The sequence below is a fragment of the Zalophus californianus genome, chromosome 4 (genome assembly GCF_009762305.2).
Source record: "Zalophus californianus isolate mZalCal1 chromosome 4, mZalCal1.pri.v2, whole genome shotgun sequence".
Classification (NCBI taxonomy): Eukaryota; Metazoa; Chordata; class Mammalia; order Carnivora; family Otariidae; genus Zalophus; species Zalophus californianus.
The window spans coordinates 121,144,544-121,432,901 of NC_045598.1; the positions used below are offsets into that span (position 1 = coordinate 121,144,544).

Below are 288,358 nucleotides of genomic sequence, written 5' to 3' on the forward strand. Positions count from 1 at the left end.
GATTTGGATTCCAAAGGTCCAGGTTCAGCCTGAGCTTCTGCATTTCCAAAGCGGTCACCGGTCGTACGGGTGCTGCTGGACCCCAGACGGGTGTGGAGCAGCAAGACCTTTAGCTCACGGTCCGTCCAGGTCCTGTGGGAAACGGCGGGCTCCTTCAGAAGAGAGAAGTGGATCTGGGGAGAGGACGAAACAGGTTTCCAAACATGGGCGTGAGTCGGGGGATAGAATACGCCTGCTCCGGGATGCTCACTCGAACAGTGACGCAGGGGGCAACATCTCTTCGCCATGGTTATTAGTTTCATTGCCCCGGGCTTATCTTTTGGGTTTTTAAATTTTTTTTATTTAAATTCAATTAACTAACATATAATGTATTATTGGTTTCAGAGGTAGAGGTCAGTGATTCATCAGTCTTATACAATACCCAGTAGTTAAAAGTCTCTTATGATTTGTCTCCCTCTCTGATTTGTCTTGTTTTATTTTTTCCTCTCTTCCCCTATGATCCTGTTTTGTTCTTAAATTCCACATATGAGTGAGATCATATCATAATTGTCTCTCTCTGACTGACTTATTTCGCTTAACATAATACCCTCTAGTTCCATCCACGTCATTGCAAATGGCAAGATTTCAATTTTTTTAAAGATTTCATTTATTTATTTGAAAGAGAGAGAGGGAAAGAGAGCACAGAGGGAGGGCTCGATCCCAGGAGGCTGAGATCATGACCTGAGCTGAAGGCAGATAGATGCTTAACGACTGAGCCACCCAGGCGCCCCAAGATTTCAATTTTTTTGATGGCTGAGTAATATTCCATTGCATATATATACCACATCTTCTTTTCCATTCACCTGTCAGTGGACATCTGGGCTCTTTCCATAGTTTGGCTATTATGGACATTGCTGCTATAAACATCGGGGTACCCCGGGCTTATCATTTGGATTCTAAATCACTGATGAAGAAAACGTTAAAATGCCTTGCACAAAATCACAGAGATTGTGTTTTCGGCTCCACAGCTATACCTGCTTGCCAGTGCCTCTGATTTCTCTCTGGGATTTTAAAGCTCTTCCCCAGTCCAGATGCCCTAAATACTTAAAGATCCTTCATTCATAATAACAGTGGTGGTAATAATAATGACTACAACACCAATAAATTAAGTAACAATTTTAAAGGAAATCTACATTTTTTTCAATTGTCCAATATCTAATTATTAAAACAGAGAAAGCTATTTTGGGACACCTTAACCACCGCCTAGGAGTGATGGGGGGTGGATAAAATATAAGCTAGGGTTGCTTTTTTATGTTAGCATTTGACAACGTGAGAAATAAATTTCATCAGATTAAGAATAGCCTTCCCAATATATCAGAAGCATGTAGCTTGAACACGCTTTTGTTCCTTCTGAGGATACGGCATTAAATTTAACTGGAACGTCCCACTTCCAACACAGCAAGAAGAGCTGGACACTGAGGTGGCCATAAATCCCGGGGTGGCCTCATCAGGTAACTCTCCCCTATGCACAAGTCATTGATTTTAGTTCTATAGTGGGTTTTATTACTGTGAAGAAAACCTTTTTATTTCTACCACATGATTTGACACTAAAAATTATTAAAAAGAACTTAACAAACCAAAGCCACGACAAAAAAAACAATGTGTTGTGTATGGATCATTTTTATGCTTGGGACCAGCTTTATTATTTTTGGAACTATTACAAGACTTCTGTTAAACATGTTGAATGTTAAGAGGAAACAGACTCTTGGCAAATGTGGAAAACCAATTACAGAAAACGTCTCTGCTAGAGCTAGAGAAACACAGGGAAGGGATGGGGAGAAGCTGGTCGTCCCCTGCTCTCGCTGCTGAAAATACAGACAGTGGAGTTGCCTTGAAAAGAATAGGACCGTTACATTGTTCTCGATATTTTTGTATTTACAGGCAAAAAATAGCAAAATAATACTTCTCAGTTAAATCTACTTATGTAGTAGAGTACAACACAGAATTACTTTTCTTAAGGTAAAGCTGATACAAGGAAAGCAGCATCTGCCAAATAACCTAGAATATGACTGCTACACAAAAGAAAAAGCTTCACCGCTAATAAAGAATTCAGATTACCTTAAATTGTAAACACTTGAATTAGAAATATTAATTTACTCATGGTTTGAGAGCAGATCTGGTGTATCCAGTGTAGTAAAAGCATGCTATCATGTAAATGTTAATTAGAGAGTATCAATCATTTTATCTACATCAATATTGACAAGATTTAAATAAATGAAACTTCAATTTTGAATTGATTAAATTTTGAAAAAGCCAGACAGCTGATCTGGATCAAGAATCAATAAAGGAAATGACGATCTGTATTTAGCTATTCCTTCATCATGTTCTTGATGTGTTTGGCACGGTGCTAAGCACCAAGACGCGCAGATGAATGACGTGAGCTCTGACTTCAAGGAACCTCCATTTTGCGAAGGGCCAAGCAGCAATTCCAATACAATGTGGTCAATGTTGTAAGAGACGCAGCCCATGTGGAAGGACACAAGGAAGTCTTCATAGGGTTTTCCTGACAGAAAGAACAGCATCCTCGAGGGCTAAAGTGTGTGGGGGACAGGAGTAGTTTGCTGTGTGAAAGGGGGAAAAAAAACGCAGCAGGGAAAGGCCACAGATGAAACTGGAGGTGTCGATAAGGGGCCAGATCATGATGGATGTCTGAGGCAGGCCCCAGCCAAGAAGGGAAGGAAAGGCACATTCACTTGGACTTCTGGAAAAGACTTTTAAGAAGTGCGGGCCGAGTGAATCAGCAAGGTGAGGCAACCGGGGGCAGCCGCCATGGGAAGCCATCCCCACCCCAGGCTGAGGGGTTAAAGAAGGAAGATGGCGCACCAGAATCTGGTTGTGTGCCGGAGCCCAGGAAGAGAGGGTGGCCACCTGTTGGGTGAGAAGTACTAGTACAAAGATACAGGAGTAGGTGCTTGCTATTAGATTTAAAATAGTTTTACACATTCATAAGATATTTTAAATATTTGGATTTGAAAAACATCAGATGGGGACGCCTGGTTGGCTCAGTCGTTAGGTGTCTGCCTTCGGCTCAGGTCATGATCCCAGGGTCCTGGGATAGAGCCCCGCATCGGGCTCCCTGCTCTACGGGAAGCCTGCTTCTCCCTCTCCCACTCCCCCTGCTTGTGTTCCCTCTCTCGCTGTGTCTCTCCCTGTCAAATAAATAAATAAAATCTTAAAAAAAAAAAAAAGAAAGAAAAATATCAGATGGTAAGAGCTTCAATATGGAACACTGTAAAACTACAATAAAGTAAAAAGACAACCCCTGGCTAATGAGACCAGGCTTCGGTCAGACCTGCCCCTCTAGGTGCCTTAGGGACTAAGACATTGGTGGCAGCAGGACTTGTGGATCGGGTCGCCCAACGCTGGCCTGTCCTCCACGCTGTGCTGTCCGCCTCCCTGTCAGTGTTTTACGGGAAATGGAGAAGCATTTGTTGGCCAAGGACAAAGAGCACTGGGTGCTGGTTGTGGGGCGGGTGGGGGCGGAGGATAGCTGAACACGATTCTTTCATCCCTCTCTGTCCCCGGAACCTCAAATCCTAGTGCTGATCCTTAATCACAAAAGTTAAACAGACTTAGGCAACTCAATTTTCAGTGATAATGAGCATCAGAAATCACATGGATTAATGAGTCGCAAGTGATCCCCTTCAGAATAATTTTATTTCTAATTTCTTAACCCTCCCAATACAGGCACCATGAACAAGCAATGACAGGGAATGTTTTGAGACTGAAAGCCCCTTTCCCCCGGACTTTGGCAGAGCTACCCAGGAGCACGACCTGTCTACTGCCTGTAGCACCAGGCCTCTAGAGGCCAAGGTGAATGTGAGAGGCAGCAACCCTCTACCCTTGATTGTCATGAAGGATGTGCCACTTCTCAGCTGAAGGTACAGACTGAAGAAGAAAGCGGCGGGGGCGGGGGGGGGGGTCTTGAAAGTACCAGCCCTTTCTCTCAGCTTTATGCTACTGAACCCCCAGATTCCTGCCACGCATTCTTGGTCTCCCCTCCTTTTTCCGTCTTCTGAAGATCTGAGTGACTTGGCAGCCTTCGGCCAATACTGACTGTGGACGCCAGCACCTCTGCTGGATGGACACCAACTCGATGTACCCAACACAGCCAGCCGGTATTCTCGGGGTCCCATGAAGCCATAGGCCTGAAAGAAGAAAAAGAACGAAGAGAAAGAGAAAACGCCGAAAAGCAGAAGGTGAGCGGACTTTCCCATGTGCTACTGCCCATGTCCACGTCTCGTTAAAAGAGAATAGAGATGCAAATTTCAGGGGGTGTTTCTCTTCAAAGGTGACAGGCATGCTTGACTTTTGGTAGCAAACTAAGCACAGATGGCGCTCTGGTAGCCACAGGCTCACCTGAAATATAAATGGATGAAAAGGACAAAATATTTAAATGTGTAACTGTTGAAAAAAATCTGATCAAAAGTGCATTAATGATCACACCCATAGAAATAACTAAGCCTGCTCAGTGAGGGCTTGAGAACACATAGCCACATGGCTTTGAGCAGAGTCAGACAGGATTCTAGGCCCAATTCCCAGCTCTGCACCACCCCCGTCTGACTTCAGGCAAGCTACCTAACCTTTCTGCATCTTTAAAATGGGGATAATAGGGGCGCCTGAGTGGCTCAGTCCATGAAGCGTCTGTCTGTGGCTCAGGTCCTGATCCCAGGGTCCTGGGATGGAGCCCCACATGGGGCTCCCTGCTCAGCCAAAGGAGAGTCTGCTTCTCCCCTTCCTTCTGCCCCTTATCCCCTGCTCATGCACTCTCTCTCTCTCAAATAAATAAAATCTTAAAAAAAAAAATCCTATTTAATAAATAAATAAATAAATAAATAAATAAAATGGGGATAATAATGTACCTGCTCCCTAGGATTTTTGTGAGGATCTAAGACACTTAAAACACTGCTTGGTATATACCAAGTGTTTGGTAAATATTATGATTCTATACAGCTTATTCTATAGTTATATATGGAATATCAAAGCAAAAGTCCTAAGGAAAAGACTTGCTGGAAAAGTCTCAAACTTACTTGGCTAGTCATTTCATGCCTTATAGACTATATCGTACAACCTGCTGCTTATGTTTATTACAAACACCTTATTTCACTCAGCTTAATCCCTAACTTTTAATCATTTATTCAATAACTTTCAGGTAAAATTAGTTTAATTCTAGAAATTAACAATTCAAATTCTAGAAGTTTAAGTAATCAAAACTAAATTCGCATCACTCACAGACATCCACACAACTATTCACGTTTCACTTCTGGGGACAGCTAGAATCTTTATGCTGATGATTTCTGCTTTTATTCCCATATTATGATGGGTGAGGTAGAGGAGATTGGGACAACTGTCATTTAAGGAAGTTGCAACAATGTTTTAAATTTTTCATTGCATCTCTTCTCTTTTTTCCTTTTCCATACCACAAAACAATGACAACAACGAAAAAACATATTAAATTAGTAAAATTTTGAGGAAAGTCTGTACAATAAATTTATTTAACATCAAATCTGGTTTAGTGGAAATCCCTCTAATAAGGAATGAGGTCATGTCTCTCGCAATGAATCATGTCCATTAAATTTATCTTGTTTTCCGGATGTTTTCCTTCCTTCATTTGTTTGTCATTTCCAAGTCTCTAATTCTTGTTGATTGTTCAATTAAATGAAATCATTGACTTTTTTTAATTTTGAAGAGGGCATTAAACTGAAGCTACAATATATTATAATCTATATTGGTGATGCCTGAAATTGTTGAATCACTATTTGGTACACCTGAAACTAATATAACACTGTATATTAACTATACTGGAATTAAAATAAAATCCTTAAAAAATTAAAATAGATTTAAATATATGCATATGTATACATATACATACATATATAAACACAACAGGTAATCTGTATGAACACAAGTCTGCTTTTAACTCTACAATAATTTTTCCTATCCAGCTTTTTAAAAAGCAAATGCAACTTAGTTTTATTCAAAACTCTCCAAACATTTTCCATTTGTGTATCTCTTATTTCATTTGTGTCTTCTTTCCTTTGACATCTTTCTACTCCTTTGATACTGAGAACAAAATAGGAAAGATGGCTATTCTTTATTATAATATTCCTTTACCTAGAAAACTTATTTAGGATGAAAGAAAACCCTGCTCTTCACATTGACTAATAACTGATTGATCTCCATACATTTCTCTACTGCTCTCATTTCCCTTTACTCCAAAATTACACACTGAAAGATTACAACTCCACTTAAATAACTCCCATAAACATTCAAAGATGATCTGAGAACTGAAATCTCCTCGAGGGCTCTTTAAAAGAGCTCATTTATTCCAAGACCTTGAGATGTGATCCAACACATAGGAGGACATATCAGGAGTTTAAGTCTAGATTTAGAATCAGAGTTATTTTAATAGAAACAAACTTGGAAAGCTACCAGTCTTTTTTACAAATATGGAAACTAAGACCCAGAGAGGCTGTACTATCCAGAACAAGGTTATTTCATATACATATGAGTATGTATGTATGAATATATAGCTTAAAATTTCATAAAGGATATTCAGAAAAATTATCATAGGTCTTAAAGGACTCTTGAAAACAAAACTAATCCGTTTTTAAGACAGTTGGCCCTCTTCAAGTACCTTAATATTTTTAATCTTAAGGGAAACCTTTGTATCAAACACAATGATTTTATTTCCTTGTTGAGAACGATTTTGTATTTTGAAACAGCACCTTTTGCCATTCTCAGAATCCGTGATCTCGTAAAAGTTACGTTTTCCCACTGTGGTGTTCCCACTGTTGAAGGCACTCCCTGGCCGCCGGTACCCTGGCGACCAGAGCCCTCGCTCCGCACCCATCTTGGTCTGTGGAAGGGCGGCGGGCAGGGACAGAGACGTCCGCGACCAGACAATGTCCTGCATTCACGGCGGCCTCGGCCAATCACAGGCCGGCGCCTCCCGGCCCCGCGCGGCGCCACCGGCCACGGCTTGGGCCCAAGAAAACCCAGCCTCTGGGCGGCCATCTGCGGCCATCCCGGGGCAGGGCGCGCCGCGCTCCAAATGCGCCCCGCCCGGAGGAGGGGGCCCATGGCGCGGGCGCCGCGGCGTCCCCTCCTCGGGACACGGGTCGCGCACGGAGGGCAGGACGCGCCGCCCATTCCGGCAAGAACTCGGCGCTGTCCCTTTAAGACGAGCCTCCTCCCGGGGCCTAGAGGAGCTTCGGCGGCCCCGCCGCGGGGGGCAGCGACATCCGGGCTACCGGGCTGGCGACGACGACGGCCCCTCGGGCAGCTCCCAGTCCCTACGGGACGCCCGACTGGCCGCGGCTAGGGAGCGCTGCCGGGGCAAAGGGGGGTGGGGGGCCCTTCGGGGCCACGTGAGTCCCCAGCCCGGGTACAGCCCCGCCGCCGCCCGCCCCCACCTCGCGGACGCCCGGGCTCGGACGCTGAGGCCGGCACGCGGGTCACGGACGCTTCGCCCGCGGGACCGCGCCGCGCGCGCCCGCTTTGGGGCCCGCCCCACCTCCTGCGCGTGCACAGGGGCGGGGCGCCGGGGAGACAGCCAATCAGCGCCGGCCGGCCAGGGACCGCCTCTGAAGTCCTCGCGGGGGGCGGTGCGGGAGGGAGAACTTCGTGGGGGGCGCGGCGCCCGAGGGCGGACCGGGCAAAGCAGGAGTGCGGGAGGGGCTGGGAAGCTAGGCTTGCGGCGGTCCGGCTCCGATCCTGAAGCACCGAGGAAGTGAAAGGGGCGGGAGCGGTGGGGTGGGCCGCGGGCGGCGCGTGAGAACCGGCGCGGGCGGGCAAACGGGAGGAGAGGGGGAGGTGCCGGGAGCAGGTGGTGCGGCCGGAGGGGGGCGGGCGAGGGAGTGAGAGGGACTGGCCCGGGGGGGGGGGGGGGCGGGTAGCGATTAGGCACGTCCTCGAGATAGGAGGACTGGGGATGGACTTGCCGAGTTAATAAGCGTAAAGCCAGAATCTGTCAAGGTTTATTTATGCAGCTCAGAGAACTTGAAAAAGTTTTGAGCTTACTGGTGGAAATAGGTTCTAAAATTTTCCTCTATCCGAATTTTTTAAAACATATTTTTAGTATCTGGTGGTATTTATTAAAACAAAGTTGATCACAGGATTTCATGAGGGTTGGGAGAAAAGGAACAAAAGGCATTTAAAAAGAAAAATCGTATCTGTGATCCACTCTACCGAAATTTTGAGAAAGAATATGTTTCAGCAATCGGATACATTGAGTTAATTTTTAGGGCAGAGTAGGGGCTCTGTTGGTTGGGAGACGGAAAGGCAAGACTCACCGTCAGGTGATCATGAACAAGCCTTACACTAAAGCCTCGTTTTCCTCACCTGAAAAAAATTGGAGCAATGAGCTCCCCTACTGATCGCGCAGCGTGTTTTGTAATTCAGCGTATATTGGAAGAGAAGTGGGATATAAGCATTGTCCAGTTGCGTGGGTGGGGTTCCCTGGGGAGCGGTCCTGGGTCGTCTTCTCTGTGCGCTCTCCGGATGGTGTTTGGTCCACTCTCAGAGGGCCGTCCTGCTTCCAGACCGCCCTGCTCTGAGATCCAGGCATATCAAACTTGGGTGCCGCAGAAATCTGCCAACCTGTGTGTCCCAAACGGAGCTCCGCACCTTTCCTCCAAACTGCCCGAGTCTCCCATCCCAGCAACTGCTTCACTACAGCTTGGACATCAGCCCCCAGCCCCTTCCCGCAGTCATGAAGCCCCAGGATCCGTTTTACTTCCGTCCTTCTGGTCGTCTGGTTGTCGCTCCTGCCACGCTCTGACTTCCTCTGTACAGGCCACGAGCGTCCTCCACCTGGACTACGGTAGTTTTCTGCTCGCTAGTCTTTCGGCCTCGGGCTTCGCCCCACCCCCATCTCGACACTGCAACCGGAGAGGTATACTTTATTGTAAAGTAAATCCGATCGTGTTATTCCCGTTTAAAATCTCTTAGAATATCTCCGTTGCCCTCAGGATCGATTCTATCTCCTTAAATTGGTTTTGCAAGGCCCTCCTAATCCTGTTTCCGTCCCCGTCCCTAGCAGAATCGTTTACGACCAGCCACTCCTCCCACCCTTCCCTGAGTTCCAGCCTACCTGAGTTGCTTTCAGTTCTCCAAGGCGAGAGAGTCCTCTCTAGCTTCTGCAGCACTCCCCGGTCTCCTTCTTTCTGAAGAGGTGGCTTCCTTCCCTTCCCTCACCTCCTAGCCCCAAAGTGAAGGACCAGTTGTATCCCTACGTCCACGGTGCACCCGTCACCCTACCCTGCGGTCGCCTGTTGCGCCGCCTGAATGTTACATCCCACAGCAGCTCTTCAGAACGGGGGCCGCATCCTGCTCACCATTGTTCCCAGTTCCCAGGATGGTACTCGGCAATACTGGTCGGAGCCCAATAACCTTTTAGGAATACACCGTGATCTGCTCAGGGAAACAAAAATCAGGGTAGCCTTAGGTATCTACTGATAGATTTATTTTATATTGCTGTGTTTTTCAGTTTTGAATGCTCCTCTCTTAATAAGTTTCTCTATTAAGAACCAATTTTTTTTTAAAAGGTATAATAAATTTTACTTAAACCATTCGGACGTTTTTGTCACAATTAACTATAAATCTCCCTTAGCAGCAATATGTGTGTGGTTTGTGAAGTGAAATTCTGGAACAGTGGCTCCCTGTTTAATGCTAATGGGCAGAAATGTTCATTTTAAGCCCAGGCTCTGAAATTTTAAAACGGAGCTGAAACTAATGCCCCAATAATGATAGTGGAAGGAAAGAGTATTATGGTAAGAGTTCTGATCCTTGATTCTTACTATTAAATTTTAGAACAGCAATTATCAATATGTTAAGGAATTGTCCTGATACTGACTTAAAAAAAAAATCCTGTACTCTTAATATTTTTCTTTTGTTTAGGAGATGTCATGGTAACAAACTGAAATTCTCATTTTCCTTGTGCTCAGAGCTAGCAATGCTACATATGTACATTTAGATCGGTAGTATTTCTAAACACCACCCTGCTACACACTTTCAATAAAATTAAACAAGAATTCTTTGTTGAGAGATGTAATATTTGGAGGGGAGGATAAGGGAATAAATCTTAACTACTACAAATTGTTTCCCTTCAGCCTTACTCTGAAGGAGATCCTTGTTGGTTTTCTCATTACTGTACATCTAGCCTGTTGACTTTGTTACACTTTGGTGGAAGGGAGTATAATTTAGTAAGAAATCAAACTTTTTAAAAGAAGAGAAAGTTTCTTTAGTAAAATAAGCAAAAAATAAGTGGATTATATAAAGGTAAAAGCAAGTAATGTATTTAAAGTATTGGAAGCAGAAAAAAATATGCATTATAATTATTTACTATTTCTGTAGGTAAGTATTCTCCCAGTTATGTATCATACCTGTTTACAGGACAAACCAAGTGATTATTGTAAACAAATGATAAGGGAAAAGTAAATCCCAAAGAGCTTCTCTTTGTGTATGTAGGCTTGCATAATTTTGAGTTTAAGAAAACATTTTAGGCACCGATTTGGAAAAGTCCTATAAGTGCACTTTACTGACATTTTGGCTAGCTGCATTTTTCGGTTTTAAACGTGTTAAAAAATCTTATTTCCAAATGTTGTGGTGTGGTAAATGACATTTAAAAGTTTTTATAGTGAAACATTTTTTTTAAATAGCCCATTTTAAGAGTGTATCTACAATGAAATACATTTCAGCCTTATTTGAGCATGGCAAACCTGATTAGGCGACCGCTTGAAAGAAACACACGTGTAATATGAGATCTAAGATTGCCATTTGCTACATTTGTTGGTTTTAGCAGAGATTTCAAGTTAATTGGGCATTGAGAATAAACTGCCAATCTAGCAGAGATACGCAGATAGTGATGACTAGCACATAATATAGTGGAAAAAGGTTGGGATTTGGAATTAAGACTCAGGTCTAAATCAGCTAGTTTTATGCCTTCTGCCAGTTATGCCTGAGAGTTTCCACATTATAAATTAGCAACTATTTACCATCCTGACCAGCTCACACTGCTGATGTGGGAAGCAAATGAGGATAATGTATACCACCAATCTTAAAATACTGGCCAAATAGTACTTACCCTTTCTGTTCTATACATTATGCTTTGGACGTGGAGACATTTGGTTTTCACAGAAATCACACACACACAATGAAAAAAATCTAAGAAGAAAATAAAATTACTTTTTCATAAACTGATTCCCTAAGTAGGGATTATGTACTTGCATTTATTCATGAGTAATCCTGATATTAGAGGAAACTGGAGGACTCTATATAAAAAATAACTATTGGAGTAAGTTTAAGAGGATTCTGGTACAGTCTGGATTTTGTTATGCTCTACATATTATACAAGAGCAAGGTGTGTGTGTGTGTGTGTGTGTGTGTGACACTAATAAAAATGGATAAAGAAAAATAAGGCAAATAATGAAGCATACTTGCTTCAGTGCTCACTGTCAAAGGTTAAAAGAGGAAGATGTTCTTCAATGACAATATTGTAATACATATTATTGACTCATGATAAATCTGAAGGATAAAGTAGCAACAAAAACCCTTCTATTATTCCTGGCTCCTTCAAGCAAGTCTGAAATATTTGGCCAGTGGTTAATCATCCTCCCAGGTTTGACTGAGAACTTACTATGTGCAGAAAGGGACAATGCACACTGTATGGATGGCAAAAGAAACACAAGATGCATTTTTTTCTCAAGGAAGCTAAAATCACAGTTTGAGAAAGAAAAAAAGCAAAGCCCTAAATGCATCTGTGAGTGAGCCTCCATTCTTTTGAGGAATGGGTAGCTGGGCAGACACTTTCCCACCCACCTTTCTCTGCAACCTCCTAACCCCACAAGCAAGCAGAGGAGGTGACTCCTGCCTTGAATACAGCACTCTCACCCCCCTGCCATTCTACTGTTACAGCCCCATTCTCTTGGCTCCTAAAATTTTCAATTTTCTAAAGCTGCCCCTTAAAATGTAAATCTCTTGGGAGGGGCACAGATGGCGCTTTAAGTTAGCACCTAAATAATCTTTCACCTGGTCAACAGAGATGGGTTCTATCCTGCGGAGATGAAGAAAGGGAACAAGATGGCTAAATAAGAGACTGTGAACAACAAAGGTAGAAAGGAAGAAATGATCAATGACCCAGTGAGGTGGGACCCAAAAGAGCTTTGACAGTTTTGCCTGGAGCTTCTCGGGCTCCATTTCTGTGCTGGTGTGGCGTCATGCTGTGGGATTCCAGCCTCGCTCAGACTTCCAGGATCTGTTCATCTGCCCCACCCATATTCCTCCTCAGTCAGGGAATTCCACTGAATTCAGACCAGCTTGGGGGTAAACACGGGACTAGAACAAAAAGCAGTCTGAAGGTCAGAAGACTTGAATTCTTTTTGACTTTGAGCCATTCAGACCTTCCATAGACGACAATTTCCACATTTTTATGTAAAAGGGGAGAGTGGGTTACATTCCTGTTCCGCTCTGGGTTTCTCCCTTTCCCTGCTAACTTCTCCAACTCTTTTTGCTCCAAAGGCGAAACACCCCAAAAGTCCATGGATGAATGCATGAATAAAAAAATGTGGTATATACATACAATGAAATATTGCTCAGCCTTAAGAAAGGAAGGAAATCCTGACACAGGCAGCAACATGGATGAGCCTTGAAGGCATGATGCAAAGTGAAATAAGCCAGATACAAAAAGAAACATTGTACGATTCCCCTCATAGGAAGTACTTAAGAGTAGTCAAATTCACAAAGGAAATAGAACAGAAAGTAGAGCAGAGGTTTCCAGGCACTGAAGTGGGGAGGTAATGGGGAGCTACTGTTTAAGGGGTACAGATTTTTAGTTTGGGAAGATGAAAAAACTCTGGAGAGGGCTAAAATGGTGACAGTTGCGGAGCAATGTGAATGTGATTAATGTCGCTGAACTGTACACTTAAAAATGGTTAAAATGGTACATTTCATATTATGTATATTTTATCACAAAAATTATTTTATTTTATTTTTAAGATCTTATTTTTTATTTGAGAGAAAGAGTGAGCACAAGCTGAGGGAGAGGGAGAAGCAGGCTCCCCGCTGAGCAGGCCCAAGACCCTGGGATCATGACCTGAGCCAAAGACAGCCGCTTAGCCAAAGGCAGCCGCTTAACCGACTGAGCCACCCAGGCGCCCCAACACACACACACACACAATTTTTAAACAAACAGCCTTGGAAGACCTCAGCGGGATCCCTGCTTGGAGACCTGTTTTGTGTCATCTGCCTCATGCCTTGCCCCTGACTTTTCCGTGTGGCTGTTTGAGTTTTGGCCCATCCTCAATCTCTGCCTGCATGACAGGACCCCCTCCCTAGCCCCCTGCAGGGAACGCTCCTCATTCTCCCTCAAACCCACTCCTGGACTCCCCTGGCTCTTCTCAAGCAAACTCCCTTCTTACAAACTCCTGAGTGCTCTGCCACGACTCCAGAGCTGTCATCCCAACCCTGAGCCTTGTTCTCCCATGTTCACGCGGGACATGGCCTGGAACCACCCCACTTCTGAAGTGCATCCACGTGTAGCCTATACCCACAGCCTTCGTTCTTCCCCCATGGCTTTGATTTTTTTTTTTAAAGAGTTTATTTATTTATTTGACAGAGACACAGCAAGAGAGGGAACACAAGCCGGGGGAGTGGGAGAGGGAGAAGGAGGCTTCCCGCGGACAGGGAGCCCCATGCGGGGCTCGATCCCAGGACCGTGGGATCATGACCTGAGCCGAAGGCAGACGCTTAACGAGTGAGCCACCCAGGCGCCCCTTTGGCTTTGATTTTATTACACCTGCTCTTCAACCTCACGGAGACCCCATCCACTTAGCCTCTCCCCCAGCCCTGCTCTGTACTTCGGGGGTGGACACGGTACCCTAACACACAGGCTTACTGGCTACAGCCCCAACGGAGCCCAAAGTGAAGTCTATCAGTGCTTTTCTCCAAGGCCCTTAACGATTTCCTCTTACACTCTAAAACGGCACCCTTGAAGCCTCATTCCGTGTCACCTACGGCCTCTCCTCATGCCATGTGACAGAGCACTGCCTCATCATGTTCCCACATCGCCCTGCGTGAACGGACCGCATTTGGTATTGCCCATGCTGAGCGCTCCAGAAGGGCTACCCTCCCTCTTGTTCCAAGTTTCTGCACCAGCAGATCCCACTGCCTGCCAAGCCGATTCTTTGGCCAGATCCTATTCTTTGGGTCTCAGCTGGGACCTCATTTCCGAAAAAGCACTCACTGGGCCCTACCTCAGTCTGCAGGAAGAGGGTGCGCGTGCCCCTAGTACCTGCTGCTTATCCCCACTATTGCAATCAGACTGCAGTCTCCCCAGGTGTGCGATTCATGGGACAGAGACTGTGGCTTATTCGTAGGGCATCCTCCGAGTCCAATACAGGGCCCAGCACAAGAGAACTGGTTGGAAACTGGTCACTGAATATACTTTTAAGAACACATGAAAAGAAAAAAAGAACACATGGTTATAGGTTTGATCTAATAGACGATCATCTGGCTTACAATTTTACCTCTGTGATTTTATTATATTCTTATAAATAGCAAATCATTACCTTTTACCTTAACTTTTTTTATCAACAACTACTTGATTTTAATACTTTGTATTAACAGTAGAATTAGGTTTGATGGCATGTAACAGAAAATCCTCAAATAACGTTAGTATAAACAAAATAGAAATTTTATCCCAGTTCTGTACAAGTGCAAGGATAGATGGTGTTGGGCTGATGTGTGTCTCACTTCAAATCTTCAGGCATCGATTTTCTTTGACTTCGCCATTTGGAAGATTTGCCTCTATCTCTGTGGTCCGAGATGGAGGCTAGAGTCAAATTCTGGGCAGCAGGGTGGAGGGAAGAATAAAGAAAGGGTGAAGGGCATGCACCAAGTGTCTTTCTGGAAGTTCTTCTGAAGCTCACATCCAACGTGTTTGCCTATGCACTGTTGGGCTGATTTAACCACCCTTAGCTGCAAGGGAGGCTGACATACACCATCTTTGTTTTGAGCAGCCATGTGCCCAGCTAAAATTTCTATTGGTATGGAAGCAGAGGACCAAAGAGTATTGGGGGCCAAAAGAAGGGCGGGCCATCCCTGAATTTGAAAAGTTACAGATATGTCAACATTATCATCCAGATGAATCTAGATTCGAAACGTCTTCTTCCCAAATCTTCATCTCCTTTGTCGAGAGGTCATGACATTTAGACCCAGGAGTTTTTATAGCAAGCAAGTTATTAAATTTCCAGGGTTTTTTGTATTAGCCGGTATTGTAAGAAACAAGTGCTACCAATTCGTCCTCAGGATGAGGCTCAGAGATGAGGTGATGGGGGGTTGGAAGTGAAGGGTGAAAGTAGAGTAGAGGGCTCAGAAATAATAGAGAAAGGATTGCACATTTTCACGCTCCTGGTATGACCCCGAGTCTCCCTGGGTGCATTTGTTTTGTGCTGTGTTTTCCCCTTGGCTCTCCGGGGAGTGTTCTAGCCCTTCCTTCCTCAAGCCCCTGCAGTTCCTCCCCGGGAAGCTGGAGGTGTCTACTCCACCATGGGCCACCTTGGATGCTGCTTTAGACCCAGTGCCAGTGCCGCCCTTCTCCCATTGCCCCAGTGGAGGGATCAATCAGAGCAATCTCTGAAACAGGACAGGGTGCACACGCTACTTGCCTGGGCCTCGGACAGTGCTTGGGACCCCAGCCTGCACTCCATAAACCTGCGCTCGCTCGCCCCCAGCCTGGTTGTCCTTGTCACCCTCAGCCCCTCACCCACACACCGGGCCCCATACTCAGCTAGTCTCTCTTTCATCCTCCCTTCCATGCTTCTCTGTGCTTCTCCCTTGCCTGTCTGAGCTCCCCTCCCCCTCCCCCTCCCCACAGTCCCTTCCAGTGCTCTTGGAAACCCTGATTCCTCTGGAAGCTTCATCCTGTTTTTATTCTCCACACCTCACTCACTGTGAATCAACTTCCCTGAATAACCTCACCCAAAGGTCAGCCCTCCATCTCTCTTCCTGAGCGGAGGACCCTGCTCCTGCCTCAGCCCCTTGGCTACTCCCCCTCCATGGGCTGCTTCCTCTCTTCCTGCAGACTTGCCAGAGCTCCCTCACTTTGAGAGAGGGCTCCCTTGCCTTTGCTGCTCTATCCCTTTCCTTTCTTCCATGGCCAAAGAGGGAGATATACAGAATCCACCGCCCCTCCCCCCCCCTGCTTCCCCAGCACTCCAGCGCAAGTCCCAGTCATCACGTTTTACCAGCCACATCTTTGTGAAACTAAGATGTTGACATCATCTGTGACCTCCAAACCACCTAATCAGATAAAGGCATCAGATTCCTGGATTGTAACCTGGCACCATTGTCATTGCTCTTTCATCAAAGTTTTCTCTTGCCTGCTGTCAGGCTGCATACTCTGGTTCTTTTCTTACCTCTTATGACCACTAATCAAACAGCAACTCCAATAGCGAATGCTTAATGAGTGTTTATTTTGTGTCAGGCGGAATATAAGGTGCTTTATACACATTATTTCATTTAACTCTTGTACTAACTCTAGGAGGCAGATGTGATTATTATCCCCACTTTATGGATAAGGAAACTGAGGCTTGTACGCTTATGGAGGAAGATGATGTCCTCAGAATGATGAAGCTGGTCAGAGGGCTGGATTAAAACCCAGACTTGTGGAATTCCAAAGCAGTGCTTTTTGCCAGTAGAGCACATTGCTTCTACTTTACCTGTTGTTCCTCTTTTCCTGATTACACCCTAACTATGAGACTTCTGGGGGTTCTGCTTTGGACTACCTGCTCATCTGTCTATAGATATTTACTTTAGCAAGGAAGTGTTTGACTTTCATGGGGTGAACTCTCTCATTCATTCATTCATTCTTACCTATTTATTATGGAACATTTTAATTTTTTTTATTTTTTTAAGACGTATTTATTTATTTGAGACAGGGGCAGACCAAAAGGGAGAGAGAGAATCTTAAGCAGGCTCCACACCCAGTGCAGAGCCCGACAAGGGCCTCAATCTCATGACCCTGAGATCACGACCTGAGCCAAATCAAGAGTCTGATGCTTAACCAACTGAGCCACCCAGGCACCCGTATAATGGAACAGTTTAAATGTATGCAGTGGTAGAGAGAACTGTGTGATGCTGATCTGGCCTCCCCAGGTATTATCAACCATGCCCAACAGCCATCCATTTATGGCCACTCCCATTTCATCTCTACCCCACCATTCCCTATGTCCTGCTCCTACTGGATTCTTTTGAAGCAAATCTCAGAAACTGTATCAGTTCATTTGTAAATCTTTCAGTATATATTTCAGTACATATTTTTAAGTTTTAAGGACTCTCTTTTTTTAGTCTTAACTACAAAAATATCCAAATATCTAATCAGATCAAATTTCCTCAATTGTCTCATAAGTTTTTAGAAGAGTCAGTTTGTTCAGATCAGGATCCAAATAAAGTCCACAAATTGCACTTGGTTGATGTTGCTTTTTATTTAAATCTCTTTTCATCTTTAGATTCTCTTTCCCTCTTTTTTTTTCTTTTCCTTGCAATATATTTGTAGAAAACACCAGCTCATTTGTCCTGTGCCATGTCCCACATTCTGGAGTTTGCTGATCGCATCACCACCATGTTGTTTAACACATTCGTCCCACCACCCATCTAGGTTTCCAGCAAACTGTAGAGGTGTGATCTGATTCAAGTTGATTTTTTGGCAAGAAGATTTCATAGGTGAAATGATGCACTTCCATCAGGAATCTCATTCATTTAGATAGCTTCATTCTTTTATCATCGGCTAACTGCTGGGTAATTTCGCTGGGATAATCTGCCATCATCTCAAAATCAACATGTCTAAAAACAAATGTATCTTCCCCCACACAAACTACCTCCCTTGACACCATATCTGTTTCTGCAGTTTCTGTGGTCCTCTTAAATCACTTGGCCGCCAGGTCTCAGAGCCATCCTCCACTTTTCCTCCGCTCTCATATTCAGTCATGAAGACCTGTCAGTTCTCTCTCTATAGGATGTGAACAGCCTTTCCCTTCAATTCTCACGCCTATTGCCCTATTGTAGGCTTCAAAAATATTACAATACCTTCTCCCTGCTGGTCTCTTTTTCCTCAATTCCACTCGAAACCGCCACTGGATTGACCACCTACACATCATGTGCTCCTTACCATGTACTTCCTAGTCACAAACCTTCAATGGCTACCCATTACTTTTGGAGTCAAGTCTAAACTGCTGAGAGTACTCTAACACAGTCTGGTCCCAACCTATATTCCCAGCCTCCCCGCCACAGTTCATCTTGCTTAGCATTAGATGTTTTTCTATAGCTATGAAAACCAAGTGACTTGAAGATGTGTAGACCAGTGTCATATCTGACATCCTCTTTCAGTGCTGAATATCAGAGAGTCAAATGAACAATTATCCAAGCACGGCAAGAAGGCAAAGCTTCTCTCTGAGGATGATTCTACATTTGTCTCAAGGGACACCTGTGGTCCCATGCTAGGGGAAGGGGAATTTGCCTGTCACTCTGGCAAAACACTGCTTGCTAGCTTTCTCAGCTTTCCTAGTAAGAGGTTCACACTTCTTCCTGTTGTCTGGTCTTAAAACATGTGACTGGCCATTGACCAGTAATACGGAATGCCAGCCACTTAGGCTCTGTCCTCATGTCACCTGTTCTCTGGCTCTAATTCTAAGTCAAACACACAACCCCCGCCCCAACAACACAAAGAACTCCCAGCTGAGAGAAGGATATTCAGGCAAAATTCTCTAGGAGACATGATATTCATCCACTCTTTCGAGAACTTTGTTAAGGTAGACCCCTGAATGTCTGCATCCTGGATGACCTTCAGCCAAGATGCTCCTGATCATTACCCTGGCTTACACAGATCCTGCTCAGGGTCACGACTCACTGTCTCCTACGTGAATTCTCATGTGACACTTTCTTACAATTTTTTTAAGAAGCTTTTATTTGAGAGAGAGAGAGAGAGAGAGCGTGCGTGTGCGAGCAGAGGGAGGGGCAGAGGGAGAGGCAGAGGGAGAAACAGACTCCCTGCAGAGCCCGAAGTGGGGCTCTATCCCAGGACCCTGAGTTCATGACCTCAGCCGAAGGTAGATGCTTAACCAACTGAGTCACCCAGGTGCCCCACTTTCTTATAAAATTTGACAGAAAGAACTAGTACTCAGAAAGCTGTTATGCATCCTTTACATAGCAAAAGCCATGTGTTTATGGTTTTGCTTCTTTGCTCTGGCCATCAAGTGGCACAGATACAATTGCAAAGCTTAATAACTGTTACTTCTCTTGGTTAAAAATTTGTTATTTTCCCCTAGGTCCTGATTTCAGCTTCTATTTCTTTTTTTTTTTAAAGATTTTTAAATTTGTTTATTTGACAGAGAGAGTGAAAGAGCACAAGCAGGGGGAGCAGCAGAGGGAGAGGAAGAAGCAGGCCCCCTTCCGAGCAGGGAGCCCGATGCGGGACTTGATCCCGAGACCCTGGGATCATGACCTGAGCCGAAGGCAGATGCTTAACCATCTGAGCCACCCAGGCGCCCTCAGCTTCTAATTCTACTTTAATAATTTTGTGTTGTTTTTCACCTTAGAAGTGTCTTAAAATGCATGTTGGAATGAGCCAGTGTATACATTATGTAAATAAAATATTGCTACATTCCTCCACCCAGGCAAAGGTCAACTGATTTACTTCATAGACTCAAAGTTTGCTTATTGTGTGCCTTCTCTTTGGAATGCCATCCCACCCTACCTCCGACCACTCCTCGCTCTGCCCAAAGCCTGCCCGTCTGCCCGTCTTCCTTGAAGGACCACTCCACTTCCATGAACTGTCCTGACTGCCCCAGCCTAGAGCCAGCCTTCCTTCATCTGAGAGCCTTTCGTGTTGTTTATACACTATTCATTTACTGCTTCCCACACTCTCTCTTCTATTGTTAGTTTTAGAAATATTTAAAAAAAATTGAAAGTAATATGTGCACTCGGTCAAAAGTTTAAACTGTACCAGAGAGGCCCAGGATAAAGGTATTCTGTCATCCACAACTGCCTGAGAAGCAACCATGCTTGTTAGTTCTTTGTGTTATCATTACAGACATAGCTATGCATTTACAAACACACACACATGAATACGCATATATGTACTTATATATATGCATATATAAATTCTTTGGTCCTTTCCCCCCCCAACTATAAACATACCATATACATTCTTCTGCATTCTTCTGCATCTAGATTTTCTTTCCCCCATATAACAGTATAGCTTGGAGATTATAGCACCTCAGCACAAAAATATATACCTTATTCTAATAGCTAAGTAGCTTCTATTATAAAGATAAACCATAATTTATTTGAATAGTTAGACCATCATGGTCGATATCTTGGACTAAATGTACTCTCTCTGAGGGCAATGGAAGGGATATGTCTACATTTAATATAGTCCTCCACAAATCCCAGAGGAACAGCTTAATAGGGGCACTGGATGGCTCAGTTGGTTAAGCATCTGCCTTCGGCTCAGGTCATGATCCTGGGGTCCCAGGATCGAGCCCCATGTTGGGCTCCCTGCTCAATGGGGAGTCTGCTTCTCCCTCTCCTTCTGCCCCTCCCCCTGCTCCTTCTCTCTCTCTTTCTCTCTTTCACTCATTCTCTCTCTCAAATACATACATACATACATACATACATAAAAATTTTTAAAAGGGAAAAGCTTAATAAATAACTGATTGTCAATTTTTATCAGCAAATAGTCAAGCAGCAAGCAATCCTATTTTATAAAAATATTTAACTTGAAAAAGTCTTATAGCATTATCCCATCACAACCACACCTGCCTTTCACTAAAATTTTCCATGTTGTGGTATACTTTTGCTATTATCTACAGCATGTTTTGGAAAGGTCTGACCTTGAGGCATATGAAGCTTTAGCTCATGAAGAGAAAGGCTGGGTGTGCCTGATCTTGTGACAGTGGCTTCCAGGGAAGGCAATGGGTCCTGCCAAGCTCCCACATCCAGAGACAGGAGCAGGGAATCTGCAGGGCCAAGTGCAAGAGAACCACTCCAAGAAGAGAGCACAGCAGTACATGAGGAAGCCAGCCTCAGTTCTGCTCACAGGAGGTAAGGCCTTCACTGTGGAGTAGGCAAAGGGACAGGGGAGCTGGCGTGAACCGGTCTCAGGGAAGGAGGAGTTACAGAATGCCAGGACCTTGGTTGAATGGGTCCTAGCCTTAAAAAAGATGAGGCTATACCCATGTTGATAACAGTGTTATTCACAGTAGCTACAAGGTGGAAGCAGTCCACGTTTCCATTAACAGATGAATGGATAAGGAAAATGTGGCACATACTACAATGGAATATTATTCAGCGTTAAAAAGGAAGGAAATTCAGACACATGCTGTGACATGGATGAACTTTGAAAACATGTGCTAAGTAAAATAAGCCAGACACAAAAGGACATGTATTATATGATTCCATTTACATGGGGTACCTAGATTTGGTAAATTGACAGGAGAGTAGAGAGTGCCAGGGGCTGGGGGAAGGGCAGAATGGGGAGTTAATGTTTAATGGGTACAGAGTTTCCACTGGGGGTGACAAAAAAGCCCTAGAGATGGATAGCAGTAATAGTTGCACAACATTGTGAATGAACTTAATGCCACTGGCTTGGACACTTAAAACTGGTTTCCTATTATGTATGTATGTATGCATGTATGTATTAGAGAGGGGGAGGGGGCAGAGTGAGAGAATCTTTTTTTTTGCTATCAGAAAGATTATTTTTTTAAATTTTATTTTATTATGTTAATCACCATACATTATGTCCTTAGTTTTTGATGTAGTGTTCCATGATTCATTGTTTGTATATAACACCCAGGGTTCCATTCAATACATGCCCTCTTTAATACCCATCACCAGGCTAACCCATCCCCCCACACCCTCCCCTCCAGAACCCTCAGTTTGTTACTCAGAGTCCATAGTCTCTCATAGTTCATCTCCCCCTCCGATTTCCCCCCCTTCATTTTTCCCTTCCTACTATCTTCTTCTTCTTCTTCTTCTTCTTCTTCTTCTTCTTCTTCTTCTTCTTCTTCTTCTTCTTCTTCTTCTTTTTAACATATAATGTATTATTTGTTTCAGAGGTACAGGTCTATGATTCAACAGTCTTACACAACTCACAGCGCTCACCATAGCACATACCCTCCCCAGTGTCTATCACCCAGCCACCCCATCCCTCCCACCCCCCACCACTCCAGCAACCTTCAGTTTGTTTCCTGAGATTAAGAATTCCTCATATCAGTGAGATTATATGATACATGTCTTTCTCTGATTGACTTATTTCGCTCAGCATAATACCTTCTAGTTCCATCCACGTCATTGCAAATGGCAAGATTTCGGGGTTTTTGATGGCTGCGTAATATTCCATTGTGTGTGTGTGTGTGTGTGTGTCTGTGTGTGTGTGTGTGTGTGTGTGTGTGTGTGTGTGTGTGTGTGTGTGTGTGTGTGTGTGTGCATATACCACATCTTCTTTATCCATTCATCTGTTGATGGACATGTGGGCTCTTTCCACAGTTTGGCTATTGTGGACATGGCTGCTATAAACATTGGGGTGCATGTACCCCTTCAGATCGCTACATTTGTATCTTTGGGGTAAATACCCAGTAGTGCAATTGCTGGGTCGTAGGGTAGCTCTATTTTCAACTGTTTGAGGAACCTCCATACTGGTTTCCACAGTGGCTGCACCAGCTTGCATTCCCACCAACAGTGTAGGAGGGTTTCCCCTTTCTCCACATCCCCGCCAACATCTGTCGTTTCCTGACTTGTTAATTTTAGCCATTCTGACTGGTGTGAGGTGGTATCTCATTGAGGTTTTGATTTGGATTTCCCTGATGCCAAGTGATGTTGAGCACTTTTTCATGTGTCTGTTGGCCATTTGGATGTCTTCTTTGGAAAAATGTCTGTTCATGTCTTCTTTCCATTTCTTGATTGGATTATTTGTTCTTTGGGTGTTGAGTTCGATACATTCTTTATAGATTTTGGATACTAGCGCTTTATCTGGTATGTCATTTGCAAATATCTTCTCCCACTCTGTCGGTTGTCTTTTGGTTTTGTTGACTGTTTCCTTTGCTATGCAAAAGCTTTTTGTCTTGATGAAGTCCCAATAGTTCATTTTTGCCCTTGCTTCCCTTGCCTTTGGCGATGTTTCTAGGAAGAAGTTGCTGCGGCTGAGGTCAAAGAGGTTGCTGCCTGTGTTCTCCTTTAGGATTTTGATGGACTCCTGTCTCACATTTAGGTCTTTCATCCATTTTGAGTCTATTTTTGTGTGTAGTATAAAGAAATGGTCCAGTTTCATTCTTCTGCATGTGGCTGTCCAATTTTCCCAACAAAATACTAGCCAATAGGATCGCAGTACATTAAAAGGATTATTCACCACGACCAGGTGGGATTTATTCCTGGGCTGCAAGTTTGATTCAACAACCTTTGTTGAAGACACTGTCTTTTTCCTGCTTTGTCAAAGATTAGTTGACCATAGAGTTGAGGGTCCATTTCTGGGCTCTCTATTCTGTTCCACTGATCTATGTGTCTGTGTTTGTGCCAGTACCATACTGTCTTGATGATGACAGCTTTGTAATAGAGCTGGAAGTCCGGAATTGTGATGCCGCCAGCTTTGCTTTTCTTTTTCAACATTCCTCTGGCTATTCGGGGTCTTTTCTGGTTCCATACAAATTTTAGGATTATTTGTTTCATTTCTTTGAAAAAAGTGGATGGTATTTTGATAGAGATTGCATTAAATGTGTGGATTGCTCTAGGTAGCATTGACATCTTCACAATATTTGTTCTTCCAATCCATGAGCATGGAACATTTTTCCATTTCTTTGCGTCTTCCTCAATTTCTTTCATGAGTATTTTATAGTTTTCTGAGTACAGATCCTTTGCCTCTTTAGTTAGATTTATTCCTAGGTATCTTATGGTTTTGGGTGCAATTGTAAATGGGATCGACTCCTTAATTTCTCTTTCTTCTGTCTTGCTGTTGGTGTATAGAAATGCCACTGATTTCTGTGCATTGATTTTATATCCTGCTACTTTACTGAATTCCTGTATGAGTTCTAGCAGTTTTGGGGTGGAGTCTTTTGGATTTTCCACATAAAGTATCATAACATCTGCAAAGACTGAGAGTTTGACTTCTTCTTTACCAGTTCGGATGGCTTTTATTTCTTTTTGTTGTCTGATTGCTGTGGCTAGGACTTCTAGTACTATGTTGAACAGCAGTGGTGATAGTGGACATCCCTGCTGTGTTCCTGACCTTAGGGGGAAAGCTCTCAGTTTTTCCCCATTGAGAATGATATTCGCTGTGGGTTTTTCATAGATGGCTTTTATGATATTGAGGTATGTGCCCTCTATCCCTACACAGTGAAGAGTTTTAATCAAGAAAGGATGCTGTACTTTGTCAAATGCTTTTTCTGCATCTATTGAGAGGATCATATGGTTTTTGTTCTTTCTTTTATTCATGTATTGTATCACATTGATTGATTTGCAGATGTTGAACCAACCTTGCAGCCCAGGAATAAATCCCACTTGGTCGTGGTGAATAATCCTTTTAATGTACTGTGATGCTATTGGCTAGTATTTTGGTGAGAATTTTTGCATCCATGTTCATCAGGGATATTGGTCTGTAATTCTCCGTTTTGATGGGGTCTTTGTCTGATTTTGGGATCAAGGTAATGCTGGCCTCATAAAATGAGTTTGGAAGTTTTCCTTCCATTTCTATTTTTTGGAACAGTTTCAGAGGAATAGGTATTAATTCTTCTTTAAATGTTTGGTAGAATTCCCCTGGGAAGCCATCTGGCCCTGGGCTCTTGTTTGTTGGGAGATTTTTGATGACTGCTTCAATTTCCTTAGTGGTTATGGGTCTCTTTAGGTTTTCTATTTCTTCCTGGTTCAGTTTTGGTAGTTTATACATCTCTAGGAGTGCATCCATTTCTTCCAGATTATCTAATTTGCTGGCAATAGTTGCACACAATATGTTCTTATAACTGTGTTTCTTTAGTGTCGGTTGTGATCTCTCCTCTTTCCTTCATGATTTTATTTATTTGGGTCATTTTTCTTTTCTTTTTGATAAGTCTGGCCAGGGGTTTATCAATCTTGTTAATTCTTTCAAAGAACCAGCTCCTAGTTTCGTTGATCTGTTCTACTGTTCTTTTGGTTTCTATTTCATTGATTTCTGCTCTAATCTTTACTATTTCTCTTCTCCTGCTGGGTTTTGGCTTTATTTGCTGTTCTTTCTCCAGCTCCTTTAGGTGTAGGGTTAGGTTGTGTATTTGAGACCTTTATTGTTTCTTGAGAAAGGCTTGTATTGCTGTATACTTTCCTCTTAGGACCGCCTTTGCTGCATCCCAGAGATTTTGAACAGTTGTGTTTTCATTTTCATTTGTTTCCATGAATTTTTTAAATTCTTCTTTAGGGGGCGCCTGGGTGGCTCAGTTGGTTAAGCAACTGCCTTCGGCTCAGGTCATGATCCCAGAGTCCCGGGATCGAGTCCCACATCGGGCTCCCTGCTCAGCGAGGAGCCTGCCTCTCCCTCTGACCCTCCCCCCCCCATGTACTCTCTCTCTCTCATTCTCGCTCTCTCAAATGAATAAATAAATCTTTAAAAAAAATAAATTCTCCTTTTGGGGGCGCCTGGGTGGCTCAGTTGCTTGAGTGACTGCCTTCGGCTCAGGTCATGATCCTGGAGTCCCAGGATCGAGTCCTGCATCGGGCTCCCTGCTTGGCAGGGAGTCTGCTTCTCCCTCTGACTCTCCCCCCTCTCATGTGCACGCTCTCTCTCTCTCTCTCTCAAATAAATAAATAAATAAATAAAATCTTTAAAAAAAATTCTTCAGTTTCCTGGTTGACCCATTCATTCTTTAGTAGGATGCTCTTTAGTTTCCATGTATTTGAGTTCTTTCCAACTTTCCTCTTGTGATTGAGTTCTAGTTTCAAAGCACTGTGTTCTGAAAATATGCAGGGAATGATCCCAAACTTTTGGTACCGGTTGAGACCTGATTTGTGACCTAGGATGTGATCTATTCTGGCGAATGTTCCATGCTCACTAGAGAAGAATGTGTATTCCGTTGATTTGGGATGGCATGTTCTGAATATGTCTGTGAAGTCCATTTGGTCCAGTGTGTCACTTAAAGCCTTTATTTCCTTGTTGATCTTTTGCTTAGATGATCTGTCCATTTCAGTGAGGGAGGTGTTAAGGTCCCCTACTACTATTGTATTGTTGTTGATGTGTTTCTTTGCTTTTGTTATTAATTGGCTTATATAATTGGCTACTCCTATGTTAGGGACATAGATATTTATAATTGTTAGATCTTCTTGTTGGATAGACCCGAAGAGAGAGAATCTTAATCAAGCCCCACGCCCAGCACGGAGACCGATGCCAAGCTTGATATCACAACCCTGAGATCATGACCTGAGCCAAAGGCAGACACAACCCACTGAGCCACCCAGGTGCCCCAAAGTTCAGTCCCTCTTGTGCCACTACCTCAATCTGTGCCATCTCTGAGCCTGCATGTACTATTTTACCCTTGCTGAGTCAGGTCTGGTAATGAGACATTTTCTTTTCCTGAGAGGTATTAAACGAACAGGCTGTTGGTGAAACATGTGAAATTATACTTAATCGACTGTAGACCCAGGTGACTTTGAAGTGACTCAAGGGCTGTGGCTTATGAGGGCCCCACAATGAAACTGTGAGGATGGGACCAGGAATGGGATGGTGTACTCCTCTGCGGCCAGTTGGCTTCTGTCTTGTTGATCCCATGAAGCTCTACCCTGTCGACTGAATTTACAGCAGCTTACACTGCAGAGAAACTCCAGAGAGGAGCATAGGAGATGGGTTAACACGAATTCTTGCTAGCTATCTAAATGAAAATTCCCAGTATAGCAGCTCAATCATATTATAAACACATTAGAAACATTAAAAAGTAATTACTTCGGAGGAAGTTAACTATGTTAAAATACAAATTAAGATAAAATTAAGAATGTTTCCTCCTTTCAGGTTCAAGTACACAGAATCTCTTTTAAAAATTAGTTTTGTCTTTCTGTGCCCAGTCATCCCAGCACCTTAAATGTAACCCTCTTTCCATGAGCATTGGTCATTGCTGGGCTCCTACATGCCAGACACTGTCCTAGGTTCTGGTACTGAGCCGAGTGCTCCCATATCCGAGTGGTGGGTTGCATATGCGCATCCCCATGACCGCCACATTTCAGTGTGGAGCAGTTAGACAGAGAGTAGTTAGCGATTCTGCCCAGGAGAAGGGATTAACTGGCACTGGTTGTCCAATTCTCAAGTCCGTCCCATTCAGAGCTGCAGCCTAAGGCAAGATATTATGAAAGGGTACAGACTGGTCTGTCAAATGTGACTTTTCCCCCTAAAAAAGCAGAGGAGGGGCGCCTGGATGGCTCAGTTGGTTAAGCAGCTGCCTTCAGCTCAGGTCATGATCCCGGGGTCCTGGGATTGAGCCTCACATCGGGCTCCTTGCTGGGTGGGGATCTTGCTTCTCCCCTGCCTGCTAGTCCCCCCTGCTTGTGCATGCTCTCTCTCTCTCTCTCTCTCTCTCTGTGTCAAATAAATAATAACATCTTTAAAAAAAATAAAAAAGCAGAAGAAAGGGCAAACAGTTGGATGTAAAGGAGTTCAGTCCGCAGTGGATCAAGGGAAAGGCTACTCGTCTTTCGGCCATTATTAGATTTCTGTTTGGGAAAAAAACACTAAGCAGGGGTTTAGGAGGTCTGGGTTTCAGTCCCACCTTTGCCTTTCGCAGTAGGGCAATCTCTCAAGTCTTTGATTCTTCATCTATAAAGGTTGTGTGTACATGATCCACAAAACCCAAATCTTATATTCTATCTACTGTGAATATTTTGACCAAGGAGGAAGAAGCCTGGAGTGTCCTGTGCTAGCAATAATGATTGGCAAATATCTAAACCAGAGTAGAATGTAGGCATATCATGAGATCTGACACATGAGATACAGAATTAGGTGACCTTAAATTATGACCTGTTCTCATTTTACATCTCAAAGTACTTCTTTGAGTTTGACATAGTTTAGCCTAGAACTGTCTAAGAACTTGCAGCGATAATGTTATGTCCCACTGCTTGACGTTGACACTCCTGAGGTCACCAGAACAAAAACAACACTCAAGGCTTTGGCCTGGTTAACATTGGAATCCAACCAAATGGGCCAACCAGCCACCCAGAGTCTTAATGAAATGGAAGGAAGAGGAGACATACTTAGTTATTCCTTTGTTGTTGTGAACATATCTATTCCCCAAAAAAGGACTTGAGATGGCCAGAAATCTCCATCTCTCACATTATTTTATATAGAACTCATGTCCTACATTTCAACGATGACCCATGATTGTGGCTACTTCATGGCTCCAGGTAACAACGCAAGCTGATCTGGCATGGCTCTGGGGGACCCTACTTTGGCTATGTGGCCAGTGATCCCTCTGGGTCTCCATAAAAGAGAATGACTCCCCCAGGGTGAACCTGGCAATCCACCATTTGTATTCCTTTTCTCCAGGGGTGAATGCCACTTCAGAAAGTGGCATAACAGCTTAGAGCTTCTACAATCTCAGCTCAGGACTCAATGAGAGTCCTTTTACTTTCTTTTTGCAGCTTCTTTCTTCCCTGTAGGGACTATTCCAAAACTTGAACTCTTTCCTCAAATCTCATGACCATCCATGAACATTTTGATCTCAGCAAATGATTAGCCACTGAATTAATAAGAAAAACAGACGCTACTATAAAATGAATCTGCTTAACTTTCTGTCGTCTCTTCCTGCCCCAGCCTATAAACTTATTACCATTTTCACCCACCTTTCTTGGGTTCCAGAAAGACAGGTGTCTTTCCTGTCGTCCACCCAGGGTTTGATGACATCTTCTTCCCCACGAGCCTCACTCCCTGATGTGGTTGCCCACTCCCTTCCTGCTCCTGTCTCCTACTCTACAGGAATGCTTATCATCCTGATGGTTGTTTTTGTTTTGTTTTGTTTGTTTGTATTTTAAACCTGCTACCCTCTCTTTGATGTGAGGTCTCCTTTAGCTACCATCCCATCTCTCATTTCATGACTACACTACTACAGTCTGAAGTCTACACAAACTGCCTACACTTCCTCAGCTCCCATTAAATTTCTCACCTCTCTGCAATCTAGCTTTTGCCCTCAACATTCGAAACTGAAAAGGTTAACAAAGACCAAATCCAATGAACACTTTTTGTTCCTTTCCTTCTTGCTTCCTCTGTGACACTTGACTTGTTGCTCTTTTCCTTCTAGAAACTCTCCTCTCTTGAGGTCTTATTTTTCCTTTCAGATTGATCTTCATGAGTTGTCTTTAGTGGCTTCTTTTTTGATGTCTCCCTTTATTACTTTTTTCTGTCTGTCTCCTAACAGTTCACATGGATAAGTAATGCTCCCCAGTGAATTACTCCTCAGGGTGGTCACGGAATTTCCCACTTTCCTTCTCCCGTCACCTCAATTCTGGGCTTGACCTTGTGACTTGCTTTGGCCAGTAGAACATCAGTAAATGCAAAGCCAGCAGAGGCTTGATAGGTGCTTGTGTTTTGGGGCTTGCCTTCTTAGAACACTCCTCAAAGACTGCCATGTCATCTGGATGACTAAGATAAAGACCAAGGGGAGAGAGAGAGAGAGAGAGTGAGAGAGACAGAAAGATCTACCCCAGGTTTTCCAACTGAGCACAACCCCCAGTCAATCCACCAGATGAATAATACATTTTTGTTTTAAGCCACTACTTTTTGGGATGGTTTGATACATAGTAATAAATAACTGAGAAAACATGGTGTTTTAAAGATTCCTATTAGCCTGCTTTTGTCTCATGTTGCATGTCTTTCCAAACAATGCCATCCATGCTAACGGATTTGTTTTAAAGATTTTATGTATTTATTTGACAGCGAGAGAGGGAACACAAGCAGGGGGAGTGGGAGAGGGAGAAGCAGGCTTCCCGCTGAGCAGGGAGCCTGATGCGGGGCTTGATCCCAGGATCCTGGGATCATGACCTGAGCCGATGACAGACTAACGACTGAGCCACCCAGGTGCCCCGCTAATGGATTTAAGTACCATTCATACCTTATGATTCTTACACCTACATTTCTAGACCAGATCAGTCTTCTACATTCTCATATCTTAATGGGCATCCCCACTTGAATATTCCAGAGATCACCTCGAATTCCCACCCCAAAGCACTGTGTTCTGCAAACTGCTCCTGCCCCTTATTCTTTATCTTGGTTAATGATGCAACTGGTTACCATTCAAGGAAGACACTTAGAAGTGAATCTTCACCTTTACTTTTTATTCACTTACCAATTATCAGTCATTCACCAAATCTTATCAAATATGTCACCTAAATATCTCTTGCATTTATTCCTTTATCTCCATCACCTCGAATGCTGCCTTGGTCAAGGGCTTTGTCATGTTGTACTTTGACCATCAGCGATGTCTCTTCACTGTCTCCTTGCTCTGAGAATTGGCTCACCCAGCCAATACATCCATGTTTGTCCTGATCATTTTCCTGCTGACAACCCTTTAGTGGTTCCTCACCACCTATGGAATAAAGATTTCTGAATAGGCTACAAAACCTTCCCCAACCTGGCTCCACCTATATTTCCAGCCTCATTTCCTGTCCTGTCCCTGTTTATGCTGTGCTTGTGCCAAATTACTTGCAGTGCTGACACTAGCCATCCACCCAGTAGATGTCCCGGACAGTTTTCCTGCCTGGTATACCTCCCCAGCCCTGACATCTGCAGAGTCCTTGAAGACCCAGTTTAAATGTCACATCCTCTGTAAAGCCTCCCCTGCCTCTCTGCGCAGAAGCAAAATTAGTCGTCCCTTTTGAGCTACCACTCTACCCAGTAATACCACTATTGTACGCATTTGAATTGTAACGACATACTTCAATGTGTGTCATGCCTGATACATTCAGACAACTCCTTTAGGGCAGGCGTTTGCTTTATTTCTGTTTTTCCAGCCCCCAGAGCAAGTGCTTGATCACTGTTGAATAGAACACTATATTTTCCCACTTTAAATGTCTTGTAAAAGAATCTAATTACAATTGGCTAAGTTAGCACTATGGATTTTCATTTGTTAGTCTAGAAATGCAGACAGTGAGAGACTTAGGTATGGCCCGTATTATTGAGGGTAAGTTCAGTGATGACAAGTCACCCAATATTGGAGCTGGTAACTGAGGGGAGAAGAGACAAAGTGGCTCCTTACAGATTGGTGGCAGGGCCACTCTGGAGCCACTGCCTTCACAGTCCCCATAGGTGCTCCTTCCAGAAAGAGCACTGCCTTCCTCCACCACAGGGCGGAGCGGTTCTTCAGTTCTGCCTTGTCTTCCCTATGGGATGACAGCCCAGGTGACAAGCATCTAGGAACTTCTTGAGTCTGAGGGTACAAAGAAGTAGTTGATAATTGCTTCTATATCTTCCCTGTTTTTGTCTTATGGGGGCCACCTCACTTTTCTCCCTGCTTCAGGTCTAGTCTCCCACATTCTGCAACTTCTCACAGAGATCTTTTTAAGTACAGGTCTGACTTGTTACTCTCTTGCTGGACTCATCAGTGACACCAAAACGTTTGGGGGTGACATCTAGAGCTCTCCTTGGCTATCTACTTCTCCAGTCTAATCTACTACCTCTCCCCCCCCCGTCCCATATGTATATAAGTATGTAAGCATTTACTGAGCACCTTCTATACAGAAGGCTCTAGGCCAACGAGGGATGCTAAAAGACAAGGCATGGACCTTGCCCCACAACCTAATGACAGAATAAGATAGCAATTAATTATAATCCATTGTAAACCAGTACTGATGTAGATAGGCACTCTTGGGAGAACAAAAGTACAGCCAACCCATCCCGGGAGAATCAGAGAAGACTGAAGAGGAAGATTGGCTCACCCTCCATGTTCCACTCAGTATAGAATCACTTGCAGTAACAAGTGCTCACCAAGCTTTAAAACCACCGGACCACTTTGTTGTCTGTTGGGAATGCCTCCCACCCTCCTTGTTCAGATTAATTCCTGTGCTTACTCGAGACCCAGCTTGAACCTCCTTTCTTCTAGGAAACCTGCTCTTGCTGTCTCAGGCAGCAAAAATCACATCTTCCTTTACATTGCTGTAAAACATGAGCTCCTTGAGGACAGGGAGCTAGCCAATAGTCTGGCACATGCTAGGTACTCAATAAATGTTTGCTGAAAGAAAGTAGGCATTCAATACAATGTTTGCTAAGCCCTAGCTAAACATGCTATCTTTGGGAGTCAACAGTGGGGCTTTCTTTTCACCTGATATCTTGACCTTAATAACCTTGGCAGTGACTAGCAAAAGCTCATAGCAAGTAGTTCCATTATGGGTAGAACATGGAGGGTGAGCTTACATATCCAACTGGATTCTTTCCCTCATGAAAAAATGACAGAGGAACATAGACGCTGTTATTCCAGTGATGCAAGCAACGCTTTTTAGTGTTTTCTTTTTGGTGCTTCCTTCAGCATTTGTAACCTTTTAAATATCTGCACCTTTGTTTTTCTTTATATTTTCAATGGTAGTAAATCTTCATCATTTAAAGGCAAAATATATTGGAGCTTGCCAAAATCATTTGGATGGAAATTTGATAAATGATGAAGTAGAATAATACAGTTTTAGTGGAGAAAAAGAGATATGGTCCTAAAGAGAGTTGTTTCCTATGGCTTGCAAATTGGTTGCAAACACATTTTCAAAAGATGAGTTCCGAAAAGGCATCGAAGTATGTCCTCAACACTGGAATTAGTGTAATATCTGTAATTTCTTAAAGTTGATAATATTTGGAAGAACAGATAGGGCTCTAGTTTTAAGTAGGAGGTGTTCCTAAAGTTTGGGTAATTTTCAGTTCTTTGTTTGTTTGTTTGTAAGTAGTCTCTACATCCAACATGGGCTTGAACTCATGACCCCAAGATCAAGAGCAGTATGCTCAGGGGGTCTGGATGGCTTAGTCGGTAGAGAATACAACTCTTGATCTCTGGGATTTGGGTTGGAACCCCACGTTGGGTGTAGAAATTACTTAAAAAACAAAATCTTTCAAAAAAAACCAAAATCTTTCAGAAAAAAAAAAAAGGAGTAGTATGCTCTATCCACCGAGCCAGCTAGGCATCCCTCAAGTTACTTTGGATGTGCAAATTAACCCCCCCACCTCCCCCTGCCTCCATGAAGTATTATATATTGATACATTATGGCTATGTTTCCAAACAGAGACAACTATTCATTTGTCTAAACAGTGATGTAGCTGAACTGTTGGTCACTTAGTAATAGTTTCAGTTCTTGGAAGACTTTTCATTCATTTCAGGGGGCTGAGAAAACCTTTTTGTAACAGGTTAAGTTGTCTTTGGTATTTTTCTCGACTGCTTTCTGCTGGCACCCAATCCATACTTTTATGTCCATCTTCCAGGTCCTTAGTACCTTTCCAATGCCTTCTGGCTGCAAGGAACACAGACCTGCCCTATCCCCCAAGGGCTCAGACTCCAAAACTACCATTTTGTCTAACCACTGAATCAAAACTCCCAATCTGTTAGACTGTAAACTTCAGGAAGGCAGGAATTTGGGTTTGTTTTGTTCCCTACTGCATCTTCAGTGCCTAGGACAAAGCCTGGAACCTCTTAGGCACTCTGTGTTGAATGAATAAATAAATCTCTAAATTTGTTAGTCTCAGCTAGCTGTTGGGAGGAAAATGACCCATTGACCTAATTTACAATCATCTGTGAATGACCAAGAGTCCCTTATCTCTCCTTAAGGTATTTGCATACTTAAAGGGAAAGCTTGTGAATTCAAATGATTCTCATTGGGAGAACTTCAATAGTGCAGCAAATGGAGAGAAAACAGTGAAATCTAAAGGGTAGTGGGGATGGGGGGGGTGGCGCGGGGCGGGGGAGGGGGGAGGTAGCGACTTCAGTAGGCCAGAGCTGCCTAGAGTTTGCCCCTGAGGCTCCCTGCTTTTCAAGGCCCCTCAAACTCTGCACCAGACCAACTTCTAAAAGCTTAGAGTCTGCTCCATCATGGCTGTCAGGACAGTGGTTGGGATAAGGAGGGCGAATAAATGAAGGGGCAGTACCGCCGTTTTGCTTCTAGTTTGAGCTTTGGCTGTACTACTTTACCATCTCTCGTGTTTCAAGAAAAATGTCCTACCTTTCTAGTTAAATTACAAGGGCACAAGAGGGCCTCCTCATAGTCATTTAGTACTATTTGTTGATTGAAGATTAATACACTTTCATTATATGCAGATGTCATTTTTGTTTTTGCTCATAATTAGCCTTGAAACATTTACACCTGGCAGTGAGCTGGGGTATACTGTAAAAGATAAGAAATAGTTACTTTTATGTCAGTTTTATGTCCTCTGATATAGCAAGGCACTAGTGATTTCTTTGTAGACATTGTATCCTGTCTTTAACCTCTCTCTCTCCCACACACATACACCAAAGCATCCCCCACATGCTTTCATTGAGAGATATAATGGAAATGTAAACCTAACCTCAGAATTCTGATTCTTGGTTTATGATATGGGGCTATAAAACAGGGAGAAGTTTATTTTAGTGTTTTCCAATTTTTTAATGTCAGAATTTTCTGTAGTATCAATCTTCTTTCTGCTCTTTATCTGTAAATCCCTTGAATAAACTATTTACCTCCTTTAAAACACCACTCAAATGACAAAAGAAAGCCAAACCCAATGCATTTTAATAAATGACAGTACAATGTAACTTATCTTTAGAAAACTATTACTAATAATAGAAAAATAAATGTTTTAGTGGTTAAGTCTAGTATAATCAAAATTATTGAGTAGTTCTAGTTATTATGTAGCAAAATGGTTTTGATTAATCTTTTGTTCAAATAGAAATATTGTGATTAGTCTTAGCACTACAGGTGGTGAATGAGGAGAAAGCATGTTTTGCATAGTTTTGCAATTTTCTCAGTTTATTTTGGAGTCTAATAATAGCAAGTTGCTTTACTCTATTTTAGACTACCTTTGGTTGATAAAAGTTCCTTCCTTGATTTAACAGTAAATGTAATCTTCAACCTAATAACATCATCTTAGTGTACAATTGTTGACAGTTTAAAAGAATTATCATTGCTCATTAACTTGCACACAGAAAGTGCTCGGTAAATGTTGCAGATTTATCTCCTAAAAGGAAAATTAATACAGGAAAATTTTCTCCAGGTTTACTATTCCTTTTGTACCGGGAGGAGAAACAGAAGAAGAGGTGTGGACATTAAAGGTTAGGAGATCATATAAAAGTGACATTTTTGCCAAAGAATGATTAAAACATTCTAGTCCTGACACGCTTAATAATGGGCACACAACCTATTTCTTTGTTTCATAATGACTGCGCTCTCTCCCCCTTTTTTGGCATGGTAACAAATTCAACAAAATCAACGCCATCTAGTTAAACTTTTTGATCTAGTAGTGGGTCCGGCTGTCCTGTCAACGAGGAGGTAGGAAAAGCAATGTGGAGAGAGGCAGGATAAATCTAGCTGAAATGGTATGTGTCCATTCTAAATAATTTCATGTGGGAAAATAATTTCAAGTTGAAGGATAATTACAGAAGAGACATCCAAACCCCTCGAGCCGCCGCCGTCCGCGTAGCGTTGGAAACCCCTCGCTGTGGCCAGGAGGACCGCTGCTGGCTCCCAGCCGCCGCTTCCTGCCCCGGGGCGGCGCACCCTGACTCCGGGAAGGTGCCGCGCGGGGAAACGTGGCACCCTCTCCAGCCCGCGCCCGGGGCGCTGCCGCGCGGCGGCCAAGCGCTCGGAGGAGCCCTGCCAGAGAGGCTGCACGGCGGCCGCGCACCGGCCGGCGGGGAGAACCGCCCGCAGCGCCGGCGCCCGCCCGGGGACGGGAAGTGGCGCCCGGCCCGCCCTCCGCAGCCCGCGGCCCCGCAGCCCCGCGCCGCCCCTTTTCTCTCGGCCTCTCCCTCGGCCTCCGCCACCCCGGCCGAATTCTTGCATAAATTATGCCAGGCGCGCCTGACGTCAGGTGGCGGCGCGCGGGCGCGGCGCGGAGGGAGCCGCCGGCGGGCGCGCGCGGCCCCGCGGCCTCGGGCGCGCGCAGCGTGCCGGGCGCGCGCAGGCGCTGGCGTGCTGGGGCCGCGGCGGCGGCGGCGGCGGCGGCGGCGGCGGCGGCAGCGGCGGCGGCGGCGGCGGCGGCGGCGGCGCGGGGGTTGAGCCGTGGTAGTGCGGACGCGCTCGTGCTCGGGAACTATCGGATTAAACTTGAATCGAGTGAAATTACACAAAGGAGCGCCGCTGAGGAGGCGGCCCGGGGACCCGGAGACCCTGAAACTCGCCAGAGCCCCGTTCGCCCCCGGCCAACTCCGCGCCCGTGGATTAGCCCCCTGGCCGCGGCCGCCGAGCCAACTCCGGAGCCCGTTCTGCGTTTTGTTTTCCCCTCGGCACAGGGCAGCGGAGGAGCCCTACCGACCGACCCGGTGAGCGCGAGAGTTCGCCGGGCGCCTCCGGGAGGGGCGGCGGCAGGAAATCGCTCCGGGCCGTGGCCGGGGCCGCGCGAGGAGTTGGGAGCGAGGAGTTGGGCGTGTGCGGGGCGAGGGGCGAGGGGCGAGGGCGGGCGGGGGCCGGGGCCAGCGCAGGAGCGCAGCGCCGCCCGTGCCGTGTCGCCGGCGTCGCCGCCCGCGGGGCCCGAACCCGCGCCCCGAGCGCCGCCCGGCGCCCCAACTTTTGCCTGCGTCCGCTGGGCCGGCGGCGGCGGGGGCGCGCGGTCCGGCCGAGGGTCACTTCCTCGCATGTAAATGGCTTTTTGTTGTGCTGCCGGCGTGGGGGGGGGACGGGGGACAGGAGGGAGCGTGTCTGCGCGCGGAGGAGCGCGAGCGCGTTTCCTCCCGCCGGCGCCGAGCACGAGTTGCCGGCTCCATTCGAAAGAAAAAGGAAGGAGGAAAAGTTGGGCTCCAACTCAAGTGCGAGTGGGCGATGGGCGCGCGGGGCGGCTGAGCGGCGGCGGCGGCGGCTCGGGGACGGCGGCGACCCCCGCCTCCCGCCCCCGCCCCCCGCTCCGGACCGACCACGCCGCGCTCGCCGGGAGCGGCGGCCGCACCGGCGCGAACAAAGTGCGTCCCTCCTGGCGCGGCGGCGCCGGCCCGCGCGGGGACGGCCACCGGGCGAGGTGGGTCGGTGGCGGGGAAAGTGCGCGGGGCGCCGCGTGGGGCGGGGGCGGCGCGAACACGCGGCGCTGGGGGCGTCCGGACCCCAACCCGTGCCGGCCGCGGGCGCGGAGTTGCGAGCCCGGAGCTGGGGGCTCTCGGGGCTCCCCGGCGACTCCCAAGTGCGCGAGGAGGAGAAGAAAGGGAGCGGGGCCGGGGCGAGCGCGGGGAGGCGCGGCGAAGAGGGGACCCCACCTTGCCGAGCTGGCCGGGCCGGCGGCGGCGACTGCATAATAGCGACTTTAACCCCCCGAGGCAACTCAGCTCCCCCACCCCCGACTCCGCCGGGGGTCAGCGCCTGGGGGGGGGTCACCAGGTGGCCCCCGAGGTGTCTCGGGTGCGCTCTGCCCCCGCAGAGATCCGCCGTTCGGAGTGTGAACGGCCGAGGTGGCTGGAGGCCAAGCGGTCAGCGGGGAAAGGAAGGAGGGCGGCGGGGGACGCGTTGTTTGTTTGGTTCGCACCGGGGATTGGGCTCACCGGGGGTGCGGGGGCGCGGGCACCGGTGGGCTGCGGTGCGGCCGCGTCCGCGCGGGGCGAGCGCGGCCTGGGGGAAGTGGGGAGGGCGGCGAATCCCGGGCGGGGGTGGGGGGGGGTCGGGAGGCTCCGGGGAAGGAGCCGCCGGCCCCGAGCAGCCATCATTACCGAGCCGCCTTTCTCCGGATGGCTCTGCCTCGAGGAGCCCCGCGCCGTGGGAGCGCACCCCAAACTCCCGGCCGGCCGCCCGCTTTGTGAGCGCCCACGTAGAGCGGGCGGCGCGGGGAGTGCTCCTGCTATGGGTCGGACGGTTTTCCCGGAGGTCACTTTTAGAGACTGTTCACGCCTCGATTTTAAACTAGTTTTTTTCCCCCCTCTTCTGAACAGACAATGGACAAAAGAAAAGTAGCAACCCACATGGAGAGTTTCCTTTTGAATTGCTAGAATTAGATACACTATCCAGCTCTCCACTCGCTAAGTATACTTTTTAGTTTCTCATTGTATATTATCTAGCAATCGATTTAAATAACTTATCTTGAAATATGTCCATTCTCTGGGCTCGATTGCTGGGGTATGTTGAATATTTTAATTTATTTTAAAAGGATTTATATGAAGGCCCTGATTTTTATTTTCTAAAAATATTAATTTAAGCCGTCTTTGCAGTGGGCAATACCTTTCAAAGAGGTTGAGTGTATTTCCCCCCCAATTCTCTCCCAATAACGAGAGGGGGGGAGTACTCACTATACGTAATCAAATAGGAAAAAAAAAGTAGTTCTCTTTATTTCCTCACAGATCAATTCTAATGATGACAAACAAATCTTAGTGACTACGACCTTAACAGCATGGGAACCTGGTTTATCCCAGTTATAATTCTATTTAGATTGTAGTAATGTGTGAGTACTAGGTAATTCTTATTTCAGAAATAACTTGAGCAGTGATTTTATGAAGTTGAATCCGTCTCCCAGCCCCCAGAGTACATCTGTCGCGGAGTGTTTTTGTCTTGCTGTTGCACAACAGAAGCCCTCCAGTCTTTACCCTAAAATGGCAGCTTTCATTTGACTGGGGCCCATTCATTGACAATGATAATAAAGAGGCTGAAAGCTAGATGCTTGGGGCACGGAACAGTACTCGGTTTGCCTTTCTAGGTGATAATAAGTAGGAGACATTTTATGTCTTCCAGATTTGCTCATGAAAAGTTTATTTTCCCTGGAAAAATCTGTACTGTAGAAAAAAGTTCCAAAGTAAACAATTTGGAAATTGATAGGGACTTGCAGTAAATTTTAGGAACCGAATTTTCTTATTTTGCCACTAGTGGGAATATGACATTCTCCCCTTTTTGATGACCTGATAAAGAGAATAATGGATTTTTGTGAGGCTTGTAACAGGTGAATTTCCTCACCATGACACTTAAGAATTATTTTCCAGCACTATGTATTTTATAATTTATATTCTCTTGATATGTTCTATTTTTTTCCTCCCTCTGTGCAAGACAGTAAGTTGAAGCCTGAGGAATTCTAGGTTTTTCAAGATTCAAATGAATTTTTAGGTAAGAAATGAATAATAATATAGACTGGCATGGGAATTCCAAACTAGTTATATTGGTTTAATCAATAGGTGTATTTTTAAGTTAATTTAAAAAATTACTTCCTTTATGTCTTTACATGGAAGTCAGGATTGAAAAATGATATAGGTTGTGTATCATACGTAATGGTGATGGTTTAAAAACTCAAACATGGTATTTTCCTCTTTTGAGGAAAAGATAATGCCTTTCCCCCAAGTTTAAAATATCGAAGTCAAGTTTAAAATGCATCTAGTAACTTAGTTTTAAAATAGAACTTTCATAGATTCACCTGTATTTGGTTTAGTTTTTAATCAGTGGGACTTATAGGACTATTTCCCAAACTTTTTTCATGAGAGTCTTTATTTTATTTAATTAAAATGAATATTGTGAGGAGTACCTTTATAATAATGTATCAGAGAAACGTTACAACTTTCTCATACAAACATAGTCAATAATGTAATATTTATAGTATGGTTTTTAGGCAGTTAGGTCAAAAGAAAAAGAGTGTTTTCATCTGTGAGAGAATACAATCTGAGTGCTTCAGTGTATAAGAGCAATCTAAGTGCCAAGATTAGGAGTAGTTATCTCAGACCTAGGCTTACAACATTTTATTCCCTGTGCTTAAGAAAGTTTGCTTGCGGTAAAGTCGCCATCCATTTATTTACTCTTGTTTCCGTGTTCATTAAGCCTTTCGGTGTGTAAATGACAAATAAGAGGCAGGGCTTTCCCTCAGAGAGTTTCCTGTCTAGTGGGAGAGAGAGTTCTTTAGGTAACCAAATACTCACATTTAACTTTTAAGGTTAACTTTGGAGGTAGTTATCTTTCATCCTTTGTTATCCATATATGGCCTTTCGGATTTGATAGCAGACACCAGGGCCATCTTATAAACATCTATAAATAAGGCATTGCAAGAATAAAAATGCTTAGTCAGGGCTGAGTAAAGTGTGTGACTACAAAAAAAAAAAAAAGCCCTTAATGCTTCAGCTTTGTAATAAAGTGATTTACTTTCAGTATTCAGATGGATTTTAGATGTAAACAAACAAGCACTTAAATAGCTATAGGTCACACAGCTAAATTCACTAAAAAAAAGATGGCGAAGGAACATTTTGGATGATGTTGAGATGATATCAGGAACACATTGGCCCTGTGTGACTCTCATTGTCTTGCCCATTCGTACGGACACGTTTGTGTATCTTTTTAAAAAGGCTATTCTTTTTTATATCATTCGAAATTCAGAGTTTAGTGTTATATCTAATCAGGTTTCTAAAGTCATAGCTTTATTTGGGTGATAAAATTTTCCTTTTTTTCCTAGAAAACTATTATTTTGCATTGCTTTAAAAAAACCCTTTGATATTCAAAGATGATGGATGATGGCAAAGTATAAAAAGAAATTGGGAGTAAATGATCACCTAATTTTTCTACAAAAAATAAGATGTCATGTTGTATTTCAGGTTAGTTTGCAATTATGACAGGCAGAAGACCATAGCTGATTATGGTGGTAGTTAGGAGCTAGGAAGGTAATGAAAAATGCTACTGCTGATCTTTTATATTTTACTTTTATCAATATATTAAAATTCTTAAACCACACCTTTATGATAAGAATAATGAACAGAAGTAGGAAATCATCAGGATATTGTCAAATAGAAATTTATCTTAAAATCATTAGTGAATCTTTGGATATTTAGACAGTGAGGGACCTTAGAGAGCTAGTCTAACTTTCTCATTTTACAGATTAAGAAACTAAAGCCCAGAGAGATTAATTAAATGAACTGCCTCTGGCTGGTCACCCAGTATTACAGGGCTGTCTTGGTCATGGTTGTCTTCTTGGTGCCTAGCTTGGTGCCGGTGTAGGGGAGGTACTGGGTTTGTTTTTGTTGGATGACTGAGCTGGCTCTGCAAGAGTCTCGCTCTCCCTCTTAGGTTCTGATCAAAAGTACCTTTGGCTTAAGAATTAAGCGCAGCTCTTAAAGGTGTTCTTAAGCCAATAATAATTTATTTGTCTCTGCTATGTAATGGTTTGGAGGTTTTTTGTTTTTTGTTTTGTAAAACTGATTATCCATGTAGAAAAATGCAGAGATAATTATTCCAAGATTTGATTACTGTTTTCATTTTAGAAGCTTGTATTCATTATCATAACTAGATTTTTGTACCTTTTAACTAACGTTAGGTGACTGAAAAGATGATTGTTTTCTCAGTGAAGTATTTTTAGAGGGTTCTGTTAAAAAATAATGTAGAATAGTAATACAGAAGCATAACTTGGTAGTAAAAGGCTGATTGGTCCTTGGGCGTATTTGCTTATGCCAGTGTGGAATCGGTGACACTTTCTTAAATGGCCCTTTTAGCCCCTAAAGTGCTGTAGGTGTCAGGCTTGGCTCTAGCGGCAAATGACTGTGGACTACGATTAGTTTTCCTGGTTTGTCTTGTTTTCTTGTTCATCCATTCAAGTATTTATTGAGTACCTGCCACCTGAAAGGTGCTGTGTTGGGAATACAGGGGTGCAACAAGAAGACGTGGTAGACCCAGACAAAACCTAAATAAAGCAACCGGACTGTCCTAGGTGCTATGCAGTGGATATTGGGAGGAGTGAGAGTGACTTGGGGGCCTGTCTAGCTGGGGGGGGGGGGTGTCAGCCCTTAGGAAGTGGCTATAGCACTGCCATCTAAATGATGCTAGAAGAGGAGGGAGGTAGTGTGTTTGAGGTCTCTAGAGAGCAGCTACATGAGACTCAAGAGACAGGCAGAGGCCACCTTGGGTGGGGTCTATGGAATACAGAATTTGGGATTTGAAAAAAAGTTACAGAGCCACTGATGAGTATTAAGCAGTGTTTGACAGAAACAGATTTATTTTCTAAAGAAGATTGGATTGATGGCTGGGCCTGAAGAGGTAGAATATGTTAGGGATAGCATCCAGCCTGCTGTTGTGGTGGTCCATTTGATGGGGAAATAATAATGATTTGGACAAATTGATGGCCGTGGGGATGGAGAAAAATGTACTGGTGTGAAAAATACTAAGGAGGTTCAATGAATAGGACTTGAGGATAGATTTGCTCTCAAGGAGAAGAATGTGTCAGGGAATGTAGATTTCTAGCATATACACTGCTTGGCTAGCTGACTGACTGGTGATGCTATTCACTGAGGCAGGGAGCACCTCATGAGGACCAGATTTGAGGAGGGTGTTTATTAGCTCTTATAGCGTATGTCTGAGGTAGCAGATAATGGACCATGATGCCATTGCTCAGCTTTCTTTCCATTGCTAGTGGCATTCCAAAACTTTCCCAAAATGATCTGCAAGGTTCCTCAAAAGGTGGTATATGGTGAGTCCCCCAAGGAGTGCTGGTGAAGGTCAATGAAATGGGGGGGGGGCGGTTTGAGAAGAAACCTTTGTTATTTGCCTAATATATGGCACTTTGTTAGTTGCCTGAGATATAGCACTTTGTATAAGTTTGCTCATTATAGACTGATAATAGAATCCTATGGTAAGCAGACTTTGCCACATTTTGTTCTTCTATATCTCCACATTGTGATGGTGGCTTTCTGTTGCTAGTTACGTATGGGCACAAGGTGCTCAGGTTCCCAGGAGACAGCCAGTGGGTCCCACTGTGCTCAGCCAGGGGAGTTAGTTGTATTTTAGGAGCTGGTTGCAGTCGTACATGGGTGTGGTAGAAATGATACAATACTTAAATAATTGTGGAGAAAATACCATCCTACGTCAGAATCCTTACCTGTTTTTTAGTGGAGGATGTATAACTTTGCCATGTAAATTATCTTAAAAGCCACTTTGTTCAATTATTATAAAAAGTGGATTATACAGCATGGTTGGTAGCAAATGAGAGATGCTAACTGATAAATCCAGAAAAGCTTCTAATGAGATAAATTATGAAAAATCCTGAACGTTTATCTTGAAACAGTTTTTGAGGGAAGTGTTTATATTTTTGTGTTTGTTAGTTTATGTAGGTAATGATATTACCCACTTATATTTATTATAAATCAGACTTTGATCTTGGTGTGCATGAAAAAATCCTTCCTGGGACTTCTTGCCTTTGGGTAGGGGTCTGTTTCAAAGGCACTGTCATTGACATTGTTCTTCGTAGGCTTCTCTGGTGGCCAGTGTGACATGGTCAAGTCTCCCTGAGTTGTTCCTGTCTCCTTCAGGATAGGCAAGATCATGTGGCTTTACAGGCGAATTTAGGGATGTAGATTGATTGTAGGGGCATACTTATTGTGAAAGTTTTACCTCTAGTTGTTCTGAGCGATTATTTGGGTAAGTTGAAACCTCAGGAGTAGTAGGTTTCCTGTGGTGGAATACAACAGCTGGGCACGCTTAGTCTACCTTCCGATAGACTGTTGTCCCCTACTCTGTGGCAGTTTGCTTGTTGCACTCTTTCTTCAACTTGATAGTTTTAAGTTTTTCAAAAACTTTTTAAGATATATTTTTTTTGTTTGCTCTCATCAGCAGTGTATTCTTAAAGTTTAAGAAATCATTGTCTTCTCAGAGGTGTAGACACTAAATGGAAAGCTGCGTGCAGGTTCCTGTGATGTGGGTTTTAGTGGAAGAATAAAGATGTTGATTTGTCCCGCCCCCTCCCACCTCCACTCTGCAAGGCCAGTGAGATAGCAGGTTTGAGTTTTCCACCATGTAGCTCATATATGGGGTGTGGGGCAGGGCAGGTCAGGCAAGGAGTCACTGTCAGCATGGGCACAATTGGGACCTGGATTGCCACATTGAGACTTTGTGGAGGGAAAGGCAGGCAATTAGACACTGTGTTAGTTTTGACATGTCATACTCTCCCTGGTATCCACCACTTAAAATAGTCAAGAGATTTTTACACTGTAGCTGCAGTAGGTCTGATAAAGGATACGCGATACCTCAGTAATTAATTCTTTCCTCTAGTCCTGTGGCAAGTTGGGGGCTACTTTAATCTTTTAAAGAGTCCACTTTGTTCTCTTTTTATTCTTCTGTAAGATACCCATAACAGAATCTGTTGGTGTTTAAAACATAATTAGCAAGTGTACTATTATTTAAACACACCTAAAAACTCTCATCTTTAACGTGATACTAAGAGGCGAATGGTGAGAAAGTCCCTTATAGAATTATAAGCATGCTTTAGTTTCCAAGGCAGTTCCTTCCATTGCACTAAGTGAATAATAAAATCAATTTGAGCACAGGTGTACAATCAAAAATGTGCTTTGCTTGGTGATGTATTTTAAAGTGTACGGGTCTAGAAATTACTTTATTTATGGATGGGACTAACATTGAAACTGTTAAGCCTACATCCTCAAGGTGAACTTTTTTGAAACCTCTCTATTGCAATATTTTATATTCTCGTATACTTGACCTTGTTTGTGCTTGGAGTTTTGCTTTGGCCGATTGCAGGTGTATTGATCTTGTCAGAAAAATCATGCAGACTCATCTTGAGAATTTAAAAATCTTGATTAAATTAAGAAACTTTATTTTTTCTATTAGGTTGTGCTGGGGCAATCAGCTAAAATGGTGTAGAAATAACAAAACAACATTATAAATAACAGTAATAACCATAGCTACTAACCAGCAGTTAGTTATGGAGCATTTCCAATCAAGTAGGCATTATGCTAAGTGTTTTAATGGATTGTTTCATTTACCTATCAGAACCTAGGAGATAAGTAGAATTACTGTCTCCATTTATAGATGAGGAGACCTCGGTTGAGAGCTTAAATTGCCCAGGACCTTACAATTCTAGCAAGTGATGGAGGAGGAATTTGAATCTAGATTGGCCAGTGTCCAGAATCTGCATGTGTAACCATCTTGCTCCGTTGTGTCCTCGATCAGCTCTGAGACCACCATTTCTGAATTAATAGGCAAAGGTCTGTTAAAAATACTTACAACACCCTGTCATCCTGTATCATACCCTGTTACTGGATCCAGTCAGTCCAGGTTATTTCTGTCCACACGTCCTCTGTTTGTGCCTACTGTATTTGTGGGGCCATAGGTCTTGGCGTCTAAATGACTAGGTCCCATGCCTTTCACTCTTTCTGCCCTTACTGTCCCATGGAGGTGAGAACAGTTGTTCTTATGGAGGTTTTATTCTGTGGTGGCTGAGAACTTGAGTTCTGACATCAGGTCAGAGAGTGAATCATAAAAGTAGAAATAATACTACTACCAACTATCCAGGGTTATGGTGGAAGATTAATGAAATACTTTACTTAAAGCACTTGGTATAGCATATGGCATATGTATTGAGTAGTTACTGTTAGCTTACTCTTACTCATTGAGCTTATCAAACCATATATCTTGATTTTATTTTTAATCTAAAAAGCCCCCATAACCCTAAATTATGACTGGAAAGAATAAGTGACCTGCAGTAGTGACCGACTATACCATTTTCACTTTTCCCCAGGAGTAGGCATAAAATTATACGTGCCCTTGTCCTGGTGTATAACTAGATGTTGTTTAGCTAACTTGTTGGTTACTGAGAGGCAGTTGAGATATCCCAGCTACTAAAAAATGATAAATTTGAGGGACTAGTTTTTCCTTTCGAGCTATAAGATACCCATCTACAGCCTGAATGGTGGCCGTCTCGCTAGCAAACCGGTCACTCCTTCTTTCCCCCAACCTGCACTTCTCCCAAAATGCTGGATGATGTGACCCTAGAAAGTCAGTGGTGTGGGCATATTCGATCAGTTCTGGAATAGTAGAACTTCCCAGTTCAGACTGGAGAGCTAGAGTGTTCTTACAAGTCTTCACGTTGCTGAACATTTGATTCAGTCCTGTCCTCTCCAAATTCTCTTTATTGCTTAAGGAAGAAACAAGATGGGATCTAAAATGAAAGTAGATTGGGGCCAGGATTTGGAGAAGCCACAAGAGAGTGGGAGGGTTCCCTTCCTCTGGAAGGGCAAGGCTCTGGGATAGTTTCCTTGGAATTCCACTGCTATCCAGACTGGCATGACGACGGAAGAGATGGAGTGTAGACAACTTTCATTTTATTTTCACTTAAAAGTAACTTTTAAGGGCAAAATAAAATGGTGCGGCAAAATGCAAACACTTGATAAACATGGATGCATGGGAGTTCCTTGTACTGTTTTTGCATCTTTATTGCAAGTTTGGGAAATTGTATCAAAATCAAAGTTTCTTAAGTAACAGTGACTGACTCTAAGGGCTTGATCTCAGTAGGTAACACTTACAGAGCATGGATTTTTTGTGAGTTCACATTTTGCTAAACTCCTTATTTACATGAACTGTTTTCATTGAATTCTGAAGTAGGATTAATCAAAATGCTGAGGTAGAGGGGCATCTGGGTGGCTCAGTTGGTGAAGCATCTGCCTTCGGCTTGGGTCAGGATCCCGGGGTCCTTGGCTCGGGCCCTTCCACACCCTGCTCGACAGGGACTTTTCTCTCTCTTCCCCTCTCCCGCTTGTGCTCGCTCTCTCTCCATGTCAAATAAATAAATAAAATCTTAAAACAACAAAAATTGCTGAGGTAGGAACAATGCATGCCATTTTATAGGTGAGGGAATGGAGTTTTAGAGATTGTTTAATAAATTTGCCCCAAATCACAGCTGTTAAAGGTGGAGTTGGGATGCAAATCAGGATAGGCCCATTTAGTAGCCTGTGTGTGGCATTAACCTCTCGCAGAAGCTGCTTTGGATGGCCTCATCAAACAAACGAATGGAGGCCTTAGAAGTAGGGTGAGTTTATCAAGATTTCACGTACCCGTGCTTTGGAGGGCTGCCTCCTGGAAAGAAATTGAGAGGCAGAAAGGTGTCTATTAATGGATTATAATCAGTGAAGTTTCTTCTCCTCAGATGTTGTATCTTATTAATTGCCAGTGCTTTCAACCTAAAAGACACATGTTCATTGCAAGACTTCCTGGTGTCCCAGCCCTGTTTTTGCTTACCAGTCCAAGACCTAGCCAACATCAGAGTATTCAGCTTGCTACAGAATTGGCGTTCCTGAATGTTCCTTCCCAGTGTTTACCCAAGATATAATTCACTTAACATCTTTTCCTCATTACACAGGACTTGAGTTGCCCAGGCAGGAACCCAGGATGCAACTTAGGCTCGCAGTCACTTGTTCTTCATAGATGCTTTAACTTGGGTGAATATGCATCCTCCTTGTCAACTGCTTCTGCTAACACACAAGACAGCAGGCCATCTTCTCCAGCCATGCAATGCGTTGTTTCAATTGGTATAAAATTCAACTGTGTAAATCAGTAGACTTGTATGTTATGCGGTAGATGTGTGTTTCTTTTCCAGAGGATTAAAAAAGAAAAGAAAGAAAGAAAACATCCTAAATGCTGCTACTGCTTTGCCTCATAGAAATATTCCGTGGTGAAATGTTTCTGTTTTCTTCATGTTTATAGTACGCACCCCCCCGCCTTTGCAACTGAAGAAACTGTTGACTAGCTTGAATACAGCGAGCTTCTAGTTGAAACTTAAGTTTTGCCATTTTTTTGGTGTGATTAAAATTTAAATTTTTGTCTTGATTGTGTTAAGTTTCAGAGCTGGGTTTGTCACCAGAATTAGCATTTAAGTTTTCCATTTCCCCGCTCATTGAAAAACAAAAACAAGTATCTGGGCTGGTGTTATAAAGAACTTTGTGGCTAGTATGGGCTGTTGAGAGCCATTCCACTTAGCTGCTCGGGTGCAGCAGGATAAGGAAGCGTCTGTCTTATGTGTTGTCAGATACAATTGTAAGGACACAGTGCAGTAACATAGTTGGGTGCTTTCCCCACGCAGGTGAGCCCACCGGTGGGGACACTGCTGTAACTGGATTGCCGGCTGGCAGGTGTGTGTTGTGGTGATGTTGGACTTTCTCTGTGCGGGGGCAAAAGGCAATGTGCTGTCCAGGGAGCTGCACCGGAATCCAGGCTTTTGTGAGCAGAATGGTTGATGTTGGGACCGACTGTCATCCTTTACAGCTCAGGCTTTTCAGAACCTTGGGAAATGCCCACATCGTTGGTATTTTCCTTTATGGGTCACTGCTGCAATAATAACAGCAATAATAACAATAATGTCTTCCTTTGGCAGACCTGAAAAATGACTGTTCATTACCTTTGCCTTCTCTAAAAATGACTGCTTGGGCCAGCTGTTGGCTCTAGTAAGAGATTTGACTTGTTTCACCTACTAGGCTAGAGGTGAGAAAATGGGTCAATGATTCAAATGATTCGAAGCACTACAGCAGTAATTCATATCCCTGTGAAATTTACCTGTGTATTTCTTACTCTCCCAGTGTTCTCCTTTGTGAAAGGAACTCCACCTTTCCCTTTTCTCACTGTTTTGAAACATAGAAAATGATCATCCATCATTCTTGGGGCAGAAAAGCAGCTTTTTAACAATGTTTTTATCTCCTCCTTCTTTCCGCTTTCTACCTTCCACCTCACCAGGATTCAGAAGGTGTATGAGGTTGTTTTGCAGAAATAATGCATCCATTGGTCTTTAAGAAAGAGTGGAGTGGTGAGCTGGGCTGAGGTAGCTTTTTCATCTCTTTTCTTCAAGGGACCCATAAAATGAGTCCATTTAGGTGATTTTCAGGATTTTAGGTAGTTATTTTTAAAAGTGCATGTGGTAAGATTAGAATAACTAATACAATAGATATTTGTCATGCTTTAGAATTGACACAGTCATCTGGGGTGCTTGCTAAAAATGCAGATTCCTCCCCGCCCATCCTGCTGAGTTGGAATCTCTGTGGGCCATCTAAGATCTTACTCTTCATCTCCATGTCTCTGATGTACTCTAAGAAGCCACACATTTAGGCAAATGTGGTAGTTACACAGTGGGCATACCCGGGAAATACAAAACAATTGAGAAAAAAGGAAACCCAACTCATGTATTCTTAACGATATTTTTTTTGCAGCGCTGCAAGTACTGTTATTCTCTTACATGCAAATGAGTGAAATGTAGCCGCCGTTTTGGTGCGTGTGCCAATTAATAGAGAAGGCAAAGAAGGGCAGACATGGGTTAGGAGTTTAAAAACATAGTCCACTTTAAAGGTGGTGTCAAAAAGGGTTGGGGAATAGCTTGTTTTGAATTTATTTGCTACATTTGATTTTCCTTCCTGCCACAGAATAATTAAAACGTCATTTTATGTGTAGTTCTGGTTTACATGGTAGGGGTATGAACAACGAATAGGCTACCATGCAGCAGTAAGTACTAGTTTTAGGCAGCCCATTCCAAGCCAGTATCATTTCCAAGGACATGTAACAACTTTAAAATGAGAGTCCTCTCAAAATGTAATTTGGCGAGTGGGTTAGTGCTGTCTTTGAGGACTTGTCAGCATAACTCTCCAGAAGAGACTCGGTGTTCATGTTGAGGGCTGACAAAGCACCTGCACCGAGGCTTTTTTCCTTGGCTCTCCTCCCTCCCTTTCTGGTTTAGCGCTCACTAACGACTCTGTCCTCTCAGTACTCGTCTCCCCGGACCCTGGCACAGAGGCTCCATCAGGGTCCTGGCCTTGCCTCCTCTGTCCCCACAGTTCCCCCTTCCTCTCCTGGCTCCCTGCGGACAGCCTACACTCAGGGCTTCGATCTTGGTCTGCTCTCGGGCCTGCCTCAGGCCCCCAGCCTCAGCTCTTGTTTCTGTGGGGTGAGCTCCTAAATTTGTATTGTTTCCAGTATCTCTCCCATGCTTCTATCCTCGATGTCCCCAACCTGTCTAAAACCTAAGTCTTCCTAACACCTCCTCCTTCCTGCCAAAGCATAACAAAAGCCTGAAACTCCAAACCCAGTTCTTTCTCTTGAATTTTGGTTCTCCCTCTCAAGCCTGCACTGACGTCGGCAGTCCCTGGCTCCCGGATCTTGGCCACCGGTGGTGTGTTGCAGGCTCCTTCTCTTTTGAGGGCGCCCCATCCTTGTGCCCTGGCATCCTGGCTTCTTCCACTACGTTGCATTCTCCCTGACGCCTGCTTGGCTATTAGAACGCAGTCCTGGGCCTGCTGGGCCATTGCCGTCATTGTTACTTGCACTGGAGGAGAGCCGGGCAGTAACCAGTGTCTGGGGGAACCCTCCCTCCCCTTCCTGTCCTTTTGCATCTTCCTTCTGTGCCGGGGTTGCCGCTGCCTGCATCCCATCACCCGGACTGGGAGTGTAGAAGGAGCCGGCTGTGGGACGCAGTTTCCTGCGAAGCGTGGGTCCTACCTCCAGCTCTGCTCCTCGTAGGGCCACCTCCATGACAGAGGCCCCTGCATGCAGCTGGGCCTGACAAGTTGACTGTTGAGGCTTGGGCTCAGGCGTGCCAGGTTGCCCTCAGTGGCAGATAGCCTCCCCTTGCTTGGCTGTCTCCCAGGTAGTTCAGAATGTGGGTGGGGAAGAGGAGGTGAGAGTTATTCTGGCCTCCTCAGACCCCATCATCATGGTCCTGGCATTTGACCCAAATGCGGTTTTCCACTGTGGCATTGTTTGGGTTAGGTACGGAAGATGCGCTGTGGGTTAATCCCGTGTGTTTGTAGGTTAGCAGAATAATGTCTGTATTCTAAGATTGTGTTGGAGGGAAAACTGTTAAAATAGCCCCTCAAATCCTTTTGGGAGGGAATTGCTGGCTGAATTGGGCATGATTTAAGTAACTCCTGGAGTGGGTGATGTTAGCAGGAGGAGCCATTTGGTGACACTGGGATGTAGGCGGATGCCTGACTTCCCAGCTCGCTGTTGAGTACGGCAGACTTCTAGGAATGGTGTTACAGAAAACTGGACCTATCCGAATCCATGTTAAGTGAGCTTTTACGTAAAGGGCTGTGCCCACATCAGTTCTAGGAAGGACTTTAATGAATGCAAAGACGTGGCCAGTAACAGGCAGGGAAAAATTCAGTAATGTTTTCAGATTTACATCTCTAAAGAGAAAATGGCAATTTCTGTGTGAGGTTTATAATACAATCTTTTTGGGTTTCGGGAATCTGGATGTGGCTGATGAAAGCTGTTATTTCCTTAACTCCTTTCAAAGGTAATAGAATTATGAGTATGCAGATCTTTAGAATATTTTTGCTACCTTTTTAGTATGACTTTGATGTTTGTGAAGGTGTGCCCGTGTAAAATTACAAGTTCCGTGGGAGGTACTAAAATTGTTACCCATAGCTAGGAAGTGCAGGTTAATCCACATGTGACAATGTGAACAGGACAGCACGGTGTGTAATTAAGTGCTAAAAAGGTGTCATGCTGTCAGTCTAGTAGCAACTGCAAGCCGCCAGTGCAGGGCTTGGTAATGGAGAAAGAAATCAAGAGGTCTGACTTCACTGTCTTTTGGTAGGTTGAAGTAGCTGAGAAATAATACGAACAAAAGCATGGAGACTGCCGTGAGCCACGGGTGCTGGCCAGGAACAGACGGCTAGCCCAGAGCAACCTGCAGGGGCCAGCGCAGGGGACTTTGATTCCCAGTGCTCTCCCTGGGAGAATAGGAGCTGGGGAGAACGACACAGCCCCTGCCATGCACCTGTCCCCTCCTCCTCTCTCCCCCTGGGTCAGTCCAGCGTGGCTGAGCGAAGCCTTCCAGCTCAGGGAGGATCAGAGTTGGCCAGGAAGAAAGGAGCAGGGTTGGGATAGACAAGGAGGGTGTGGGCTATGGCGAAATTTTAAGTCCAGAGTGTTAGGTCCTGACTTCCATTACGTGATGGAATGGAGTTGAAAGGTTAGTTTGGCAACATGTGATGGATTGCAGTTGAAGAGGGACTAGAGGCAAAAAGTCAGAGTGGTTGGAGTTGGCCAGCCAGCAGTGGTTGGAGCCCTGAGTGCGGGGAAGTTGAAGAGGAGAGGTTGAGACTGGGCTGCTAGCAAGGGCAGGGGTGGGGGGGGGTGGGGGAGGAGGAGGATGGGAGCTGGGCACTCCAGGGGGTCTGGTGTGGAGCTGGGAAAGGCTTCAATGAGAACTTGGGTTTGGTATTGTGAACTTAGATTGGGAGGGTAAGATGTATAGAAAGAAAAAAATGATCACGTTAGAAAGGTTCCAAAGTAAAGCTACTTAACTGACAAAGTTGTGCAACTTGCAGTTCAAGAAATGGCCAAATACTAGACTGTTTTTGTTTGTTGTTTTAAATAAATGGATCTTATGAAGATGATTTTGGAACTCTTTTCACATGTAGCTTGACTTTATTTTTGTGAATGTCCTTTACAGCATGGGCACCCCCAGAATAACACGACGGTATCCTATAGAATATTAATATTAATATTACTTTTTTAGTCAAACAGCCCAAAGGCAGTATGATTAGGAGTCTGTAAGAAGGCCATACAAATACAGTTACTGCAAACTGAAGTTCATCAGCTTACTCTAGTTCAACTTTTTTTTAAGTGTATGTATGTGTTCCAACATTAGGAAGAACAGTCTCATGTTTTATACTTCATCTGCTCTGTGTGTGTGTGGATCTGTTAAAAAGACAAATCAGCATTTTCTGTGAGAGAATACAGCAGAGAAACATTGCAGCCCAATGGAAAAGCAGTAAAGGATACCAGTAGGTAATGCATAGAAGAAAATTCAGTTGCCAGTAAACATGAACATTTTCAAATTGTGGAGTAATAAAAGAAGTGCAAATTAAAACGAGATACTTTTTTCCTCTTTGTCAAATTAGTAAAATTTAAAAAATATTCTTGATGCTGCCAGAATATATTGGTGAAACTTGCACACTCACTGCTGTCTGAAGTTCAATAAATCCAAATATTTTGCAACGAAACTGTAGATTATATGTCTCAAGACATTTATAAATAGCCATTGAAGTATCAGCCATTGTAGTCTGAGGAAAAATCTGAAATGCAGTCAGCTATTATGAATAAGAAGTCACAGCATTTTTTCTGAGTGAAAAATTGCAAATGCTTAAATTTGTGTTATATTCATGTTAGAATATTATGCAAACATTACAAATCATGTTTTTTAAAAATACAAAGCTTGTAAAAGTAGGGCACAAAATAATATTAACTGTGGTCCCAGTTTTTTACAAATTAAATTATAAGCATAGGGAAAGACAAGGGGAAAATCTATCAATTTAAAAACATGAGTGATTTCAGGGATTGGCAGTTTCACTTAGTTAAAAGCTCCGATTCCTGAGTTAAATAGATCTGGTTTGAATCTCTAACAGCTTATTGGCTGTGTGACTTTTGGACAAGTGACTTACTAGCTCTTTGACCATAGGCAGGTTTTGTTTTGTTTTGTTTTGTTTTTAACTTACCTAAGACTCAGTTTCTTAAGCTGTTAACAAGGAGATGATAATAGTACTTACCTCCTGGCCTTATTTAGATTAACATAATAGTGCATTTAAAAGGCTTCATACAGTGCTTGTTGTATTGTTAGCACTCAGTAAATGTTAGTTATTTGGATTGCAGGTGATTTTTATTTTAAATCTTTTTATTTTTTAAATTTTGAACTGAAAGGTATTTTTATAATCAGGAAAAACAATAACCACCACCAAGAAGCTATCTGGTACCTTATATGGAAGGATGGACTGACAATTTTTCAGTGTTTTATGGTATGGCCAGGAAAATCTTCTGAAAAAAAAAAACCCACAAAACTTAGCTGGTTATATTTTTGAAACAAATAGTCCCACTTGTCCCTCTCAGGGTTTTTCTTTTTTCTAGGTCCCTTAGTAATAATTGGCTTTTTTTTTTCTATCCCAAAGAAATTTTGTTCTGCAGCAAGTTGAATTTAAAGACGACCCCCTCCCAACTGTTTAAGTTTTCTGAAGTCAAAGAAAACAAGAATCATCTTTAAAAACATTTCTATAGATGAGATCCGAATTTGGTTAATATTAACTGCACATTTAGCACTCAAATTTCAGACATATTTAGTGCTAGCTTCTGTACGTCTCACCTAATTGTTTAAATATGTGAGCATGATTCTGATATTTGGGAGGTGGAGGAGAAAGCCCTTGAGGTTTTTCGAGCTTGAGTTAAAAGGCTTATTGTGTCTTGGAGCAAGTTGATGTAAGCTAGTAGGAAGACTTTAGCATCTGGAACTCTTTCACCTTGGAATTGTGTCTTTCTCGTGGAAGAAACACATTTGGGCTGCATGCAGCCTAGAGAAACAGGCTCTATTTTCTTCACAGGAGGGTAACAGCTTTGCACTTAGAATAAAATAGCTTCAAAGCCTTTGTCTTCTTGAAGTTATGTTACCTTGCATTTATCTCACACATTCTTTATTATATCTTCTATGGCAAACAGAGGAGGGTAAGAAAAGGAAGAATGGAGACACGTTGTTAACATTGTCACCTAAGTTAATTATGTAACGAGTAACCAGTTGATGGCAATATACAACTTGAAAACCATAGAATCCAGAATATAAGCAGTTATATTTTATTATTCTATTTCATCAAATCTAAGATGGTATCAGTTGTAAGACAGATCTATATGTGACGTATTGAAATGTGGAAAAAAAACAACGTATGTCTTGGAATTGATGAAATACAGTGAGTAAAAAAAATCAAGAAACCCTTCAGTTTGCAGTAACTTGTATTTTTCAGTTTTGTTTACTGAACAAAAAGGAAAATCAACTCAATGCATCTGAAATTGGAACCTAGGCCTCTAATCTTGAGCAGAAAGATTTCACAGTTATATGTCACTTTAATCACCCCTGGTGCCATCTCTAACCCGCCTTGCTCCGTAGTTGTGAGCAGCACATAGAGTTCAGCAGAGATGGATTCATGAATCAGGTATTTCAGCATGACCCTGCTTGGCTGCTGGACCTAATGAAAGCAGACAGTGGGCAACTTTTTGTAGTGTTAATCTTCCAGACTGCTGTCAACACATTGGGTACCATAACACAGTGTCACCGAGACTATTCCACAAGACCGATGCCAACATCGATTAAAACTCACAGGAAAACAAGAAATGTACTGTTAACCACGAAAAACTTGACTTGACAAACAATCAGCTATTTGAGTATAGATTCTGAGCTTACTAGGCTAGTGCCCACAGGTTACATATGCAAAAGTAGTAAAATGAACGGTTCTTGTTTATGAAGAAGTTTAAAATCTAACTACTTAGTGATAAAACGGAAGGAAGGACCCCCTTTACTATTTTTGTATCTAGGATAATTTGAGAGGATTTTGCAGCAGATAGGGGGAGGCCAGTATGTGAAGAATTCAGGTCAGGTAGACTTCTCCAAACCCAAATGTGGACCTGTTATAGGGACACCAGAGCTTCCTCCCCCACCAACCATAAGAAAGAAAGATTGCAGATAAAATGATAGCGATTTAAAGATTTCCTCAGTGGGGATGCCTGGGTAGCTGAGTCAGTTAAGTGTCTGCCTTCAGCTCAGGTCATGATCCCAGCGTCCAGGGATCGAGCCCCGAGCCCCGCATCGGACTCCCTGCTCAGCAGGGAGTCTGCTTCTCCCTTTGCCTCTGCCTGCTGTCCCCCCTCCTTGTGCTCGCTCTCAAATAAATAAAATCTTTTTTTTTTTTTAAAGCTTCCTTAGATGTACAGTTAGAGATTGGAAAGGTAGCATGGCGTAAAGATTAAAGCCAAGAGCTCTGGAATCAAATGACCTGGGTTTAAAACTCAGTTCCAACACTTAACTACCTTTAGGACCTTAAGCAAGTTAATTAACCTCTGTGCTTCACTTGTAAAATGGGGTTCATAACAGTACCTTCTTTAGTGCCTGACACATACTAGGCATTCATTAAAATGAGCAGTTACTAATATCGTTATGGCTTGCTGTGTTTCTTTGTAAAGAGAAGATGAAAGTGAGGGGTGTAAAGATTTCAGAGCCCTGGTATCTATTTGCATGACAAGGTTTCAAATAAAGGTGGTAGCTAAAGGGCTTGGCATCACAGTGAGTGTGAACGCAATTTGAAGAACAGTTAGGTATTAGTATCTTTAAAAGAGAAGATTGAAAGTATGACTGTAGCAGTTAGCTTTAGAACATTTTGCTAGTAATGTCTTGGTCACGGTTTTCTGGATTTCTCCCTGTGTTATGTGGTTAAAGAAGGAGTGGTTTTAAGATGGCGATGTGGAGGGGCGCCTGGGTGGCTCAGTCATTAAGCGTCTGCCTTTGGCTCAGGTCACGATCCCAGGGTCCTGGGATCAAGTCCCGCATCGGGCTCCCTGCTCCATGGGAGGCCTGCTTCTCCCTCTCCCACTCCCCCTGCTTGTGTTCTTCCCTCTCTTGCTGTGTCTCTCTCTGTCAAATAAATAAATAAAATCTTAAAAAAAAATGGCAATGTGGATTTAGGTTGTAGCCAAGTGTAGGTAGGAGCTGTGCTTTGTGCAATGTAACAGAGGCTTCTCTGTTTTATCCCATGGATTCCTATATCTTAAGTGATATTACCCAGTATTTTAATGTCACCAAAAAATTATGTGACCATCAGGAAGAACTGGAATGATTTCAAAATCGCCAAATACTGATATTTTAGCCACTGTTTCTAGTCATGTAGAGTGAGCCAGTGCTATGTGATGGGGGCTCTTTTATTACATGTTATCTCTCCCCCCGTTTTAAAGCCTCGGATGGCCCGTTCTGCGTAGCCAGCCCTGTGTGTCCCCTCATTCCTATGGAACATGTCCTAACTCTTCCGTTTCCTTCCCCAGAACCTTCTCTACTGGGGTGGGGAGGGCGTAGGAACCTGCAGGTAAGAAGTGGGGCAAGGCTTTGAGGAGCTTACAGCTGAGTCAGCTTTCATCCCCCTTGAGCCTCATGCTCCACTGACTTCCCCCAGCACCTGTCACATTCCTCTCCCAGCTGCATCGTGGGTTAGGGCAAGTGTGGTGTTCTTTTTTCCCTCTCCCCATCTTGTCTGTCGTTGTTGTTTCATGGCTAGAGATTGTTTCTATGGAAATATTTTAGATTCTAAACAGTCAAATTTCAAAAGATCATCAGGGATAAAACTAAATTCTGAATTGATACTTGGTGATTGCTTGCCTTGGGCTGTTTCCAGCCATACTGGCAGCTTTTCACCTTCACGGATTAGGTCTAGGACATTTCTGAAAGCTTATTACTATCTTAGAGTAAGTATAACGGCCAATGGCTGTTCCGGTGTAGGTACACGCTATCTAACAGGTCTTTTTATTCGTTGCTGTGCGGAGACTGGATATGGACCTGATGAAAGCCAGGGTTCCATATAATTAAAACTAATCCAAAGGTCTGTGAATCCAAGGGAGTTTTCAAATGCTCTAGCTGCTGTCGCCAGCCATTGGAGGCAGTATAACCTAACAGTTAAGAGCGTGGGTTCTGGAGTCGGAACCTGGTTCTAATTTAGGCGGCACACTGCACCACGCGACCTAGGGAAAGCTACTTAAATCCTGCAGGCGTGGTTTCGAAGCGAGACCAGTGCCTGGCGCGTGCCCGCTAAGCGGAACCACGGACACAATGATGAGGGGCAGTGGAGTTGCCGCTCCCGCACGTCTGTCATTGCCTCAGAAGGGGTTGCTTTCCAGAAATGGCGCGCTGGTTTCCCAGATTAGAACAACATGTTCATCTGAATGTTGTGCTGAGTGACGTTTTTGAGTGATGTGTATTTGGGCTAGAAAAGAATCTGATGGAAAGTGAGCGCACATATGTACGCAGACGTAAACTTGGGGCGATTCAGAATCTCTAATGTGATAGGAACAGGCACGTGGCTGCAGTTTGACCAGCTCAGCAGACCAGGTTAACTGAATCGAGTCACAGTTAACACGTCTCTGTGAGCAGCAGCTATGGCTTAGGCACCATGGATGTGGGACCGCTGATGTTCAGTGTCCGTGAGGGGGTGCAGACCTGAGTACTCCATCCAGTCCTCAGTGAAGGGGAGTCATGGCGGAGGAGACCGCGGCTCAGAGAGCCCAGCCCGTCTTCTCAGCCACATGGATCCGTTAACTTGTAGAAAGGCAGACAGTCTGTGTCTCTCTGACCTTGTGTAGTTCCAAATAAGCACATCCCTTAAGGTGAAGTGGGTTATTTTTCCTCCTCCTGTTTTGTGCATGATTACATTTGGACATTTGTTTGGGAATAGATGGACCCCCTAGTTACAACGGGGAGGGTGTTTCTTACCCCAAGATGATGTTGTAGCTGCACCACACGTGTGCAGTCATTGCAGTACGGATTGTTTTGTTGTATCGTAGTTCCTTCTTTTGTGTAGCCGTCTATACAGTATAATGGGAGTTTTTCTTAATGTGGTTCTGTCTTGGAAAAACTTTTTACCAGATAATTAAAAATTTTAAAGAATGAATTTTATTTGGAAAACTGGGTTTGGGTGAGAAGGAAACTCTGCTCGATTTGGTTTAGCGACGGCTCCGAATGAACTTGGGAGATATTTTTAACCTTCCTGGGGTTGTTTAAAAGCGAGTTCTCCCCGACTCTTTGTGGGGGGAAGCACCCATCACCACTGTGGCTTGTTTGATTTCTCTGTAAAGGATGTTTACCTTGCTGTAGGGTTGTTTTCTGCCTCTTGTGCAAATCCTTAAGCCTCTGGTGTAGCTCTGCATGGTCCATGGGGAGTGAGGACCTGTGCTTTCTCTCCTGCAGTGCTGGTTTCTGAGGCTGGACAAGATAACGAAAAAACAGCTCCTCTACTCACTAGTTTTGTGTTTTGGAGAATTACTTAGTTGCTTTGATTTCATTTTCTTCATCTACAAAATTGAGAATAGAGGAAGATAATACTTGAGGGGTATTTGTGAGGATTATAGGGGGTGTGTGGGTGTGTGTGCTGTGTAAAGCACCTAGCACAGTGCTTGGTTTATAGTGAGCACTTATTAAATGCTAGTTACTTCCCCCCTCCTTGCTTTAATGGTAATTTTCCACATGTGGTGTATAATTGGGAAAACACAGGATTTTCTTCTTACAAATATTGCACTTGTTTTAGACTAGGTGTCCCTCCTGATTTCTGTGTTGGTAAACATAGTTATTGTGTCCGTATCACACCTCTCCTCTCGCAGCTGTTATTTTGGTTTCCTCCTCAACTTAACTGTCCGTTCCAACTTCAGAGAACAACTGGAATCTATTTAGTCCTCTAAGTAAAGCTTTTTATGTTAAGACCTCCTAGCAACAAGCTCCTGAGAAGGTGGAGACTGTGGTCTTAGTTGTAAACTTGAAAACAAAATTTCTTCTAATCCTTTTCCTATCCAGGCATTTCAGTTGCTGGTACGAGGAATGTGAAAGTGACAAGGAATCAGTCTATACTCTGAGATAATAGAGTCTCCTGGTGAATCTCAATTATTTGTTAACTTGGCCAGTCAGTGTGGGAGGGACTACTCAAGGGAGGTGTGAACAAACTGGGGCCATCAGTGCAGTGGTCTTCCACAGTGAATGTGCATAACCTTAATTCTCGCATAAAATACCTTTGGTCAGTTGACCAGTGATAGTGCTGAAATGGAGGGACTAGGGGAGAATGTGTTAGAATCTCATTGCTTTCTCTTCCTCTCATTGGTCAAGGTAGGGAAACAGAAGAAAACAGAACAAGAAGGCTATTTGTACTTTCATTTTCCCCATTACGGTACTCAAGTCTTAGAAGCTGTTTTAGGTAAATTGTTAAAATCCTATTTGGTTTCAGCTCTATCAATGGAAATTATGGTCTCTACTCTAGCGCCCCTCCCCCCCCTTAAGGAAGAAGGTAGATTCCTAATGCTTCAGGACCTGGAACCACTGCTTCAGCTCTCATCATAACATTAATATTACATTCCTATCTTTGAGTGTAAACTGAATACCATGTTGTTCCACTCTTCCTGGAAGGGCTGTCCCCACCAACAGCCCTGCTGTCCTGGTGCCATCTTGGACAATTTCTTCAGATTTCAGTCTCCCAAACCACTCTCCTTCCCTGCATTCAGCCAGTTATTGAATCTGATCTCTTGTTCTGCCTCGTACCTGAAACAGCTTATGACTCCTTTCTGTATCAGACTTCATTCTGCCAAATTAATCTTGGTTTAAGCATGTCTCGGCTCCTGGATCTACAATGTCAAATGTTTAACTTACTCTTTCAAGACCCTCCACTCACATCATCCCTTGTGTCCCCCAGCTCTCCCTCTCCTCTGTGGCGTGACCCCCCCCCCCCCCGCCACAGTGCCCTTCTCTGAACTGTACCCAGTCCTAGGGCCTTGTCAACTCCATGTTCCTCCTGCCTTTTTTTTTTTTTTTAACTTACTAAACCCACTCGTATAAAAATTTCTCCTTTGAGTTTCCTCAGTGCACATGCACTTGATCATGAGTTTTATCTCACCCTCCCCATGGTATTGGCTATAGAATTAGTTGTTTTCATGTTTATTTGCTGATCCAAAAAAGTAATTATGAATGTTTGTGGGTTGGGTACCATGTTAAGTGTTGGATACAGAGGTGAGCAAAACTCTCCCGGGTGCCCAAGGCTAGTGGGATAGATGGATGTTAATCAGGTAATCACACAGACATGTAAAAGTGCAACTGTTAATAATTTTTTTTTTCAAAGAGGAGCTGTGGAATGGGTAACAGGCATTTAACTTAGACGTGAAGGACTGACTTACCTGAGGAAGGTAAGCTTGAGCTCTGGTCTTCCTGCCTGTAGGCTTAGTGGCTGAACTGGGGAGAGCTTGGTCTGTACCACAGGAACAGTGGGGAACAAGTCCTTGGTTGTGCTCGACACACAGATGGAGGGGCTGGAGATGGTGGGTGAAGACTGCGGCCTAGTCTAGGGAGAGGTAACAGTGATCTGATCTAGTGTGGTGGTCATGGGGGGATATGGACAGAGGCAGATGGGGCTGAGAATGATTTAGCAGGTAAAATCAATGTGGTTTGGAAATGGACTGGATGCGGGGAGGTGTCCTGGGTGATTTCTGGGTTTCTGGTTTGCTGAAATGGCTTGCTGGGTGACTGTATTCATGGGGCCAGTCCTCACCCATTGGGAACCTATGCAAACTCATGAGAGATGCCCTTTCTCTAGCGTAGATGGCTTGGCTAGTGGAGTATTGCCTGGATTTTTATGCCCGCTTGCTTCCCCCGGCCCCTATGTAGTGAAAGGACTGCACGGTCATACAGCTGACTGTGGCAGCCCCGGGCCAGTCACCAACATGCAGGCTCACCAGCCTTTTTCTCCCCTCCTCCACATCAGGTGAGATTTGTCTGTTTTTTCTTTTTTTAATCAAATGGCAGAAACTAAAGTATGTAGAAGCAAGTGGGAAGGATACACTGGGGAGATGGAAATGTAGGAGTTTGTGGGAGAGCAGAGGATAGTTGGTGGAGTAAGATTCTTGGGGTGCGGGGGGAGAGAGAGAGAAGGGGTAGAGCCCAAAGGTAGAGGGGCCATGGCCACTCTGTAGTAATAGGAAGGCAGGAGCAATGGGTGCATGCTGATGTTAGGGAGCATATTTAACCTTCAGAGGGCTCTTACTTTCCCTGCAGCATGGAAGTGAGGTTACTTATTTATACCTTGCCCCTTCAACCAGAGTATAAATTCAGTGAGGACCAAATGGTGTGTATGTATAAATATGTTTATTTGTTTCTTTCATGGCGCTGGGTTGATAGATACTTAACTGTTGGGTTTTGTTGAAAAGTTGGACTCATTGAAGATTTAGACTTGTTACTTGGGGTTCAGTATGGAATTACATGTGAAAGAACTCACTGTTTTATCCAGTTTTCAAAAATACTAAATGTGGGAAACATGTGCCATGCTCCATTATTCCTAATCACATTCCGAATATTACTAATGTACCTTGTGATAAAGTACCTGTAAGTAAATCTCATAGGGTAAAAATGGCAGGATTCTTGCTAATAGTTGGATGCCTGGACTTTAGAGAAATGCACACCATCCACTCTTTGAGATTTCTGAAGTACAAAGATAATGGTGACACATGCAGAAGAGAAGACAGAGGGAGAAAAGCTATGTGGGGTAATGGTTCTTTGCTTCAACCCATATGCATTGGTCGGCATTATGTAACAAATCACATCTGTACCGTGTTTAATTGCTTACTTTAAAATACACTGGCGCTATAACCCATATGGCATTTTATAGAAAAAGAAACTTAGGATTTACCCACAGCCACATACTTGATTCCAGGCCTCATGGCTCCAAAACAGAGTCAAGTGCCTTTCCACCATGGGTATCTTGAAAGGGTGAGTTACATTTTTTTTAGTGGACCCTGGCTATGCGGTTCCACATATCACGACATATCTAAAAGACACACACAGACCTTTTTAGGCACTAGTGATTATGCACATTTAATCCAGTTGCTTTGGGGTGATGTACCAAGTTTTCTGAATAATATTTTGTTTTCTAGTCATGCTTGTGCAAAATTATTCAACATGGTGAAAATTTGAGGCTCCCAAGTGGCTCAGTCGGTTAAGCGTCCGACTCGTGATTTCAGTTTGGGTTGTGATCTCATGGGTTGTGGGGGTGGGCTCCACGTTCAGCAGGGAGTCTGCTTGAGATTCTGTCCCTCTGCCCCTCCCCCACCTCCATGTGCACTGTGTCTCTCTCTCAAATAAATAAAATCTTAAATGGTGAAAATTTGAATTTGTGTTAGGTGGTTGAGCCATTATGAATTGCTTACGTTGGTAACATTCGGGAAGCAGGTAGGAATAATTTAGCATGGCCTGTACTTAAAATAGTATTTAATATTTTTAAACCCTTGGTAAAACAGTGAATTTTATGATACCAGGGAATATTTTTGTGCTTGGATAGAATTTCACTATAATTAAAAAGAAAAATATGCTAAATAGAACATATGTTAAAACAGGGTCTGGATGGGATGCCTGGTGGCTTAGTCAGTTAAGCATCTGCCTTTGCCTCAGGTCACGATCCCAGCGTCCTGGGACCGAGTCCCGAGTCAGGCTCCCTACTCAACAGGGAGCCTGCTTCTCCCTCTCCTTCTTGCTCGGGCTCTCTTGTTATCTCTGTCCCTCTGTCTCTCTCTCTCAAATAAATAAAATCTTAAAAAACAAAAAAATAATGTCTGGACATTGTAGGTGTTGAAAAAACAAAGGACGACACTAGACCACTTGTTACATAATTGCATGTTACAGAACTTCTTGTTAATAGAGGATCTTGTGCCAATTGTTGAATAGTCATAATGAAAAGTGAGAATTAGAGTTGTGAGGCATAAAAAGAGAGAGAGTAACACGTTTATCGTCAAATTATGAAGACAGAAGTATTGTAATTTAGCTATGATTTGATGACTTAAGTTTAAATCTATCCGTTAAAATATTTTGCCATTAAAAAATATCTTTGTGCTGTTAATTTTCATTAAGAAGAGGGAAGTGCGGTGCGCCTGGGTGGCTCAGTCGTTAAGTGTCTGCCTTTGGCTCAGGTCATGATCCTGGGGTCCTGGGATCGAGCCCTGCATCTGGCTCCCTGCTCCGCAGAAAGCCTGCTTCTCACTCTCACACTCCCTCTGCTTGTGTTCCCTCTCTTGCTGTCTCTCTGTCTCTGTCAAAATAAATTAATAAAATCTTAAGAAAAAAAGAAGAGGGAAGTTCTTTTAACATTGTTTGCTAATCTACAGAGATCTTTAAAAATGCATGTTAGTATCAGGATTTTGCATAGGAGCTATGAATCTGTGGTATAAAATCGATTAATTAAAAACGCCTTTTGATGCTAATATTTTGGAACCTGTGTATTTCTGCATCTACAGAGGCCAAAATATGCAAATATTAACAAAACTAGATTTATTGAAAGTGATTTCACTTAAAATATTGTGAGTCTGTGCATCCCTGAGTCTTCCCTGACTGGCAGCTCTCTCTTTGACTGCTTTCCTCCTGAGTAACTCTGCTCTAGCGCAGTTAGATTTGAAGATTATAATTTACTGTCTTACTCCTATGTTGTACACTTGTCCCCCATGAAATGGTATAACTTAGATATATCTTGTAACAGACGTCTCAATTACTGATTACTGGATTGGATTAATGGAAAAAGTTTACAAGGTACCCTTCTTTAAGAGTTTACTTTAAGGGATTTTAACAGTTAGTATGAAGAGTTGATTGTCACATTTGGGTAGCTGTTGATAACTCACCCAGCAAGCATCGACAGTCTGCTGTGGCAAGGCCAGGTACATGCAGACTCAGAGTTGAGTCAAATACTAAGGTTCAGACCTTAAACGTTGGTAATATTCGGCCAGGGAAAGTGTTGTGGAGAATACCTGGAGGAATTGGCTTTTGTGCAGAGTTTATTTTTTAAAAATTATTTATTTATTTGACACAGAGAGAGAGAGCACAAGCAGGGAGAGCAGCAGAGTGAGAGGGAGAGGGAGAAGCAGACTTCCCGCTGAGCAGGGAGCCCGATGCGAGGCTCGATCCCAGGACACTGGGATCATGACCTGAGCCGAAGGCAGATGCTTAACCCACTGAGCCACCCAGGTGCCCCTTGTGCAGCGTTTAAAGAAAGGGTGATGGAAAGGGGAGGAGGAGGAAAGGCATGTGGGGAAAGCAGTAAAGCTTTGTATTAGGAACTGGGAAGAATTTGATCTGGTGAAATAGAGGAGGTGTGAAGATTAGTGTAAGGAGGGCTTTTTGAATGAGCCTGGTTTTATTTCGTAGTCAGAGGGAGCCTTGGAAGGACGGAGGACACCTGACCTGTGCTTTGGTTGTCATACCTTCAAAACCGCATCGTGCTGTCCCACCCTTCTGCTTTCCACTCACCCACAGGCACTGTCTCCATTTCACTTTCTTCCGCTTTGACTCTCTCTTTCCATATCCAGAATGTTGTCAAGGTTTGTAGATCTGTAGATTCTGTCTCCCCGATGTGGCTTCTTAGATCTTGCCCACATTTCAGTGTCTATTGGCTGCCCCTGCTGGCCTCTTGCAAAGACTTCTCGTGAATCCTCCACCTGTGCCAATGCCCACATCCCCCCGTGTCACACTTGGCACACCCTTCTTCGTATTTCCCCCTTGAAAACCAGATTGCCTGCTTGTCCCTGGCACTCAGGCCTTCCATTCTTAATGCCAGTCTGATTTTCTAGCCATTGTACCCTCTTTTTAAAATGTGTCCCATCATCAGGCTTAACTGGATCACTCATGGTCCCTAAACACACAGTAGTTCCCCTCTTCAGTGCCTTTACTCTGGCTGGCGCTATTTCGAGTACCTTTTTGTCCACTCAGACCCATCTTTGCCTGTCAAAATCCTGCTTGCCTGCCAGTTCTGTAAAGACATTTGTAATTATTTTCACCTGAATGCAACTTCCCTATCTTAACATTGTCTTCTCTTTCTAGTTATTTGGGGCACATGTCTTCTTGTAGATGATTCAGTCAGTAAACAAGCAAACACACAAGTGAGGTGCAAAGGTAAACATGGCAACATCTTGCCCTTGCATCACTTGAGTGTCCCTGGGGAGTGCTCCCTGCCCTTTCCTTCTCTGGGAGGACTCATTACTCTGTCTTTGGTGCTCCATCTCTGCCTGCAGCATGCTTCTTTTGCCAAATTTCTAAAACTGTATTGCTTTACAGTGCTGTTTTCTCTTATGTTAGAAGCTCTTTGAAGGTGTCTAGGGCTACTGTAGTATTTTTTTACTAGTATTTTCTCATTCCTGTTAACAGTTAAGTTCTGATTTCTAAAATAGGTAGTTGTACATTTTCTAATAAGTAACCAAGGTGCTTTTGTATAGCTTGTAATATTTTGATTAACTTGAAAAAATGGTGGGAGTCCCTTAAAGGAGGGAATCCTGTGTATGCTAGAATTTAGTAAAGTTAGAGGAAGTAGGGAAGGTAAATATAGTATAAAAATCACTGAAGCTTATTGCTATTATTTTTGCATCCCCATTGAAGCCAGCAAACAGCCTAAAGGAGTAGGTTTATGGGTTTTGGTTTAATTGAAGATTAAATAAAAACTCTTAAGTGAAAGCTGTTACCTTATAACTAAATTATTACAGTGCTAAATCACATTGTATCATTTACTTTTCTCTTTGCTCTTCTCACTAGACTGAGTTCATCAAGAATTTCTTGTTTACTTTTTATTCCTAAGACCTAGCGCAGTATCACTTATCCTCTACACGTTTAGGATTTTTAAATAGAAATTGAAACTGTAATGGTGAAAAGAAACTTTAGTGACAATTTTTGTCTCTTATTAGATGATAATAAAGATAGTGGTTTCTTATAGAGGAGTTTAAAGGTGTCTTATAGTAATAGTTTGTATAAATTGGAGTATTTGTAATTTGTTATTAGTAGTGAAGTATTTAAGACTGGAGATTCAGAAATATAAGTTGGTAGGAATAGTTTTGGAGATTGTCTTAAATCTCAGGTTTTAATCTCCTTAGTTTATGATAGCTGTTTTTGAAGTGATTATAAAAATTCACTCTTGGTTTTTGGGAAAGAATTCTCCAAATACCACTTTCTTCTTTACATCTTGTTTAGATGAAAGTTTCTCTTATGTTGATAAAAAGGGGAGTGGGAGGGGATTCCTTGAAAGAAATCTTAGATATCAAAACACCTGTTCTTAATTCATTATAACTCTTGTGTAGACTTTTAAATTTTAAAATTTGTCTTTGTCTTACTGATGATGTTGGTCCTCATAACAGTGCTCTTTTCAGTAACACAAACAACATTCATCCTTGAAGTACTAACCCTGTAGAGGATGGATGCCACGGCTGCCATGTGTATAGCCAAGAAATGGGTCACTTGTACTCAGAATGCATCAGGTTAGCCCTTTCTCTCTGTGTTGTGGAAAATGACATCGTCTTTCTTTACTGTGCCAACTGTACTAAAGTTGGTAAATTATCGTTCTAATGTACAGTTGATTTCGCCAAGTTTGTTTTTTTCCTGATCTTAGTTTTATTTTTTTACATCGAAGTATAGTTGACATGTAATGTTATGTTAGTTTCAGGTGCACAACATAGTGACTTGACAAGTTTATACGTTATGCTCTGCTCACCGCAAGGGTAGCTGCTGTCACCATGTAACACTATTACAATCCCATTGACTGTATATTCCCTGTGCTGTGTCTTTCATCCCTGTGACTTACTCATTCTTTTTTGAAAGATTTTATTTATTTGACAGAGAGACCGAGAGAGAGAGAGAGAGGGAGAGAGAGGGAGAGAGAGGAAGAGAGGGAGAGGGCGCACTTGAGCGTGCATACTTAGGCAGGGGAGCGGCAGGGAGAGGGAGAAGCAGGCTTGATCCCAAGACCCTGGGATCATGACTGAGCCACCCAGGCGGCCCTCCTTTTTAAAAAGATTTTATTTATTTATTTGAGAGAGAGAGAGAGAGAGAGAGAGAGATAGCATGCTCCAGAGAACATGAGTGGGGGAGGGGCAGAGACAGAGGGAAGCAGACTCCCCACTGAGCAGGGAGCCCCATGCAGGGCTCAATCCCAGGACCCTGATGATCATGACCTGAGCCAAAGGCAGACATTTAACCGACTGAGCCACCCAGGTGCTCCGTGACCTACTCATTCAATAACTGGAAGCCTGTTATCTCCCATTCCCCTTCACCCATTTTGCCCATCCCCAACCACCCTCCCCTCTGGCAAGCATCAGTTTATTCTCTGTATTTATGGGTCTGTTTGTGCTTTTTGTTTTGCTTTTTAGATTTCACATATAAGTGAAATCATAGTATTTGTTTTTCTCTGACTTATTTTACTTAGCATAAGTAAAATGTGTGTTGTCATTGTCATTCATGTCTAGGTCCATGCATGTTGTTACAGATGGCAAGATCTCATCTTTTTTTTTTTTTTTTAAAGATTTGAGTGTGGAGGGGAGAGGGGCAGAGTATGGATAGGGGGAGAGACTCCCAAGCAGACTCCCCATTGAGCACAGAGTTGATGGGGGGCTCCATCTCACAACCCTGAGATCATGACCTGAGCCAAAATCAAGAGTTGGATGCTTAACTGACTGACCCACCCAGGCATCCCAAGATCTTATCATTTTTTATGGTCAAATGATACTCCAGTGTCTGTGTGTGTGTACGTTTGTGTACGTACATACATACACACACATACCCCATCTTTATCCATTCGTCTTTATTTATTTATTTATTTATTTATTTATTTATTTATTTATTTATTTAAAGATTTTATTTGAGAGAGAGAGAGAATGAGAGAGAGAGAGAGCACGAGAGGGAAAAGGGTCAGAGGGAGAAGCAGACTCCCTGCTGAGCAGGGAGCCCGATGTGGGACTCGATCCGGGGACTCCAGGATCATGACCTGAGCTGAAGGCAGTCGCTTAACCAACTGAGCCACCCAGGCGCCCCCATCCATTCGTCTTTTGATGGACACTTGGGTTGCCTCTGTCTCTCAGGTATTGTAAATAATGCTGCAGTAATCATAGGGGTGCATATCTTTTTGAATTAGTGTTTTAGTTTTCTTTGGGTAAATAGGAATTTCTGGATCATGGATCATGATATTTTTTAAATTTTTTGAGGAACCTCATCTGTTTTTCACAGTGGCTGTACCAGTGATTTTTGTCAAGTTTAAAATCAAGTTCTAATAAAAATTCAGAAACTCAGTGTCTTCTTTGGTTGAGAATATAGATCCGTGTATATCTGCTCTCCATTCCTCTTGACATTGAAAGAATCATATAGTTCCACACCTAAATCCTTAATCTTGAGATATTTTAAATGTGAATATGTCACAGATGATTAACCTGAAACTTTCAGGCTTTAAAGTGGTGCATTTTTCTAAGAATAGAATGAAATGTGTACTTCAAAGGGCAGTGTGGTTGGCAGAGGGCAGCAGGGAAACTTCCCTAAGGAATGCCTCCAGCAGAGATGTGGATGGACAGCTATCAGGTTCACCTCCTAAATTCCTGCCTAAAATACTTGATGGGTGTAGGCACATCTGCATGTGCACACATGGTAGGGAAGGATACAAAAGAGACGGTTAAGTTGATTAAGTTGATTATCTTTGGAGAATGAGGCTAGGGTTGGTGGTGAAAGAGAAACAAAACTGTTTCAGTTAAGTGTCAACACTGGATACTGTTTACCTTGCATTAAGGACTTTTGCTGAAGAGTTACGTACAGTCCTTCACAATTCTAAAGGAAAAATGTGGAAGCTCCCAGGGAAAGCATCTCTGCCTGCCGAGTTCCCTTTCTGTGTGAGTGAGATGAGAACGTTCAGTGATGGGAGTCCAAAGCAGTTCTGAGGCAAAGGGTGGTAGCCTCCTCAGATACAGCTTTGTGGCCTGGTGACTTATAATGAGGATGGCATGTCATTAGAAATTGTCCCTGTCTTTCTGAGTACTGATGAAAACCATGGCTCAGAGGTTAATTCAAATAATAATTAATATTGGTCTCTGTCAGTACAGGGTGGTAATGAAATCTTTCGTTATTTGGTGACTTTGACTTTAAATGTTAAGGAAGGAGTGGAAATGGTATTATTTCTCACACTAATTGTGGGGAAGCTCCAACAACTGAACACAGTGTGGTAAAGTATGCTATTCAGCAGGTGTTGAGTGCGAAATTTTTTGTAGCCTAATATAATTGCCTACAATAGAAACTCTAACACAACATAGAGATATTAGTGTTATTTTATTTCCTAGAGTGATAATTATTTAGAGATACTAGGAAGGCACAAATATTGATCCACCATTGTGGACCAAGCAAATTTTCCTGATCCTTCACATACCCTACTATATCTAGTGTATGTAGTATGCAGCATTAAATCACCCACTAAAACTTACCAGTTACGTATGCATGTTAATCTAAAGACAAAAACATCAAATGGTTGGTTGACTAGGGAGCCTTGAATGTCCTGTTTTCAACCTTGAAAGTCAGTGATTCTATAAGCCAGTTCACATTTAGTGACCATTTTTCATATACAGAGTTGGGAGTTACAAATGAAGTAAAAGACATATAAGTTAATGTAAAAAGATAATTTGGAAATGTAAGTATTAACACAAATTATTTACAGCTTTATAAATCCATAATGCTAAGAATTGTGGGCCTAAAATAATTTTGGTGGAAGGAAGATGTTTAGGCAGGACTGTTTTTAAAAAACCCAAATACTTCATGGAGCTATTTGCTCTAAAATTGCAGTTTTCTCTTTTGAAATGTTTGTTGACGGATCTCTATAGTTTGATCTTTGAGGGTTACGTTCGGTGTCATTCTAAGCAGCATCGTCTTTCATAGGGAAAAGTAACCGAACAAAAGGACTTTATGTTGAGTCTGAGTACTTTGAGGTGCTTCAGATGCCCAAATAATAGAACCTTTCCAACACACAGAAGGAGACAGAATAGTAGAATCAGCTGTCACAGCCTGATGCACTTCATTCACATACTCACCAGCTTCCCCCACATTCTGTCTAACTTAGAAGGAAATCCTAGGCAGCATATTATTTTATTTAAAAATATTTCAATATGGGATGCCTGGGTGGCTCATTTGGTTAAGCGTCCAACTCTTGATTTTGGCTCAGGCCATGATCTCAGGGTCCTGAGATTAAGCCCCAAGTCAGGCTCCATGCTCAGTGGGGAGTCTGCTTGACATTCTTTCTCTCTCCCTCTGCCCCTTCCCCTGCTCTCAGTCTCTCTCTCTCTGTAAAATAAATAAATGTTGAAAAAAATAAAATATTTCAATTTGTATCACTGAAAGGAAAGAATTTCTTACAAATTAAATTGCTGTAGAAGCTGTGTGAGGGGCACATGGGTGGCTCAGATGGTTAAGCGTCTGCCGTTGACTCAAGGTCGTGATCTCAGGGTCCTGGGGTGGAATCCCACATTGGGCTCCTTGCTCAGCGGGGAGCCTGCTTCTCCTTCTGCCACTCCCCCTGTTTGTGCTCTCCCTCCCTCCCTCTCTCTCTCTCTCTCAAAAAAATACTTAAAAAAAAAAAAGCTTGTGTGAACGTTTTAAGGAAGTTTTTGTTTTAATTTAAAAGCAGTGCTATATTTGAGGAGTGACTTGTAAGCATGTTTTCTTTGCTAGAGTGTAGTGGGTGATGGGCGGTTACTGTACAGTTAGGATCAGTAAGCTTAAGATGATTTCAGGAGCAGTCGCAATTCTGAAATGAGGACAGTATCAAAACATTGTTTTATTTGCAGAGGCAGCGTTCTCTACAGGGTGTCAGTGTCGTGCCTGTCTGGAGGCCAGAAGCTTTGGAGGAGGTGACCAAAGCTGATGAGGAGCTCTTCTAGAGCTGTTGCTCTGTGGGGGTAGACCAACAAGAGATTCTACAAGAAATCATGGAAAAAGCATCACATTGTAATTAAAATGACCTTTCCCCCCAAAAGCCTGATCTTTTCACTTCTCTGCTTAATACCCTGTGTCGACTTCTTGTTGCCTTCGTACAGGCCAGGAGTTCTGACGTGATTTCTAAGGTGCTCTTGCCCGTTGGCCCCTCCGGGACTCGCTCCCTGGCCTTTTGGGTTAGCTGCACTGCCCTCGTTAAATCTCCTGCCCTCCCTCTGCCCCGGGCTGTGTGAGCCACTCCCTCTGCTTGGAGCTCCGCCCACCCGCCTTCCCTCTTCTGGCTGGTTCCTGCCTAGCCTTCCCCTCTGGTCATCACTCAGGGAGACCTGGCCTGGCCATAGCCCTGGTTAGGCCCCTGACCCTGTCCCTTGGCCTCAGCTGCCTGTCCTGCTTTCATAACCTTTATCCCACTTGTAATTAGTGGGGAAGCGGAAATCTGAGTGCTTAGAATGGGCTTGGCTCCCATCGGAGATGTGCCTGGGGAATGAGTGAGTGGAAGGACTTAGCTGGCAAGGCTGGTGGTGGGGCATTGAGGGTGTGCGTGGCACAGTGAGCAGGGAAAAGGAATGCTGGCAGTGACACAAGAGTCAGAGAAATAGTCTGCCGGAAACCTTTGTTTTTTGAGTTTACAGGATAGCTGAATGCAGGGCTCCTATGATTCATGAGAAATGTGACTGGAGGGAGACAGTAGGGTTTTGCAGGTGATGTTAAGAAACAGCTGTAACATTGACATGATTTGCTTCCTGAAAGAGATCAGGGTAGATAGCTGACCACGTGGGGCTAAACTTTGGGGTGCATTTTCGATTAAATTTCGATTAAAACAGCAGATGGGTGAACCACTGCTGTTCTTCTAGTTGTGTATATTTCTTAGAGAACCAGCTGGGGCCCAGCTACATGAGGGAGCTTCTCAGCATACAGATGGCCCTGCAGATACCTGACGGTTTGGTAAAGGGTACTTTCTGACCTCTGGCTGCAGAAGAGTTCATGTTAGTGAGTTCTCGGGTACAAGTGAGCCATTGAAGTGTTCCAGAACAAGGCTTCTCCGTGTTCTGTATATTCTGTATATGGTAACATTCTGCCTTAAACAAATGGGAAACAAAAAACCAGCTACATGATATAATGGAAAAAAACCCTAAACTTGGGAAGGAAATCTAGGCTCCTGTTTTGTTTCCAGTACTCCTATATATGGACAGAACGCCCATTCAGGCCTCGTTCCTGCATGCACAAAGGGTGGGAACGTTGACCCTGCACAGCCCCCTTCATAGGATTGCGGTGCACGGTGAGAGGGCACAGCGAGACCAGGTGCTTTCTGCCAGCATTGCCTTCTGAACCTTTATCACAACGAGGGCTTAATGGGAACCTTGGAATTCTCTCTGACTCCTCTTTCTCTCACATACTGCCTCACATTTGTCCTCAGATCCTGTCGGCTCTACCTTCCAAGCCTGTGCACCTCCACTCCTACCCCCTGCCTCAGGGGCTATTTCTTCCTGCTGGCACGACTGCGGTGGCTCCCTCACCGGTCCCGCTGTCTGCCCCTGGCTCCTACAGACTGTTTCCAACAGAGCAAGTGCCCTAGCCTGAGTCAGATCAGCCCCTCCTCCCAAAGTGCTCCCATGCCTCACCTTCCTCCTTGCTGCACCCTGCACAGTGGCTCCCCCACTCCTCCCCTGCGACACTCCAGCAGTTCCGTGGGTCTGCGGGATCTTTGGGATCTGCAGGTGCAGGCCTACCTCGTGGTCTCTGCACCCTGCTCCCCGCTCTGGAGCAGTTCTCTCCGGCATCCGGCTTCCTCCTCCTCCTCCTCAGCTCCTTCCACATCCTCAGACTCCCTTTTCCCTGGGAGGCTTCCCTGTCTCGCCCACTTTAAAATCACACCCGGTCCTCCAAACTACCTCTCCCCCTTCCTTCTATGCTGTGGATTTTCTCATTTTGCCTTTTACTTTTTGCCTATGTTTTACTTACTTACTCTGTTTGACTCTGTCCTCACTAGAATGCAGTTCAGCTCCATGAAGGAGAGGATTGTTATCTGTGATGTTTACGGATGCATCTCCAGTGCCTACAACAGTGTTTGACCTATGGCCCGTGCTCAATAAATATTGGTTGCATGCAAGTATATGGAAGTTAACCATTGGAGGGAAAATGTCATTGGTTTGCTTCTTTGTAGCACATAGTTTTTGGCATGAGTATAGCAGACAAAACTTTATGAAAGATAGCAAATATCGTTATACTGTAGTGGCTTTCAGAAGTTAAACATCTCTGTGAGGTGGCCAAAATAGCAACCTGATTAGTAAATTAGATTTTTTCCCTCCTCTTTAGAGGTGGGTTAAGCCTTTTTTTGGCCAGAGTAATGCATGGGCGATGGTGTGTCTTTCCTCAGGGTGTCACACTGGGGCACATGACATCTCTTCGTCCTGTTTACTGGTGATGTTTAGTTGGGTCATTTGGTGACAGTGTTACATCCTGTCTTGAAAGGAAATTATTAGAATTCCATTCATAACCTTAGTTTATTGTCACATTAGAAGTATGGTGATGTACCTGCTTGAAAATGAAGGAAAATGTATCACTGTAGTGTTTTCATTTAATTACTTGTGGTGATGGTGTAACTTTGTAAGCTTTGGTTAGTTATTAGACTTGGCAGTACCTTTGTGTAGGACTTTTCTGAGAACTCAAAATTATGTGACATTTGTTATTTCACTGTACATTTTGTTCATCTAGAGAGAGGGGGTTACTATGGCCTAGATATAGATTGGCCCTTTGAGGTAGCACAGTAAGTCCCAGCTTCTTCACCAGGACTTTGCTCTTGGTCCCACTGCCACTCAAGTGGTTCTGTATTAAAGCTCAGCTATGCAGGGGGTGAGGAAGTACAGAGGAACTCGCTGTAAAAGTTGACAGAGTTAAGTCTGATTGTGTGTTCATGTATAGCATCTTGCATTCTGCACCCGAGTAAATGCCTGGCACTATTTGGATGTGGGAAAGAAATTGTCACCCGGGGGGTAGGGAACTTTGGAGGTAACAGACTTTCTTTTTGATTCAGATGAGTCCAAATTATAATTTCAGATGAGTGGACTGAAATATTTTTAAGCTTTTATGGAAAATGTGGACATATTTCATTTTGAAACTCTACAAGGAAGACATTTAGATAGGCTGATCAGTTTTATTTATTTATTTATTTAAAGATTTTATTTATTTATTTGACAGAGAGACAGCGAGAGAGGGAACACAAGCAGGGGGAGTGGGAGAGGGAGAAGCAGAAGCAGGCTTCCCGCAGAGCAGGGAGCCCGATGCGGGGCTCTATCCCAGGACCCTGGGATCGTGACCTGAGCGGAAGGCAGATGCTTACTGACTGAGCCACCCAGGCGCCCCTATTTATTTATTTTTAAAGATTTTATTTATTTAAGAGGGGGAGGGCATGCACGAGTGTGGGTAGGGGCAGAGGCAGAGGGAGAAGCAGATTCCCTGCTGAGCGCAGAGCCTGCCATGGGGCTCGATCCCAGGACCCCGAGATCATGACCTGAGCTGAAGTTAGACGGTCAGTGGACTGAGCCACCCAGGCGCCCCCAGTAGATCAGTTTGGGGTTTTTTTTTTTTTATTATTTTTTTAGATCAGTTTTATACCTTAAAATATTTGGAATGTGTGTGGGGTTTCACGGATTCATAAATACTTTTTTCCAAAATTCTCTTGAAAGGAAAATATCAGCCTCAGACCGACACGTTCTTATGTTACTAGTATTGGCTGAATATGCTAGCTGTAGATTGTCTCGTTCGTGAATTACTCCTCGACCAACATTTTGTACTAGGCAGTGTGGGGGGCCTTGAGGTGCACACAGCACACAAACACCTTACCCTCTTGGAGCTCTCCACCCGGCAGGCCCTTGTCACAGCATGCAGGGTTGTGTGGCCTGCCCTGGGGAGTACTGTGCAGGATAGCCGAGGAGATAGCTCGGAGAGCAGACAACAGGCGTTTTCGTCCCCAGAGTAGTTACTGTGAGAAAATCGAGGCTTTGTGAGACTTAGTAACCCAGCGAGGGTTACCAGCTAGCAGAACTTGGATGGAGGGAAGCTGGATCCATGTGACACGGGGCGGGGGGGAACTGTAATAATTTTTTTTTTTTTAACATCTGGCTGATTGTAAGGATGCTTATTCCAAAATGTTTCACACTACAAAGTGTGTATAAAGTAGAAAGTGAAAGCCCCCGTGCCCAATAAACATTGGTGCATTAATTATTCCTCTAGGCCTTTTAGTGGGAGATAGGTTTTCACACTGCAGATGTATTCTACACATATAATTCCCTTTTTTCAGTATATGGTGGCTGATCAATACATAGAGCTGTACCTTATCTTTTCAGATGGGTCAAACAACGATATCCTGTATCATGGAACTTCACTTACCTGTCCGCCTTTAATGGACATTTAAGTCATTTCTGGTGTTTTCACGGTTGAAAACAGTGCCTCCATACAGCTTAGCCCTTCATGTACATCTCTCCATGAACCTTTAGGATACATTCCTAGAAAGAATTGTCATGGGGGTCACAGGCTGTGTTCATTTTCTATATGGTGCATTTTCCTGGATTGCCCTGAAAGACCACGCCATTTCATAATCTTTTTGGTGGTGTGGGACTTGCTCATTTTTTTCTGCACTTCCCAACTCAGGACATTGTCGTTTGCCAATTTGATAGGCACACTTTCATCATCAGTGACGTTGAGTATTGTGCCATGTGTGTTACGGTCTTTTGTGTTTCCTTAACAGCTGACCTCTACACCGTTGTGCTGGATGGCGTCTAGCGCCTGGGATCGCTCTCTCTGATTGAAGATCAGATATGAGCCTGCACTCTTTTCTCCCTTCTAGTAGAGTGTAGAGGTTAAGATTGTCTTGGGGCTTATTCCCATTGCTGCCTCTTACCAGCGGTGGCTCCTTGGTGGGCTACTTAACCTTTAAATCCTCCATTTCCATTTTCGTAATGGGGGTAACACAGATTAAATGAACCAGTACATCTGAAGCCTTACCACGGGGCCTGGCACATGAGCAAACGCTCAGTAAATGTTTACCACTGTCAGTTAGCATTAGGCACCAGTGTGGGAAGTGACTTTCCCTCCTTCCTGTGTTCCTGTGGCAATCCCCGTGAGTCCTTCTCAGTTGCTTTGGGTTAGTGCTGGGATTCCCATGATAGTTGCTGCTTTCCCAAGTAAACTTCTCTGTCTGTGTCCCTCTGTGGCGTGGGTTCTGCAGGTGAGGTCCTGGACCAGCAGCATCAGCCTTTGCATGGGGCCTGAACGTTTTCCTTCTGAAGTCAGTTAGGGGCTGAATTTTGTCCCTGCCCCCCCAAATTCATATGTTGAAGCCCCAGTCTCAGCGTAACTTTACTTGGAAATAGGGCCCTTATGGAAATGGTTATGATTAAATGAGGTCATGTGGGTGGGGCCTGAATCCGATAGGATTGACGGCTTTGTAAGAGGAAGAGAAGGATTTTTCTCTCTCTTTGCACAAAGAGGTTGTGTGACCGCAGATACAAGCCAGAAGAGGGCTCAGAATGAAGCCTGCCCTGCTGGTTCCTTGATCTGGGACTTCGAGCCTCCAGAGCTGTGAGAAGTACATTTCTGTTGTTCAAACCATTCAGTCTTTGGTGTTTTGTTATGGCGGCTCTGGCTGTATTGTATTGGTGTCAAGTTGTTCATATTATTTATGTCATTGTCCTGGCGGATGGGTGCCTTTCTGGGGTGTCATTGTTTCTAGGCCCTCAGTTCATACATCAGAATGACCAGGAAGGCTGTGTAAAACACACATTGCTGGGGCTCACCCCAAGAATTTTAAATTGAGTCGGTCTGGGTTGGCTTGAGAAGTCACATGTCTAACAAGTTCCCCGAGGTGTCGATGCTCCTGGTGCCAGACCACACCGGGAGAACCAGTGTCCGAGTAGTGTGTGATAGAAATTTCAAACAAGAGCCCAGAAGACTCGTGGTAGGGATATACGGTTCTTCCACCCAACTCTCAAGACTCAGTTTCACCATCTGTAAATGGGGTTAATATTTGTACTGCTTATCTCATAGGGTTATTGAAGCTAAGATACATATGAAAAAAAGCTTTTGGGTCCTTCTCTGATCTTCATACAAAGCAGAGAGAGTAGGAGTGTGGATGTCTCATTCTTGTAAAAAGAAGAACAAGTGGGTGAATGCACAAGTGTTTTCACAGTAAGCTACAGAGCAAAAGTAAGGTATTCCCTTCCTTTTCTCTGCTGGATGGACACAGCCTGGTCATTTGATTTGCTGGGTCTGGAACTTTCTCTGCTCTGCATTCCCCACCCCAACGTCTCTTGAAAGCCAGACATTTTAGCCAAGCAGCCTTCATAATAGAGTCTGTGGCTCCTTATTCTGGCTCTCCTTTGTCAAGGATATCTGTGGCTTTTTTGGTGATTGTGGCAGTGGAAATTACTGAGTTTCTAGTTCTCCGTGGTTAAAACTTTTGGCCAGGCTGTTCATGTCCAGGATATCGTATCTGAAAGGTCCTTTTTGTTGGTTTGTTTCCATTGTTGTTTTGCCATGTTTAAATGTTTTATGATATCTAAGTTTTAAGTGTTTGTACGTTGCATTCCTCAGCAATGCTGTTGACCAACAATACATTACATGTTAATACGAACAACTTAATTTTTTATGAAAAATCAAGTGTTTTCCAAAGCAAAAGTTTATAGGGTATTACTTTATGTTTTTGTAAATCTCTTAGTGCCTGGCTCAATAGAAGACCGTTAGATTTTGATAGCTCCTTCTGCATTCCATCTGTTGTAATATGTTGTTTTGGTTGAAGAACATGAAGAAAATCTGGCATGCAGACTTGTAATTGAAAAGGGAGGAATATTTGAATAGGCTTTTTAGATAATTTTATACTATACTAAAACTATAAGGAGTAGGTTCTTAAAGGTTAGTTGTAGTGTGGAATCCGAAATCGTATCAGTGAAATTTTAGTATTTGGTTTCATTAAAATGCATTGGTGTATCTTGCACTTTGAGTGGATCTTTTATCCTTGTGTATAGTTTTGTAACATCATGCATTGGTAATTTGGAAAATATTGGTTCAGTGAGTTACATAAATCTTTCAGATGTTGACACATTTCATTATACAGTATTTTTAAAAATCTTTTTTCTCTTACTATCTACTCAAAAAATTCTTCAAGTATTGGGAAGCTGTCAAGTTCATGATGGTGGATACAGATTTTCCAAAATTCTGATTTTTGCTTGAAAGCTCAAATTTTATCATTGGCAACAAACTGTCAATTGTTGTCCTTAAGTGACAGACTTATTTTGTTCATTTTTGAGAAAATGCCTGCCACACACTCGTCTGAATAATGATGGTTTGTAAGTTGGTTTTTTTTTCCCCCCATTAAAAATGGTGTCGTTGGGTCGTGGGCATTAAGGAAGGCACGTGATATGATGTGCACTGGGTGTTATATGCAACTGATGAATTATTGAACAATACATCTGAAACTAATGACGTACTATATGTTGGCTAGTTGAATTTAAATTTTAAAAAATGGTGTTGTTTGAAAAAAGCTTGCAACTCAGTCACACAAACTGTTTCTCCATCTACCCTGAATCAAATGGCTTATGGCATTAACCACCATCTAGAAAGATCCAGGTGTATAGAAATGATGCATAGAGGGCAAATACCTTTGTGTACAGAAAGAAGGGCTTAGCATTCGGAGACAATTTGGGGAAGCATCTCCTCTGCTGGTTAAAAAATTCTCATGACATAGTTGACTTAATACACCAGAAATTATGCAAATGAATTTTGTTTCCTTCAACATAGTGACCTTGGAGTCACAACACCACATTCAGTGATAACGCCAACAGAACAGAATGTTTTTAGAATGCCACCTTATTTGGAATTGCTTCAAGTTATGACTTTAGCTTACCCCGTAGATGGTGTTTGGATGTACTGTTTTAAAATTGTATTGCCTCAAACATCTGTTAACATTTTTCCAGTGATGTATACAGTTACCTAGTCTGAGAGGACACTGTTGCCTAAGAATAAGGGGATACGTTCGTAGCAGTGTAGGGTATTTATTACAGTGGGAACCAGCACTAGTCTTAGAGCCTTCACTCTCTCTCTCTCTCTCTCTGACTAGCTGAATGACCTTGAATAAAGCATTTACCTTCTCACTGTTTCTCTCTAAGGTCAAGTGATCGGATTGGGTCTTGAGTCTTTTAGCACACCCGTCCTGTGATTCCCAGATTCTAGATGCATGAAAGCAGGATTTCCTTCATGGTCTGCGAGGGTGTCCATCCAGGGACTTGCTCTGCAGACTTCTGTCTGGACTCTTTCTGCTGGCTCTGTCTCTGCACTAGCAAGGTGACAGGCTTCTGTGGTTGTGATTTTTAAGAGGCATTTTTGATTCTTAATAGGGCAGAAGAGTTCAGAACTTGGTATAATACCATTTGAGTTTTGTACTGTCAGCTCCCATGAAGAGATACCCAGTATATTTGGCAGTGAAGCTGGGAGTAGGGAAATCTAGATGACTAGGTTAGGGTTGGTGCAAAGTGTGGGGAGAACAACTAACATTTACCATCTGTTGTGTGCAAGGCATTCTGTTAATGGCTACTTGTGACAAATCACTTCTAAGCAGCCCTTTGAGGGAGGTGATGGAATACTTATTTCCATATTTTCGTAGATGAGCAGCTGAGGTCCAGAGAGCTGCCTTAATTTGCTTGAGGTAGCGCAAGTGTTTGGGCCGGATCTGGCTGGCTTCACAAATGGTTTTCCCCAAATTTCTAGATGCTCTTCTCTTCTACCCCCTTCTCATGTTTCCTTATGATTGTTTTAAGCTTTTCTAAAGTGTTAAAGAGATGTCACAATTGTGCAACATTAATCTTTGATTAGGTGGTGATTTTATAAATAAGCTTAACATTTATAAGCTTAATTTTTGACAGTGGTCAATAAAAGATAAAGATGAGAAAATGCTGATGTGAAATCATAAACTTGTGTTGAAAGGGGGTCTGCCCAGGGCTATTAGATATATAAAATTGAGGGGAGATAAGCTTTGGGACAAATTCAGAAACGGATGATGGGATTTGCAAATACAGCATTCAGGTGTCTTCCAGTTTGCCTTTCATGTCAGGGGGTAGAAACTCAGATTTTTGTGGCTTATTTATTGGAAAAAAAACTCTTACTTTTTATTCCTTCTGCAAGCATGTGCGTGCACCTGCTTTATCCTTGCCACGGTGATAAGTACTGGGGATAAAATGAGGAGGGATGAGCAGTACTCCAGGAGCCCGTAGCCCAGGGGCAGTGGGCACAGTACCATGTTGGTGATGACCAAAGTCTCTCCACTCCCTGGGGGCTCTAGGGAGGGGACCTGTTGGGCTTCTGGGCGAAAGCCCTGCAAACTGCAAAGGTGTACTGTTCTAGATTCCAGATATGGGGAAACCTACTGATGGTGGCTTGTTAGGGAAGATGTTTTAAAGAACTGTTCTGTGATCTTTTCTGAAAGTTTTTTTTTTTAAGATTTTATTTATTTATTTGACACAGAGAGAGAGAGAGAGAGAGAGAGAGAGAGGTAGCGAGAGCAGGAACACAAGCAGGGGGAGTGGGAGAGGGAGAAGCAGGCTTCCCGTCAAGCAGGGAGCCCAACGCGGGGCTTGATCCCTGGGTTCACGACCCGAGCCGAAGGCAGGCACTTAATGACTGAGCCACCCAGGTTCCCCTCTGAAAAATTTTAAAATTGTGGAAGCTGAAATTTTGTGTGTGTTTTGTTTTTGTGTGTGTGTGTTGGGGGGGTTTTGTTTTGTTTTGATTGGAGAGCTCTTCCATCGGTATAGTTAGGGAATCTGAGGAAAGAAGTGTCCTAAGCTAGACCTTTAAGACTAATCATGATGAATAATAAAAATTTTAATATATTTTTTATAGTGAGTATATTTGTGCTAGGAATTTGAAGAAGTTACCCTTACAGCATCCCTGTTGACATTAACTTATTTTGACATTAACCTATTTTGACATTAACCTATTTTGCTTTTGGAAAAGGAAATTGAAGAGGTCACTTCTCAAGTTTGCTCAGCAAATAAATGGGAAATGGGAAGAATACATTTAGCCTCCAGTTCTTCAGTGCTTTATAGGATGACTTGGAGTTATATTCTGAACCCTTAAATTGTTAATTTAACGGAAGGATTACAGTTCTGTGACCAAGAGTTTATATTATTGGTGATTAGGGAGAGATTGTGTGCTGCCAGCCTTGTTTAGGAATAAAGAGAGCATGAGGTTTCATTTTTCTGAGAAATTTGCTTTAGGTGACTGCTTGGTCTTCGGACCAGCACTTCGGACATTTAGGAAAAGACCTGGCAGGCTTCTGAGGCCTTTTTCGTGGAGGGGTGCTTGCAGGTGTCCACTGCCCTGACCTCCGTTTCTCTAGGTGGTCTGAAGCAGAGGAATGCCCGAGGATGCCCCTTTATAGCGTCGCAAAGGAATGCGTTCTGAGGAATGGTGGTTTCCTAATCTTACCACGTAAGTCAGGTGCTGATTTACCTTTAGGGGGGAACAGTTACTTGAGTTACTAGTGGTTCCCACATTTTAGTAAGGGGGGATTCCTTCTAAAATGTATATCTTTCTAAATAGCATAGCTTAAAAACTTTGGAGTGATTCACTTCTCCATGAATTCGGAATGAATTCTGTAGAGTGATAATTCTACTTTAGCGTTACTGAATTATTTACATAATATATATGTGTTCAGTTTATCTGTATAGTCACTTTTTATCAATTATCTGTGCTTTTTGAAATTGTAATTACTTTTCTATCACTAGAAGTGTGGTTTCAGAAGAGGGCAGCTGTACTTCACCGATTTCCAATTGTGAAGTACTTAGTGTCTTAGAGTGGTAAGATGTTTGCCATTTTGTTCAGCCACCTTTCCACTTCCCCTCTCCACATGAAGAACCAAGAACCAGAGAGGCTAACTAACTGGGTCAAGGCCACACAGCCTGGTTGATATATTTTGCATATTTAAATTTCTCACATTAAAGGAGAAAGTTGTTTGATCATCTGCATTGCCTACTAATCATGTGCCAGGGACTGTGTTAAGTGCTTTGTATATACACTCCAGTTTAGTCCTCATGAATTAGAGATAGGTGGAATTATCATTTCCAGAACCAGATGTCATTTCAGAGTTGGTCTCAGACCTTAGTGGGTTCATAGTGCCCTGTGACCATGCCACTTTGCTCTGTCGATACGCGGGTCTTTTCTGGTTCCATACAAATTTTGGGATTGTTTATTCTATTTCTGTGAAAAATGCTGTTGAAATTTTTATATGGATTGAATTGAATCTATAGATTCCTTTGGGTAGTGTGGACATTTTATTTTATTTTATTTATTTTTTTAAAGATTTTATTTATTTATTTGAGAGAGAGAGGGTTGAGCACATGGGGGGTGGGAGGGGAGAAACAGACTCTGCTGAGCAGGGAGCCCGATGCGGGGCTCGATCCCAGGACCCTGAGATCATGACCTGAGGCCAGACACTTAACCAGCTGAGCCACCGAGGGTGCCCCATGTGTGGACATTTTAATAACATTAATTCTTCAATCCATGAGCACCGTATATCTTTCCACTTTTGTCTTCAGTTTGTTTCTTTAAAACTTACACTTCAAGACCACTGCCTCCCTTGGAATTGAACAAGCCAATTGAAGCCATGGGAATGAAACCATATTCACTTTTTGTTAACTCTGTATCTGTACCCATCATTCTGCTTGTCCTGGTGAAAAGAGGCAGATCCCATGCCCTCTGCATGGGTCTTCTCCCACCCCTGCCCCCTCCTCTGAGACTCATGCCCTTTATTGTTCCCCTTTTTTCTATGCTCCTTCTTGGACCTCTCACTCAATGTCTCCTGTCAGTGTTATGTATCTTATCTAACAGATGCTTATATAGTGCTTACCATGTGGCAGGCACCATTCTGAGCACTTTACAAATATTAATGCACTTAATTCTAACAGCCTTGTGGAGTAAATGCTGTTGTTATCCTCATTTTATATTGAGGTACAGAGAGACTTAAGGAATTTTCCCAGGGTTGTGTGAGTTGTGTTTGAGCACAAATCCCATTTCTCTCTTGTTGAGTCTACAGATACCAGTCCTTGATCAGTCCACTCCACTGCTGCCTGTTGTCTCTTCGCCTTCTCTGTTGGAGGCTGGCAGCCACCTCTGCTTTTCTCTCCTCCCATCACCACCGTAACTGGGGCACTTGAGCTTCTGGCTGTTCTACTTTATAGAAGCTGCTCTTAGAGTTACTGACATCCTGCCTCTGGAGTCTGGTGGACACTGTTCTTCTTTCTCTATAGCATTCGAACCTGTTGATCACCTCCTTCTTAAAGCTTTTTTTTGCCTTTTTTTGATGTTTGCTTTTGTCGTGCTGGCTGACGCTTCTGCCTGCCCTGCAAGTGTTGGTATTCCTCAGGGTTCTCTCCTTGTTCTTTTCTCTTATCATTAAACATACTTTCTGGGTGATCTTATCTACTCCAAGACTTTGCCTTCCTTCTGTTTGTCAGTGACCTAGACAGCCGTAGCTTTAGCTCAGCTCTCTCTCTCTCTCTCTCCACTTTTATATTGTATGGCTTCCTTGGTGGCTCTGTGTGGATTATTTCTACACCTCTCCCCCACCCCGTATGAATTCAACTTCTCTTCTGTTCCCCATGTTTCGGTGAATGGGATAACCATCTGCTCAGTTACCCAAGCCAGAGTCCTGTCATCCTAGACTCTTCATCCTCAACATCCGATCAGAAACGGCGTCAGATGGTTGGGTGGTTCCGGGGAGAGTCTTCTAACTGGGCTTCTTGGGCCTACTCTTGTACCATTCCCACCTCTCCCAGTCTGTAATCCACAAGCCGGTAAGGGGGATTCTTTCCAAAATGTACATCTTTCTAAACCATGTGGCTTAAAAACGTGGGAGTGACTTGACTTCTCCGTGAACTCAGAATGAATTACAAAGGACCTTCAAGATCTGGCCTCCACTTAAGACATACTGAGGTATTTGCAGACATCTGAGTATACCTGCTTCCCTGAGCCTCGGGAATGGATTTTTCCGTCCTCCTGCTTCCCTCTGCCTGCTGGCCTCCTGCTTGCCTCTGGATCTCTGCTTAGACAGAGTCCTCTAGACCACAGCTGCCCGCATTGTCCTGCCGTGGTGGAAGTTCAGCAGAGCTCTGTGTCTGCTGCATCCACTTGAGTCGCCACTGCCACGAGTGGCTGTCGAGCACTTGCCTGTGGCTCGTGTGACAGAAGAAGAGGATTTTTAAACTTCATGTAATTTCACTTCATTGAAATAGCTACAGGGGTGAATGGGAGGGTTCCTGTGCTGCTCGGCATTCTGTTCTTATCTCCACCAAAACACTTTCCCCAAGAACAACAAAATACTAGCTGATAGTATTGGAGGGGTCAGAAAAAATTCACAAACAACAAGCTCAAGAACTCAAAGTACATTTATATGAAGACAGAAGAAGACTATAATGAAGAAAAATAATTGTATTAAAACATGATTTTGATTCATCAGGAACCAGTTATGATTTTCAGCATATTCACATGGCTACTTGTTTTATACTGGATTTACATCTGAAATGCTTAAGTATAAGCTGTGAACCAAGGGGCCAGGTGGAATTAACAATCAAAACTTATTTCAAACATTTTATTGTTTGTGGATGCCAGATAATTTTACAGTTTTCAATGATACTTGTTATTTGGGTGGTTAGCAAATATTGATGGAACTTAAAATGGTTCATGATGAAAGAAATATTGAAATGTATATATTTGCAAGTTAACCTTTCAACAGGACATCATTTATTCAAATAAAAGATACATGCAAAATCAAAAAATTAAAGTAACAGAAAAGTTAAATTCATTCTACAAAAAAGTTATAAATGATTCTGATAGGTTAAAGGCTGCTAACTACCAAGTTTGTATGCAGCCAATAAAAATTATTTGAATACTGATGATCTAAACAATTTGAAATACCAAATGGTATTTTAAAGCTATTCCCTTTACCATGGTGAGAATCAGTCTTTAATCTCCCTTATTTTAGTTTTAGTGCTAAGGAACGTTGGTCTTAACAGCTGTCCAACGCAGACACAGAGGGCTTGTGAATTTACTTTTGAAGTAGAACGTGAGATATGTGGTCTTCCAGAACACTTTATGCTCTTTCCAGGTATACATTGCAATCTGGAAGATGTAGTGTAGGGCAGTACTCTATTTAATGGGACACTCTGATTTATGTACAGAATCCTTAAGGCTGTTTTAAGAAATTTGAGATATGTTTGTCATAGCCACTGGTTTTTAAAGGTAACTGAACCCTCGGTAGCATGGTTAGACTAAAATGTGTTCTTTATGTTCTGCAGAGTTGTTTTAGAGGAAAAATTGTGAATGTTTTCAAATTATTTCTGAGAAATGGGCATGGGACTTTGGTATATTTAGAGACATAACGAATATGGGGGCGAGAACATGAACAGTGTGAGTAGGTGTAGTATGATGTATAGTATCTGTGATGAAACTTAACTATTTTCATTTCCTTACCTGCACCATAATTTTATTGGCAGATGATGTATACTAGTTAAACTTGGAAAAACCATACCAGTGGGTGGGTGCAGCAGTCTGAGGCCTTAGGAAGCTCTGTATTTTAAAGGTGAGTAGATAGGTGTCTGTTCTTTTTGTATTTTTTGATTAAACCAAGTACAAATGTCAGTGGTAAGATCTCTTTGGTAGCCTTAAATCATCTTGATCATCCTCATTATGTGAAATAAATGTCTCACCTGGTAGTAGCTCCTCTTCTCACTCTGCCTTTTTTCTTTTTACACGTTACAGTCTCTCTTACCTGCTCACTCGAGGTGAACTTAATATTGATCTCTGATCAAAATGAACACAAGGTAGAAATTACAACTACATCAGTAGGATCCCTTTTCAAACTGAAATATAAAGTTTACCTGCCAGTTAGAACTATATCCTAATATCAGGAAACTTGTACACTCATGTAAGAATTACTTAACGTGAGAATTGGTTAACTGAATGACTTTTAGGGGAATATTTGAGGCAGAAGTGGCTATTATAGTCCGCTTTCAGCAACATAGAATAGTATGGTGCTGCAGTAAAATAATAAAGGAATTTGTTGCAGAATGTATTGTAATATCAGGGGGAACAGATTTGGGTTATGAATTCATTTGGTTAGAATAGTATAAAAGATATTTCATTTTGCCCACAGTGCTCAGCTAACTGGGGAAGGAAGCTCAGAAGACTTATGGGTAACGAGGAAAAGGGCTGGTTTAGGGTTGAGCCTTTGCTGTGGATGCAGGAAAATGTAAAGTTAAATATACAGAGTCTATGGAGAAAATTGTTGTCTTTTATTACATGCGAATATGAAGACATTTAACTTGGCTAAAAGAGGTATCAGACTTGGGCACCTGGGTGGCTCAGTTGGTTAAGTGTCTGCCTTTGGCTCAGATCATGACCTCAGGGTCATAGGACCCAGCCCCACTGCACTGGGGCTCCCTGCTCAGTGGAGACTCTGCTTCTCCCTCTCCCTTTGCCCCTCCCCCTCTGCTCATGCTCTGTCTCTTGCTTTCTCTCTCAAATAAATAAAATCTTAAAAAAAAAAGATGTATTGGACTTATTTAGCTGCGTGAAATTGATAGTTTTGACTATCAGTAGTTATATTTTAGAATATTTTAAAAAATGTTTTTTTAAATTTTATTTACTTATTTGTCAGAGAGAGAGAGCACAAGCAGGGGGAGTGGCAGGCAGAGGGAGAAGCAGACCCCGGCTGAGCAAGGAGCCCAATGCGGGACTTGATCCCAGGACCCCGGGATCATGATCTGAGCCGGAGGCAGACGCCTAACTGACTGAGCCACCCAGGCGTCCCTAGAATAGTTGTTTTTTTTTTTTAAGATTTTATTTATTTATTTGAGAGAGAGAAACAGCACGAGAGAGGAAAGGGTCAGAGGGAGAAGCAGGCTCCCCGCCGAGCCGGGAGCCCGATGTGGGACTCGATCCCAGGACTCCGGGATCATGACCTGAGCCAAAGGCAGTCGCTTAACCAACCGAGCCACCCAGGCGCCCCCTAGAATAGTTTTTGATAATAGTTTTGGTTATCAGATAGTTTTGATGATGGTGGCATTGTAGAACTTACATTTATAAGTGTCATAGGCATAGAAAAAATGTTTCCAACCTTGTTACAATTCAGAATGATTATGATATAATAGATGCGAAGCTGTTTATTATATATTCCAGTCTTCCTTCCATTTCCTTTGTCAAATATAATTTATATTGAAGTAGAGATTTAATGTAGTTACTGAATAAGTGACATTTGTTTTCTTCCCTTTTCCCCCTATAGATTTACCTTTTTGAGATCATGTGCAGTTTTCCCAAGTAACTTTCTGTAACACTCTTCCAAGGACCTCCTCAGCCTTTCTTTATAGTTCTGTGTCACTTTTATATTGCTTGCTTCCCTGATAGAAATTTGGATTTTTCGAAGTCCTGTGTACTCCTCTTCTGCATGAAATACAGCATCTTTAAAAAACCTTCCAGGTTACCGTGTGACCTCTACCCTCGTCCTGTGACACTTTGTGTCTGAGCTCAGGTTTATTCATGATGGATAAGGCTTCTCATCACATGTGCTCTCTTCTAGCAGAGAAAATGATAAATTATTTTCAGCTGTGGTATTGCCAAAGGTTCTTTTCCCCCTCCTCTAAGGAAAAGAATGTTAGTAGTACGCATCCGAGAACAGTATTTACTGCAACCTCCCTCTCCCTGCGTTTCAAACCAGGCAGAGTTGGGTACAGAATTGGGAGTTTTAAACTCCCCCTGGAAGATGAGACAGGACCCCCTTTTCAACTTTTTAGAACCCTTGAAAATGCAAAAGAATGTAGGAAATTGCCAGATCAGTTAATCCATGACAACTGTAGTTAAGTATACAGAAAACTGTTCTTACAAGAGCAGTTGGCTGTTTGCCTTTGTTTTAGCCCCTCAGCATTGTTGCCTGTATCCCGCTGTGGCATCTTTCAGTGGTTCAGGATGAGCTTTTTAGGGGTCTGTGATCAGCAGGGTGGCCCTAGGCAGCTCCTTCCTTCCCTCCTTCTATTCTCTTTTCACTTTCTGTAGGCTTGACATCACCAGATGGGGTGTGTGTGTGTGTGTGTGTGTGTGTGTAGTCAGTTGCTTGAAATAGTTCTAGTTAGAGTGAATAGGGAAATATATTTTCAAATGGCGATTTTTAAATAGGCTAATAAACATGCGACATCATTTGCCTTTATAGATCAACCATGTTTTGTTTGTTTAAACTCTGCCAGGGTATTTTATAGTATTAAGCAAGATGTATCAGCAATCACAAAATTTGGAAAATTTATATTACTGTTCCATTAGTCTGCCCAATAAACATCCTTGCCAGGTGGATTGAAATACATTTCTGAAGTTTAATTTTTCCCTGTCCCAAATAAAAATTTCCATTTACCTATTTTTGGACCTGTCTCTGTTTGCTTTCCTCCTTGTCTGTAATAAAATTAATTAAGATAGCATTAAAAAGATGGGGTAGATTCACATATTTTACAGAGATACATATCTTGTGTACGTATATGGGTATAGCACGTACAGATGTGTCTATAGGTTTTGTCCTCATTTCTTTTGCCATGTTATATTGAATATTCCAAGTGCTTTTAGAGTGTATACTGGTCTATTGCTGGGCCATGTGAAGTTGTGTATGGAAAGGTCACCCTGGATGTGTTCTTCTTAGGTCTTGTGGTGGGACAAGCAGGTTAGCTGTCTGCTGGCTGCCTTCTCAGTGGGCCTAGTCTTTGAAGGAGCTAATTTCAGAGAGTGATATTTCAGTGTGGAATTGCAGGGTATAAAGGTTGTTCTCTAAAGGACATTGATTTCCAGGATTCTTGTGGTTTAGTGGCACAACTTATGTATAGGACAGTATGTACCTTTTGGCCAATTTAGAAAAAAAAATTAGTGTTGTGGCCATGCACTTGGTATGAACTGTTAGCTGAGTGCTCTTTCATTAGTTGCCTTGAAGAAAACATTGGTCCCATTGTTTGTGATCAGCAGGGCACCCCTGGATTATATGGACACGTTATATAGAAAAAAAAATCATCTTTATCTGAAAGACAGCTCAGAATATACAGACTCTCAAAGTTATGTAGAAATAACTGAAAGATTTCTGCAAGAAACCTGTGAAATAGTGTGTTATGTAACATAGCATTAGATATCAATGTTAACTGCATTTTTTGGAGGGGCCATGTAAAATGATTGGCAAGCAGATGGATGTATCTTTAAAATCAAGCCACTTTTAAATGTCCACTCGTTGTAAACCATTGCAGATTAAAATTTATCACTAAGGAGTACTCATAATTCTTTGGATGAGGTCAGTATCAGTATTGTTTCTTTGTTGGTCAGGAATGCCAGGACTACCTTTCCTTAAGAGTAAGATAGCACATCTTTGTATTACTTTGTAATTCTTTGGGATGAGTTATTTGTTGTTGGTTATTCATTCTCGTGTTAACTGAGGAGCAGTGAGAACCATAGCGGCTGGAGGGCCTCGGAGTCTGAGAGCTGGACTTCCCAGATCTGCACTGGAATCCACAGGGGCGCTTGTTAATAAAATGCAGATTCTGGGCTTGTTAATAAAATGCAGATTCTGGGTCTGGGTTAGGACCCCAAGATTCTGCATCTCTCACCAGCTCCCAGGAGGTGCCCGCGGTCCCAGGACCCCCTTCAAATGGCAAGGCAAACAGGAGAGCAACAGTGCTGGGTGTTTTTGTAGCCCTTTGCCCAGTGTGGCGCAAATACTAGGGAGGGCTCCAAAATCAGCCTGAGGAGGAGAAGGGCTGAGGGTCAGGAAGTTCCCCCAGGTGGCTGGTAACAAAGGAACTGAGAGGAAGAAGACGCCAGACTGCATGGTGAGGGGGTAAGGAGGCAGGTGGGGAGGCATGGAAGGTGTGAGGAAATGAATGGATAATTGTTGGTAAACTTCCCGCGGTTTGACGGCTATTTGTGCTTGTTTCAGTGGCAGGGGGAGGGGAGTTTGGGGGGGTTAGAATGGAGGTTGACAGGGATCTGATTATGAAGTGCCTTCCCCACGCTGGAGCATTTGGACTTGATGGGAAGCCACGGAAACTCCTTTAAGGATTTTAATCAGGGGAGAAAGATGATGTGTTTTGTGTTTTGGAAGATCATTCAGTCGGCTGTGTGAACTTGTTGAGACCCGACTCGGGGAGAAACAGCCAGCCTTTCATGTTTTGTCCTGTGTGTCCCTAACACACGAAGGCCTGACTCCACAGGAGCTGGTGTGAACTGAGAGGAGAAGTGGACTGGTGGGATATTTGGGAGGCTGAGTTAGCAGGTTGGCGGTGGATGGAGTACGCAGGCTATCCAAGGGGGTGTATGAGAAGAGCAAACTGCACAGGACGGGGGGCATGGCTGTCTTGTTCAGCTCTCCCCCCGGTGTCTGGTAAATGCATTATGCAAAGTTAGGCACTCATTAAATATTTTTTAAATGAATGAATGATGGGAAGGATAGAGGGTTATTTCCCATTGTTTGGCTGGGTTAGAGAGGCAGATGGATCTAGTACTAGCTGCCATAGGGAATGCCGATGTAAAGCATAGCATTGCTCTGTACAGCATCAATTCTGAGCATAGTTTTTCCTGTACAAAATATGTATCTCTTCAATTCATATCAGCAAATTTGGGGGTTACCTTAGTGTTATGAATGAAAGCTAACTGTAGATGCAATTCTTACTCTTTTTTTTTTTTTTTTGGTTTTATTTTTCATATGGTGCTTGGACCAACATAGATCTTTTGAAGGACTTCAAATCCTTTTTTGTTTTTCTATATTTTTTTCTTCCAATAAAATAGTGACTGAAGGTAATACCCAAAGCCACTAAGAAAAATAGTGGCCTTACTCTATAGTTATGTAGATTCTTGGTTGTAAAAATTAAGATTGCAAATACTTTATTAAAGGGCAATGGTAATATGGCAATTATGAGTGAAAAGGATTTTGAAATTAATTGTTCTTAAGTGTAGTATTTTGTGTAGTTCAGACTCAATTCTTAACATAATAAAAATTATTCATTAAGAAATAGAAATACATGTTGGGAGGTATTACAGAAAGGAGAAATTTTATAGGTTGGAAATACAGTTAATTAAGATAAAATGTGTTAAATGGAACAAACACTGTAAATTTCATCACAAGGGGTAGGTATGGACCTTTGAAAGAATGCTTTGAAAGAACACTCTGAACAGTAGAAAATATTTTTCATCAAAGAAAATTGCTACTATCTTATATGGTCTTTGTCTAAAAATGTTACTTCTAACAAGAAGTATATAGTAGTGCTGTCCATAGATGTTTCTGCAATGATGGAAATGTTCCATGTATGCACTGTGCATATACGCACAGAGAGCCTTTGAAATGTAGCTTGTGTGACTGAGCTCCTGAATTTTAAATTTTATTTAGTTTTAATTAATTTAAATAGCAACATGTGGCTCATGGCTGTTGTGTGGGACAGCACATCCATAGCATATTGGTACCGCCTGAACATACTAATGAGGAAGAAAATGTCGTCTTTCCCCGGGTGGGGGATGGGTGGTTCAGGAAGGGCACCATTTGGTCCATGAGGCAAATCTGGAATGGACTTGTGGTCAACTGATGTTGCTGACTTGGAGTTCTTTATCTGGGTCGTTGTCTATTGGATAGTACCTTCTCCCACAGCGAGCATTGGCCTGAGTAGACTTTTTCTCTTTTCCAAGTGGCTCTTGGGGGCCATTAGTGGGCATCAGTGGCCACAGGCCTCATGATCTAGCAGATCTGTGAATACGAATATTCAGCGGCGCCGAGTCCTTTACCTTTTGTGTGTTCACCCATTGGCTCATGGATCCTCCCTTTTGATATGATTTGTAACCTTGATGATGGAGAGGTGTCTTCCCAGGTTGTACTGCGGGGGCGGGGGGGAGGCGGTGACATGTGTTTTTCCAGCTGCGAGACACTGCCGTGGAAGTGCTGATACATGCTTTACCCAATCCCAAGAATCACTGTCACAGTCATGTTACGTGCCTCAGGCTCTCCTCAGGTGGAGGAGAGAAACTTACAGAGAACAATTTCAAATCAAGCTGTAGAACACAAACAGTCTTCATCATCTAAAAGGCAGTTAATCCTTTGATTCCACATTTGCCCACATGTGTTGGATATTTACGAAAAAGTTTCCTCTGGATGGCATTCTACTTACACAATTGGATAAAAAGTGGCTGGACTATGGAAAATATTTTGCACATGAAAGTGTTTTGTATCCTTGCTGGTTTCCCAGGTCACTGTGATACCACATCGAAACTTGGCTGCAGAACTGCCATATTACTTTGGGAAGAGCAATGGAGTTAAGCATTGTTTATGTAAGTTTGAGGAAGTCAGAAATTCACTTCAAGATATTAATGTATATTTTTGCACGACTTATTTCTTTCATCTTGGTTTGTTGTATGCCCATTGCTTTCATCCCTGATTCTCTGTGTGCGGTTTACTTGTTTTTTGGATCTCCCAGTTTTCATCCTGCTCATTTCCCCCGAAATCAACCAGGAGCCTCAATATGGTGCTGATAGGTGCTTGCTTCCTAAAAGTTACAGATAGTATAATGCAAAACATTTGTTTGAAAGGAAACTCTCTTCTATTTGTTTGTCTCAGCAGTTTAGTGACTTATCCTGAACAAAACAGACCCCAGTTAAGGCCTTTAATAACTCGCTCTTACTAGGAAGCTGCCATTTCTTCCATATATTTCTCTTTCGTCTTTGGGAATTGTTCGCCATGAAAGTATTTTTTAGAAGATGTTTACTTCTCTCAGTCTCTAAAAGGGTTTTTTAATCTGTTAAAGGAAGAGGGGTTTGGCTTAGAAGGTCTCCAAAGTCCTTACTAATTCTCAGATTTTCATAATTGGTTTCATAGTGAGGTCTCTACTGCAGTGTAGATGATTCTGTTAGGTGACCTGTCTCATTGGGCCTCTCCTCACCTCCAGATGTACATGCACCTCTGCACTGTCATTCTTTGTCTCAGAAAATACCCAGTAGGGCACTCAGCTGAAATTTACATTATGTCTTCACTGTATGTTTCCATACTGTTTACTATATAATATCATACATAGTTAAAACACTTGTCATTATAAATTCCCAAGAAATATTTTGTAAAATGGTATCCTAAATTTTCATTACCGTAACCTCCGAATCTTACTTCTTTAAGGTTCATCATTTACAGATGATCTCCATGAGGATAAAGGGAATTTTGTTTGTTTCTGTTTGCTGATATATCTCTAGTACCTAGACCAGTGCTTGGATCATTATAGGTACTCAGTGCATGTATTTTGAATAAGTAAGTGTGATTTGAGATTTAGCTTGATTTTTATTTAAAGTCAAATCAGATATAAAGACAACTTGAATATTTATTACCCAAGTGATAATTATGAGAATTATTTGAGAACACTGACAACTTGTATTTCTAGTCTTTTTAATAATCTGTAACTATGCTGTCCAGAGTGGTAGCCACTACCCCCACGTGCACATTTTTTCCTTGAAATGTGGCCAGTAGAAATTGAGATACGCTGCGAGTGTAAAATACATACTGGGGTTCAAAGATGCAGTACCAAAAAGTGTAAATAGTCTCATCCATTTTTTAATGTTGATTACATGTTGAAGTGATAATATTTTGAACATATTGGATTAAATAAAATTTATTATTAAAATTAATTACACTCTTTTTTGGTTACTTTTAAAACGTGGCTACTGCAATATTTAAAATGGCATCTATGGCTCTGATTTGATGGCTCATTGAACAGCGGCTCTATCTAGACATAGAAAATGTAGATACTGAATGTAGAGAAGGGGCCAACCTCCAAAAAGGAGTTTTAAATGAATATCTTTGATAGAAACAAAATTATATGTTGCAGCTGTGACTTGGGAAAGTGGGTATTCAAATGGACTTGATCAAATTAAAAAAGACCAAAATAAATTAATTAGATTAGCTCAGATCAGAAATATGAAATCCAGCTACCAGATGGATTCCTAGCATAGTCGCCAGCCAAGTCTCGAGGTCAGAAAAGGGGCAGGAGGGCGGTGGTGGCTGTCCAGGCGAGCGAGAGCAGTCACTAATGACAGGCTAAAGCCATAGTTCTTGAACTCCTCTGCCCTGAGCTCACCTGACGGTGGTCTCAGTTGTGGTAGGTGGTGCGCTTACTGGATACCAGGTAATGCCGTCATTTCTCCTGCTGCTGGGAAATGGAGTGAGTCTCAGTCGCAAAGATCAGCTAACTGGAAGCCTGTGTGTCAGGTAGGATTGCTCTCTGTGAGTGTTCTGTTTCGTCCCTTCCCGTGCTTGTAGGCAAGTTCTTTTTCCTCTTTCTGCTCAGCCTCAAGCTGATACAAAGTCAGCGTCAACTCCAGCACTGCTGCTCCAGGCTCAGTGGACCAGGCCATCCACCCCCCACCCCACCCCCCCGCGCTACTTGCTCCTCAGAGCTGGTTGGGAACCCCATGCAGTCAGTAGCATTGCCTCCCGGGACGCGTGGGGGACCCAGGAAGGGTGAAGCCATTATCCTGTAAAAACAAGGCCATCCATCCATATGAGTGGACATTACTTCCCTTAAGGTAATTTGAAATTTTGGTAAGTGGTTAGCCTGCACGGCTAGTTTCAGCCATTATCAAGTCCATTCTAGTATTTATTTCCTTGAAAGCTGGAATGAGTCTTGAATAAATGAAGACCGACTGCTTAGGCTGTTGAGGAGTAAATTCAGTTTATGAATATTTGTTGCACTTGGCACTGAAGGTTTCTGCTTCTCTTTATTTTGGATTCGAAAGTGGTTGTGTAGTAAAGCAGCATGTCGGTAAATAAAATGGCTTTCACGCTCACCTTATTTTCACCCTTCTGACCTCTGTTTTGGAGAAAGTCGATCAGAAAATTCATGGCAGTTAGCGGCGGAGTGAGGAGACCTTTGACTTCAGCTGACAGCTGTCACCTGAAAACTACGGACCCAGAGACCTTCTCAGGTGTTCTGTCTGTAGTTCTGACAGTGAACAGGAATGTTGTTTACATTTCCTGTAAGCAGAATTCTCCCCTTGTTAGGAATATGTTAGAGTAGGGCAGGCAGGAACTGGGTTTTCTCTCTCTCGTACTGGAAAGTTCTCAGCAGTGCTGGTTGCCCATTGTTCCTTCCCATGCTGCTATGGAAGTGTGTCAGTAGAATTTATGACTGAGCCTGTTTCTAACATCACTTTTGAAATTCTTCAACAAGATACTGCTTTTTTCAAGTTGGGCAGTATCAAACAATGCTTCATGTACTTACGAAAGAGAGAAAAAATGAGTTAAATTCCAAAGATGTTTAAGATTTCGGACATTTTTCCTACGTGAATTAGTTCTTTATTAGGTTGTTGATTTAATTAGCATTCGCCAAAAAGGCTTTCCTGTTTTGATTGGTGAAGCATTCTTTTAAACTGGTTATTTTAATCAGACGCGCAAAATCTGTTAGGAACTGTTTGAATAAAATGCAGAGCAGTAGGTAGAACATACCTGGTGCTGTAAACACAGGATGCTGATGGATGGGCTTTTCTCCCTACGGGCTCTCGTCCTGTCTTGTCCCAGAAGAGGGGAAGGCAAGGGTGAAGCCTGCATGGATATTTTGAACTTTGTTCCGTTAAAGTAATTTTCAGTTTTGGCCAGTTTGGGGGAAAGTTTTCGGTTTCTTCTGATGAGTATAGTCATCGTCTAGCAACTGTCCATCCAGCTAGAATCTCTCTGAGTGGTCACGTGGGCTCTGGGTCCATCCCCAGGGTCTGGCACCTGCTGGGGAATCATGACCTGTGATCAGACCTCTCAGCCGGCGGCGCAGACTGGGGACATGGTGGGCCTAGAGCCATGAGTGAAATCGGCCTTCTTGGAGAATGAAAGCTTTTATTCTGACCTCTTTCTGACTCTTGTATATTCCTGCCATTAAACGTAATGGAGTCATGAATTTATTACACTTTTTGCAAGCTTGCTTTCCACTGTCATTATGGACGCTCCCTCGTTGGAACATCGTTGTGGACAGGTTCTCGTTTGACCCCTCTGTTGCTGTTACATAGTGGTATGTGGGCCGTAAATATCTAATTTGTATGAAATGGCTGATTTTGGTATTTGTATAATCCTCTAGTCAGTTTGACTAAGTTGAGCTTTTCACAGCCCTCGGTGCCGCGGCTGCCCCTCTGATTACCCTGCTCAGGGGAATAAGGTTGAGGGCGGGCTGCTGGGAACCAGAGCATCTCCAGGGCGTTCGTTCAGCAGATGGGCTGCTCGGCTGTAGTCCTACATCTGCTAGCCTGCTGTGGCAGCTGCTGTTGCTTCATGTTGTGTTCTTTTGTTCTGTTCCGTCCAAGAATGGAGCGCTAGGAAGTGTAGTGAATGGATTAATTTAAGGTTAAGGTTAGTGTTTTGCTTGCTTTCTAAGTAACCGATCATAATAATGCTTCTGGTAGAAGCTAATGAGTTTCTCTGAAAGTGAACTAGATTTATAAAACACAGCTCAGTGAGGGGGCTAGATTAGTATTGTTGATGGAAACCAAATTCAAATGCGTAAAATACTGGCAGTTTTTATCATTTGTTCCTAATTCTTTGTTTTCTTCCCCCTTCCTCCCCCCCCCCCCACCTCCCACTCTCTTCTAGGACCTCTATCCAGACTTTGCCTGACACTGCAGGGTCCAAGAGAATTAAAGAAATACGGAATGACATGAAGAAGATTAGTTAAGGATTATAGGCTTTGAGGACAAACACCTCAGTGAGGTGAAGCACAGACAAGCTCCTGAGCTGTAGTTTGGAGGAGCCGTGTGTTGGAAGAAGATGGCGGATCCAGGAATGATGAGTCTTTTTGGCGAGGATGGGAATATTTTCAGTGAAGGCCTTGAAGGCCTTGGAGAATGTGGTTACCCTGAAAATCCGGTGAACCCCATGGGTCAGCAAATGCCGATAGACCAAGGCTTTGCCTCCTTGCAGCCATCCCTTCATCATCCCTCCACTAATCAAAATCAAACAAAGCTGACCCATTTCGACCACTATAATCAGTACGAACAACAAAAGATGCATCTGATGGATCAGCCAAACAGGATGATGAGCAGCGCCCCTGGGAACGGGCTCGCGTCTCCTCACTCGCAGTATCACGCCCCTCCTGTCCCTCAGGTCCCCCATGGTGGCAGTGGCGGCACTCAGATGGGCGTCTACCCTGGCCTGCAGAACGAAAGGCACGGGCAGTCTTTCGTGGACAGCGGCTCCATGTGGGGCCCCCGGGCTGTGCAGGTGCCGGACCAGATACGGGCCCCCTACCAGCAGCAGCCCCAGCCCCAGCCACCCCAGCCTGCTCCATCGGGGCCCCCCACGCAGGGCCACCCTCAGCACATGCAGCAGATGGGCAGTTACATGGCACGTGGGGATTTTTCCATGCAGCAGCATGGTCAGCCACAGCAGAGGATGAGCCAGTTTTCCCAAGGCCAGGAGGGCCTCAATCAGGCCAGTCCTTTCATTGCCACGTCAGGCCCCGGCCACTTGTCCCACGTGCCCCCGCAGAGTCCCAGCATGGCGCCTTCCTTGCGTCATTCGGTGCAGCAGTTCCACCACCACCCCACTACTGGTCTCCACGGAGAATCCGTTGCCCACAGTCCCAGATTCTCCCCTAATCCTCCTCAGCAAGGGGCTGTGAGGCCACAGACCCTTACCTTTAGTTCTCGGAGCCAGACCGTCCCCTCACCTACTATAAACAACTCAGGGCAGTATTCTCGATATCCTTACAGTAACCTAAATCAGGGATTAGTTAACAATACAGGGATGAATCAAAATTTAGGCCTTACAAATAATACTCCAATGAATCAGTCCGTACCAAGATACCCCAATGCTGTAGGATTCCCATCGAACAGTGGTCAAGGACTAATGCACCAGCAGCCCATCCACCCCAGCGGCTCACTTAACCAAATGAACACACAAACTATGCATCCTTCACAGCCTCAGGGAACTTACGCCTCTCCACCTCCCATGTCACCCATGAAAGCGATGAGTAATCCGGCAGGCACCCCTCCTCCGCAGGTCAGGCCCGGAAGTGCTGGGATGCCAATGGAAGTTGGCAGTTATCCAAATATGCCCCACCCTCAGCCGTCTCACCAGCCCCCTGGTGCCATGGGAATCGGACAGAGGAACATGGGCCCCCGAAACATGCAGCCGTCTCGTCCGTTCATGGGCATGTCCTCAGCACCGAGGGAGTTGGCCGGGCACATGAGACCAAATGGTTGTCCTGGTGTTGGCCTTGCAGATCCCCAAGCCATCCAGGAACGACTGCTGCCTGGCCAACAGCATCCTGGTCAGCAGCCGTCTTTCCAGCAGTTGCCAACCTGCCCTCCGATGCAGCCCCACCCGGGCTTGCACCACCAGTCGTCACCCCCACACCCGCATCACCAGCCTTGGGCACAGCTCCACCCATCACCCCAGAACACCCCGCAGAAAGTGCCTGTGCCTCAGGTAAGGGGACTCGGATCCTGCTGGCCTCACAGTAGAAAGTGCAACACGGTAAACTTTTCTAATCGATTTGTCCTTTGAATTTCTCGGAAAGCTGTTTCGTTAGGAGTTCCTTAATTTTTATCTTGTAAGCTACACCGGAATCTCGCTTTTTTTCTATGAGTCTCACTTACTGGCTTATGCGTTTATTCACCAATTCAGAACAGTCTCGAATCCTCTGTCCCAGGGATTGCGGTAGGTGCTGTCGACGTGTCATGGATAACTAACGCCGGGGCCCTGCCTGCAAGAGTTGTCACTGTGTCAGTGCCAACAGGGACAGGGACATTGGACTCTTGTTCTTTGTCTTTCTCTCTCTGGTTTAAAAACATACCGAAACGTGGTTTCCAGCAGAGTTTTCCATGTTTGTGGCAGTCCCTCCCACCTCTTTTAGAAAATTACGATTTTTTTTCCCCTTGGGAAGCTTCAAAATGTGTTCTTCTGTAATATTTATTTTACCAGCTATTGGATGCTAGTGTGAACTTAAGTTGCTAAGTGTAGAAAATCATAGTCAACGTTAATCTGCAGAAAGCATTTGGTCTCTGAGATTTGGGTACCCGGCGCCACAACAGGAGTCTTCCTTTTTGTAAGCTGCAATTTTTGTTAATTTTATAAGCAGACATTTAAGTTTCAAGCTCTTGTATTCACAGAGATGTCCTTCCATTATAAGCGTTGGTGTTTGTGACCTCGGTCTAGGAAAAATACATTAATATTTATATATGTACAGATTATTCTGAGTGCTATTCAAAAATAGGTATTGATCTTTCACCATGGTTGCCACTTGAGTTTGGATGGCACAGGAGGCGATTTTAGAGCTGTTCTTAATGAACCTAGAATCGGTGAGGGTAAACATGACCAATGTGTGGAAAAGAAGCCCACTGAAAGACTACACGTGGTTATGTGACAGGTGTCCGGAGACCGGAAATACCTGGGGATGTGGGTGCTTGGCATTTGGCTAGGACTTAGCCAGGGACAGTGAGCTGAGGACGGCATTTCTGGTTTGGGGATGACTCGGTAAATGACTCGGGGGCGTGGGACCTCGAGCTTGCCATGGGGCATGCCAGATGGCGGAGGTCTTGCGTTGTTTTAAGGAATTCAGACTTTGGTGGGGGAGCTTGGGATATTGATGAGACAGTCCACGGAAGCCTGGGAGACCAGAAATTGAACTGCCATCCTGTGGTCCAGGCCCATAAGGACAGTTTGGACCGGGGACTGGGGAGTAGAAACAGAAGGGATTAAAGCAATGTGAATGTAGAAAGGTTTGGTCAGGAAACAAATCTGTGTGGGGTAGCCCAGGTGGAGAGGCATTTAGAACAGAGACTCCGAAGCCTCAGCCCTGGTGGGCGCAGGAGAGTGGAGATCAGGAAAATCTCCTGGGGGCCCAGGACACAAGGATACATAGGGGCTTGGGGGAAGCTGCCGCCAGAGGTCTGGCACACTGGGATATTCTCAGCAGGACCCCTGAGGTCAGTGGGCGCTGCCCAGGAGAGAGCTGTTCCCTGTCTCCTCTGGGAGCAGACGTCCAACCTGTAGCCCGTGGGAAGAGGCTTGTGAGCCCTGTGGTTCCCGGGCCAAGTGAAGGGGGAGGTGAGAAAGCCAGTCTGACAAGAGGCTGGGAGCAGAGGGCCTCGGGGAAAACAAGTGCAAACGAGTCAGTGGAGAAGATCAAACCCTGCTCATTTGTTTTTCCTTGTATCAATCTCAAGGCAAGATGCCCCTCTTCAGAACTGACTGAAAGTGCTGTCCCTGTGGCCAGCCAACCTGGGTGGTGTCTAGGGCAGAAATGAATGTGACTTAGTTTCCAGGATTTATTCTTTTCTGGTTTCTCGGAAAGCGTCTTATTGGACGAGGGACGTTTCCAGAGCAGTGATTCTGACTTCTCCTTGTTCCAGCATCTTCTCACTCCGCTGGAGGACAACCACAGCTTGAAGGAGATACCCTGTGGTGGTAATACGATCTCTGGATGGGAATTGTTGATCTCCTCCAGCTTTCCCTAGTTTGAAGAGCACAAAACATCTCAATAGCCACTTCAGAGGACGGATGGGAGTACGTGGCGTTCGAGTCACTTGACACTGGAGGGTTTCGTATGTGCTAGACTCTGGGGGACACGAGGTGTAGTTCCCTTTTTTTCCAGCGCCACATTCTTGAGTACGCCATTATAGACAGACTCAGAACTGTTTTAGGGATGTATGTGAACAAGTACGTTTGAGGGATTTTTATTTAAGTTCAGTTGCCCTTAAAATTTTTTTGTTTGTGGTATTTGCCTTCTTATTTCTGCTTAACTTTGCATCCTCTTCAGATTTTGAAGTACTCAGTTCTGAAAATAATACTAGGGAGGTGCAAAATCTTATGAAGAGATTCTGACTCTTATAGTCAGAAAAGTGTTCGAATTTCAGCTCTGCTTCTTATTAGCTTGCTGATCTCAGACAAGTTAACCTCTCTGAACCTCAGATTCTTCATCAGTAAAATAGGAGAGAGAGTACCTATCACAAAGGGTGTTGAAATTAGTATATACCAAGTGCCTAGTATGTTGCCAGCTGGTGGTGTGTAGTCATGTTCATTCTCCTCCAGGCTGTAGTTCTGGTCTCCTCCAGTACAGACCTTCATAATTATGTCATCTTACATGTAAATACAATGTAAAACTACTTTTATTTTTAAGGAACAGGTTAAATATGATTAAATATAGCCTTAGTTATGAAACTGAATTTAATTAAGTTTGATTTGTGCAAATATTTCCCCTCCTTTAGCCCATATTCACAGGTGTGATGAGGATAATGATGTGGGTAATTCAAAATGCTATCACATAATCCTAAAAACCTCTCTCTCCCCCTGTGAATGACTCACGTTCTACTCTAGCAAGTATATCTATCTAATTATGTTTTGCTTTAGAACTACTAAAATTATTTTGCATTTCACATATGATAGAATGGTGGTTCAAAACCATGCTGTGTAGCAGGGAAACCGCCAGATCAGGTTGAAATATTGATGTGATTTGCTGAATTATCGCATTCAGATAGGCCTGTTGGCTTTTTTATCTTGATTTTTTTCACTTTTTAAAAATGTAAGTTATGCTTTTTAAATGTCTCGTGGGCTCTGAACAGATGTTTTCTAAGTTATATGACACACAGAAGTATCTTTAAAGATAAGTTTAACTTTATTGTTGAAGAGTCAGCCAAGGAAAATGTTAGAAAAGCCAGAGTTCATTGGGCCATGATGTTCATTGTGGAGTGTGGACACATTCTTTGGTGCTAGCTCCAGACTATCCTGATCATTTGATAAAGTTTACAGGGGAAGAAAAAAACCTAGCATATATTTCTTTTTAGTGGATGATAAGGGAGGATATCAGTTCCTGAACCTTTTCATTTCAGACCCATTTACATGCTTAAAAATTGAGGACTCCAAAGATCTTTCATGTACGTGGGTTATATGTGTTGATATTTATTGTCTTAGAACCTTATTTATTTGTTGATAATTTAAAAATTATAAGCTGGGGCAGCTTAGTAGGAAGAGTGTGTGACTCTTGATTTCAGGGTTGTGAGTTCGAGTCCCACATGGGATGTAGAGATTACTTAAAAACAGATAAATAAACTTTAAAAATAATAAGCCATTATGTGTTAACATCAGTAACATTTTTAAATGAAAAATAACTGTTTTCCAAAACAAAAAAAAAGTTAAAGACATTGTTTTACATTTTCTCAAATGTTGGATTCTAACCTCTGCCACTGCATAGAGTCTGCATGCAAGTTATGAGCCTTTGCAAAAGTCCATTTACGTTTGTTTAGAGAGAATGAGAGTGAGAGGCCGATTACCTCTCACAGACTCGAGAGCCCCAGCCCCACTCTCAGAGCCACCAGCATGAAGAGAAGCGTGCAGGCTTTGGAGTCTGCAGCTTTTGAGTGGAAGTATCATCAACCACTGGCCCCATGACCTCGGGCGGGTGACTCAAACCACCTGGCCTCAATTTTTTTCCTCTCTAAAATGAGGGTAGACTGGGGCGCCTGTGTGGCTCAGTCGGTTGAGTGTCCAACTCTTGATTTCAGTTCAGGTCATGATCTCAGGGTCATGGGATCCAGCCCTGTGTCGGACTCTGCGTGCAGCTTCGAGTCTGCTTGAGATTCTCTCCCCCCGCCCCACTCGCTCTCTTGCTGTCACTGTAAAATAAATAAGTAAATAAATAAACTCTTTTAAAAAAGTAAAATGAGCGTAGATTTACCTCCCTGGTTAGAGGCATAGCAAGACTAGCAGTAATATCTTTTAATATTTAACATGGTTGTCAGATACATGGTGGGAACTCAAAAATGTAGTATTATCATTGGGCCAGTGCTCAGAATTGCTTGTTGCAAAGTTTAAAAAATAACTTAAAACACTTATTTCAATGTTAACTATAGTCAGAGTTGTTTGCCTTTGTTTCTGTGGTTTTAGGGACCAGTACCAGATACTGAGGCTCCTATAATACTATCCTTTGGGAGAGATGGAAACAGCTTGTTTGGGGTGGTGGTGGAGGGCTGGGAGCGGTGGGTGGATGGTGTAGGCAAGCATCTGCCATGGAAAGCACACCACAGGAATAAGCACTGTGTGCTTTGGAAGTAGCTCCCAATCCACTCTTGGTGGGGGTGCAGTTGGGGGTCTGAGGGTGAGCTGGGGGAAGTGATGGCTTCACTGAGATGTGAGGGATCAGTCCAGGTTGAGGGGAGGCTGGGTGAAAGGGGGAGGGGGAAGAGTATAAGGTTTAGGAAATAATGAGCGTAAATAACGGGAGCTCCTAATGCCCCAGTGTTACTGAGGTGTAGGGGCTGGGGTGTGGGAGAGGAAGCTGTGTGGTCTCCTTGTGGGCAGGTTCTGTGTCCATGGGGTGCACTGGGAGGTTTTTGGCAGGGACACGGCACCATTGGGGTGCTCTGCAGCACCGTCAGGGGTGGGAAGAGAGCAGAGAATGGAATGTTTATCAGTGCATGGTGGCTGTGGGTGAGAACCACCTAGAAGGAGAGTACAGAACATCGTTCTGTTCATTTGAAGAGTTTATCTAAAAAAGACTGGTTAAGTGGAATGTCTTTCAAGTTATAGGCAGATCCCTGAGTTTCTGAATAAGTTCTGCTACTGCATAAGACATAGGTATCTCTGTCCACAGATTTGGCTTGGGGCGGGGGGGGCAACTTCTGGTGGAATTTAGAATCTGCAATGTTGTATCTTTAGAATAATTGTATTTTGAATAATTTGTACCCTTTTCATTAATGGGGGCCTAAAATACTGTCATGATCAAGGAAGCAGAAGCAGAAGAAATTTTTAAAGGACCTCTAAGATTGAGGAGATGGGTAATAATTTCTGTCTTAGTTTTTCCCCAGAAGATTAAAAAAAAAGAAAAACACCTAGAAGAAGAATCAGTGGTTGTAACTTTCCCAGTTCTCTGTCTTTCCATGACATCTTATAAATATCTTTAAAAAACAGCCTTTCTGGGAAAACCTTTTCCTGGTTAATTTCAAGTAGAGTGCCTATTCTGCTGAAATTCTCTCAGTTCACCCAGTAAATACAGAATTCCAGACATGAGCAGAGTAATTTGGCAACTACTAAATAAATTTTATGGAAAATGTGGCCATGCATCTCAAGCTTCACTTATGCAAATTGTGATCAGAAGTAGAGAAAGGGGCCTTTTTAATAGAGAGTAGATGTATCTCTTTGAATATTATTCTTGACAAAGTTATGCTTTCATACCCCCATAGAAGTCTAGTGGAGATGGGGAAAACAAAATATATCTAAGGGGAAAACCCAGCTTTGACCTCAGTGGCATTCAGGGGCTGTTCTAAGTGTAGCCGCGTTCAGAGAACAGGCAGCCATAGTGAAGACCTTGGTGGAACAGGCTGCCCCACCATGCTTCACAGAGGGAGGGTCGCCGCTTTGCCCACGTGCTGGTGGCCTGTCGGTTCTTTCTTCATGATACGTTGGTTACAGCAAGCCACCCGTCCTTGACTGCCCTTGACTTTACTGGTCGATCTGGTGCTCTCAGCAGCCTGTTGTTGGGTGAAGACTGTTAGGTATTTCTTCTGTTGCAATTTGTATATGCTGCAGCTTAATGAGAACCTCCCGGCGTCTTCCCTCAGCATAGCTGCTTTATCCCAGAGGTCAGAGATTCGGTGGGTTAAAATGGAAGATACCAAGTGTAGAGTTAAAGCACAGGAAAAAATTTTGCCCTATCTGTCCTTTCACCCCACTGTCTGAAAGCATGAAGTGAGCCGCATACTAAACGGTAGCCTTGGCTCCTAGTGGCTTTTATTTTGTAAAAGAGTATTGTTTTCTGTAAGTGTAAAAAATATTGTGTAGGCAACAAGGAGTTAGTTTTTTAAATTACTTTTGAAGCCTGGATATTAACCATCGGTTAAGTGTCCTAAGCAGCCTATGAATTTTCTAGACCTTTAAGAAGTCACTTTTAGGTACTGCATTTTAGGCTCGTATCTTGTTGTTTTCGTTCAACTCCATTAAAGAAATGTTATATTGAGTGTTATGTGCTAAGCACTCTATGAAGGACAGAGATTGGCGATGTGGGAGAAGGCAGGGAGGAGATAAAAGGCCTTCACTGAGATGGACACGGAATGTTGTTATTTAGGTATATCTTCTGGTTGTCATTTCTTCAGGTACCAACTATATTCTAGACCAGTGCTGTCCAGTTGAAATGTAGTGGGAGTTGTGGATGTAAGCCACATGTGTTATTTTAAATTTTCTCATAGTCACATTAAAAAAGCTAGTAAAATTAATTTTAGTAATATGTTTAATTAACCCAATATATCTTAAGATATTATTCCAGTACATAATCAGTATAAAATTACTAATTAGATATTTTACACAAGTACTTGAAATCTAGTGTGTGTTTTACACACATTTCTCACTGCAGTTGATCTGTACTTGTGTCGCCATCGAAGGCAAACCAGGAGCCCAGTGTGGCTGGTGGCTGCCGTATTGAAGAGTACAGGGCTGGACTCTTTCAGTGGTGGTTGCTTCAAATTCTTTTTGAAAACAACTCGGAGTATACATAAGTCTGTGCACATATAAATGAATTTTAAACTGTTGAATTATGACGGTAAACTTCACCGCAGCTGTTAGCACCCTCATTGTGAGGTTGGGAAAGTAGTAGCATTTTTTAATTCATGTAGTGTTGTGTGCGTGTGCGCATGTGTAGTATCCTCATCAGATCGTGAAAAGTTAGATCACTGAAGTGAAATTTCATTTGTTCGGATTTCAAAGAATGCTGTCTGAATGTCTTTCTACTTTCTTGTAGGAAGAAGTAGTGAGTTTCTCTGAAAGTGGATTATAACTATTTCCAAGACTTTAGTTTCAAGTGGTTTTTGGATACTTGTAGTAGTTAATGCCGCCCCCCGCCCCAAACTCGGGATCTCCCTTTGCCTCTCCATCACTAGTGCTTATTTATGAAATTGGCTCTCCAAGGTTAAGGGAGTAAGCCCTCATCTTCATTCCTAGGCATGCCTCCCTTCCTTTTCCTCTCACCTTTTTCTTCTCTGCTGCTCTTTTCTTCTTCATCTTAACAATCACTCAGAAAGGCCATTTCTGGCACTGCAGAGCAATAGTTAGCTGGGGAAGGAAAATTGGGAAGTGGGTCAGGGGGACAATTAGGGGAAAAGCATTGCTAGACCTAACTTGAAGAATTTACCTTAATCTTGACATCTTAATATTATTCTTCATTTGCTGTAGTTACAGCTGTCAATCTATCAGTAGTCTCTAAGTAACCACGGAGAGAGGGCCCTCATTCTTCCTTTGTTACTGAATGTAGTTCCTTTATCAGCGAAGGAAGTCAGCAGCAAACTTGTGCTTTTGCCTTGCAAAACTTCAGTAGGTGATGGTGCATCACCGTGAGTGAGGTTTCACTTTTGTTTTTGCTTAGTGTGAGAAATGTAGGAGAGCCTTCTAGGGACTGGGGCATGACACTAGGAGTGGTGCCAGTGGAGAAGTTAAAGGAAGCTGGGAAAATGCCAAGAAGTTAGCACCATTTAAAAAAGTTAAAAGTCAACATAGATATAGAGACACTTGTTATCCTGCTTGCTTTTTTCCTGGTTTGATTGGATAGTGAGAGAGATGGCCAGGTAAGGCCGGAAGGCATTTCCTTCTGTCTTATTTTAAAGAATTTATGTATGTATGTATGTATGTATGTATGTATGTATGTATGTATTCGAGAGGGAGGGAGGGAAAGCGGGTGCATGAGCAAACAGAGGTGGGGGCGCGGCAGAAGGAGAGGAACAAGCAAGCAGGCTCCTTGCTGAGTGCAGAGCCCATTGTGGGGCTCAATCTCAATCTCACAACTTTGAGATTATGACCTGAGCCTGAACGAAGAGTCGAACACTTAACTGAGCCACCCAGGCGCCCCTCCCTATGTCTTATTTTAATGATTGCATTAAAATCACCACCCAGACAGTTATTTAAAGGAAACATGCCATTTTGATTCCCCTTTATGAAGAGCATATTATCCGTTCTGCTTTATAGTGTGTTTAGCCTGTTCTCCACTGTTTTCTGTGTTTAATTCTGAGTAATTCTTACCACCGATTTCAGGAGAATTCTTAGACTTTAATGCTAACTGTGAAGGCAAAAAAAAAAAAAAATTGTTTTAATTTGAAATAAGGTGTTAATGTTGAGAGCTGTGTTGTTTGTTTTGGGCATGGGCAGAGAGTTGGAGGGTATCGAGCACGTAGTGATGTTGGAAGCCTTGCTGAGAGTTTCTTGAATGGTGTTCTACCTTAGCATGTGCCCTTCCTGTCTCTTCCTTGGCAGGCTGGAGCAGGTTTGCAGCTCTGGGGTAGGAATCCCTCCCTCAGCCATTGGGTGGGCTGTGGAGTCTCCGCTTCTTGCTTATCAGGAAGAGCTGGGAACACGGCAGGGTGGATTTCTCAGCTAGTGAATAGGCAAGGACTTTTAGATGACCCTTTCCCCGGGACTTTTTTTGAAGTTGTATTTCTGAACTTTTTAATGAAGGGGCCATGCATGGACTTGAAGTTCTTATTGAATATAGGAATATTTGAAAGTGAAGTACAGTTTTTAGATCATGCTTCTTCGTGGACTCTTAACAGCTTGAACGTTCTCTTTAACTTAAAAAAGCAATCATATAAAATTGTGGGATTAGTCAATTATGATGTGTTTGTTTTCACTGTTAATGTTACAGCCACCTCAAAATGTCAGTGTGAAGAGATGGCTAACCTTTAATACCACTGTGGAAGTTGACAGAAATGGACAGTGGGGACTAATGGAGAATTTTCCTCAGTCTTGACATTTTAATGTTACTCTCCATTCTCTGTATTCATAACTGTAAATCTGCAGATAATCTGTCAGTAACCACAGGCAGAAGTGGAACTGGGGCAATCACCAAGTAGGATGTGCTGACGTTGCTTTAAATTGGTCCATTACTAAGCTAAACTCCATTTCTGGCTGCTCAAATATTGCAAGGACGTTTTCACAAAGAGCCGTTGAAATGCATGGAGGCATACTGTGGATTAAAGGAGACAAGTGAGAGTTCTTTAGGGAAAAAGTTTGATGATTTAGAAGGAGTTAAGTAGTAGTTCATTTTTATCAACTTTTCCTCTGGATGCTTTCCCCTTTCACTTTAGCTGTATTCCCCTAAACAGTGGGGCCTGTTAAGGGAGCATACACATCCCCCATGCTGAGTGCTCCGCGTCTTATATAGCCCGACCTCTGATTCAATCAGCTGTTCCTCTTACTCTGAAACAGTGGTAGCAGACAACTGAGGGAAAGAAATACTCCAGAGCCTGATTTTGGAAAAGGGCTGTCCTTAGAAGCTGAGCTTAAAGCTCTCAGCTTTAGTGTTTGCAAGAAAGTGAAAAGCCAGTATTTACATATAAATAAGTTCTCTAAGCTAGGGTATCATTGGTGAAGGGAAAAAGCAAAACGGAACAAAAAACTAAGAGACCAGGCAGTCATAGGGCAAAAAAAAGGCCAGATTGTAAGATCAGTTTTAATAAGTTTCCCTCATTGAAGACTTAAGTGAGAATCCCCCCCTTTTTAAAAAAGATTTATTTATTTGGGGGGCTGTGTCTTTGTGAGGGGATCGGCAAAGGGAGAGGGAGAGAGAATCCCAAGCAGACTCCTAGCCGAGTGCTGAGCCTGACACGGGACCTGACCCCATGACCCCAAGATCACGACCCCAGCTGAAACCAAGAGTTGGAACCTCCACTGACTGGGCCACCCAGGTGCCCTTTGAGTGAGAATCCTTTTAATGCCATGCCGTGTTGCATGCTAGAGTAGTATTTCATATTAAATATAAATTTGGCTTCAAGAGTGGGTTAATGGGAAGAGGTGTCCGTTTACTTGCTTCATTTCGTGTTTTCATGTTTTCAACCCCTCGTGCCTCTGCTGGCCGGTGGGCCACACACTGGGCGGTTGGCCAGGGTGCTCCTGGTCACTGCTGCCAGAGGGGGCGCTGGCGAGTCAGGAGCGCAGACTTGTGAGGACCATGGGCTTCACCTGCGTGGGAACTGCAGCTGAATCTCACTCTTCCCATTTTGTGCCTGGTCAGAAAATTGGGTACTTAGTTAGTGTCCCTAAACTTGTTTCCTGGGGATAACAAGTACCAGTGGCTCCAGATCATTATGGGGGTTAAATGAGATAGTGGCTGTCAAATTTTTAGCACAGTGTGTGGCATGTGGTAAGTCTCTGATGAAAGTTAAGTATTTTATTGTAACTATTGCTAATGTGGTTCATTGAAATGAGCTCTTGAAATTCCTCCCCCCCCCACTTTCAACTTTTCACCTCAAAGTAGAAAAACTTCTCCTTATTTTGTGAAACAGAACATTATATATCATGGCTTAAAAATCAGTTTATTAGAATCCCTATAAAGCAAACAAGAATTCATAATATTTTTGTTAGGGGGAGGAAATCGCTATCACACTACTGTATTTTTAATTTACTCTCTAGGAAATGGGGTACTATATATAAAATACCAACTTTCTCAGTGTTTAATTTCTTCCCACTTTCAACCAAGGTGAAATCATCTCTTAGATTTGGAAACTTCAAGTGTCAGAGGTTACGTTGGCATCCTGTTCTGTGTTCTTAGGGAGGTTCATGAGTATTTCCTCTAGCATCCAAGAATTATACATACTCCTTTATATAGTAAGTCTTGACTTTATTAAATATAAACTGAAACTTAGCAACTGTTAACCACAATTTGGTGATCCATTTCACCCCATTGTTTTTATCAACATCTTCCTGTATTTTCATGGTGCCCTCCCTATACTCTGTGATGACATTATGATTTTGTTTGGTAAACAGGTTCCTGTGGAACAATTGCAGTGGTAGTTTTGAACTCCATTGGTTTGTGAGGGCCATACCACTTACAATATTTTTAGTGTTTTCTTTATCCTAATCTGTTTTTTTTCTTTGAAATATAACTTCATGTTTCAAACTGAGACCATCACAAAAGGAAAATAAAAAGAATCATTGCAGTTTGTTTGATTCAGTAGCGATGTTTTTTAAAAGTGGCCAAAGAAGGTGATTCACAGTTTTTTAGTATGTGGGGTTTACAGTTTTGGAAACATTTGTTGTGCAGCTCAATACTGTTGTCACTTTTTTTTTTTAAGATTTATTTATTTTATTTGGCGAGAGAGGGCATGGTGGGGGTGGGGAGGGGCAGGGGGAGAGGGAAAAAGAGAATCTACAGGTGGACTCCTCACCAAGCACGAGCCCACCACAGGGCTCGATCCCAGGACCTGAGGTCATGACCTGAGCCGAAGCCAAGAGTTGGCCACTTAACCAAGAGTTGGCTGACTGAGCCACCCAAGGCACCCCAAAAGTTTACTATTTTAGAGCTATAGAATTTTGGAGCTAGATAGGGGAGCCATGTTATTTAGGAAAGATCACATATCTGTCTTCCGTTTGACTATAAGGGAAAGGACCTTTTTGCTTTTCATCTTGTAACTTCATACAGTACAGTTTTTTTCTTTTTATAAAATATATTGAAGAAGAATGGGATTTAAAAAAGTAGATGGAAAACCTGTTAGTTATCAAATGTCCGTCAGATATGTGTTTACCAAATATCATGTATAATGTTTGTATATATTTATTGAACTATACACACAGTCTGTGTATAAAATGAAATGTTCCCTTCACATTAAGGAAATACTATAGAGTGGTTGCAATCCAGCCTGCTGTATACTTTTCTTTTAATTCAAGATTTAACACCTCTTAAATATGCTTAACTGTGTACTAAAGTTTGTCAGAAAGTATCTAGTACTTTCCAAGTTATTTTTCAAAGAAAGTTTGCCATTTGTTCTTTGATGCCACACTAATAATGTGTTTGTAGAAAATGTGTAAGTTCGTACTATCTGTGACCGGGCTTGTGGTGACGAGAATGTTCTGTGTTTGCTCCATCCGGTACGGTAGTCACTCGCCACAGGTGGGCTGTTGGGCACCTGAAACAAAGCTCGTGAGGGACTGAGCTTTTAGTTTTGTTTAATTTTAGTTAATGTAAATTTAGCCGTATGTGGCTAGTGACATACATGTTGGACAGCTCAGCCATAACAAACAAGAAATTATTTAGGTTTTACCAGAAAATAAGGTGTAGGGCACAACGAGAACTAGAAAAGTTTTTTGTCATCTGTGTCCCTACTTTTTTAATCTCTCACCTCTTACCAGATGGCCTTCAAGCCAGATGCACCCTGTATCTTTTGGCCCCGTTAGGTGGTTGTAGAATATAGTGATTCATACACGGTAATGCTGACACAATTCACGTTGTTATTTTTGGAATAAATCTTTGCTGTGTATCAACCAGTTGTTGCTAAACACAGCATACTATTTTTTTTTAAGATTTTATTTATTTATTTGACAGAGAGACACAGCGAGAGAGGGAACACAAGCAGGGGGAGTGGGAGAGGGAGAAGCAGGCTTCCTGTAGAGCAGGGAGCCCGATGCGGGGCTTGATCCCAGGACCCCGGGATCATGACCTGAGCCAAAGGCAGATGCTTAACAACTGAGCCACCCAGGCGCCCCTATTACTTAATTTTTTCCCAGAGAAGTCCTAGCCATAAATGTTTTATATGAAACATTTGTTATTATTTGGTTTCATAAGTTAAAAACCATCACAGATGATGAAATTGTTTTTTTCCTCCTTGAAAAAGATTTCTCACAATTTGATATTAAATTCAGTCTCCTCATTCTTGTAAGAAAAACTTCAAAATATTTTCTCAAGTGCTTGTGGCTGACAGCTATATCTTGTTATTGGTCCCCTAAGGTACACTTCTCATATTTCGAGGTGGGTGTATATCTTTTTTTTTTTTCAGTAATCTCTGCACCCATTGTGGGGCTCGAACTCACGACCCAGAGTTCAAGAGTTGCATGCTCTACTGACTGAGCCAGCCAGGCGCCCTTGTGTGGCTCTCTTTTGAGCAGAATGTGCTAGTGTTACGTTTAGCATTGAAGACACGCAGAGAAACATCAGTTGTTATAAGATAATACTTCAGGGTAAGTTAGTTAGTCCTGTACTAAGATTGATCTTGTCCCCAGATTTTATAATGTATGATTAGTGGCAGAGAGTCAGTAGAATAATAGAAATTACATTATACTCCTTAGTTGATAGTTTTCCAAAAAGGATTGGCGGGGGGGGGGGGGGGGGGGTTGGGCCGAGATTGAGAGAGTGGGGGAGATGGGGAGGGGAGAGAGTGTGTATGTGTGTAACAGAGACAGGAAATTGGGTCCTGGAAATAGGACAGGGAGATATGCTAATGGTAGCCTTGGTTGCCTGGACTGAGCACCATGTTCTGTTTCGAGCTTCCTGGTGACTGTGCAAAGGGGAAACCTGACAAGACGTGTCATTCTCATCATCAAAAAGAAATTTTTTTTTTTCTCAGAAGGATGTTTTTTTCCCCTGGCATCAAATCCTAAAAGGAATTTTGTGTGGTATATTTTATATATGTAGGAGGTACTGACTGACATTACAGATACTGTTCTTAGATGGGGTAGTTTTATAACAAATATAGAAATAGTTTTTTCCCTTCATGATAGTTTCTGTCATGCCCCTTAATAATCCCTTCTGAGAGTGGCAATCCGGGCTACGTGGTGACAGCTGTCGTGTGAGGGTTACGTTGATCTGACCTAGGCAGCGCATCTCGGAGATCCTGCTTGGTAACTCAGATGGACTTACGATGCCTGACGTGGACAGGTTGCATATCTTAGGCAGTCTCCTCTAGATTTTTGTTCTTTTAATTAGGTCATGAATAGAACCTTGACAGAAGGTGATTTGACAGATTCTTCAGGTCATCAAGAGTCAAAAGTATGGTGACTATATTAAATGCCACTCAATTGTTTACTTTAAAATGGTTTATTTTTTGTCTTTTATGTTATGTGAAACTCAACTCAGTAATAATTTTTTTAAAAAAAGGCTAAAGTACTAGTTTTCTAACTTACCGGTGGAGAATAGAAGAACCCTCTTCATTGGAAATCAGATAAGAGGATTGTAGGGTGAACATTCTGTTTTGAAAGTTGAATTCCTAACATGCATTGTTACCTAGGTGGGAATCTCTCACCTTCTCATGGCACTTGGGGTCATAAAAATGAAGGTAGGTAGATCCAGCATTTTCCCTGGAAAGGAATTCAGTGCTTTATTGAACAGTTGATCAGAATTCCAGAGTAGCTCTGTCCAGTGGAGTTTTCTGGTATGATGGAAATGTTCTCTGTACTGTCCCTTACGACAAGATGTATTAGCAGTTGTGGTCATGAAGACTTAAAATGTGGCTAGTGTGACCAGGCAACCAAATTTTAATTTTTATTTAATCTGAACCAGTTTAAACTTGAATAGCCACATTTGGCTACTGACTACCCTATTGGACAGCGCAGTTCTAGTCATATTTGGTAGAGCAGTAGTACTTAAACTTTTTTGTCCCCTAAGAGAATTTTGAAAAATTAAAAAAAAATTGTTTTTGTTTTTCAGTTAGAATAAATGCACTAAAATTCCTGTGTCACCATCATTTCACTAAATGGGCATTTGTGTCCTTTCTTTACACCTCATTCAGAAGAAGGCATTCTCAAATCACCATTTGATTGGTGGCCCCCAGAGGTTTTTATAACCCAGGGCAATGTACAGTAATAAGGTTTGGGATGAATGAGAAAGGCATTTTGGTAAAACGAAGTGATTGTAGTGGTGCCTGGGTGGCTCAGTGGTTAAGTGTCTGTCTGCCTTTGGCTCAGGTCATGATCCCAGGGTCCTGGGATCGAGCCCCGCATCGGGGCTCCCTGCTCGGTGGGAAGCCTGCTTCTCCCTCTCCCACTCCGCCTGCTTGTGTTCCCTCTCTCGCTGTGTCTCTCTCTGTCAAATAAATAAAATCTTAAAAAAAAAAGTGATTGGAAGAAAAGGAGAAGCAGCAGAAGGCTGGTTGTTTTTTCTTAGAATGTGTGCGTTCCTTGGGAAACTGGAAAGTGACCCCTGAAATTCTCCCTGGCCCTTAGAAACTCTTCAGAGCTCTCGGGGCTCGCACTCATGCTGGTTTGAAGACCGCTAGAATGTCAGTATGACTCCGGTGGTGTGTCTTAGTATCTTCTGCACACCCATGTCAGCCGAATGTTATCTAATCAGAGACGCCCAAGCTGCTGGTGTGGGCCTCACTGTCCCTACTCTGAAGAAGCTCATTAGGGACTCTGATGTGCGTCAGAGGCTGAGGAGGGCTGCTTTTAAGTACAAGCAGGGATAGTTGTGGCCTGAAAAAAACTCAAGAGCAGGTTTTGCCACCCATTGTCCCTCTGTGTAAAATCCCAAGTAACTTTTCCATAGATTGTTGAGTTGCATGGCCTGCTAGTACATCCATTGTGATGAATTTGGTAACTGAACAAGTTATGCAGGAGACTATTTAGTTGAGAAAGGAGCATGGTTGCCCGGGTGGGCCTTGGAAGATGGCTGGGTCTTAGTGGGGTCATTGGTTCTTTCCTTCTTTCCTTCATCCATGCCTCACACGTTTAGTGACTGATGAGTATGAAAAAAGTGCTGGAAATATAAAGATGAACAATACCTTTTCCTTGCCTCCGAGCTCGCTTGTAGCTGGTGTTGAGTGGTTAAGCGTGTGTCTGTATCATCATGTAGTAAATGCTGGTAAAGAGTGAGCACTCTTTAGGTATGGTTATGGCACAAAGATAAACCATTTTGTTAGGGTTAGGGCTTCACAGAGGCTTCTGGCTTTGGAAATCTGGAACATAGTGACATTCAGAGTTGATTAGAATCTTTGGAATTGACCCAGTTTGACAAGATGGTACTTGGATGTGTGAAGACTGTAGAGGCCATGCAGAATTTTATGTTACTTACAATGTTTAAAGTTTCCACTGTCACCTCTTTTTGCTGTCAATGTACACGGGAGTCCAGATTCATAATCAGACCTTCTTTGGTGAGAATACAGTAGGAACAAAGGGCGTTGATTTCCCTGAGGTTTACTTTACTTAGGACTTTATCCAGGCTCACCTGTATCTCTGCCACATAGCAAAATTCCTCTTCCTGGTCAAGTTTTCCTTGATCCCTTTTACCCTTTTGACCTTGTTGGCTAAATGGCTAAACATGTCCTTTGGGTCCCTAGCAGACTATACCTTTCCTGTTAATACCTTCTTTCTTCTTACTAGGTTTGATAAAATTGATTATTATGCATCTTTTCATTTACTTTATTTTTCTTGCATGCACTTGGCTGTTAGGGTTTCCAAAACTCATTTAGGTACCTTTTCACTATTCTTTAGGGTATGTTGCTTCAGTAGATATTTCTCTCATCTATATATTTTTATCAGTTGAACAATACTCAACAAATATTACTGCTTGTTCTGTACCAAGGATTGTTCTAGGCATAGCAGTGAGCATAGCAGTGATCATGAAGCTAACATTCTAGTGAGAGAGGCAACCAGCCAGCTAACCAAAGTGTGTGTGTGTGTGTGTGATATTAATTATGAAGAAAAATAGAACTGAATGAGGGGATAGTGAACTATAGAGAGCAGTATTGTGGATAAGTTGGTTAAGGAATGCCTCCTTGGGAGGTAACACTGAGCAGAAAACCTGAATAAAGTAAACGGAGCAAGCAAGTTATGCAAACATCTGAGGGAAGTGAGTATAGCCTCTGCAAAGGCCCTGAGGCAGGAGTGTGCTTGGTATGTTTGAAGGGCAGCAAAGAGGCCATTGTGTTTGGAGTATAGTGAGTGAAAGAATGGGGGGAGTTTCGGTTACAGGAGTAACTGGGGGTCGGATCAAGTAGGGTATTGTGAGCCATAGTGTATGGAGTTCAAATTTTACTGTGAGTGAGATGGGAAGTTATTGAATTTTGAGCATGATGTGATATAATATATTGTGTATTTTAGCAGGCTCACTCTGCTCTTCTCTATGAGGACTAGATAGGGCCAATGTGGACAGTTGATCAGGCAAGATAAAATGGTGGCTTAAATTACGGTTGTGGTGGTGGTGCCTGGGTGGCTTAGTCGTTAGGCCGTCTGTCTTCAGCTTGGGTCATGGTCCCAGGGTCCTGGGATCGATCCCTGCATGGGGCTCCTTGCTCAGCAGGAAGCCTGCTTCTTCCTCTCCTGCTCCCCCTGCTTGTGTTCCTGCTCTCAGTATCTCTGTCTCTGTCAAATAAATAAATAAAATCTTTTTTTTTTCCTTAATTGAGGTTGTAGTAGGAAGTGAGAACAGATTTCAGGGTAGTGCTGACAGGATTTGCTGACGGATTAGAAATGGGATTTGAGAGAATGAGAGACAGTGGGGTTTTAGCTTGAGTAATTGGGAGATCAGGAATACTGGGAGAGGCAGGTTAGGGCAGAAAACTCACATTTGATTCAGACGTGTTAATTTGGAGGTGCGTACTAACGAGACTCAAGGAGAGGTTTCAGAGAGGCAGTTGCATATGGGAATTTAGAATTTAGGGGAGGAGTTCAATTTATCATTATATAGATGGCATTTTCTGCATAGCCTGGACGATGTTGTTTAGAGTGCATGGGTAGAAGAAAAATGTGAGGATAGGGCCCTTGTGCAGTCCCTTATTTCATACTCTAGCCAGGAGATTCAGGACAGTATGGCACGAAGAGTAGTCAGGAAGGTGGAACACCACCAGGGTGTGTGTCCTGGAACCAAGTGGGGAAGGGGTTGCAAGGAGGGAGTGAGTCATCAGTTGTGTCAAGTGCTACTGTGAGGTTGAGTAAGATGAGGACAGAATTTCACCTGTCTCAGTCTTTTTTTTAATATTTTATTTTTACGTAATCTCTGCGCCCAGCATGGGGCTTGAACCTACAGCCCTGAGATCAAGAGTTGTGTGCTCTACCATCCGAGCCAACCAGATGCCCCTTACGTGTCTCAGTCTTAAACGCCCACCTTTTTCATATTCTCATATGCTTCCTTACAACATAATAAATTAACTCTTCTTTTGTTGTTGAATTTTAGTAGAATCCTGCATCTGAGTAGCAGTTCAGCAAGAGGTCATTATAATAGCACTTAGCATCTACCATGTACTAGGTGGTATTGGCTCCTGAGACACAAAGGTGAATAAGAAAAACCCTTCTAAACTTCCCAGACTTGTAATCTTGGGAGAGAATGTATGTACATTTTTTAGTGCAATGCTTGGCACAATGAATGTGAATATTGAATGAATAGCGTATAAAAGCTAATGATAAAATGGTTGCCGTTAGTTGGTGACAGGACTAGGATTAGATTGACTTTCAGTTTCTATTCTCTTTCTTCCAGTGGACGCCATTTTTTTTTTAAGATTTATTTATTTATTTTAGCCGGGGGGCGGGGCGGAGAGAGAGAATCTCAAACAGACTCCCACTGAGCACAAAGCCTGATTCTGGGCTCCATCCCAGGACCCTGAGGTCATGACCTGAGCTGAACCCAAGAGTGAGACACTTAACCGACTGAGCCACCTAGGCGCCCCAGTGGACACCATCTTTAAACATGTGAAAAATAGCCATCTTAAAGCTCATGAAGATATTTATGGGAGGATGTCTGCTTAAAAACTATATTACTACACTTCCAAGGTACCGCACATTAGTAGAAAGCTTTCAGTCAAGATAAGAAATCAGATTCCCATGATGCTCTTGGATAAGGGATCATATCAGTTTTGTGCATTGCCTGTCCCACTTTCCTATTGTCTGCTACCACTAAAAGCGAAGGAGGATGAACCAGTGTGTGTGTGGGGGGGTGGGGGGGTTCTGTGGTATTGCTTGAATTGGCAAGCTAAGCATTTCTTTTAAAACTTTTAAATTCTTTTAAAAGCATTTCTTTCATCTTTAAAATGGATGTAAATTTTGCAATCCACTCAAGTATAGAATTTTTGCTTAGCTGTTTGGTTATTTAACACCTCCTCCCTCCCCATCCTCAACCTCTACCCCGAGGAAATTTTTTTTTTTTTTTTTTTTTGGTTGCTTTGAATCCCTGTTGATATACTTGCCGTGTTGTCTTGGGGAAGTGCTTATGCTGGTGGTTTCATAACATTTTTACTTCACAACCTTGTAATCAGAAATTTTTTTAAAGTTAGATGCATGTCTCAGTTGCATGGAGTTAGTAAAATCTTCAGAAGCCCTTGGCCCTTGCTGGTGGAGAGCCTGGGAATTCCTTCTTGAGGACTAGGGATGCCCCATTTCCCTTCGGTAAGAGATGTGAGGTTCTGGCTGGGCTCATCAGAATAAGGAATGAGGACTGCAGTATTCCCTTCTCTTACCTTCCAGATACTGTGGGAGGGGTGCCTCTCTCCCCCTTTTTAGTCAGTTCTTCACCAGACCTCTGGGTCTTCAACCGTCTTGTATCTTCATGGACTCTCTCTGCAGGCTCTCTTAAAAAGTTCCTTCTTCTTCTTTTTTTTTTTTCTTTTAAGATTTTATTTATTTATTTGAGAGAGAGAGAGAGAGAACATGAGCAGGGGTCAGGGGCAAGCAGAGCCCAATGTAGGGCTCAATCCCAAGACGCTGGGATCATGACCTGAGCCGAAGGCAGACGCTGAACTGACTGGGCCACCCAGGCGCCCCTCAAAAAGTTCCTTCTTAAACCACAAATAACCAAAGCCCTGTCTTCCTCTAGATATAGTCCTTTCTTTCTTCTCCTCAGGCATAGTGAACTGATACCAGTTCTTCCAGACCTTCTCACCCCTGGGCTTTTGGCCCAGAACACTGACCTGCAGTTTAGAAATGGCTTCTTCTCCAAAGCCTTTTCTGACCTCAGCAGTGTGGGCTCTGGACTACTCCTCTGTGCCCCCACATATCCCCCACATGTCCTCGCCCTGTTGTGATCCCTCATCTTGGAAGGCAGCACAGCACAGCGTTGGAACAGTGTGGCCTTGGAGGCCTGGTTCTGTCTCTTATGAGCTGTATGACCTTGGGTGAACTGCATAGCTTCTCTGGGCCTCAGTTTCTCACCTCTAAACTGAGACTCATACTAGAAGCTATTTAATACTGTAGTTAGGAAGATTGAGTAAGGTGTGCTTGCAGTTGTAGCTGGTTACATAGATTGTCTGTAAATTCTGACTGCTATCCATGCCACATTATTATATTATTACTGCTACTGTAATTTTTACTAAGATACTCTGTCACCTCCTTTGTATTCTAAGCAGAGTGAGATCAGGGTTGTGTCTGTCATCTTCATTTGTACCCTCAGTGCATGGTGCATACATTCTGTAGGTGTTTGTCCAGTGTGTGGTACACTAACGGCAGGTGTGGGAGAGAAGAGGTGTCTGGGGATATGAGGGGAATGACATTCACGGACCTCCTGTGGAGGAGACACCTCCTGGGCCGATTCGTGTCTGGCGGGTGGAAGCCAACCGGGACTGAAGGTCACTGGGCAGCAACTTGGAGGACTCCGGGGAGGGTGGGCTGAAAAGATGAGCCTGCATGGGGGAAGCCAGCAAAGAAACTGAGAGATGCTCCTGGGCAGTGCTGTCTGGGGGGACAGGATGTGAGCCACACGTGTCATGTAAAATGGTCTAGTCACATTAAAAAAGCAAAAAACATTTCCAAAATATTTTTTCAGCATGTAATATTTGCATATCCATTCAACAAATAATATTTAATATAAAAATATGAATGAGATGGAGGTAGTTTACTTGTCCTGCTGCTGTTCTCAGTCTTTGGGATCTGGTGTCGTACACTCTCCGCACTTCTCAGGGCAGACCTGCCGCCTTCCAGGCGCTTGGTAGCTGTGTGTCTGGTAGCTGGTGCAGCGGACAGCACGGGCTTGGGAGAAGCTAGTTGGGAGGTAATGGGTCTGGACTTGAGACAGCAGCGGTGTGCTGGAGGGGTCGAGGGGTGGAATAGGACCACTGCGTTTCCCGCTTGGGTACTAGGTAGAATTCAGGAAAAAGAACACGAGCTTTTTTGTTTGTTTTCAGGAATCAAGGGGCAAGAGGTTAAGATGGTGAGTTAGGTTTTGGAGTTAGGGTAAGACCTTGGGCTCCGTGGCTCAGGAGCTACATCTGGTGCTGTGTGATCTGGTGGAAGCTCTGCAAACCGAGGACCGTACCCCCTGGGCTGTCGATTTCCCCCTCCGCCCACTGCCCATTCAGGCGTCCTCTCTGGCTCAAGGGCTCCCTTCTTGGGCTTCAGGGGAAGATAGATAATCGCCCCCCCACCCCCACCAGTGGTTGGGTTGTGGTCAGAGCAAAAAGGAGAAGCTTACGTGTGTCAAAATTTGCAGACATGTTTAACCTTCCATCTAAAATGACAAGTATTTCGCAGTTCATAAGCCATTAGAATTTTAAAGTTTATTTTAAAATTTGTATACACTAAAGTCCTAAGCCATTTTGATACAAAATATAGTAGTTCAGCAGTTATTAGAAAATGTACCTTTTTCATTTTTAGAGGTCCAATTCTGAGAACTTTTTCTGGGTCTCTTTCCAGGGAGTGCTTTTGTTGGGCACTGTCTCTCTGGGAATGAGATGAGTGATCGCAATTAGTTCACAGTAGAGAGGCAGCGTTTGTGGTCTCTTGAGTCTCGTTTAGGATATTCAAAGATGAGGTGCTAACCTCACCCATCCATTCATTCATTCATCAGTGAACATTGTTGCGCGTTTATTATGTGCCACTGTGTGAGGTTGTAGAGGTGTAAAAATAAGCTGCTCTCCCCTTAAAAAAGCCCCAGTTATACTGTAACGGAACTGCAGTGAAAAGAGAAATGTATGGGAGTAGGTAAGTAATTATTTCAGGGCCAGGAAGAAAAGGGATGGTTGAGTCGGGGAAAGAGAGTGCTGGAGAAGTTTGTGCAGACCCAGCATGGGCCCCGTTGAAGGACCGCAGACGTTCAGCCTTGCTAGTGTGCACTTAACTTATGCCTGCATTTGTTAGGTCGTAGTGGCTGAAGGCATTCTTCCCGGCACCGCGGAGGTTCAGCTGCTCTGAGGTGTAGAGGTGGAGGGCACTTGTGGTCAGGACAGAGGGTGGGGGATCATGGCCCTGTAACATCTGAGTGCAGTTCAGGGAGATTTTGACATTCACACTCAGTAGTAGATGCTCAGCTGTGGTATGTTTCAGTCCCTGCTCTGGGTGTTAGGGAAACACACACGTGTACGCGTGTGCTTGCACACATGCACACGCTGTGTATACATGCAAACAGGAGCATAACATGCTGCTTTCCAAAGGGCCTGTAGCGCAGAGGGCTAGAAGGATCTCATAATAAGTAGTAAAGCAATGTGGTAAATAGTACTTGACCTTGGGAAGAGTGTGTGACTCCACCTGGAGAGATCAGGGAAGGCCTCAGGAAGAGGTTATGTTTAGTTGTATTTTGAAGATTGAGCAGGAGGAACGAGTGGGAACGGGCATTCCAGGCAGGAGGAGTGACACGGCCACAGGCACTAAGTTGGGAAAGAGCGAAGTGTGTTATGGGACTGCGTTTGTTAGCCTGCGCTGGCCGACGTGTTCAGTGCCGAGAGGCGGGGCACAGGAAAGATGGCCCTGGGGAGGACCCCGACTGGCCACACTGGGAGCCTCAGTTTTAAATGCAGTTGATGGGGATCGTTGACAAATTGTACAGGGAAAGCAGCACAGGTGGTTTGTGTTTTCGAACCATCTCTCTGCCCCGATACACAGCACGGAAGAAGGTGAGCCCAGCGGGAGGAAGACTTGGAAGGAGGACCTTTGCAGTAGGCCTGGACTGCGGAAGTATGGATGGGGGCCAGCGAGGGAGAGAAAGAAACAAGATTGGGTGACTGGGAATCACAGTTGACAGTGACCAAGATAGAAAAGCAAGCTGGTGGAGGAAAGTGATTTTGATTTTTGGCCTGCTGATTTTAAGTTCCCGAAGGAAATATCCAGTCTCGGGTGGAAGCATGGATCTGGTTCTGCTGCAAATGAGGGAGGAAAGGTCAGAGACGAGGTATAAGAGAGTAATGTTGTGGTAGCACTGAGGTTTCCCCCCTCCAGCTTTGATTTTCAAAAATTTTTAAATCTACAGAAAAGTTGAATAATGCAATGAGCACCTGTTTGTCCTTCCCCTAAAATTACCAAGTATTAGCATTGTGTCACATTTGTGTTAATCAGTTACTGCCTAAACCATCCTGAAGGAAGCCAAGGGAGATAGCCATGGAGGTTTTGGGTAAGGAGCTCTGAGGGCAGAGGCAGCCTGTGCGAAGACCCTGAGGTAGAAGGGCCTTTGTCTTTTATTGTTTGTTTGTAAATAAGGAATCTATGTAGTTGGAGTGGAAGAGCACAAAGGAGGATTATAGGGGATGAAGTTAGGGAAGTGGCAGGAGTCCACATCATTTAAGGCCTTGTAGGCCATGGTGAGGACTCTAGATTTTACTGTGAATGAAATGAGCAAATCTTGGAGGTTTTGAGAAGAGATGTGACGTGGTCTGATTTACATTTCTAAAGGATCCTTCAGACTGTGCAGCAAATAGACTGGGGTGGAGGACAAAGTTAGAAATCCCGGGTCAGTTATAGAGGCTGTCACAGTAGTCCAGGCAAGGTCTTGCAGTCCCTGGACGAGGAGAGTAGCGGGAGAGGTTGTTGAAGGGTATTTCCTGTCTATGTGGAAGGGGCAGCCAACAGGACTTAACAGATTGGATTGAAGGAGACTAAGTGAAGAGTCAGGGATTACTCCATGTTTTTGGCTTTTTCTGCTGGTAGAGTGATAATGTGTGGCACTGGAGTTTGGTCGAGAGAATTAAGATTTTGTTTTAGAATGCATTAAGTTTAGGATGCCTATTGGGACATTGACGTGAGTATATCAAGTAGACAGTTGGATAGAGAAGTACGGAGTTCAGGAGAGTGGTCTGGGCTCAGGAAAGAACTCTGGGTTTCATCAGTCTGTAGGTAGTATTTAGAGCAATGGTACCTGAAGAAGGAGGAAGCCCGGATGGAGCCAAGATCCAAACATGGAGGTTTGGAGCTTCTCAGACATCATGTTTGGGGAAGTTGATGAGAAACTGCCCATGAAAGAGCCTGCAGGGTAGGAGGGAGAGGACCGTCCTGGAGGTGGAAGTCTTGTGAAGAAGCTCAGAGTGGGAAGCTGTGTCAGGTCCCGCTGTTAGGTGAGGAGCACTGAGAGGGACAGGAGGCCGCTGGAGGTCACCTTGATGAGAATAGTAGAGTGGTTAGATAGAGCAAAGTCAAGAGTGAGTGGAAGGAGGAGGAAGACAGCAAATGTGGTCGCTCTCGTGAGGATTCTGCTCTAAGGGGGAGCAGAGAAGATGGCAAGAGCTGGAGGAAGACGTTGGGTCAAAAAAGGCTCGATAAATATTTGAAAAACTGAATGAGGGGTGGAAGGATGCCATAGGTGGAGAGAACTGTGTAAAGGCAAGAGTCAAATCCAAAAGTAGGTTGGTTAGATAAATTTGGAGGGAAGAGCTACATGGTTCTGTGTGGCAGACTTCTGGGAGGGGGTGGGCAGACTTCTTTGAAATTGCTAAAGAGTGTTGCTACAGGGTGCCATGCGTGGGGGTGGCTGGAAGCCAGCCTAAGGTTTGCTTGAGCTGGTGTCTCCTGGCTTGCGAGGCTCACAGCGCTCTGGGTAGTGCCTGTCTGCACTGCCCACGCCCTCCACTGTGTCGTGGGGAATTCGGGTCCCCGGCAGTTCCCTTCCTTGCTTCCCTCAGTTCAGCACTGCCCCTCTAAAAAGTGTCAGCGCACTGTTTCCAGGTGAGAGAGTGTCGCTTTCGTCTGTGATTTCTCATGGTCTCGGGGCTCATGCTGAATGACTTCTGGTTTTTGGTTCTTCCTGCCTCATCCCCCTTCCCTCTCACCTCTCCGTGGTTTATGCGGTATGGATCTTCAGCTTCAGAGGTTCAGCAGAAGTGTATAAACGTGAATGCACTTTGTATTCCTAAGCATTATTATTCTGTGCAGACTGAGAGGCTTAATACACATTGTTTTATGACACGTTATACACACGCATACACACACACACACACACATATTTTATGACATGTTATATAGCAGAGGCTAAGCTTACTGCAGGAAAACCTAGCAGATGTTACATGCATGTCTGTGAAATGAGATTATGCGGTATTGGAATACTGTTCCAAAAGTTTCCCTTTTTTATGGGAAAAGTAAATTGTACACTTAAACATTTTGTTATAGTAACTCGGGTTTATCTTATTTAATTTTGTGCTGTCTAGTGCAGGTTTTCACTTCGGTTTTATCTTTTTGTGTTTATCTGAGACACTTTCTTAGTATTTCCTTCTGAGATCATCTTCATTTTCCCACTCCATCTTTACAAATAATCCTTTCTTTCTTTCTTTCTTTTTCTTTCTTTCTTTCTTTCTTTCTTTCTTTCTTTCTTTCTTTCTTTCTTTCTTTCTTTCTTTCTTTCTTTCTTTCTTTCTTTCTTTCTTTCTTTCTTTCTTTCTTTCTTTCTTTCTTTTATTTGACAGAGAGAGAGCGAGAGAGAGATCACAAGTAGGCAGGCAGAGGCAGAGGGAGAAACAGGCTCGAGCCCGATGTGGGGCTCCATCCCAGGACCCTGGGATCATGACCCGAGCGGAAGGCAGATGCTTAACAGAGTGAGCCACCCAGGTGCCCCAATATTCTTTTAAAAAGACAATTGGGGTGGCTATCGTTTGAGCAGGACTGAAGTCAGATTTTAACAGCAGAGACCTGGGTTGCAGAGTTAGAAGGGATTTTATAGATCAGTGCATCCAGCTTCTCCATCTTGCATAGATCTTGAGATGATTGGCTTCCCACTTGATTGTTAAAGCCCCACAGAGTAAATGGTCAAATACCAACCCTAATAGTGAGTCCTCAGGTCCATCCTGCTGTTCTTCCTTCTGACAACTTGTCTAAAAAGAGCTGCCAGCACAAAAAGGAATATCTCCAAATAAGCGTCTGGTGCTCTTCATCTAATGCTGGTGTACTCAGCGGGGGTTGCGGACCCTCATAACCCTGAGGACCTTGGCCATCTGGGCCAAGGCCACTCTGGCTTCCTCGCTGTTCCTGGTAGTTTAGTCTTTCCTGGTCGGAGGTAAATCCATTCTGCGTGTTGTTTCCTGTTTGCCGGCTGTCCCTGGAGATGATGATGGTACCAGATACAAAAACTTGGGAGGTTGTTCCCGAGATCATTTCTGTTTACTTTTCTGAATTTGCTATAATAGAAGCTTAAAGAGAATGTCTTTAGGTTCTTGAATTGGAGAAGTGGTTAGTGTTGGGCTGACCAGACTTTACATGATCATTATGTTTTGTAACTATAGAGCTTATTATCCCAATACTTTTGAATAGTAAATGTTAAACTACCATGAAAAATCCCCACTCCTTTGTTTGCAGATGTTCTCTATTGCTGAAACACACCATCTTATTGTGAATAGTCAATTATTCCCCCTAAATTGTACTTTGAAAGAGAATATCAAAATATAAATACTTACATTTTAGGCACAAATGAGGATTTTGTCATAAGTCATCTCAAGTTATATATTTTCAAAACGGATGGATTTTTAATATAAATAAGTTAAAATAGAAACAAGTTACCTAAATATAAATTATTACATAATAGCCACGTTGTAGCATTTTCAAATTGTTCAAATGTTTTCAAATAGATACAAGTATCTGAGAACTCTATAAAGAAGGCTGCCGAATGGATGTTGACATTAAGACACAGAGTAAATCACATAGCAGTTTAAACTAAAACAGCTTAGTTCAGAGGGTACTGCTGTTTTATAACCATATTTAAAAATCTGTTCCTCTTTTACTCCCTCAAACTGAGTTCAGGGATATAATGGATCCCATTATAGGTAAAAGGTCTGTGACTCAGCCATCGAGCTACTCAAACTCTTGGCTGTTTTAATTGCCACCATTAAAGCTTTAGTACTTTTATCTCATAAAAATAGATATCATTGATGTAAAATGTGTGCCTGTTGAAGATACATTTGTACCTCTGCCCCGATGGTTAGCTAATCATCCATTTGTGTTTGAAGTTAGTTAGGTTTTTATGCAGACGGGAACTTGACATAGATCACTGATTTGTTCAGATTTAGTCATTTAATTAAGAAAAAAATGCCATGTAGTAATAAGGATAATATCTAGCTAGAATATTTTCCCAAAAGAAACTTACTTAGTTTTGGCTTGCATTTTAACTACATTTAGTTGATGGAAAGATGGTGGACTTTTACCAAGCTTAGTCTTGAACCCAAGAGAATAATAATGTTTTTCTAACTCAAATGCTGTGACTTTAACAATTCAAGGGAAATATAGGAGTCACTCTCTTGTGACACATCTGTGTAAACTTAACTATGGTAATTGGCAGAATTTCTCTGCCCATCTTCTGCAAAGGGGAAAATATCAAGGTGTGAAGGAAACTCCAAGAACACAGCAGGAGCTAAATGTTAAACTGTGAAAAGCTACTTTGTTCTAGGCTTTTCCCTCCAGTATGCTAGGGAGTCACAGTCATTCATTATTCATATTGCTGTACACAAACAAACTAAAATGTATTCATCTAAAATGAGTACATCTCAAGAAAGTTTAAGTTCCCAATCACTGTGAACATGCTTATTTCTCTAGTATAAACAGAAGAGCAAAAATTGGTGGGACAGTTCATTAAGTTATTTTCTGTTCTGTAGTCGTAATTGTGGAATTGTATTCAGATAAGAAAAAAAAATCTGACTTTATAAAAGGGACTCAAATCTGAACCAGTTCTAAAACTAAAACCTACCCACACAAAGCATTTGTGAGCTAATATACATAACCAGGCTTCTATTCTTGCCCAGCTGTGTAGATTCAATTATAATAATTTTCTCAGTTGCATAACATTGCTGTTTGTTTATTACTGCGTTATTAGTCAGTGAATGAACCTCCCTCTTTTTGACCCCTCAGCAGTGTTTATAAAATACTTAATTGCTTTGGTATCTTCTGTTTCATGTGTAATTCCAGCTGGAAGAAGTCATGGGGACATCATCCCCTTTAAGTGTTAAACAGACTGTTTCTAATGTGCAATAAAGTTTCTTTTAAAATACCAGGAACCTTTAATATTGTTTATAGTGCAGTTTCTTATATTTTTTTACTTGAAAACGGAGTGATTTTCTTATAAAAACCCTTTCCTCGTGATGATCTCCGTGGCGGTTAACTGTAGAACAGTGTCAGGCTTGCCACCTTCTCTGTGTCATCTGGGTTCTTCCTGTCGGAGCCGGTGCCACCCCTGTCACCTTACCACCAGCTCTCCTGCCGTCCCATCTTCCTGCTTCCTGGAGAGACTCTAGCAGGAGTGCGGGAGCGACAGGGATGAGGCGGCAGGCGTGATGGCTGAGGTCTGGGCTCTGCAGAGAGGTTGCCTGGGTTCAACCTGGACTCCTCTTGGAACCAGCTTTTTGTGACCTTTGGTAAGTTTATTGATCTCTTTGTGTACCTTAGTTTCCCCATGTATAAAATGGGGGTAATTTCCTCAGGTGGTTGGTTGTGAGCCCGGAACAGTGCTTGGCACGGAAGTTCTCAGTCTTGGCGGCGGCAGTGTCACAGAGGTGCTGTTTGTCATGACGTGGAAGGATCAGTGTCTGGCATGAGAAAAGGGATCATTTGTTGTTTATTGCTGTGCAACAAATTACCACAAATTTCATGGATAAAACAGTGCCCCTTTTCTTAGCTCCTAGTTTCTGTGGGTCAGGGTTTGAGCACAGCCTGGCTGGGTCCTCTGCTCAGGGTCTCCGCAAGGCTACAGTAGGGTGCAAGGGCTGCTTTCTCATCTGGAGTCTTGACAGGGGAAGAATCCATTTCCCAGTCCATTCTGGTTGCTGACGGAATTTGTTTCCTGTGGCTATATGATGAGGGGCTTTGGTTCTTGCTGCCTGTCACTTGGGGCTGCGTGCCACTCCTAGAGGCTGCCTGCAGTTTCTTAGCATGGTGGGTTCCCCACTGTGGTCTCCTCTCTCTGGTCACTTGCTTCCTCAGTGCCAGCAACAGAGAGTCTCTGACCCTCACAGAGAGCCCATACTCTCTTTACAAACCTCCCCTCATTAAGCGAGGCTTAGCCAGGAAAATCTACCCTTTGAGTAACTTAAAACCAGCTGATTTGGGACCTTAATCACACCTGCAGAGTCCTGTGACCTTTGCTGTGTTCTGTTGCCTGGAAGACACAGATCCCCTCTACAGTCAAGAGGTGGAGATCCTACGGCCATTTTAGGATTCTGTCTCCTATGAGAAGTGGAGGAATTTTTATAGGACCAAGGTAGTTCATCATTAAGCATTTATTGCCAACTAAATTTGCTAGACTCACAGTCTCTGAGTTCTGGAGAACTTGCCTGCCTGGAGTGTGTAAATTAGCTTTCTCACTGAGCTCCTTATAAATTGATTTTTTTTCCCCCCTCAAAGATTGTTCTATTCCCATTTCTACACAAACCCTTGGGATTGGCCAGTGTTAGAGACACACCTTCCTTTAAGTCTACTGAAGTTTGACTTTTTAAATTCATAGGAATAACATAGTAAGTTACATTTAATATTAACATTTATAGAGTAGTAGAAACCTAAATCAAACTTAGTATCAATAGCTTTTCCAGAGCCAAACTGCATACGTTTCACCTTTCCAGTTTTGCTGTTGGGTATACCAGTGATAGCAAAATGCGGTGTAAGTGTACAGTAAAAAATTATTGAAGTAAACTTAACTATTTTCAGTATGTAAGTTTGGTCTTCATCCTTAAGTGTCTTTGAATAGGATTTATCTCTGCAGATCAGTTGACCACTGTGGAAGCACTGTTTTGTGTGTTGCTGAGTTCGATCCCTGGTAAGTTGGGTCGCTTCAGGTCTGGAGGTCTGCTGCCAAATTCCAGCCCCCAGACACCTCTTTGAGGACAGTAGGGACCCAAGAGCTAACTTGAAATAAGTAAGACAAACGCCTGTGAACTGGGAATTTGTTCCATAGATTCTCATTCATTGATATTTAATTGAGCTGAGCCTACTAAGGGAAAACACTGTGCAGGGAGGTGAAGAAGAGAAAGAAAAAAGAGGGAAGGGAGACACAATAAAATGGACTTGTTAAGGCCCCCGAGCGGATTTGTTATCTTTTCTACTTATACTTCTGGAGAGTAATGTCTGGTAAAAGATAACACTTGATGATTTACCGCTATAAGGAACTAAGAAATCCAGACTAAGAGGCTGAAAGTATGATTGTGTCTCAGACTCTTCTCACGGGTTCATATTTTAGTTTGCCTCTTGTAAGTCAGATGCACCATGATGCCCTGCTTTTTCCTGGGGGTTTCTGCTGGGGAGAATGGATGTAGTCTTTATGGGTGGGCAGGCCTGCTTCCCAGAGGGGGCCACCCTTGTGCCTGTGGCCCAGGAGACCTATGAAGTTATTCACCATTACTGTGCTAGGCTTTGGATTGTGTTACATTTATGGTTGCGTCTGTTTCTCCCCTGCCCAGAGTAGAAATAGGTTCTGTGGGCCCCCTCTCCCTTTCTCTCCTATCAGGAGTACTTCAGGGATAGGAGAGTCTCATGATCAGGAATGCAGTCTGATTACCTGTATATACTTTTTGGAAAGCTAACACATGTAAAAACATAATTCAAGTCTTGTATAAACAATTAGGCTAATTTTTCCAAGCATTTATGGAGCAGTGGAGGTACATCAAAAGTATGTTCAGTTTACATCAGTTCAACTCTGTGCCCTAGGGGTGTGTGTGTGCATGCGTCTGTATAAACACGTTATTTCAAATACATGGTCCTTAGATGCAAACCTCCTACTTCATCTGGTGCTTTTCCTAAGAAGTAGAATGATGTGTTACCAGACTGGGGAAAAGAACTGACTGTGTTAGATTCCTTGAAATATAGTAGATTGGATTTTTAAAAATCATATAAGCTGTTCTTTTTAAGTCGTTTTGGGAGAGTTTTCAGGGCAGGGCAGAAAGTGGGCTTATTTTCTTCCGGTTCTGGAAGACTCCATTCACTCCCTGGGACAGAGCAGATTGATTGAATTGAACTCAGCTTCTGTCAAATGGGGTGAATCTGATATTCAAACAGGATAATGTTTGTGAGCAGCAATCTAAATGCCAGTTCTTATCCACATTTTTGTCTTTGGGAGAAAAGTTAGTGATTCTCCACAGCTTTAGTTTGGGGTTAAACTAGAGTTCTCCTCCAATCCTTTGAAGACAGAAGTCCCAAATTTATAGTAAATCAAAAGCCATTTTAACCTGTAGATTCAGGTTTGGGTCTTAAAACTAAGGCCCTTCTGGTTTTGGAGAAAGACAGCAAGCGGCTTCCCAGGCTTGGAGAAGCCCTCCTCACCCCCTGGGTGAGCCTGATCCCATGGCACTGGCTTTAGCCGCCACATCGGGATTATGGTCCAAGGTTGACCCTTTTCTAGCTGTGTCACTAAAGCCTCAGTTTACTCATTTATAAAAGAGCAAGAGTATCACCCACCTTGGCAGCCTCATGTGGTCACTACAGACACTGAAGGAGAGGGTCGTGAAATGCACGTGTAACTGCACAGGACATGGTTTACAAACCTTATTGAGTACTCTGTCCTGGGATGGCTTCAGGACTTCCTGCCAGTCTTGCTATTATCTCTCCCCCAGCTCCAGGGCTGTTCCCCAACTCTCCTCCCCGTCACCCTGACTGGGGCCGGCTGCAGGCAGCCTCGCAGGTACCTAGCATGGGTTCCGGCCCACATACCTGTATCTCCCTGCGGCCACCTCCCCCCTCTGCAGGTCACTCCCTGCCCAGTGTGACAGCCTGCTCAGAACGGAGATGGCGAAGGGCAGATGGCCAGAAGGGCAGTGAGGGGGGTGGCCAGGAGTGAGGTACGGTGGACAGATGCCCTGTCCTCCACTGGGAGGGAGTCTACTGCCCTCGGGGTCTCTCAGACGCCTGGAAAGGGTTTAGCATTGGTGGAGTTTCACTGCTGTTATTCTAGCTAAAGTGACTGGACAAACACCACAATAGAGTGCTTTACACATTAGAAATGCTGTTGACTGTTCCTTGTGGTACAGTTTTACTCATGTATAGAAGATGGGCAGTATTCGGTATCCAATGTAAACTATTTAATATTAAATGTAACATGATTGCTTGGCTCATTATTTTCATTAGTTTGGGCTCTACTTAAATTCAAAATGTGTTTATAATTTAGATGCCATTAAAGTGGTTCATGTTAATTTGTAGCTATTTAAGATTTTGTATGGCACATCTATTCTAAAGACAGATTAAAAACAAGCAGAAAACCAAAGTTTCGGAAATGCCCTCAGATGATTTTTAAATGAGATATTTCAGCAGTAATTAAAATTTTCAGTTCTAACATTCAGTGGTTCTGAGGCACTCATAAAGATAACTTATTGCATTATGATATTTCAACATTCATTATCTTTAACTTGGTAATTATCTTGACTGTATATAACAAAAATTATACAAGTCATCCTTATATGATTATACCAATATTCCTATTTTATTCCTACCAGTGACTTGAATTGAGCATAAATGAAACTCCCAATTCAGTGAGCCACTGGAGCACATTTTATATAAAATTAGGTTTGTTCATAGAGTCACATGCTATATTACAAAACATTTGATAACCGCTCTTGGAGACACACAGACAGACACATGCACACACATACTTTCCCCACCCCAGAGAAGCAAATGAGTTTGCCCCACTTTAGCTATATTGGTATAATCCAAAGTATGTCTTGAAGAACATTTTTATTCAAGATATTCTTAGAAAAAAGGGATGGAATCATTAAATACCTTTAGGACACTGTATTATTCCCCACTCAGAATGTAGTAAGGTCTTGGAGTTTTTGTAGTGAAGAAAACTACTTACTTGGTTAGCATCGAATTTCTCTAAACTCCTGTGATCTGAGTCATCTTTTCATGTAACACTTCTTAATATCCAAAACTTAAAAAATGTTGTTTTACACATTTTGCCTTCTCAATTCATATGACTAACAAGCTTGATAATTATTCATTTGGGTGTTTTGTTCATAAATGTACTCATTCAATAAATCATTGTTCCTGGAAATTAAGAATGAGCTGAGTAAAACTAACTGGCATTTAAAGGCTTGAACTTGAAGCCCTGACTCTAATACCAAATTTAGCCAAGCAGAAAATAGCCCAACCTTTGATTGTCTTCTGAAGAATATTTTTATACTTTTTTTCTTTAAGGTTTTACTTATTTAACTTGAGAGAGAGTGAGAGCGGTAGAGAGAGAGCAGTGGAGGGAGAGGGAGAAGCAGACTCCCCACTGAGCAGGGAGTCCTAGTCAGGACTCGATCCCAGGACCCTGGGATCATGACCTGAGCCGAAGGCAGATGCTTACTTGCCTGAGCCACTCAGGTGCCCCCATACTTATTTTATATCAAATAGTCATAGTTAAGAAGTACATCACTTGACCATTGAAACTAGCTGCTGCTCCTCCATAAACAGGGCTTCACAAGCTTGCTTATCATGCAGTTTTATGCTTTCAGTCACCTGATCTCAGGCATGAGTCACTGTTCAGGTCCATGGAGGAAGTGACCTCTGGCCAGCACCGGGCTGACTGTTTTCAGGAAGCCTCCTTAGTGTCAGCCTAGGTCAGGTGCTCAGGTACTGTGGCTGGCTTGTTTACTGTTATATCCCCAAATACTTGTTGAATGAATAAATGAATTGGGCACCAAATATTGAGTGCATCTTCTTTTTATCAGTGTCACTGACAAGAAAAGGGTGTTAGAGTCTCAACAGGACTTACAGAGCCTTTGCTAAATGCACTTTTGAATGCTGTATGCTCTTTTGGCTGAAGATTGAGCTTCAGTTTTCATACTGGAATTCTTTCCCTCCCTCCCTCCCTCCCTCCCTCCCTCCCTCCCTCCCTCCCTCCCTCCCTCCCTTCCTTCCTTCCTATTTGACAGAGAGATAGCACAAGTAGGCAGAGCTGCAGGGAGAGGGAGAAGCAGGTTCCCCATTGAGCAGGGAGCCCGATGCGGGACTTGATCCCAGGACCCTGGGATCATGACCCAAGCCGAAGGCAGCCGCTTAACCGACTGAGCCACCCAGGCGCCCCTGGAATTCCTTTTTAAAAGAATGTCAAAGGACCAAGAACCTGCGGAATACTGGAAAAATAAAAGTGAAGAGCATCAGTATAAGATGCATTTCCAAAGCCACTAAAGACAAAACAAAAGCAAATAATAGTTTGCAATCTTTTTTTTTTTTTTTTTTTTTAAGATTTTACTTATTTATTTGACAGAGACGCAGGGAGAGAGGGAACACAAGCAGGGGGAGTGGGGGAAGGGAGAAGCAGGCTTCCTGCCGAGCAGGGAGCCTGATGTGGGGCTCGATCCCAGGACCCTGGGACCATGACCTGAGCCAAAGGCAGACGCTTAACGACTGAGCCACCCAGGCGCCCCAGTAGTTTGCAGTCTTAAGTGAGCACTTAATATTTGTATTCTTACAAATCATTGAAATCATAGTTTAGTGTGTTTCAGGCTTGTATTTGTTGTTCCTTCAGCCTTCCATGACCTGCCGCTTCTCCTGCAGAATCTCAGTTTCTCTGAGAGCGCAAGTACCTCCCTTTAGCTTAATGTGCAGAGAAGGGATGTGCCTCCCAGAAGTGCCTTGTGACTCTTGCCCAGTTGGTGGTACCTTCTCTTTATTATAAAGTAGCATTTTGATTTTAGATTTGTTTGTATCACTCAGTTAATAAAATGTTTGTCCATAGGTGTCCTACGGTAGAATGTTACTTTGCAGAGATCATATGTGTTGGAAACATTGCGCAGTGTTAATATCAGATGGCTCACTCCTGTTACTTGACATTGCTAACAGGTTGAGGCTTTAAGAATATAATTAAGGCAAAACGTGAGTAAATAAGATAGCTCTTAGGCCAGACAAAGCTGATGAATGTTGGATGAACAGCATACCTGAGGTAAATGAAAAGTTTCTTCTTAGGCACTTTTTCCTTTTCTTGCAAATGCTCCTGAGCATTTTGGGTTTCATTTGCTTAAAGGTAAGAGAAGGATTGGCTTCACTTCTTCATCTCCACTCTCCTTTGGTTAACTTTGAATCCTATCTATGTGTTTGTCTAGTTTATACATTTTGAACAGTGGCGTTAAGGATAAAAGTTATTATCTTTAGTTTGTGGTAATTTTTTTGACAAGACACACATACACACCTTGAATCATTTTGATTTACAGTTTAAATACCAGTCATCCTCTTTTAGTTCCAGAAGTCCATGGCAGCGTCCTTACATATTCCATAATATATCAACAGGCACATGGGATTATGATAGAAAATGTGTCAAGTGGAAGGTCCTATAGTGTGTATTTAAAAATACCTTTGGTATCTAACATTCTCCACATTTGCTCTAATAAATGAGAGGTTTTAGCAATGCCGTATATGGTAATATCAGATGTTAATGGCATTGATTATCTGTCAGGCAGTGGGAATTGATGGGAAAATGTCCGCTGTAAAATTAAATAGCATTAGAGAAGACTGTACCATGCGTGGGAGAGGGGGGGCATGGCTGGGCCTGGGAGACTTTGTCAGGGTATTACCGTGAGCTCCAGGTTTTTTCCCCCACATGATTAAGGCAGGCCATCTGTTCTTTGTTAAATGTTTACAAAAACAGCTTTTCTCTAAAAGATTTAAGGAGATGTGGGTCTGGTAAACACTATAATATTTCTGAGCACCTTTTTCACCCTATTTCATATAGTACCCAAACATAATTCTGCTGTATATCAAACAGGATGAATATCTTTTTTGTGTTTAATCTTTATGTTTTTTCCTTCTTGTGGAAGATTAAAAATTTTAAGGGATACTAATTTATGGCTTCATTTATTACTGAAAGGAGCATCTAAAATCATTTGTATGCTAAAATGTGTAGATAAATTTTCAGTCTTTTTGTATTAGATATTCTGTGCTTTTTCTAGTTCATAAATGTGTATCAGGTATTTCTCGTGAGAAGCTGGCACTTTGTTACTGGGGTTAACATGCAGATTAAAGCAAGGTACGCGTACCTGGGATTAATTCACTATTCTGAGCTTTAAGCTTTGTTTACTGGTAGACTTTTCTCTTTCCTTCCCTTTCCAGGAAATACTTTTTCTTCCATTTCCTGAAAAATAGTTTGTCGCAAATAAGTTTGACCTCTAAATCTCTTAAAAAAAAAAAAAGATACGGCTTTTTTCTTTTTATTTACATTTGAAATAATATGTAACATCTCAACTTCAGCAGCTGAATTTTAATCACACAGTTAAATCGGACGCTGTTAATTCTCAGGTAATGGTAACGTGGACAGCACCTCGGTTGATGTTCATTGAGCGTGTGTGTGAGAGAGAAGTGTAGGGCAGAGGGTAACTTTTTTCAGTGTTTGGCTTGCTGTGCTATTCCTGTGTGGAGACCTGCTCATGTGGACTCCCACCCATGTGCTCTTCCTTAGACTTCTGCTCTTGTTCCTTTCTCTTTCTGTATACCTTTAATCTTTTTCAGGTTCATCCTCTTTCAGCTATGACTAGGAAAGGAAAATATGTATTTTAAGATTTTCTCATACCATTGGATTTTGAAAGAGACTTGGAAATCATCGAACCCAGACCCTTCATTTTGCAGATGAAGAAAATGAACTGTGGATGAGTGAAATGATTTTTCACTGATAATATAGCTAACGGCAGGACCCAGACTAGAATTTGTGTCTCTTACCTCCTAATTTCTGGGCTCTGTCTCTTGCACCAGTGCAGGTGAAGAATTGAATGTGGGTTTCTTTAGTGACCATAGTAAGGTTTAGTGGGGGAGAGTATGACCACTTTCTTTTCAGACAGTGATGTCTCAAAATTTGGGGGGGGGGGGGCGTCACTGAACACTTCGGAAATCATATGAAACCCATGGAGCATTTCCCAGAAGGATGCCCATATGTAAGATTTCAGGAGAAGCACAGAGTCAGCAGAACACTGGTTTAGAAAACCTAGATTCAAATCACAGCTCCATCTCCTTCTATGTGACAGTAGGTGATCATATAACGTTCTCAAACTTTACTTCCTTTCTGAAAGATGGGGGCAGATTACCACGGTTTTGTTGTGAGAGTCAGGTGAGCTAACCCATGAAAGCACCCAGCTCAGTACGTGGCATGGAATAGATGCTTAGTTAGTTGTACTGGAATCTAATTTATGGTACCTTGCTGATGGTAAGCCATAGCTTCTGGGTTACTCTTGAGTTCTCTGGAGACCTGGACCTGGGCTCTCCTCCCCCCCTTTTTGGAGGTGGTGTGGTCAGGAGGGTGGGTCTGTAACTCCTTGGGCACAGTACTGCATCCTCGAATGTCAGCGTCCATATCCAGCTCCTAATTAGGGCTGGTGTGGAGATTGAACAGTGTCTGGGGTGTAAGGTGCCTAGCACGTGCCTGGCACATAGTAAGATTGTTCGGTAGACACTAGCAGCCATTCTTGTTGCTGTTTCTGTTAGACTTACTGTTAAGTGTCTGGAGCAGCAGATGAAAAAGGCAAAGAAGAAAAAAAAAAAAGAACAAACCCAACCCTGAGTGACATTTGCAGATATAACATTTTAAAGTATTTCTTTGAAATACAGAGGTTCATTTGATGTCATAATTTATAGTGGAGATGACACTCGACCCCTGTGCTGGTTTGCAGCGGACTCTGACCTTGGCTGACCAGTCAGCCTCCCATCCTAATTGTTGGCATTCTCTACTGCGTTAAGCCCATCTCTGGATGCACTCCTTGTGAATGTCAAAGCTCTCCTGCAGGGCTTACCAGCTCGACTATTTGGATTTTCTGTTCCTCAGTGAAATGTGAAAATGTAAAGCTTTAGTAACTTAACACAAACACTCTCTGTATTTCATATTAGTATAAGAAATTTAATGAATCCGAAGTCACTAAGTTTGGATATGTGCTTTTAATGTGGCATTTTCATGTCATTTAAATCAGAAATGGCCTGCACTCTGTAAGATTTGTGCGTGATACTTGGATTTCAAGCTTTCACAGTACCTGAATTGTGCAGTGCTCAGTACACTTGTTCTTGTTAAAAGTGGCTTAATTATATATCTTTAATTTGAGTTCTCATTCCTGCATGGGGAAAAGAATTCCATTTAAATTTGTTCTTTGAGTATAGCTTCTGCCGCTGTGTTGTCATTCACCAAGTCCCACACACGTAGGGGCTGCTATGGAGATGGACCGTGTCTTCAGCTGAATGAGAATTATTTTTCTTCCTGAACTGAAATTTTTACTGTATTGCTAAGTTACCCCCCCCATTTTTTTACTGTTTATGTAAAAGCCTTCTTGTTTTTTGGATGAGAGAAAATGATAGATTTTTACAACTGTATAGTTGGTAAAATATTTGCTACTTTGAATGTAAAGTTTCAGAAGCATCAGCTACTAACTTTCAGTTCCTTTCTTCAATACAAAGAATAATAAACTAATTTCAATTCCCATTTGTGTCTCTTAGCATTCTCCATCGGAGCCCTTTCTAGAGAAACCAGTGCCGGATATGACTCAGGTTAGCGGGCCGAACGCCCAGCTAGTGAAGAGTGATGAGTACCTGCCGTCCGGAGATCAGCAGCCACAGCAGAAGAAGAAGAAGAAGAAAAACAACCACATTGTTGCAGAGGATCCCAGTAAAAGTTTTGGTAAAGATGACTTCCCTGGTGGGGTTGATAACCAAGAACTAAATAGGAACTCACTAGATGGGTCCCAAGAAGAGAAAAAGAAAAAGAAAAGGCCGAAGGTAAAAAAAGATCCGAAGGAACCGAAAGAACCCAAGGAGAAAAAAGAGCCCAAGGAACCCAAGACCCCGAAAGCCCCTAAGATTCCCAAAGAGCCAAAGGAAAAGAAAGCAAAAACTGCCACGCCAAAACCCAAATCCAGCAAAAAGTCAAGGTAGGCTGTGGGCAGAAACAATCACCAGCAAACACAGTGTAGAAATGAGCAGGGCAGTGAGGGCCCCTGAGAGGGGGTGGGGCCTGGGGATGGGGGAGGAGCAACAATTTGATTTTTGCCATCGGGTTCCTTTTTCTGATACCCAAACTAAAAAGTTAAGAGTTTTATACATTCTGAAGTTTAGGACTCAATTACCATGAACCGTTTGTTTGGATGGTACATTTTAGACTTAACTGGGTAAAAATTCTTTGTTATTTTAAAATCATTTGCTTGTATTTTTGTGAAAGTTCATCACTGACCAAATAGAACCAAATTGCCAGCTTAATTACTTGTAAGCCTAGACCAGCAACCTCATTTTGAATGACAATGCAAAGCAGGGACAGAAGGATTACAGAAGCAAGATAGGCCACTATATTTCACTAAGCGTTTCAGCCCTGTTTCCCAGAAGTCGAAACAGGAGAATTCATTCTCTCCACTTGGCGGAGTAAGCCTTCCAGGGGCAGGGTTGAAATGCTAGTGGGCAACGTGGGAGAAATCAAATAGCAGTTATCCATTAGATATGCATGCAAGAATAGCATGCGCTTGAGCTTCTAGGAAATGCCCTCCTCCACTCCATACTTCCCTCCGTACTTCCCCTACCAACTCGACCCCCCAGAAGGCATATTTACTCAGTAAGAAAAGCTGAGAGGAGAAGACATTGAAGACTAATTTCTTCATTTGTACTGAACATTTCTTACGACCGTTCTGAACCAATTCCAAACATCTGAATCTATTTTTCAGAATATGGCTCATGTTAGAAAATATAGTTTCCAGATGGAAATATGGTCAGACTTGGTTAATCTGAACCTGTTTGCAAACTTCATTAGAAAAAAACGCTCCCCCCTTCCGACCCCCGCGTGCATATGTATACACACACGTGTGCACACATGCACGCTCAGGTCTGCGATGGACATGCTTGATGAGAACTTTTTGAGCTCGCTGGCCTGTAAACCTTTGACTTGTAGGCTTTCCTGTGTGCACATGCTTGGATACAGAGCTGAGATGATTTCTGTGACTACAGAGATGTCCCTGCAAAGGAAAAGAGCAAAGTTGGATTTTCAACTTCTGCTAAAAATATCTATACAACCCCAAATACATTATTCTGTAGTGTTTTGAGACTTTGTATCATAGTCATTTAAACATTTTGTCGTCGGTATTTTTTATGGTGCTGAGATAACGGAATTCTATTCAATAATTCAATCTTACAGGTAACTTAATATTGGCATTTACTTAGGAACCTTCTTTGATGCCTCAGTATGTGGTTTCTTAATTGAAAACCATTATTTTTTTTCCCATATGAACACTTCTAAACCCACAACCCATTATAAATTTTGTTTTCATTTACTTAAGAAATATTAAGTACTTATTCTTTGTAGGTACTGTGTTAAGTGTTAGGATGTGAGCAAGGAGGATATTGTTAGAATTTCAGTCTGACTTATCAGGGTTTTTTTTTAGAAATATAATTGCCTAAAAGCTAAGTGTTGTGCTTTTGATAGGCGGAAATATGTGCTTATTTTTCCCAAGGAGAAATTGCAGCAAAATTTTAAAAGAATGTATTATTATGATTTTAAAACTTGAAATGTAAGAGCCTGTGTTCTAAAGAAGCTTCCTAGAACTCAAAATATATCACCAACACTAGCTTTATCCTCAAGGTCTGTCGTTACTTTGTATCTTTAATTTTTTGAATCTAGCACCTAATGATAAACATTGGTTAAAAAAAAGAAAAGACTTAACTGTGTCTGGATGTTGTCACAAATTTCCAAGTATATTACCTTCAGGTTCTGAGTCTACGTTGACCTAGTTCTGTCTTTAAAAACATACTTTTAGTTTACCCTTACCTCTTGTGGGATACTTTAGGGCAGATATTAAAATGCTGTATTTAACAGTGAAACTTGTTAAAATTTTCCCAACAACTGTAAACAAGTGTTGGGAACTTGGGGCATCAGATCCAGTCAATTCTGGGCACCCGTGCTGCCATGGTCCAGAGAGGGGCCCTGTCTTTACCCACGAGAGAAAATTCCAGTGCATGCTCTCAGCTGCTCATCCTCAAGTTTGCATTGTCTGTGCAGAGTAAATTCTTGGCATTGCTGAATCCGAGTAGTGGCCTTGCATTAGAGTCACATGTTTTTGATAGGAGAGAGGGCATGTGATTATTTTCTCCCAAGAAGAATGTTGGGTACTTTACTCCCCCTCTGTTGTTGCTTTAGACTAATAGTTTCAGTGGATGCCTCCTTGAGGTGATAGTTGCTAATCCCCAAGTGGTGTGCAGATAATTGAATGGAACATTTCTAGTGAGCGTGGGGATGTGTATGCAGAACGGGGGCTGATGTAACGGGGCCCAGACACCTGGGCCACGCCGAGGGGTGCTGGGAGTGTTTGGAGTACTCTGTTGGCCCTAGTGACTTGACTGCTTGTCGGGCCACCTGCTGAGTCACGACAGAGTGTGGTGAAGACTTTCCTGGGGGACTTTCCTGTCATTGATGGTCAGATGGGAGTAGCTGTCTAAGAAAATGGTAATTGAAAAGAGATTTTCATTAAATTAACAAACCAACCCACTATTTTGTTGAGCCACAGTTTCTACTGGCCAGATGAATTGAGTATGTCAAGTTGTGGTCTTGTGTTCTGCTGAATCTAGGAAGGAAATCGCATCCCTGAAGCACAGATAAGTAGAATGCATACAACTACATGTAAATTCTGAATAGCATAGCAGAATAATTATGTAAATTGAATATGCAGTGATGAAGGTAATAGGGGGTTTGGGTTATGTTAGCACTGGCGTTGAATTGCCAGAGCAGTTTGCTTTTAAGCACTGGAATACAGCAGTGGCAATTTTGTTTTGCAAAATGTTATGTGATACCAGTTATTTCCATCCTTGAATAAGTTAACTTGATGAATTTGTTTATACAGAAAATAATTTTCCTACAGAGGGCTGAAATAGAAGGGAATAAACAGAAGTGAAATGAAAAATTTAGTGCAGAACTACTCACATCTTTCCTGTTCAGCCCCGCATGCCGAATGCGCTGCCCCCTGAGCGGGCAGTGACGGAAGTGGCCCCTGTGGCCTGCCCGGCCCTGCATTACGTCTGTGGAGGGCGGAGGGCTCGTTTTGCATCATTCACACACGCTCAGTACTAAAGGACATTTTGAAAGGGTGGCTGTCATCAGGGAGCTGATTGTGTACGCCTTTAGGATGTCCGTCTCACCACCTGCCATTCTGCTGCATTCCCGAAAGTGGCTGAGGCTTGAATCTGTGGCCATTCCCCAAGAACTGACCCTTTGGGCAACCAAAATATAATGGTATTGTCTTGCCTGTGCAGGAGAACTCAAAGAATCTGCAGGAGAACTCAAAGAAGCTGTGACATAGAATGGTAGGGAAACAGAAAAAGGTATTCAGCCTTTCAGGAAAAGACATTTAAAATCTTAAAAATGAGAAAAATGGGCTGCATTCCACTTTTCTATTAGAAATGTATCTTTCTTTCTTCTTTTCCTTTTATGTTAAATATGTATTTTTCTACCCATTTTTTCCTAGTGCTTTCCCCAGGTGTCCTTATAGCCTTCGAATATTGGCAGTAAATATTGAAAATGAAAGCTAAGACATTTGTGGGCTGGAGGGGTTGCCACTTTGCATATGGAAGGATTCAAGGAGCTGAAATAGGATTTGCATTCTTCTCTTCAGTGCGTTTTCCGTTGTGTATGCAAGGGTCTTGTGAAATGAGAGGGAGTTTGGAGGAAGCGCTTCCTTTGAATGACTCTTGAAGGATTTAGTGGTCCATTTAGCTATATAAAGATTCTTTGAATGGACATAAAGAAGGGAACTTGGCCAAAGACTGTGACTTGACTAGCGAAGTGCCAGTTAAATGGAGCCGTGGAGATTTGCTTCTGGTGCAGCTTCCTTACTGTCTTCCACCCCCAACATTAAAGTTAGTATGAGACTAAAATGCTGTTTCTCAGTGAAGAGTGATGAAATATTTTATTTAAAAATGGACAGTAAACATACTGCTCTTGTTTTTTAAAAACACAAAGTACCAAAAACACATAAGGTATATTTTTTGCAAACCACACTGTCATTATCGTTAATATTTATGTGGCAACTTTCTTCTGAGGAACTTTGCTTTTCAGATCCCCCCCCCGCCCAATTATGATCTAAGAAAGTAGCAACATTTTACCTGAGGAATATTTTTATTCAGCCAGCGAGCCCAACGGTGGTATATTTTGGTAACCTAATACATAGTTTATATAGTGTGCTCTTATACATGTACAATTTCTCAGCAGAGATTAGACACAAAAGCAAACCATTAAACTAGTTTTACTTAATAAAGACAGAAAACCTGGAGAGTCAGATACCTCTCCATCAGGTACGTAGGTAGTAAGTTAAACCCACAGCTTTTCTTCTGTTTTCTTGTTCTTTCTTTTACATCCTATGATTTAGTTTTGACTCATGGCATTGGGTAATTGGAGATTTTGAATTAAGTATTTTGGACAGTATGCCTGCAGAAAAGGCTGCAGATTTTTTTAACGTATAGTCACAAGACAGACTTTGAGCCCTTTCGGTATTGGAGAGGAACAAGGGAGAGAAAGTGCCTGTGGGCGGGCGTTGTGCATCTCCCCGGGCTGGCCTGCCCTGCCAGGTCTCTGGTTCATTAAATCCAAGCTCCAGGCCGGGGATGGGACCAGGTAGGTGCTGCCTCCCCTGGTGGTCTGAAGGGTTATCATCTCTTTGAAAGGGGGCCGTTGGGTCTTTTTGTTTGTTTGTTAAGATTCATTTATTCATTGGAGAGTGAGAGCATGCCAGCGGGGAGGGGCAGAAGGGGAAGGAGAGGATCTTAAGCAGACTCCCCGCTGAGCAGGGAGCCCCCGTCTCAGGACTCCATCCCAGGACCCCGAGATCGTGACCTGAGCCAAGATCAAGAGTCAGATGCCTAACTGACTGAACCACCCAGGCGCCCCACGATTGTGTCTTTTTAACCCCAAATCCTTTTTTCCTTCAGGATGACCATCTCAGAGTCTTTCTCTTGCCAGTGACACGCCACATTACCACCCTTCCTTTATCCAGGTTGTCTTCAATCAGCTGAATGAGCAGCGAGGGAGCAGTCATCAGCCACTTTTTAGTACAGACCGTGCTAGCTTTAGCAGCATGTGGTTTGGTTCATAGTCCTTGGGAGAAGAGAATGCCCAACGCTACTGACCCTTAAAAAGCAGGTTCTGCTAACTCCTGCTCTGTGCTCTAGGCGGGAATGGGCCACACTGGGCCCTCCTAAGGTTTGTTTCTGCCTGTCCAGGGAGCTGCAGTGGTCTTGAAAGTGGTGGCCTGCAGCCATTTTGGTGTCTGTTGGAGAGAGTGGCATAGACCCCGCCTCCAGCTCTCACTGCACCCCACACACGGACGGTGGCAGGGAGGGGGCCGTGGGTGGCAGTGGGATGTTAAGGGGGGTCTTTCTGGAGACACGTTCCTTTGAAGGCTTTTGTAAGTGGAATTTTAGGGCGGAACACATGTTGCCATTGTAGAGGTGGTGGCGATGTTAGAATTGGAAGATAAAGAGCAGAAGGAGTCCTAGGCTGATTTTTTTTAAATGATTATTAAAAATATCTATGAAAATGCTTTTGAAAAGTAGGGAAATCGGTACAAATGCAAAATTTGTCATGTGATATACAAAGATCTTTCTGCTGGTTGTCTTCTGCCCAGGTAAGGGCCCCTTCAAGTCCAGGTGCTGTGCAAAGCCACCCTGAGAGCATCATTGGCCATCTGAAAGACCAGCCCTCCCTGCAGCTTCTCAGACAAGTCTGTGTGGCCTAGCTTTAAAATATTAACTAGGGAGAGGTGCCTGGGGGGCTCAGTCTGTGAAGCGGCTGCCTTTGGCTCAGGTCATGGTCTCAGGGTCCTGGGATCGAGCCCGGCATTGGTCTCCCTGCTCAGTGGGGAGCCTGCTTCTCCCTCTTCCTCTGCCTCCCTCCCCCTTTTCAAATACATTTTTAAAAAATTAAAAAAAAAATGTTAACTAGGGAAGTGTGAATTAAGAAAAAAGACACCATCCTTCTTTATTTTGATGTTTGAGAGAGAACACCCTTGAACTTCCATTAGAATACTAATTGTATAGGTAGCTCTGATATCTGTATGAACAGTATAATGTCATGGTTCTTTGGCTTCTCCTGTTAGAGTGGGTGGTAATATTTTTTCCCTGTGGGTTTTACCATTTGCTCTGCCTAATTCTCTACCTACCTGTAGCACCTGATTAAAATGTGGATGAGCAGCATGTCTCATTTGTTGTATTGGCCATGCTGGCAGATTGGAGAAGATCATTATGAATCTAGGGAGTGGGGTTCTGACTGCCAAAGTTAGCCCAGTGTCCCCCTTCAGGGGTCATGGGAATGCTGTGCCTAAAAATAAGAGTGGCATCTGAGAATTGGGCACAAGCAGCCACATCTCTGCCCTACTGTTTGGCACTTGGGAGAACATGCTATAGGAAAAGGGTGTACTTTTTGCATTCGTTTTGTAATGTCTGATTTATTCAGTTCTTTAAGTTGCATTACAGTGCCAGGCTGTGCCATATAGCCAGAGTGGCCAGTGTTTATGTTGAGCTTCTGTGATGAGATAACGTATTAGCTAACTAGAGTTCTTTTCCATGTTACTGGCAGATCTTAATTCAATCCATAAAACTCAGTAACCCTTAGATTTTCAAAGATAATTCTTGACTGCATGATGAGTCTCCCCCACCCCGAATATATTTAATATATTAAAAATGGATTTGGCTCGTTCAGGAGGCTTTCTTTTGTACATTCTCTCCCTCCCTCCCTCCTTCCTTCCCTCCCTCCCTCCCCCTCCCTCCCTCCCTCCTTCCCTCCCTCTCCCTCCCTCCCTCCTTCCCTCCCTTCTTCCCTCCCTCCCTCTCTCCCTCCTTCCCTCCCTCCCTCTCTCTCTCCTTCCTCCCTCCCTCCCCCCCTCCTTTCCTTCCTTCCTTCCTTCCTCCTCCTTTAAATAAGGGGCTGCAACCCTGTAGCTGTCCTCAGGATAGTGTTCTGATGTTACTGGAAGGCTACCCAGAGATGGTCCCAGGTAACAGAAGACATTCACCAGGACAGGTCCCTGAGGCCTGAAGGGTACCCCAAAAGGCCAGGTGCATACTGGACTCTTAGGAAGATCTCTCTGAGGAGGTTAGATGCCTTCAGGCCAGGTCCAGGATTCAGAAGAGGGTCCTGGACCCAGACGGGTATGGCTCCCGTGTCAGCAGTGCCACTTCTCAGGCTGAGCGTGTTGCCTGTCTGACTCTCAGTTTCTTCATCCTTGGGAAGTTTGATTGTAAAATGTAAAGGCGAGGCATGTTGAGTTGAAATATACTGTATCTTTTCTAACTTTCTTGATTCTTTTCTAAAAATTTAGCATAGTAAATGTACTTAAGGAGTACCTGATGCTAGAAGAGCTATTTAAGGTAACAATTTAGATTAAATTAAATGTCTTAGAGGTGTTCCATCCAGTAACTTTCAGAGAACTTAAAAAAAAAAAAAAGCCTATTAATTTGTCATTGAAATCCTATCTTTGTTGTTCAGAAATAAAATAGAATCCCCTCCCTTTCTCTCTCTTTTTCTCTTCTCAACTCTTCTTTCCCTTTTTCAGCCAGAAGAGTGGGGTGAAGAATTTATGGGTGGATTTGAGGAGCTGGGGTGGCAAGGCACCCACTTGGTCAGTGGCTCAGCACGTGCAGGCTGACTGGCCGGAGGCCTGACGGTGGGGGTGAGGGGCAGGTCAAGGCCCTTGCTCCCATCCCACCCGGATGCTGTCTGCCCCAGGTCATCCTGTGGAGCATGTCCGGTGTTGCGGCAGTCTCCCGAGTGCTCCCGGGCCTTCACCTTCACCTCGGCGGCTCTGACCGCCTTTGTGGGAAGAAGTTGGTAGGCCTTTATGTTTACTGTCTGTGGCGCAGTTTGTCTCTTTCATTATTAACTTTTTCTGTTTATTCTGCGTTTTATTCCATTCTAGTTTAGCCATTGCATAAATTTTAGTCTAAGGACTTTATTTTAAAATTTTTATTGTGTTTTGTTGGGTTAATTTTACTTGATGTATCACATTTTATGTTGCCTTGACACTTTGAGCTCTTAATACTTTATATTGTCTCTTTTTTCTTTTGCTTCTTTCTCAAGTTTCTTTTTCATGGTTTAAAAACTTAGAGGAAAATCCTATACTCAAGTTGAGAGACTTGATGCTTTTCTTTCTACCACCATTGGGCCCTTGACCCTCACAGCTTATTACAGTTTTCATTATGGCAGCCTGGATCTTTTAGAATTGCAGTACACCACAGATGTCCTGTGCCAGGAACGTCTCTCTCACTTACATCCATTAATTTTGATTCTTTATTAAAAAACCTTTTGAGCATATAAAATACAAGGATATCTTTCAATACCTTTTATTCTTCTAAAAGATGATAGTATGACATTTTGGCTTGAGTCCCTGCACACAAATCTGATTAATGTTCACGACTTAAGCCTCAAGGTTGATTTTCCCCAGTGTGAGGAGAATCTTCACTAACTTATCCCATCTGAAGTGTCTGTCTGATTGAGGACTCCCTCCCATTGTCCAGACCTTCACTAACCATATTCTCATCACATGTGGTTCATTTTCAAACTGCCTTTCTTCTTTTGAGTACTTAGATCCTTAGGCTGTTGCTAATCCTTTAACTGCATTCTGTTTTGTAATAAGTCAGGGCAGCTAGCTGGATTTCTAGTAAGTTCTGGCCCTTGGCTTGTTTAAAAACCTTGTACTCATTCTCACCAAAAAGAATTAGTTATCTCTGTGCTGTGTCTTAGGTGGAATGAGTTCATGCCACCCCATTTTAGGTCCTGCCACGTAACCCTTCATTGTAGACCCTTACAGTCAGAAGCTGACTCAAACCCTTCCGTAAAGGGTTTGGAATGTCCTTAGCACGTCCCTCCATATGACATGTATTCTCTGAAGACAAAGTTTGGGTTCTCAAGAGTTCTCATCAAGGTGGCCTGTGCTTTGACCACACTGGGGGCAATTACAGCACTTTAGAGCCTGGTCTAGCCATGGTGACCTAAATGTCACTAAGCTATGGACCCTGAGCATGTCCATCTGCCCACCTGTGTGACCCTGCTCTCATGATGAAATGTGAAATGGAAATGGAGCTGGTGAAGGGACAGCGGCCCTTCAAACTGCTAGCACCATCCCCAGAAAAACGTGCTGCTTCCAAGGTTCTAAGGGCTTGTCTCGCTTTAGGAGTGGGTGGCTCTGTATCTCCGTCACACCAGCAATGATGGGAGATAAGGCTGAGGAAATGAAAGAACTTGAGAGGAGGGAGAGGAAGTATAGCGATGTACTGGTTTTGAAAACTTGGTAAGTCTCCTGTTTCGTTAGCATGTTAGTCCTATTTTACTGAGCTTCATAGGTCTTTCATCATAAAGATAGAATCTCTGTGGGGTTTTCTTAAATGAGTTAATGAGAAAAGCACTTTAGAGTAGCGCCTGGCACTTCATAAGGGCTGTATATGTGTGTGTTGTCATCGTCGCTGTTACTTGTGCTCTTAGTTAAATTGATCTGTTAAAATTGATAAGGAACGGACCTGACCAGGCACCAGGAAAACAAAGATAAATAAGACCTACTTCTTCCTCTTTTCTGAGCTTCAGAGATGGTTGGAGAAAGACATACACTTGCACACACACTCAGGTACACACACAGCTTTGGTTTGGGTTCATTGCGGGAGTGCAACCCCCATATTGTGTGTATTTTAAATATCCCTTGTGTGGGGTCCACCGGGTGACGTGTAGGTGGAGTGATCCAGAAAAGGCTTCTCCGAATGAGTGATGGCAGTAGATGGAGCAGGGCGGGGAATGGAGGTGGAAGAGATAGGTGGACCCCCTAGGGAGTAGTTCTGCGTGTCTGCAGCATAAAAGGTGGGTGGAGGGTTTGAGGTGTGAGAAAAGTAGACAAATACTGTTGACAGTTGCAAAAGTTGCAGAAGGCCTTATATGCCAATGCAGACTCTGAGGCGTTATTGCAGACAGCATTGGACTTCAAGTCGAATGGTGCAGTCAGCTTTACACTTCAGCTGGTCAGTGTGGTGACGTGTGCAGGGTGGGTTGGATTGGTTTGGGTTTGGGTTTTGGTGGCAGCGCCATGTCCCTGAACTAGGAAATGTGGGAGGCAGAGCAGCAGGTTCAGGAGAGGAGTGGGGGCAGACATGATTTCTCCAGGGCAGAGGCCATTTAGGGCTGGAGTGAGAAAGCGTTCCCTGCATGGCCGTGGTCTTCCTTGTGGTTCTTGGTGGCAGGTCACTGCACGGGGGCCAGCATCGCCTGCTCCCATGAGCAGCCATCACAGCAGCTGTTGGAGGTTCTGTGTCGGCGCCTGGCTGCTCGGCGGCCTCATTCTCAACATTGGAGTGTCAGCTTAAGGGAGGTTTCTTACTAGTAACATTCTCTTACCCCCAATGGGAAGAGCTGCCCTGTTTGTGCCTTCCGGCTTTCTAAGTTGTAGTTTGGGAGAGGATTGTTTGTGTGGCTGTGTTTTGGCTCTGACGTTAGAAAAGACGAGCTTTGAACCAGAGAGGTTTAAATCGTGACGATGGGGGTGGACTTTCCCCAGCTCACAGTGGGTCACCCTGCCTGTGGGTCCCCAGGATGACGAGGTGGCGGGGGGAGGGAGAGGGGTTGTGACAGGGGAGGTGGGAGATGACACCTGCCTGGACTAGCGCGGTGGTCCTGGGCTTGGAGAGGAGTGGCCTTTGGGGTTGTGGGCTGGTTTGTTCTTCCAGTTTGTGTCGGGGACTGTGGATAAAGGACCTTCCTTCTCCTCGTGTTGCTTAGAGGAAATGATCTGTGGTGAAGTGGGGTTCTGAGTCTGTGGTTGATTTGGCCCGAGCGGGTCTGAGCCACACCAGAGGATTTGTTCCCAGCTGTTTGTCTTCCAGATGTGCGTCCATACCGGCTGTTTGTGTCAGACACTGCCAAGGCCTTCATCCACTATCTCACTTAAACCTCCTAACGAATCTTGGAGGAAGGTAGAATTACTAACCTCATTTTACAGACGAGGAAAGGGAGTGGCTTGTCCAGGGTCCCAGACAGACAGGGTTCTACGTGACAGAGTCGGAACTTGAACTAAGGTGTGTCTGGCCCACCTCAGGGCTCTAACCCACCATTCTGTATTACACCTTATTGGTTAAAAATTCTGACTTTGGTGCTTTTTTGGGGGCAAAGCAGTTTTCATATAACACTTAGCTGAGAATCCAAACGAGCTTGTTGCAAAACAGTAGCAAAGGCAATTTAATAATTAAAGTAACTTCATCTTGTCCTTGATTGCATCATGTCTTCGGGCGGACACCGAGGATCTTGTAGCTTTTTTGACTTCTTGGCCCGTTTTTGATTTGTATATTGGTGTCATGAGAAGATGTCAGTATGGAAATGCTTGGCTGTCTCTGAGCGGCGTTAACAGTGCAAGGTCTAATGAGTTCAGAAATCTTTCAGGAATCAGATCTGGGACGAGTGCTTCCCGTGGCCACAGGCTTTTTCCTCCTAAACATTTGGAGAGGTCTTGTCTGACTTTTAGCAGCCTCGGAGATTCTACATAGTTCATTCATGGGAAGGGCAGATGGAAAATCATTAGCACTTCTCTCCTTCAGCAAATTGATATCTCATCAAACCTGGGCTCTGGTGGCTTTAAGACAGTAAGCCTTTTTACTCCTATAGGATAGTTCACACAGGGTGCAGTAACCCCACTAAATTAAATTGTGTACTTCGCTCCGGTGCAGAGGGGTCACCATGAAAAGCACTGGCTGCTGACTTACTTTACCTGGCAGTGGTTCAACTCTGTGACAGGCCTACCTCTGATTTAAACAAATTTGAGAAATATGTAAAGTTTTGGAAGCAGTTTTGCACTGATTTGATAAAAGAAACCACAAAACACTGCAGCGCAGGTGTTGAGAATGTTTGAAAGCTGATTGAGGGAAGCAGATGGCTTTAGTCAGTGGCATCCAGCCAAAAGAGCAGGTGCTGGTCATGTGACCGCTGGTTACCAGGGTAATCTGATTGCTCTTGGCGTGCAGATGAAAGGAAAGGGGCCCAGCGTTCAGCTGTAGTATTGTATAATTTGTGGCAGTTAGAGCGGAAATAAATGCTGGAAATGGAGCCTCATAGTAGGGGAGACTTCTGTCCATGTGTAGCGTAAACACTAGGACAGTTGGATGAGGAACTGTTGTATGGATTTTTTTTTTAATTTAAAAAATATTATTCTTTCCATGGATCTTTTGGGGACTTTAAGTTTTTAGGACACTGCCTTTTTAAAAAATTTTAAATAAAAAGAACTCTTTAAACCTAACTGCCGTTTGCTATAATCTTGAATTCTTATAAGTTACTTCCTTATGTGGCTATTTACTATGCTAAAATGTTCACAAAATAAACTCTGTTTATTTTGAGTATTTAGAAATAACTAGTTTAGGATTACCAAATATTTTATTTACTCATGACAAAAATACATTTTAGGTGGGTGATGGATACTTTATTATACTAACATGCTTTCGAAATATTTTCCATGACATGTGCTTTATTGAAATGAAAGCATAGAGAAGTCTTGGTGTCTTTTGTAGTAGCTGAGGCTGAAAAAAAATGCTGTTTAATGCATTCTGTCAGCAGTACTTTTCTGGAATTTATAAACTTCAATAAATAAACTTTTTAAAGGTGTTTGAAGTACATCTTTTTTTTCAAATTTGTTAGAATTTAGGCTTTCTAGAAATAGTAAATATAATTAGGTGAATTTAAATGTTGGATAATGTGATAATGTTAGAAAACCTTGGGGCTGGTTTGGAAATTGGAACAGAAGGTAGCATTAAATGTACACTCTAAAAGAATGTCAAATAAAGGTTCTAAAGGTAATGGTAAACTTAAAAATTCTTTTTTTTGAGAGTTCATTCATGTCTTTTGACTTCTGTAACATTCAAATCCTATTAACGTTTGACAGAAACATAGTATGGAACATGCACTTTAATTATTGGGGTCGCTTTGCTATATTTTTGTATTTCAGAGACCTAGCTTTTGAAAGAGAGGCTATTGTGACTTTATAAAAAAAAAAAATGCCTAGCACCAAAATAAAGCTTATTTTAAATGAAGAAGACTGCATTAAGTAAAATTATGTGGAACAGGAAATTGCCATATATTTTGTTATATTTTAAAAGGCTGTCATTGGATAATAATGTAGCTGGATGACATAATAGAGGACACCTAGTAGTGTTGCTTATGAAAAGGACCTAAATAGGAGTATTTAAAACTCTTTGCAAGAAACACAAAGAAATGATCATTATAGTCTAGTTTCCCTTGACATTTAAAAAAAAAAAACATTCTGTACCTTAAAAACTTCATAGCAAAACTAGTTCTTAATCTGATTTTTCATTATGGCTTGGTGTATTGGCAGGGATTTTGCATTGTCTAGAAGAACAAGTGTACTCAGTGTGGTACTAGGAGTTTTTGCATGAAATTTCTTTTTAATTAGGTCAGATATTTGCCAAAGGTCATCAGTGTGGGGTTTTGCCGTAAAAACTTAATTGAGTGTGCCATTTAACTATAAATGGCCAACATGCATCGATTTATCAGTTGTCATTGATACTTTCGTGATATTAATGTGGGAAATATAAGGCATGGGGCATGTGGAAAACCTCATTAAAAAGTGAACACTAAGTGATCCACTTTGAATTCTAGTAATAAGAAACCTGATTCAGAAGCAAGTGCTTTGAAGAAAAAGGTCAACAAGGGAAAAACAGAAGGTTCTGAAAATTCAGACTTAGACAAAACGCCCCCACCATCTCCTCCTCCTGAAGAAGATGAGGACCCCGGTGTTCAGGTAATACCGTCATTCTGATCCCGAGCCTTGGTTATTTAGCATGGGTAACTTTAGCCGCATATCAAGTACACTAGACCTCCCCTGTCTTTGTTATGGAGCTGCTTTAAAGGTGGCTTTATTGTTGTCTGGAACACTAGATCCATAATGGTGAGAGCTGGGGGCCAGCACGAAATTAAACCCCTGACTTCTTGGTTTTGTCATCTTTGACCCCATGATAAATAAAACTGAGAATCTTCATTTACTTCTGTAAATGTATCTTTCGATGTTGATGTATGTGTTAGTGTTAACATATTGTTGATATATGTATCATGTAAAGCTGCTTTCACATTTCTGATTTTCTCTGAAGTTTGGTTGCTTGTCAATTCTTTTATTTTTCAGAATAAAAAACCAACATGTAATCTGTAGCTTGTCTTAAGGTTTCTGACATTTGATGGCCAGAGTTGAGATGTATAGTCATGTAATAATAAAGTTTCTATGAACAAGTTAGTGACTTTCTGGATGGCAACGGTGCAGAACTTTTCAGTGTTAGATTCTCCTGACTTTTGGAGAATTTTGTAGGAAGCAGTTGAAAAACTGGAATAAACATTAGGAATTTAGATTCTTGTGTGTAAAGCACACTGCCTTCACTGATTGGACTATAAGGTAAGAGGCCCTTCCACGTGACCGTTAAAAATTATTTCCTTGTTACAGTCTCTGGAAGCATGCCAATACGTTCCACTGGGATGGCTAAGAATGTCACTTTAGTGAATGACATCTAAGTTATCAAGGAACAGTTACTGGAGTCCTGCTCAAATAGGAAGTCAGCCCCTAACAGCCTGCTTGCCTTTTTCTGAGTGTTCAGTCCACACTAAGTATTTGCTACCTATACCTCTACCAATTCTCTTAAAAAGTTAGGAAAAAAAATGTGCCATTTGTAGCTCTCTTCTAAAGAATTTCAGATGGGTTTGGTTTTTGTTTTGTTTTAAAGATTTTATTTTTAAATAATCTCTGCACCCAACGTGGGGCCCGAACCCACGGTCCTGAGATCAAGAGTCACATGCTCTTCTGGCTGAGCCAGCCAGCTGCCCCTCTTTGTTTGTTTTTTAGTAGAACTCCCTGATGTCTATAATGTCACGGAATGGCTTAAGCTAAGAGGGCCCGAAAGGGAGAGGAAAGAGAGAGTACCTGTGAATGAATGTGGTTTGGTTTGGTTCCGTAACTAACTTGTGATGCCTCTGGCCGTTGGGGTGAATTTTGTAATTTCCTTTTACACATCACTGAAAAGATAGGAAAGGTAAGTAGACATCTTTTTTTAATTGCTTAGGGACTTTTAAAGTATTTGAATGATTTTAAATTTTATTTTTATGCACAAGGGTGTTTTTTTCCTGCATAGTGTTGGCTTAAACTAGGGCCTTCATGGCAGTAGTATTTGGACAACATTAAACAGATTTATTGACACAGGTCAAGAAAATTCCATTGTTCCCTCACAAATAACGCTGCTGTTTCTTAAAAGTATTTGTATTAATAGAGACTGGGTTGGACTTATGAAATACTAATTTTTTTTTCCTTCTGCATTTCAGTTATAGAAGAAGGCTAATCTATTCAAATGAACATCAGTGCATCCTTTCTAATTGGCTAGTGCATAACTGTTATGGGTTCAGTAGCTCATACAAGCAACCACCCAAGGAGATCTGACTTTGAAGGCAGGTCTTTCTCTGTGTCAGTGACACAGGAAGTGATGCTGATTGCTGTTTGTTGTTTCTTCCTGTAGCATATGCATAAAGAGCTTACAGTTCTTGAGTTCTGCGATTGATTTGTTTAAACTAGTAAATGCCATATATAATGTAAACTCAAAATTGTATCTCAAAGTACTACAACAGAGAGATAGTGGAAACACGTTTAAGTCTTCTCTTTGGTATAGCCGTGTTAATTATGTGCAACTTTTCTAAAGCAATCCAAGGTTAACAAGTTGACCTATTATTTTAGTGTCAGTTCAGAAGTTTTGAGTTACGGCTTATTTTATTTTTTTAGATTTTATTTATTTGAGAGAGAGAACGAGCAGGGGGAGGGGCAGAGGGAGAGAGAGAGAGGCAGACTCCCCATTGAGCAGGGAGCCCGATGACCCCGAGATCATGACCTGAGCTGAAGGCAGACGCTTAACTGATTGAGCCACCCAGGCACCCCTTGAGTTATGGTTTAAATGGAATGCTTACACTTTGTTTTGAGTCACCGAAATCTTTCAAATAATGATAGTTTAACAGTCCATAATAGAAGCATATTATATAATAAATTTTATGTTGGGAAATTGTAAAAGGAATCTCGATACCACAGAACTTAAGATCAGTTATTATTTAGAAGGCAGAAAGCCATAATAATATGTTAAATTTTCAGAAAAAGATTTAGTTCTATTTTGGGTTTTTTTTGCTCCTATGAAGTGACCTTGTATCCACTACTAACTAACCTCATCACCATTGCATAGATTTGTAACCCCAAGTTGATGTGACGGCAAACTTCCATAATTAAAAAAGTTATATCCGCCAGTCATAAATTTCTATTCAATAAAAAGAAAAGCTTCCTGTTTTATTGTACTGTAACATTTCTTCAGTAGTGAGATTTAGTGTAAAGTGGATTTGTCTTAGACTCCATCTGAGGGTGTTTAGTTACTTAGGCTGGAATGAATACTGTGACGTGGCCCCGACCAGGGAAACCTGATAAAACATCACAGATGCATCACTGGTAGCACACCCCTCCTTATAGTAATGACAACAGGATGAAAATACAGATTAGTCCATTTCAGTTTAGTTAAATTGATGTATTAAATGAAATACAGATATTATGCCAAATTTTACAAAATTAAAATACTGTTCCTCATAACAGCCCTTTATAGCTTAAAGAAATTGACAGTTGAGAAGTGAGGTGTGGTTAAATGGGTACAGGAGCAGGAGTTACTCTGGATCAGCTTTGGGAAGAGAGAGGGGAAGCTGTGCAAGGTAGCCTGGCCTTGTAGCCTAAGTGCTTTCTGATTTTTTTTTTTTTTTTTTTGGAAAGGTGGAGCTAATTCATGATGACTTTAGTCCTCCTAATTTCATTTGGCATTCGTATGTACCATGCACTGTTCTGAATGCTTTAAATGAATTCCATTATGTGGTCTCATTCCTTTATGTGATCTTTAGGTATGCTTATGACGTAGTTAACTACCATTAACCCCACTCTGCAGACGAGGAAACTGAGGTCCACAAAATAACATGTCCAAGGTCACATAGTGAGAACCAGGGCTAATTCAGACACTCAGCGCTCAACTCCAGGGCCCACAAGGTCAGACTGCCTTCGGTGGTGTGGGGAAGGGTCACAGATGGCAGAACCCCTGCTGATTTTTGCCCCACCTGACCTGGAATTGGTTCTGGGCGGGGCTGACTAGAAGGGTCAGAGGAGGAACCTCTAGTCCAGGTTGCTACTCCTGCTGGTCTAAGCCGTTAGGAAGTCCATTAATAAGATGTTATCCCACATACCTTGAGTCAGAAAGGTGCTTTGCACCCCTGCAGTCACAGCTGTGTAGGGCTAAGAGCTCATAGTCTCCAACAACTTATTTGACAGTCATATTATACCAAGTTTGTGTTGTGAGTTGTCTCATCCCCTCGAGAGCAGAAAGAGCAGAAAAGTAATAAAACAAAATGAGAGTAGAGGTGCTTGGCTTCCTTGGTCCTGACTCGAGCCACGAATGTCCTTGCTTCTTCCTGCCCAGATCTACATGGTGGGGTGACTTGTCCTTCTGCCTTACTACTGACCAACTTTAAAATTCACGAGTCTCTTTTTAAAAAGTTTTATTTCATAGTTCTTAGTAAAAAGTTCGCTAGTGTTACTTTTCTCAGTATTTTTATTCATTCTATGTGCTTCAGGAACTCATTTACAAGCTGTAATCCTACACTTAATCGGTGATTTAAAACTTACACATGTCATTTTATAGTTATGTTAGATTTTTATCAAATACACATATTAATGAAAGGTTATTTCTCCTCATTTTTAATTAACTGACAAAACTAATTCTTCATCAGAAAGGTCTAACAGTACAGAATTATTTTGAACAGAAAGTGTAAAACTCCTCCTGCTCCATTCACTTCACTCCCTAGAATCAATAGCTATTAACAATTTGTTGTGTCTTTTCAGTTTTTTTTTTGTGATTGAAAATGTATACACATATACGTTCATTTTTTATGAAATATTCATTGAGTCATAGAGAAGTAAACAGGACATTCAGTGTCCTTGTCTTGAGTTTATGTATTGATGATCCACATATACAAGATATGCACAAGCGCTTCTGTTACCTTAAATAGAATTATAAGTTACTTTATTATGTGACTTGCTTTTTTTTATTTTATAATTTATCTTGCAGATAGTCTAAGATCTAAAAGTTTGGGTCTAAAAAACATTGGAGGTATTTTGCAGATATTCTGAAGATATGTACCTTACTAGAAGTGCAATTGCTAGGGTCAAAGGGTGGGCATGTTTTAAATTTTGACAGACATGACCACACTGTCCTGCAAAGGTGGATTGGGTTCCCTTTTGACACTGTGGTGGGAGGGGACCTGTTTTACCGGTGATCTTACTAATACCAGCTATTGCCAGGATTTTACATTTTAATCAGTGTGGTAAAAAATTTAACCAAAAAGAACAGTTAGTTTTTGTAGTCATTCATTATAAATTCTGCCATTCAGTCCTTCATCTCTTCAAAAATATTCAGACTATTGCCAAGATTAAAATGCAAACCTTTTATTTAAATGGCCCTCTGAGTATATAGAACTTTATAATTTGCAGATTATCTTCTAATGCCTTCACTTTTTTGGACCTTTTGTTAGAGGAAAAATTTTAAAACATACAAAAGTAGAGAGAATAGTAAAACAAACTCCTATATACCTGTCACCCAGCTTCTGTATTGCTTTCACCTCTGAGTACAGAATCAGTTCTGTCGTTCCTTCTGTTGCCCAGCTGCAGGTCTGGTAGCTGGTGGTGGAGCCTCAGCAGCCCCTGGCGCCTGACTCCAGATCTCCCCCATCTCCATTATGTTCATTGCCACTGTGGCTTCTTAGGTGACTTACAGGGTTAAACTCATCAGCTTTTCTTTAAGACTAATTTAAAAAAAATACATATATCTTACCATCTGAAAAGTTATAAAGAGCATCAGCGATGGCTTTTTAAACCTGCTTTGTTGGGTTTTTTGTTTGTTTGTTTTTGTTTTAGAAGAGACGCTCCAGTAGGCAGGTGAAGAGAAAGCGATACACGGAAGACTTGGAGTTCAAAATTTCTGATGAGGAGGCAGATGATGCAGACACTGCTGGGAGAGACTCCCCCTCCAACACCTCGCAGTCGGAGCAGCAGGTCAGCCGCCCTTCCGTGTGGTTCTCACGTGCCTTGGAGAAGGTGGACCAGAGATTTCATAGCTGGAAGCCTTGGGCTCTGAGCTGGAGAACATTCATCTACTGTTGGATCACGTGCTATGGGCTAGTAGTTGTTCAGCAGTATCTTTTAGAAAGCCCTGTTTGCTGAAATGTATTTTTATATAAGCCTATGATACGTAATTTGACACAGTTTTGGACAATTAATGGTCTATGTTGAGGAAGAGTCAGAGCGAGGATGCAAGGAGACAGCTGAATTCAGGGCTCTAGCTTCTGGGACTTTAATAAACCACTCAAGCTTGTCTCCTGCTGTTAGGCACCGTCAGAACCCCTTTATGAAATTACTGCCTTGTAGTACCCAGCAGGGCATACTTTATTCTCTGTGCAATGTAAATGATGGATAAAATAGTTTGTATAAAATATGGGTAGTAATGTAGGATGGATTATTGTAAAGATCTTTTTTTTTTAATGCCCTTTTGTTAGCATTACTGTACTTTAGTTAACAAACTGGTAACCCATTGAAAAGTATATTAAATGCAGTTTTTTACTTTATTTGGTAATTTGTGCTATGTTAAGTTGTTACATAACGCTTTATATGACCAACATAGATAAAAACTGCCTACAATAACAGAATGATGAGTATATTTACCCCATGGGTATAGATGAGGAAAAGTTATATTTTTGACTGCTATCATGCGGAGATTATTTTCTCTTGGCAGCTGGAGTTTTTGAATGTTCTATGGCTTTAGGGACCCATGCTAGTCCACGTAATTAAACCACATAATCACGAAGTAATAAACACAGATCTTCCTTTTGCCTTTCTGGAGAGTGAGAGTCTTGTTCTTTTCAGTCATATTTCTCACTGGTGACTTTGTACCCAGTAATTTAAAGGGTATGAATTAAAAGGGGATGGATGTGCAAAGGGGATGATTTCTTATTTTTATATCATGGAATGAAATGATTACCATTTGGACTGATTTATTCTACTTTTTTTATTTGTTTTGGTTTGCTTTGTTTTTTTTTTGTTTTTGTTTTTGTTTAAGGAATCTGTTGATGCAGAAGGTCCAGTGGTAGAAAAAATCATGAGCAGTCGTTCAGTAAAAAAACAGGTAAGCACCATTTGGAGTGATCAAAACCTATGGTGTATGTGTGACTCTTAAATTATTTTTTGCTTCATAATTTCCTTTAAAAAATTCACTATTGTAAAACAAAACTTCTGGTGATATTTCTAATCCTGTCTGATTTATTAGCCAAATATAAAACTTTGGGATATTTGGCCCCAAATGAAATTGAAATATATCAAACAATCAGTGATTTACCCCATTTAGAGTAGGCAAGAAACTCAACAGTCGCCAAAGAAATGTATAGGGCTTTTAGAGTTATAGGCTGCCTCTTTCATAAATATTATTTATAAAAATCATAAACATGAATTTACCTCTCATCTCCCTTAGGAAAGTTCCCTGCCTGTCCCTGCCCCTGCCCCCGCCCCAGGATGGAGGTTTATCATTTTAGTGAGTAGGTGTTTTCTCATACTTTTCATAACATTCTTCATATCCAGTTAAAATATTCATTAATATCTTTTTTTGTCAGTGCAAAGGTGAAATACAGAACTGTTTTCAGCGTAATTTTTTTTTAAAAGATTCTATTTTTTTTTTTTTTTTAAATAATCTCTACACGCAATGCGGGGCTTGAACTCACAACCCCGAGATCAAGAGTCGCATGCTCCACCGACTGAGCCAGCCAGGTGCCCCTTCAGTGTAGTTTTTGAAGATAATATGACTTTCTTCAGTATGATTTCTTCAGAATTAGTCAAAATTTATGTTGATCTGCAAAGGTGAACTCTAAATACCTGTCACTAGTCTGATAACTTTGTCACTGAGGAACACATATCCTCTGTGACAAAGCAGTCCAGTAACACTGTATTTTCTTTTACTGTATTTTCTTTTACTGATTGAGATTCCCCATTTCATCCCAACCATCTCCCTCTTGCCCAGTTGGAGAAAATGTTTTATTTTGCTTGAAGAATTACATAGTCATTGAGATGCATCTCTGTGTTCCAGCATACAATTTCCAGTGTCCCTAGAAAGTGGTGTCCTTTAGATATAGGGTGCCTGTCTTTCAGCTTGAATCATTGTTAAATGCAGTTCTTTCTTTTTATTTACTTTCCAGATAGGTGGGAGTACAACCTCATTGTTTTGATATGTGAAATCAGCTTTTTTTAGAATAAAAATGTAAGATGTATACAAAATGTAACTTCCCATTGAGAGAGAGGAGACGCGGAGGAATCCAGGAGACCCCAGGCTTATCAAATAGGGAACCTTTGCTCTTCAAATGCTACTGTCTAGAAACCCTTGAAAATGGGTTTTAGACCAGCAGGGCACTTCTCTTTACCTTTGTTGCAGTACGGTTTGCTTTTCTATTGTGTTATTCAGAGTGTGGGTTTTTATCAGAATATACAGCTCTAGTTCACATGAAAATAATCAAAAATGACATGTCAAGATATTTTCAAATTGAGTGTAGGGGATGAGGGGGAGATACGGAATGGCTGTCTGTTGACTCTTTGAACATGATGACTTCCTCTCTGATGAATTAAATGGTAAAATTTCAACCAAATTTCCCACCTGTTCAAGCAGAAATGAGCACTGTTTAACTCTTTGGAAAGGTTGCATTTTTGTCCTGCTAATGACTCTGGAACTGTTAATTTGTGAATTGTAGATATATGGTAAAATTTAAATACTTGACATGCTCTAAAGAATAATCCCCTTCACTGAATTGAAGTGACTTGTTGGAGTAAAGAGCCTGTGGTTTGGATAGGATGTTTAATTTTCATCCAGTTGATAGTGCTTCAGTAGGCATACTCGGCAGGTTTGGGGGTTGCACATTATGATTAGCTCTGTTATTCAGAGCTACTTAGACTATGCATTATGTAGGACATTGCTTTTTCTTTCTGCTTTGCCCACTTTACAGCCCTTTGTCTTTTCTCATGACCCTTAAAAGGTAGGAATAGGTATTGTTACCATTTACAGACAGCCGGGGTTATTTTATCATAGGAGGTTAAAAATCACTTTGTTTTTATATGAGGGTGGAGTATTTGTTGAGTTGGTGGTGAGTTTTCGGACAGAGATGAATGGAAAAATTGCTCTGGAAGGGGAGGTATGCCTTGAGGTGTGATTTAAAGTCAGGATGAGATGTAGAGCTCATTGAAGGGCTTGTACATGACTGATATTTCATTAAGTGTGGTAAAAAACCATCAGAACGTTGTAAACATGAGCAGGTACTAACTTTTTAAACTGGTAATGTTCTTGAAATAGTTACTTTAGTTAAAATCAGCTTTATTAACGGAGCAAAGTGTGGCAAATAGAAACAAAAGGAAATTTGAGATCTTTCTGTGGATTCTAGCAATGCTTGCTGGTCTGTGCCCTACTACCATGAATAATTGAAGAAGTAGCTGTGAGAGGGTGCCTTTATTTCCCCTGGCAGCGCTACAGAAACTCACTGTGAGCTCTCAGAGCCTACCCTACACGGTGCTGACACATAGTGGGGACTCAGATAATGGTTTTCGAAGTCCGTTGACCTCATCACTGTAGCCTGAGAAGCATTTCCCATTGTGATGGAGTTATGCAGACGCAGAGCTCCTCTCGCCAAGCCTCTGTAATTCAGCGCCTCGTGTTAAATAGGGATGGCCCAGGCACGTATGTTGTTCTAAACTCATGTTCATGCATGTGAGACCCAGTGGAAGGGATGTAGTTGATACTTGTATTTGAATTTTGAGGTAGATTTCAGAATGGACTTTTGGATTGTACAGTGGTTAATTTTCTTTTGTTTTCAACATTTAGCCCGTCATGTAGCCCTTTCTGCTTGGAGCCATCTGTCCTTGGGGAATAATAATTCAAATTCTTTTTGTATTGGAAGGTCAAAGATAGTTTTAAAAGTGAATTCTGACTATATTCCCTGGAATTCTTTATCTTTCTTAAGTTATCCCATATGTTTTCTTAAGAGCTAATTTTAAATTCCAGGCTATTTGTTTTAATCCTCTTCAGCTGAGCCCACTAGTAACAACAACAAATCGTATGTAAAGCAGGCAAAAAACTCTCCGTTGCTTTTATTATGTCCTATTTCTCCATAAGTGAACTATAACTTGCTATCTCTGGTTAGAGTATAGAGTAGGTTGGGTCAGAAGTAGGAAGTGATTTGTACCTTTGCTTTATTGATATCTTTATCAAGGTGCTTTCTCTTTCTGTTGTCAATTATTTAACAACATTCTCCCTTTTGGCACTATAGTTTAGCTTTGTTTCTCCAGTGTGGCTGCTTAATTTAGTAATAGAATGCCTAGGAAAGGTCATTATTTTAGGCTGTTGGATTATCATTACTGGATTGCTGTTGTAGAATCCAGGTGGCCAAAGGAGTGGATTTTCTGGTTCCTTTGAACAATGGGAACGAGTATAGCTTAATATGTTTGGAACTTTAAATTTCATATGAGTAATAAAGATTTTCATAGACTAGCTTTGGAGTCTAATGAAGAGATATACACATTTCTTTAAAATATTCTATTGAACACTAAAATTACTTTAGAGGGCTCTCAAATATAATAGTAGTTGTCCAGAAAATAAATTTGCTGGTTCTTCATGTGTGTGCATGCACATGTGTGTTCAGAGTCAGTTGTTCATTGGTTATGCCATTATAGACATGGGGGGAGTTGTTGGGGCTGTTTCCAACTATCACCAGAGGCTGGTCAAACTACCATTTAGTGAATAATTAAAATGGTGTTCCTGAGGGCTTATGAATTCACATACTTTTGTTAATTGTTTTGCTATTAATAAAGCAAAAGAGGTTGGCAAGATTGTATTTATATGAAACAAAAGGTATAAAATGGCTCTGCTTAGAGTTCTAGGGGTAAGAAGGTGACCCAGTATGTGTGGTCACTTAATCAAAGAACAGCTTCTAATCCAAAAGAAACAGGCCATGGTAGAATTCTACACCAGCTCCCAGTGCTACTACAGGAAGCCTTGGAACCTAATTGCTTCCCCTCAGACAGTTCTAGACCCTCTTATTAGGCATCTCCACGGCAGGTTCCTAAAGGAATAGCTGATTATGACAAGAAAATGGGTATTGATGAGAGTCAGGGACAGACAGTTGATAGCTGTGAGTCAGAGCTTTCTGGCAACAGGACTCAGAATGAAAACTATCCCTGTTGTTCCAGAGCTGACCCTGTGTGTCTTGGTCCCCACTTGGAAATTAATGGGCTGGTGAGACTATTTAGAATGAGGTGGAAAAGATAGTATAGGAGGAAAGATTGGGAAGAAGGAAATCAGGAAATAATAGAGCATAGAAATGATAAAGCTTGTTTCTTTGGTTTGGTTTGGTTTTTTACTACCTCAAAAATAACGTAATTTTGAAACACTCTTTCTGGATTGAAAGAAATATAGTTAGGATCCAGAGAGTATAAAACGGTAGACCAGACATTTGAATTCCATTCTAGGATTGAATTTCATGATAATGCTCTGACAGGTGTCAAAAGCTCTCTGCTCATCCTGGCTTTCCCTTTACCCTGGTTGTCTTCTGTCTTTTCTTGGCCTTTCTACTGGACTATCCAGTTCTGTGCAGAGATAATGCATTTCAGAATGACTGCTGAAACGTGTGAGTAGAAGGAGTAACATTGGGGCTCAAAAAAAGTAAGGTGGGGGCTGGATAGATTGTCACTTGAATTGACCAGAATTTATCTCTAAATTAATTCCAGGTTTATGTTGCTGGCTCTTGAGGGTATCTGGCAAACATTTCTATTCCTATTTTGGACAACTGAAAGTTTGGGATATTGATTGTGTTCTGTATATATTGGTTAAAAAGCTGTTTATGGTTATGACCGTTTATAGGTCATTAGGTTAGAACCAGATGTTAATGGGCTTTGACTACACTCTTGAATATCCAGTCTTCTAATTGCTGATCTCTATCCAGGTGGAAAAAAACAGTTTAAAATTTAGGTTCAACTGATACATGTGAGAGTTTTAAAGAAAAGTTTAAGGTCACAGTCTTTGATAGTAGTTTGAAGTTTAGGGATCGAGGGAAATTGTACCCTCTTTGAGCAGAGCCTGTGCCAGCCTGTCATCCAGTCTAGAAGTCTTTGCTCCTTTGTTTGTCCTCTGCCATGTTCCTACTTGCCTTAATTTTCTTCGCAGCATCTCTGAGGCGGCTTAGCCAAGTGTGACCCTCAAGGCAGGCTTGGGTGCTCTTGTAAGAGTGTAAAAGCAATCCCTAAACATCTGTAAGTGGTGTTTACGTTTTACATCCCTGATTTATCTGATCAAATGTTAAGGAGAAAATTACATATTATGACTGGCTTAACAGCCTAAAACCAGAAGGGAAAAAAATATTGAAAGAGATACTTAAAATATCATTTGAGCAGTATCTTCTGCACACAAGGCAGTAGGTGGGATCAAGGGAGATGGTGTAGATACTCTTACCGCCGAACTCTTGATTTGGCTGATGGGTATCACGATTTTAACCTTACCTAAATGTAGTAGTTGGAGTGTTAATTTTATTTGGCTGCTATGTGTGTGAGACATCTTGTCTGAGAGATTTTAATTGTACCATTGAGTAAAACTAAAACTGTGAATTGTGATGCACTGATATTACAGCATAAGAACAAGGTTTAGTTTTATATGGTTTCTTGTTTAGAGTTATTAACTATATGGAGGAATAAATGTCTTTTAAATATTTTAAAACATTACAAAACCCACAATGTAAAGTTGCCACGAGGCAGCCAAAAATAATACATATGGCATTCAGGAGAGCAGTTGCTAATTGGCTGCTGCCTGAGAAAATGGTACACTTGGCGTCTCCTTAACACTGTGGGTTTGGCAGAGAGCCAAATTTGGGGTCAGGTTGTTGTGAATGAAGCTGCATGTGGTTAGGGAGGAGTTAAAATGATTCATGTCTTAGAAGCTGTAGCACATCGAGTAGCATGCATGGGCCTAAGCGTGTTGGTCTTCATCTCCCCGGCCTCCTACCACTCGCAACGTGCTCATCCTTACCAGAACGTCCAGCACTGCCTTTGTCGTTCCTGTTGTGTGTTCCTATGGGAGTAAATCATTACTTTTGGAATATTCTAGTAGTTGGTTTTAAGCATGTGCCTGAAATTTTCTTTTGTTGCAGAAGGACTCTGGAGAGGAGGTAGAAGTTGAGGAATTCTATGTGAAATACAAAAACTTGTAAGTAAACAGTGATTTTTTTTTTCTTTTAATCAGGCTCCCCGATTAAATCCTAAATAAGGATTTAAAAAGTAATTGGAAAAATGAAAAAATAAGTGGGAATTGGGAAATATTGGTATGGTTTATTTAGTGCTTTGGAGGCCATTGCCTGCTAACTTTTTTGCCTTTGCAATTTCATGAATTTAATTTTCCTGGAAAATGAGTAATTGGTATAAAAGTTGACTAGCTTTCATGTATAACCAAGAAATTCTTTTTAGAAGGGATAAAACCTCATACAATAATAGAAAAGTGAGTAAAGTAGTATTTGCCTGTCCTCTGAGAGTGAAGTTTACTCTGTGAGGCCTCTCTCCCACCTCTGCTTAGGATGAGATCTCTACTATCAGGCGAGGCTCTAGAAAACCGTGACATCATTTGCATTTTGAAATGCGCTCAGCTGTGATTTTGTCTGTTTTTGATTAGTAAATTTGAATTGCATAACTTTTAGAAAACCGAACTGAAGAACACAGTGAGTTATTGTTCTTTATTATAGATGTAGGACCAGACACATTTTGACAAGGCAGCGTAGTTGTGAGAATCAGTAGTCATCCCGCTATCCCGCTAAAGAAGTTTGCGGCCTTTTTCTAGTCTAAGCAACAATCACAGAACCAGGACAAAAATCTTCATGGATGATGTAAAAATTAAATTAAAAATGTTCAAGGCAAGGAGGTCAAGTACATCATATTTAATAGGTTCTAGAGCTTAAAGAGAGGCTTTTGGGCGTTGCTGTCAAAACAGCCTAAGAAAATTTACCCTACTCTTAGAAGATGAAAGCATCAGGCCCATGGTTTCTATCATTGTCCTTTGTTGCAACTGGCACTGTGTTAATAAACTAATATAGTTGTTAAGTTTTGTGAGCAAGACTCTTACCAAGTGAGAAGATGAAAAAGTCTCTTGTCAGTGTTACTGTGGGAGTTCAGTGAAATACAGAATACAGTGATAAAGAATGCTTGGTCTGTATTAGGTGGGTGTTGTCATCATTTTGTACTTAGAGCACGATGAGTTGTACACATGTGGAAATTATATGTATGACATGATTTCATATATAGTCATTTGAGGGAAGTGTCAGGATCGGTGAGGAGGAGATAACTAAGTAAGCCAGAGAGAGTTCTCTGGTCGATTTATCAAATCAAACATAGAGCAAAGAAGTTTTAAGTATTGATTCCCACAAAATGGCACCATTAGGTAGGCATCCATCCAAATCAGCATGTGGAAGTGGGGCTTGAGGTGCTTGGTTCATTCGTGACTAGGTACCGCTGCCAGGCCAGGGGAGACCAGTCATCCTTCGTCGGTCATGTGAGATGAGGCAAACATGGTTCTAAAAAAGCTTTTCTGAGTTCTAAGGGGAATTAAAATTTTCATAAAATTAGCAGTTTCTGTTAACCTTTTATTTTGACATAATTTCAGATTTACAGAAAAATTGCAAAATGGTATAAAGAATTCCTGTTGTCCTTTTTGTAATTAAAAAAGTATCTTCTGGAAAGATATTTTTGAGACTGTTAAATGTGATAAAGTTGCTAAGTGAGGATTTGCTTATTCCATCACCCATTCTAAATGTATTAGTTGGGTTTCCACCATAAGGGAGAATTTGACCTAAATTTGCTTCTTTGTGGCTGTGTAGACTTGCAGAGTCCTATTTTATTCAATGGGCCATAATTCTTTATTATCATATCAGTATTTACTTTGCTCACATTATCCCAGATTTGGCCAGTGGGAGCCCCTTCAGGTTGGATCCTGTCTCCCTTTGCTTTGTCCCCATGCTTCTTTGAGCACTTCCTTACTTTCTGACACCAGAGGATAGTCCAGACTCATCTTGTAATTTCCCTGTTTAAGTCCTGGAATAGGTTATTTCTCCAAAGAGCCTTGGTTGTTTCTACTGGAGAATGGCATTTAGAAACCACGAGTTGAGTACTAGGTGTGCTCATTGCTGCAGGGGAGTCAGCGCTTCTGGGGCCTCTCAGTGGAGAGGGCTAGGTGGGCCCCCTGCACATGTCTATGCATGTGCATGCATGTGTGTGTGATACATGTTACATGTACACACGTTTATGACACATACACACATACCTCTGTGTACCTACCTATCTACTTAACTAACAGCGATGAGAATCAGTGTCTTTATAGCAGTAGTTTTGGTTTTATTTCAACCGCACCACAGGGCTCATTCAGTCCTTTCTCCTTCCAATAGCAATGACTCCCTTCTTCAACCATGAGAAACCTAGCTCTTATTATCCCAGTATGTTTGCTTATTTGTCCTAGAATATACAGGAAGTGTTTTCCAATTTACTAGATCATATTTTTGTGGAAAAGAAGCCTACCAACTATAAAGTTCATTCAGTGTTCAGAATTTTTTGTATTTAGCCAAAGGGTTTTTAGAAGCTAAATACTTGGTTCAGAATTGTCTTGGGTTCATTCTTCTCTTCCCCCGCCCCCCTTTCAGGGTGGTTAATGTTATTTATTTGATATTCAGTTTGGTCTTTAGTTCCTGTCTGTATTTATATTCCATTTTAGCACCCCACCATTCTCTCTCTCTTTTTTTAAGATTTTATATGTTTATCTGAGAGAGAGAACATGAGCAGTGGGGTGAGGCAGAGTGAGAGGGAGAAGCAGACTCCCCGCTGAGCAGGGACCCCGACATGGGGCTCTAGGACCCTGAGATCATGACCTGAGCAGAAGTCAGACCCTTAACCGAGTGAGCCACCCAGGTGCCTCAACTACCCACCATGCTCAGTGACCTCATTTATTTTCTTCTTTCCAAGTTCATGAAAAGCACGTCCTTTTCCCTTCCCTTCCACCCCATTCCTACTTACCTTGTCGCTAATCCCAGATTTATCCTTTCTGTAATTTTTGGCACGAACAGGCAGATAACATACATATGTATATATATGTGTGTGTGAGTGTGTGTGTAAATATATATACATAAAAATATTTTATATACATAAGATATATATTATTTTCCTCTTCTTTCTTACATATAAAATAGCAACTATCAGTACACATTTGCACTTTGCTTTTTAATAATACTGTATTTGGAAGTTAATATCAATCCTTAAGTCTTCTTTGTTCTTTGTTACTGCTGTGTGGTACTCCACTGCATGGCTGTATCATTGCTCATCCAACCAGTCTCTTATGTATGTGGGCATGTAGATGGCTTCTGATATTTTATAGCTACAGAGAGTGCTACAGTATAATTCTCATGCCTATATATTTTCGAATTATTGGAGGCACAATGTGAGGGTGACTTCCTAGGAGTGGGATTGCTGTATTCAAAGGCGAACATGTATGTAGTTCTGTTAGGTACTGCCTCATTCCCTTCCATAAGGGATGGCCCTTTGCATTCCTACCAACAATGTTAGAGACCACCTCTTTCCCTACAACCTTTCCAACATAGTATGGTGGTTTCATTTTTTGTGAGAAATTGTATTTCGCTTTAGTTTTTTTTTTTATTTGTGAATGAGAACATCTTTTCATAAATTTAATGACCATTTTTATATTTTCTTTTGTCAGTTGTGTGTTCATGTCTTCTGCCCATTTTTCTGTTGTGCTTTAGTCCTTTTTCTTATATGTTGCAACTATGCTTTCCCAGTTTCAGATGTCCTTTGACTTTATATTTTTATTGCACTGTAAATTAAAGAAATTTTTATGTTGTTAGATTTATTAATCTCTTCTCTTGTTGGATATGGCTTTTGAGCCATAGCTAGAAAGCTTTTCCCTACCCCCAGGTTAAAGAGGAGTTTGCCATGTTTTCCTCTAGTACCTGCATGGTCTCATTTTCTGTATACAGATGCTTAATCCACTTAATGTTTATTCTTCAGTATGATATAAAACACAATAATATTTGGTTGTTCTGATTTTATACTTTTCCAAATATTGTTGTTCTAGCACCATTATTTACAAAGTCCATCTTTGTCCCAGTGATTTGAGATGTAACCCTTATCATGTACTAAATTTATGTATTCATTTGGAAATATATTTGTACCTTTTTTTTTTTTTTTTTTTTTTTAGAGAGAGAGAGAGAGAGAGAGAGAGAGAGAAAGAGAGCAGGGGAGGGCCAGAGGGGGAGAGAGAACCTGCACTGGGCTCGATCTCATGACCCTGAGATCCTGACCTAAGCCAAAATCAAGTGTCGGGTGCTCCACCCAGGTGCCTCTGTACCATATTTTAATCCTTTGGTCTGCCTGTCTATTCATGAGCCAGTAGCACACTGTTCTACTTATAAAGGCTTTATAGTGTATTTTAATATCTGGTATATCTAGTTTCCCTAACAACTTTTCCTTTTTAGTGTTTTCCTGGATGTTCTTGCATGTTTATTTTATATATAAGTCAGTATTAACTTGTCCAGCACCATAAAAATGCTTGTTTATATTTTATTTATATGTATATTGTGTTACATTTACAAATTTATGATTTATGACATTGGATCATGCTATCTAAAAATAAGGATGTCTTTCTAGTTGGTCCAGCTCTATTTTTGTGTCTTTTAGAAGGGTTTTAAATATTTCCTTATAGAAATTTCACACTTTTTTTTTTGTTAAATTTATTGCTAAGCATTTAATCTTGTTGATAATGTAAAAGAGGTTTTCTCTACTGTTGTGTCTTCTAACTGGTTGTTGTTTGTGTAAATGGAAGCTATTGACTTCTGTATGTTAATTTTGTATCCTGCTGTATTGCTAAATTATTTTATTATTTGAATTAGTAGTTTTCTAATTGACTCTCCGGGGTTTTCCAGTTATGCAATCATATCATTTGCAAATAGAGATAGTTTTGCTTCTTACTTTCCAATTATTGCTTCCCTTGTTGTTTTCTCTTGTCTAATAGCATTGGCTAATGCCTCAAATACAATATTGAATAATAGTGGAGGCAGTGGCAGGTGCCTGGGTGGCTCATTCGTTAGGCGTCTGCCTTCGGCTCAGGTCATGATGCCAGGGTCCTGGGATCGAGCCCCGCATCGGGCTCCCTGCTCCACGGGAAGCCTTCTTCTCCCTCTCCCACTCCCCCTGCTTGTGTTTCTGCTCTCACTCTCTCTCTCTCTGTCAGATAAATAAAATCTTAAAAAAAAAAAATAGTGGAGGCAGTGGGCATCCTTGCCTTCTTTCTGATCTTAGTGGAAGAGTCCGTGGTTTTTCTCCATTTAGGAAAGCAGAGTCAGTATCCAAAAATTCCAGCCCGGTTTTCAAGAGGAAGAGTGAGACTGATGCCTGTGTCCTCTTCACAGTCACACTGGTGGTGCTTTAAAGTCATGTGTACCACAGCAAAGACAGAGTGTTGACTTGCACCCATGCCTTTTTCTATCCAATAAGTAGACTAGACTAGGTTATTTTTTATAATATTTGTTTCTTGATAATATGCAGTAACAGTATTGCATATTACTTATTGGAAATTGGGAAAGTACTTGAAAGTAGGAAAGAAAATACTTGCAGTCTTACCACCCAGAAAATATCATTATTCACGTATGGATGCATTTCCATCTAGTCTCTTTTCTCTGTGTGCATGTGTGTACAGGGTTTATATCAATTCCTTTCCTATTGAGGCATACGTATTTAAAGTCCTTGTCTCTGTCAGTCAGTTGTAGAAGGACTAAATCAGTCCTACCTTTCGCATGTTAGACTTTACATAAATATAAATGATATGACACTTAATATCATAAGCCTTTCCCATGTCATTAATCATTTTTGACAGATTTTAGAATGGCTGCATAATTTCTAAGAGTAGTAGTACCTTGATTTTGAAATAGGTACATATTCAGGCACCTCATTTCTTTTTAATGTCATCACCAGAAAGAGAAATAAGAGACAGTCCAGGCTATCTGGGACAGGGAGAAAATGATGGTACAAAAGAGTATTGAAATAGCAAGCCAAAGAATGTCAGAGGTACCGTAAAATATTAACTATATACCTGTGAGTCTCAGGGAAGTAAAAGGGAGGATGAGAGTGTTCAACTTGAGGTTAGAGAGAACACCTGTGCTCGGAGCAGGCATGGTGAATCTGAAGAGGAGGGGACTGGCTCAGTGCGAGGACCAGGTAGACAGTAGAGAGTGACAAAGTCACGGGGGTCCAAGAGACATTATTTCAGAGCTCCTGGACGAATGAGGCTGGCAAGGCAGAAACTGACCAGGGGTTAGTTGGGGCATGGGTGTTCAGAGAGCAGGTGAGGGTTCTTTTCTCTCAGATTGCTCTAGAAGGACTAAGTTATGTTTACCTTTGTTGTTTTAAATCTGAATTCTCTTAACTTGATGAAAACCTTTTATTTCTCAATTAATGATAAAACGCTCAAAATGTAAATTCATAATTAAGGCCACCCTGTAGTGCTAATTGTTTTTTATTGAAGTGTAATCCATTCACTTATGAAAACAGCTTGTTAGTAGGTCCTTTTCTTTTTTTAATGGGATATAAATAGGAGAGCTGGAGGCTCAGGACGGAAGACAAATTTCAGGCACAATTATTGATTTTTTTTCTTATTCTCAAACATGAATAATTGTATTGAATGTTGATCAGCAGCCTCTATTAGTAGGTAAACCGCTTATTTCGTTCATTATTTAGTTGATTTTTTGGGAATAATAAAAGATTATTTTCTACATGTTTTTCAAGTATATTATTTTATTCTTTTAGCTCTTATCTTCATTGTCAATGGGCATCTGTAGAAGATCTGGAAAAAGATAAGAGAATTCAGCAAAAGATCAAACGATTTAAGGCAAAGCAGGGCCAGAACAAATTCCTTTCAGAGGTATGAAATACCCAGTTAATTTTCTTAAGTAGTAACCTTATTAAAGTGTTCTGAATTTTGAATTTTAGTTTAGCAAATTACTAAGAAAAACTAGTTTCCCTCATTTGGTGCTGTTACTTGCATATTGGTAACTGGTTATTGCTAAAAAAAATTTGTAAACAGGAAATTTCTCATTCTTCCTGTTACTTAGCCTAGAAGATACTGGTCCTTATGCTATTATATGGAAATATGATGGTATCATTAAAATCTTGTAATGAAAGTACAGTTAGCGGACGGTGAAAAAAGTCCGTTTATAAAAGTTCTGTTAAGATTTAGTGAGGTTAAAGACTCTACAGTAAGTATTAAGTACAATTTCTAGAATATAAGTTACTTCTATTAAGGAAAGAATGTGGTGGATTTCTTTTGTTCAAGTTAATGCCCGATTACAGAGTTTACTAAGCTCATTTTTACAAATGATGTGCTGTAGTATAGAAGTTGGTATAATGTCTTTGCCTGTCTCCCTTTATTCTAAGTTATCAATGATAGAAAGGTAACCATACCTAGGGCGGGGAAGGAAATCTGCATTTTTTGAAAGAAGTGCCAAGTTCCCCTCCCGGGTACTCGATTGCATTAAAAAATGCTTTTGCAGACTGCTTACTAGGGTCTCTGGACTTTTGCTCACCAATTTGGTTTCACTTACAGCCTCAAGAAAATAAAAGAGAAACCTTCACATTGAAAGATTAAACTTGCTGATTTATTAGTTTTCCTTTCCATAAAGGACTTAACAGAATGTAAACTGGAAAGAAGTGTGAAATTTGATGCAAATAATAACTGTTTAACAACCTATTTCACACCCCCTCCCCTTTTTGGACATGGGGTGGGGTGGGGACGGAAGAGTGTTCAGTATTTTTATGTCATAAAATCCTTATAATCTCAGGTGACAAGTCTGTGTTCTTCTGGAATCTGATTTCCATGCTCCCAACAGGCAGATTGTAAAGTTTGAATTAGATGGGTGATTGGGTGGTGGTAGTTTTATTGGACATATGTCTGCGTCACCCCCTTCCCTGATCTGAGGGTTCAGCTTCTTTGCAGTGCAGTAATTAACACTGAGGGGAATGAAATTACTCACATGTGACTCACTCACCTCTCGGAGAATATTTAAGTGATTTTTTTTTTTTTGATAGGTCAGTTCCTAAGAAATACCATAAAATCCTATTTTTGTGTGCCCTTCTTAATGAAACTGAAGTTAAATGTTGGTGACATTAGGCAAGTTGACATCATTAGCTTTCTTTTAGAAAGAGATACCATGTGTTCCGGTGACCCATTCTCCATGGATCAGTGGAGGGAGAAGGCAAGAGTGCAGTGGCAGCACCCCCCACCCCCATCCTTAAGTCCTGGTTCTGTTCATGAAATTTATCTGGACTCTGTTTGCTGGTGTCAGATGCAATTTAGGGATTTGTGCCTCACCCTAGCTATGTAGCCTTATCTATTTGGGTCTACCTATATGAATATCCTGTACCACAATTGAAATACATTATCTTGAGTGGTAACTTGGCAACTAGAAATCTTAAGTTTTGTCCCAAGTGGAGGTAGCGGAAACTTCAGTCCAAAAAGATGATCTGAGGGCAAGCACAAAAGGATAGCAACTCCCTTCCTCTCTCTTTTACACACACACACACACACACACACACACACACACACACACACACACACACACACACACACACACACACACACACACACACACACACACACACACACACACACACACACACACACACACACACACACACACACACACCCTGTTCCATAGACAGTCCTGGTTTCAGGTGTTCCACAGTTCTGCTACTTTGGGGTTTTTAATTATGACTGCTTTCGCATTCTTTGTTTCACCTTAGGCGCCCTTAGAAGTCTGCTGCAACTAAAATCTTTGTTTAAATTGGAAATTGCATCACATGCATGATGGTGCAGATTACTCACTAGAAGGATGGAAATGTTTACGAGTAAGGTTAAGGATTTTAATTCATCAGTGAAAGCTGCCATTTAAGAACAAGGGGTCTTAAAAGGAGCTTTTGTCATCAAAACATAGTTTATGGAAAGTTTTCAGTGTTCATGCTGTATATGAATAATGCATTCATATTGTGTACCTAAACCTAGAAGCTTTTGACAAAGCCAGTGCATTAATACATTAACATTTTAAATGAACTGAATGTTTCAATGAGTTTTTTGCCTTACTAATCAACGCTGTGTAAGGGCCTGAGGCATTTGAAACACATTTTTGTATTTCTGATTTTTTTTTCATAATTCAGAGTTCAAAGGACCCAAACCAGACGTTTTAAATGGACACAGTAGCCCAGAGAATGTTTGCTATCCTTGAGCCAACTGTAACCAAACAGCTTATCTTTTCAGCCTGCAATTTAGAGAATATGAACAGTGTCTAAGTGACTTCTAATATGTCTTGCAAAAGCCTTTTAATGCAGTTATGTTACTGATAAATTCATCTCGATGAACACATAAGAATGTGTCTTCTGTTTTCTAACTTGCCTGACTCTGAATTCTTTAAAGTATGGCATAGTCTGTAATTTCTCTTTGAGCCATCTTCTGTTACTCTATTCTCTTATAGGAGATAACTTTGCAAGCAAGTTAGTATTACTTTACTTTTGTAAAGATTGTTAATACGTTGGCTAAATAACCCAATTATTTAAGCCTCATTTCTTCATCCTTAATATTTTTAGTCAGCTGCTCTCTATTCAATACAAATAAATCATTAGAATGCTTAGATTAACGATAAGACCATATTCAAATGAGGTACTAATATTGATTAGTGAAGACGACCAGACACCCTAAACTGTTCACACTAAAATAGGAAATTCACTGGTTTCATTGTTTTTGCCTTTGGAATAGCATTGTGTAAGTGATGCTATAAGGCCTCAGACAACTCCAGTAGTTATGAGATAGCACTTACTGTGCATGGCTCTGAGTCTTTACTGCAAGCTGTAGTTTCGAGAATACTAAATGCATTGCATGCCATAAGCCTTTTGGATTGCTCATTAGTGAATTGTAATTTCACACTTCATTTAAAATATTCCTAAACATTCTCTCACAGTAAAAAGGTTTCACACAGTAATTAAAATACCCAGTTAACAAAGTCTGAGAAGTCTGATTTCCTCATGGGGAATGATTTTGCTAAATTGTAGCATTTCAATTAATATAATAGAATTTGCCAAATATAAATTTTATTTTGCTGTGACCCAAGATATTATTGTCTGGTGAAAAGTGAAATAACGTTTACTCTTAGGAATTAAATAAACATTTTAACTTTGTTTTCCTTTGGTGCAGATTGAAGATGAGCTTTTTAATCCAGATTATGTGGAGGTTGACCGGATAATGGACTTTGCACGTAGCACAGATGAACGGGGAGAGGTAACAGAAGATCATTTGTATTATGGGGCAGTGACTCAGACGGTTTAAGTGTGTTTACGGAGAATGATTATGGAATCCTAGATCTGGTCCTGGTCAGAGCCCTGGATGATGACACAACTGATCTAAATTTAACTGAAGCTTTTGACTGACTATTAGTTTTATGACCTAATAAGAGCACTCAGTGTGTTCTTTGTTAAGTGTGCGAACTTTTTAAAAGAAATCAATTTTCAATATGAAACAAATACATTGGCATTTTACACGATTTCAGAATATGATCAATAAAGAAGAATGCAATACACTTTGGTATAAACCCAGTATGAAGCACAGATTTCCCATACATAATTAAGAGTGCTCTTGTAGCAGAATGGAATTTAATGTTACTTAACATTGTATATCCTTAGTGAAGTTGATGAACCTCATTTAATGTAGTGCCCAGAGGACAATGTAAAATAATTCTCTTTATGAGATCTTGGCATTTCTTAGGTTGCTTTGCAGAACTCTGTGAGGTTGTAAAGGACGGTTGATTAGGGCAGTAAGAGTGAAGACAAGTCTAGTGCCTTCCTGAGCATATTGTCTCAGGAATGATGTATGCACCCACCATGAGTTCTGTCATTCCTGGCTTCTTTGTGTAAATTAAATTTTATATAAAATGTTTAGATCTTGCTTATCTAGTGAGAGTCTGCAGTGAACTCCCATTTTTTCCCCCCAAACTCTGTATCCTGAAGACCATGATGTTTCAAGGACTGTGTCTGTAATGTGATGTTTACTTTTCTAGCTTTACTTAGCTGTACTTAAAAGAAAATTGTTTTATTGCATATTTATGTAGCACAGTGAATGTTTTTAACATCACAGCCAGGTGTACCTTAGTCTTGAAGTGAAGGTTGACCACCCAAGTATTTTCTAGAAGAAAGACAAAGGAAATCCTGTTGATCTGCATTACCCAATATATTTTGTTCTCCAGTCTATGAAAGCTCAAACACTTTATTTTTTATTTATTTTTTTAAAGTTTTAATTAAGTAATCTCTACACCCAATGTGGGGCACAAATTTACGACCTCGAGATTAAGGGTTGCACGCTCTTCTGACTGAGCCAGCCAGGTGCCCCTCAAACGCTTTATTTTAAAGGGATTGGATACAAACAGTACCTCTCTCTTTAAGAAAAAGGCAGAGATACTAATAAATTCAAGCTTGTTTCTCATTCTTTAAGAAACTAGCCAATAATGTAAATATACTATGATGATTTACCATATAAGTCTGAATCAGACACCCGTTAAATGATTTGCACAGGTAAGAATAAGGCTTAAATTTATCTGTGTTATTTACAAGCTATTTCTTTATATTTTTTGGCTTGAACATAGCAGTGAATTCGATAAAAATTAGCTTGTTCTGATGATACCCAGTAATATTACTTCTAGTTTATGCTTGATACTATTAACTAGAGATGACTGTGTAATGGTTGTAGTTTTAAATAAACTTCTACCAACTCATTCTTACTGTCGCTGGGGTAGTGTCTATCAATAAGTAATGTGTGTGTGTGTGTTTGTGTGTGTGTATTTCGATCAAATGAATCCAATTTTAATTTATTTAAACCTGGCCCAGCCTGTGACTCACTATCTGGTGAAGTGGTGCTCCCTGCCTTACGAAGACAGCACGTGGGAGCTAAGGCAGGACATAGATCAAGCGAAGATCGAAGAGTTTGAGAAACTAATGTCCAGGGAGCCAGAAACAGAGCGTGTGGTAAGACTTGGCTAATGGTGAAGGATTTAATTTGAAAATAGCATAGTGGTGTGGTCTTGGAGAAACCACTAATGGGATTTACTATATTTGAAACAGGAGCGACCTCCTGCTGATGATTGGAAGAAATCGGAGAGTTCCAGGGAGTACAAAAACAATAACAAACTCAGGGAATACCAGTTGGAGGGAGTAAACTGGCTACTTTTCAATTGGTACAACATGTATGTAAAAAGCATGTTTTTCTTCACTTTTAAGAAGGCCTATAACTGTTTTCCTTTGTAGTCATTGAAAATATTAATCAGATAATGTCACACTTTAATCTCTAATAAGAATTATGAAAAACAGCCAGGATTGGAAGTATGCGTAATATTTATCCAACAAACATTAATACAGAGATATTGATAGACATATGTAGAAATAATTTTTATGCCTTAGAGGATTTTGTTTGAAAATGTATTTTGTTGAACTAAGAGAACATTTGAGATATGCATTTGTGATTATAATAGTATATGTTTTGTGAAAAGAAAGCAGTGTCTAATATCTGTACTTATTAAACTTTTTGTGTTTTATTTCCTTCCCAAAGGCGAAACTGCATTTTAGCAGATGAAATGGGTTTGGGAAAAACTATCCAGTCCATTACATTTCTCTATGAGATATATTTGAAAGGAATCCATGGCCCTTTTTTAGTAATTGCCCCATTGTCCACAATCCCCAACTGGGAAAGGGAGTTCCGTACCTGGACAGAGTTGAATGTGGTTGTGTATCATGGGAGTCAAGCTAGTCGTCGGACCATTCAGTTGTATGAAATGTACTTCAAAGATCCCCAGGTAAAACGTCACAAGTGGTATTCTTTATGCCTATTATGTACGTTTTAAGGTCCTGGATATTAAAATGGCCTCAGACATTTTGGGGGAAGGTCTAGATTTTACAAAATTGAGAAATTTGCTTTAGATTTCTTTCCCAATTGTGTTATATTTTTGCATCTTATAAATACAGCTGATTTTTACAGCTTTGGTGGTTCTGATTATCCGATAAGAATAAATGAAATATTTTCACCTTGGGTGACTGTGGAAAATCATTTAATGTTTTGATATGCTAATTGGTTTTATTTTACAAGCCTAAGAAAAAGCTAAACAGAAAATGGTGTTATTAAATGTAAGTGGAAGTAAAAATTATTAGGCATTCCATGTTGAGTGAAATACACCCAAAGGGAAGAACTTCTGCTCTGACTCTTAGTAGCACTTCGTATAATTTTTTTACTTACGCTTCTTACCTGTATACAGTTATTCTATGATACTGACAGTGAAGCATTATAAATGACAGAATAGTATCTGCTAAAATAGATTTAAGCTGATAGGTGGTAAGGAGAAGTCTTATTACTGGAAATAGGACAGAGTTTTGTTTTATAGGTTTGCTTTTAACTATAAAATCTGCAATTAAATACTTCAAGGAGAAAAATATTGAAATCTGTTTTGGTGTTTATCTCTAGATTTGAGAGATGGTTATAAGTTCTACCCTAAGGGAATGGGTTTTTTCATTTAGCACTTTAATAGTAAAAAATAAGTTAACAAAGGTAAAAAAAAAGTAAATGTTTTAAACAGTAAAAAAGTTTTTAAAAGCTACCTTAGTACATAATCCCCTAGGCTTTTCACCTTTTTGGGATCTGTAGGATGTAACTAGGATGACTACACTTAGTGGCACTTTACTACATATGATCTGTAGGGAAATTGGATAGGAAATTTTACTAACGATTTTCAAATTTCTTTAAAAGGGAAAAGAGTTTAAAGCTTCCCTGCAAAACACCTGGAAAACAAAATACAAGTGTTACCTAAAATAAAGATGTCCCCAAAAGATAAATATATCTGTTTTATGCTATTTATTAATCAAAGTTAATGTCATCTCTAATGTTAAATAATAATTTAGAACTGTTCTCATAGGGTCGAGTGATAAAAGGGTCCTATAAGTTTCATGCCATCATCACTACATTTGAGATGATTTTGACGGATTGTCCTGAGCTGCGGAATATTCCATGGCGCTGTGTAGTCATTGATGAAGCCCACAGGCTGAAGAATAGGAACTGCAAGCTGCTGGAGGGGCTCAAGATGATGGACTTGGTCAGTGATCATATTGATGATTCCATTGAACCTGAACAGAATCGTTACTGACTGTGTTCCCGCTGCTCTGAATGTGACTGATACCTGTGTAGTGTGTTTTTAAAGCCTGTCAAATAAGGTGATAGGTCCTCCTGAGCTTTTAGTTACTCAAAAGTTGCTGCCCTTCTCGATCCTCATATCATTGGCTGGTTTCTTTGCATGATTGTATTACAGTAAGGTATAGTTAGGATATTTTCACTGAAATGAGTTTCAAATATTTGCTTTTCCCTTTTGTTTATAAATACTGCCATTTCATAACCTGGTGGGCCAGGCTTTGTCCCAGTGATGATAATGAAGTTATATTCCAGGGCTCAATGGTTTTGGCACATTGGATCCAGTAGGACTTGTAGATGCAAGTTCTTTGTATGGGTTAATACCTGGAATTGGTCAAGTTCATACAGACACTTAGAAGTTTGGGGCATTACAAGACCTTGAATTTGATCTGGAGTTTGACACCACACTTACCCCATACTCTCCCTGCTTCCTAAGAGGTGGTCAGGTTTTTCTGGTTAGATTTTTCTAGATTGTTTTCAGTAGGAGTGTTACGGGATAATGTAGAGGTGGTAGGATTTGATTGATTTTTCTGTTCCATGCTTCTATGTGTTTGGTTTCCTGGCAGAAATTATTACATGACTTCAGTCATCCTTAGACTTCTTTGTTCTCTGTAGTTTGCAAGGTGGGTTTTGATCACTTGTTTTCATTTTTAATGTACATTTTAAAAGCAATGTTACTGTCATTCAGTAACATTGGATGTTTTGCTGAGTTTCTAAAAAAGTGCAAAAGATTTTTAAAATCTCTTTGATGTTGACTTCAGTAGATTAATTTGATTTCTTGTTAATTGAGAGTTTGAGACGGGGAGAACATTCTATACGTTCATGGCTATAAATTTTGTTAATGAAGACTGGGACTACCAAAAAGAACACTTAAAAGCTTTTTGTTGCAGCTGGTTCTTTGAAGCAGTTTCTTTTATTCATTAGCCAGTGATTCTTTTAATTAAAAACAAACAAAATTTAGCTTTGTTTAAAGGGAAAAAGTCTGACTGAATTATTCTATTAAAGATGGGAAATCCCATCCTAAGACCTTTCTCAAATCAGTTTATATTATTTGGTGACCAATCCACAAAAGAAAGGAGAACACTTAGAAACAGTGACCAGCCGTGAAGACATAGGCGAGCACGTGGAAAAGAGAAACTCTGAGACTGTATTTGGTCTCTCCGGGCAGCACTTGGGCATTACATTTGCAGGCAAATGTGAGTGTTCATGAAATACCTAACTCCATCTTCCAAGTAGGGACCCATCTTCACAGTGGTCCACAGAAAAGACAGAGTACCATTTTCTGAAGGCTTAAATAGCCACCTGAGTTTATCTAAGTTGTTTCCTATTATTAGTTTATGTGCTCCCAGGCAGTCGATTCTTACTACAAAACAGTCCTCCATTGGTGCGTACAGTTGAGTTAAATGCTGTCAACATCGTATAGTCTAATTGTTATCGGGAGACTTGAAACAGTTTTCTATTGTTTGTAGTAACAGTTCATTAATGGATTATAATCTCTTATCCAGATAATTTTTGTGTTACATACTTCAGTGTTCCCTAACCTTTTTTCACATAATGGCACATCTAGAAATTGGTAATGTTCTGTGTGTACCATTACAGCATGTCATGATGGGGCAAGCTGAGAATGCTGCCCACTGCCACAGGTGACCAGCCCTGGAATCTGACTCTCAGCCCTTGCTGGCTACTCAAGGACTTGCATACCTGTAACTCATTCTTGGCTCATCCACTGGGAATCTCTGATAAGCACATGAACAAAATAATTGTTTTTTGACAATCAAGAATTTTTCTTAGAATGATGTTTTCAAGATGGAACACAGTACTGTTGTTTAGAATTAGAATGCAATTGTATTTGTCTAGTTCTGAACAACTCCTTGGTTGACCTTTAAATCCTTACTTACAGTAAACACCATGAGAACTTATACACTGGCCATTTTTTATTCTTTTCTGGAATAAGTCACAGTGAAAACGAGTTTATCCGGCTACAGAGCAGGTCAGAGGGAACTGCTGTTTCTTGCACTAGACTCAGTTAGGATGAAGGTGCACTTGATGAGGATCATGTTCCAAGTGCATTCTCAGAAAGAGAAGGCCAATGAATGTCTCAGCTCTCTCATCACAAAGGAAATGCTTGTGAAGATGATTTGTAGAGGGACATTTATGGTCTTCACCCTCTTCTGTGGGAGCTCTGGAAAGCAAAGCCATCTCCTTGTCCCTCAGTGACAAGGAGGGGATTCTCTGGAGGTGGTAGTAGTTCTTCATTGATTCTATCGTCTCATCTTTCATTGTCAGGAGGCCTCACACAAATTAAAGAGTCTGCTGAAATAAAATTAAATGGTCGTCACTCCAGCAGAGCTAAAAAGAATGGTAATGTTTTCAAACCAAAAGCATTATTTGCTGACATAGTTGAGCTTGGAGGTGATAAGCCTGCTAGCACGTAACGTCTCTTACATGATGTTTTGGGACACTCTGTGTATTAATCACATGTTATTTCACAGTTACTTTCTAATGGAAACCTGGTTTTATTCCACTACTCACGTGTAACCTTATAAAAATATCATGTGTGTAACCGTTTGGGATAACTGGCTTTAAACAGCCCTTGAGGGAAAGCAGCATAAAAAAGGGAGTCCCTCTCAGGGCACCTGGGTGGTTCAGTTGATCTCTGCTCAGGTCTTAATCTCAGAATTGTGGATTTAAGCCCCGTGTTCAACTTTAAAAGAAAAAAAAAAAAAACCCTTTCCTTTTTTCAAATATATTTATTTTGAAATGAGTAAGTTAAAAGGCTTTTTCTGAAGTATTTGTTTAGAGGTAAGGATTTAGCTCAATCATAAGGAATAGGAGAAAACTAGGAAACAATCTTCAATATCAATATAATGCTCTTTCCTGAGTCTCTGACAGTTTTAAAAAATTCTTGGATAAGGTAATTCAGAACCAAAGTATGTCAGGGACTGTGGCCCATGTTACCCACCAATATGGTTATATATTAGAGTATCTTTCTTTTCTTTTCTTTCTTTTTTTCTTTCTTTTTTTTTTTTTTTTTTGAGAGAGAGAGATGGAGGAGGGAGGAGCAGGGGGAGAGGGAGAGGAAGAATCTCAAGCAGACTCCACACCCAGCGTGGAAACCGACGCAGGCCTCGATCTCACAACGCTGAGATCATGACCTGAGCTGAAATCAAGAGTCAGATGCTTAACTGACTGAGCCACCCAGGCACCCCTATATTAGAAAATCTTGAACTGATTTGCAAACTCCTTACTCTTTACGAAGTTAATGAGTCTGAAGATGATGATGGTCTATGTATCTTCCTGAGAGACATCTCTATTCAAAAGGGAGAAAAGGAGAAAGAAAAGCAAACTGAACTGCTTTACCTTACTTTCAAAGAGCTTCATTGGCATATAAGACATGGTGGATATTACGAAAATTAGCATGTCCTTACCCTAGTTACATCATTTATCTAGTATTTACTGAGCATATGCTCTCTCCTTGGCAACCAGGTCTTGTCAGATTTCACGTTAAGTCAATAATTTGAACCTGCTAGAAGGTAGGATCACGTTCTTTTTTTTTGGATCACTTTCTGAAATAGTTTTATTCGCTATACTATGTATCAAATGGCCAAACAAAATATTAAGTAATAAGACCCTTAAGATTAATAAACTCACCATCATTAAAACTGGTCACTGAGAAATAGCTCCTCTGTGTTGGATATATCAAATACAAAGACAAGGGTATAGATGCATAAGGAAAGCTGGAGAAAGAGCTCATAAACAGGAAGAATTATTTTAAATAAATAACCTAACTTGGTTCAAAGAAACAACATTAGAAATAGCATCTGCTTTAAAAAAAAAAAAAAAGAAAAAGAAAAAGTGATTGTGGTATTTAAAACCAAGCTGACCTCTTCTCTAGTTTAAAATTTTTGCAGAACAAAATAGTTTTTCATATGCTGTTGCATGTAGAAGAACTTCTTTTGTCTCTAAAGTGAGTCATGCAGGAAGCAGATGGGGAGAAGAGAGCGCTGTTGATGTAGAGAACAGAAAGAAGCATGTGAGCTCTCTCTGAGTCTAGGGATTTTAGGAAGAAAACTTCGGTGGAGAAAAAAGTATTGGGACTCAGGAGACTTGTAATGTAAAGCCATAGCACTAAAATGTTGACCTGATAATCCCAGGAAGAAATGAAATGGCATGACATGTTTACAGGGTCTGCCGCATTCTAGAGGGCCCACACCACATATCTGTCTGAAGCAGGGTCCATGTCTTTCTTGTGTCTCTGCCTTTGTGCCCTCTACCTTTACATTATGGTGGACGCTGAGTTAGCATTAATGAGATGTAGGAAAATGGATATCTAGAGAGAGGTTTGGTTTTATTTATTTATTTTTAAAGATTTTATTTATTTGAGAGCGAGAGCACATGCGAGGGCACTCGCACCCTCGGGGCAGAGAGGGAAGGAGAGGGAGAGACTCTCAAGCAGACTCCACCCTAATCACACAGCCCATCCGGGCCGATCCCACACCCGACATCCCACCCTGAGCTGAAACCAAGAGTTGGAGAGTTGGACACTTGACCACCTGAGCCACCCAGGCGCCCCAGGAGAGCTGCTTTCATTTTAGGAAACTGTTTTTGTTGCAATTTGCTCAGTTGCTTTCCTTGTGTTCCTACAGGAACACAAAGTGCTGCTGACGGGGACCCCACTACAGAACACTGTGGAAGAGCTCTTCAGCTTGCTTCATTTCTTGGAACCAAGTCGCTTCCCTTCAGAAACCACCTTTATGCAAGAATTTGGTGATCTGAAAACTGAAGAACAGGTACTTATCACGTCTACTTTGCACTTTAGTCATATAATTAAAGATTAACCCATGAAATGGCAAAGCACTGCTACTTAGGTGTTTAAAAACAAAATTATATCACTTTTTCTCACCTAGTAGTTAAGTGAGCTTTGTATCTCCTTTCCTTGGGCATTCTGAGTCTTCATTATGGAGGTTTTCTTGTTTGTTTGTCTGTTTGCCCTCATGATGGGCTGTTGAGATTTGTTGGGAGAGGTTACTTAACTTTTCATGTAATTTTCGAACACTGCCATGCTGTTCAGATCAGTGATTTTGCTTTGTATACTTTTTTTTTTTTTTAAGATTTTATTTATTTGAGAGAGAGAGCAGCAGAGGGAGAGGGAGAAGCAGGCATCCCCCTGAGCAGGGAGCCTGATGCGGGGCTCGATCCCAGGAGCCTGGGATCATGGCCTGAGCCGAAGGCAGATGCCAAACCAGCTGAGCCACCCAGGCGCCCCTGCTGTGTGTACGTTTTGAGCACAGTGTCAGAAACCAGGGGAACTTGTAGTTATTTTCCTCCTGGAGTTTTGGGATACTAGTCTTACTTCCTAGCTGTGTATACTCGGTCACATTGCTTACTTTCTGAGTCTACATATTTTCATTTAAACTACTCCACAGGATTTCTGTGTGAAATAAATGAGGTATTGTGTATGAAAAGCAGTTATTTTATACGTTCTAAGAGTTCTGTGGGTATTTATTATTATACTGTTTTTGAAACAGATATGGAGATATGCTTGCAGTCTTGGTCTTTATGTTCCTCCTCAATTTACTGTCTGAAACCTCTTAGTTTAGTTCAGAGTGAAGTCCGTTTTGTTTTGGTTTTTGCGTTCTTAAAATAAAAACTGTCTTGTGTGCTATATGTCCTATTGCCAGTCATCAGAGATGAGAACCAGAGAGTGACACCTCTGCTTGCTTGTTGGTGCGGGGGGGTAGGTAGCTCCTGGCCTACTCGTTCTGTTAGCTCTTTCCAGAGGGGGAAGGGGACTGAAGCATTGCCACTCCCATGACATCGCCTCTTCCCTCTTCCTCATCATCCCTGTGGCTTAAGACAAACAGAAGGGAAGGCTCAGTGAATAAGCTGGGTTCTTTCCTGCTGTGTGCTTGTCGGGCCTTCTGGCTGTTCGGGCTCCTGGGCAGCTGAAATAGGCCATCTAACGCGGACTCATTCAACCTTCATGCACTTCTGTCATGCAAGCTGAGAGATTAGTGCCTTCATACCCTTACTGGGCTTTGACAAATGAAAACCAATGGTGAATGAATGTTTTAACATGCAAGCGAATCACGATACCAGTATTTACTTAAGGTCCTTTTTCAGGTGCAAAAACTCCAGGCTATTCTAAAGCCAATGATGTTGCGACGTCTCAAGGAGGATGTGGAAAAGAACTTGGCCCCCAAAGAAGAAACTATAATTGAAGTTGAGCTAACAAATATTCAGAAAAAATATTACCGAGCCATCCTTGAGAAGAATTTCACGTTTCTCTCCAAAGGTGGTGGTCAAGCTAACGTACCTAATCTTTTAAACACTATGATGGAATTACGGAAGTGCTGCAATCATCCATACCTTATCAACGGTAAGCCTGTGCACCAGTAAACGTGTTTAAATGACTCCAGAGGTCCTTTTCTCCTTCCCGACAGAGGATTTGTTGCTTTGTGGTCATTACTGGATCCTGTCACCTCAAACGTGGGTTTCACCAGCTTCCTGTTCTCTGTGATGCCTTGTTTTGTGGTGGCCGTTAGGCGGGGCACCATTGCCCCTGCTGACCTCTGCCGTGGGACCTCAGCTCACCGTTCTCCTTCTTCTCTGCCTCTGTGTCTCACCCCTCGGAAGGAGGTTTTGGTACTCATGCCTAAAAATCGTCAAACGTGCTAACAGTTAAAGAGAGATTGGCCTCAGTTGAGACTTCCTTGCTGTGCGTGTGTGTGCGTGTGTGTGTGAATCAGAGCAGTTAAAGAGGAACAGTGTGAGAAGGCAGCTGTCAGCTGTCTGGAGACTGTGGTAGGAGGGAACTTCTGTCTAGAGACGTCTAGGACCTATTCCCTAAGAAGGAGAGATCGTTTTAAAACTTTGATACTAGTTTGTTTCTGTTACTGATGAATACTTCATGGTCTTCCTGTGTTCTTAACTAAATTGATAGTGTCATGTAACTGATTTGAGTACAAACCTATATTATGTATTTCCGAAAATCATGAAAGGGATAAATATCGCAGGCCTGGATGTGTGGGACACTCTGGAGGATACGGGAGCCTTCAGGCTTGTCAGGGATGGAGATGAGAGAAGCCGCAGAGAAAGCGATGGTATTGAGACAGGCCTACGGGAATGGGAAGGAGTTTGCCAGTCAGGGTCAGAAAAAGGAAGGGCATTTAGGCTGAGGTAATAACATGAGCAAAGACAAAGAGACAAAACAAAGGGGAACTTGCCCAAAGTGTAAAGTCCGTGTCAGAAACAGTGTGGCAGTGAACGTCAGGCACATGCTGGGACCCTGCTGTGGCAAGCCTTAAAGGCCAGGCCATGGGATTTGGGCTTTCGTTTGCAGGCAGTGGAGAACCATGGCTAGTGTTTGAGCTGAGAAACGATTCAGGATGACTGATCTGGCAACATCATATAAAACAGATGGGAAGGAGTAGGCAGAGACATACAAGCGGAAAGACCGGCTTGGAGGCTTTTGCTGCCTGCTGTCCTGGCCAGAGTCCATACGGGTTAAAGAAAGGGGCCGGCCGGCCAACTTGGGGTGTTTGTGCGCAGTTATAACGGGCCAGCAATGCAATATTAGGTTTCTTTACAGGGGAGTAGGAACAAAGCTTGGTGTTGTCTTTATCACAGTCTGTGAAGTTCAAGGGCAGCTAATTTAAAGAGTTCCTGATCTTTCCCCACCCCATTCCTGACACACCTGTCCACCACCTTAGACCCACAAGTTCCTGTTATTAGATGACAGGGGCCCACACCTGCAAGACCGCCTCGACATTGCCCCTGAGGTCATTGCTGTGGTGTGACATCGATGAATTTCCTTCTACGACTTTGTGCTTTTTAGCTTTGTCTTCCAAAGAGAGTATCATGTGTGATAATTATGTTTACCACGGCCGGCCTACTAATCACCATGTGTTTTAGAGCCTGTGAGGCCATTACAGGGAGTGTCAAGCAACCTGTCCCTGTGTTGGGGAGCTGGAGTTGGGGCTTAGGGTGACTGGTGGTATGAGTAAAGCACGTGTGCTTGTATGACACACACACACACTCTTGCATTTAATATCTGCTAAAAAGAAAATGAGGAATAGTAGCCTACAAGGGGAAAGTGAGGGCAGTCACAAAAGAGCTGAAATGCTGCCGGCAGGATGTGTGCGAGAGGGCTGACCTCAGGGGTGGCTGTCAGATACCCGCTTGCAGCTCCGTCAAGTTTGCCTTGTCTGTTTACATGCCAGTGACATGCATTGAACATGTCAAGGAAGGAGTCCTGCCTCCCGTCCCCCTCGCCCCGCCCCTACCCCCCCAACACAGCTGGTGGGTCTCTTCCTTGGCTGATTGCTCTTCAGGGTCATCTTCTATACTTCATGGTTCACCAGGAGTCTCTTAGGACTTGTAAGACTTGGGTCTGTGGCATTATCCTAATTGGTCACACCTTGGGGTCAGCGTTTCTGTCCCTGCAGCTTATGGAGTAGCCGCTAAGCAGGGGTCTTTATATACCTTTATACCTTTATATACCTAAAAAATATATACATATACACATACATACATACATATATATATACACATACATACATACATACATACATATATATATATATATATATATATATATATATATGCATCTCCGCCCCCCCCCCCCGCCCATTTGGCGTCACAACTACCCAGATAACTTAACGTGGATGTTGGGTTTCACTGAAGTTGCTCCATGGCCGAATCGCCCATTCTCATCCACAGTCTGGAGTAGAAAGTATACCTATGTGCTGCTAACCCTACACATATGTATTGAGCCGATTCAAGGACATTTTTAGTGTTGCAGTTTCAATTGAAATTTGTATGGGTGGTGGCAGAGTCAAGTGGCCCCAGTCAAGCTAAAGTTCAATTCAGGAAAGCATAACACTTCCGTAACTGTGGAAAGTAGAAGCAAATATATGCGTAAGTTGGTAACATATGGTAATATAAGCAAAGCAGAAGGAAGAAAATTAGAAATGACGGTAGAACACAAACTGAGTAATATTTTAAATGTGGGTTAATATCTTAAGTGCTTAGCACAGTGTTTGGGGTGCACTGTGTGAGCATTTGGTAAGTGTCACTAGTTGTTGCTTTACTTGCTCTGATAAGTGGGTAACTGGGGAACGTAAATGCGGTTACTGTTACTGGCCCAAACTTCAACAGAATGCAATGCCCAGTTTTAGGTTCCCTGTGTGAGAGTACAAATGATGTTGAAAACTTGGTCGAGGTCCCCTGATGGTTAGGAAGTGACCTAAGGTCATTTGTTGTCATTGTTGGGGGTCGGAAGAGTACAGAGAAGAGTGGGCAGAAAGAAAATCAGCTGAAGCTTGCACGATGGAATGAATTTTTCAGATAGAACATGGTAACTTTTTTTCTCGTAATCTTCAAAAGAAAATAATTTCTTGTTGGTGGCTAGATGACATTGGCTAGATAATAACTTCTCATTATAGCGAGCTAACATTGCAATTCCTGTCCTCACGGTGACCATCTGTTTAAGTGAGAAGGCTTCCACACTCGTTTCAAGTTGTCTTTGACACCACACACACACACAGTTTGAAATGTAGCATGAACAGTAATTTGGGGCAGTGTCAACAAAGTATTTTGGCTTATCATAACCTATTTCCAGGTAATTTTCAGACTGATATTTACAAATCTAACATCAAGGTAAATAATTGGTAAACTTGGACACTTTGGCTGTGACGTCGGAAAGTAGAAATTGCTTTCCTCCAGCACCTTCCCCGACGTTCTTTCCTTCAGTCTGGCCATAATAAGTATAGTGCTAGAAGAATCATATAGGAAATATGTTTGCTGATATTTAAAAAACTGGCTGCCTCTTTAAGAACCTTGAATTCATAACAAAGAGCTAAATTGATGAATTCAGCAGTAGCTTTTGTCAGGTAAGAACAAATGTATTTTAATTTTGACTCTTCTTTATAAGATGAGAAATTATTAGTAGCAATCAAAAAGCAAGAAAGTTACTTTTCTCATCTCTGAATAAATTTAAAATGAAAATTTTCCTGCTAATTTGAGAAATTATTTGTATTTTCAGTTTTTTACTAAAATTATTCAAATGTCTGATATTTATCTTGTCAAAATGATTATTTCATTTTTGAAGACTTCATTGGCCCTTAGCTTGTTTTAAACTAATATACTATATTTTGATTCTAAGTTATAATTTTCATATAGACAAAAAATAACTACCCAAGTATCAGGAGTAAATCTGTTTCTGAATTGTAAAGAGCTTATACTATATTGCACATGAAGAAACTTTTTAAAAGACCTCATGTAATACATAGACTTAAATCTATTTCCCCTGGCTCCTGAGGGCCTTCTTGTCCTGAATCCAGAACCTAGATTTATAAATTTCATGTTTTGAGAAAATTATTCAGCTTTGTTCGAGAATATTCTTTATTTAAGAACATTCCTGCTAATGATCTTCAACAGCATTTTGTTTTTACCTTTTCCTAGTTAAAACCTTTCCCCTTTTTTTTCCCACTTAGAGCAAAGTCCTGAGCGTTAGCCTCTTACTCGTGTGGCAATTCTGCCCCAGCTGGCTTTTTTAGCCAGGCCCCCTTCCTCACAAGTAGCAAAGCAGTGTGCTTTGCAGAGGCCTTAGTGCTTGGGTCAGGGCATTAAATGACTTTAATCTGTTCTCAGTAAGATTCTTTGCTGATTAATAATTAACAAGCTGCATTTCTGCATACGACCATGCCATAACTTAATTTGCACAGGTGCCCTTAGAGTGAAAATAGGATGGCACTTTTTTTTTTTTTTTTTAACTTCCGTTGCTGCTTGTGGAAGTTCTGTCCCAGAGGCCATGGGGTCTAACTCACCTAACCTTTAAGTCCCCTTTGAGATTTTATGCATGCTCATCCCGTGTATTGTTAGTTCACACACATGTTTAAAACCGGTGGTAAGCAGGGTAGTTGACACTTTCTGGCACAGTTGAAGGCAGGGAACCAATCCCATTAGGTGGATTTGTTTGTTTGTATTTTCTAAAGAATATGTGACCCCATCAGCACGGGTCTGGCCTCCTTCCGTTAACTCCAGAGACGGGCGGAGGCCAGACCGGTGCTGTCTAATTCTAGCTAAGCCACCTAAGCAGTTGAAGGGAGCTTAGCCTGTGTGTGTTTGGGCTTTGGGGGTGGGGTGGGGGGGTGGCTGTAAGCGCTTCTTTCCTGACGATGCCATTCTCTTGAGGCTTCTCTGATGCGCCCAAGTCTTTGACAAGCGGAACTCTGCACGAGGCTAGGAGAAAGAGGGCTAGGCATAGAAGAAGCCTTATTTGTGTAAGACAAGTTTGATTGCTGCTGTTGGTTTTTAAACGCTTGAAAAGCTTTGGCTCCTTCAAGATAGAATTTTTGTACCTCATGAAACGATCAGATAAGAATGAACATGGAGGGAGATTTAGAGATTGCAATAGAAGATGTGTGTTCAGAACCCCTAAAAAAAAAATCCCTAAAAATTATCCTGAGAAAGGAATTCCCTTTTGTTGCCCTCCTTTGGGCTGTATTTCCATGCAGTTATATACCAAAACTACTGTCCTGACACTGTAATTATTAGAACTCTATTCCCTTGTTTCTTAGCTTCAGAACAGATTTTGTTGTTTGTGTTTATATTCAGCTAGTAAACAGTTCTTCATTTCTTTAGCAATTTAGGTTCCAAATTTTCTGTAGGTATCTGGCCCTTGGCTTGTTTCTGCCACTTCTGGCTTGACAGTCTGTTGTTGAAATTCAGTTTCTACAGACAGCAAACATTTGTTTGTTGGAAAATGTGGGGTTTTTTTCCCCCCAAATGTTTAAATGTGTTGTGCTTAAAACTTTGATCCCTTTTATACTTCCATGGTTTTGTGTTAGACCTGACTTTTAGTAAGTGGACAGATTCATATTCATAAACGTGAGTATGGCATTCCGGTTCCTATAGTTAGCAGTGGGTTTTGAAAGCAAGTTCATTGTTTTTAGTAATAAAAACCTTCTACAGTATTCACGTTATGCTGTCCAATCTCTGCAGGTGCTGAAGAGAAAATTTTGGAAGAGTTTAAAGAAACACACAATGCAGACTCTCCAGATTTTCAGCTCCAGGCGATGATCCAGGCTGCTGGCAAGCTAGTGCTGATTGACAAGCTGCTGCCAAAACTGAAGGCTGGTGGCCACAGGGTGCTTATCTTTTCCCAGATGGTGCGCTGCTTGGACATACTGGAAGACTACCTCATTCAAAGACGGTGAGGCCACCGCGCCATAAGAATATAAAGGAAATAAAAAATGACCTTTCCCAGGGCTCCAGGTGGCTCACCTCAAAGTGACATTCATAATAGAGGGGAAGGAGTGGGGGAGATGTATCACATCTCTCTTTAAAAACTGCCAATGTACACGGCCGTTATTCTGTGTGGTGCCTACGGTAGGACACTGCGTACTTTTGATGGCAATTTCATTTCCCATTTTTTTCACTTGACTAGGGGAGAACAGGTCTTACCTAAAATCAGAATTGCTTATTATTAAGAGGTGTCGGCCATTTTTAAGAGTTGTTATTTTAACTAACAGGGAAGTAAAATAAAATTTAATTTTTGAGCATTCCACCAGTTATATGCCAACCTACAATAAAACCTGTTTGCTCTGAAATGATTTCTGATACATAATATTACTCAGATAATACATATCCCATGTTGTAATACTTGCTTTACCGAAAGAAACAAGAGTGCCGTAGTCGTGTGGCAGGCCTCCTTGTTAACCCTGACGTTTTCTAGGTACCCGTACGAGAGGATCGACGGCAGAGTGAGAGGAAATCTCCGCCAGGCAGCTATCGACAGATTCTCCAAACCTGATTCTGACCGGTTTGTTTTCCTCCTGTGCACAAGGGCGGGAGGTTTAGGCATTAATCTTACTGCTGCTGATACCTGCATCATCTTCGATTCCGACTGGAATCCCCAAAATGATCTCCAGGTAAACACACAAGAAAATTGTCCTGATGCCTTTTTTTTTTTTAAGTCATTCCACTATGATGAAGACTCCCCAGTCAAACCAGTAAATTAAAGTTGTGTCCTCATTCAGGCGGTGTCCCACGATCGGGCAAATGAACCAAGTAGTAATCCATGTACTAACAATGTCCAAGTAATTTCATAGTATGTTAACCTTCTGTACTGCACCTTCTGCACTCCTCCTGTATTGGAACAGGGGTTTCGGAACTGGCACATGAGTCTTTTCTTTCTTTGGTGGCCATTCATTTCCTTTTTCTTCCAGGCTCAGGCTAGATGTCATAGAATAGGACAGAGCAAATCTGTGAAGATCTACAGGCTGATTACAAGAAATTCTTATGAGAGGGAAATGTTCGACAAGGCGAGTTTGAAGCTCGGCCTGGATAAAGCTGTGCTGCAGTCCATGAGTGGGAGAGAAAGCGCTACCAATGGGGTAATCCACGCTCGCCCGGGCCCTGCCTGTATTCTGGCTCCTTAACTTGAATTAATTCGTAGGAAGAAATTATCCAGCATCGAATCACTTTCAACCTCACTGTTTTCAGCCTATTTTGTCACATTGTCTTTTTTTTATGTTTCCAGCTTGTCCTACTTGAGGGGCGCCTGGGTGGCTCAGTCGGTTAAGCGTCTGCCTTTGGCTCAGGTCATGATCCCAGGGTCCTGGGGTCGAGCCTTGTGTCAGGCTGCCTGCTCAGAGGGGAGTCTGCTTCTCCCTCTCCCTCTGTGCTCTCTCTCTCTCTCTCTCAAATAAATAAATAAAATCTTAAAAAAAATTCTCCTTCAGTACAATGAAGCATTTGTGTTGTCTACAAACATTTCAATTCTAAATGATTTTAAATACCTCACTAAAACAGGTACAACAGCTTTCCAAGAAAGAAATAGAAGATCTGCTACGAAAAGGGGCCTATGGTGCACTCATGGATGAGGAGGATGAAGGGTCTAAGTTCTGCGAAGAAGATATTGATCAGATTCTCCTGCGGCGAACCCACACTATCACCATTGAGTCTGAAGGGAAAGGTTCCACATTTGCTAAGGTGCGAAATGATCTGAAGAGGCAGGTGTTCTATAGAAGTGTAATAGAGTTTCCTTAAAGCAGGACCTTATAAAGTACCCACAAGATGCATGTGTAACATTGGCTTTATAATTGAGAATTAAGGAAGTAATTATGACCTCCCTGTGGAGCCCCTAATGCATAGAAGATTCTTTGTGTGCGTTTGGGTTCCCTTCTCTGTGTATGGCCCTGGGAGTCACGCTCACCTTGGCCTCATATCTGCTTCCTGTGTCCTTGACCCCACCCTCTCCACTTCTGGAGTTCCTGCTCTGACATCATCTTGCTTCCTGAGATCGTGATTCCTGACGGAGCCTGTAAGAACAGTTGAGTCACTCCTATCTTAAGAAAGCCTCTCCTCTGTTTTGCCCTCCAGCTACAACTCCTCCTTCTTTCGTAGCTAAAATCCACATGAGTGTTGTTTGTACCAGCTGTCCCCACTGCCTCCCTTTCTGCTTATTTTTCAGCTTCCAGCTTGCACCCCTCCCCCCACCCCTCCATCAGACCAGCTCTGGTGAAGGTCACCACCGAGCCTTCCTTCCCACCATGTGACTGAGGGTGCCTTCTCAGGCTTCCCCTACACATGGTTCCACCCATCCACACCCAGGCCCTCTTTACACCTATATTTTTAACAGCTTTATTGAAATGTTATTTGCTTACCATAAAATTCACCAATTTTAAGTGTACAGTTCAATGCCTCTACCATATTTGCAGGTTTGTGCAGCCATCACCACATCCAAGTTCAGAGCATTTCCATCACCCCAGATCCTCTTGCCCATTAGCAGTCAGCCTCTGCCTCCCCCCCACCACCCCAAGTCCTTGGCAGCCACTAGTCTACTTTCTCTATCTCTGTAGATTTGCCTACTCCGGACATTTCATAAAATGGAATCATAAAACGTGTGGTCTTTTGTTTCTGGCTTCCTTCACTTAGTATAGTGGTTTTGAGATATATCCGTGTTGTGGCATGTGTCAGTAATTCCTTCCCCTTTTTTGCTGAACATTGTTCCTATTACATAGGTGTACCTCTTTTACCAATTGATGATGGGTGTTGGGGTTGTTTGTCCATTCACTAGTTGATAATGAAATTTGGGTTGTCTCCACTTTGGGGTTATCATGAATGTTGTTATGAACATTTATGGACAGGTTTTTATGTGGACATATTTTTTCATTTCTCTTACGTACATACCATAAATAGAGTTGCTGGGTCATATGTTAACTCCATGTTTAACCCTTTGAGGAACTGACACTGCTTTCTAGTGACGGTAGTACCATTTTCTCTTCACACCAGTAGTGATTTAGGGCTCCAGTTTTGCCATATCCTTACCAACACATTTTATCTTCTGACTTTTTGATTATAGCCATATTTGTGAGTGTGAAGAACTATCCCAGTCTGGTTTGATCTGCATTTTCTGATGCTTTTGAGCATCTTTTCATGTGCTTGTTAGCAAGTAAAGTATATCATTTTTGGGGAAATGTCTGTTCACATCTTTTGTTCATCTTTTGAGTTACTTGGCTTTTATTATTGAATATTAAAAATTATATATTCTGGATAAAAGTTTCTCAATAAAATGATTTGCAAGTATTTTCTCCTAGTCTTTCCTAATGGTATTTAATTTCAGTGAAGTCCTGGGTGCCTGGGTAGCCCAGATGGTTAAGCGTCTGCCTTTGGCTCAGGTCACGATCTCAGGGTCCTGGGATTGAATCCTGCGTCAGGCTCCCTGCTCAGCGGGGAGTCTGCTGCTCCCCCTGCTTACGTGCACGCTCTCTCTCTCTCTCCTCTCTCGTTCTCTCAAATAAATAAATATTTAAAAATTTTTTCAATAAAGTCCAGTTCACCCATTTTTCTCTTTTTATTGTTCATGCTTTTGATATGTTGTCTACCCTAAGGTCACAAAGATTTGCTCCTGTTTTCTTCTCTGAGTTTTATAGTTTTCACTCTTACATTTAGGTCTATGATCCCTTTTGAGTGAATTTCGGTGTGTGCTGGGAGATAGCGGTCTGTCTCCTTCCCTTTGCTTGCGGACATCCCGATGTCCCAGCTACTCAGTCTTGGGAGGCTTCCTCCTTTGGGTTCTGTGCCCCAGCACCTTCTCTCTCCTATCTCAGCCTCTGTTCGGGTTCTGTTCTCTGTCCTCATGGGCACTTCCCATTCAGCGTGTTCAAACCCCCCCTCGTCCTCCCTGTTCCTCCTCCCTCTGCGTGCACACTCACTGCCCCAGTTGTTCACCTGACTGATGCTGTTCGGACGCCAGTGTTGGCGGCTGTGTTTCCTGGCTTCCTCCTCCTCCTCCGTGCTTCACATCCATGCAGATTCTAACCCCTTCCGTTTCACTTTTTAAAGAATATAGTTCTAGACTGCTTTTCTCCACTTGTGCTGGCACCGTTTCCAGTCTTTGCTGCTTCCTCTCTAAGCTGCTGCAGTAGCCTGTTCCTCCCTCCCATGTCCCAGGACAGCAGGATGATCTCTCTAACAGATGGCTTGGGATAGGAGTGTGTCCATCTTGAGATTCTGTCCATTTTGAAAGAGTTCATGGGTACCTGAGGATAGAGTTCCGACCCCATTAACAGGACGTGCGAGGCCCTGTGTGACCTGGTTTCTGCCTGCCTCGCCAGCTTGACCTTTAGCTGCTCTCCCCTGACCACGCTTATCACCAATGCCATGACACAATTGCCTTTCTTCTCTTCTGAGCCTTTGCACATGCTCTGTGGTGAACATGTCCACATGCTTTCCTGTTCTCGGAGTTCTTAACAGTCTGGGCCAGGCATTATATTCTGGGGAGCCTGTTCTTTCTTCCCAGCCATGCCCTTCCTGCACCCCCACGTGAACCTGGCTGGCTCCCTCCTCTGTAGATCAGTTGTACCTGTATGTACCATTGTCACTGTCATTGGTTACACTGTGCTGCCTTCTTTAGCTTCCTGATCTGTTGAAAGCCCTGGACAGAGAGCTGCCTGTGGGACGGTCTTTCATCCCAGCCCACCGACTGCAGCATCTGGCACACAGTGCAAGAATGCATACGTGTTTGGCTGAATGAGTAAATGAAAGCTGCTTTGCATTGTGCCTCTGAGAAAAGCATCTCAAAGTAATGCATATTTTTTCCCCTTTAGGCCAGTTTTGTTGCATCTGGAAATAGGACAGATATTTCCTTGGATGATCCAAATTTCTGGCAAAAGTGGGCTAAGAAGGCTGAATTGGATATTGATGCCTTAAATGGGAGGGTGAGTGAGAGGTCCCGTTCAAACCCTATCTAATCTAACCCAAGGGATGCTGTTTTAGAAGTTTCAAATTTATCTGCTGTCTGTTCTAGAACAACCTGGTTATTGACACTCCGAGAGTGAGGAAGCAAACCAGGCTGTACAGTGCAGTGAAAGAAGACGAGCTGATGGAATTTTCAGACTTGGAGAGTGATTCTGAAGAGAAGCCGTGCCCGAAGCCGCGCCGGCCCCAGGACAGGTCACAGGGCTATGCTCGGAGTGAGTGCTTTAGAGTTGAGAAGAATCTGCTCGTCTATGGGTAAGTCAGGCTCGTGTGAAAAACGGAATCTTATTTTAAATATGGAATTCTAATCAGTGTAGAGAAGTGTGTCTGTGTTGGGATTTCTGTGACCCCCCCCAGAGTGTAGCCAGGCACGTGACCGTGCAGCAACTGCGATGGGACCCAGGGTTGTTTGGTTCAGGTGCTCATGCTTCTTCATATCCTCGTACATTTGGAGGAGCACCATTTTGTCCCTTAAGGAATTATGTCAGATCCAGATTTACTTGTTGGTGACTAATAACTCAGAACAAAGTCTCAAAATGACAAAATCTTTTCCTACTTTAGCTTCGCATAAAGTTTTCGACTGTGGTAGTCTTTTAGTATTTTTCTGCTATAAAACCTTGTTAAAGGCAGTCGTCTCAGTTATAAAGCTCTTCCAACTCCTGGAACATAAATGGATGGTTATTTCAACTCTGAATGTGTCGTACTTTTCCTGCTGGACAACATGTCTCAGAAAGGCAGGACCCACATCTAATTCATCTCTGACGAGCACTCATCATGCAGTGCTCTGAGTGATGGCAGGGTGCTCACTAAATATCTAAGTCTGCAAATAAGAATTCTCTGGCATTTTATGGGACTGCAGGCAAGTTCCATTCAAATAAAAAAACCACCACCAAAACGATATTTCTGTGGATCTGATGATATCCTGCTTTTGATGATTTCTTCCAGTGGATTATCATGAGTTTCAGAATAAATACACACCTTCTGTTAACATGGCATACAGGGCTCTGATCTGGCTCTTGTCTGTCTTGTCAGTCCTTTCTCTGGGTAGCCTGGGCTTCTGTTGGGACAAACCGCTCCATTTCCTTCAGTGTGCCATGCTCTGTCTCGTCTCTGTCTTTCTACAAGTTCTTCGCCTGCCTAGAGCACCAGCCCCCGCACACCCAGCCCACAGACTTGATCTGTCCAACAGCTCCGGTCGTTGACATCCAGCACAGGCTTCCCCTCGGCACTCTGCACCAGAGTGTCTGGCTTGCACGTTCTGTCACACTCATCACGTTGGTTTATGACTTCAGGTAGCAGGCCTCTCCTGCCGAAGCCCCACTTAGAGCTCCATGAAGCCCAGGACTCTTTTCTCTGTGTCCACAGGGAAGAGTGCAGTGCCAGCAGACGCACAGTGAGTGCCAAATCAGTGATTTCTTACGGAATAAATGAAGTTCAGCGGAAGCCCATGCTATATCTCAGCTAATTATCTGCAAGCTAGACAGTCTTTCCTGTCTGCTCTTATGTGGTAGACAGACACCTGAGCCCTTCGCTACTGGCACCTGCTCGGATGTTTCAACCTAATGATCAAAGTTGAGAATTTTGCTGGTAACTTTAGAAATGGCATATCTTAATAAGTCCTAAAGCTAAGAAGTATGTGTAGAGTGCCATGTCTCTGAGGAAGGGCCTTCTCTCCTCCCCTAGGCCTCGCTATGTAGGAAACACCTGTAGGAGGCTGGGCACTGTGCTAGGTTACTCAGACACAGGGGACGCACCTGTGAGCAGGACAGTCTCGGCTCTTGTTTCAAGGCAGGTGGACAAGCGGAAATGGCAGGAAACCATGATGGTGTTGTGGCCGGGAAGACTGTGCAGATGGAGGGTAGAAGCATGTCTCTCCTGTAAGACAGCTCCGGTATCATCTCCCCACTTCTGAACCTGGGGGAATACAAGAAGGGATTCCACAGACGATGATATGACTTGATGGGTGGATATCATGGCTCAGCCCGGGTAGGAGAGAGAGTTGGGTGCTGGGCAGGGAGGAGAGAGTTCCAGGCAGAGAGAGCAGTGTGTCCAAAGGCCTGGAGGTGAGGACTGGCCCTGCAGTTTGAGGAACTGAGAGTTCACAGAAGCCAGAGATGACCAGGCCAGGGCATACGTCCGGGCCTGCTGTGGTGGGCCCGGCCCTGTGCCTCTCACAGCCAAGGCTTCCCTGCCGCGCACAGCCCTCAGTCCCTGAAGAAGGCAGAGGAGGGGCTGGCTTCTCTCCTGAGCTGCGGCCTGGGGGGAGACACGGTGCAGACAGCATCTGCCCATCTGTTGTTACGCTCTCACGCCACAACACCCAGATCAAAGAGCACAGCACTGTGTCTAACTGGGATTGTAACCCCGAATAGACTCTTCAGTGTCAGCGGTGTGCTATCTGTTCCGTTCTGTGTGCAATCCTTCTCCTCCCCCGCCCCTGCCCTCGCCCCGGTTTACACAAGGGCCTGCAAGTTCTCAAAACATGTTGCCTGTGAATGCTCTTGTACTTGGGAGTTAGCGCTCCCTGTTTCAAAAGGAAACTTAAGCCTGTTCACAGTCTTTCAGTTGTTATCATGGCATCCCTTTGAGGTAGACTGAAATATGACCATTCCTCCTTAGCATCGTGTCCTCGATTTGGGAGCAGCCACACCCACCTCAGGTCACCATGCATCTCAGATAGCTGGTCAGCATTGAAACATGCTAACCATGACAGAGCGAGGCAGAGGGTAAAGTGTCCAGGTCCCGGCATGCTTTCCTGTCCCCAGAGGTGCGGCCACTGCAGGGATCTGACTGAGAAAGCCTGTGTCAGACCCGTGGGCGTTACTTCAGTGACGGTTCAACTCCAGCACCGAAGAGCCGCGGGCTCACGCCCGGCTCTGTAACATGTGTTTTTGACTCTTGTGCCCTGAAGTGCTTTCCTATCCCCCAATGTAAAATATTGCTAGTTCTGATCCAGGATTTCCTAACACTGCTACTTGACTGAAAGGAAAGCCCCACATCTAAACTGAAAGGCACCATCTACATGCTGACGATTTGCTTTGCAGCTGGGGACGGTGGACAGATATCCTTTCCCACGGACGCTACAAGCGTCAGCTCACCGAGCAAGACGTAGAAACCATCTGTAGAACCATCCTCGTGTACTGTCTCAATCATTACAAGGGGGATGAGAATATCAAAAGCTTCATCTGGGATTTGATCACGCCCACGGCGGACGGCCAGACGCGAGCCTTGGTCAATCACTCTGGTAGGTCTGCTTCATGCTGTCTGTACTGCGGGCTCGCAGAGAGCCACCCGGGACCCTTGTGACGCCATCTAGACCCCGGGTCTCTCTGCCACGAAGTCGGCGTGTCTGAGTCCAACGTTGTAACTGGGGTTATAAAAAGCTGCTGTTACTATTATTATTCCTCCGATTCCAGGTTTATCTGCCCCAGTGCCACGGGGAAGGAAAGGAAAGAAGGTGAAAGCCCAGAGCACACATCCGGTGGTGCAGGATGCCGACTGGCTGGCGGGTTGCAACCCGGACGCCCTGTTCCAGGAGGACAGCTACAAGAAGCACCTGAAGCACCACTGTAACAAGTACGTTTGAAAGGGTCTGTATGACTGCCCAGGAGACTGTGCTCCCTGCTTTTGTACAGCTTTGCTGTTTTCCTTGAAATGTGGTCCTGGGTCACACGACGGTATACCTTCAGAGGACGGATTGTCTTTTTCTTTTTCTTTAGTGTGGTAGATACATAACACGGTCTTCCCATTTTAACCGTTTGTTAAGTACACAACTCCTTGGTATTAATTACATTCAGAATGCTGTGTACCCATCAGCACTGTCTATACCCCAAACCTCTTCATTGACCCCGGTGTAAACTCTGCACCTACGAGACAGTCACTTGCCCTCCTCCCTCCCTGCCCCAAGTCCCTGGCAGATACCCTTCTACTTTCTGTCTCTACGGATTTGCCTATTCTAGGTAACTCCTAAGTGGAATCATAGAATATTTGTCTGTGATGTCTGGCATAATGTTTTCAAGGTTCATCCACTTTGTATCCTGTGCCAGAATTTCATTCCTTTTCGTGGCCGAATAATACTGCATTGTACGTGTGTATACCACATTTTGTTTATCCATTCCTCTGTTGACGGGCACTTGGGTTGATGGGCACCTTTTTTGGCTGTTGTGAGTAATGCTGCTATAAATGTTGCAGATAACTAAGTTGTAACCAAGATGTGTTAGAGAATGACTGTTTGCCTTGTATGACCCCACCTTCAGCTGACTACTTCCACGGGAGGGACTGAGGAGTTTAACGTGGAATTTTTTGCTTAATCATACCTCAGTGGCTGGGTCCTTTTTTCTTACCTGTGAGCTTAGAATCCTGTTCCTTATCTTTATTTCCAGAACCTGATTATATGTAATTGAAGAATATTAAATCTGTACTTATTTCATTGCTGGGAGCTCTGGTAACTATCCTCATATTAAACTGACATCTGCTTGTGGCGAAGCTTCTTCTCTTGCCGTGACCGTGCGTTTCTGAGAATCATAGCCTAGCCAGCACTGAACAGGTCCACCACTTGTAGCTTTGTGGGGCCCTGGGCAAGTTCCTCAGCCTCTTTAAGACTCACTTGCCTTGTCAGCCACCTAGAGCTCTGCAGCAAGACCTCAACTGGATGAAGCAGGATCTAAATCAATGTGTATCTCTGCTAAAAAGTAGCAGCAAAAGTCTGAGCACATAGTAACTGGCGGTGTGGCAAGCACTTCGCATGCATTATCTGTGTGCCCTGCCTAAGATGAGTAGTGCTCTCTTATCCCCGTTTACCTGACGAGGAAATGGAGACTCCGGCACTTATGGTCTCAGCTAGTTAGGGAGCAGAGCCAGGTTGGAAGTCGAGAACGGCTGAGGGCAGTGCCCTTGCTCTCAGTGACCCCCACCCACCTGGGAAGCCTGCCTGCCCCACGGGGTCATCCCAGGCCTCACGCAAAGTAACTCCTGGCTGGCAGTGATGAATGGTTCTTACCCCTTTTTAAATATGGAAGTGCTTTCGGGGCCTGCCTTTGATCACTATCACTAGATTTTGACTGACAAATTTTTTCCTTTTTGAGTCTTTAAACCATTACCTCAAACCATTTTGGTGCCTCGGAAATTGTTTGTTGTTACTACTGTGGCACAATAGTTCTCCCTAAAATCCTGCCCCACTTACAGCTGTTAGAAAACTTCTGTTTCCTGTGGTTTATGTGAACTTTGGGTCAATAGCCTTCTGGGTTCTGGATTCAGACAAACCGGAAGTGAAGTGGTTTGGTGTGGGAACAATGGCTCCTGCGCCTGGATCCCAGAGTGATGGGGGCGGGAGTTTTTAATTTCCCATTCTACTATCAGTAGCAGACTTTTTATAGCGTACCCTCCCTAATTAGTATGTGAGATGGAGCTAGTATGCTCCTCCCTGTGGTCTCAGGAGAAGACTGGCAAGGCTTGCCATCTCCTCTCTGGGACGTCCATTTCTTCTTCCTATTGGATCATGCCCTGAGACCTCTCAGGATCTAAAGTGGGGAAATGGTTGATGACTGGTAAGAGAAAATGAAACCCAAATCAAGGGACCTCCTAGAAAATAGCTAGCCAGTTCTCTTCAAAAGTTTCAAGACACAAAGAGGAGCTGTCTTAGGTTAAAGGAGATGAAGGGGCGGGACAGATCAGTGCTATGTGTGGTCCTGAACTGGATGCAGGTCCAGAAGGTGGTCACTAGTGGGGATAGCCAATTAAATGTGAATGAGGTCTGGGGACTCGTTAGTAGTCTGGTCTGTCAGACTTATTGAGTGCAAACTCAGGGTCAGAGCCCACCTCCTCTCTGCTTTGTTATCCTGCTGGTACCACTGAGCTTGCCAGTTGCACTGGTTTGAATTTTTTTCCTCTAGAAGAAAGGTGACATTCATAGTTAGCTCATAAAAGTCTGTGCATAACTAAAATTCCTCCCAAAGAAGAAAATTGTATCTTTTGTTTAAAAAGGGAGAGAAACCATTCAGATCATTGCCACTGTGCAGAGTTTTGGTTAAAAAAAGAGAATCCAGTCAAAGACGGAGGGTATTTCCTTTGGAATTACCCTTTCTGAGCATCCTCTAGAAGGAGATCCTGGCTGGTAAATTCTTCCCTAAACAGAGAAGAAACAAGGTGCCAGCCATGGAGGCCCATACTGTTATTCTTTTGCCAGTTCAGTGTGGCACAGCCAATTTTTAATCTTACCAAAAGAAAAATCTTAAAAAATTAGAATGAAATACCCAGAATGACTGTTTACACTGGAGTTTACTCAGATATTTACAGCCTCACACTTTGTCCATCTAGAGCCCATGTTGCTCAAAAGCAGACACCGGGTGGGGAGGCAGGCGTATCACGGGTTACCTTTTCATGTATGCGGGAGTAGTCTGTTTTGGGGAAGCTGCCCCTGGTTGTCGTTTTGACATTTTCAAGGACCCTTGCCATGTGCCGAGAGACGTTGTGAGGCGGTGGAGTCAGAAGGCCTAATCCCAAGTGGTCCATGCTCAAGGTGACTCTGTGACCTTGGATATGTCACTGGTCTTCTGTTACCCTCAGTTTTCACGTTTGTGAAGTGGGAATTATAACATGCCCCACTTCGTCATAGGATTATTGTGACGGTGATCCGTCAGCTGTAAAACACCCTCTAAATGTGTGATGGGATGACCCAGCTAGGGAAGGGGCATTTACTATTATCGTGTACTCACGGCCAAGGAGGTGAGTCTTCAAATACTCAGTCCTGAGTGCACAGCAGGGGCTGTCCAGCAGGAGATGCTAGAACTCAGAGTCGACCTGGGCCTTTGGGATTTACCAGGTGAGCTTTACTGAAATACTAATTTTAAGCCATTGAGGAGATCCAGGTGATACTGAAAATCTGGTTCCTCGAATTCCATGAGTTTTTAGAAACTGATTCCTTGAGAATGACGAAGAACGTCAGTGGATTGGACACATTTTAACCTCCTTTGTGTCATTTTCTTATTTCTTAAGCTACAACCTAGGCTTCCAGGTAATATGGACTAGAAGGAATATAAATAATGTTTAATACTCCTTAAGCGAGACGAGTGAGGACCCACCCTCTACCCCACCCCCATCACCATCTTCCTTGCTCGGAAGCAGAGTTGTATAATCTGAAAAACCTGACATTCCATATTGAGGGTTTATTGTAAGGTAGTAAAACCAGATTTTATATCTCGTTTATTCCTACAACTTCTGATGTGCTTCCAAAAATGGTATTAAGGCAGCAGCTGAGGAAATTTTATGAGATAATGAAGCAGAACAGTTAGTGAAAGCCATCTGCTCAGTTGTTTACAAACTTGCTTCAATACTTCAGAGGCAGTGGTAGGGTACGTGTCTAAACTTCACAAGCTGCACTAGGTAGAAGTAAATGAAGTGCGCCTGAGCCGGGCTGAGCTCGGTCCCTCTCCGTGCAGCGTGAGCGGTTGCCAGGCAGGCCTGTTGGAAGCCAGCAGAAAGCACCACACAGAGGTGATTATGTGCCACCATCTGTCACGCTTCAAGCCCGCCGTACAGCATGGCTAATCAGCCTTGGCAGGATGATGGATGAGCAGCGGCAGCTGCCAAAAGCCACTGTTGGCAAACAGTCCTGAAGTGAAGAACTTTGTCCCCCCTCTGTCTTCCTCTCCAGGGTCCTGCTGCGTGTCCGCATGCTGTACTACCTGAGACAAGAAGTTATAGGAGACCAGGCAGATAAGATTTTAGAGGGTGCTGACTCAAGGTTAGTGCACGTGCACGCCACTCTGTACCTCCCTGTAATAACCCGGGCAGTCGGAAGACACCTTCGTCAGCCATTAGTGGCGCACGTCCCTGTTCGCGCCCAGAGTGCGATTTTTACCCTGTGAGCGAGCGTGGGGACGTGGAGGGGACCAGGGAGAGCGTGTTTGCATGTACGCGGTCCGTAGAAAAAGGTGGGAACCATGTTACTGGCGCCCTGAGGTGACCTTTAAAATGGGACACTGTGTGCAGGAGTCCATTTCTAGCCAGGGTAGAAAGTGACAGGCTCACACCCTTTTTCTCAACCTTTGCTCACTGCTTCCCACGATGCTCGGATGCGTGTTGCGGGAAGGGGGCACGCGAGCCTGTGTATCGTGTTTGTGGCTACTGCGGATTCTTCTTTACCATTATGTGTGTTATAAATGCCGTGTGAACGGTGTGTTTACAGTGAAGCTGATGTGTGGATCCCTGAACCCTTCCATGCTGAAGTCCCCACAGACTGGTGGGACAAGGAGGCAGATAAGTCCCTCCTAATTGGAGTGTTCAAACACGGTAAGTGATGTTCCCGTTTGACCACATCTTGACTGTGTGGCTTTGTCGCTAGCACTCTTTGCATACCCTTTTCCAAAGTCATAATATTAATGAGGATAGTTCCAAAGGACTCTTGGCTTCCACCATTTTCCTGTACTAAAAATCTAATATGAACTGTAAATATCAGATGCTGTTTTTGAATGTTTGTTGAGGATTTGAGAAGAAAACATTTCTTTCTTGGCTGTAAATAAAACCCAAACCATATTTGTTTTAATAATAGCCAAGTTGTCCTATAGCTCCCTAAACTTTGCTTCTAGCACGGCTCCCCTTGCTGGCTCTGCCAACCCGTGTCAAAGTGGACGGTGGGCTTAACCTCTGCTATTAATCTGTACAAGTGCCTCCTGGGCTTTGTTCCAAGCAATATTTCACAAATGTCAGTGCTGAGAACTCACGGCTCCCCTGAGCGGGATGCAGCCTTGTTAACTTTGAAAGGCTGGGGATGCAGAACTGGCATGATATATACAGTGAGCGATTCCTGATTATAATCCCAATTCTCTGGAGGTCGCGGAGGTATTCTCAGCAGCCCGGCCTGACTAAAGGGGAGAATGATGGCTTATAAAACCTTTCATGATTACAGTTTGGCTTGTGGCTCTACAGCAGTTAGGAGCGGTGTGTTGTAGTACACGTCCTAATTGAATTGTGCCGTTCTGCCTCCGTACTGCAGCCGCGTTTTGTGAGCTCAGCCTAAAAATCATTTTCCCGCAGTGCACTGTTGGGATCTGCCATTTTCCATCTAGTCAACTTGGGCAGTCAAAAAGCAAATTGCAGTTTGAAAACCATAGAGGGAACAGTGTCATCTTACTGACATGCATCATCCTAAACCTAATAAGACAGGTTCGCTGGCCTTACGTAGACAGGGATTTTCAGCCAGCGGTGCGCATTCCTGCAGGACTGGGAGCCGTTCGCAGGAGGACGGGGTGGACGCAGAGTACCCTGCAGAGATCGTAAAGCAGCATTATGAAGCCTTTTAAATGTCAGGCAAAATTAGATCTTGGAGAAAATAGGGTCAAAAATCTTCCCAGGCATCTTGCTTGCAGTTAGTTTGAACCTGTTTCTCTTTTCGTGTCTGTGGTCATTCGGATACCATCCCTGAACTGTAACTTGACCCCCCAAAATCTGCCCCGTAGTGAGCATTCTGTGGAATGCTTCACTCAAAACAAGGTTCCTAAGCGATCGTCCCAGTTGAGAGCTGCACTTGGTGTATTGTGGCAGTGCTGTGATTTTTGTGAGTGACGGCCCTTTTGCTGTTTCTGTGCGTGTCCTCTGTGGGCTGGTGGGGACGGCGCAGGCTACGAGAAGTACAATTCCATGCGAGCTGACCCCGCACTGTGCTTCCTGGAACGAGTTGGTATGCCCGATGCCAAGGCCATCGCTGCCGAGCAGAGAGGAACAGACATGCTAGCAGATGGCGGTGACGGGTAAGAAGGACATTTAAAAATTTCAATAAACTTTATGTCAGTGTCACATCTATTGGCGGGGTTCAGTCCTTACGCTGCACTGTGCACTATGCTGCATCTGATTTGAACTTCAGTGATGTTTCCCAGTGTAGTCTGTTATGTATCATAATGATTATTTAAATGCAATATATTACCTAGATCATCTGAAACTTGTTTGTTTTTTTCCAAATGACACTTCCCCCGCCTGCCTCTTCCCCCATGGCTGCACGATTTAAATACTGATCAGGTTGCCTTTGATGTCAAACCCAGAATTAAAAGTAGCATCAGGCAGAGGAGTAGTCATCCCCAAGCACCCCCACCCCCTCCAGTCTCTTGCTTATCTGTACAATTTAAACTTTTTTTTTTTTTACAACTTCAATATAGGGGAGAATTTGATAGAGAAGACGAAGACCCAGAATATAAACCAACCAGGACGCCATTCAAGGATGAGATAGATGTAAGAACTTGAGTATATTGACTTTTACAGCACCGTTAAAATATCATATGCCCATATAAGACTTGTTAAACTTTATAGATACTGGCCCTTTCTTTAAAAGATAAAGCAAAATGAAACCCCAAATTAAAATAATTCTGTTTCTTGCTTTGCTTTCAAGGAATTTGCAAATTCTCCTCCAGAAGATAAAGAGGAATCCATGGAAATACATACCACAGGTAAAGCTCCATCAGAGCCCACGGAGCAGAGCAAATGTGTGCTGTGCAGACATTATTCATGTACCGGCACTTTTGCTTCTTTATGACGATGGTATCTTCAAATGTTATTTCTTCTATACTGACTCATTCCTTTTGTGAATAATTTTAAATTGTTTATTATGGGTTTTTCATTACATTGAATTTCTTTGATGAAATAACTACTTTTTGGATTATGATAATTTGTATATATATATATATTTTTAAAGCATCTTTAGAAATATATCTCGGAGTAGGGCATTTGCTAGGAATCTGAAATATTGCAAGTTTATAGAATGCTGACCTTTTCCCTAATGTCAGATAATTAGCTACCAATTATGTGATTATGTTTTGCGCTCAAGATTATTATTCTAAGTACATTACAGGAGAGCACCCTTATATTGTAGTTCATGGCATAAAGTAGGTTTCTAGGTTTCTTTACATAAAACTGATAAGTAAACTTGTTTCTCCCTGCTAAGGAGTTAAAAAAAGAAAACTGTTTATAAATTTCATACTAATATTATCCTTTATTTATATTTTAAAAATGAGAGCACTGAGATGCCCTTTCCCACACTGTCACTTGAATGTTAATGAGTCATCTTGTTTTGATGGAAAATCCTGTGTATTGCAAGATTACAGCTACACATTTCAGAAATCTTTTTTCCGCTTCCCCAGGCAAGCCCAGTGAGAGTGCTACTGAGTTAGGCCAACTCTACTGGCCCAACACCTCAACCCTGACTACCCGTCTGCGCCGGCTCATTACTGCCTATCAGCGCAGCTATAAAAGGCAACAAATGAGGCAAGAGGCTCTCATGAAGACTGACCGGCGGAGGCGACGGCCCCGGGAGGAAGTGAGAGCACTAGAAGCAGAAAGGGAAGCTATAATATCCGAGAAACGGCAAAAGTGAGTTTCTTCAGGGTTTTCCTCAGCTCCTGGGATGGGCCTCTCTCCTCTGCCCCTCTCGGCCGGCAAGAGGCTAGGCATCATGTCCCAGACGGTGATCAAAGAAAGCCTCAGGACATCAAAGCCCCCTGTCTCTCGCCCCCAGAATAAGTACCGTGTGTTAAGTTTAGGGAAAGAGAGGAAAAAAATGCCTGTTTACTCAAGTACAGTTCAAGCTAATGTCTTCTTGCTCATAGGTGGACAAGAAGAGAAGAGGCTGATTTTTACCGTGTGGTATCTACTTTTGGAGTTATTTTTGACCCCATGAAACAGCAGTTTGACTGGAACCAGTTTCGAGCCTTTGCCAGACTTGACAAAAAGTCTGATGAGAGTTTGGAGAAATACTTCAGTTGTTTTGTGGCCATGTGTAGGCGAGTGTGTCGAATGCCCGCTAAGCCAGATGATGGTAGGTTCTCTTCATAACAAAAGTTCTATAGTAAAAGGCCCAGTACAGTGAAAAATAGAGCGTGAGCAATTGAGAGCATACTTAGGGTTTTCCCAAGTGAATACAATTGTTTTCATGTTACAGAACCACCTGACCTCTCCTCCATGATCGAGCCAATCACAGAAGAGCGTGCCTCTAGAACTCTCTACCGCATCGAGCTGCTGCGGAAAATACGCGAGCAGGTTCTTCATCACCCTCAGCTGGGAGAGAGGCTGAAGCTCTGCCAGCCGAGTTTGGATCTGCCGGAGTGGTGGGAATGTGGGAGGCATGACCGGGACTTGCTGGTTGGTGCTGCTAAACACGGGGTCAGTCGGACGGATTATCACATCCTCAACGACCCCGAGTTATCTTTCTTGGATGCACACAAAAACTTTGCTCAGAACAGAGGGGCAGGGAACATGCCCTCCCTGACCCCACTGGCCATTGGATTTGGCCAGACTCCTGCCGTCCTCCCGTCTGCTCACGTTCAGGAAGACAAGGCGACAGGACAAAGTGAAGGCAGGGCGGAAGAGTCTGGAAGTGCGGCTGCCCAAGAGAAAGCTGAGGGGAAGGAAGAGGAGGAAGAGACCGATGGCGGGGAGAAGGACAGTAAGCAGGGATGTGAGGCCGAGTCCAGCTCTGTAAAAAGTGAACTGAAAGGGATGGAGGTCAGTGCAGATACAGGGCCCAAGTCTATTTCAGAAAAAGGTTCTGAAGAGGACGAGGAAGAAAAGCTGGAGGATGATGATAAGTCAGAGGAATCTTCCCAGCCTGAAGGTAATGCCGCGCCATCTGGGCCTCTCTCGCCATTCCACCACGGCGGCTGTGACAGGCCATGTTTTCCTGTCACGTGACAGGGGCTTTTTTTTTTTTTTTTTTAAGGGTAATTAGTGTACATTTTCTTCTGCGAATGGGTAATTTCAGGTTATGCTCAGGTGTACGTTTTGCTCCCATGCCCCATGTAAACACGGAATTTTGAACAACTTAAGCTCTCAGAAGAGGGTTATGGGCACGTTAATGATTTCCGGATTAAGAATAGGGGTTACCTTCAGGTACCTGGGTGTCTCCGTGGGTTAAGCGTCTGCCTTCGACTCAGGTCATGATCCCAGGGTCCTGGGGTCGAGCCTTGCATCGGGCTCCCTGCTCAGCGGGGAGCCTGCTTCTCTGCTGCTCCCCCTGCTTGTGCTCCCGCTCTCCCTCTCTCTCTCTCTGACAAATAAAATCTTTAAAAAAGAAAAAAAAAAGAATAGGGTTAACTTTATAGTAGCAGTGTATTAAGAATTCTAAATGATTTTAATTTGGACAATTAAATGTGAAGGAGAAGAGTCATTCACTGAATCAATACTGGTAATTATTTTAAAACAAATGATGCTTAATTTTCGTTTTAAGTCCAAAGTAAAGGTAGAAGCAGAATCTGAAAATAACCAGTTGTCTTTGTATGTCGCAGTTAGGTTGCTGTTCCCGACACAGAGGAAAAATAAAGCCTCCTCTTGTACTGTTCCGCTGGAGCTGGGGCTTGGTACTCCGGCAGGTCGTTAGCCCTCTCTCCTGTGTGGAGGGACATTGTGTGGCGAGGCTCTTGAGTCAGAGACTTGGTTGTCATTCCGCCTCCTCTGAGACGTACGTGCTCAACGTCAGATAGCTAGTGATGTCACCTACCTAAGCCCATCTGCTGCTTCATCCATAAAATGAGAATAACACCATCTGTATGAAGGGGCCATCACCAGCTTTAAACAACAAGATTGTAAGATGCCGAATGCCATACTGGCCATGTAGTAGGTTCTCAGTAAAATGGAGCTGGTTGATATTCAAATTTTTACCATGTCCTCTCTAAACTTCTTTTCCAGTGATACTCTGGTGGTGAGTAATGCACTTTAACTCATTTCTCAGTAGGAACTGTCTCTAGAGGGAAGAATTTTGATGAGGAAAGCAATGCTTCCATGAGCACCGCTAGGGATGAAACCCGAGATGGGTTCTACATGGAGGATGGAGACCCTTCAGTAGCTCAGCTCCTTCATGAAAGAACATTTGCCTTCTCATTTTGGCCTAAGGTTGGTGGGGTTTTTTTGTTGTTTTGTTTTGTGGACCAAAAAAGAGTGGGGTACAGGAAATCATTCTAGTTTGATTTTTTTTCCGGCTAATTTTAAGGTAAACTTTGACAGTGTACGAAGACTAGATTTTTCTCATGTTTTAAAATCTGTGCAGTACTTTCGTAATAGGATAGGAAAGGTAACATGAAGGAAAGATAGGAAGTAGAATGCTTTGTATGGCTCTTTGGCTCCTTGAAGTTTTTTAGGTTGGTAATTAATCACATTGTCCGTTATAGTATATGGAATGTTGTTTCCATAGACTCACCTTTTAGCAGAATGAAATGTGTGGAGCTCTTTCTTTTTCTCTTTTTCTTTCTTTCTTAATTTTTTTCTATTGTAAAAACCACATAACATGAAATTTATGATCTTAACCAATTTTAAGTGTATAGTTCAGTAGTTTTAAATACATTCATATTATTATAAAACAGATCTCCAGGACTTTTTTGTCTAGCATGACTGAAACTTTATACCTATTGAACAACCCCCTCTCCTCTCCCCTCAGCCTCTGACCACCACTACTCTGCTTTCTGTTTCTGTGAATTTGATTACTGTAGATACCTCATCATATACGTGGGATCTTGCAATATTTGCCCCTTTGGGACTCATTTATTTCACTTATTTTCAGCTTATCTTCAAGGTTTTATCCATATGGTAGCATGTGACAGGCTTTCCTTCCTTTTTAAAGCTGAAAGCCTTTTTAAGGCTTTCCTTCCTTTTTAAGGCTGAATAATGTTCCATTGTATATATATATCACATTTGCCTTATCCATTCATCTGTCCTTGGGACATTTGGGTTCCTTCCCTGCGTTGGCTTGTTACAGTGCTACTGCGGACATGAGTCTACTAACATCTCTTTGAGATCCTGCTTTCAATTCTTTTGGTTATATATCACATGGTGATTCTATTTTTAATTTTTTGAGGAGCCTCCATAGTGTTTTCTGTAGCAATTACACCACTTGAGAAAGAGGTGCACAAGAGAAAATGCGTGGACTTTTTTAAATGTGTGTTTTAATTTTTTTTAAATTTAAAACAGAACTTCCAGATTTAAGACATCTTCCCAGGTTCGGAAACCTATCGTCTTCTCAAGTCGGGAGAGGTTGGGCTATGGACCCACCCATTTGTTCCAATACATTATGAAATAATTCTGAATGTAGTTATCTGTACCCAGAAGCCAAATAGAAAGTACTTTTTTGGCTAACTAGTGTAATTTTATAATAAATCCGTGTGTAATTGGGGTCTGTTTTTCAGGGTGGGGACATAATCATCCCATTCACCATAACAGGGCTGTCTGGTTTAAAACAAACGACACAAAAACAAGCTTCAGTTGACTCATCTCCAGGCTGCTCTTCCACAGTATTAGTTGTGTAAGAAACAATGTGAAATTTTTAGCTGCAGAGTGTATTCTTAAAGACCTTTTTTTCTCTTTATACCCTGTTATGCTGATCTCCCTTATTGAGTATAGAAAGGAGTTTCCCAGGTCAGTCAAAAGGTCTATCGTAGCAGACACTTTTAATCTATGGAAACTGGGCCTAAGAGCTGTAATTAGAAATTTTTAATGTACACGCTTCAGTGAAATTTGAAGTGATAATAGGTGGGGAATGCAAATTGACATTCATTAGGTGTTCCTAGGTTAGTGCCCATTTCGTAATGCTGAACTTTATTAATAGTGACGCTAATGATGTCCCACTTCCTGGGACAGACTGTGATCCAGCCAGTGGGTCTGAAGCACCAGAGCGTCCAGAAGCTAAACGCAGGGTTCCATTGTTGTCTGCCGGTGTTCACCGACAGTTCTTTAACTTTTGAAGTATTTCAGAGGTGGCTATGTAATGTTTCCTGGTTTATGTGATCCACTGTTTAAATTGGAAAAAGATTAGGCTTTCTGTGTTGGGGCCACCTTTAGGACCTTCCACCAGAGCAGAGCAGATTTTGTTTATTTACTCGCTTTTTGTTTTGTTTTCTTTTCACTTTTTGCCCACGGATTGACTTTTAAACCTCTTCTGCTCTTTAGCATCTTGATGGAAATATTTATCTGGTAATTTTCACCATGTCTTTATTACAGTTTCGTGTGACTTTTCTTCTCCCTCCAGGACCGAGTAATGATAAACCGATTAGACAACATCTGTGAAGCAGTGCTGAAGGGCAAATGGCCGGTAAACAGGCGCCAGATGTTTGATTTCCAGGGCCTCATCCCTGGTTACACGCCACCCACCATGGATAGCCCCCTGCAGAAGAGGAGCTTTGCCGAGCTCTCCATGGTCGGCCAAGCTAGCATCAGTGGGAGCGAGGACCTCACGACCTCTCCTCAGTTGTCAAAGGTAAGTTCGCTTTGCTGTTTAAAGGCCAGCGCGCTAAATCGTCCCTCAGTCTGGGAGCTCGCGGCTCACTGGTCCTTCTTGGAATTAAGATGGCTGCCGTTTCCTCAGCTCTCTTTCAGCCATTATGAATGTTTAATACCTGAAGCTTCTTGTTCTTTGTGAAATCCAGCCCGTATGGCAGATACAGTTTGGGCTCATTATTTTATTGGGATTTTTCAATAGGAAGACGCCCTCAACCTCTCTGTCCCTCGCCAGCGGAGGAGGAGGAGGAGAAAAATTGAAATCGAGGCCGAAAGAGCTGCCAAGCGGCGGAACCTCATGGAAATGGTTGCCCAGCTGCGGGAGTCTCAGGTGGTCTCAGAAAATGGACAAGAAAAAGTTGTAGACTTATCAAAGGCCTCGAGAGAGGCAGCAAGCTCTACCTCAAATTTTTCATCTCTTACTTCAAAGTTTATCTTGCCTAATGTCTCGACACCGGTGTCCGATGCCTTTAAGACTCAAATGGAGCTGCTCCAGGCAGGCCTGTCACGCACACCCACGAGGCATCTGCTTAATGGCTCCCTGGTGGATGGAGAGCCTCCCATGAAGAGGAGGCGGGGAAGGAGGAAAAACGTGGAGGGTCTCGATCTGCTTTTCATGAGCCACAAACGGACGTCATTGAGTGCAGTAAGTTCAGGAGCTCACTTGCATTGTGTGTGCCCACAGTGGCAGCCAGTGCCCTGCCATTCTGACGACACTGGCCTGTGACCCTCAGTGACAGGGCGTTAAAGCCGGCCTCTTCCACTACAGAGATAGAACCACAATGAACAGTCATGGTTCGGAGCTGAAAAATTGTGTTGAGCACTGATACCGATCACTCGGCCTGAACCAAATGTAGCTTGAGGATTTATTCCTCCCAAGATGCTGATATATTGATTACTCTCGGAAGACTAGCCCAAAACAAAAACATGTTCTTCTGAGCCTGTAATTGTCATCTCTGAGCTCCTGAGGCAGAAAAAGCTTCTGCTCTTAAAAATAATGTTGTTTGGAGCCTGGCATTTATTAGATTAGTATAAATGTTTAGTTTCAGACTTAAGATTTGTGTTCATATACAAAGCTAGTGATTGCTAACTACCTCCGTAACTGTAGCTGTTTTTAAAATCTCGACTGAGTAAAGATCTGGGCTAGTTTAGGTTTGTATGAAATGTATGTGCCAATGGATTTTGACATTTTGTTTTTCAATTCAAAGGACATGAGTGCAGTGTAATCAGAATAACTATCTTCCCTAATCTTCTTCAACCATGCCACCTAAAAATGCACTGCCTACATAATGACGAGGGTTTTACCCCCAAAGAACCTGATCACATGTGGTCCCTTTTTAAGGGACACATGAGTACTGGGTATCTTCAGCCTTATCGATTTGGAACCCAAGTCAGCATAATGGTGCTGGAGCTTGTTTGTGCACGAGCAGCTGGCACTCCGAGAATGATGGGCCCTTTCCCTGCGGATCCACAGTTTGGGAAACGGTGAAATTTGAAACTGAGAGGAGGGAGATGTTTGTTTTGATATTTTTTACTTTTTCCACCCCAGTCTTATTGCTTATTTTCTATTTCTTGAAACCTCCAGAAAGTTTAATAACAAATAAGGGTAGTAAAAGGGGGTGGTTGAGTTAAAGTTTAGAAATGACAAAATGGCATTCACTGGAATTTGCCCTCTGGTGGGATCTGATTGAAGCAGAAGCATCTGGGTGATTAAAAGTTAATTTTCAAAATTCGTTACCATGCACCAAGCATAATAACGGTCATTTTTGTTGAGCATATGATTCCTTTTAGAATCTTATAAAAATATACCTTGTGATGGATCAGCTGTAACTGCTTATTCCGTAAGTTAAAAATGCCATTTCTAGGTGTGTGGTCCCCAATGTTGATTGGGGATTGTGATTAGCCTCCACATTTGAAACCACCAAAACACATCAGACCACTTTGATAGATTTTGTTCCCTGAAATTCCTTCCTCCATAAGCATCAACAAGTTAGTGAGTTTCTGCATCTCATGCCTTTGTTTACTTTTGGCTTTCATATTTGAATCACAGCACATATTTGTCTGTGGTCCTGGCCATCAGGAATTAACAGTGTGAGCCAGGTGCTATTTTCCTATTGTAATTATATATCTTGTATTAAACTTCAGGCTGACTTTATTCGTTTCACACATTTTAAGTCATCCTGAAGAACTTACTAATGTTTCTCTTTTTCTAAAGTCACATAAGCAACCCAGCCCAAAACATCCTAATAGATGTTAGAGGTGTATTTTTAAGTTTTTGTTTGTTTTACTGTCAGATGTTAGAATTTCAGGATTACTCAGTTGGTATTGTGGATGGTTAAGTGCCTATACATACAATACAAGGAAAATGCTGATTAATCTATAGATAAACGAAATAGTGAAGCGGTATAAAGGTCAGCAATGTTACTCGTATGGGACAAGACAAATCCTAAAATCTTGTATTATGTCAGTACTCAGACTGGAGACCGTTTTGTGTTGCCATGAAAAATAAGGACGCAGTCATCACACATTCGGCAACATGGTAGAAGTCGTCCCTTTGTGTGCTGGCCCCCCCCCCCCCCCAAGTACAGGGTTGTGAAGAATAAGGGCCTAACAAGTGCTTGCACTGGAGAACTCAGTGTTGAAGATGAGTGACAGATAAATAGTAATGTATCATAGCCGTGAGGCACGCCTGGAATACTTTGTGTGCCCAAAGGAAGAATGGGAATGGAGGGAAGAAGATACGGGGGGACAAAGATGAGGAAATTTCCTTCGACGTGGCCATACTTCGGTTGTTTTGAAGGTTGTGTAGGAGTTGGTCATTTGAAGAGGTTGCAGGGAGAACGTGCAAAGGGACTGAGGCCAGAGAGAGCCTTCCATGTCTGATGAACTGAAGGTCATTGGCATGGCAGCAGGGGAATCTGATGAGGAGGTGAGGTTCAGCAGAAGTGGGCTCGGATACAAGGTAGGATATAAATCGGGGAGGGCCTCGATTGCCATCTTAAAGAACTTGGATTTTATCCCGAAGGTGAGGGGGATTCAGTTATCCAAACAGTTTATTTTGTTTTGACCTAGGAAAAATGCATTTTTAGAAACCTGACTCTGACATAGCAGTGGGGAAGTCAGAGTCAAGAAGGGTGGAACTAGAATCAGGGAGACCATTTAGAACACCACAGGGATGTGGGGTGGGGGCGGTGATAAAGGCCTGAACCAAAGTTGGAGCCATAGGAATGGACAGATGGGCTGCCATAAAAGATGTCTGGAGGTTGGAGTAACAATGTGAGGGCTACCAGCTGGACCATGGTAGAGGCTGGACTTCAGACAGACGTGGTATTTTCAGGGTTGCCACACGGACCTGCCGCAAAATGTTGTACTCCCGATAAAATTGTATGGTTCAGAGAGTGCTGTGTACAAGTTGGCTGTGGGAACATTCCTTTAATTATAATTTCTTTAATGATATTTTCCCAAGAGCCCCAAGAGAGATTGAGAGGCTACCTTTCATGCATGCGAAGCTCAGACTGCACTGCCCATGCCCTAGTGACTGGCTTAAGATCTCAAACATGGAGCGTTGATGGACTGTGAATTTCCTACCTAATTACTAATTCTACAGTGTGGAGAAGGATATTAAAGTTTCATCTTCTAATTTAATAGCTGTTCCAAAACTGACATTGTTTCAAGTAACTTTTTCCCTTTTTGGTCAAAGATCTGTTATGCTGGGATAGGGTTTTCTTGAGATAAGACATTTTTGGAATCTCTCTTCATAAGAGAAGAATTGAGACCCCTGTCAACTTTCTGCAGGAGGATGCTGAGGTGACCAAAGCTTTTGAAGAAGATATAGAGACCCCACCCACAAGAAACATTCCTTCTCCTGGACAGCTGGACCCAGACACGCGGATCCCTGTGATAAATCTTGAAGACGGGACTAGGCTGGTGGGGGAGGACGCTCCTAAAAATAAGGATTTAGTTGAATGGCTGAAGCTGCATCCTACTTACACTGTTGATATGCCAAGTTATGTACCAGTAAGTACTACAGAGTTCAGTCGGGACGAGTCCTGCGAGGACAGCCCTCGCAATTCTCCTGTACAACATAGAAATCCCTGGTCCCTCCGCGTTTGCTTGAATGTCTCCTCATCACGAACGTTTTCCAGTTTCTGTCGCTGTATATTTTACGTTAGAGAAACCAGCTTCAGGGCTGACGGGCAACCTCGTAGTTATTTGAAGACTCCTGTTATGCACTTTCTTACTTTCTCCTTCCACCACATAGATACGATTTCTTCAGTTATTCTTTACATGGCCTGGTTTCAGGTGGTCTCATTATGGGGATGACACTCATGAATGCACTTTAATTGGCCTCCAGACCAGGTCTGACCAGCACAGAATACTATGAAGCTGTTACTTGCAGAAATTTGACTAGCTAATACAGCCCAGGACTTCATTAGCCTCTTTTTTTTTTTTTTAAACAACTAATACTTATGCCTTACATTAAATGGTATCTCCAGATGATTTGTCACATAAACTGCTTGCTAGCTGGCCATGCAGATCTTTTATTCCCTATATGCTTAGTGACTGGTTTTTTTTTTTAAAAACTTTAGGGGGCACCTGGGTGGCTCAGTAGGTGATGCGTCTGCCTTCGGCTCAGGTCGTGATCCCAGGGTCCTGGGGTCAAGTCCCGAGTAGGGCTCCCTGCTCAATGGAGAGTCTGCATCTCCCTCCCTCCCTCTCTCTCCCTCTCCCCCTGCTTGCGTGCGTGCTCTCTCTCTCTCTCTCTCTCTTTCTGTCAAATAAATAAATAAATAAATATCTTAAAAAAAAAACAAAACAAAAAACCTTAGGTGTAGGATTTCACATTTTATTTTGTTGAGTTCAGCTTGAGTTGAGTCCTTGCCGCTCAGAACGCCCCCTCCTGCACAGGTCTTTTTACCCCTTGGGTTGCCTCTCAGGTACAGTCTGTCATAGACGTGACGTCATCTCTGTATTTGTCCAAGTCACTGAGTAGAAATTAGCAAAGGTCCTTGAGAAAGTTTCCTTTAAAAATACCATGACTTGGTTAAAAAAGATAAAAAAATAAAAATACCATGACTTTGTTAAACATTGGAATAAAAGACTTTAAGTGGGGTTATTGGTAGACAAAAGGAAAAGCGAATTCTCAGCTTACGTGATCATTTAGTTCCTTAATGTACAAAGAGAAAAACAGCTTTTCCTTTTAAAGAAAAGTATGGTTTCTAATAACTGAAATGATTGCTGAAACTTCTATAGTAGTTAAAAATGGCTTGACTGAGGGTGCCTGGCTGGCTCAGTCAGTGGAGTGTGTGACTCTGGATCTCTGGGTCGTGAGTTCGAGCCCCACGTTGGGTGTAGAGATTACTTGGAGGGTGGGGAACGACTATGTTTTCTTTGTCAATTATGCAGGGAAGAATAATTACTAAATACCATTTTACTAAATATGTATCTTGGGTTTTTTTGCAGAAGAATGCGGATGTGCTGTTTTCCTCATTTCAGAAACCGAAACAGAAACGACATAGATGTCGAAACCCTAACAAATTGGATATAAACACTTTGACGGGAGAAGAAAGGGTGCCTGTTGTCAATAAACGAAATGGAAAGAAGGTGAACGTTTGGGAAAGGGAATTGATCTCCATGTGATTTCTTACCCCAGAAAGAAGCGTTTTATCCTGTCATCTTTTTAAGGAAAAACAATCATGTTTTTCCAGGATATCTGTATATGATACGTGTGTGTATGTATAGGTGGGGCGGGGGGCAGGGGGGAATGTATGTGCTTTTAGATCATTTTCTAAATGCCTCTCCCCAGATGGGTGGAGCTATGGCGCCTCCAATGAAGGACCTGCCCAGGTGGCTGGAAGAGAACCCTGAATTTGCAGTTGCTCCGGACTGGACTGAGATAGTGAAGCAGTCTGTAAGTACATGCTGCACTTCTGTCAGGACAGGTGTTTATACAAAACCGTTGTCCTGAGCCTGCCTTTCTTTTCTGTTGACCATGGATTATTCAATTATAACTTATCTTTAGCTTAAAAGAATTGATGTAATACATCCTCATTTCTTATATCAGTACATCATTAATCCAAAGTGGATTCATTGGACGGCTCTGATTTTAAAGGATTGTATAGACATATACGTTCATAGTCTTGTTAAGAGCCCACCTGTGGGATGGAATTCATGGCGGCTGAGATCTTAAGATTAAGATTATTTTTTTTTTAATAAAGCATACAGCAGTTTTGCCTGAAATGTTTTTCCGCTTTAACGTCTTTTTAAGATTAATTTGTCAGTGTCTTGATTTCTTCTTGTTTATTTTTTTTAAAGTATACAGTAAGATTTCTTATTTTTCTCTTGTGTACAGTTCTGTCAGTCCTAACGTGTAATTTCTTGAACCACCACCACAACCAAAATACAGACTGGTCCATCACCTTCCCCCACTCCGAGTTCCCTTGTATTACTCTCCCCCACCACCACCCCCACCCCTAGTCCCTGGCAGCTGCTGACCTGGTCTCCATCCCAAGTTTTGTCTTTTTGAGGATGTCCTATAAGCAGAAGCATAAATTCTATAACCTTTTTAAGATGACTTCATATTGAGATTTATCTAAGTGGGTTGCACGTGTCAGCAGTTTGTTCCTTCTTACTGCTGAGCGTCCCTCCAGTGCGTGTGCGTGCCCCTGTGTGTGGTTATCCATCACCTAGAGAAGGACAGCTGGGTGGTGTCCAGACTTGGGCAAATAGGAGTACAGCTGCTAAAAACATTTGTTTTGGGGTGATCATAGTTTTTATCTCTCCAGGGTAGATATTAAGATGTAATTTTAGTTAATGTTCCACATACTTTTCAACTTGCTCGTGATGTATTATTTCTCGAGTTAGTTACGGATGCTGGTAACTTGACATTTCTTCCTCACCGGTAGAGTAGCCTTTAACAATTTTTCTGCAATTCTGCATAATACAGTGAATTCACGTGGTGCTAAAAGATAGAAGTTTTGCTTTCCTAAGTCTGGCCAGCACGCTTAATTTAGAAGGGAAAAAGTTGCTGATGTACTTGCGTCCAGAATGTCTGTTTTCCATGCGTCAGGAGGGCCCGCCTGGAAATTAAGTTTTGGCCAGCCGCGTTTATAGCCACTGTTTGCCTGTCCGTTTGCTGCAGGGTTTTGTTCCTGAGTCCATGTTTGACCGCCTTCTCACCGGCCCTGTGGTGCGGGGAGAAGGAGCGAGCAGGCGAGGACGAAGGCCCAAGAGTGAGATCGCCCGGGCAGCGGCGGCGGCGGCCGCGGCGGCGGCCTCCACGTCAGGCATCAACCCTCTGTTGGTGAACAGCCTGTTTGCTGGAATGGACCTCACGAGCCTTCAGAACCTCCAGAACCTGCAGTCTCTGCAGCTGGCGGGGCTCATGGGCTTCCCTCCGGGACTGGCCACGGCGGCCGCCGCCGGAAGCGACGCTAAGAACCCCGCGGCCGTGCTGCCGCTGATGCTGCCGGGCATGGCGGGCCTGCCCAACGTGTTCGGCCTGGGCGGGCTGCTCAACAGCCCCCTCTCGGCCGCCGCTGCTGGCAACGCCTCGACGGCTTCGGGCCCAGGAGAGCCGGAAGACGGCGCTTCCAAAGCCGAGGACAAAGGCAACGAGAACGAGGACGAGAACAAAGACTCTGAGAAAAGCACAGATGCTGTTTCGGCTGCTGACTCTGCGAATGGATCTGTTGGTGCTGCTACTGCCCCGGCCGGATTGCCCTCCAACCCGCTCGCCTTCAACCCCTTCCTCCTGTCCACCATGGCGCCAGGCCTCTTCTACCCATCCATGTTTCTACCTCCGGGACTGGGGGGATTGACACTGCCTGGGTTCCCCGCGTTAGCAGGACTCCAGAACGCCGTGGGCGCCGGCGAAGAAAAGGCCCCCGACAAGGCCGAGGGGGCCGCCTTCCAGGAAGAGGAGCACCTGGAAGGCAGTGACGCCGAGGAGAACCTGGACAAGACTGCGGAGTCCTCCATCTTCGAAGACGAAATAGCACAGGGTGAAGAGCTGGACTCACTTGACGGGGGGGACGAACTAGAAAACAATGAAAATGATGAATAACCAGTACCAGTTCCAGTTCAAGTGTTTAAAACTTTTGACAAGTGGTAGTCCTACTGTTTACACTCACAGTTAATGTTCATACCTAGTTTTATAAGCTGTTCTGTAACATAGTGTAGCAAAAAAAGAAAAAAAAAGTCCAAGTCATGTTATACAGGTGTGTCAAAAGGTATCTTGGTCATTAAGTATTGTGCAGTGCATTATTTATTATCCCTAGGAGAGATGAAATTTGAGAGGTGATCATGTCTTTTTAAGGAAACTTACATAATGCTCTGCTTTTTTTTTTTTTCCTTTTGGTACCATTGGTATTATAATAAAGAGCAATTTGTAACTGAGTGGCACTAATGGAAGGAAGTGCTGCTCAAAGGAAGTATGAAGTTATATATTTAATTTTTTAATTTTAATTTTTTTGCTGTGAAGGTCAAGATGAAATTTACCGTACATATCATACTTGCTCATTGGTTTCCCTTTTGACCGTATGGGGGTTCCCACACTTGCGCATCCACACACATCCATACACTCTGACAATCTCCACGTTAGTGTGAACGTCTCTGTCCCGAGGCGCAGCAATAATAAGGCAGCTGTTGAATGTGAAGGGTCCCTTTGGAAATTAACCTACTGGGAGGGTTCTTGCCAGACAGAACTACAGTTCCATTGTCTCGTGGTCTTGTAATGCACTGGTATAAACAAAATAAATAGGTGAATAAATAGTGAGAGAAGAGAGAATCAGGTACCTTTTTTAAATTAAAGGACTTTGTTACTTTAGCCACAAAGCTAAAACAGCATTACCTCAGCTCTAAACTAGCCTTGAAGTTTACAGACATGACTTTGTAAATGTATTGTTTTTCTTTGTTGTGATGTCCTTTTATTTTTTTCTTTGAAAACTGCTATCATGTAAGATAAAATGTAAATTGCTGCCAACTGTAGTAATGATGCTTTTAATAAAAGTGACCCATGATATGCAGAGATGTAATTATAGAATGTAGTATGTAGGGAACTGGTGTTCACTCTATTTTTTGTATTCGCAATAGATGCAAATACAGCATTCTGGCCTTTGTACAGTTTCTTGATATATCCTCTTATGCTAGATTAGCTGTTAGTAATACGCTAAACTGATTGTCTTCAGACTGGACAGGAAGAAAAACCTTAAATTACCTTCACATAATTCCACTCCAGATATCTCCACAGAACCACACACAAAAACCTCCTATTACTCCCTCAAAAGGGCATCTGAGACTGAGAATACTTTAAAATGTGTGCAGCGTCTGATAATGTGGTACACTAAAGAACAAAAGGGCAAAAGAAAAATGAGGCTTTAATAGGCAGAATATCTAGGTCATTTATCCTTGGTTAATGGGTAGAAAAACACAATGCCGGAGTGTCAGCAAGGGACACAAAGGCGCTCCGGTGTCCCGCGGACCGGTGCTTGATGCCAGAAACGGTGTGGAAAACCCATGTGGAATTAAAAGGGGCCCACTTAAGCCGCCGCATGCGCACGCGCGCAGGCTGGGGAGCTGCTGATGTGAGCACCCCTTCGTGACCTCTGATATTTGAGGTTAAATATAATTTGAGAGCTACTGTTTTCCCCTTTTATGTCACCTGACCGAACACAAAGCCGTATTTCCGTGCAGCTGGAAAGGGAGAGGAAGGGATGTGGATGGAGTTGTTCTGTGTGTGTTGTCTCCGTCCACGCCCTACACACACACACACACACACACACACACACGTAGCCCATCCCCCATTAGATGTGTTACAAGACAGACTGTCTGAATTCCTTGTAGACGCAAAGATTCAGTTAATTTTTACCCCAAGATGGAAAATCTACCCATCTGATTCTGGAAAAGGAACGACTCGAAGCCTCCATGTTACCCTATGGTTGCTTTTATCCACCATCGTTACTGTTCTCCCTTGAAAGTTAACCAATGGGTAGTGTACACCGGAGGGAAAAGTGCCTTTAAGAGAATATTCTTCTGAAATGGAACTCTTTGAACATGGGGTGGGGGAGGGGGAAAGACTAGATCCGCACAAAGTATAGGGAGTTTAAAACAAAGATTTTTTTTAGGCCTTAAAATAAGACGTTAGGTAGGGAGAATATGTTTAATAAAATTAGTCCGAGAAGGGCCTTTTTCTAAAATACTTTATAGCACTGAAGTTTTCCTATGACCTTGTGTAAATAGAACACGCGATGAGACTGTCTGTTCCAGAAGAAAATGCCAAGAGCAAAGGCATCGGTTGCTTGTGGCCAGAAGGAACCCTGAGTTGAGAGATGGGTCACCAGCTGGCTCTGCGTTATCTGGGATTTATTTGTTAACACGGCTTTAAAGTCATTCAGATTTCCATGTTGGAAAATGCATTTTTTTTCCTTCTAATGGTATCAATTCTTAATGTTAGATCTTGAATTTACCTAAGAAATATTTTAAATTCAGTCTGACCCTTAATAACTAGTGTTCGTTGTGTGCTGAGTGTCAGTAAAGTACTGAGGTGTGCTACGTGCTTTGCATGGCATCGCTGCCCCATCTCCCTTCTCTGAGAGGGAAGTGCTTTTTCTTCCAGGGGGAAACTGAGCCTTACAGAGGTTTGGGAGTTGGCCAAGCAGTAAAGATAGGAGCTGGGTAAGAACTCAGGCAGGTTGACACCAGAATCTACTACTTAACGGTCTCCAAAAAATAACAGCTCTCGGGTCTCTGAAAGACAATTATTACAAAATGATGTGAAGTGTTTGGGGCTTCTCTATTTTTGCAAACCGCCCCCCCTGCCCCCAATCCATAAGGGATCTTAAGTTTCAGACTGGGAATTAAGAGAAAGCCTATGTCAAGTAGAACAGTGTGAGCTCTGGCTATGGAAACTTGAGTCCCAGTTACCTCATTTAAATTTGGGTTTATCTGGCGCCATGAATATTTCCATTTTATAAAGAAATCAAGTCTTTGGAAAAGATAAGCTTACTCAGGCTTCCGAGTTAGTAAATTGCTGGTATTTGAACCCAGATTGATCCAACTCCAAAGCCCAGGCACTTAACTGCCAAGCTAGTGTAATTTTCATTAAACATTTGGGGGGTGCTATGTGCTAGATGCGGTTTTAGTGGCAAGAATATCGCAACGAAAACAAAAACAGACTAGTCCCCTACTGTCATGGAGCTTACACTCGAGTAGAAAGAGACAGGTGATAAGCAGATTACACATAAAACTTTCATAGATCAGGGAAGACTATTAAATAACACAATGGGGTGGTCAGGGAGCCACGCAGTGGAGGGGGCAGCTCCGCTTACTGCCTGAGTGATGAGAAGCGGGAGCCAGATGAAGATCTGGCTGGAGGATGTTCCGGGCAAAGGCAAGAGACCAGTGCAAAGACCCTGAGTTAGAGAGTGTGCTTGGAAGAAGGGGCTTCTCGGGCAGCATCTCTACCTAGAAGAAGAGGGAGGCAGGGACCAGGAGGGCCCTGTTGGAGAGCTTGGATTTCCTTTTAGGTGCTGTAGAAAGTGCTTGGGAGGCTTTGTGCAGGAAAGCGGTGTGATCAAATTCATCTTTTTAAAATAAATAATCACAGTGGCTGCAACGTGGGAAAAAAAAAAAGGCTTGTAATGAGGAGCCGGAATTCTAGTCAGGAAGCTGCTGTAGCAGCCTTGGATCAAGGAAGTGGTACAAATAGAGGCGGAAAGCCGTGGGTGGATTTGGGGTATATTTCAGAGAGCTAGAGCCTCCAGTTTAAATTATGTGAATAATTTGAATTAACTTTAGGATTACTCCTTCTGAAATATATCCAAAGGTGAAACCAATGTTGGCTATGCTTTTTTTTTTTTTTTTTTAAGGAATTGGACAATAAGTGTTACAAGAAAAGATACTGGGAACAGAAAATTTTCCTCCCATGTTCTGTTACGAAATTCTCTCTTGAGTGAAAATTGTTAATTATCTTTGGGAAGAGTTCTTAGACATTATTTCCAACAGGTAGATAGGGGCGGTAAGAGCGTATGCGCATTGTTGAAGTGATGTGTGCGTGCGGTGAACATCACTGTGCAACTATAGCCATCAATAAATTTAAATTAGGAAGCAAAACAATGTAAATGACTTCTAACAAGCGCTTAAAAGTTACAATGTCTTATTCATTCAACTGGGCTCCCTAATGAGCAATTTTATGTATTTTCTTAGCACAGATAAGATTTACCACAGTTTTATAGACGTTTTATAGGAAAGTAAACTACATTTGGCAAAATAGAAGAATAAATTACCCTCTGGAATATTTAATGTAAGGCTCCTTCAGTGAAAAGCATTTCATCATTGAATTTTTTGTTGGGAGAGTCACCCAATTTGGAGATTTTTCTGGCGGGTGTTAGGTTGATGATTTACAAAGTAGTTTGGACTATTTAAGTCATTTGTATGTTTTAAGGTTTCTCCTTAACTTTCCTCTTGCTCCCATTCTTATTCTTGAGTCTCTAAACCAAAATTAAAACAACTCCTTGTGTATGTGTGTTGGCAATGTAGCACTAATCTTCCAATGGGTCTGTTGATCTGCAGATCTTCCTTTGGATCTACCAATGTAGAGTTGAATTTTAGTTTCTATCTCCTTAATGAATGAGTGTTTACCATGTAATTTAAATGAAGTCGGAGACTAGGGTAATGACAATTAAAACTTCAAATACAGTCTTCTTTCATCGGACATCTTTATCTTCAGAAGCATTGACTCATATAATTTGTTTAGCTCCTAAGCTGGTTGAAATTTTCATCAACTGAACAAACGTGGCAGAACCCACCTCCAAATGCTTACAGATAGTTATTTAAGTGTTTTGGTGTCTCCCCACCAGATTCCTTCCCCTGAACCTTTCTTATTCACGAGGTCTTTCCAGGCTCCGGGTTAAACATCATGGGGAGTTTTGAGTTAGAACTAAACGACAACATAATAGGTTCCTAATGTATAATAAAGACAAACCCAAAGTCAAGATACTGTTTAGGAACCACTTCATGCTCTGCTTTAGGTGGCTCCCTCCGTTGTCCGTTGCCCATGCCTGCATCTCGATCTGAAAGCTTGATTTCAAAATTACAAATGAGAGAAACCTGATTCTCTTGTGACAAGATCCAGGTCCTGCGGTTGCTTCACACCCTTTGCAGCCCCAAATCACCTCGTCATTGTCAGCTGCAGCTCAGGAGACTTCACCTTGGACATTGGCTGGATGACCGAAAGCTTTGGCAGGCTGTAAATGTCATAGTTGGGAGAGTACGTGTCCTGTTTTAAAGCAAAAAATTCAGCCTGTCTGACGTGTTCCTCCATGTTTCCTTAGGAATCAGGAAGCTCGGGCGCCTGGGTGGCTCAGTTGGTTGGGCGACTGCCTTCGGCTCGGGTCATGATCCTGGAGTCCCAGGATCAAGTCCCGCATCAGGCTCCCTGCTTCTCCCTCTGACCCTCCCCCATCTCATGTGCTCGCTCGCTCTCTCATTCTCTCTCTCAAATAAATAAATAAAATCTTAAAAAAAAAAAGGGAGTCAGGAAGCTCTTCGAATTTTAGAATTCAGCGTTTTCATTTGCTAAAGGGCACCTCTGAGCTAATCGACACCACACCCCAGTGAGGTAGGTCCATGTTCTTGCCACCTCCCCTATTTAGCTGGTGGGGGGGGGGTGGTCACTGCCCAGGGCCATGTGGACAGACAAGTGTGGTGGAGGGAACTAGAATTGAGGCTTCTTCAGTGTAAGCTGTGTGTAGTGGCGGACAGTCTTAAGTAAGCACCTGCCGTTCATGTAAGCTTAGGTCTACAAAAAAAGCCCCAAACCTGAAATAAAGTAAGCTACAAACTCTCTTAAGAACAACTGATGTTATGATCTGAAGAACAAACCAGAAGGTTCCGGAATCTCATGCTGCAAGACAAAAGGGCTAGTAAAGGATGACTGAAAGATGTTTAAAAAAAGAAAAATGTTTAAGTAATCATGAGCAGGCTTCACATCCATGTTGATTTTAGGATATAACCTATGCAACTGATTGACAGTCGACATATATTTGCACCATTATTGAGGCTTAGTCTCTAGGCTCTTTGGATAGCGGACCTTGTATCTGGCCCTAAACGGCAGGCCCCGCGGAGCCTGGAACGTCAAGTCCCTGCAAGGATGGGAAATGGCCCTCGGCAGAACGGGAGGGCTTCCTCAGCCTCCCCAGCCCCCCCCAGCCCCCACCCCCAGGCTTCCCTGGGCTGTCGGAGCCCTCAAAGCAGATTTGCATATCTGTAGCTGCCCAGCTAATGTGCTCTCCCTAGCTGGGGGCCCTGCGAGGCGACTCCAGGATCCTTTCCATCTTATTGTAAGAGTTCCTGGAAAATGAGAGGCAGCCATTGTGTCTGACTGCCGAGGCATTGTTCCTCCCCAGACGAAGCTGGCCTGTCTCTCAGCTCCTCGCTTTCCGCTCCTTCAGCCATGGCTAGCTGCAAGCGGCAGCTGGACCGCCTCGGAATAGCCTGAAGGGTTATGTAAGAGCCATCTGAAAGTCTCCCTTTCTCCTTTCCTCTGCAAAATGTAAAGTTGCAAACAAACCCCCGGCCCCCGCTTCCGTGAGTCCCACTCCGAACGGCGCCTGCGTGCTCTGAGAGAACCCAGCAATGGCGGCTCGATGACAACGTGCTTGGCGGAGGCTCCCTCTCACTCGCTCTCTCCCTCAGCCCCCGGCCCGTTCTTCTTCTTCTTCTACTTCTTTTTTTTTTTTTTTTTAGAGATGGGTAATTTTTTTTTTTTTAAAGATTTGAGAGCACGTGTGTGGGGCGGGGGAGGGCGGCAGAGGGGGAGGGAGAGAGAAACTCAAGCGGACTCTGCCTTGAGCGCAGAGCCCCACGGGACCCAAGAGCGGGACGCTTAACCTTAGCCGCCTGCGCCACTAGGCGCCCAACCCCCAGCCCCCTCGGGAGAAAAGAACTGCATTGGCCATCAGGTCCCATGGCCCTGGGAGGGAGACCACGGTTAAAGCCGCAAACGCCCCTTTACGTTCCAACCGGAAAGCTGTGTATTGACCCGGGAGGTACGAGTATCAGCTGTGGATCACCACGCACCCCCGCGTGTTGGGGACAGTTCCGCGGTACACCCGAATACCGTTTATGATGTCAGGCAAACAAAAGGCTTCGTATTTCTGTGAGTTTTTCATGTGGTTTGGGAGCAGGCCAAATGAAGGAAACAACGCTGACCCCGCGAGGGGTGGGAAGGAAGGAGGACACCGAGGTGTACAATGCACGCACGTAGAAAAGCCACTCTGCCGGTCCTGGCTTGTTTCTCTGCGATGTGGAGCTCAGATGACCAAATGGCTGAAATCTCCTCTCCAGCAGAGTTTCAAACACTTCGTCTTTCAAACGGCCCTATACTCAGAAAGCTTCGTGTGAGTAGCTGCCCATGCGATTTTGTGCGCGAAGGCGTGGACGAGCAGGGGACACGGAGGAGAGGAGGGACCGCCCGGCCACGCTTTGGGACACGTGCCCGGAGATGCCACGCGCGGGGGGGGAGGGCGGTGGCGCAGTTCCCATGGCGGGTACGGAGCGTGGGGCCTCTCCCAGCCCTCGAAGGGACCCTGAGACGGCCCCCAGAACTTGAGGGGTTAGGCCGACTCAAGTTTGAGTAGCCGTTAGAGCTGCAGATGATCCTAGCTGGTTGATTGTCAGTTGTTGGCTAAATGGATTGAATAATCACGAAGATCCCGAGCCCATACATCCTGGGAGAGGGCAGGTGACATGACTGGTTGTCGTCAGCTCCAGGTAATTTTAGCTCCCTGCACCTGACAACCTCACCCAGAGCACGAACAGCTTAAACTAATCTTATTTTACTTGAAGGCGAGCCATGGAGGCTTCTGAATTATTGCGGAGGGGGGGGGGGGGGGGGGAGGGACAACAACACGCAATTTAGAAACTTAGGTTAAACGACTTGCGCATCAGCCTCCCCTGCATGAACACGGTCCTGACGCCCACCACCTCTCTAGAAAGTGCCACCACCAGCAATCTAAAAATGGCTCCAGCAGGGGTCGAGAATAGCATCCTTGCTGCCAGTGTCCACAAGCTGATTTCCTTCGAGGCTTGGATACTCTTGCCTGATGGATTCAAGGCAGCCATTTTGTGCTTCCTACATGAAGCCTCCTCTCTCTCAAGAACAAATGTCAGGGAGTCTTTTTGTGTATTAAGGACACTTTTTTTAAAGCTTGCTGGAGAAAGGGAATAATAGGCATCATTCTTGTCCTTAAGCAGCAATCAATTGGCAAATATTTAATGTGCAGCTGGAGGGTGTGTCGGGGGGATGGGGTGAGGGACAAAGAATGTAGTCAGGGTCCTTGCTCTCAAGGGCCTTCGCATCTCGCTGCCTGACGTAGTTTATATAAATAACACATAGCTGGCTGCAATTTACAGATTTCAAAGCATGCATACATTATCTCCACTGATACAACTTTGAAATCGCAAGTTTGTTGTGACTTCAGGGATGAAAGATACTAGGTCTTGGCAATCTGAGGTTAGCTTGCAAGAGGCTTAGTTGGGTCTTACAGGCAGGTCTTTGGACTCTAAACTCAGAGGTCTTTCTACCACACTGTGACACCAAACGGGCCACCCGCCCTAGGCAGCCTGGCAGTCCTGCACAGCGAGAGCCAGAACGCCTCTCTGAGCCTCACCTTCATTTGTAAATCTGGAATAACAATACTAACACCAGTCATGATCATGCCTTCCTTGTATGTTGTGTAAGGATTACAAAGAGTGAATATGCAAAGTCCTTAGGGTCTGGGGCTGAATTGACACTTGATGAATGTCGACCTTACGACCTTACACCCGTCATCATCTAATGAGTTCCAAAAGAAAGCGGCTTCAGAGAGTGCAGTCTAAAAGCACTGACGAGGGGCGCCTGGGTGGCTCAGTCGGTTAAGCGTCTGCTTTCGGCTCAGGTGGTGATCCCAGGGTCCTGGGATCAAGTCCCACATGGGGCTCCCTGCTCAGCGGGGAGCCTGCTTCTCCCTCTCCCTCTGTCTGCCACTCCCCCTGCTTGTGCTCTGTGTCAAATAAATTAAAATCTTAAATAAATAAATAAATAAATAAAAGCACTGAAAAAATGGCTGGGGTGATCTGGTCTGTGGAGAACATCTGCAGAAGTGAGTCTGATGGCGGCCGGCTGAGAGCCGTGCAGAGCCTGGAGGAGGGACTCGGGCTGGGTATGACTCGCGCAGGACTCTGGCTCTCAAGACTCTGAAGACAAGTACAGGTAGCCCTGGGACCTTGCGCATATTCACATTTGATTACGAATTTTTTTCCCCAAACTTCACAAAATACGGCATAGTCTTATTCCCTCTCATATACTCGAATCATTTCTGTTGTGTTTTATTTCAGTAAAAAATAAATGGTCATGCCTGTCTAAATGGATTATATGATTCAGTAAGAGGTGAGGACCTGCTCCTTGAAAAATCGTGCTTTAAACAAGAATTCTTTTTTTTTTTTTTTTTTTTTTAGATTTTACTTATCTATTTGACAGAGAGAGACAAAGCGAGAGAGGGAACACAAGTAGGAGGGGGAGTGGGAGAGGGAGAAGCAGGCTTCCCCGCGGAGCAGGGAGCCCGATGCGGGGCTCGACCCCAGGACCCCGGGATCACGACCTGAGCCGAAGGCAGACGCTTACTGACTGAGCCACCCAGGTGCCCCTAAACAAGAATTCTTAACCTGAGGGCGCCTGGGTGGCTCAGTCGTTAAGCGTCTGCCTTCGGCTTGGGTCATGATCCCAGGATCCTGGGATTGAGCCCTCCATCGGGCTCCCTGCTCTGCGGGGAAGCCTGCTTCTCCCTCTCCCACTCCGCCTGCTTGTGTTGCTGCTCTCGCTGTCTCTCTCTGTCAAATAAATAAAATCCTTAAAAAAAAAAAAAAGAATTCTTAACCTGAGTCCCTGGATGGGTTTTGTGGCAGGGCGGTGAAGGTGGCCTCGAATCTCCTGAAGTTGATGCATGATGGTATGTGTGTATTTTTCTGGAAAGAGCGTCCCTCAGTTTTCACGTGGTCCTCAAACACCTCTTTTCTTTTCTTTTTTTTTTTTTTTAGAGAGAGAGAGCAGGAGAACGGAGGGGCCGGGGGCGGGGGGAAGAGAGAGAATCTCCAGCAAACTCCCTGATGATGGGCTCAGAGCCCAACCCAGGGCTTGATCTCACAACCCTGAGATCATGATCTGAGCTGAAATCAAGAGTTGGACGCTTCACTGAGGCCAGCCAGGCCTTCAGCAGGTAGTGTGAAAGAGGCCGAAAATTCGATCTGAGTAGAATGGGGCTCGCTTTTAGGTGGAGTATCCTTCCACATGCTGCTGGGTGGGCCTGCCTCTCTCCTCTGTGGAAGGGCCCATGGTCACGGCTGCCTTCCATGGGCCACGGGGATGGTAACAGCACCCACCAAGTGGGCCTGCTCTGAAGACTGAGATCATGCGTGTAGTACTGAAGAGCTGACACACAGGACACACTCTTCCAGAATGTCAGCTATTGTGCACGCTGTCCCTGCATGGTGACGGGCCCACGGAGAAGGTTGTCCCCATTGTATCAGCCCAGCTGTGAGTTGTGTGTTTGAGTGAAATGAATTCGTTCCCTCTTTCATGAGCATGGAGGCCGATAGAAATTCAGAACCCCCTGGGGCGCCAGGCTGGCTCCGTCAGGATAGCATGTGACTCTTGATCTTGGGGTTATGAGTTTAAGCCCCACTCTGGGCAGAGAGCTTACTTTAAAAAAAAAAGAAAGAAAGAAAGACATTCCGGGCAATCCAAGCTACCTTTAGGCCTCTCCCCTCAGTCCTCGCACAAAGCTAGACGGCAGAAATGTGTCCTTGCCCTGCTGTCTGGCTTCTGGAGGCTGGTCCTCGCACCTGAGATGGCATTCTTGCCAAGCTACCCCAGGTTCCTGGACGGCCTTGGCCGCGGTACGCTCACGACACCCACTTCTGTCCCCATCTGCCCTTTAGGGTAAAAATCAAACCCAAACAAAACCAAAAGGCCCCAGAGAGTGGCCCTCAGTTTTTTCCATCCTTGTGAGGAAGAAGCTGAGGTTCAAGGAAAAAGGCCTTTTTGCATAAGTTGCTTGCCTTTGGGGGAGTCCAAATTTCTGCCTTCTTATGTAAATCCACCACCTCAGTTGCCCCCATGCTGCTCAGTCCCGAATGCTAGGGCCCCACGTGGAAGTGACACTGGGGGTGGAGGCGGCAGATTTAGGTTGTGCTGGACTCCATTCAGCGATGGGACCAGGTCCTGGGCTCTGACAAGTTGGGTGAGAATGCAAGCAAACAGGCCCTCACAGCTGGGCTGATGCAATGGGGACAACCTTCTCCGTGGGCCCGTCACCATGCAGGGAACAGGAACCAGCTCTTGTTCTCCAAAGATTACTTTAAAAGGACGCGGAGACAAAGGTTTTGCTGATTTTAACAGCTCCCACCTGGTAAAGAATGAAGATTTATACACCTGTAAGTCCTGACCCCATTTGTTTTTAATTGGGTGTTTTTTATAACATTGTGTGTTACAGGCTGAATCGCGTCCTGCCCCTCTTCATATATTGAAACCTTAACCCTCAGTAGATCAGAATGTGGCCCTATTTAAAAATACGGTCTTTGGGGACGCCTGGGTGGCTCAGTCGTTAACCATCTGCCTTTGGCTCAGGTCATGATCCCAGGATCCTGGGATCAAGTCCCTGCATCGGGCTCGCTGCTCAGGGGGGAGGTTGCCTCTCCCTCTGCCTGCTGCTCCCCCCTGCTTGTGCTCTCTGTCTCTCTGACAAATAAATAAATAAAATCTTAAAAAAAAAAATAGGGTCTTTAGAAAGGTAATTAAGGTAAAATGAGGTCATGGGGGCAACCCTAATCTGATATGACTGGTGTCCTTATAAGGACACAGAGGGAAGACCGCGTGAAGACACAGGGAGAAGACAGCCTTCTGTGAACCAAGGGGAGAGGGCTCAGAGCGAACCCAGGCTGATGACAGCTTTGTCTTGGACTTCTAGCCTTTAGAACTGCGGGAGAATAAATCGGTTGAAGCCACGCAATCTATGGTACTTTGTTACAGTGGCGCTAGCGAACGAATACCCTGTGTTTTTTATGAATTCATCTAGTAACAGTTTACAAGTCTGGCCACCCACCTCAGAAAAGGAAAAAGTAAAAAACCATCTCGCAGAAGTAAAACACCATATAATGTCGTGGTTAGAAAAATGGATCCGGGCCAGAGTGCATCTGGCTGAATCCTGCTCAGCCAATTATAAGCTGTGTGCCCCAGGGCAAGCTGTGCCACCTCTCTGGGCCTGTTTTCCTAGATGTAAAGGAGGGATGATGATGGTGGTGGTGGTGGTGATGGTGAGGATGGTACCCACTTCATAAGCCTGCAGTGAAAACTCAGCGGGGTAACAGGTGTCAAGCACTTAGCACTGCACCCGCATCTAGAAAGCACCATGCAAGCGATGGTTGATATGTTGATATGAACCATTCTGTAGAGAGTAGTGGAACATCTTGATATGTTGTGAGAAGCATAACACTTTCTGGGGTTTCTATGCTCTATGTGTTCATGGTTGGCAGACCCAAGTAAATGGGGATGCCCTTAAGGAATAACCTTCCAAATGATTTCCTTAAAACACACACACACACACACACACACACACACACACACACACACACACTCTGTATGTACCCGTGGATTCTGTAGGCATTAACACCAAAAGGGGGGAAAAAGCAAACTTCTACTTTTAAGCAGTGCAAAGTGACTGCAGTAAATCTGTGTAGGTATCATTGTGTTTGACTTTAAGAAAATGGCTGAGCTATGGGCAAGGTAATTCAAGAAGATATAAATGGCTGCATTATAATAAGCAGACACCTATTTTAAGCATGATCTATGTTTTTGAGAAAATTCATTACAATGAGTCTTACAATACCAACCTCTTCAATGAATTTTTCATGTCTGCATACCAAGATATATATAAAATGATCGTAATCATATACCTTTGGGGCAATGCTGAGCACCAGCTGTTTCGGGGATGATTTATAGGTTGCCACACTCAAGGTTAATAATCAGGAGAAACAGGTTACAGTATGCAATGTATTTATGTCAGGTTAGAAGTTCAGTTAAGTAGAGATGGCGTGTTATAAGGAGGCACACACTTTTAATTATTTTCAAAGGGTCCCCCCCCAACATTTCTCTGCAATAAACTAAAAATAAATGATGTTTTATGCAGGGGAACTCCTCTGCCAAGCATATCTCCTGGTTACTGTTGGCTTTATTTAAAGGGGAACCGCAGCTAGGAGTTATTAGCTGTGCATATGAAAACACAGCTTGATGGTACTTAACCATCTGTGCAATGGGCCTGCATACTGGGTGTGATGGAGTTTTATAAACTTCGAGGTAATTATGCCCTTATTGAATGGCAGCATTTCCCCGCTAGCAGGATTTCTAGAGGCTTCTCAGAGCTGTGGCATATACAAGCCACAAGTCAACCTCCAAAAACGCTAAGATGTAACTTGTCTCCCTTTGAGGGCAAAGGACACAAAGGATACAAACTGTTGTATCCATTTCATAAAAGTCTCAGTAATGTTCCCTTTCTGGATTGAGATAAAATTTGCCTTTGTCCTAAGAAACTTCTTTTAAAATAATCGATGAAGAGAAAATAACTATTTTTTTTAAGATTTTATTTATTTATTTGAGAGAGAGGAGAGTGACAGAGAGAGCAAGAGAGAGCCCAAGCAGGGAGGAGAGGGAGAAGCAGGCCCCCACTGAGCAGGGAGCCCGACATGGGGCTCCATCCCAGGACCCCGGGATCGTGACCTGAGCTGAAGGCAGACGCTTAACAGACTGAGCCACCCAGGCGCCCCAAGAGTCCTAAATTTTAGAATAAAAAAATTGTTTTTGCTTCCATTCTTTCAAAATGAGTGTTGTTTTGTGTGCATCTTCAATTGCGTACGTGGCATTTTGGTATGTATCTCTTTCTACCTTCTTTACTTTTATGGGTTTAATCTTATTTTTAAGAGGCTTATTGAGGTCTCATTGGCATGTATTGTACTGAACGTGTTGAGTCAGTGTGGACACCTGTGAACCATACTCTACACCGCTCAAGACAGTGAACATATCCATCACCCCCAAAGGTTTCCTCTGGCTTCCCTGTAACTCCTGCTCTCATCCTTTGCCACCCCCTCACCTCCAGGAGACAGGTGATCTGCTTTCTATCGCTAGAGATTAGTTTGCATTTTCTAGAATTTTATGTAAATGGAATTAGATGGCATGTACTCTGGTGGCTGACTTCTTTCACCCCGCAAACTGTTTCTGAGATTCATTCATGTTGTGTGTATCAGTAGCTTTTTGTTCGTTTTGGTTTTTTGGTGGGAGAGTAGAGTTCCACCGTATGGATCTACCAAGTTATTTCCCTGGTCCCCTCCTGGTGGACATTGGGGTTATTTTCAGTTCCTGGCTCTTAGAAATAAAGCTGCTGCAAACAGCCACTTTTTAAATAGACATATGTTTTTGTTCCTTTTGGATAAATGCGTAGGAATGGAATGTCTGCATTATACGGAAGGTGTATGTTTTACTTTTTACGAAGCTGCCAGACTGACTTCCCAAGTAGTCGCATTAGTTTACTTTCTTGCCAGAAGTGTCTCAATGCTCCCGTTCCTCCACATACTCGCCAACACTTGGTGTAGACGGTCCTTTTAATTTTAGACATCCTAACAGTGGTATCTCATTATGGCTTTAATTTGCATTTCCCTAATAACTACTGAAGCCAAACATCCTTTTTATATGCTTATTCACCATCTGTATATCTTCTTTGGTGAGGTGTCTGTTTACATCTTCTGCCCATTTGTGGAGGAGGGTGTTTGTTTTCTTGTATTGAGTTTGAGTTATTTTTATAATCTGGATACAAGTGCCTTGTCAGATATATAGTTCATAAATATTTTCTCCTAGTCTGTGGCCCTTTCCCTGACTCTCGTAATAGAGTCTTTTGAAGAGCAGAAGTTTTTAGTCTTGATGAAGTTTGATTTACCATTTTGGTTTTTTATGGATCATACTTTCGGCATTGTTTGTGGACCCTGTACTCTGTCCCGTTGATCTATATGTCTGTCTTGATGCTAGGGCCAGACTGTTGTGATTACTGTGGCTCTATAATAAATCTTGAAGTCAAGTAATAGAATCCTCCAAACTTTATCCTTTTTTTCCCAAGTTGTTTTAGCTATTCTACTTCCTTTGTGTTTCCATATACATTTTAGAATCAACTTGTCAATTTCTACAAAAATCCCTACTGGGAATTTGTTGGGGACTGCATTGGCTCCATACACCAATTCGAGCAGAATGACATCTTATCAATATTGAGTTTTCCAATCCACAGAACATGATTTTTTTTTAATTTTTTTAAAAAAGTATTTATTTATTTTAGAGACAAAGAGAGAGAGCACACATGAGCCGGTGAAGGGGCAGAGGGCGAGAATATCCAAGTAGACTACCACTGAGCACAGAGCCCAATTCCGGGCTTGATCTCACGAGCCATGAGATCGGGACCTGAGGCGAAACCAGGAGTCGGATGCTTAACAGACCAAGCCACCCAGGCGCACCGAACATGATATTTTTTTAAAAAAACATTTTTCTCTTAACACTGAAATTTTAATTAATGTTCCTATGTATTTACTATATTGCTTCCAACTCTGACATAATCTCAGTGTGTTTTAGTTTCCTGTTACAGCTGTAACAGTTTCTCCACACGTAATGGCTTCCAGCAACACAAATGTGTTCTCTTAGTGCTCTGGGGGTCAGAATCTGAAGTGCGTTCCACTGGGCTAAAGTCAAGGTGTCAGCCAGACTGATTCCTTCTGGAAGCTCTGAGGGGAGACTGTATTTCCTTCCCTTTTCAGTTTCCGGTGGCTGCTTGTATTCTTCAGCTGTGGCTCTTCCCCATTTCCAATGCCTGTCACTCCGACTTTGGTTTTGTCATCCCATCCCCCTCTCACTCCAACTCTTTTTTTTTTTTTTTTAAGATTTTCTTTCTTTATTTATTTGACAGAGAGAGAGAGAGCACAGGCAGAGGGAGAGGGAGAAGCAGGCTCCTCACTGAGGAAGGGAGCCCGATGCAGGGCTCGATCCCAGGACCCCGGGATCACGACCCGAGCCGAAGGCAGATGCTTACCTGAGCCACCCGGGCGCCCCTCACTCCAGCTCTTATAAGGACTGTTGGGATCCCATCGGGCCCACCCAGATAATTCAGGAGAATCTCCCCATTTCAAGATCCTTAACTTTATCACATCTGCAAAGTCCCTTTTGCCAGATAAAGTAACAGTCACAGGTTCCAGGGATTAGGACCAGGACATATTTAGGGTGTCCACATGACACATGCATCCACCACATTTTAGGTCCACACTTTCCCAGTGATGGACACCAGGTTGGTCCCTACCCCCAACCCCCACCCCCACTACAAGGAATGTTGCTGAGAACATCCTCCTTTATGGAATCTTATGGACTTGCAGGTATATTATCTTAAGATTTGTCCCGGGAATGAGACTTCAGGGACACTGATGCATGTATACACTTACTCTGGCTGAGTGGCGACTGGTTGCTCTTGAGAAAGGCTGTACGAGTCCAGCCTCCACCAACCATGAATGAATGTCCCTCTGTCTCCAGGCCTCACCAACATTTGCCATTGTCTTTCTAATTGTTGCCAGGTGTAAATTTCTGCCCTGTGGTTTTATTTGCATTTCTCTAATTACCAATGAGTTTGAGCATCTCTTCATGTTTATTAGACTTTTTGGTTTCATTTTGTAAATGAAACCTGTTCAGCTCCTTTTCTTATTTTTCTATTGGAGTTGCCTTTTTCTGGTTAATTTGATTTTATTTAGAAAGCCTGCCCTCAAGCCTGTAGCAGAAAAGTCTTATCCTAGGTTGTCTTGACTTTGTAGTTTTGCCTTTCACATTTAGGTGTTTACCCATCTGGATGTCACCTTTGTAAGTGCTATACGTAAAAATGCAAAGTTATTTTTCTCCAGAGTGAACCAATATTCCCAATACCAGCTGCTAGAAATTCCACCCTTTTCCCATTGGTTTGTAGCACCACCACTATCAAATATTAAGTTCCTGTGTGTGTGTGTGATATTCCATTAGCTTCTTTGTTCTTGTACCAATATCACACTTTTCTTTTAATCCTGTGGCTTTATGGTATATTTTAATCTCTAGTGTGGAAAATCCTTTCCCTTGTATTTTCGAGATGGATTTAGATGCTTTATTTTTCCATATGCATGTTAATGTCAGTTTAAGTTTCTCAAAAATTCAATGTCTAATCATGATTATGATTGCATGGGTTAATTTAGAAACACTGACACACTTAAGCTATTAAGTTGTCCCTCTAAGAGAAGGGACTGTCTCCCCACTTTTTAGGTCATCGACTATGTTCTTCATCAAATTCAGATTTCGCCACAAGAGACTTCAGGATTCTTGGTTAATTTGTAGACAGATTCCTAGGTTTTTTTTGCTAGTACGAACAAAAGACTTTATTTAATTTTTCATTAAAATTTCTAGTTGGTTATTTATAAAAAACTGCTACATTAGTAGGTTGATCACACAAATGACCTTGCTAAACTCTTGATACGGTTTCTTATTCTACACCCCCACCCCATAGGTGATCATCTGCAAACAATGCCAGTTTATTGCTTTAGAAAACCTTTTCCCCCAGAATCCTATGAAAGTTTCATTGTCTAAATTAGGGGGTCCCTCATTCAAGCCATCTCTGTTTTTTTTATTAGATCTAACATTTGCAGTGCACTTCATGATACTGTCTTATGGCCATGTCAGTATACTTGAAAGGAAGATAAGAAGAGTTTTAATATGCAGAGATGTAATTACTTAAAAGTATTAAAAATACACTCCTTGCTGGGCCTTTCTCTTTAGAATCTTTTGTTTAGTCAACACTTTGAAATTTAGTTAGGAAACATAATGAGAGGGAAAAAAAAATCCACAGAACTTTCAGAATTAAGGACAAAACATTGACAGTAATGATGTCATGTCCCCAGTAATTATTCCTCTTTCAACATTCAGGAGATTACAAAATCTTTTCCTTTCTCCTCAAGTTGTTTGTTTAATATAGTCCGTACACTACTCAAATCTGGCCTATTCTGTAAAGACTGGGTCATTTTTTCCAAGTCAGTTTCACATCCTATTTTTTAAAATTTTTTATTATTTTATTTACTTACTTGACAGAGCGAGAGAGCACAAGCTGGGAGAGCAACAAAAACAGAGGGAGAAGCAGGCTCCTCCCCGCTGAGCAGGGAGCCCAGTGCTGGGCTCGATCCCAGGACCCTGAGATCATGAGCTGAGCTGAAGGCAGACGCTTAACTGACTGAGCCACCCAGGTGCCCCTCACATCCTGTTTTCTAAAGGGAACAAATACCTTGGAACATCTTTTGAGCTCCACACACCTAGGAAGAGTGTGGTGTCATAGTTTATACTTACGTGGTTGTCCCAAAGTTGTTCTAAGCATTGGCTATGTCTTAACTCATTTGAAAGTTCTGATCCTTTTCACTGAAATGTATGAGGGGAACTGTCATTAGGTGTCATGCTGGGAAAATCGGGATCTGAATAAATTTCTATTTTATCCGGTGCCTCCCAACTACCCCATTACAGGACATACTCAAGATATGAGGATCCAGGAGGAGTGCAGCCTGTGGTTTCTCTCTCTACACCCTGAGCATGTTAGACCTGGAGAAAAACTGGAGGAAACCAAGTCTAACCCACTTAAGTCGCAGATGAGGAAACTGACCACCATCCCCAGGCCACACAGTGAGAAAGGTGTTAACACTCAGGTGCATTAACTCTCATCCTGTACTCCTTCCAGCAGCACACAAAGGTCCCTCGTCCCAGTGAAAAACCAGTGGAAGTCATCATCAAGTAAAGGAAAGGGCAGATACGTCCTAAATAATAACTAACACTGTGTAATTTTAGATATTCTTCCTTAAGACTCATATCAACTCAGAAGAGCATAATGATAGCTACCATCATTAATCCTAGCTATATGCACTTTATGTAGATTCTCTCATTTAATTCACATAAAAGCCCTGATATGGGTGTTATTATTGTCATGTCTATTTTATAGATGAGGAGAGAGATCAGAAACGTCAAGTAACCTGCCTAAGATGCCCCAAAGAGGAAGTAGGCAGGGCCAGGACTTGAATTAAGAACTCTCTCCTGTGTAGATCTGTGTCCTTAACCATTACCCTACAGGTGGCCCAGCTCTTTACTTCCATTTTACAGCTATGGACCTGAGGTGCAGCCCAATGTGGCAGAGCTCTTAGTTAAATTTAGAGCAACCAATTTTGGCTCATAAAAGAATACTTACTGAGACTCAGAACTCCAGATTCCAAGAACACTGCTGTCCTATGAGGCACCCCAGGGGACTTCCTGGGTCCCACCCACGCTCCTCTCTGCCCCATTGTAGAGCAGCAACTCCATTTCCTCGTTATAAGCGGATCAATTACTTCAGAATCCATAACACCCCCATCACCACACACCACACACACACACACACACACACACTTATGGGGTTTTTTGCCTCTTCATCCAATGGCAGGAGAGTCATGAAATGTGCAGGTGTGAGTCTCAGCTTCAAATGCAATGGAACTATTACTACCTCACCTGGAGGAAGCATTCTTTCTGTGCTTCTTAAGACCTCTAGACAAAGGGGCGCCTGGGTGGCTCAGTTGGTTAAGCGACTGCCTTCGGCTCAGGTCATGATCCTGGGGTCCTGGGATCGAGTCCCGCATCGGGCTCCCTGCTCAGCAGGGAGTCTGCTTCTCCCTCTGACCCTCTTCCCTCTCGTGCTCTCTATCTCTCATTCTCTCTCTCTCAAATAAATAAAATCTTAAAAAAAAAACAGACCTCTAGACAAAGGCCAGTGGGGTTGGAAAACAAAATGGTTGCCAGTGATCATGAGGTCATACAATTCTCATGTCCATCCTGCTCACACATGAAAGAACACCACATATCAACTGCTAGTTCAGCACATTCTGTGTACCCCAAACCATGAGGTTGAATGGCATGAACTCATCATTTTTGTAGGTCAAAAATGGTTGTAGATTAGCAGTGTCATTTGGTTCAATTTAAGAGCAAGATTTTTTTTTCTACTTTTTCCATTGCTAGAACTAGTCTTCAATAGGTCATTCTGCTGTTCCATAAGGGCATCTGCTTCAGAGAAATGGGCTGCCTGGTAAAGTTGGTGAATCTCGTGGACATGAGCTCACTGGCTGTCTTCTTTCAGCCGGAAGTATGTGCTTTGGGGAGAAGTAACTTTATGTGAGCGGGAGATACCATGACGATTAATAAGCCTGTGTGGGTCACGTAGGAGGAAGCTCTGGAGGAAGGAAAGCAAATGTAATCCAAATCCACAATAAGTGTTTATTCCAGGGAGGATGAATTACTACCTCTTCAATTACGGAAAAAAATCCCATGTGATTAACCAGCTACAAAGGGTCTGCCTGCTCCTTGTGGGTATGGCACCGTGCTCACACTTAGGGTAAATCACTGCTGCAGAAAAGTTGGGTACTCAGCCAGCTGAGAACATGCCCGTGTTTTTGAGCCCATGCTTAGCTTCCCTTTCCCCCCGCCGTGGCCCCTCACCTCATGAACCTACTGAGTGAACACTCAGTTGCTGGCGATAGTGGTTGACTGATGCCCAGAAAATAAATCATCACATCCACCTTATTAATGAAAGCCTCCTCCACTATGAGGGGCTGTGGGGGCGTATTTACTTGGCACTCTCGATGCCTATTCTTAGAGGCCAAACCGTCTTCTTTCCCTAATCTGGTCACCAACCCGTAAATCTTATGCTTTACTATTTCCTTACCAGATAGTCCAACAATTAACCACTACCCATAGAGACTGACCTCAGCAACTCTCTCCTTTGAGGTAACATAGAGAATGAAAAACAGCCAAGGTTATATTGATTGGGAACATTTCTTTTCCTAACCGGCTTTCAAGGCCACCCCTGAGCCTATTTCCGGCTGGCACCAACAGATTCTGCAAAACCATCTACGCACAGATCGATTTTTTTCACTTTCAGTCAACTGATTGGGAGAACTGTCCATGAAGGCCAGGTGTGGGTTAGGGAAGGGTCATACTATAATAGAAGGATGTACAGTGGGAGTGTGAGCCATCTGCTCGTACAATTTTCTTGTGTCTTCAGGATCTGTTCAGCCTGAATGATGGGTGCTTCTGGGAATGGCTGACTTAATGGCCAGGAGGACGAGATAAAACCCACTTGGTGATGGGCAGTTCTGGTTTACCTGGTGTTCCATGCTGAGCGTTTCAACCTCCATCAGAGTCCATCAGCAATGCTGGTTTCTCAAAAGAGAAATCATTCTTGCCAAGAAGTTGTGGCTTTGCTTCTAAAACCCAGAGGCCCCCGCTGTGATTTTACAGGGAGCCCAGCAGAGGCTCCATACAGCATCCTCATCTGCGACAGACACTTTGGAACCACCGGATCTGCTGTCGTAAGGCTCAAGGGGAAGGGCGGTAGCTGCTGCAGACCAGCTAGTTGGGGATGAGCTGGCCCCTACTTCCGGCGACTAGCCTTTCAAGTCACCTGTGTTCAGGGAAGTGGCACTGCCAGATGTCATGTATGTTGCTTCCACACTCCAAAGAAGCTCACAAAGCACTGTGCTTCTTTCGCAGGGACTGTGAGGTGCCAACAATTCGTTCTTCGCTTTTGAGAAGATAGCCCTTCATGCCCTAATGGACCTCCCAGAGATGTCACTGATGTGGCCTTTATTTTCGTGGGATACATCGGCTACCTTTGGCTTACACAGATCTTACCAAGACATCCTTGGTCCCTGCTATTTTCTGCTCTCCAAGTTTTATTATGATGATGTTATCGATGGACGCGTGGGTGGCTCAGTCGGTTGGGGTGTCTGATTTCAGCTCAGGTCGTGATCGGGGTCCTGGGATCGAGCTCCACGTAGGGCTCCCTGCTCAGCGGGGAGCTTGCTTCTACCTCTTCCCCCTGCTCATGCTCTCTCTCTTTCTCTCCCTCTCAAATAAATAAAATCTTAAAAAAAAAAAAAAAAGGCTTTTATGATGGTATCAATGCAGTAGATCAGTGTGGTATCTTTTGGGAAAGAGAGATGACCAGTGACCCTTTGGCACAGCCCTGAAGCAAGATGATGAAGAGGTACGAGAGACTGCCGCCCAACCAGGCAAAAACAAAGGTCTGCTGTTCTCCATTTGTGGCGGTGGAGAAAGAAGTACACACTTTTTTAAGTCAGTGCCGGCATTGAAAGTACCAGGGGCTGTGTTGATTTATTTCAGGAGAGAGACCCCATGTGGAAGAGCAGTGGCAATTAGAACAACCCCCTTAGGGCTGCATGGGTGGCTCAGTTGGTTAAGCGACTGCTTTCGGCTCAGGTCATGACCCTGGAGTCCCGGGATCGAGTTCCGGGATGGAGTTCCGCATTGGGCTCCCTGCTCGGCAGGGGGGTCTGCTTTTCCCCCTTGACCCTCCCCCCTCTCGTGCTCTCTCCCTCATTCTCTCTCTCAAATAAATAAGAGTAATAAATCTTGGGCGCCTGGGTGGCTCAGTTGGTTAAGCAACTGCCTTCGGCTCAGGTCATGATCCTGGAGTCCCGGGATCGAGTCCCGCGTCGGGCTCCCTGCTCAGCAGGGAGTCTGCTTCTCCCTCTGACCCAACCCCCTCTCATGCTCTCTCTCTCTCTCTCAAATAAATAAATAAAATCTTTTAAAAGAAAAAGAATGATAAATCTTAAAAAAAAAAAGATTTAGAGGCACCTGGGTGGCTCATTCGGTAAGCCTCTGCGTCTGGCTCAGGTCATGATCCCAGAGTCCTGGGATCGAGCCCCGCATCGGGCTCCCTGCTCCGCGGGAAGCCTGCTTCTCCCTCTCCCACTCCCCCTGCTTGTGTTCCCTCTCTCATTATGTCTCTCTCTGTCAAATAAATAAATAAAATATTTAAAAATAAGTAAGTAAAAGATTTAGGACAACCACCTTATTCACCGTAAGATAATCCACTGTCATGGGTTCCCCAAAACCTATCTATCCTCTACATCGCCCTGAGGTCTGTTGCCGATAACCCGTTCTGGTTTCAATTCCTTTACCAATGAGCATCTTTAGTCAGAAGCAACAAATAAGGACTCTGGCTGATTGATGTACTATACAACCCCTGATGTCTCTGGTGAAAAAACTTAGCTCCGCAATTCTCCCAGAGATAAAGCATAGTTTGGTTTTTTTTTTTTAAAGATGTATTTATTTATTTTGAGAGAGTGAGAATGAGAGCGAGAGAGAGCACATGAGAGGGGGGAGGGCCAGAGGGAGAAGCAGGTTCCCCGCTGAGCAGGGAGCCCGACGCGGGACTCGATCCCGAGACTCCAGGATCATGACCTGAAGCCAAAGGCAGTCGCTTAACCAACTGAGCCACCCAGGCGCCCCGAAAGCATAGTTTTTTATTTACTACCTGCTAGGCACCGTCAGCATGCATCAGGGACTCCCATCAGATTCTCTGACCCGAGGAGCCCCCTTTAATTCACTGGATAACCAAAGTGAGGATCCCACTAGCTGATGAGGTGACACACTTAGCAATGGGGGAAGGGTTAGAGATGCCACGGAATCTTGTGGGATAGGATCTGGTCAAAACTCTGTTTCTTACCTCCCTCCCCAAAACTGCCTCTCTGACTAGAAGGCTTCAGGGGTGTTCTGGGTGTTCTCAAGGAGTAGGTGTTTTCTAAGACCACCAGCAGCCCAGCCTATAGAGAATGGCAACCCTGGTGTCACACAAAAACAGTGGCCCCTTACTTCATCCACGCATTTGTCCGTGTTTGACGAAGGGGGTGTCTTCTTGGGGCCCTCTTTGGAGACGAGGTAAGTTTTGAGGGAATGTGTTTCACTTTATCACTTGCGATAAATCTTCTCTCAACATTCCTCTCTCCCCAAACTCCAAGTCTTTAGATTCCTTCAACTACATTTTATCAACAAATTTTTGGCATCTCAGGAACTATGAACAATTACAGACTTCAGTCAACTAAACAGATAAACAACTGAAACTGTTCCCAGCTGCCCAAGCTAACTCAGCGAATCCCGACTCTCTGGGAAATAGACCTATAATCAAATTCAGCTCAGTCTACAAATATGTACTTCTCTCCTTGGTATGGCTCATCAGAATATGTCCCCATATCTATTTGCCAAGTTTGTGCTAAAAAAAAATTACTTATTTTGGTGTGTAAGTCTTTTCTGCTCAGGTTTGGTGTTAGACTTGACCTTCCAGACCATCCCGGGACTTTCTCCAGTTGAGAAGCTAACTAGAAGTCTAAACGGGTTGTGACTGAGGAGGATGAGGACAGTTTGGGGTCAGATGGAGTGCCTGGGGCTCTTGCACAAGGTAAAGATGGTCAGAGAAGGGGAGATGGACCGCCATGGCCTTTGTGGTGGGTGCAGGGAGGAGCCGCAGGATCTTAGTCCCCAGAGCCTGCTGGACCCTCCCCAGATCCGCAGTCCAACTCCTAGGGTTTTACTCTCTCCTAATCAGTGCTCTAAATTTTGTACAAAGATGTAGTGAGGCTGTGAATTCAACTGGCAATGGAGTTCATCGGCCTGCAGGATCCAACTTTGAGTTTGGCTTTTGGTTTCCTCAAGACATACGGCTGCAAGAAATGAGAGTTAATTTTAGGGGCGCCTGGGTGGCTCAGTTGGTTAAGCGACTGCCTTCGGCTCAGGTCATGATCCTGGGGTCCCAGGCTCGAGTCCCACATCGGGCTCCCTGCTCGGCGGGGAGTCTGCTTCTCCCTCTGCCCCTCTTCCCTCTCATGCTTCCTATCTCTCATTCTCTCTCTCTCTGAAATAAATAAATAAAATCTTAAAAAAAAAAGAAATGAGAGTTTATTTTAACAGTCATACAAACCTCACATTTTCTGACTATGCTTCGGGCTGAGAATTTACATATTTGAGCTTTTTTAATTGCCCATCCCCCGTAGAGATACTGACCCCACCCCACTCTTGGGTCTTGAGTTCCTTATGTTTTCCATCCCATTTGGGCAGCAGTTACAGGGTCCCCTGAAGCCTGCTATGAATGGGGGCCTTATTCAGAGGACTATAGGTCATGATGAATGAACCATTTTGCCACCATGCTGTAGGACCCGACAGAGTCACATCCTTACCTGAACTTTGTCCCCCCCCGCTATCTTCCCCAACGAGGCCTAATAACCAATCCCAGATGTCCCCCAATACCTCAAAGTTTGTTTCCTCTAGCCACCTCTGGTTCCAGTTTCTCCATCCATGAGCATTCTTAGTTGTAAGCACGGTGGGGTTGATTTAAGCAGAAGAGAAACTCATTTAAAAAGATATTGGGAATCTCAGAGAATTTCTAGGAGGGTGAGAGAAAAAGGAATAACACCTCCAGATTCCATCACAGAATCTATCCAGTGAAGACCCCAGGGTTCTTGTCTCCCAGTTCAGCTCCCACCGCGATGCCATTGACTGAGTCATGGGGCATAGAGAGCCAGGACTGTTGACTTTGCTCTGTCAGGAACTTGACTGGCTACAGTCATCACTGTGTCAGAACTCTGTGCCTCCTGACAGGACACGCTGTGAAGAATACCTTACCCCTGATGTAGCCTTCCTTCCCAATAATGCAGGATTTGCAGTCTAATCATGAGAAAACATCAGGCAAAGCCAAACTGAGGAGCATTCCACAACATTACTGACAAGCACTCTTCAAAAGTGCCAAGCTTATGGGGCACCTGAGTGGCTCAGTCGGTTAAGCATCTAACTCCCGATTTTGGCTCAAGTCGTGATCTCAGGGTCATAAGATTGAGGCCTGCATCTGCCTCTGAGCTCAGCGCAGAGTCTACTTGGGATTCTTTCTCTCTCTCTTCCTCTACCCCTCCCCCCCTCTCTAAAATAAAGAAGTAAAATCTTTAAAAAAAATGTCAAGCTCATGAGGAACAAGGAGGGACTGAGGAACGGTCACTGACAGGAGGAGACAGGGAGACGTGACAAGCAAGTGCAATGTGGCATGCAGGATTGGGTCTGGACAGGAAAAGGAATTAGTGAAAAAACTGGGGAGATCCAAACAAAGTCTTCCATTTAGCCAATAGAATTATACCGACGTTAATTTCTTTGTTTTGCTAATCGCGGAATGGTTATGTAAGATGTTAGCACAGGGGAAGCTGTGTGAGGAGGCCGCAGGAACTCTGTCTTATTTTGGCAACTCATCTGAACATCTAAAATGATCTCAAAGTGAAAAGCTAAAACCCAAAACAAGCGATATTATGCCCTATAAGCAATGGCACATTTGAATGGAGAGACATGCTGTATTTTTGTCTCTCCAACTGCTGCTTTCCTGAGTTGTTACCTCAGGGACACAAGATACCAGCGGTCTGAGGAGAGGGGAGGAAGTTGGCAGGGGTGGGAGGGAGGGAGAGAAGTGAGTTAGAGTGGGTGGGGGAACCCCATGACGAGCTCGTGGGGGAGGTGCTTTTAAGCAGGTCTTTGGGATGCCTTAAATTCTGCCCCCAAATGACTATTTGCTTATGGGACTGGCTCTGGAGGTCATGACTGATCAACCTGGGGTAAGGAGGAAGAATTCCCCCAGGGGATAGTAGCCAGTCTTGGGCACCTGAGCTCGACCCTTACTTAGAAGTGATTTTCTTTCTGGGCCGCCCACCCAGCAGACTCAGTCGGTGGAGCATGCGACTCTTGATCTCAGGGTTGTGAGTTCGAGCCCCACGTTGGGTGTAGGGCTTACATAAAAATTGTTTAAAAATAAAAGAAACGATTTTCCTTCTCATTACAGCACCTTCCAACAGAGAGTTCTGTGATGATGGAAACGTTCTATGTCTGCGCTCTCCTACACTGTTGCCACGAGCCACGCGTGGCCATGCAGCCCTAGAAATGCGGCTGGTGTGATGGAAGAATAGGGCTTAATGTAAATAGCCGCGAGGGACTAATGTCCGCCCTACTGGTCAGTGCAACTCTAATAACTAGCTTAAGCCTGTTTTCTGTTGATGGTGCTACGGCTCAACACAGGCAAAGAGTTACAATTTTAAAGATGTGTATGTATGTATGTAATCGACTACCCAAACCGCAGAGACATGTTGAAACAAGGAAGAGTTTTACAACTGGTAAATCGGTAAATTGGTAAATCATGGAATTTCATAGCTGGAAGAGACTGGAAGAGACCTTAAAATGTGTTTGTTCCAACCGCCTCATCTTACTGCCGAGAAAGCAGGGAAGGCTTGATTGTCCCAGGATCAAGGGCCCGATACGAGCAGAGGCAGGACTGGAATGAGGTCTCTCCAGCCCCACGCCTGCGTGTGGCCTCACATACTTAGAACTGAAGATTGCACCTGCAAGCACGTTCACAGGCACCTGCATGCATACTGATGAGTTCTGGACGCACCCCACTCCGCCCGCCCTAGCCACCTCATTTCTCCCTGGCCCCCACTGTTGAGCCTCACCAAAATATCCCAAATGTGATGTTTGAAGAACAAGTCCTTTTAAACAAAAAGTGGCAAAGCCTCCGTCTTTTCAGCCATATGGTCTCTCTTCTGGCCCCAAGAGAGGAGAAGAACTAAATAATAAATCCTCTAGAGGATACAGAATCAAGGACACCAGAGAGCCTTCTCATAAATTGCCTCTCCATTACAATTTGAGTATATTCACAACGGAGAACTCTAAATAAGATGGGGGAGAGGCTAATTCATTTTATAAACATGGCTTTAAATCTCTTCCTGTACCTGAGCCACGAAATTAATTATGGCAGTGATGAAATGGGGGAGGGGGGGACGCTGTGTTTTAAACTGTAATGAATATGACCGGAGCTGCTTTCTTAACCAGTTTATTTTCCAAAGATGAAGAGATGATTTCATGAATTTAAATCTCCTTATTGGGTAATTCAGCAGAAAATATAGGTGATACTCACATCACCAAAGGATGCCCCGTTGTTCTTCTAAAACAACCAGCACAGTTTAAGTCCCCTCGTGGCCCAAGCAGTGGGAAAACCCACCTTCGGATGGAAATAGTGAAATTGCAAAGACAAGTAAGCACTTCTCACAAGTTGGTGTGTGACAGGGCCCGTTACGGAGTGGTATTCCAGATGTTTTCTTTCCGGTGTGAGTTTGGGGTCCTCGCAAAGGCCTGTTTCTTACAACTTCTTTTCTGGAAGGTAAAAACCAAAGCTTCCACCTGATTGTCAAGGGAGACCGTTCCAAGAAGTTCCTCATCTTGTGCTACCTCATTTGAATAAGAGCCCACTTTGGTGAAGATCCAAATTCACGTTTTGACATTGAGTGTTTCTTTCCTCTGTGGCTCCAGCTCTTTCCTCAGCAGGGCCTTGGAGCCTCCGGTGACTGACAAATCTAGTGTGTGAATTAATTTCTGCTGACTATAAACACATACAAGATCAAAGTGACATCCTAAGCATCCTGTACAGTCTCAAGCTGCCCAGAGGAGAATGGCGCTTTGTCAATAATCTATACACACATCAGTTACGCACAGGCACTGCATAAATAATTAAGGATGGGACAGAAGATATCATAGCAGCAACTAATATTTACTGAACATTTTCTACCTGCCAGACACTTTTCATCCACTGTGTTGGATAATCTCCTGAGATCGATAGTTGTACTGTCACCTTCACTGATGAGGAGACGGAGGCGGACTAGCTTGCTCTTAGGCATAAAACAACCAGGTGACAGTCCATATCTGAATCCAGATTTATCTGACTCAGATCCTGAACTCTTAACCATGATACTATCCTGCCGTCCTTTGGAAGGAAGGAGGTGTTCTGAGAGAGACCCAGAACCAATAGTTAATAGGATCCCATGCCTTCTGGCAGATTATTTCTGATCTGCCAAGAATGTTCCCTGGCTCCACTCACTGCCCCACCCCCTCATTGCCCCAGGTGGCAGGTGTGGCTCCTGAAAGCTGATTGGGATATTTAGTTTCAGTGACTTTTGCTCCTTCTTCCACGCTCCTTCCTTCCTTCCTTCCACCCCATCCCCCATCCCTACTCTGTGGTCTTGGTTTTTCTAGGACCTCTTGCACCCTCTCAAACCGTATCAAGTTTCTCTCCTGTCTGGGTTCAGTGAGTAAAATCGGTGCTAACTGAATCAGATTTCCTCCTTCAAGGTGAATGGTAGGCCCTGTGAGGCCACAGTACTTCCACTTCCTGTGTGTCTTGATGGTGGACATTTCTGCTACAATTTACCCAGGGCAGGGCTCCCACAAAAGCGCTCACTCCGTCAGATCAGCGGTGGGCAGGGAGGAAATGAGACTTATGCTGATCTTATCATTGACCATTACAGTTTCCTTGGGAAAGCCAAACTTTGGCTTTGCTAGATTCATATGCTGTGAAGTATCCAAGGACTCTATTAAAATTATGACCACAAAGTTTACTTTCTGGAAATAACCTCTTTTATCTTTCCTAATCTGCTGGGGAAAAGACAGTCCCCAATGTCAAAGTATCTTCCAGATAGATTGACCTGGCAGTTGATAAGTGGGGACGGATCCATGTTATATGTGACTTGATAGTGACCGATCCATGTTGTATGTGACTTGATAGTGACCGCTTAGCCAGAATTGACGGTGATACTGCATAAATGTCATACGTGTATTTGCCCCAGTGAGTTGGCAATAAGTCAGCACCCACCCCCAAAGATTTTGGGGAAGTGGAATAGCAGTGTAATAGTTCAGACAGTGTTGTCCGCTGGACCACTCAGAGCTACACCCCTACAGGGCTGAGATGGGGGTCCGAACTCTGTCATTCTCGAGACACTTGGGTGGCTCAGTTGGTTAAGCGTCGGCCTTCAGCTCAGGTCATGATCCCGGGGTCCTGGGATCGAGTCCCGCATCGGGCTCCTTGCTCAGCAGGGAGCCTGCTTCTCCCTCTGCCTGCAGCTGCCCCTGCTTGTGCTCTCTCTCTCTGGCAAATAAATAAATAAAATCTTAAAAAAAAAAAAAAAAGTCTGTCATTCTCCCTGCGGGTCTCCGTTGCCATGTGCCTTCGTGGTAGGATCTCTGTCACTCTGGCATTTAAAGAGATGAATTCTCTGCAAGTGCCCGCATGTAAACGCACGGCCCCAGTTGGTACTTTGTTGAAGAAGCTGTGATGTGTCCAGAAAGGAGGAAAATCTGGCGGTATTGGACTTTGCAATGTGGCAATTTTCTAAGGGATTTTCAAGGGTATTTTTGAAAGTGTGTGACTTTGCCCCGAGAGTCCGAGCTGGGACTCTGCTGGATGATAATGAGTGTATCCCGTCCTCATAATGGTAACTATCCCTTGCAAAGAAGCAATTGTATTCCAAGCTTCTTTCTTGCGGCGAGTATTGTGTTAGGTTTATATAGTAGATACTAGAAATAATGAGGGCTGATCTTTCCAAGCTGTACCCAATTATGCCATTGTCCTCTGAAGCAAGTGCCCTATGATACACGCTCCGCAGGTACCCCATTATGATGCCTTCTACTGTATCACCGAGGCCTAGACGTGGGCCTCACTTTCATGAACCGGGCTCTCTCCCTCTAGCCCTTGGCTCTGCCTTTCTCGGGCCTGACTTCACTTTGGGGCTGACTTTCTCCATATAGTGGGCTCCTGGGGATGTGAGCTTCACAACTGCAGCACAGAGAACTTCTCTTTGCCAAGAGTGACTGTAACAGTTCCGGAAGCCCGTTCCTGCGGCTGGCTCTGGGTTGAGCTGGTTTGGGTCTCAGGCCTATGCTGGTCCCCGGCTCCGCAGCCCGGGATATGCGATGCTGTGATTGGCCAGCCCTGGGCGGGGCGCAGAGGCGGAGCCAGGCTCAGGCCACGCCCCAACAAGCGAAGCCCTGAATGCCGGGAGCAGAGGTGCTCCAAGGACAGACCCCGCGCAGCAAGGGCCCTGGGTGCTCACAGACAAACGCAACCCAGGCGGCTCCCAGACCCTCTTTGTCCCCCTTTCTCCTGTCACCGCCGGCTATGCTTTCTCTCCTCCGCCTTCCCTCCACCTCCAGACTATTAACTCACGGCTTTTCCTGCCTCCCAACTTCCATGCCTCCGTGCCTTCTGTTTGCTTTCTTCTCTGGGCCGCTTTCCATCTCTGCTTACCGCAGTGTTGTTTCTTTTTCGTGCCTCACGCTGCAGTTGCCTCAGAGGTGTCTGACTGGGTTTGTTCGCATGCAGTGCAGAGGGTCCATGATGAGATGGGTGCTCTTGTCAGGCCACCTCAGAGCCACTAACCAGGCCTGCAGACGGTTTCCTTCCGGTTAGACCCCTTGCCCTGGGATGATCGGCCCAGGTAACAGAACCACGTGCTGTGGTATAAGGCAAGGGGCCTACGGAGAAGGTACAGTTTTGGGCTTTTTTGCTCAGAGAGCACAACCATCAGAGCTTCTTGGCCCGAAGAATGTATACAGTGTTTCTCCTAAAGGACCAGCCTCCATTATTTCTAGTATATGCTAGACACCTAAACCCACACTTGCGGAAAGAAAGATCTCCGTGGAATAGGGACAATTTTTTTTTTTTTTAAGATTTTATTTATTGGGCGCCTGGGTGGCTCAGTTGGTTAAGGCACTGCCTTCGGCTCGGATCATGATCCTGGAGTCCCGGGATCGAGTCCTGCATCAGGCTCCCTCCTCAGCAGGGAGTCTGCTTCTCCCTCTGACCCTCTTCCCTCTCATGCTCTCTATCTCTCATTCTCTCTCAAATAAATAAAATCTTTAAAAAAAAAGATTTTATTTATTTACTTGAGAGAGAGAGCAAGCAAGAGAGAGAGCACGAGCAGGGCAGAGGGAGAGGGAGAAGTAGACTCCCCACTGAACAGGGAGCGGGATGCGGGGCTCCACTGCAGGACCCCGGGACCGTGACCTCAGCGGAAGGCAGATGCTCAACCGACTGAGCCACCCAGGCGCCCCAGGACAATTTTTTTTAAACTCCAGGTGGGACCACTGTTGGGTGTATGACAGATGGAAAGTCTAGAAACATAATCTCAATGACGCAAGGAAAAGGGGTTTGATAAGAAAAGGTGAAAGGGGTTGAGAAAGGCTAAGCGGTGACCACAAGAAGTTTTTTTAAAAACTAAAGGTTAAAGAAGATATTGCTCAGCTATTCCACAGGTACGGGGAGCCTAGAGCATGCAGACTGGTTTCAATAGTGGCAAGAAACAACCTTATTAAACCACAGATTGCAGTACTGAGAGAAGCTTCTAAAGGCTTCTAAGAGCGTGTTCTTAGATGAGGTGATGGCATAAATGCCTGACTCCTGCCAGGCAGTCAGGGGGATTACAATTTAGAGTTTTATAATTTGAATTCTAAAATATAATAAAAACGGGAAGCCCAACACTTTTTTGATTTCATTTTAACAAAAGAGCCTTCATTTTATCTACCATTCTGTCTCCCTCCCAACTGCCCAGTGATTACTTGTGGGTCAGAAGGAGGGTGAGGCAAGTGCAAAATTTAAGGAGGCCCTTCCTCTTAGGTGCCACCCCTGCACCGGCCTGCTAGCTGGACAGTGAGCGCCTCCTTAAATTTTGTGCCCTGGGCTCCTGCGTGTCTCACCTGCAGCCCAGTTCTCTTCCTGGAAGTACGGTGGTTTCTTTTTCCTAAAAGCAAAACACTGGGCGGTTTCCATAAGAGCAATCACTTAATCCTGCTCTTTCTGACCTGGGTCAGAGGACTTAAACTAAAAATGAAGAATTTTGTTTGCAAGTGTGAGACAGAGAAGGTAAACATACAGATTTTTCTAAATGTAAAAAACAACAACAAAAAAACCTAAACAACAACAACAAACACAACAACTTGGTTTTATGTTAGCTTACTTTTTTTTTTTTTAATCCCTGTGGCCTATCAAAACATATCCTCTCCTGGCCTGGCCGGATTCATCCCCAGGGCTGCCAGGTGGCCACTTCGGCCCTGAGCATTTTCATATTGGCAATCTGTTTCCCAGTCCAGACACTTCTCCTAGACAGCTCATGTTCACCTGTCTTATTAATAATTGGCTGCAATCTTTTCAATTTTCCCCTCTAATAGGCTTGCAGAGTTATGTTACTTATCACTTGATGAGCTCAATTCTTCTAGATTTTTACATTACTCCTCTAATGCCTTCAGGTAAATTGCAGGATCACCTGAGTAACTCGATGCTGATGAGGAAAGCTTTGAGGCAAACACAACGTGGATGGGGCCAGGATGGTCTCTGAAAACTTGGCTTTAATTGTCTCCAGGCTGCTTGCTATGACCACATCATGCGTGGCTTTCCTCCACAGTGAAAAATATCCTGAGAACAAGTATTGTCCCCGGGACACAGAGGGATCCCTCATTTGTCACTGAGTGCCACTGTGTTCATTCATTCTTCCACTTCCTAAGAGGCCTTACTTTCTGAGGATACCTTGTAATAGTCAGCCTGAAATTTCCTTTAATTCCTGTGGAAAATATTCTGGGCTTCTTGCCCCACTAGAAATAGTTAGAGCCATTCAGGAAGAGCCTTCTTCAAACATTTATTCCTGGAGGGAAGATCCCTAGAAACCCTGACATTGGTTTCTATTTTCTTATTTTCTTTCTTTCTTTCTTTCTTTCTTTCTTTCTTTCTTTCTTTCTTTCTTTCTTTCTTTCTTTCTTTCTTTCTTTCTTTCTTTTTCTTTCTCTCTCTCTCTCTCTCTCTTTCTTTCTTTCTTGAGAGAGAAAGAGAGTGCGCACAGGTGCACATGAGTGGGGACGGGGCAGAGGGCGAGGGAGAGAGAGATTCCCAAGCAGGCTCCATGCTCTGCATGGAGCCCGACTTGGGGCTCCATCCCATGGCCCTGAGCGCCCTGAGATCATGACCTGAACTGAAATCGAGAGTCGGACACTTAACCAACTGAGCCACCCAGGTGCCCTGGGTGTCTATTTTCAGGACTATATTGAAAGTTAATAGCTTTTTGATTAATAGTTATGAGTCATGTAAAAAAAAATTGGATGTTGGTGTTCCCTCTCATGGGCTCACAATGCTTTATTTCTGTTAGAAAGAAGTGAAGCTGGACATGTCCTCGAGGGGGCTAGCTGGCCAGACAGGCTGGTTTCCCAAGGGGCACTACCAAGCTGAGTCCCCAGTCTGCTCCTGGGCTTTTCAGGGTAAGAAATGATTAACTAGGGCAGCTGGAAATGTTTGACTTAGAACCCTCTTAATCAAAACCTACAAGAAACTGGGGTACCTGGGTGGCTTAGTCAGTTGAGCGTCTGCCTTCAACTCAGGTCATGATCCCAGGGTCCTGGGATCAAGTCCCGCATCCGGCTCCCTGCTCAGCAGAGAGCCTGTTTCTCCCTCTCTCTCTGCCTGTCGCTCTCCCTGCTTGTGCTCTCTCTCTTAAATAAAGAAAGTCTTTAAAAAAAAAAACCCTACAAGGGGCACCTGGGTGGCTCAGTCGTTGAGCGTCTGCCTTCGGCTCAGGTCATGATCCCACAGTCCTGGGTTCTAGCCCCGCATCGGGCTCCCTGCCTGGCGGGAGGCCTGCTTCTCCCTCTCTCACTCCCCTTGCTTGTGTTCCCTCTCTCGCTGTGTCTCTCTCTGTCAAATAAATAAAATCTTAAAAAAAAAAAACCTACAAGAAACTGACATGTTAACCATAAGTCCAGTTAATTCATATTTAATGCAAGATGTATCAGCCAAAGGGTCAAGAATCCCTAAAGACTGGTGGCTGCTGACTTCTGTTCATTAAAACCTCCACTTTCCACCTCTGTTTTAGGGAGTTATATCCCAGAGCGCATAATAACGTTACTCACGGTTATTCACTGGAGGTTCCATTCTCCTTCCCTTACCCCCAACAACACTGGGGAGAGAGCGTGATTTCTGGATCAGCTCCCTTCTTAGAAGTTCCCAAGCTGATCATTTCAGCTCTGTAAGAGTCCTCCTTGAGACTGGTTCACTTCATTCACTCACTGTGATCCGCCCAAATTCCCATTTGGTGACCTGAGAATGTAGGTTTACCACTGTGGGATTGGGGTTCTTAAATTTCTTAAATTTCTGTAAGCTGTGCATTAATTGACTGTCCCTTAGAGTTACCATTTCTACAGACGGCTGATCTCATCGGTCCGCTAAGTTGTGCTTTCCTGAAGGGTACCTGATGCCTCCACGTAGAGATCATTTTTACAACAACCACACACAAGAGAAGAAATGACAGATGTACCTGAAACCAGAGCAAACCAAAGGTTCACTTTTCTTACTCTGTTGAACTTCAACCTCATTTAAGTAGAACAGCAAATAAACGTTACAAAGAAGTCAAGATTCAAAAAACTCTCCCCCCCCACACCCCCGCTCTCCCCCCCCACTTCAACTTATGAAAGACTAAGTGAACCAGTGGAAATACAATTGTGTACTAAAAAACATCAAAAGCGCATAAAATCTCTTTTGCCTCTGTTTTCACAATCAAGTTTGGATGTTACAAAGTTCTCAAAATCTCAATTGGGTCTGCATATTTATATTCAAAAAGCCATCTGATAGGTAGGTAGATGTTGTCTCATCTATGCTCTGAGTGACATGGTGAGGATGCGTATCAATGCCGGTCTGTGTGGGTAGGTTTTATTGTTAAAACCCTCACAGCAGGCGGGGATGATTGATTACAAGACTGAGGCTCCAGCGTTTCTCTGCAGCCCACCTTCTCGTCCCCTCCCCTGGTAAGTAGAAGTAGGCTTTCTTCCACCAGCGTGAAGACTCAAAATTTAAAAAAGTAGCATTGGTTAGTCAGAATGTTCTCCTCACTGGAAAACCACCATTGGAGGGGCCAGGAAATGACAATTTTCAGCCCCCTGTGGTCATGAATTATAGACCATACATAGTGTCATGTGAAACCAGGGAAACTCATATGTTTCAGGAAAATCTCCCCCTCCCCCTGGGGTTGTTGTGTTTTGTTCTGTGTGAATCGAATTCCTGGATTTTCTTACACAGCATCTATGCTTCCCACCGGAAGGAAACAGGAAACTTCAATTCTCTGAAGGGAAGCTACTCCATCTGCACCCTACATACAGCCTTTACTGGAAACCCTGTTGCATTTCCTCGGTAGGACATCAGGTTTATCTAAGCTGTGAAAGCAACACAAAGATAAGACCAATGACGTTTTTCTTGTTACGAAAAAGCTGTCTGCTTACTGTCTGGAAACAGTGAATCCTTGATTTGGAAGGGACTCCAGCAATTTAAGGTTGAAAATGGGGCCTCTTCACTTATTTGTATTTCACCCTTCCCTTGGGGGAGGGCTGCTTATGAGTTATTCCAAGATTTAGAAGTCCTAGAAGAATAGGTCACAGGGTTTGTGGCTACATTTGACTCTTACAATTGTGCAATAAAACCACATTCTGCTGATTTCCTTAGGTAAAAGCAGAAATGCCCTTATGGAATGCCCATCAGCATTTGTACTCTTTGAAGAAACATAGTTTAAAATTCTCAAATACTTTGGAAACTTTAAAAAAAATCAGAAATATTCTGAAGTCACCGAATACTTTAATGTTTAACCCGTGTGGCTAAAATAAATGTGCAAGATGATATATTAATCTCCGGTGTATTTGGAAACATTACCCTTCTGTAAGTTTAAATTGTTCACAAGATAAGTTCATTTGCTAAAAAAAAAAGACTGATTGATTTGAGAGAGAGAAAACGCGTGCAAAGTTGGGGGGGGTGGCAAGGGAGAGGGAGAGAGTCTTAAGCAGACTCCACGCTGACTGTGGGGCCTGATCCCACGACCCTGAGATCACAACCTGAGCGGAAACCAACAGTCGGTCACTCAAACGACTGCACCACCCAGGTGCCCCAAGATAAGTTCGTTTTCTATAGAATTCCATTTGATTTTAACCTTTCTTCATGATCATGTGTGTTTGTCAGTTTGCCCTTGGATTCAGTCAAAGCTTGCGATCTGAAATAGTTATTGCCCCATTCCAGATCCTTTTGGGAAGTTAACACCCTGGCACCTCAGTTTCTTCATTTATAAAGTAAGGATAAGAACATGTTCTACCTCTCTGAGTGCTTTTCTGTTTATTAACAAATACTGTGTGTGTCAGGAGCGCTAGACATCGAGGACACATTGGAGAGCAGTTGCCGAATGTGTGTCCCTGTCCTGCTGGCTCTTACGGCTCAGAGAGGGAAATGAACAAGTAAGCAAACAGAAAAACAAGTGATTTTCCATGATTTTAAGTGCTATGCAGGAAAATAGAGTGCTAGGGTGGTTAGATTAGTTTGAAGGAAGTTCTCCATGATGTGGAGACATTGTGAAAAAAATATTAGCCAGGCAAAGGCTGGATATTCCAGGTAGAGCGAGAAATATGTGCAAAGGCCCTGAGGTGAGAATATCTTTGATCTTGACAAGACGGGCCTGACTGATGGATGGAAGACAGTGATGTGGGTTCCTGGAGTAAATAGGCAGTAGGCTGGTCCAGGTGTTGGCTTGTCAGCCAAAGGAAAGCAGTTGGAGTTTTCCTGAGCACTTGGGAAGCCACTGGAAGACTTTAACCAAGGACAGGACTTGACCTAGTTTACATTTATTATTTATTTTTTTTAAGTAGGCTCCGTGCCCAACGTGGGGCCTGAACTCACAATACTGAGATCTGAAGTTGCACACTCTACTGAGACAGCCAGGCGCCCCTTTTCTTCATGAAATTAAAAATGCCTTTTTTAAAAACCCTGTTCACATTTTATTTATTTTTGTTTTTTAAAAACGGTTGAGAGAGAGAGCACAAGCAGGGCGAGTGGCAGAGGGAGCGGGAGAAGCAGGCTTCCTGCTGAGCAGGGACACCGACTGACCTGTGGCTCCAGGACCCAGGCGCCGGGCTTGACTCAGCGCTGTACCGGGGAACTGAGCAGAAGGCAGACGCTTAACTGACTGAGCCACCCAGGCGCCCCTAACCTTGTTTACATTTTAAAAAGAGCTCTCTGGCTACAGTGAGGAGAGGAGACTGGGGACGAAGGAATGGAAGCCAGGGCTTTCTTTGTAAGGATTAAGTGAGCTGACGAACATTTAGCATTTGGTGCAATATTTGACATATAATAATAGCCTAGTTCATGTTGTTACTAATAATTGTTACTAATAATTATTGTCAATATTAATAACAATAATGCTTCAGTTTGGCATCATCATCTGATGGTATAAATTCAACATGTATACTTGAAATTAAATGTCCACATTGATTTCAGTCACTACAATGTCATAAAAAAAATTAGGTCAGCAGTTGGGAGGTGAGTTTATTGGGCTCTCTGGGACTCAATCGTAAAGCCAATTTTGATTCCTCAACTGTTTACCTTATTATTGTCCATATAGTTAGCTGCGTGTGTTGAGTGCAAACTTTTTAATGAGCAAATTTATGAAATGTTTTTCATTAGTTAAATTACCCATCTATAAAAGAAGTCACTTAAAAAAAAAAACACCTTGTTTTCCGGAAACCATAACATTTACTCCTGTGAGATTTCCTTCTGACCCTGACGACGATATAGGTAGAGAGTGGTATGTATGTTTGGGAAACTAGCATTTATGTACTAAAACTCAAGCTTTGTGAAAGGGTCTCTATTGGCCACAAGTAACCAGAGTGTATGTGTTCCATTTTCCTTGCTCTCTGTCAGTCTTTAGCACCTATAGGCAGTAGGCGAGAGCCACATAATGCTGAGTAACTTTATGCCCTCTCCTGGACCCTCTCTGAGCCTCAGTTTACTCATCTGTCAAATGGCTGTAAATAATCATGACCTCCTTTTAAGGCTGTGAAGATAGAAGGAGAGAAGTCATTAAAGTGTTTCCATGGTGTCTGACACATAAAAGAGCTCAACCATTGTTCAGTGTTGCGCTTATTATTATTATTATTATTTGAAGACCAAAGTCCCTGCTCTCCTTTATTGGACCCATTTAATTCCAGATAAAAAGGATGAGTTCTAGATTCCACAGAGGATTGCTTGGGATATCAGAAAATGTTAGTGTGATGACCTCTGACATTTTATCTCTGACCCTAATTTGACCCTGGAGCCAGGATGAGACCTGGAAAAGAAGCCCGCAGCTCTGGCTCCGGCAGCCCTCTAAGACTTCCCGCCCGCGCAGCTCTGTGAGAGGCGGCCCTCCCGAACACTGGCAGTTTGATAAGCCAGGGGGTCTGGAGTTTCAATTCCCTCTGTGCTCTGCTTTTCTAACTGGCAGTAATTATCTTTGTAATGCTCTCATGCTAAATAATGCTGCCGCTAATGCGCGCTGCATTTTCGCGCACAGGTGCCTAGTGTTACCTCCCGGGGCACACTCAGGGCTCTCACACTCAGGGCCCTCGCCAGGCCCAGTCCCTGCCCACCCCGACAACACAAAGGCAGCCCCAGCCTCCTACAGATCCACCCTGCCCTTCCCCCGCCGCCAGAAGGAGGCCCTTCTCCCTCCCTCCGGGCGCTCCTCTGTCCCCTGCTCCGCCTCCCTGGCCCCTTCCCTTCACTGCCCTCCCTCCCACCGCTGGTTTCTTCCTGCAGAAGAAATCCAGGAAACCACCACTCACATTTCCTCTGCCCACAGTTTCTCCAGGGCCTGACTCACACACAATTCAGCTTGATTCGGAGTTCCCTTGTCTCTGCCCCATGAGAAACCCCAGCTCTCCCATTCATTTCTGGGAGTGCGGGCTTGCCAGAGAAGGTGGCTTGTTTCTTGGTCTCATAATTGACCTTTCATCATTAAATAAGGGGTGGGGGGCATACTGAAGACAAATTACCAAAAAACAAATGTGAGGCTGCTGGCTTAGGCTTTACACGCGCGCGCACGCGCGCGCGCGCGCGCACACACACACACACCCTTACACATTCGTCAATAGGCAGCCTTCAGCAGACAACATCTGCAGGATGAGTCGGTTTTCGGTGACTTTAATCTGGTAATTCATTGTTTCTGTGGTGCCGGTTACAGTAGCTAAAAGGGCGGAACAGCAGGCCAATTTGGCACACAAACATATTTAAATGTGAACCGAGGGGTTTGCCCACCTTATGATGAGCGGTTGACTCGCTGCCAAAAAACAAAACAAAAACAAAACAATTGGTGGGGTTGCTGAGGGTGGGGGTGGGGGGGACAAGAATTGCAGTTTCTAAACAGGGCGGAGGCTCCTTTAATCTCGACAGCACGAATAATACCAGGGGGTCACCGCACATCTGCTCGGGAGGAAAGACAAAGGGCAAGGTGGGGCTGCAGTGGCCTGCGGGCCTGCAGGGCCTGCAGGCCGAGCTGGGCGCAGGGCGCGGCGCGGGGGCTGAGGCTTTGCGCGCTTGCCGCAGCCCCCGCCGCGGCGTTTAACCTTGACTTCTCCCTCCTTGCGTCTGGCCCGGGAGGAAAGCTAGTCCAGATGGGCGTCCTGAGTGTGACGACTCCCCTCCCGCCCCCGCGCTCTCGCGCAGATGTCGCACGCTGCTCTGGGGGGCCCCCAGCCACGCCGCCCGCGAAGGCGCACCCCGCGCCGTCCACGCGCGCCCCTGGTGTCCCCTGCCTCGACCCCGCTCGAACCGCGGAGCCCGGCGCTGGGTGCTCCCGCGGGGTGGGGGGTGGGGTGCCGGGAACAATGGCGAGCCTGTCCTCGGCCGGCCAGCGGGGCGGGGCGGGGCGGGGCGGGGGGGGGGCGGCGGGTCCCGGTCCCCGCAGCTGGCGCGTCCCGCAGCGCGGAGCTCCGAGCTGTCCCCGGGGTCCCAGACCAGGCCGCCGCGGGGGGTGGGGTGAGGAGAGCGCTGGGACCCGGCCGGGCAGGGGGAGCAACCCGGGCCCCAGCGACCCGCTCTCGCGGACCACAGTGTCGCCCGCCGCCGGGCAAGTCCATGGAGACGGATAACGCCGTGACAGGCCAGAGGCGGCTCGAGGGATCCATAATTTATGATGTTGTTCTTACCAGTCCGGTTTGGGATTTCACAAGCGTTGCCCGTTTCCCTCCCATTTGTTGCTCCCGCCCGTCCTTTTGGTGAAAACCTCGTCTTCCCCAACCCCAGACGGTAGCACTTGCCCTATTGAATTAAGGTGATAAGAAAAAAAGGGTGGGTTTTTACTTGAGGGCTTGCTGGGGCGGGCAGGGGGAGGGTGGCTGAAAGGAACACAGGTAAGGCGGCGGGGCTGAGACGTTGCTTAGCTCGCGGTGTGTACCTTCCACTAACTTTGCCCTGACTCTTAGGAAAAAATAACCTTATTTCCAGACAGTTGGGGTGGGGGCTTTGTGGTGAGAGGTAGTGAGAACAGCTCTTCCCCTGCGACTAAGAGCAGTCGTTTCCCTCATTTATAAATAAACTTCTTCCTCCTAAGTGGTATTTTTTAGCACAGCAGTCCTGCAAAAATTATGATTTGGGTGGCAGGAAGGGAAGGGGTTAACGCTCCTCCTCTGCTGGCCCGAGGCCGCTGATCCCTGCCTGGGTGCTCGCAACTTAGGCCCCATCGTCATCCAGGGACCCTTGGCAAAGATGCTCTGTCCCCATATTCCTTACATTGCTCCACCGCTTGGGGAAGGATGTATGGATTTGATTAAGTTTTAGTGCAATGCATGAGTCCATGATAGACACAACCAAGGACCCCAGACTAAGTTGGAGGAAGTTTTCTTTCTTGTTACCTTCTTTTGTTTTTGTTTTTTTGTTTTTTCTTGGAAACAAATTTATTCCAGTCCCCTTCTTTTTCTCTTCTGCACTCAGAATTGCTAAATGGAATTCAGAGCAGAGAGCAACTGTTGCAACTGCTTGCTGAGACTGGAGCAGGTAAAGACTTGAACAAGCAAAGGTTGGAGCTGGTCAGATCCGTTCTGATTGCTGCAAATGCCCAGGGGCTCCAAGCCGAGGGCGGCTCCCATTCCACTTGGGCTGACGAGGGAGCAGGCCTGGGAAGATCTGCAAGCTCCCAGAGCCAGCAGCCCCTGCAGATGGCTGGGTCATTTTGTGGTTTACAAATGATCAAGTCAGGTTGAAGCCACAGTCTCTGTGGTTACAGGCAACCGTGATTAGTCACACAGTTAGTGACCCAGTTATGGCACACCCTCTTTTAAAAGGACATTATTCAACATCTTGCTAGCTTGATTTCAGAAACGTTCCATGGATACAAGGAAGATGAATACTGCAAGGAATGGGGCATTGAAAACCTAGGCTATGTGTTCACATCTGCCAGGAGCTGGGTTTTTCGAAAAGGAGCAAATCTGGGGTGGGATCTTTGAGGCTAGGATTTCACTGAACTTTGACGAGAGATTGCTTTTCAAGTTCAGGTACGGCCTTTTTTTCTGAAAGGAGTCTGGGAAAGATAGAAAAGAGTTACCTCGTGAGCTTTGACTTGGCTTGTATACTCACAGCCATATGTAAAATGAAAGTGGGGAGGCAGGAAGAAGAACCCTACATATGAAGGCTTGTGTGGCTTTTTATTTTTTAAAAATAGCATTTCTTTTTACCACAATGGCATAGGAACTTGTAAACATGAGTCCCCAGCAAGAGTAAACAAATTTGCTTCTTTTATCTGAAAAACAAGTAGAGTAAGTCTCTCTCTCTCTTTTTTATAAAGAGAAAATGCAAAACAAAAATGTCCCCTCCTCTTAAAGGCTTCTTTGCTGGTGTTTGTCCAGGAACAAATAGTCTTTTATTCGAATGGTCTCCGAAAGTTCATAAGCAAAAAAAGTGTCCAACGTCGGGTTCCCGACAATACGGTCTCTAGCTGCATAGTGAAGCTTTTCTGTCCTGAATTTGTGATCTGCTATCAGAGCCCTTTAATTTCTGCGAACAGAAGGCTCTTTGGGAGAAGAAAGCTTGGGGGTGGGGAGTGACATTGGAATCAGTCTTTTTTTCCCCCCTTTGGCTGTTTTCTTCCAGTCAGCAAGTAGTGCTTGAATTCTTCTGATCTTTCCCAGCATCTTATTGAGGTGAGGAGCAGGGAAGGGTTAAGCTAGGCCACAGGCAGCTTTCCCTGCTGGCCTATTTTACTGGGGGTGGGGTGGGGGTGGGTTGGAGCAGCTGGCCAGGCAACACCTAGGAACTGTTCATAAAAAGGAGACGCCCTACTCCTGATGCCCTTTATCTCCTTTGGAGATTTTCCTTTTACAGCATGTTTTATACAATCTTCAGTGATGACCGTCTTTTTAAAGTCATAGGTTCCCTGAAACCATTGGGGGTTGACACGTATTCCCAACATTCCCAGGGTAGTATCTGGCAGGATGAAAGGAAAGAGGCAAACTGTTAGGGAGAAAACAGACGATCGTTTTGGGGGATGTGCAGAAATAATGATTTGTAACTAAATTTTAATTGCTTATAGTCAAATCATTTTAAATATTTGGTCACCTCCATTTTTGCCCCCAAGATTTATTTATTTGAGAGAGAGAGCGAGAGAGAGAGAGAGAGAGCGCACGGTGGGGAGGGGCAGAGGGAGACAGAGTCTCAAGCAGGCTCCCCGCTGAGCACGGAGCCCACTCGATCCCATGACCCTGAGATCACGACCTGAGCCAAAACCAAGAGTCAGATGCTGACTGCACCATCCAGGCACCCCTCAAATGGATTCCACTGGACACACATTTACTGAGAAGCCTCAGTAAGAGTCAGGTCCTTTCCTAGGTGAGGAGGACACAGGAGGAAGCAAGACGCTCCAAGGCCATGCTCTTGTGGAGCTTATATTTGAGTGGGGGGTGGGGGGTCGAGTTCATAACTTTATTTTTTTTTTAAAGATTTTATTTATTTATTTGAGAGAGAGAGAATGAGAGAGAGCACGAGAGGGAAGAGGGTCAGAGGGAGAAGCAGACTCCCCGCCGAGCAGGGAGCCCGATGTGGGACTCGATCCCGGGACTCCAGGATCATGACCTGAGCCGAAGGCAGTCGCTTAACCACCTGAGCCACCCAGGCGCCCGAGTTCATAACTTTAAAATAACTTTTGCATAAGGATAAGTGCTTTAAAAATAATGAAACAGGACAGAGAGAGCCTCTCTGAGGAGTTGACATGTGAGTCAAGATCTAGGAACAAAAGGAAGACAGCCGTGGTGCCACCTGGGAGAAATAACGCAGGCAGAGAGACTCATGAAGGCCTGAGGCTGGGATGGGTTGCCTGAGCCATGGAGATAGAAGGAAGGCCCGTCACGCAGGGCTGGAAAGAAATAGGGTGGAGAGGAGGCCTGGGGTTCCTTCACCTGCAGATTCTTCCGTGCTTGTCAGAGTTGGCAATTTGCACAACTCCAGGGGGTGCTGTCCTCACTTCCAGCCTGCCTGCAGCGAGCGTCCGCCCTGACTCACTTCCACACGCAAAGCAGCAAAGCAGCTGAGAAGTCCGATGCTGTCTCCTTTATCTGGGAGGCTTCTTTGCCTAGACTTAAAAGCCAGCCCTATTGACCGAATGCAAGGCGGGGACACAGCTATTGTGGAGCATAAACTCGTGTCCAAGGTAGCGGAGGGGAAGGTGTAGCCGCGTGCGTCCCGTCAAGTTGGCCAACTGGTGAGGACAGGCTTGGGTGACGTAGCTCTGAGGTGAGAGATCCCATGAGTGTCTAGCGAGACCAACATTTCCCCTCAGGGGAGGTTTGTGCCCACCAGAGGCAGTCCCCTGAGGCCTGGAGTGGCTCTCCTTTTGCCCACGGGCCCAATATCCAGCCCCCTAGATCTGCTTCAAGTTTGAGGAGGCCGAGGACGTCCCTTGTTAGGTCCCTCTGGTCTGTCCCAGCATCCAGGGCAAGCACTGGGAGATGGGGTCCTTTGTTTCCCTGCCCCCTTCTTGCTGGTGTTCCCCACGCCCCCAGCACCACCCCTGGTGGTGTCTGGATGTTGATTGGTCTGCCCTACATCCCACTCCTCTCAGGGCCTCTACCTTCTTCTGGGCTGGCAGGGACTTCTGCCACAGGGCCTCTAGGAAGTGGGCGAGCTGGTCTCCATCTCGGCGCTGCCTGCTCTTGCTGGCTCCTGGGCTCTTGGAAAGCACCCAGAATGGCGACCCTGGGGCTGGGATTCCAGTCAGGCCGGGGAGAAGGCTCTGGAGGAGGCTCCCTTGCTCTTGCCCAGGCAGAGGCAGCAGCTAAAGAGAAGCAGGCCCTTGAGTCTCATGGCCCCGGGCTCCTTCCCTCACCAATTTGTCTCCCTGTCCTAGACTCGCTGAGTCAGAGGAGTATTTAGGCTTTGATCTTTTTCAACCTCCGGCTATTCTCATCCAGAACAGAGGCTTTGGTTTTGTCTTGTCAAGCTACCTAGAGCCACAGAAAACCAATATATCCCCCATTCCATTTTCCTCTTCATCTTCCAAGATTCAGCTATGGGTTCCAACACAATGGGTTTGAATCCTAGCGCTGCCTCTTACTGGCCACATGGCCTTGATAAGCTGTACCATTTCGCAGAGTCTCAGATAGCTCATTTGTAAAATAAGCCCCCAACTCATGGAGTTGCCACAAGAATTAAATGGGCTCACTGATGAAGAGTTCCTTGAAACATGCCTAACCGACGGTAAAGACTCAGATAATACAATCAGCATTGAATATTGCAAACTGACTCCCTACTGTCTCCTTCCTTGTAACCTTACACTATGTTCTGGATGGCCACACATCTTGGCTTTCTCTGTCTCCCTGAGGTTCTTCTCCCTGTCTCCCCAGATCTTCTTGATTGAACGGGGGAGCTCTTGTTGGCCCTGTATTTGGCTCATGTTGTAGAATCTCCCTCGTCCATCCTGCAAACATTGCCTCCGCATAGGTCACCTCCAAATTGTCATCCCTTTCCGCAGCTGATGTCTTATGACTTTCACTTCCTCTTAGGTTCCATCACAAACCCAATCTGTCTGAAAACCAAATTACCACCTTCCTTTGAAATCAGAGACCCTCTCCCAGCTTGCAAATGTATGACTCCATTCTTTGAGGCATGTTGGATCCATCCTCTCTTGAATACCCTTCCTCTCAGCTTCTGCCTCCACCTTCTGACACTCTGGGTCCAAAGCATCTTCATTCACAACGTGTCCCTCTTGTAACTATTTCCTTTCCAAGACCATCATACATACACATCTGGTTGCTGAGCCCTTTGCACTGTGGTGGTCTAGTCGCTGCTCGACCTGCCCCCCCGAGCTCCAAGTTCTCCCCTGTGATGTGTCCTGCAGTGGGCTGCTTGGGCCCCATGGGCAGCCTGTGGGAGAGAGAGAAGGGCCTGGTGTCTTAGCTTGGCCTCAGTGTCCCAGAACTCGGTTTCCCCATCTTAATGAGATGCTCCTGCACGTATGTAGTGGAGATTTCTTGGCTTACGTTTGATGTTTAGGAGGAAGGACTTCAGGAAAGGCCTCTGAGATTGATTTGCATGAAGACCCAAGAGAGTCCTGGGTAAGGACTCACCATGAGGGCGTGGAGAGTCAAAGTGTGGTCAGATTAACTAGAGTATAAGCTACAGGCCTCATGTAGAAAGGGAGGGGAAATGTCAGGTGTTCTAATAGTGGTAACAGTAAATATTACTACTAATGTTGTTCTCTGGCCCCATTTCCCAACTTCTGTTTCAGGGACTTGTACCAGATCCTAAAAGAGTGCAAGCTGTGACAAAATGAGTAGAAGAGCCGGTTCACGAAAATGTCCATGTATTTTCCTGAGCATGAGCACTGCTTTGAGGCATTCATACATTCATTCCTCCACTGTTTCCCAAGCACGTACTGTGGGCTCCACACTGGGAATATGCCTGCCTGGAGTTCACGGTCAAGCAAGGGAGGCAGATAATACAAACAGGCAATGACCTTGAATGTCAGTAGGTGCTACAGGTAGTCAGATACAGAAGGTCGCAGCACCACATCTTAGGGATGCTTCACCTTAAGCTTACAGAATCAGAGGAGGCTTTGAGGAGGCCACGGAATCTAAGCTAAGACACAAGAGGAGAACAGGAGTCAGTGGGGAGAGGAAGAGTTCCACGTGGAGGGGAGGAGGGTACACAAAAGTTCTTGGGGCAGAGAAGCACGACATTTTTGAGGAATGAAAAGGGTTTTGGCTTGGGCAGAGCATGGCCAGGATGCCGAGGGACAAGACTGGAGAGGGTACAATGCACAAGGCATTGTAGACGGTGTACATGAGTTTTTATTTTACCCTAAAAGGCTAAGGGAAGCCAAAAGCCACGGGAGGGGTTTTGATGCTGGTGTGTGTGTGTGTGTGTGTGTGTGTGTGTGTAAGGATCAGGCTTAGCATTGGAATGGAGTTGGAGAGGAGCCAGACTCTGAGGGATCCAGGGGCAGGGCAGAGGAGGGCCAGAGAAATGGGCGGATTTGAGCAGTATCTGGGAGGATTTGTAATGGGTTGGATACAGGAGGCACCAGAGAGGGGAAGGTCAGGGATAGTCCCCAAATTTCTGACTTGAATGGCTGGGAAGGCATTAGTGACCCTGCCGAGTTTGAGAATACTTGGGGAAGTGTGGAAGGGAAGTGGATGTGTTTGCTTTTGTGCATTATAGGTGGGAGGTTCCTGAGAGACTTGCAAGTAGATGTGAGTTTGCCGACACCGCTCATCATTGGGAAAGCCAGAAGAGACTTGAGAAAATCATTCCGATAAGGTGTGTGTTTATTTCTGCTGTAACTTAAGATCTTTCGGTTGTAAGGAAAGAAATGCCCTCAAGCTAACTTAAAACATGGAATTGTTAGGGTACAGAGAGCTTCATGGGATGTGTTGGTCACAGGGAAGTTCTGAGGATGGGAATAGCTCTTCTGGCCTACACATGGCAACGTGGCCACTTGCCACTTGAACCTGCCCTTATGTTGCATTCCCCTGTGTGTAGACCAGTCTTCTCCGCTCATCCGTGGGGCCTCCAGCCTCCATATCTGCCCTCTATGGAGTGGACTCCTGCTCTCACCTGCCAAAAGTCTTCACAGCTGCATTGAAAAGCTTATTAGGGACTTCACCACAATATCTACATCTCTTTATTCAAATTTTTGAGAAGAGAGTATCTGATTGGCACTCAGAAGTTAATGGTATAGCGACTTTGTGTCAGGCGCTCATCCTTGGTCCAAGCAGTGACAGCGATGTGTGTGTCTGTATATGTGTGCGTGCGTGTGTGGCTATGTATGGGTGTGTATGTGTATACGTGTGTGCATGCTTATGTGTATGCGTTTGTGTGCACGCACGTGTGTATGTGTATGTGTGTGCATGAATGTGTGTGTCTGTATATGGGAGGGTGATTCTGGGTAAGGAGAATGGTCAGGATGGCTATACTGTTGAGTACAGAACTTCTGATGAGACACAATGTTGATACATCATTTATCTACCTGTCTAACCTATTAAATGTGCTTCTGTGTGTTCTGTGTAGCAGGAAGAAAGGGCATGGACACACAAAACCGTCTGAATGTCTCCTTTACAAGGAAGATCTCGGGCAGTTTGCAGGTAACTGTCCTCTCAGAGCTTTGGTCCCTACTCTGTAAAGTCAGTGCCTGCTTCTCCAGGAGAGCAAACTGCATGAGCTACCACTGTGAAATGCTCGCTCTCAGTTGACTGTTTCTTTTTTTAAAGATTTTATTTATTTGTTTGAGAGAGAGAGAGAGGGAGGGCACCGAGGGAGTATGAGAGGCAGACTCCCCGCTGAGCAGGGAGCCCGACGCGGGACTCGATCCCAGGACCCTGAGATCATGACCTGAGCCAAAGGCAGACGCCTAACCAACTGAGCCACCCAGGGGCCTGGTTGACTGTTTCTGTCCTCCTTTTACTTATCTGTAATTCTTGTGCAAGTCACTGTTTGCCCAGAAAACAGGAATGGTACTTATGTCACTTTTTAAAAACATTTTTAAAAAGATTTTTATTTATTTATTTGCGAGAGAGAGAGCAGGAGTGGGGGGCGGGGAGAGGGAGAAGCAGACTCCCCAGTGAGCAGGGAGCCCAACACGGGGCTCGATCCCAGAACCACAGGATCACGACCCAAGCGGAAGGCAGACGCTCAACGGACTGAGCCACCCAGGCACCCCCATGTCACTTTTTTTATAGTGATTTCTGTGCATGCATATTTTTTTTAAAAGATTTTTTTGTTTATTCATTTGAGGAACAGAGACAGAGAGAGAGAGAGAGAGAGAGAGAGAGAGAGAGCATGAGCAGGGGGAGAGGGAGAAGCAGGCTCCCCGCTGAGCCAGGAGCCCGCCGATGTGGGGCTCGATCCCAGGACTCTGGGATCATGACCCGAGCCGAAGGCAGATGTTTAACCATCTGAGCCACCCAGGCGCCCCGGTGCATGAGTATTAACAAATGTTTTTAGAATGATCATATATCTTCATTCCATTAAACAGTAGTTGTAGCCACTCTATAACGTTTTAGGAAAACTGAGATGAGGAAAAATCATTTGCTCATAATCATGCCATCTAAATAACAACACATAAACTATGATTTATTTCTTATCAGCTTTTTCCTCAGCTTTTTGTTTTCACATAAATAGGATCATAATTTACACACAATAAAATGCAGTGTTTTGAGATGTTTAAACATAAATTATTTGCAGAATGAAGACGATATACTTTAAAAGCATTTAATTTTCGTAAATCTAGAATATTGATTGGCATCGTCCCCTAATTTCCTCTGTTTTGTCCCGAACATCTTGCAGATGGGGCAGTGTTCACTTAGAATCTTATTTAATTCTACCAAATTACAAATATATTCTGGGCAAGAGTTAATGTCCATTCAACTGTACTTTGGTATGTTAGATTTAATGCAGGGCTAATGAGGCCAAGCCACAGGTTTCATTCTCACGCAAGCCAATTAGCCTTACTAACTACTGTAGCCACAGACTTCACCCCAGTCTTGGTTTCCCACCTTGCGGATGAATGGCAGGGGTCACCAGGGAGACCAGGGAGAACATGAACAGTTCAATGCAAATCCATTACCATTACTAGACAGCCAACTCAAAGGCTCCATCTTTGAACCATTAGGTGAAATTGCATGGGGGAGGGATGCTTAATAGGCACAATTAGAATGTGCGTGTTCAGCAATTGTTGGATCCTAGAATGAAAGCTCTAGATCCATCTAGAACAACACTAGTCCAGATCCAGTTCTTTTCAAGAATGGTATGTGAAAAAAAAATCTCTTTACTTCAGATAAAACAGGGGTCCACAGCTTCAAACAATGAAGGAAACCCGAGAATTCCATCAGTAGGCTCTCTTCAAATTAATACCACGCCGCTGGTTGGGGTTAGCAGATCCCAGAGAAGTGAAGCATAGCTAGCAAGTGTGCAAAGATTTGAATGGACCTCAGAGAAGATTCTGGAAAGCACTTGTGAGAGGTTGGAGAGATTTGGAAAATCCCCATTAACCTATTTACCTGAGGTTGTCTTAGAGCAGGCACACACCTTTCAAAATTTCTGCTTGAGAAAATGCATCACGCCATGGGGGACATTTCTACCATGCTATTGAATATTTTGTCTCTGTGAAGGTCTGCACTGAGCATTATCAGCCTTAGATCTACCATGATGCACTTTTTGGCACTGATGGGCCTTCTTTTCAAGATGACTTGCTCATGTACCCACCATTCCTTGCAAGTCCTTGGAGAAGACGTAAGCTATTGAGAAATACATGTGTGGGCTCTGATGACGGATTTGTGCCATACTGACATTATGCCTCACTCTTTGTGTTTCAATGCTAAGGAAGGGACCTCAGTTTTCTCTATGGTGGCTTGTGCATCAACACCCACCCACCATGCCAGTTTAGTCTCACATGAGAGGAGAAAATGTGCACCTCTGAAGCTTTCAGGCTGCTCTTTGTAGCATCCGGATTTTGTTCTAAGTCCTCTTGGTAAGACCGCATCGTTCAGGAGCTCATGTCTGAGGCCTAGGTTGAGCTGCTGTTTGATATTGTTCCTGCTCCTTACCACATTGGTGGCATCAAATGTCCTTATTGATTTTTTTTTCCTGATTGGTCCAACCTGGAACAGGATCAGCTTCACAACTGGGACATCTTGTGGTCTGAAATACGAGATCTGTTTTAACAAACCACTCTTAAACCATCATTTCTCCCGTGGAACCCAAGATCAGCAATTGCTGAGTTTCTTCTTGTCTTTCCCTCCGGTGACTCTTCTCACTCCTCTTGGTGCCCTGTTTCCCTCCTGCAGTTTCTCCCACTGCTTACAAACAAAAACCCCCAAACAATACTCACTGAACTCTCAAATCCTTCCCTGGGCCCCTGAATCAGACAGAACTGAGTTATTCTGGCTGTTGATTGAGTGGAGGATGTCGGGGCGGGGTGGGGGGGGGGGGTGGCACGGAAAAAGTACCATTGTGTAAGTTAAGGAAAGGGTCAGAGAACTGAAAAGATTCAGCTGCATTAAAGGGCTTCTGCGCTGGATTTTCCTTTTAAGCCATCCAATGGCATAAATTAAGGACCGTAAACTTGAAGGTGTGGCAAATGAACAGAATACTAGGTTTTGTTTGTTTGCTCTATAAGTGAAATTCCTCTGTTTCCCAAGAATTCCAACATGAAGCTTTACATATTTTTCATGTCAGCTCTATTCCCTGGCACCTTTGTTTCCCAGCCTGTGTGCCTGCCTTCCCTTACCAGCTGGACACATCACCGTTCCATTTTTCTATTGGTTGTGACTGAAGTAGCTTGAGGTCAATTATTTCCCCAGCAATTGACAAAGAATCTTGACGAAGAGGAAAGTGACATTGTCCCTTAAACAACACTGCTCCCTCCTCCCCCTGCCCTCCCGGTTGAGAGGAGGACAGACTTTCCTTTTGCAAGCAGCCCAGCAGGGCAGTGGCGGTGGGGTCTGTGGAAGTGCGTGGGTAACATATGGTAAGTGGAGAAAATATTTATATTCATGGGGAAAGAGCAGGAGAAGATCCAAAGAAGGTCATTCCACAGAGATTTCAAGCAGGAGACCCGCAGACTTGATATTCTGTCTTTGGCCTGGATACAACAGAGAATTGAAAGAGTTCTGTTTTGTTTTGTGGCATTCCGACCACCTGTGCTCTCTGGACAATCTGAATTGTTGGCAGTTTCAAAAAGGGAATATCCCTCCCCCTAAGCTCCCGGAAAGTATCACACTGGACCTTCCCAGGGCCCTCCTGGCTCCCGCCGCCGCCTTTCCTCCCTCTGCCTCTGCCCGCCCCAAGGCCAGAATTCAAAGCCGCTCTCTCTGGGCGCTGGTGCCTTGGGCCCGTCGGCCTTTCTTCCCTTGTTTTGATTGTAGATCGGGTAGCCGAGCGCACAGGCAAAGTGGGCATTTGGGGCAACTGCTTCTCCGGTAGTGGGGAGGGGGGGGATATAAATAATTAATCGGTGCTAGATTACTTTCTGACGAGCCACATGAAACCTCTAGGGCCTTCTCCGGTGCTTTCCGGCCGGCATTTTGCGTCACAGCTTCCTAAGAAAGGTAAAGGGTCCTCTTCCAGTCCCCAGTGGAAAAACTCGCGCCGTCCCGCAGGGCCACAGCCCAGCGCGCGCAGGAGGGACCATCTGCCGTCTGTGCGCGGGTCGCGCTGCGCAGCAGGCGGACGCGTCCCTGCGCACCCCGGGGTGGACAGACGCGCGGACAGACAGACCCACGAGCAATGCGTCCCGCGCCCCAGAGGCGCAGCTGCGCGCGTCGCCTCCTGCGTCCGGTTCCCTGGGCCGCCCCAAGACCGCCGGGGGAAATGTGCGCGGCCCCGAGTGGACAGTAGCGGAGGGCGAGGCCAGGGTCATTTCCCATCGAGCGGTCGAAAGTTTATTTCTCCCTGCCGGGGGGTGCAGGAAGATGAGAAACTGGGTACTTTGGAGACACTCCCCAAAACGGCGGAGCTCCACGACGCCCTTCTAACTCGTTTGGATGGGGGCTCCTTACTCTCCATTCTTAACCCATCCCCCAAATTCCAGTTCCCTAGGGGCGGGTGGTGAGATGGGGTACAGGTGCGTCTGGGTCCGTGCTTGGAAGGGGTCCCCCAGGGTTCCCTCGTGAGGCAGCCCATAATCGAGCGGCCGCTGCACCGAGGCCACGCTTAATGGATTCTTGCAGATAAAAGAGCCTGGCTACCTTTCTTTCCTATAATGGCCCCTGAGGCTAACGTCTTAAAGAGGAAACAAAGGGATTGTTTTACAGCACTGGCGGGGAGGGGCGGGGGTGGTGGTGGTGGTGGGGGGGGGAAGACCGGCGCGCGGGGAGGGGGGAGGGGCCCCCGGCTTCTTAACCCTTCCCCTCCCGCGGCCGCGCAGGCCTCCCGAGCCTCGCGCTCGCACCCACGAACCCCAACGGCGAGGGGGAGGCGACGCTGCTGGACGGGGCCTCCCCGCGACCCGGCCTCCGGCTCGCCTCCCTCCCTTCCCGGGCGGCTTTCTAAAGAGCCTCTGAAAGGGAGGACGGAAAAGGTCAAGGGGACCCATGTCTTGCGAGATGCCGTTTCTGGGGGGATGTGCCTAGCGAGCCGGATCGTCGGGTGGCCGTGCCGTCGGGACTGGGACCCTCGGGGCCCGGCTGGCGCGGAGCGCACGGCGTGGAGACGCGGGGAAGGCCTCGCCGAGGTGCGCCCTGCACGTCGCGCGGGGCCTGCTCCCGTGCTGCTGTGCTGACGCCGTCGGGCAGGTGCCAGTGCTGTGCACGCCGCTGGGCGTCTTTTACGGGAAGTTTTCGTTTGCGGACTGCGGGCGGGAGAGAGAGAGAGGGAGAGAGTCGTAGTCGCATCTGCTTCCTGGCTTTCTGTTCTGGCTCCAGGAAAAGATCAAAACAATGGTTAAATAGCAATTGAAGACAAGTGATGTAAGAAATAAACAACTCAACAACAAAAATGCCCACAGGGATTTAAAAAAAAACCTTTATTATGGAAATCGCACAAACACTGAAGGAGAGAAAAATGGTTTAATGCAGTGAGTCTCAAATTTGAGCAAGCATCCGAATCACAGAGCGGAATCCTCGGGAGGGCCTGTTAAAACACAGGATGCTGCGACTCACCCCCAGGGTTTTTTATTTGGTAGATCTGGGGTCTCCTGCTCCAGCCTGCGAACTGGCAACGTGTGAGAGGCCCCAGGTGATGCTGCGGGTCCGGAAAGGGCACCGTGAGGTCCGCTGGTATAAATTCCCTTACCTCACCCGCCCAGCTTCAGTCCGTGGGACATTTTCCTCCCTCTCTTTCTTCTGTTCCTTCTCCTAGCTTTCTGGTTTGCTGGAGACTTTTAAGGCAAATCCCAGACATATGTCATTTCACCCCTATGGATGATTTTTAATTCAGTAGTTACTTAAGCCAAGAGGCCTGAACGCTGTGAGAGGTACTGGAAAACCCTTCATATGCTTCCAAGAAGGTCAGGCTCCCTTGGTTTTGAGAGAACCCTTCAGGAGTTCCTCACCTGCAAAACTTGTCAGGTTCGCTTAACTCTGCAGGCCTTTCCAGCACGTTGGCCTGGTTTGGGGAGCCAAGTCCCCAACTCTCAGCTTCCTGGTCATTATTCTGTCTTGTCATGTATTCCCATGACCATCATTTAACCTCAAGTGTTTTCCTAACGAGGCACCTTCCCCTAGGACTGAGCTTTGAACCACAGCGGTGGGGTGGCGCTAGTCTTCTACCTAGGCTACTCAACCCTCCTGTAGGCCCCTCCAGGAGAAGCCCCCTTCCCCCCAGTTAGAACCCCCACCCCCGCCACTTTCTCATCCCAAACCCCCTGCAGTCCCATCCCCACACTCAGAGCTTTCTTAGGTTGTTCAAAAGTTCACTCTCCTATATGTTGCTTGTTCTTTGTTTTTTTTTTCTCTTTTCCTGACTCTCCAGGAGGCCATAGGAATTTTTTCCTTTCTCCATCTGCTGCAAAACAAAGCCCTGGGGATGGAGTAGGCTCCTCCACCCCAGAGCTCTGTTCCTATTTTCATTGTGCCTCATTTTCCTATGTTTTTCTGCTTTTGTCAGCCTGGAATCAGCTGTCACTTTTCTGTTTTCTCCTGGGTCCTTCAACTTGCCTTTGCTTTTCTAGCCTTCCTGAAGAAAATGCAAACAGCATGTGTTTGCTCCCCTTTGGGTCCTTACTGCACCTAATTTTGTTTGGCCGTGCAGCAACCATGGTGCCAGCTGATATAAGCACTTTTCCCACTAGTACCAAGATACAGGGTGCTGGGGCAGGATTTGGGATCGGAAGATTGGAGTCCCAGCACTGGTTCTGCCTTTTGATAGCTTGTCTTGCTGGATTCAACCCTGGGACTTCAGGTGCCTTCTTCTGAAAGGGCAAAAGCAAAGCAAAGCAAACCAAACCAAATAAAATGAGCTTCATCTGCAGAATGGGGGTCTGAATATTTCACAAACTCATGAGCAGTAAGTGGGATGATGTCTGTGGCAAGCGTGCCCACAGAGACAGAGCCTCTGGGCTTGGTCTTGTCAATGTCTTTGAAATTTGCTGTCGTTAAAATCTACTGCGAACAAGTGCAAAGGTGGAGCCCTTCTGATGGTTTTGGCGACTGTTGTCCCCGTTACCTGTCACCTCAGGTCAGCCCTGGCCTGGAGGTGCGCCTCTGGGCTAGTCTCTTCCTAAAGGCAAGTCCCTGCAAAAGATGATGGCACAGGGGAGCTTGGAGGAAGCACCCATGGGCAGGGCTATGCAGGTGTCACTCTCTCCCTTACATTTTTGTGGCCTTGGTGACAGATGCAAAGGAAGTGATAATGCAGAGGCTTGTCTTTAATGAGAGGAGGGGACCGTGGTCATGGGAGAGTTCCCCATGAGAAAGAGGAGGAATTATCTGGCTGAGGTGAGAGAGCTGAAAGGAGGTTGTAACTACAGCAGTGGGTTGGTGGAACTCACTGAAGTCACCGTGCCTTTTACCAGTTGTCCCAGGTGCTGTGTTCCTGGCTGTTAGATAGACCAGAGATCCTCAGGGATGTCCGGGCCCCACACGGTTCTGCACGTAGTGGGTGGTCCTCAGGCTGCCTTTCTGTTGAATGCTTAGTCCTACTTCCCACCCCTGTGAGGCCATCCTGGGGGCTGGGCTGCAGTTTGGTCTAGAGATGGCCATGTCCCTTTTAGTCACCACTCTCTCTTGAAAGCCTTGTAGGGAATGTGGAACAGGTGCATTATCTACCTTTTCAACTCTTGGAGGTTCTTGGTTATGCTGACTCAAAACTGAGGTGTGCAGTGCCCTGCTCCCCTGAAATGGAACAACCCGACTCTGTTCTCTTTGTTGTTGTCGTTTAAAGCTGGGTTTGTCACAACAGAAACGGGTCTCTGTGTGGCTACCACTCCTTAAGCGTGCACGGCTGGGTCTGGACCCGGGAAGCTGGTGCTTTAAATTGAAAAGCAAACAATAGTACTGCTGGGAAGCCAACCTCCCCACCTCCGGGGTGAATGGGGCTGGCAAGTCCCAGGAGGGTTTATCAGGTTCGAGGTGTAGAAATGAGCCATCAAAGGTCTGGTCCCCAGACATTGCTTCGTCCTTACAACCACTCTGAAGAAACCCTGGGCACCTGCAGTGTGTGAGGGGAGGTTTCTCGTCTCCTGTTTAGAGAGTGGATAGACTGTTCACCAGAACTTCTCAGAAAGAATTCAAGAGGCGGGCCAGGTTGGAGGGAGATATTCCACCCAACCCCTGGTCCTGGGCTCGTTCTCAAAGTCACGATGTGAGGGTGGCTGGCTGGCAGGAAGGGAGAAGCAGCTGAGGGAGAGGATGTGGTTACTTTGCAAAACCCTGTTCTGTTACAGGATCAAAAAAAATTGTTGCAAACACACTCATGTTACAATTTAATAAACTCGTGGCCATTAAAACAGTGTGTGTGTTGTGTGTGTGTGTGTGTGTGTGTGTGTGTGTGTGTGTAGGTGTACAGGTGTCCTCCTGGGTATTAGGATATGGAGGGCCTTCCTCAGTGGCCCTTTAGTGTGATCAGTATAGTTTACCAAGAAAGAGAATCGTGTCTCATTGCATTACTTTAGGGCTGCTATAGCGAAGGACCACACAGAATGGGGCTCAGACAGCTGAAATTTACTTGCTCACAGTTCTGGAAGCCAGCATTCTGAGACGCGGGTTCTTTCTGAGACCTTTCTCCTCGGCTTGCCGCAGGTCTTTCCCCTTTTCCCCTTTCCCCCCTAATCCCCTCTTCTTATGAAGATACCAGTCATATTAGCTCCCCACCTAATGGCCTCATTGTAACTTAATTACCTCTTTAAAAAACCCTACCTCAAAGACAGTCACTTTCTGGGTACAGGGAGTTAAATCTTCAGCATATGAATTTGGTGGGGGGCACGATTCAGCCAGAACATTCACCAAAGAGTCATTGTAGCTTACAACAGGGTTTTGGAGTTTAAAAATTATAAGGGTTTAACTCTGAAAAAAAAAGTCACATGAATTAATAAGATTTTTTTTTTTTTTGGTCTGAAAAAACCAGCTGAAACATATGTGTGCCTTTCAGAACCAGTTATGCTGCAAGATTTAAAACACTGAAATATCAAACCAAGCCGCTTATGTTAGGATAGTGGGATCGGAGATGATTAGATTTGTTTCCATTTCATGAATTTTATTGCTGTTGTATTGCCTTTATCATTAAAAATTATAAATGCAAGATGAATAGAGACATTGTGCATATATTGCCCTCAGAAGCAGCCTATTCCAGTATCTTCACGTGGGAGAAAGGGGACTGAGACATGGAAGATGGAGCGAGGCCCCCCCCCCCCGGTCTGCCCCCGGCCCCCCAGGCCCCCCAGTGCCCCACTGGGCAGAGAAAGCTTTGACTGCATGGAGGTAGTTGTGTTGGTTCGTAGATTTACACAGGCTGACGGAAATAGACTGGAGGTATTAACTCAATCATCCTCTGATCCTGAGTTGGGACTTTTGCTACCTTTTCAGAGAATACTTTCCTTTGTTTGTTTTTCTGATAAATCTTGAAACCAGTGCAGACTCTTCCGCAGCCCCCACGATACACAGATGAGACATGCACGGCTTCATCTCCCTTCTCATCTCCACCCACAACACCCACACAAACAAGAGTGGAGAAGGGTTGAGTACTCGAATCCTTTCTGATTCTTCTGAACAGAGTACTTTATTCCTTTCTCTGTAAAAACAATATGAAAGCATCCTATGGGGTGCTGCTTATTTCAGCAGGAGGCAGGGGCGGCGGCTCCCAGTAAGGCTGTGAGCTGGTGCCTCAGCCTCACGGCAGGGGACAGAGCTCCCTGGAGCCACATGGGAAGCCCTTCCCGAAAGGCAGGAACCGCACGTCAGCACACATTTATCACTAGCAGCAAAACACTCTATCATCCAGATATTCGGCACCTGATGTGAGCAAACATTTGGGATACTTGAGCGTCTCCTGAAGGCCAAGGAGTGACTTCCTAAGTCACTCGTTTCCCCATTGCCATGAAAACTAGGAAGCAAAGATGTTTGGAGGTTTATTTACAGGTGTGAGGAAGGGTACGGTATTGTTTGATATGTGAAGGGGCTAGTGTGTTTTGTTTTTCAAGGAATTCCCCAGAGTCCTGAGATAGATGGGTTATTTCTCAATGACATGGAATCCCTCGGCCCGTTCCTTGCTGTCATGACCAAGCCTGCCATCTGCTCTGAGATACTCTGGGTCTGTGCCCAGGATTGTCTCGCAGAACTCACATCCGCTGCCTTTCCCATCTTTCCTCTTCCCAGAACCCACAAGTCCTCCCTCTCACACCCTCACCTGGTCCTGCATGACGTACTCTGGGAACACGATTCCTCACCTCCATCCCAACGTGGGTCTCCAAAGGTGTCCTGTTCTTGATTTGGGGTAGCATGATTAATTAGTCCCAGATATTTTCTTAGGTGATTTAAAAATTGTGGTAAAGTATACAGGACATAAAACTTGCCATTTTAACCATTTTAAAGGGTACCGTTCAGGGGCATTAAACGCAACCATCATCGCCACCATCCATCTCCAGAATTTTTCCATCATCCCAAACGGAAGTTCTGTCCCTGTTAAACGGTAAGTTCCCATTCTCTCCTCCCTCCAGCCCCTGGTAATCTCTATTCTACTTTCTGTATTTATGAATTTGACTGCTCTAGGTACCTCCTGAAGGTAGAATCCTCTAGTATTTATCCTTTTGTTGCTGGCTTATTTCATTTAGCATTATGTCTTCAAGATCCGTCTTGTAGCATAGATCAGGATCTCATTCCTTTTTAAGGAGGAATGATATTCTGTTTTATGTACATACCACATTTTGTTTATCCATTCCTCTGTTGATGGTTGTTTGATTTGTTTCCGTCTTTTTGGCTGTTGTGAATGACGCTGATATGAACATCGGTGTACAAACGTTTGTTCGAGTTCCTGCTTTCAGTTCTTTGTGGGTATATCCTTGGGGTGGAATTGCTGGATCATATGGTCATTCTATGTTTAACTTTTTGAGGAACCACTAGCCCCAGATCACTTTTGAACATGACATCATAGAGCATGCTCCCCGAGTGCCACTGTGTACTTATTTGTGAAAGCAGAACCATTGCATCTTAGGGACCAGACTTCAGAGGCCAACTGGTCCACCCACTTCCTTTGATAGATGGGACAGAATTGCACAGGGGGAAGTGCCTCCTGGAGCCAGCCAGGCAGAGGTACATTCCAGTTCTGATAGTTGCTAGATCTGTAATCTTGGGTGAATAAGTTAAACCCTCTAAGCAATAGTTTCTAATGGGGACAATATCTACTTTTGGGGCTGTTGTGAGAAATAAATAAGACAATGTGGTAGAATGCTTGGCCCAGATCCAATTACAGGCAGGTCCTTAAAAAGCGGTGGCCACTGTTGTTACTGTGACCATATTTACAAAACTCTGAAGCCCAGAGAAGATAACCATAGTCTGGTAGCTTCTTCCCATAGCTGGTCCTAAATTTCTCTGTACGTGGCTCTCTTTATATGTCCATATATTATGATATAGTTCAAGCTAAAATCCTCCTGTGAGCCTTGTTCATCTCCTCTGGAATGTTGTTCATGGGTATAGTTGGTTGATGATTCTGATCCTGCCAAACTATTTCAGGAAGCAGTGAGACTTTGAGTCATCCCACTCTGCTACCTACTAACCACGTGGCCTCGAGCAAGTCACTGAATCTGGCGAATCCTCGTATTCTGCCATAGTATGGTATGGCGCATCACACCAAATGTACAGGGCTGTGGTTAGACTTGTGGAAAACACTTAAAGTCCCAGCACTGAGGCACTCCTCAAAAGACAATCTCCATACTTCATCAAAACAAAAACACTGACTGTCAGGCAGTTTAACCATTACACAAAACAACAGTGCCATCGACTGTAAAATGCATCCCCATTTCCCAGAAGTTCACATGTGAGGAAAGTGTGCATCCTAGAAAGGATGGAATACAGTAACTGCCTTTTGGTGAGTTCCTAAGTAAAAGGTAATGAGAAACGGAAGCTCGGAAAAGCCTCATCTTTTTGGAAAAGGAAGGAAGGAAGCAGAGTAGTTCTCTTTCTCCTACGGTTCAGTCGGGACCCACACCTGGGGAATCTCTCTTACCAACTCATGTTCACTGAATTCAAGGACAGAAAAAGTTTTTGGAAATGTAAGCTCAACTTTGGCACACAGAATGGAAGAAATGCTTTGGAGAAAAAAAAAAAGCTCTTTTTCACTTATCACGTGAAATGGAACAGTACCTTTGACTCATGCATGGCGTTGGGCTGGTGGCTAGTGGTTTGAGTGGGGAAAAGAGGCACCTTAGGTCTGCCCAGGCTAACCGAGTCCAGCTACCTCTACCCTTCTGGGCGTCTTACACAACGGACCCATTTGAAGCTTCCAACTGTAGGCGAGTGACTCACTTCTGAACCTTTGAAACACCAACTTGTTAGGTCTTGATGGAACTTCAGAGGTGACCCTAATAGTGGCCTTGCCTCGAGATGCTCGTGTTCCCACAGCTGGTAGAGGAACCTAAGACTTCTGAATCCCTCTCCAGTGGGCACTCGGGCTCCCAGAGTTTTACAAACATGGAGGCTCTTATTTAGAGGTCAAAGAGGATCTCTGACAGTACAGATTTCTTGGACCCGGGGCCGGCTGGATTGACGGTGCTACTTCTTTTGGACTTAAACGTTAACAGCTGTGACCTCCTAGCAGTCTTATGGTTAATGGTGTCTCCTTCCGATACTCTCTTCACTCCTCAAACTGGTCACTCGCCGCAAGCAAACACTGAGCATTCGCTATGTCCCAGGCACAATTCTCATCACTTTCACAGTGAGAAAGGTCCTGTTACCGTTCTTATTTTATAGACGTTGGTTAAGCATGTAATTCATCCAATGTTACATGGCAAGTTTGAACTCTGACTTTGGACTGAGCTCTCAACCCAATGGATTAGGGTATCCCTTGATTAACTCATTATCTCCTCAGAGCAAATGGAAGCCTTGATCAGATGGGAACACACTCAGTCTCCCTCCACTAAACTTACACCCCCCGACATGTGCACCCTATCTTCCTTCCTTGTGCCTATTTGCCTTGTGCTTCTCTTCAGCTTCTTGCTCCCTCTGTGCTTAGGGTCCCACGCTTACCTGCCTCCTTAAGGACTGTCCTTGGTGACCACATTCTTTCTCCTATATTTTCAACCTCTTGTCACTTACTGATTCCTTCCCTCCCTGAAGTATCTCCCACGTTGACAAAGAAATGGGATGCCGTCCATCACACCTCGTCACATACATACATATGTGTTCCATGCTTACTGATTGGGTGATGGCAACCCCTACATTTATTGTCCCCCTTGCCTCATTTCTCATCTGCAATTCAGCAGCCACTTGAATGTGGTCTTTCCGACGTCATGGTGGCCTCCGTGCTGCTCAGTCCAGCGAACACACCTTAGTCTGTATCTTTTTGAGCTCTGTCATGGTGCTCCCCACTCCTTCCTTACAGACGTACTTCTTCTGGTTGCTCTGATGCACCTCCACAGGAGGTGTCTGGGGATACTGACTTTCTGTTCCTCCTCCTTTGGAAAAAGAACACCTCGTGTCCTTTTGGAAACCCCCCTACCCTGCTTGTGGTGCTGTCCATGGCAAAGCTAGTTTCCCTCAGCAACCTACCGGTTGCTCCGGGTTGGCTTAAATACCCAGCTGGGCAGGAATGCCAGTGTCCTGCCCCTCCTGTGCACATGGAGGGATTTTCACGAGAGCAGCCGTTCCTAATGTGCGCTCTCTGGACCCCAGGGCATCAGCATCTCTTGCAAACATGTTAGGAATGCAGGTTCTCAGGGGCGCCTGGGTGGCTCAGTGGGTTAAGCGTCTGCCTTCGGCTTAGGTCATGATCTCAGGGTCCTGGGATCGAGTCCTGCATTGGGCTCCCTGCTCAGCTGGGGGTCTGCTTCTTCCTCTGCCCCTCTCCCCTACTCGTGCTCTTATGCTTACGTGCTCTCTCTCTCTCTCAAATGAATAAATAAAATCCTAAAAATAAAAAAAAGAAATCCCTCAGCCTCCCCCACCAATCTGTGTTTGATCAGTTCCCCAGGGGATTCTGACACACGTTGAAGTTTGAGGATGAGCGTAACACCCCTGGTTTTGTCGTTTCTTTTGCTTAAAGTTTACGGGAGTTTAATTTACAAACAGCAATGTTCACTCTTTTTATGTGCACAGTTCTAGGAATTTTAACAAATGTATACAGTTGGGTAATCACTATCAGTGAGATGATATTAAATACTTCTATCACCCCAAAATGTTCCCTTATCCCCCTTGGTATTTAATCCCTCCCTTCACCCCAACACCTGGCAACTACTGATCTTGTTTTTGTTTCTGTAGTTTGGCCACTTCCAGAATATTGTATAAATGGAATCATATAGTATGTAGCCCTTTGAGATAGCTTCTTTCACATAACACAGTGCTTTTGAGATTCATCCACATTGTTGTATGAGTGCTGTGTTCTTTTTTATTGCTGAGTAGTATCTTTTGTGTGGATACTAGAGTTTGTTCAATCGTTTACTAGTTGATGGGACATTTGGATGGTTTCCAGTTTGGGGCAACTATGAATAAAACTATAAACATTCATGTACAGACCTTTGTGTGGGCATGTGTTTTCATTTCTCCTGGATCCATACTTAGGGGTGGGTTCTAGGCCATATGGTAGAAGTACATTTAACTTCATAAGAAACTGTTTTCTAATGTGGCTGTATTATTTTGCATTCCCGTTGGCCATGGATGAAACTTCCAAGTGGTCCCATGTCCTCATCTGCACTTGGTCTTGTCAGGTTTTAAAATTTTAGCCATTCTAAGAGGTGTGTGCCTGGGATTTTTTTTTTTTTCTTTCTTTTTCATTATTCTGTAGGGGATGGTGGAGGAGGGGAAGGTGGGTAGAGAGGTGACTCATCTGATAGGTGAGTTTGGGAGAAAGCCTATATGACTCAGCAGGCTTTTCTCCTTCTGCCTGCAGAGAAAGTGCATTATGCTGCCACATGGCAAGCTTAGCTGGGCAGGCTGTGTGTGTCCCAAACTGTGCTCTGCTGGGTAGCTGCCAGTTGTCCAGGGTTGGGTGTGACTGGGGGTAACTTTCATTCTTAGGTGCAATACGAGATAGTCAAACACATAAACCATGTCTTCCCTCTGGCACCCTCTTCCCGCCCCCCCCACCATCTTAAATCTGATATGTGAGCCCTATTTGTCTGGCTCTTGCCCCCATCTCTCAATTGCTTCTATATTTGGGGTAAAAAAGGGGAAACCCATCCACCTGTGTCCTATAATTGGTTTGGTTTGGCAAGTGATGGAAGAGGAACTCTCCTATGGAGATAATGTCAGGATGGAGCTGTTGGCAGCTCTTTGCCATCATGTCAACAGAGTGTGTGTGACAATAAAGCCAACATAAGGGAAGCTGAGTGGGGGGGGGAGAGGAGAGAGAGATTGATGGCATTGCTTCAGTCTCCCCAAGTGTGCCTAAAATATGTCCTGTGTTCTACCCCTCATAGTTTTGGTTATGGTGAACTAATAAATCTGCACTTATGGTTATGTTGGTTTGCACTGGGTTTTTGTTCCTCAGAACAGAGTCAATTTAGCATAAATGGGTGAGAACCCGGACTCTGGAGGCAGGCGCTGAGTTAGAATCCTTGCTCTTCCATTTACTAGATGTGTGACTGTGTGACCTTGGGCAAGCTACTCATTTTCTCTGTGCCTCAGCTGCCTCATTTGTAATATAAGAATACTACCATGATAATACCTCATAGAGGGGCTAATACTTGTCATCCACTTAAAATAGTACCTGGTGCACGGAAAGTTCTTACTAAATGTTGGCTCTTATTAATACAACCATATTCTTAGTTTTCCTCCTGCCTCGCGGGGCACTCTTTTTCCGAATCCCCTGAGACTCTTTCTTATCTACTTTCCAACTAAATGTTGGTGGATCCTCAGGTTTCTGTCCTTGGCTGTCTCCTTGTCACGCACATCCCCTCCTGACCACCCTGCTCTTCTTCCATCTTTGCTACAGTAGGAGATGCACCACCCCCAAACCAAAGGCCAACAAATCATCCTTGACTGCTCCTCTTAACCACACCCTCAAACAACCAGTCATCAAGCCCTGTGGATTTGCCTCCTAAACCCCACTTGATTCCTTCATTCCCTCTACCATGTTTACTACAACAGCCTCCTGCTCGCTACCATTCTTTTCTTTCCACAGCAGCCAGTGATGTTTCTAAAGTGCAATTCTGGTTACATTGTTCCCTACTTAAAACCCCCAATAACTTTCCATTGACCTCAGGTGAGGCCCCGATTCCTTAGTGGGGCCCATCAGACCCTTTGCCATCCAACTTCTCTCACGTCTCCAACTTCTCCCCTTTCTGGCCTGGGCATGCTCTGTACCCCCCCTTTTTTTTTAAATTTTATTTATTTATTTGACAGAGACACAGCGAGAGAAGGAACACAAGCAGTGGGAGTGGGAGAGGGAGGGGGAGAAGCAGGCTTCCCACAGAGCAAGGAGCCCGATGTGGGGCTCGATCCCAGGACCCTGGGATCATGACCTGAGCCAAAAAGGCAGCCACTTAACCGACTGAGCCACCCAGGCACCCCTCTGTCCTTTTGTCTGGAACACTCAATCCTTGCTAGTCCTACGCATCAGTCAATAGCTTCCCTGTCGTTTCCTTTGGGAAGCCTTTCCTGACTGCTTGTCTCCTTAGTGTGCCCCATCCCCTCACTTTCCATGCGCAGCCCCTCACTTTCCATGCTTAGCACCCTGGGCTTCCATGTTCCCAACGCTCAGCACACAGAATAGAGTATGTCCTTGTTTTCCACTAAACTGTAAGCTCTGTGTGGCTGGGGACGTCCTCTGTGGCTAGCACCATGCTTTCCATCCTGGAAGCCCTTAAATAATTGTCAAGTGAGTAACATGATAGATGGAGACTTGGATGGCAGCCTACCCTTAAAAATATTCCCACCCTTCCCTCATAGCAACATCTAGCTTTCACTCTTGATGGGCTCTGTTCCAGTTGGCAGACCATTTTAAATCGAAAGTAATATATTAATAGAGGCACCTTTGTTTTGGGTAATATTTCTTTCCTCTTATGGCTGGTCTGCTCTCAAGACATTTCCTTGCTACTGATGTACTCCAGTGACATTGAGTGCTAGGAGATCACCTATTTCCTTTTTATGTGATGTTTGTCCTTTTGCTGTGTAATTGGAATTTTGTAAAAATAGCTGACCAACTGCAGTACATATAGTTCCATAAACCCGCTGGGAACGGGCCCCCTCCGTCCACCCTATGGAGGGGCCCACACCTGCTCCCGGGACATTCCAGGAGACGCCCTCGTCCACTGAGAACAGAAGGAGCCTTTGCTCCCGGAGCCCACTTTGGAGGACAGCTGAGGCAGGACCCAATCCAGCCAGGTCGGCCTGTTCCTGGGCGCCGGCTCTGTTTTCACACAACAAGTGACTGAGCTTAACTGACAGGTGTGAAGCCCATCTCCGTTCACTCCTGCCTTGTAGGGATGAGGCAAACTCACTTGGGAGCCCAATTAGTTTGTCATGTTGGATGGTTGGGGGGTGGAGAGAGAGAGAGAGAGAGAATGTGTGTGTGTGTATGAGAGAGTGAGAGTGAGAGAGAGGGGCAGAAAAAAAGAGAGAAAAAGAGAAAGAAAAAAATACTCAGGGAAAGTGAGAAAGTGAGACAGAGAAATAGAAGGAGACAGAGAAGCAGAGAGCTGGGAGTCGAGAGATGGACAGATAAGAAGGCTTGGGAGTCTGCAGCCGGACACCATTGGTGGCCTTTTAGTTGGGTTAAGTGCACACAAATGGAAAACGGGGTAGTGTAGAATGTCAGTCCCATCTGGAGGACCATGTGTGAAAGAAGGGCAAAATGAGCATCTGTAGGGTCGTTAGGATCTTGCTAATGGGCCGGGAGTGAATCTAGGAGGGGGGGCCGGGCAGATTAGAGTGGGATCAGATTAGAGCTGGGTTTCCACAGCAGGATGCTGTACCCGTGGCCCTGGTTGGCTCTTCTGTCCAGGAGCCTGGGCAGATGGGAGGGCCCACCAAGTCCTGATACCGCTGCTAAGATGGCAGGACCTCTTTTGCCTGGCGCCAAATCATTCTCTTGAATTTTTAGGGGTGGCCCTAACACCCAGAGATGCTGGAAGCCCAAGTGAAGCCTTTCTGGCCCACCCATTGGCCTGTGAACCCCACGGAACGGGCAGGATGCCAAGCGTGCATAAAGCAAGCACCTTTCCTCACACTCTTTGTATGTTGACGTGTATTATCATTTTGTCTTCACAACACCCTCCCGGGGTGGATACTCTTGCTGCCCCCATTGCACAGATGGGGACAGGAGGTGCAGAGAAGTCAGCTGGCGGGCTCAGCACCCCGCCGCTGGTAGGGGGTGGGGCTGGCCTCCGCCCCCAGGGAGTCAGGTGCAGAATCAGTGCTCTTCGCTGCTGTCTGACCCATCGAGACTCAGCTTGCAAACTGAATTCAGTTATTTTTTTCAGAGGCCTTTCCAGAGAAGACAGAAGAGGCAGTATCATGGAAAGAACAGACTTCCGGCCCTGGCTGTGCCTTCTCTAAGCTCTGCGATTTCCAGACAGCCTCACTAAGCTTTGGCTGGGGCAGTGACTGAAGGCAAGGAGGCTGGAGTCAGACCATGCTGGGCTCCCACACCCGGCTCGGCCGCTTCCCAGCCCGGTGCCTTTGGTTTTTCACGTTGCCCATCTAGGGCTCCAGGTTTTTCCTCTGGAAATGAGCACAAAACCAGGGCTGTCCTCCAGGGGTGGTGAGGGTTAAACAAGCTCATGTATTTAACGGGCTTGGTCTGAAGGAAGCCCTCAATAAATGTTACCTGTTATTATCTATCAAATGGTGGCCCTTTCTGTTTTATATGCTTATTGTGGGGACAAGGAGCTAATGAATGTGAAAGTGCTTTGTAGAATTTTCTGCGCTGTGCGAATGTTCGATAGTGTCGTTATTAAACACCGAGTGTAGGGTACATGGAAGGGATGTGGATTAATAGCTTTAGCACATAGTCGGCAAGACAAGGAGACTATCGTGGCGGGGCGGGGCTGGGGGGGGAGGTTGGCGCTAGAAAGAGGGGCCAGGGAAAGGAGGAGTAGACAAGTACAGGCATACCTTGAAGGTATGTGGGCTGGTTCCAGACTACTGCAATAAAGCGAATGTGGCAATGAAGTGAATATCACAACAAAGTAAGTTAAATAAATTTTTTGGTTTCCCAGTGCATATAAAATTATGTTTATACTATCCTGCAGTCTATTAGGTTTGCAAGAACATTATGTCTAAAAAAAAAAGTGTACATAATTTTAAAATATTGCTAAAAATGCTAACCATCATTTGAACTTTCAGTGAGTTGCAATCACTGATCACAGATCGGCATCATATAATAATAATGGAAAAGTTTGAAATATTGTAAGAATTAACAAAACAGGACACAGAGACAGGAAGTGAACAAATGCTGTTGGAAAGATGATGCTGGTAGACATGCTCGACCCAGGGTTGCCACAAACCTTCAGTGTGTGAAAAAATGCAATATTTATGAAGCACAATAAAGCGAAATGTAATAAAATGAAGTATGCCTGGTAACCGTGATACAGATAGAATAAAGGCAGTCGCACAAAAGAATTCCAACACCGCATTCTGGGGTCCATCAGGAAAAGGGATTGGAAAAGGCTTAATTAAAAGACTAAGTTTTGAGGGATGCCTGGGTGGCTCAGTTGGTTAAGCAACTGCCTTCCGCTCAGGTCATGATCCTGGAGTCCCGGATCGAGTCCCGCATCGGGGTCCCTGCTGAGCAGGGAATCTGCTTCTCCCTCTGACCCTCCCCCCTCTCATGCTCTCTCTCTCTCTGGTTCTCTCTCTCAAATAAATAAATAAAATCTTTGCAAAAATAAATAAATAAATAAAAGACTAAGTATTGAAAAGGATGTGAAAATCCATGCATTCAAGGCATGTTGAGTCTCTGTCCTTGCCAGTCATTGTGATGGATGCTGGGGATATGGCGATGATGAAGATATGGCTTCCAGGACATGGTCTTTGGGTTGAGATTTCAACTGGGATCGGTTAGGAAGGGCATTTTAAGAGGAGGAAATAGGGCGAGCAAAGGCATAGAGATAAAACAAAAGATAAGCAGGCTGTGTAGAGCATTCGGGAGTCATCTGTGGCTGGTGTGAAGTTTGTAGAATAATAGAAGATGAGTCCAGAAAAGGAGTTTGGGGCCATGTTCGGGCAGTTTTGAATAATAGTCTGT

General features: G+C 43.7%; 2 protein-coding genes across 9 annotated transcripts; one reads left to right on the forward strand and one right to left on the reverse strand.

The window, feature by feature from the left end:
• Positions 1-3,145: 3,145 nt before the first annotated feature.
• LOC113932496 lies at positions 3,146-7,475 on the reverse strand. Of its 2 annotated transcripts, none has more exons than XM_027611789.2 (2): positions 6,768-7,475; positions 3,146-4,187 (listed from the first exon to the last, which is right to left on the reverse strand). In XM_027611789.2, exons 1-2 carry the CDS (start codon positions 7,189-7,191, stop codon positions 3,997-3,999), a joined length of 615 nt encoding a protein of 204 aa, XP_027467590.1. In that variant the 5' UTR covers positions 7,192-7,475; the 3' UTR covers positions 3,146-3,996. The 2 variants fall into 2 exon arrangements, with proteins under 2 accessions (XP_027467590.1, XP_027467672.1); XM_027611871.2 differs by having other exon boundaries at positions 3,146-4,398.
• Positions 7,476-36,201: 28,726 nt separating this feature from the next.
• CHD7 (chromodomain helicase DNA binding protein 7) lies at positions 36,202-221,046 on the forward strand. 7 transcript variants are annotated; one of them, XM_027597273.2, is made up of 38 exons: positions 36,202-36,506; positions 96,840-98,675; positions 137,454-137,884; positions 151,615-151,756; positions 156,971-157,108; positions 158,169-158,234; positions 164,275-164,330; positions 170,972-171,086; positions 174,405-174,488; positions 176,087-176,224; positions 176,321-176,442; positions 176,805-177,048; positions 178,159-178,335; positions 183,074-183,217; positions 184,551-184,806; positions 190,434-190,644; positions 191,167-191,362; positions 191,660-191,827; positions 192,246-192,425; positions 195,545-195,655; positions 195,745-195,950; positions 198,740-198,939; positions 199,112-199,271; positions 203,347-203,436; positions 203,881-203,984; positions 205,312-205,441; positions 205,844-205,916; positions 206,074-206,131; positions 206,822-207,050; positions 207,287-207,495; positions 207,619-208,290; positions 209,407-209,564; positions 211,690-211,917; positions 212,140-212,583; positions 215,733-215,954; positions 217,401-217,541; positions 217,744-217,848; positions 219,079-221,046. In XM_027597273.2, exons 2-38 carry the CDS (start codon positions 97,014-97,016, stop codon positions 220,000-220,002), a joined length of 8,994 nt encoding a protein of 2,997 aa, XP_027453074.1. In that variant the 5' UTR covers positions 36,202-36,506; positions 96,840-97,013; the 3' UTR covers positions 220,003-221,046. The 7 variants fall into 7 exon arrangements, with proteins under 7 accessions (XP_027453074.1, XP_027453075.1, XP_027453070.1 ...); XM_027597274.2 differs by having other exon boundaries at positions 156,974-157,108; positions 209,404-209,564; XM_027597269.2 differs by having other exon boundaries at positions 209,404-209,564; positions 219,079-220,002.
• Positions 221,047-288,358: the final 67,312 nt, after the last annotated feature.

Coding starts and splice junctions, on each gene's coding strand:
- LOC113932496 (XM_027611789.2), bottom strand. CDS start 7,191: ATGGGCGGCGCGTCCTGCCCTCCGTGCGCGACCCGTGTCCCGAGGAGG. Junction 4,188..6,767: donor GATTCTGAGAATGGCAAAAG/GTGCTGTTTCAA, acceptor TTCTTCTTTCAG/GCCTATGGCTTCATGGGACC.
- CHD7 (XM_027597269.2), top strand. CDS start 97,014: ATGGCGGATCCAGGAATGATGAGTCTTTTTGGCGAGGATGGGAATATT. Junction 164,331..170,971: donor TATGTGAAATACAAAAACTT/GTAAGTAAACAG, acceptor TTATTCTTTTAG/CTCTTATCTTCATTGTCAAT. Junction 203,437..203,880: donor TTAGAGGGTGCTGACTCAAG/GTTAGTGCACGT, acceptor GTGTGTTTACAG/TGAAGCTGATGTGTGGATCC.